The sequence below is a fragment of the Esox lucius genome, chromosome 5, assembly GCF_011004845.1.
Source record: "Esox lucius isolate fEsoLuc1 chromosome 5, fEsoLuc1.pri, whole genome shotgun sequence".
Taxonomy (NCBI): Eukaryota; Metazoa; Chordata; class Actinopteri; order Esociformes; family Esocidae; genus Esox; species Esox lucius.
The window spans coordinates 24758210-25046567 of record NC_047573.1 but is presented as its reverse complement, the minus strand read 5'-3'; the positions used below and the strand labels follow the sequence as shown (position 1 = coordinate 25046567).

Sequence of the window (288358 nt, the reverse complement as noted above, 5' to 3'; positions counted from 1 at the left end):
CGGTTTCCTCACGCCGCTCTCCTGCATCCTCTCTGGACTCACTATTTGAGAAGGTTTAAAGGTCATCAATGGAAGGAGGTTAGGACAGCGAACGTGAAGGAGAACATCTTGTATGAAAACAGCCCTTTTCCTGCCTCGTCCACATGGCACGGCACTGAGCCAGTTACACTTAACAGAGGTGGTTCCCTAAGAAGTTGTATGCCGGGAAAGAAGATTGATAGAACAAGGAGTAGCACAGGGGTCAGGGACATCCAACACCCCCGCCCCCCCAGCCACCTAACGAACGTACACCACCTCAACCACTTTATCACTTATCAGTTTCTGACTTATGGAGGAGAGGACGGAGTAGCAAGGGTTTAGGATAAACATTCACAGAATGAGAGAACACCATGGCCGATTTGGGGGTAACTAGGCCTCTATCAATAAATAATGAGGAGTTTAAATAACAACCGTTTTCGTCAAATTAAAATGTACTCAAGCCTGTACAGTTATTTAAATGGAATACTGTACACGACCTATTATGATGTATCCATTCGCGCTGAAACGTTTGCATTGAAGATAAGACAACGGTCTCATGCGCTCCAATAAAGCTTAATGTACGTTCCTGCAACGTTATGGTTTTCCAGGCTTCTGTAGTATTCAATTAGAGGCGAGGGTAGAGAATCTACACCATAATCAGTCGACACGTTCACGCGGCACGAGCCTATGACAAACTAATCTGGTGGCTTATTCTTCAGGGTTTTCTGTTGCTATCAGTTCCGCCCTTGGGTGCACATAATCTCCCATTAGTAGCATTACATTGCGGTAACCTACAGAAGCGGGTTAAGTTTAGCCTGTTGGTTGCAATCCCACCAATAAGTCCTATTAACGAGAGTCAATTAGGAGTTAATTTGTTATTTGGCTGAGTCGGCAGATACTTATTAGCATGTAAGACTTGAACGAAGTGACTCTGACCCTGTCCCTTTTGCCTCGTTCATACCAAGTGTTTCCGATTTTATTTGGTTGGTTGATGTTAAGGGTTTTGTGTTAAGGGTTGGGGCCCAAATAGAGGTAGATTTACTACTAAAACAGAAAATTTTTGCAACTGTCCTATAAAGGCCAGAATGGATGTTTTACTATAACTAAGTCTAAAACATCCGGATTTCACTGTAAACGTGATTTCTACTGATAGTTACTCAAATTTTCCATCATTTATCAGACATGCTTATCCGGAGTGACTCAAAGGTAGTTAATACCAAATGGGTTTTTCTTTTATTTGGCTTCTTGTTTGTGTGGTTGCTACGTGGTTATGTACCGTGTTAGTCAGTGAATGTTACGCTGTGAGTCAGACTCGGAGAGCACTGCAACGAGGATACACCTCCCTTCCTGACTCTCGGCTTGTCTTCCTTTCTGTCTGTTAAACAAGCGTTGCAATTTAGGGAACGAGACCAAATGCTCTTAAGTCCGTCAGTCCTTATCCTTTTTAGTACTCCAACTTCGTCCTGGGTATATTTTTTATTAAGAAGACAGTATGGGAACTACTGTACTCTGAGCCCTGTTTGGAGTATACATGGGTAAAGGGTCTTTGACAAATACCTGATAAACCAGGAAGGGGAAGTACACACCGGTTTTAACAGGTCTATTGTAGTAAAAAAAAAAAATAAGGAGGCTGCATTATCCCCAATCTATGGTTTCAAAGCTAAAAGCAGAGATTTCTGACTTTCAACTCGTATTCCTCTGTTCTAGAAAGACTAAAGAAAGGAGCAGACAGATGACAAAGCGAGGGGGGAATAAAACGCTGAAAACCAATTTAAGAGGAAAAGAGGTAGTCAGTCGCTGGTTGGGTCTCTGGGGTGCGGTTTCTTTGAAGCAGGCCAGTTTTCATTTGCAAGCCAAATGTTTACGTCCTGTAAGACGAGCGAGTGCCTGATTGGTAAACATACTAGCAGTGGGAGGCAGATAAAGAGGAGGAATCTAGCGAGCTAGGTAAAGGGTTGGCTTTGATCAATAGAAATGAAATGGAATTCAGTGTGCTCGCCAGGTCAGAGGGCGGCCTTCTACGTTGGGTTCCTGACTGGGTTATCTGGAATTGATCCAGATGGAGAGGAAAGGTTGTCAACAGAGCTCATGTCTTAAGTAGCAACGTTTTTCAAAATGTATGAATGGTTAAATAAAGGTAACTCCTGCATAATGGAGTTAGACACACAGCCACATTTTGAAAAGCCATCAAACTTTGACTATATTATAGCACATAAAACATTGCATAATCGGATGGGATGTCATTCGTTTGGCTGCGGGGTGAGGGGAGTGTTAAATAAAGCTTTGAATGTCCCAAATTAAGAGTGCCCTGTATTATATTTTTTTATTGTTATTACTAATTCAAAACGTTTTACCCCTTTTCTTTCTTTATCACCCATCTCATTCCTACCCTCTGTTCCACTAAAAAGAGGAAACCTGAAGGGAACTGGTACAGAGGCTGCTAAATTCTGCCCCCTATTGTTTAACATTGAGTTCTTTAGTTGACCAATCATATTCAAACTCCTGTTCCCAGCTGTATGGATTATTTTCAGCATAGCCATCAAACCGTTTGACCTGAAGCGAAACCGATACACTTTATGATTTTTAGTAGTGCTTCCGTGCCATGCCTTGTCTTTGATTGTTGGCAGGCAAACTAATTATTTCCTATCTCTTTTGAGTAATTGCCTCTTCTGTTGTTGTGGTGAAGGTGCGATAAGTTGATTATTCTTTTGTATCATGCATACTCCTTTGTTAATTGCTTGTGTGACATTTTTACCGTTCTTGTTCATAATGTTATTCATAAACATCACACCTTTGTTATGCATTTTTTCCCACAAGGATCTTGTCTTTCCTTCATTAGTACATTGGAGTTTAGCCATATTATTTTCTGAAGTATTTACTCTACCTCATTTGGGGGAATTAAATTGGAATTGTAACCAGCTGTTTTTAATCTGTATGTTGGCAAAAAGCCCCAATTTGAACATGAGATGCGACTGTGTCAGTAGCTTGCTGAAGAACAAGTTGGGATTTAGGTATAATGTCTGTATAATGACATCTTCGAGTGAGAGGTTTATAGCTTTTTATGGATTTTTAACCCTCCAGACTCATGTTCGTTATAGATAAGCTTGTTTATCTTTATTTCGTTAGGCTGTCCAGATTTAATGTGAAAATTTTCTCACGTGATCTATAAAACAATTATATCGGAAATGGTAGGTCCAAGAATAAATATGCAAACTGAGATATCGCTTTTCATAGATTTCTTGTGTCATCACTATACTGTTTTGAACATTCCTTGTGGGGCTGATGACCAAATAAATATTCTACTCTATGCTTCTTCAGTGCTGACGAATATTTGTTTTAAAGTGCATTATTAAGGTTCGAAAAGACATTACCACGTGTAAAGATGGAAATTTAGAATTAGTAGTAGTATAGTATAATTACTATAGTTAGTAGTTAAACCAGGGTTCCCACAGGTCCTTGAAATCCTTGAAAATTTGTGAATTTGAGAAAAACGAACAAAAGCCTTGAAAGTTTTTGAAAATAGACAGATATGGGCCATTGAAAGTGCTTGTGTTTATATATTTTGTGTAAGAATAGAAATTGAAAAGACAACACAGTCTGCCATCACTGTAAAAGTGTAAAACAGCACAAGTGAGGTGTCCTTACATTCAAGCCTCTCTTTAATTGTTGTCTGTGAGATTCTGTAAAGCCTGCTAGTTCTCATGATGAAAATTCTGTGTTGTATCAGTAATTAAACTTGATCCATGTTTTTTCGATTCAACTTTGTCATTGAACAGTACAAGTACAGTACAACAAAACTGTCTCAAACTGTGCCATGTTGGGTCCTTGAATTTGAGGGAATTGGGCCTGGAAAGTCCTTGAATGTTTATGTACCATTTTTGATGTGTTCAAATGAATTGTCGATGCAGTATAACTAGCTAGTTAATATTGAGGGGAGTCCACCAAATTTTTGCTAGCTAACGTTAGCATCGCTAGTTATTTTTGTTGGAATTTGCCAGCTAATGACAACATTGCCATCGTAGTATATTTGATAATATGATGATTATGGCGTTTGTTCTTTTCCATTTAAGTCATGTTTTCGTAGTCATGTTTCCAAGCCCATATAGAGCAATTTAGACAAAACGGAAATCAGCCTCTGTTTAAAGATATTTGCCCCAGTTCAACTTCAGGTGATCAAAGCCGTCTACAGACTGTTACTGATCATGACGGAGGTGCAACATATGAATGGAATTGATCAATAGAATATAATTGATTTACCTGTAGATTCACAAGTGTTTCCCTCACTAAGGTTTTAGAATCTGTTTTGTTTGTGAAAAGTATGTGGCAAACAAAGCAGTCAAGAGTGCAAGGTTTTGCTCTTAAGATAAATTGTCAAATTCATGTACTGTTACCGGCCAGAAGCCCTGCCATGACATGAAATGGGGGGGTGTATGTTAGTGCTTGTTTGTGTGTTTGTTTCTGAGCTGATGTAAACAGATGTAGCAGAGGTGCATCACAGCTTGAATTTGTAATTGGGACTGGCACATCTCCCTGTGGCGTAGCACACTGCTAGTTGTAGTAAATCACTCACGGTTATTCATTGGGGGTCTTTGGTATTATAGTTGTCCCAGAACAACTAAATGAACAATCTTCACCAATTTCATTATGTGATGTTAGCACAATGTAGATTTCTTTAGACACTCTGTAGCTCTATGGGAGCTCTTATCGTATGTGCAGTCGAAGAAGTGGTTAAACTACCTGGGTAGTGAAGCAGCTACTGGTTATCAGTGAAGTAACCTACCCTGAGATATAAATGTAAATGCAGTTCACAGAGTGACAGGCTAGTTTTTTGGTCCATCGGTTTGCGTAATTAGCTTTGAGCAACGAGCATAATTGCGGATAAGTTTGTAATACCATGTGTCGGTGTGAATGGAGCTGACACTGTACAAAGTCTGTGATTCTAACCCTAACCCTTATGACTGTCCTGGTGTTGAGGGTGAGTAACAAGTTACAGTAATAACATTACTATTTGTGATAACATAATGGGGAACTGCATACAGTTTTACCGTTAATGAACAAAGATTATTCTTGTTACTTTGTTACTCTCTTGACAGTTTTTGAATTGGTTCCAATTTGGTCACCCCCAAAAAATGTAATCCTATTTAAAAAGCAGTACATTATGTTAAAGACATACAATGTTGTGTTGTAAACTATGGACATTGCTTGATCTGAAATGAATTACCACCAGGAGCATTCTTTTTCCAAGTTGGTCTAGTAACAGGGTGTCAACATCCCATGACTTACATTTGTCCTGTCAAAAGCATGGAAGCATAAAAGATTCGGGGCTATATCCCCGGACGCCCAGGCCTAACGACGCCACTCTATCTCTGTATGAAGCCAAAGAAGCATCAAAAATAATGGGGAAATACGGACACCGCAGGTATAGGTGGGGGGGGGGGGGTCAGCTACTGTATGTGACTGACTGACTATGTAATGTTCAGAGGCTCTAAATGCATTAATGTGACAAAAAATGAACTGAGTTAATCATTTTATATTAACTGAATGCCTTAAAACGTCAACTTTGACAAGCCGTACAGTAAATATATATGGATAGGTGCTTAATTCAGGGGATAATAAAACTTTTTTGGGGACATTATAGAAGCCGGCAACAAATAGCCTTTAGCCTGCAACAGGTTTTGATAACCGACGGTAGAGCAGTTCCACTTAGTATAATGTGGTTATTAAGCCAACATAAAACTGGGCTGGGAATCAAACACATATTGTATTGTATTACACAGTGGACAGTGATCACAGGTCATACAATAGTTTTAATTCATCATTCTCAGTGCTCAGACACACATCAGTCCACAGCTGCTTCTGTGAGATTGCACATGTGCTTGCATTATTTCATCTAGAATACATTTGGCTATAGTCAGTATTCTAATTAGTTCAGAATGAATGTTCAGTAAAGAAATGTATAGGCTAAATAATAGTCATGTTTATTAACCAAAATATTCACATTAAACAACGAATTATCTGATAAATGCAGAGGAAAAACATCAAAGGAATGTGTCCCATTCTGACTTCCTCTCTCAATGTTCCTTTTTAAACTAGCAAGTTGAAGAGGGGGTCAAATACACTGCTCAAAACAATGAAGGGAGCACTGAACTCATACAACGGGTCTCGATGAACTATATATATTAAAGGTCAAAATCTTTAATGTACAACGTGTCATTCATTGTGAACAAAATGACGTAACAACTGTAAATGGAAACCAAAATCACCAATCAATTGAGGTCTGCATTCAAAGTCACACCAAAAATCTAAGTAATCAACTGAAATCACAGGCTGTTCCAACTTGAGTGAATTTCATCACGGCAACTCATAATGTAACTCAGTAGTGTTTAGGGCCCCCACATACCTCTATGCACTCCCGACAATGTCTGGGCATGCTCCTGATTTGACGACGGATGGTGTCCTGGGGGATCTCCTCCCAGACCTGGATCAGGGCATCAGTGAGTTCCTAGACAGTCTGTGGCGCTACTTGGCGGCGTCGGATGCATCGATACATAACATCCCAGAGGTTCTCAATTGGATTCAGGTCTGGGGAACGTGAGGACCAGTCAATGGCATCCAGGAACTGTCTACACAACTCTGGCCTCATGAGGCCGGGCATTGTCCTGCACCAGGAGGAACCCAGGGCCCACTGCACCAGCGTAATGTCTGACAGTGGGTCTAAGGATTTCATCCTGATTCCTAACAGTAGTCAGAGTACCATTGGCTAGCATGTGGAGGTCTGTGGGACCCTCTAAGGACATGCCTCCCCTGACCATCACTGACCCACCGCCAGACTGTTTAACGTCTGTCACATTCTCAGTGTGAACCTGCCCTCATCTGTGAAAAGAACGGGGCGCCAGTGGTGGACCTGCCAATTCTGGTGTTCTCTGGCAAATGCCAATCGAGCTGCATGGTGCTGGGCTGTGAGCACAGGTCCCATTAGAGGACGACGGACGCTCATGCCACCCTCATATAGTTTGTTTCTGACAGTTTGGTCAGAAACATGCACACCAGTAGGCCACTGGAGGTTGTAGGGCTCTGGCAGTGCTACTCCTGTTCTTCCTCGCACAAAGGAGCAGATACCGGTCCTGCTGCTGGGTTGATGTCCTACAGCCCAGTCCTGCTCTCCTTGTGTAACGGTCCGTCTCCTGGTATCTCCTCCATGCTCTTGGGACTGTACTAGGAGACACAGCAAACCTTCATGGGACAGCACGTATGGATGTGACATCCTGGACGAGCTGGTTTACCTGTGCAAACCTGAATGAGCTGCATGTACCGCTTCATGCTACCAGTAGTGACAAGGACACTAGCAAAACACAAAACTAGAGAAGAATCAGTCAGGAAGGATAAGGAGAGAGGAATTGTCATTGTCTGTGGCCACCACCTGCAAAACCATTCCCTTTTTTGGAGTTGTCTTGCTGTTGCCTCTCCAGTGCACCTGTTGTCACTTTAATTTGCACCAAAACAGGTGACATTGATTCACTATTGCCTATGCTTCCTAACTGGACAGATTGATATCCCTGAAGTTTGATTGACTTGGTGTTATACTGTGATGATTATGTGTTCCCTTAATTTTTTTGAGTAGTGTAGTTTTGCTATGATGCAAATTAAAAATCCCAACCAAGGAATTCATGCAGTGTGGTAATGGGTATTATTTAGCCTTGCGTCTCCTCATGATGGGTGAAATCAACATTTTATGCCTAAGCAGTGTTATGTAATAGCCTAATGATGAGCATGGCTTGGCTACCTAAATAAATGCCCCCTCGAAGTTGTGTTGTAGACATGGCTGTTTGTTGTATAGACGGCTGTGCAGTCTACCTGATCTTGCATGATTTATGTTATTTTGTTTAGCCTACCCATTCACTATGCAAAAGAGCATGTTATAGCCTATAGGTCAAATCCCTTCTCAGAGGTTCTCATTTGTGTTTGTCGTTCGTATGGTACATTTTACCAGATGGGCAAATTTATCTTAATGACGACTGAAATCATTGTAATGATTATTCATGTATTAAACCAGCTATTACATTTAATAAAAAAAAAAAACATTCCCTCTCTGTAGTGAAGCACAAAGTCCGCAAATGATTTAATCTAAGAAGTGCAGCATTTCTGAGGTGTACAGCAAAACAACTTAAAGTAAATGTTAGGTTTTGGAGTAGGTAATGTGTAATGTTACTGTTCTAGACTAATGCACCCGTCACTGCTCTGTCCACAGGTACTTTGATTCAGTGGACATCTGTAAGATCCATTCTGACTGGCAGGAGGTGCGCTTACAGGGCTGTTTCCCCAGCCGAGCCTATGGTCCTGTTACGGTCACGGCCCTGACCGTGCTGGAGAGGACCGCGCTGGAGTTCGCCCTCTTCCAGGAAGGCAGCAGGTACTACATCTCTGTCTCCCTCAACAGCCACCACACATTTCATTTTTAACCTATAAACTGGTGCACCCAAATCAAGGGCTTGCTGGTCAATCAAGGACGGTGAGGATGTACTGGGTTAAACCACGTGAATAAATTATCCCGATCCACTTGTTACCCTTCAGAATGTCTGCTCCCCTGTTTGGTCTAGGCGCTCTGACGCGGTAGACAGCCACCTCTTGGACCTGTGCATCATGGTGTTCCGGGCCTCGTTCGGCAGCGGCAACAAGCTGACCCTAGGCCGGCTGCTGGCCCACAGCAAGCGGGCCGTCAAGAAATTCGTCGGCTCCGACGTGATGCTGGAACCGGGCGAGTACGCCGTGGTGTGTTGTGCCTTTAACCACTGGCAGATGAGCGTCAGCGGAGTGGGGCCTCACACACCAGGTACACACACTGGAACACACACGCTGGAACACACACCCGGTACACACACACACCCGGTACACACACACACACACACCCGGTACACACACCAGGTACACACACACACACACACACACCAGGTACACACACGCTGGAACACACACCAGGTACACACACGCTGGAACACACACCCGGTACACACACACCAGGTACACACACACACACCCGGTACACACACACACACCAGGTACTGTCTGTCAGTCAGTGTTTGCAAAGCAATGCGACGGACGACAAAGTCAGCGCAGTAATAAGCCCCTGAACGCTGGGAACAAAAATAACCACCAAGCAGTGCAGTACCCTTTCTGTATGTGCATTCAACCTTAAGTGGTCTGAAATGATTGCACCTAACACAGCGCAATTAATAATACCTCAGCCATAAAAATAGTCCAGCCTGGTAAACAGCCATGGAAATCTGTCTAAAAGAGGTGCCTGTATACAACCGGTGTGGCCAGTATTCCACATCAGTAGTTTCACATAATATCTGCAGACTGAAAGCACTCTTAATTGACAACTGTAGACATTTACCTAACCCAACACAAAGTATCACATCACATTGGAAGAAAATTGAAGAAATACCATGGGGGGCATAGTAGTCCGTCAGTCCAATCCGCCAGCACATATCCAGTGGAGAAAGGAAGTGGAAAACAGCCGGACCAATGAAGGCTTATAAATATACATGGATCCAAACCGACGTCTTGGTTAATCGCAGCACAGCTATGAAGTATTCATTTTTAAACAAAACAAATGAACAAGGTAGAGCACTTTTGGACATGAGGGTTTGAACTGCCTCATTCAATCAACTGAGAGTCATCTTGGCACAGCTGAAGCTAGGTATGCAATCAGGATTTCAAGGGAATGTGAGCTGAGATGGTTCAGACAATTCTGGGCTGCCACGAAACATACAGTTACATAAAGGTTTTGTTTTGAATGTGGCAACTGAAAATACCATTGAAAGTGAAGAGAAAGTACAGCAAGTCTTCTGAGGCAATGGAAATCGATAAAAAATAAGTACCTTATGTTTTAGCCCTTGGAATGAATGTTTTGTTCAACTAATGATAGGAGGTTTTTAAAAATGGCTCCCTATGGATGCACCCACCAGTACCAGTGGGAATGATACAGACTGTTGCCTGGTCTTCTCATAGTGTCCAGTCCCACCAGTACCAGTGGGAATAATATAGACTGTTGCCTGGTCTTCTCTTAGTGTCCAGTCCCACCAGTACCAGTGGGAATAATATAGACTGTTGCCTGGTCTTCTCATAGTGTCCAGTCCCACCAGTACCAGTGGGAATAATATAGACTATTGCCTGGTCTTCTCTTAGTGTCCAGTCCCACCAGTACCAGTGGGAATAATATAGACTGTTGCCTGGTCTTCTCATAGTGTCCAGTCCCACCAGTACCAGTGGGAATAATATAGACTGTTGCCTGGTCTTCTCTTAGTGTCCAGTCCCACCAGTACCAGTGGGAATAATATAGACTGTTGCCTGGTCTTCTCATAGTGTCCAGTCCCACCAGTACCAGTGGGAATAATATAGACTATTGCCTGGTCTTCTCTTAGTGTCCAGTCCCACCAGTACCAGTGGGAATAATATAGACTGTTGCCTGGTCTTCTCATAGTGTCCAGTCCCACCAGTACCAGTGGGAATAATATAGACTGTTGCCTGGTCTTCTCATAGTGTCCAGTCCCACCAGTACCAGTGGGAATAATATAGACTGTTGCCTGGTCTTCTCATAGTGTCCAGTCCCACCAGTACCAGTGGGAATAATATAGACTGTTGCCTGGTCTTCTCATAGTGTCCAGTCCCACCAGTACCAGTGGGAATAATATAGACTGTTGCCTGGTCTTCTCTTAGTGTCCAGTCCCACCAGTACCAGTGGGAATAATATAGACTGTTGCCTGGTCTTCTCTTAGTGTCCAGTCCCACCAGTACCAGTGGGAATAATATAGACTGTTGCCTGGTCTTCTCTTAGTGTCCAGTCCCACCAGTACCAGTGGGAATAATATAGACTGTTGCCTGGTCTTCTCTTAGTGTCCAGTCCCACCAGTACCAGTGGGAATAATATAGACTGTTGCCTGGTCTTCTCTTAGTGTCCAGTCCCACCAGTACCAGTGGGAATAATATAGACTGTTGCCTGGTCTTCTCTTAGTGTCCAGTCCCACCAGTGCACGGCGTCCCAGCCAGGACTTCCCAGGGTACATCCTGGCCATCTACAGCTCCCGGCAGGTCATGGTGGAGCAGGTGGAGGCCACCGCCACCACACTGGCCGACGCCATCATCCTGCTGACGGAGAACAAAGGGGAGAGACACGAGGTGAGGGGTACACTCAGAAAGAGACAAATACACACTCCGAGAGAGAGTTACACAGAGACAAACACACTCACAGAGAGAAACAAACACTCACAGAAAGATACAGAGACAAATACACAGAGAGACAAACACCCCCAAACAGAGTGAGGCAGACACACTCACAGAGAGAGAGATGCTGTAGATCCATAAAGAGACAAACAATTCCCTCACAGGGTAAATGCATACCGTACACACATGGAGAGAGACAGACACTCAGAGAAAGACACTACCGAGGTGGGAGTCAAACCCTCTCAGAGACACACACTTCCATCCTCCTTAACCTAGAACAAAGAGTGCGTTCTACATTCCTCTTTCCTCTAAGCCGTGTTGTGTGTGTGCATGAGTGTAACACCCCCACCCACACAAGCACTAGAGACCGAACACAAGCACTTTCAAGGCTTAGGAAGAATGTAGGGGGGGACGTGAATTGGGTGCATAAATCAGGTATCCTTTCAGCACTTACTTGCACGCACGCACGTTTCTCATTCACGCACTCGTGCCTGAGCTGAAAGCGCCTGTCATCTTTCCAGGTATTTAAGCGGCGGGCGCTTTTATCCGTCAGTGATACCCTGGTAAATAATTAAGTTGTCCGCCTCTCCAGAAATCGGCTGTACACAAAAGGTGACCAACAGCTTCTGCAGAATGTGAAGAACACTGCCAGGAAAGGGGTGAAGGGGGAACCTGAGTTACGATATGTGAAGCCTCGTATCCGTTTAGGAGTCCCTTTTTGGAGGCCCGGACTGCCAAAGCATTGTGTAACCCCGCTTTCATTATGTATGCCGTCTAACGTGCCCCGACCGGGCCTGTCTCCGTCTGGCCAGGGCCGCGAGGGCATGACCTGCTACTACCTGACCCACGGCTGGGCGGGGCTCATAGTGGTGGTGGAGAACCGCCACCCCAAGTACCACCTCCACGTGTCCTGTGACTGCACGGACAGCTTCAACGTGGTGTCCACCCGCGGCAGCCTCAAGACCATCGACAGCGTCCCGCCTCTACACAGGTACTGTCCCGGCCTGTTCCGGCCTGCCTGTTCTACGGGTCCGCTTGGGGACTGGACTCACGCCGGAAGGCCTGAGTTTGTACCTGTCCGCTTTTATTTCAAACGTTTTCCTATTTATTGGTAGTATTGTTGACTGTTATTGCCCTATTATTGTTTAATATTGACTCACTTTGTGATAGCTGCTTGTTTGGACAAGGAGTGTGACTCAAACATCAAGTGTAGGACATCGAGTTACATTGTGACCTTAATATGCTCTCTATCTATGTTCTGCTGTTATAATCCCTGAGCCGTTGTAGACCTGCTCGCTGTTCATGGATCCAAATGGAACAGCATAGATAATGTAAATGAGTCTGAGCCTGCCACCTCACAGTACAAACCAGCTAACCAGCTAATAGTCTACAACACTAAATGCAAAGTTCCTCCAAGTAGCTGGCTAGCAAACCAACTACTGCATACTTTTATTACAGTGATTTGGTTTTAATAAACCCATTCTCACATAAGGCTTAGATTTGTCCCGGGTCAATGCCGTAGCTAGACAGCCCGTAGCAGACATCTCGGCCGCTAGTTCACCAGAGTTTATTCCTGACCATGTTTCCCTGCTGTCTTTTCCAACTCTGTCTCACCCTGCAGGCAGGTGCTGGTGGTGCTGTCCCAGTTGGAGGGCAACGCGGGCTTCTCCATCACCCACCGGCTGGCCCACCGCAAGGCTGCGCAGGCCTCGCTAGGAGACTGGACCCCCACCAAGGCCACGCACAGCCCCCAGCTGACCCCCGACATCGACGGGCTGCACCGGCCCCGGCCTCTATGACCACGGCCCCCCTGGCGCAAACGCACACCTTGACACACACGCGTGCTGACAAACGGAGCATGACCATGGACATGGAGAGATGGGGGTTTTAGGGAGACGATGACTGGACTGAGAACTGGGGTTTCCTCTGAAAGACAGTTCTGCCAAACACAACTGGATTCAGTTTGGGGTGGAAGTGCCATTTTGGATGTAAAGGGTTGGGGGGGGGCCTCCCAGGTTGAGTTAGCATTTATGGGCGAATATATGTGTTCCAGAACCGGAGAACCTTCAACGGACCAGGAAGGTTCTAGATGTTGCCCGGACAGCTACTCTGCCTATGAGCCATGGCTATTACAGAGACCGGCATCCGTTCTCTAACCCCCGACAGATGTCAGCGCAGGCCCAGGAGACAGACTATTGACATCCCAAAGGTCAAAGGGTAAAAGGTCATTCAGCGGTCAGGATGCTGTAACTACTGAGCCACCTCGTGACAGACGTCCCACTGAGCCAATCCAGTAGCCCCGAACCCGACCGGCTGACCACGCTGTCCACAGAACACTCAAGAAAGAAGTCGCCTGGAGCTGATGTCCTCAACGCTTAAACCTTACGACCTCCTGGACGCTAAATGTTGCATCAGCGGCTTGACCTAAGAGCTTTACGTCAAGGGCATTGACTCTGCTGTGTGAGGTTTGGGATGGTGGGGTAGGTTCTCTCCACCAGTCCCCATTGCCAGCCTCCATTTTCGGGAGCCTTCGACCATCTACGCCATGGTACTATGTGAGCCAAAATCCAACTCCCAGTTTTACCAGTCATTTTACATTCACCTTTTTCTTTTCTCTCCGAAGCCGTGTTGTCAGTGTCAGTTGTTTGTTTTCCATTGATTTTTTTTCCCCCAGCGTTCGCTGGTCTGTCGCGTGTTCACTTGAGTCGTTTAACGAGCCGCCAAAGGTACCACCTAAATGTCACCTCTGTCAACTGTCCGAGCCTTCCGCGGCTTCTCTGCCATTGAAATGATGTGTTGTTTTACCTCAAGGCTGTGCGCCTCAGATGTGAGCTGGACGCTGTGTAAAGAAATGTCAAATCAGTGGGTTTCACCTACAGTTGTACGGTACATGTAGCTGGAGTCTTCCGGTTGTTGTGTCACACTTTTTCTAGTCATCATTCGTTACATGCGCTGTCCGTCACTCCTGTGGAGACAGCAGGTTTTGGAAGGTAACTGCTTTTCTTCGGTGATGCTACAGCTGTTGTTTTTGAGCCCGGGGGAGAGAAAGAGCTTATGTGGCAACCGACATTTACATTTTTCTACGCAGTTGTCGCTCCAGCTGTTTCGGCATATCTAAGTCAGTATGGCGGTGGAGGAAGCGATGTGAACCTCTTGCCCTTTTGTTTTTACTCCGTCTCCCGTGTGTTTGTTGCTCCTCAGTTCAGTGCTGAAGGAGGGCAGAGGTTCTTTTTTTTTTTTTCTTACGGACTTTGCACATTCAGTCAGCCTGTCCGCTCCCATTCGGTACATCATGTCTCACTCCCAGCGTCCACATCAAAGCTTATGGCCCTCAAGGTCCCGCCGGGAGAATACAACAGGGGAGGTCAATGGATCGTTCTCTGTTGTCGGTAAGCCTGAGTCGTTCACCCGTGCTCTCCTTTAACCGGGGACCGCTAACTAAGGGAACTCTCGAAAAAGCCATGATTGTTTGGACACTGAGTGCAGTTGACTGAGCATTGGAGGTAGAACCCGGGTGGTGTTCGTAGGGCGCAAATGGACGAAAACGGAGTGAAACGGGTAGGGAATATCCCGACTTGGCCAATAAGAAAGTAATTTCTGTTTTCCGGGTGCAGTTTTAGTTGTATTTATTTGAATGTGTTTGCCCTAATGAACAGGACCCGGTGTGGCGGTGGAGTCGTGACAGCGGTTAGTTAGCGTGGTGCGTCAGCCTTTAGTCAACCGAGCATCTGGATTGCGGTCCCTGAGGGATGCGCCAACAGCACATTGGAGAACACACTCTGCTTTTTAATTAGAAATGAGAGGTTTTATTGGACACACCAACACACACACACACACACTGAATAAAGCAGACGCGCGCACTCATTGACAGACGTCAAACACTTAAGAAGCCCCTGAGAAATGTAGATGCCATGGCGGAATGTAGCGTTTTCTTCAGTCTCTGGCAGTCTTGGTGCATTGAGTGGCAAATTTCCCAGGAGTGGCAAGGAGCAGTGGGGGATGTGAGGGTAGCCATCAGACTTAGCCTGGTTGACTGCACAGTCCGGTTTTAAAACAGACATGGCCTAGACAACACAAATCGCTGGGTTTGACAGAGAAAACCCTCATGAAAACAAAAAGGTACTGCTTTAGCTTGCAGAGGTGCTCGGAATTTCTAGCTCCTTAAGGGCAAGAAATGACGTTAAGGTGGAACTAGTGACATTTATTTTCTGTAATGATGTATAATTGGGAAACTTGAAATCTGGTGGCGGCAAATAATGTTGGCTGTACAGTCGATTTGTTTAGGGTTTTGTTTTCTTTCCTTTTTCTTTTCTTTTCTTTTTTTATTTCGACGTAATGATTTCCATGTATACTTGACCTTCCTCTGCATGTGTTTGAATGTAGTGTCCCATAAAATACTGGAGTAATTGAAGAACACCTTGAGCTGACCAGGTCTTCAAATTGTTCTAAACATGGCAGTTTAGGCATTTTTATGACATTAAATAGCCCGACAGTGTAACCGTGATAATTATCTCGTGCAATACAACCACTCATAACTCAATTCAAAGCCATTTGCTAGATCTGAAGCGCGTTATTTCATGAGCGCATCAAGCGCTGCAGGTGTTACAACCATGTCATTGTTAATGTAGGTGAACGTCTCACAGAACATCTCTCAAACATGTAAACAGTTTTCAGGAGAATGTATTTTAAATTTTTTTTGCTCTCTGTGGCCGCCGGTAAGTTGCTGTCTGTTCCGTGGGTTTTCGTGGGTTTATTTAAGAATGATTTGATCAAAGCACAAGAGAACACTGCTGTGTGGCAACTGTAAAACATGAGGAGATGGGATCCATGGATGTAGGAATGTATACACTGTGGACATGAGTACTGTGTCAGCGATCGATGGAGTGATTGATGAGTGAAATTAATGGGTGACAGAAAAATAAATGTTTATATATTTTAGCCCAGTGGGACTGGCTTGAAACCTGCACTGAAAAATCAAAGGCATCTCATATGTTTTCGTCATGAGGCTCTATATGTTGTGTGCTTACATTTTCTTTTTAAAAATCTATGTTTTAATTGATGGTGTAACTGTCGTTTCACCGCTGTCTCTCCCTCGCTCCCCGGTTCTGTTGGATCATTCTATTCATCTTGCATTGTGATGGTACTGGTGACTTAACCGCCGAGCAAGGCTGCCCCCTGGTGTCTACTTGAGGCTATGGCTAGAGGTGTTGACTTGAAATCCCAACCCACTGACCATTTACAGTCTATACAGCCAACAGCCTTTTTCTTTGCAAGCTGTACAGACTCCAATGTTATAATACAGACACAGCAAACTAAATGATTCACCATCTAAAAATGAAAATCCAATCCAACATAATGCTGTAATGGAAAATGGAACTTTTATCTTTGAACAGGAATGTGATATACATATATATAGAGTATTTTATTGATTTTGGGGGTAAATATGTGTATATGTCTAAAACCTATGTATGTTTAATTTTCAATCTCAGGTTCCAATGGACCAAATAAAGCTTTTTAATGAATACAAAATACAACTGTTTTTTTTCTTTGTCCTCTTTCTTGTGCATCAGTTTTCCCTCCTGTTCGGTCTGAGATTGTGTGGCAGGGGCAGAGAACGCGATGACCGAGAACCAGGAGGTCGCGTCTGACTCCCTGACCCTTCACCCATCACTATCCCCCGCAGGGCTCTAACTACAGCCCTGGTGAGTCCAACTCTTACCGTTCTACTTTGTCCGTCACCTGGTGTCCCACCAGAATCGGTCCATTATTGGAACGAGAGGATGCAAAAGTGTTTGGACCCTCCAGGACCACAGTTGAAGGGTCATTCCCAGAGAGTCGCGTTGCCGGGGCAGTGAGTGATGTATCACTTCTGCTTCCTCGTGTGTGATTCCCTCTTCTACTCCCTCTTATTCACCGCTGATGTCAGGAAAAAAGGCATGAACACTTTGCCTTGGCTCCCACTCAGGCCAGCTTGGAGGGAGATAGGTTTTCACTGTATACCCCCCACCCCCGGGGGATAGGATTGCATAACCGCCTCCCAACCTGTGGAGCTGTCAGTCACCATCCGTCAACAGGCGGTCTGGGTCGAGGAAGACCAGACAGAGAGAGCCAGTGAAGAACCAGGACTCTGGAGACACATCTGAAGTGGACCTGATAAGGTATTGTCATGTTTTTTGAGGGTTTACTAAAGAACTGGATGTAGGGATTTATTTTATATTGTATGGTGCATTGTGGGATTGAATTATTGGTGTGAGTCTCTCTGGAATATCTACTTTTCCTTTCATGGAAAATCTATGAATTCATGCTTTGACTTAATTGTTCCCTGGAGATATTGAGAACACCAATATACTGTAGTTCTTTTCAGACAATTTATGACAAACCTTCCAGAATTATTGGCTGCTTTTTAAAGATGAGCAAGAAAGGCTATGAAAAAATGTGTTGTCCATCTGCTTGATAATCCACTCAAAATACAACGGAAATCCAACCATGAGGTAAAACTGTTAAACAAAAAAAGTAGCATTTTCAATCAAATGAAAAAATATATCTAAAACCGTGTGTTACGGTTATTGGCACCCCTGCATTTGAATGCTTTGTGCCTCCTCACCTTGGCAAGTAAAGCTGAGTCCTCTACTTTAATGATCATACCGATCAGGAGGAAATATCGATCAGTGAGATGATACTGCTGACACATCATTCTGAAGAATTTCTAAAGAAGCCAGTAATCCTGATGCTTTTTTTTTCTTTGAACAATATTACCTGAACTCAAGGTTCCATTTCTCTCATTTTGGGAATCATTCTGGAAGGCACTATAAATCCAGTATAAAATCAATGTTCTTACCACAATGTAAGTAGAACCGTTTTCGGTGACTGTATTTTTTTCAATATTACCACAACACAATGTCCTGTGTGTGTGAATCGGGGGTTTGTGCCCTGAGTGCTGACTGACAGAAGGCTGTGGTATAGCAGATCGTCTAACCACATTAAGACTGAACATTCCTTGTCCTGATAATGTTGGACATCTGTATAATAAAAAATATGAAGCCTCTGCGGTGAGTCATTTACGATCAATATACCATGGATAAGGGTTGTGTCCAGACATGTTCTGAGGTGTGGTGTACTCACAATATATCACACCTGGCATGGCTTTGTTGCCTAAATAAAATATCAGCCATGCCCTTCATAAGGTGTTAATTAGTGCGCAATAACAGCATATAGATTGTCAAACATGGTATAGTATTGCTTTATTTGATTTATTGATGAAATCAGGTCTTTGTTAAATTGCAATAATTTGATGAAGAAATCGATCCTAGGATCTCACACAGCCAAATGTAATAAAAATGTACGACCGGTTTCTAAGTGAGACCACAGGCCTTCCATTACAGAGCTCTATTCTCCAGGGTTTCTATTACTAGGGTACTATCATTCTGAATGGGGAACTCTTATCAGGTTTAACAAAGCATGCCAGGTTAGGACAGGGGAGACCCAGTGACCCTCTTTTACATGTCAGTGATAGGGTTGCAAATGTCTGGTAACATCCCCTAAATCCAGAGGAGGTATTTTGAGAATTGGACTAATCTATTGCTGTCAGCATGCTTCTTATACTTTACATTGATTACACTTTACATTTGAAATAATACACTCACCTAAAGGATTTTTAGGAACACCATACTAATACTGTGTTTGACCACCTTTCGCCTTCAGAACTGCCTTAATTCGACGTGGCATTGATTCAACAAGGTGCTGAAAGCATTCTTTAGAAATGTTGGCCCATATTGATAAGATAGCATCTTGCAGTTGATGGAGATTTGTGGGATGCACATCCAGGGCACGAAGCTCCCGTTCCACCACATCACAAAGATGCTCTATTGGGTTGAGATCTGATGACTGTGGGGGCCATTTCAGTACAGTGAACTCATTGTCATGTTCAAGAAACCAATTTGAAATGATTCAAGCTTTGTGACATGGTGCATTATCCTGCTGGAAGTAGCCATCAGAGGATGGGTACATGGTGGTCACAAAGGGATGGACATGGTCAGAAACAATGCTCAGGTAGGCCGTGGCATTTAAACAATGCCCAATTGGCACTAAGGAGCCTAAAGTGTGCCAAGAAAACATCCCCCACACCATTACACCACCATTACAGTGGTAACAAGGCATGATGGATCCATGTTCTCATTCTGTTTACGCCAAATTCTGACTCTACCATCTGTAAGTCTCAACAGAAATCGAGACTCATCAGACCAGGCAACATTCTTCCAGTCTTCAACTGTCCAATTTTGGTGAGCTTGTGCAAATTGTAGCCTCTTTTTCCTATTTGTAGTGGAGATGAGTGGTACCCGGTGGGGTCTTCTGCTGTTGTAGCCCATCCGCCTCAAGGCTGTGTGGGTTGTGGCTTCACAAATGCTTTGCTGCATACCTCGGTTGTAACGAGTGGTTATTTCAGTCAAAGTTGCTCTTCTATCAGCTTGAATCAGACGGCCCATTCTCCTCTGACCTCTAGCATCAACAAGGCATTTTCGCCCACAGGACTGCCGCATACTGGATGTTTTTCCCTTTTCACACCATTCTTTGTAAACCCTAGAAATGGTTGTGCGTGAAAATCCCAGTAACTGAGCAGATTGTGAAATACTCAGACCGGCCGGTCTGGCACCAACAACCATGCCACGCTCAAAATTGCTTAAATCACTTTTCTTTCCCATTCTGAAATTCAGTTTGGAGTTCAGGAGATTGTCTTGACCAGGACCACACCCCTAAATGCATTGAAGCAACTGCCATGTGATTGGTTGATTAGATAATTGCAATTAATGAGAAATTGAATAGGTGTTCCTAATAATCCTTTAGGTGAGTGTACATGTGCACTTCTAGCATGTACTTCCAAAGTTTTTTTTCCCTTTCTTTAGTAATTCGGAATTCATTGAAATTCAGCTTAATGGTCTTCTGCATTGGTGTCTACTCATTGGCGGCAGAAACTGAATTGAGTATAACAACAAAGTTCATAACCAAGTGGAGGTTTCATTCAGTTTGATCTGTGACAGATTCATCTTTTTAAGTATTATTATTTAATAGTGGTCTTTACTTTTGTCCATGTGTTTGCCCCAGTCGTGTCTGGCTTCTGTCTGTCAGTAATTGATAAAACTGTCTTCTTGAACCTCCATGCCTTAATCCACAAAATGCTAGGAATATTTACTGCTGTGGACAGTTGGCCAACATACAGTATATATGTGTACAATTATCTCCAGAACTCCTCATGACGTGTCAGTTCTAGAACATACCATAGACATACCATAAACAAGCTAGCGCTAAGTATAGGACAGATTTTGATGGACCAAATGTCTTGGCTAAGTCATACAGTTGCGGTTAATTTATCAGCTGTGTCTTTGTCTCTCTGTCTCTCTGTCACCTTGTGACAACAAGCATACATCAAAATGGCTGGACAGATCCCAGCACTTCCAGAATCCTTTGCTCCAGGAATCGATGGTGTTTTCTCTGATCGCCTTGGCTTCTACTTCATGGAGTCTAAGGTGCCTGGTCTGTCCAAGGTCATTCTTAACAAACTTAACATGAAGGATTATGGGGAGTACAGGTAAGTACAAGAAAAAACCAAAAAAACACCAGACCTACAACCCCGTTTTACCAACATGTACATGCTGTCAAAACATTTTCTGAGCTTTGATTCCTTGTGACATCCAACCAAATATCCCATCACAATAATTTTTTTTTGTAAATCTATAGTCCCAATATTATTATATAATTCTTATCGTTTACGTGAAAGTGACAGTCCATTTTAACCCAGGGCAGCTATGGAAGGGAAAACAAAAAGAGGGGCATTCCGTAACTGCAAGGAGATGTTTCAGAAGATGGAGGAGACATTTAAATTCTGTGTCGGCTGCAACAAGATTCCAGAGCACCTGTCAGAGGGCCAAACACTCAAGCGCTGTGTGAAGTGAGTGAAACACTTGCCTGCCGACGATTTGAAACACTGCAGTCGACAATATGATATTATTCTATGGTCAGCGATGTCATGTGCTAAGCAGACTGATCTGTGGCAATCACAGCACACACTCACTGTTTCAAGAACATGATGATAGGACAGTTGCAGACCAAACTGCAGTGTCCTTGCCAACAGCAAATATAGCCAAGCGTTTGGACTTTAATCTCAGTGGCTTTGTCCATGGCTTTGTCTGGTCAGAGAAGAGGAATTGTCAAAGTCAACCTGTAGATAATTGCAACGTGTTGACGTGTCAACGCTATCATATTTCAGTATACTGTAAGAATGTATTATTGACTTGATAAACTGGCAATCAAAACAAAAATACATTATTCATTCAGTTCCATTCCAGCCAGTACCCATCAGAGTTAAAGTACACTGACAACCAGTATAACGAAACACTTATTTCCTAGAGTACTTTAAGAATTTCTATTAGCTTTTAGGGATTTTGTAATATCAGAAGGTTTCAGCTTCAACCTATTATTCCAGGCAAGGACAGTTAAAGTGATTCCTGTTGACACAGTACAGTACTATTTCAATGTCAACTAGGGGTGGCAGGGTCTTATGGCAGAGAGGATTAGCAACAATGGTCCCATGGGAAACCTCTCCGCTTCTGGTTAGTGGCTTATGACCGGAATGACAGCTTTGGTCGGTGTTTGGCATTTCTCAAGATAGACTCAACAGAATTAGGTCTAGGTCACACGCATAATACATTTAAAATATTTTGACTACTGGCAGTTCAGAGACTAGCTGCCCAGAAAGTAGATAGGCTACATCGTCCTGCCCAGATCACGTTATCGACACCGATGAAAGTTTTTAAAAGTATTTGAAAGTGGATCGGGATGAGGGAGCCTGATGAATGAATACATGTCAATGTATCTGGCATGACTGATGGAGGCTGGAATAGGCTATTTTGGTTTTAGACAGTAACCAGGCAGCCCCCCCCCATCCAAACCAATAGCTCATCAACTAAACCAAGGGCGCAAGACCAGCGATAAATTCCCAGCCTAGATTTTGTCCTGTACCTCGACTATTTTGCTCCGACCGCACTTGAAAACAGGACAGGCACCCACAGTCTTAAATGTGTCAGAATTCTCCAGTTAATAGCTGAGGGCAAAGTTGGATCCTGGCCCTGGCATCAAGCTACACCCATGGATACTATTAATATACCAATGCAAATTAGGCACTAACCTCACAGGATTCGATCCTGTGATGTGGTTCCAAAGATGCACTCCACTTGCTTTTTGAACGTGAATATCCTCTGCCTGTTTGCCCTAGTTTTTTACTTCTCTCATGCTCACACAGGTGTTTGAATGTGTACTACTGCAGCAAAGAGTGTCAGAAGAAAAACTGGCCTCAGCATAAGATGTTCTGTAAGAAGCTGCGATTGGTGGCTATCGATCGCCTGGTGGAGTGGCTGATGTTCACAGGTAAAACAGACGGCAAACATGACCATTGATCTGGACACATTGTGGGAGGGGAAACTGTAGTATTTTTTTTGTATTTTTTCTAATTCACTCACATAGCTTTTTTAGATTAATGAAGACAATAAACACGGTGTTCTGTATGTTATTCCACTGCACTAAGGTAAAGGTGTCTGGATGACGCATTTTAGAGATGGGAGGCAATACCTTTTTGAAATCCTTTAAGGATGGATTCTTTCTGGTGTTTTTATGTTTTATTCAAAAGGAAGGTGGGGAAAGATTGAGGAGAGTTTTTGCTGAAAGTGCAGTGGGCTGAATTCAAACACATGCACCAGAGGCAATGGCTTCGATCATAAGAACAATACAGTGCAGAGGTGGCAGCCTATCAGCAGGTTGGAGACATTGTTTACTGGAGCTGTAGTTTTCAGATGAAAAATATTGTCTCCCTGTTAGAGTCCATTTATAGTAAACACCTGTGTAAAGTGTCATTAACCAAAAGGACATTGCCAAACATCATCCAGTCCTAACACAATCTGATTTAAAGAAGCTTGTCCATGCTTTTATCTCGTCAAGGCTGGACTACTACAACACATTCTTCATTGAGGTCCCAGGCAGGCGTTTCTAGAAGCTCCAATAGATTCAGTACAGCGCTGTCAGGTTCCTGATGGGAATGAGGAAATTGCATCACATCCTTCCCCTACTGGCCTCTCTCACACTGGATCCATGTCTCATTCTGAATTGAATTTCAAAGTCCTGTTTACTTTTCACTACTCATGACAATGTACCTACATATTTTAAAGAACAGATTTCCATCTTGTAACTGAACTTGCACTCTAAGGGACCAAACTATGCTCCTAGGCCACCCAACCCCGGAATAACCCGGGCTTCTTGAAAACAGGCCTGAAAACCTTTATATAGCAGGGCTTTGATGCTCCTTGTTATCCTTGTAGCATCAGCTGTGTTCTTTGGGTCACTTCCACTGGCTAGGTGTGTATTATAATGGGTTGGGTCACTTCCACTGGCTAGGTGTGTATTATAATGGGTTGGGTCACTTCCACTGGCTAGGTGTGTATTATAATGGGTTGGGTCACTTCCACTGGCTAGGTGTGTATTATAATGGGTTGGGTCACTTCCACTGGCTAGGTGTGTATTATAATGGGTTGGGTCACTTCCACTGGCTAGGTGTGTATTATAATGGGTTGGGTCACTTCCACTGGCTAGGTGTGTATTATAATGGGTTGGGTCACTTCCACTGGCTAGGTGTGTATTATAATGGGTTGGGTCACTTCCACTGGCTAGGTGTGTATTATAATGGGTTGGGTCACTTCCACTGGCTAGGTGTGTATTATAATGGGTTGGGTCACTTCCACTGGCTAGGTGTGTATTATAATGGGTTGGGTCACTTCCACTGGCTAGGTGTGTATTATAATGGGTTGGGTCACTTCCACTGGCTAGGTGTGTATTATAATAGGTTGGGTCACTTCCACTGGCTGGGTGTGTATTATAATGGGTTGTTTTCCATTTCTCAATTTTATTTGCTTTTGGGTTTTATTTAATGACCTTAGGATTATTATTTATAATATATAAAATATATCATAATAGAAGCTGATTTCATAAAATGACTTTGGTTTGGAAATCATTCCTTGATTAACTCCAGGGTCATTTGTGGATCCCCAGGCTTCCAGAGTGTAAGATTGTTTTCTGCTTAATAATGACAGACATCGGGGATCCATATGTATTTCATAAAACTTCTCTTTGCCATCCCACCAGGAGACCTCCCGTTCCCTACGGAGAAGTGGACCCGACCACAAGGGGAGGTGAAGTGCTGGGATGACTGGCTTGCCATGCAAGGGGACCTCACCCCTCGACTGGACGCTGTCTTGTCCTGCATTAATATGGGAGTGCTATGGAAAAATGTCTCAAGGCCACGACCAGAAGACGCTGACCTGAGAGAGTCGGTCTGGCGAATTGAAAGCGAGTTCCTGTCACGGGCGCTTACTGTTGGCATGGCGATGAGACTCTTCTGCCTAGATCCTTCCTCCAAGCCATTTACCATCCACCTGGCAGGTGCCGGACTCAGTGAGACAATGGGAGCCCGGCTGACGGACTTTGATGAACTGGACCGCATGTACCCTGGACACCAGGGTATTGAAGTGGTGATGGTGGGGCCAGAGGTGGTGGACGGGCCCATCATGAGAAGCCCTCTGACAAGCTTTGGCCCCAAGACCAAGACCTTCATCAGTGCCTACAAGGGCCTCTACCACCAGTTCTACGAGGAGCTTGTGGAGACAAAAGCGGCAGCAAAGCCAGATCTGGTGGTTGGATTCCATCCCGGTAAACAGTTTCTCATTTCAACTAAATCAAAATGGAAAGAGGGTTGGTTGTTGGTATCGTGTGTTTAATGCCCACTTCAGAGTTCAGAGAACATTTTAAAAATGTGTTATTGGCAGTTTCCAGATTTTTCAGGAGTCTAATGTTGGCACCCAGAACGAACCAAATCTTGCGTGTGTGTTGCTGACCATCTGGTCAAAGTGGTAAGAGACTAAGCAGAGCCAGACTCGAACGGTCAGCTGACCTTGGTCAGGAAATGGTCTGCTTCAGACAGGGGAGGAGTGGTGTAACTCACTAAATGAGAAAGATGTGTTTAGGCCTTTACTAGGCATCTGTCTGGATGACTCATGGAGACAGCTGGGCCGAACCTGGCACCTGATTTCGGGACTTAATACACTCTTCGGCTAAGAGGGAGTTCTAGTTCCCCTAACTCCCACCACAGCAAATACAATACTACCCAGTGTTGATATTCCTGTGTGACATGTACTTTATATTTGGTAAATTTACTTTTTTCAGATTTGTAGTAACATAATTCATTGCACATTCAAAGGAATTATGTTATAAAAAATCTGCAAAAAGTTAATCGAATGCGCATTTATTGATTATTGAGTAATCTTATGTTTCTTGAAGATTAATTAAATTTTTTCACCAGTAACTGAAATTGAGGATCCAGTTTAAATTGCTGTGCACGTCCTAGGAATGGAAACAAGCGGGACTAAGCCGAATATCCAGGCATAATATGAATAGTTCAAAATGTGAGAAGACGTGTTAACACTGAGTGTGTGTTTCCTTGACAACGTGCAACAGAAAGGGAACAACACAATCCCCAACTGACCACCCGCAGAATGTACACAAAACAGTGTAAGTGGTTGTCCAAATCAACATTCAGCGCTAGTGCTAATCCCTGTCCCGCGGTTATCCCCATCTCTGCCGATGCTACTGAAAGCTCAACGCGACTAAAAAGGGTGAAAGTAAAAACCTCTTTTCACTCCCACAGATGCCACAGCATTGACCACGCTGACATCTGACCTGCAACCATGCACGGATTCAATGCAAAGCCCATTGTTTTGACCGTCTGTAACTCCTTAAGTGTTTGACTCCCCTCTCAGTTGAAACGGGGCCCCTCTCTCCTGTGTGTCAAAATCCCCAGAATGGTTACATGCCAAAGAATGCCCAGGAATGTTTGCACGCTGTAAAACGAGATCCTGCTAAAAAAGATGGGAGAAATGTTGATAGCCAATGAATGGGAGTCATCCTGTGGACCTCTTGGACAGCTGCTGTTGAAAAGCTTCTAACTCGCTAAGCAAGCAACGCCAAAGCTTCGCCTGGCCCCCGGGCGGCCCTTGTGCCCCGTCTCAGTTATCACCGACAACTCTAGAGGGGCTAAATATACAGGAGATAGCGTATCCCTGAGTAAACCCCATGACCGTCTGGCCCGGGCTCCTTCTGCGAAGTTCAGGCTGGCAAGCCCTTGCATCGCTAACGTGACACCGTTAAGTAGGTGGAAGGGGCGGGGGCGTAGAAATGGGAAACCCAGGGGGTGCCGAGCAATAAAGAAGGTACAAGAGGCAACTAGATGGAGGAAAGATAACATCAACTAAGGGGACGTAATTTGTGAAATCATCATAGCAAAGAGAGCCTGAACGGGAGACCCCGTATTGAGGTTCAACTTGTCTTCGTTTGAGTCGTTGAAAGCCATGCACTCTCCTCTTCTTCCGTTTAACTCTTTAAATCTTTACTGTCGCAGCAGAGCCTATCCAGACAGAGTCCTCGTGAAGTTATATTTAGTATGTTTGTTCCACAAACACAATGGTGGCTGGACCTGTACCAGGCAGTTATTGCTTCTGTTAACGGTATCTCTGTCACCATAGATACCGTTAATGGTTCTAATAACCGGCGGCTACAGGGCCAGCTGCCTAGCTCCTAGGGATGAACACTGCATTGTCTGTGGTAAATGTTTTAACGCCTTTAACCTTGGGGGGTACATTTCATTGCATCCGTTTTTCATCTTTGACCATTGTTTTGTTCCATGGCCAAACATTGCGTGGGAAGAATACGGTTTAAGTTGATGCCATGTGTGCGTCAACACCAGAGACTGTCAGATAAAAAAACAAATCTTTTATCAGACACTTCTACAGAATTTAAACAAATCATCATGTTTCCCATTAATGAAAATACCATTCAGAAGCTACATTTTCTTGGTTCAAGATTGACGAAAATGTCATATCACTTTGAGCTAAGGGTCAGTATATGTGAGTTAGTATATGTGAGTTAAGATGACCAGATTTCTGAAATGAAAACTGGGAACATTTCCAGTTTGGGGGTCAATATATCATTAAAATGTCCAATGTCATTACCTAAGAAATACAAAAGGGGGACAATTCCAGTTTAATGTATTTAGTCTCACAGGCAAACTGTGATAGACATAAAAAAGAACTAGCTATATTACAGAAACACTACAGACAATGCCTAACAACAATAACATAAAGAAACGAGATGAGATAGGCAACTACATAATATAATTACACCAACCTAATCTGAGCATTTCTCAGAAGAATGTAGGCCTATTTTCTGCAGGATGTGTTGTTAACTTTTTCTTCTCCTATCTTTCTCCTCCTCTTTTCTTCTCTTGTCTAACTTCCTTTCCTTCTCTTTACCTTTCCACCTCACACTTCTACACTCTCCTCCCTTCACTCTTTTTACTCCCTTAATTTTTCCTTCTCACTCTTTTACTTCCTCTCCAATCTTTAATGACAAATAGTACGCTATTAGACTAAATAGTTTGGTTAACAGATTCCCATTGCTTCCCTCATTTTAGTTTTTTTTTTTATCTCAAAAACATTGTTTGGAATAATAAATTGGCAAGCTCTGTAATCATATTTACCTTTCCTCCTTTATCTCCTTCAATCTTCTTCCTATCCAGTCTTCCTCTCCTTCGTCTCCACTCTCTCTATGCTAATTTTATCCATGGAAATGTCCATGAAAATATATTTTCACACTACTTATACTAATGCCAAACCACTGAAATTCGAATCTACATATAAATATACTTGTAATTAATTTTGCATTAATTTAATATGATCATATTTTCATTATAGCCTGTCCACTGCATGTTTGCATGTGAACACTTCTTTACGTAGCTAACTTAGTCTACATAGCTAACATTAGCTAGCATAACCTATTTAAAACCTTATAGAGCAGATCTATCTATTTAATCTATTGTGACATCATAACATCACTAGCTAGTATCTCAGACGATTGAAACTTTGTTTGTGATGATGTTGTGAATTCACTTGTGAGCTTCTGGCTGAGTTTTCTAAAATCCGTTCTCTCTCAAATTAGCACAAGCAAGTATTTAGTAAAAGAGTTAATTAAGCTATAGCAAGCAGCCCCCTTTGCCAAAACAAGCTCAACGCGATTGAGACGTCAACTTGTAGGCTCCACTGCCTGGTCTTTCTTGCCACATAAAATATAATTTCTCTTTGTGTGTTAAAAATGGGGACATTTTCCTGGGACCGCTCCAGCCACCAAAAACAGGAACTGTCCCCAGAAAACAAGGAAGTCTGGTCAACCTAAATGTGAGTGCTATGGAAAAAGGAATAAAGATGATCAAACGGCCCCACTAATGCTGAGGTTCCTGGATACAATCCTTCAACTGATTCAATGTGACCCTCCATATCCAGATTTGTTAATGAGATTTAGACTTGTGTTCCGTGTAAATGAGCTCATAAACTACATGATTGGACAATCTTCATTTGAGGATCTCACTTGTGTATGTTTCTGGTGGTGTTTCAGGATTTCATGCCACGCAGGGTCTGGGAGAGGGCTGGCTGCCCACCCTCCTGCTCCTCAGGGACTTTAACATCCCCTCATTCTTCTCTGTGTTCAAGTAAGTCACCTCACAATGCACCTGCAGACAGGGCTGTTTGGGAGATGTTCCAGACCTGACCACAGGCTCAGCTGCAGCATGAAATGACTGAGGGGTCAGTTTTTAAATGTGAGGGGGCATATCTTATTCATGTACCATTTGCTTTGTTTATGGGGAAACAAAACTGATTTTGTTTGCACAGATTTAATCTGGAGGGGCAAGCCCCCTTTTGTCGTAGTCGTCGTTGTCGTCCCCCGGGGCCTGGCCTGCCTGACCAGGAACTAGTTATTGGCCTAGAGTTATTTCTGACCAGGTCAAATGCTAAGCCCTTGTTTGGCTAAAATGCGGCGAAGATATCATGTGTTTTTCTGTCTGTCCACAGTGAGATGGAACTGAACAGTTCCTTGCAAATTCTGTCTGAGTTAGAGATGAACATCAAGGGCAGCGGAACCAACCCTTTTTCATCCCAGAAGCCAGAGCCGGTCCAGTCAAGTCCCAACAATCCACCGTCATACTGCAACTCCCACTTCCTCTATTTCCAGGGCCTACTGGAGCAAGAACAGTTTGAACATCCAGACAACTACAGAAATCTTTGGACAGTTTAAAATGGATCGTATGACAGCTTCCGGTCTAGGTTGTTCCACACGTCCATCCTGTTATGTTTACCTGAATGCTTGCATGTATCGCTGGCATAGGGCAGGGGCTATTCTTGGGCTATTTTTGCAACCTGTGAGATCAGATGTGAAGGATTTACTAATTCACTGATGTCATTAATTCAGTTGGTTCAATTGGTCAGCTCAGTGACAAACTAAATTCAACACAGCTGTTCTTCCTGGTCAGTTCATGTGAAATCCTGCATGCTCTGTGGCTCTCCAGGAACAGAGTTGGCTATACCACTGGCCTACAGCATTCTGATGTTGCTCCCCATTCTCTTGTGTAATGATGAACCAGTGAAGCATATATTTAAGGTGCCTGTGTATCTAGTTAATTAATTCCAAAGCTAAAGCCCTCTTAATGTGCATAGTCATTGCATGCAGGGAAGCATCTGAATAGTGATAACCGTTATTTCAAATAACGGCAGAGGACATATCCTGTTGACTCCTACGCAAATACTGCGGAAATTGCATGAATTGTAGGGGGGGGAAAACATCTCACATTTGCAACTCATAACAAATTGTTTAAAAAAAAGCCATGGACTATGATGTAATGCTCCTATGGTAAATGAGCTGGCAGGTCAGGGGTCTAGAGATGGGTGTGCAGGCCGATCATTGATCTCATTGAATATTTTGATCACACCATTCTGTTGTTTCGGGTGCACACACACGATTGCAATAAAGAAAAGCCTTTTTTAAAACATACTTAAGTACTATTTTATGGAAGAAAAAGTATTTCAGTAATATTTGGAGTAATTGTAAGTCATAGAAATCTAGAAAAAACGGGCCATTTAATTGAACATTTCTATATCTTACAAATAACTGTAATCCCAAAAACAGTGAGGACTTTCAATTAATATTTTCTAACTGAATTCTGCATAATTCAGTGTCAAAACATAGGGGAGTTTGGTACAATATCTAATCAATCCCATAACCCACATCAAGATTATAGAGGGCCAGTCTTGAATAAATCTGCACCTCCCTCTAGTGGATACAAACTGTAGATGCACTCCTAAATATAGTAATCTTCCATTGGTATGAATTATTTTGTGTTATATGTTAGGTTAGACCCACAACAATTGTAGACTTAGGGTACAACTACGTTATACTAAACCAAACCACACATTTCTAACCAGGGGTTACCACACCACTGGTGTAGTAGAGAAGAATGAGACAATAAAATCCAGTTGATTTTAGTTAAGCCCAATGTAACTGAAAAGAGTGGAAGAGCACTGTACTAGTCAATAGGAGGCATGGAGCCTGTACTTTAAATGTATGTAGATGTAAGAATATATATATGTGTATATATAACAGGAGATTCTTAACTGCATAACATGCAACAATTTTGCATATACTTCTAGATTTTAGTTGCATTTAGCCTAACATATAGAGGGATATTTTCCAGTATTTCCTATCCATGTCAACTTTTTGTCCCTACCATTATCCAATGGCAGTGCAATGGCTTTCAATGAGAGTATATATGTATGAACTTAGATCACTTGAACAGACGGGAAGACTCTGGAGGTGTCAGACCGTTCTGGAAGGGGAAGCACAGATGGTATAAGTGCCAGTCACAGCCGTTGCTGCAACATTAGCGGTCTTGTGAGAAGAGACATTCAGCAGCGTGTTACTTCAAGTTCCAATGGCAGATATCAAAAGGTAAGATGCTTTATTGATGAGGAATTGACTGTGTTATTTATGTTTGGTGAAAATCTAGACATTGAAGTCCCGACCCCATGGATGTTATGCTTCTATTGTGGGACGGGACACTCCTGATTGCCGAATCATTAAGGAGTTGCTGGACAGACGATGGCCACATATAGTCAGATGGGTTCAAGGCCATCATGGTTTTACGCATGTCGAGAGTCTCACAGTCAGTATGATGTTAAGTGTGTGGAGTTACTCTGTTTACTAAAGAAAAACGCCAGTCCCTTTAGTGCATGCTTCCTGAACGTTGACATCGGAATCCAGGTCCAAAAACATATCAAACAGAAGTAGGATTATTTTAACTGATAAATCAAGTCTTTATTATCATTAATAACATTGCCATTTTTGTTTCATGTGCCATGCTTTACGACCCCCCCACGACCTACATGGAAAGCCAAATGGTCCAGTCTAAAAATAGGGGACAGGTGGCTCATGTTGGACAGTACTAGTCCTTGGCTGGTTAACAGATCGACGAAGCACACTAACAACTAATGTCTGTAAGACGTGTTTCATTTCTTTCATTTTTATAATTTAGACATTCAGCTGGCACCGTCATCCACAGGGACTGACATAGAACAGTGATCACATCAAATGTGACAGTACCTAATAGTAGTTTAATCTTAAGTTTAGTTACAGGTGAGAAGATGGGAATGATGTTTCATTTGGGGATGATTAGGTGGCCCTGATTGTATGATGACCACGGTTGACGCCCCTAATTTATTAGTGTCACCTGTTTACCATTACATCCGAAAGATGGCTTTATATGCAGGGCAATGTCCTTTTCACCTCACTGAGTCATGGGGATTTGATATTTAGACCAGAAGGAGGAAAGCCCCCTACTGGCCTTCCAACACAACTTCCAGCAGCATTTGTTCTCCCATTCAGGGACCGGCCAGGACCAACCCTGGTTAGCTTCCAGTAGTTTCAGAGGGAAGCTGGCAGCAGTATAAAGGGTGCTATGGTGCTGATGTAATGGATTGACACTCAGTGGCCACTATTGGAAACAGCTATATAGTATGGGGTTTTGCCTCCAGGGCAGCCTTTTCAGTGATTTATGTGATGACTCCGGTGAATGTCAAACCTCTGGGGTACGCTTGAGATGAAATGAGCTCTGTGATATCACGCATTGTCCTGGTAGGAGTATCAAGTTGAAAATGGGTAGACCGGCAAAGGGATGTACATGGTTAGAAAACATGCTTAGGTACGCCAGGAAACAGTGCCAAGGGGTAACATCCCCTCACCATTACACCAACACCAGTCTGTCCCTTTGACGGAGGGCAGGATGGATTCATTTGGTGTACGTTAAATTCTGACCCTAATCAAGATCTGTCAGACCAGGCAGCGTTTTCCCAAAGACATCTATGCATTTAGTACAGGTTGTCAACTTTTTATAGACATCTATGCATTTAGTACAGGTTGTCAACTTTTTATAGACATCTATGCATTTAGTACAGGTTGTCAACTTTTTATAGACATCTATGCATTTAGTACAGGTTGTCAACTTTTTATAGACATCTATTCATTTAGTACAGGTTGTCAACTTTTTATAGACATCTATGCATTTAGTACAGGTTGTCAACTTTTTATAGACATCTATGCATTTAGTACAGGTTGTCAACTTTTTATAGACATCTATGCATTTTGTACAGGTTGTCAACTTTTTATAGACATCTATGCATTTAGTACAGGTTGTCAACTTTTTATAGACATCTATGCATTTTGTACAGGTTGTCAACTTTTTTTGTATACATTGTCAGTAAATCTGTATGTAACAGGTCCTACTTGGATTTAAACCCTGGTCCTCAGGATGGGAGAAGAGCACTCTAGCAAGGAGGCTAAAATCCAGGGGCTCTAGTGTCTGTCGCTAGAGTGCCTCTTAAGTTGTTGGGGAGTGAGGTTTTCACTCATTGCACAGCCCTTGTACTCACTGGCCTCCCTAACATGGAGTTAGTTCTTTACTACTGAAAAAAACACATTCATTTGTCTACAAGAAATGTCGCCGTTTACATTTCTCCCCACCAAGTTTGAATCCAGAAAATATCTTGGCATTATTTAAAGAAGCACAAATCTCTAAAATAATAATATCTCTCCAAACATTTCTTGTCAGTGCCCCAAGCCAGAAAGCTAAGGCCAAAGTTATGGCCTTCAAGTCTCAGAAAGACATGTTCCAGAAGATGGAGGAATCGTTCAAGTTCTGCGCTAGTTGCGGAAAGCGTCCCGGTCAGGTCTCAGATACACAAACTCTCAAACGCTGCATAAGGTAATTATAAAAAATACAAATTGAACTTCTTTTGGTTATTTGTTTGAAATATAAAAATGGTATTATATTATATGTATTGTAGTGGTTAGATGCTTCAACAGGGTATTCTGGTTGGACGTGGGTATACTGTCCTCACAAATTAATTCCTTTCCCTTCCATCGACTTCCTCCTTTTGACTTGAACAGTTGTCTGAATGTATACTACTGCAGCAAAGAATGTCAGAAGTCTGATTGGCCTCAGCACAAGAAGGTCTGTCCAGTGTTGCGTCTCGTGGCCATCGACCGATTAGTGGAGTGGCTAGTGTTCAAAGGTGAGAGAAAGAAAGGCACGTGGAAGAACAGTGAATCATTGCTTCGAGCCAATTGTTGCATGATTGCTCTGATCTTTAGATTATGACACTGTGGGTCTGCTGGTCCTGTCCCCCACATTTAAAAGTGCCATATTTGCTCTCATTTGTCATGATGAAAGAACACCTTGTACAGACAGAAAATCCAAGATCATAATTTAGAAAGCTGTTCCACAGGGTGTAATTTTAGGACTAACCATGTTTTCATGGCATTTGTTCTCTAAACAGTTTATTAAAAATAGATATGTAGATGTAGGATGGCACCTAGTCAGCAGACTCAAACTGATTTCATACTCTCCTCTTTGTGAATCAGGAGACCTCCCGTTCCCTACGGATAAGTGGACCCGACCACAAGGGGAGGTGAAGTGCTGGGATGACTGGCTTGCCATGCAAGGGGACCTCACCCCTAAGTTGGACGCCATCTTGTCTTGCACTAATATGAAAGACCTTTGGACCAACGCTGGCAGGCCTAAGCCAGATGATGATGACCTAAGGAAGTCCATTTGGCGGGTGTCAAGCGAGTTTCTCTGCCGGCCACTGACTATTGCCATGGGGTTTAGACTGTTTGGCCTAAACCCATATTCCAAACCCCTCACCATCCACTTAATAGGGATTTCTGACACTGAGACCCTTGGAGCGCGACTGACGGACTTTGATGAACTGGACCGCATGTACCCTGGACACCAGGGTATTGAAGTGGTGATGGTGGGGCCAGAGGTGGTGGACGGGCCCATCATGAGGAGCCCTCTGACAAGCTTTGGCCCCAAGACCAAGACCTTCATCAGTGCCTACAAGGGCCTCTACCACCAGTTCTACGAGGAGCTTGTGGAGACAAAAGCGGCAGCAAAGCCAGATCTGGTGGTTGGATTCCATCCCGGTGAGAATCTCTTCCATTGTACTATTCAATATCCAGATGTTCCACTTTTAATACTCAAGCAAATATGATTGACTAAGTCATTTTGTGTTAAAACTGGTTATGACAAAATGAATGGACACAAAACAGATTAGGTCTTTGTCTGGCTATCTACTTCATGGTTTGGAGGTTGAAGCTTTGCATAGTGGCTGTGGGCTGTGCTGGTTGAGCTGTTCTTGTCTGAGCTCTGCTTCATTTAACTTCCCTTTGGTCCTTTAGGGTTTGATGCCAGTCAAGGCCTGGATGAAGGCTGGTTACCCACACTTTTGCTCCTCAGGGACTACGATATCCCCTCCTTGTTTACTGCAGCTGAGTGAGTCCCACATAACCCTAATTTTATCATATGCCATATTCCCGCTACAGCATATCCTCCATCCTTACCAGAGAAGCATTTGAAATACTTACTTGTTAGGCTTAATGCCATGTCACATTATGTACACAAAAATTAAGAGACCATGGCTAAATGATCAGTTTCTCTGGTTTTACTATTCATAGGTATGTGTTTGAGTAAAATGAACAGTTTTGTTTTATTCTATAAACTACTGACAACATTACTCCCAAATTCCAAATAAACATATTGACATTTAGAGTATTTATTTGTAGAAAATAACAACTGGTCAAATTAACCAAATTAAAGATGCATTGTTTTCAGACCTCAAATAATGCAAAGAAACAAATTCATATAAATTTTTCAACAGCAAAATACTAATGTTTTAACTTAAGAAGAGTTCAGAAATCAATATTTGGTGGAATAACCCTGATTTTTAATCACAGCTTTCATGTGCCTTGGCAAGCTCTCCACCAGTCTGTCACATTGCTGTTGGATTACTTTATGCCACTCCTGGCACAAACATTCAAGTAGCTTGGCTTTGTTTGATGGCTTGTGACCATCCATCGTCCTCTTGATCAAATTCCAGAGGTTTTCAATGGGGTTCAGGTCTTGAGATTTGGCTGGCCATGACAGGGTCTTGATCTGGTGGTTCTCCATCCACACCTTGATTGACCAGGATGTGTGGCATGGAGCATTGTCCTGCTGGAAAAAGCATTTCTCAGATTTGGGGAACATTGTCAGAGCAGAAGGAAGCAGGTGTTCTTCCAGGATAACCTTATACTTGGCTTGATTCATGCGTCCTTCACAAAGACAAATCTACCTGATACCAAGCCTTGCTGAATCATCCCCATATCATCACCGATCCTCCACCAAATTTCACAGTGGGTGCGAGAGACTGTGGCTTGTAGGCCTCTCCATGTCTCCATCTATCCATTAGACGACCAGGTGTTGGGCAAAGCTGATAATTTGACTTGTCAGAGAAGATTACTTTACTCCATTCCTCTACAGTCCATTCCTTATGGTCTTCACCCCAGCTGCTGTTTGCCATTCTTTTTCTAGGTCACTTGATGTCATCGGTTTTTGAGTGACATTCGAATGAGTTGACGGTCATCTCGGTCAGTGGACAGTCGTTTTCGCTCTCTGCCAGTCTGTAGCTTTGTTGTCCCCAATGTCTGTTGCTTGACCTTGTTCTTATGAACCGCTGTCTTTGAAATTTTCAGGATGGAAACAACCTGACGTTCACTGTATCCCTCGGCCAGTAAAGCCAGAATTTAACCCTTCTTTTCCTCACTCAAAGCTTTTCTTTTCAACTCTTTTAAATACACTCTATAAATACACACACATGTAGTCACAATATAAATGTCCTCAATCTTAAAACTTCTAACCATGGTGTTTAACCTAACTTGATAAAATCCTAAACACAACATATCCAGATTGCCAGATTGCCCCCTTCTCTTAATGTGTGTGTGTGTGTGTGTTTGGACTTAATGCTGTCCACTACAGAGTATTTAGTGTGTTTCCCATTTGATCCCCACAGCGAGACAGAGATGACCTACTCTCTACAGATTCTTTCAGAGCTGGAGATGGATTTAAAAGGCAGTGGCGTCAACCCCTTTGCCTCTCAGAAACCAGAACAGGTCCAGGCCACCCCCAACAAAACACCTGTGTACTGCAACTCCCATTATTTCTGTTTCCAGGGTCTGCTTGAGACGGTGGAGTTTGAAGAACCAGAGGATGACTGAGTTTTTCATTGAAGTCAAACATGAATGGGCATTGTTGATTAAGACAAAGTAGAGTAGGGCGAGGACGAGATTAAAGGTTGAACTACAGGTGAAAAAAAGGGCAGTGTGTCATTGTGGAGCTATAACGTTTTCCTTTAACGTTAATGAGCCTGGTCACTAAGGGCTTTTGCATCGACAATAGTGTTTTGGCACCACCACGCCAGATGGAATTCAGTTGTAGATTATTCATCTCACAGGTTGGATCCGGCCATTTAAACCTGTTTTATTGGCAGGCAAAATGTAATTTGCATATATTTTGAATTGCAGCATATTGCACTACTTATATATGCAAAATGTATTTGACTTTCAAGTTAGTTATTTAACATTTCTATGAATTGAGCTGGCTTTTTACTATGCTCACTGGGTTTAAAACACTGCTTTCAGGGTATAATGTATGAGGTCTTTGTTTTCTAAATGTGTCTACGATTATAGAACTGTTCAAAAGGCAGAACTATCATGCAATAAATAGTTGAGCAAAGTTACTGGTGCTGGGATACTGGAACATTAGAATTTTCTGATTATTCATATATTTTTTCAGTGCAGTCATTATTTGATAATCAAAGGCCAACAGTATCTGGATACTATCAGCAATTAGGCTGTGGTGATCTGAATTTCCTAGCCTGTACTGATCTGAATCTATTAGATTGTACTGATCTGAATCTATTAGACTGTACTGATCTGAATCTATTAGACTGTACTGATCTGAATCTATTAGACTGTACTGATCTGAATCTATTAGACTGTACTGATCTGAATCTATTAGACTGTACTGATCTGAATCTATTAGACTGTACTGATCTGAATCTGTATGGACCAGGTCTATACTTTTTTCCCATGCATTAACCTGTCAGTGACATTAAGTTGGCCTTTGAGGATTGTTTTATTTGAAGAAATTAAAAGATAGTCCAATTTTATTTCATTATGTTGATTTATTTAAGTGTATTAGTGGAAAACAAAGTGTATACATACGCTCTTTCCAACTTCAAACAAATGTGTGTTCTTGGAACAGACTTGAACAGATTTGTGAAGGAGCATTGTATTGCCTTTTATTGTAAAATGTATGTTTTTAAAATAAAACTTGCTCAACCACATCTTCGTTTGGAGCACCATCCTGCATACCATAGATAACGCAAAAGGCAAATCTATATACAATCAAAATCAATTATTCTACACATTATTTAATGAAAATACAGAGACTTCTAATATCACAACTTGCGATCCAAGACGCTAAAAACCAAGTCAACTACGTAGAGGACAAGATTGACCACAGTACCCACAGTTACCACATCTAGGTCGTCATGGCGACAATAGTCACAGTTCGGCGGATTGTATTCACGGTAGTGCTTGTAACCAAAGACAGGCCAGAGGATGAGGGCAGACAAATACAAAATCACAGCCACTATGTTGAACACTAATTCCAGTTTGTTAAGCCCAATACAAGCTATGAAGCCTTTAAGTAGGCTGCAAAGATTGACGATTACAATGAGCACAGTCACAGGGAAACAGACCACATAGACCACAATGCACCACACCATTGCGGGTGGGCGGAATTCTTTTTCCACACCCAGGAAGTAGTTGGTTGAACCGGCGAGAACGACACAAGTCACAACGGCCTCTGTGAGCCTAAGAATACCCCTCAGGTTGGACAGATAGCCCTTCGGACATTTCATTTTCCTCAGCACGCTGTCGACCAGGAAGACCACGGCAGCAGCCAAAGAGAAGATTACGCAGAAGGAGCTGCTGATGCAGGACAGGCAGCCGAAGACGATGGCGAAGATAAGTGTGGCGGCGGTGACCATGAACGCGCAAAGCATGGTCAAGCCACAGCAGAGGTCGTCCCAGTCTGGCAGACAGGCAGCCAGGAGCACGTTCAAAGCCCTGATCTCAAACACCAGAAGGACCACAGCGACAGCTGCCGAGAAGACCCAGACAAACTGGCAGTAGATTCCGTACGGGTTCACCATCCGACCTCTGAACAGGGGGATGATAAGCGCCAACACGCATAGTATGATCTCCACCAGCCGGAGGACATTGGACAGGATTCTGAAATACTGACACATCTCGGGAACGCTAAATACGCTCAACTTCAGTTCCAAACACGCTGTATCCAAGATTTTCCAAGATGGATGTTCGCTGTCTTCGTCAGCCTTTCTCTTGTGTGACCACACTTCACTTGAGCAGCACAGTGTTATGTCCGTACCGCTGTGTCATACGTTCCTCGCATTCGGATTGAGACGTCCTGTGGACTGTTCCAGACAGTAGTGCGCTGCCAATACGCAGTCCGTTGTTATCCTATGTTTCACACTCGTTATCTTTATTCAAATCCTAGGTTGAGCAGATTCACTATGGAGGAAGGGTTTTCAGCACCCGTGTTAACGAAGCTGTTAGGGAATGAAAAGAAGTGAGACTATGGCACATTCTAAATAGTACTCATAACCAACCTCCATGAAAGTAGATTCACAGGGTGCAGGCTCTTGTGGCCTGGAAACAGCTATAGGTGTAGGCTGCTGCAAATGTAAGCGCAGACAGGCAATTCTGCAATCGCTTGTTTTTATGGGCAGGAAGGAAGTTACATGCAGCTATTTAGACAAGCTTAAGGATACGCAGAATTGCAAAAGCAAGCAGGACACAGACTTCAAAAAGAAGATCCTTCTCTTTGACGAAGAGGTTTCCAGAAGGGCAATGAAAAAAAAAAAAGAGATGAAGGAATTACATCAGCCACTATGCAGAACAGATGAGCTGATATTTTGTTGTGGTCTGTGATGGGGACACAAAAGATGCAGTTTGTGACAGCCTTCTGAACCTTCCAGTCACCAGGACAGCCAGCCGTATAGCTCCCAGTCCAATACAGCACAGGAAAGAAAGAGATCACCATTTAATAGAAACCTGTTCCACAGGCATAGATGTTGGTGTAAGGGGCGGAAATATCTAATTGGGGTTACTAATTAACTTTTCAGTCATCTGGGTTTTGATTGGCTGAGACGAGCAAGGAGTAATTTAAGCATGGAAGACCAACAATAATCTAACAAAAGGCTTATAGGAACAACTTCAAATTTGAAGAACGAAGTTGCCTTTTGAGGCACATCAACTTGAAAAATAAACATGGCAAGGTCAATGGTTAATAATAGCACAATGTTTTTTAATGCAGCATGCTGCATGTAAAGTGAGGTCATCTTGAAACAATCAATGAATGTGACATTGTCCACACAATGTTGCTACATAATCTCCATTTTTTAAAGGTGCATGCAGTCGAATGCCAACTCCTACTCTAAATATGTACTGTATGTTTAGGGAATCTTTTTTACTTTACGTTTCCTTAGTTGGTACAATCTGGTTTGCATGATGTTAATGAAGTTTATAACACCTACCCTGAACCGTGACTGAGTTTATAAACAAATCTGACAATGAAAAGACGGTTAAAAGATTTTTGAATATTGGTAAGAACTAATGCAACTGAGCTCAAACAAGACCTTTCGCACATGACACTTTCAGATGCATCAGGTGTCATTTGATCATCCTACAGATGTCTCTGTAACTTTCTTGGAGTCCATATGGCAAATTAAATTGATTGTACACAAAGTGACCCAGAACCCAGTGGCACCTTTAACAGATATTTCGAGTTTCACTGCAGAGAGGCCAGAGAGAAGGGGGTAAAAATTGTATGTTTGGGATGCTCTGGATCAGCGTATACAGCCATTGAAGAGGAGTGGACCAACATTCCACAGGCCACAATCAACAACCTGATCAAGTCTACGCGAAGGAGATGTTGCACTGCGTGAGGCAAATGGTGGTCACACCAGATACTGACTGGTTTTTGGAACCCCCCGGACCCCCCCAATTCAGTGAAACTGCACATTTTAGAGTAACCTTTTATTATGGCCAGCCTAAGGCACACCTGTGCAATTTATCATGCTGTCTAATCAGCATCTTGATATGCCACACCTGTGGGGTGGATGGAATATCTCAGAAAAGTACTCACTAACACAGATTAAACAGATTTGTGAACAATATTTGAGAGAAATAGGCCTTTTGTGTACATAGAGAAAGTCTTAGATCTTTGAGTTCAGCTCATGATAAATGGGGGCAAAAACTAAAGTTTTGCGTTTATAATTTTGTTGAGTGTATATATATATATTGAGGTTTACACCATATGTGTTCAATTGAAAGATAACAGTTTTCACATGGCACTTTTCACAAACGGGCCAGGAGCATGGCTGGTCAGACAATTTATAGAAAACAGGTAAAACTCTAAATGAATTCTATGCCCTATCATTGGACAACTTCAGACGTATTCATTTATCTGGTTGTACATACACATGTGATCTCAACATTTCTCAGCAAGATAAATTACTGATAAAAAAGTTATCCTATTTTCATGCACCTCAGAAGAGGCCAGGGTGGTGTTAAATCTCCTAATGATATTAGAGACTATAAATGACAGGCTATCTGCTGTGGTTAACGTGAGTTTGACACATCTTTATTCAAATCCTTGGAAGAGTAAATATACGTAACCTATGGAGAAGCTGTTCTGCATTATCACTGTACACTTTAAGAATTTCATGGAATCAAAAAAGATGTGGTTGTGGCACTTCAAAATAAAATGCAGTATACAGTAGTTTTCTATTTGTCTATTTACCTGTTTTTATATGAACCTTCCTGTATAATGCCATGGAAATGTCCATCAATATTGTAAGTATCACCAATACATTCCATATTGATAATTTCATCTTAAATGTTTAATATTATGACAGATTTATCAGAGACCAAAAATGTTGATTTCTTTCCACAATAAAAAAGGACATAAACCATATTTTAAAGTACTTTATTCCGTAGAAAAATGAGCAGGAAAGGCTATGGTCTATATATTACAGTAAAACAGTCAGACAGAGTGACCGAAAGGAAAGAGACTCGTTGACCCCAGAGGTCCGCTATGAGCGTTTGAAGCCACATATCCCAAGCAAGGTAAACACCAAGTCCACTATAAAGAGAATCAGATTGACGTATGTCATGAATGCCACCATAAACTGAATGGCCCAGATACAATAGCTTCCAGGACAGTCACTGGGACGAGGGTTGCCCCTGAAGGTATAAATAGGCCAGATGATTGCAGCACCAGTGTAGAGTACCACAGAAATGACCAGAAATATAAACGAAAATCTGTCTACACTAAATGGCAAACAGTTCTTAATTTTCTTAAGGATGTTGGTCATGATGATGATAGGAATGATTGGGAAGGGAATGACATAGGCAACGATGCACATGATCAAGGCCGGTTTCCCATCATAACCTGTGAGGGAGATAAAAATAATGCAGCTCACAAAAGCCTCCAGAACCTTCCAGAAGCCGGGCAAAGCAGCCAGGTAGGACCCCGTCTTCTTGTCTAAGAACTTATCTTTCACCACCTCTAAGATGTAGACCACACTGCACAGTAGGGCGAGGATGGCGATCACAATCGAGTACACACAGTTTCGGCAGGCGTAGAAGTTGGCGTACATGACGAAGACGGACGTGGTTGTTAGGGCGGAGGACATGGCCATTCCCGAGGTGAAGTCATTCCAGTCCATACAGAACCCGAGAAGGATGTGAAGCATGAACATCTCGATGACCGTGATGATGAGGGTCATTAGGGGGGAGAAGGACCAGATGAACATGGCATAGTTCCAGTAGGTGTGTTGAGTCTCCCCCTGAAAGGCAGCTAGTAGAAAGGTGACGAGGCACAGGGTTATCTGAGCCATATGCAAAGCCCCTCGTCCACTTATCAGTGAGGAAGGGGTGAAGATTGCTTTGGAAATCATCTCTTTAATAGTATCCATCGTCGGGGTGTTGAGATGTCTTCTTTTGGGATTTCTTGACAGCGGAGTTGCGGAGTGTCTTTGTTTGAGCTAATCTTGTATCTGTTCCCCAGCTGGTACAATGTACTTTGCATGATATTCATGTCATGTGTAATGTCCATACAGACTTGAACACTTCAGTGAGCTTGGAGAGAAAGTGTATTTGCAAACCATACATGATAACAATGCATGCATACAGTAGAAGACTGGAAATACGATCGAGAATTACAACAAATGTTACTGTTCTTTTGGGCTTGCAAGTGTAACTCGTTAGACTTTTTTTAGACAGGTGCAAGGGAGGAACACTATGATAACTGTCGATGTAAAAAGGGCTTTATAAAATACATCTGATTGACAAATTGAATAGGGTAGAGAGGCTTTGTCTGAGTTATTTGCTCATCTCTGTCACCTTTCTGTCAACTAGGCAGTACATTGAACAAAATACTTTCAAATAGGGTTGTTAAGATCCTGATTAATTGGCTAGTTAAGAGGTTGGTGAAGAGGCTGGCTAAGATCCTGGTAAATTGGCAGGTTAAGAGGTTCGTTAAGAGACTGGTCAAGTGGCTGGTTTGGTCAAATTTCTGAAAGACAGAGCGTTCTATTCAAGCTTGGAAATAGTCCATTATGACCTAATTGGTAGAGTATGACTCAGGCAACTCTAGCGTTGTAGGTTTATTCCAGTAGTGGATTAGCTTGAAAAAGTATGAAAATGTATGCACGCATTACTGTAAGCTGTTCCAGATAAGAACTCCTGCTAGAATGAACAAATGAAATGACCTCTGACACGTGCAGACTTGGAATTCCCTTTCATGGATAGGATGAAGCTACTATACATTTATTACCCATCACAAACCAACAGACTACCGAAGTCAAGCACTCATGAGTAGGGTGTGATTAAATATTGAATTGCCGACGATGTATTGAACATGATACATATAGTAAATAGACAATATACAGCAGGTTTCCTTTTTTAAAGCACCCAGATTGGACCTGTGCGTGGACGTGTTTGACACACTGATAATACACATCTGCATGCGTAGATATCATTCATCAGTGTAAAAAAAACGTATGGCTGTGCCAGTGTCCTGAAATACCATTCATTGACCATAGTGTTATAGTTGACCATTGTTTCTCAAAACCCGTCACCAAGCCCTTGTTCTGGACACCACCCTATGCTTTTAATACTGGATCATAAAAATGTCAAATGACACCACGGTTATATGCCTGATAACCAACAATGAAGAGTCAGCCTAAAGGGAGAAGATAAGCAAAGTGATGGTCTACATAACCAACAATGAAGAGTCAGCCTAAAGGGAGAAGATATGCAAAGTAATGGTCCATAGAACCAAGGACTTGTCATGTACCATAAATCAAGAGGGCACCCCAGGGACTCTACCTGTTGTTCCACCTGGGTCCAGTGTTAATAAGCTGCTCCAAACAATTAAGGGAACACTTAAATCACACATCAGGTCTCGATGAATGAAATCTATTAAAGATCTAAGTCTTTACTGTACATTGTGTAATTCGATGAGAACAAAATGACATAACAATGGTCAGTAGAAACCAAAATCACCAACCGATTGAGGGCTGGATTCAAACTCACACTGAAAATCTAAGTAAACAACAGAAAATCACAGGCTGTTCCAACTTGCGTGAATTTCATCACAGCAACTGATAACGTGACTCAGTAGTGTTTATGGCCCCCATGTGCCTGTATGCATTCCTGACAATGTCTTGGCATGCTCCTGATGAGACGACGGATGGTGTCCTGGGGGATCTCCTCCCAGAACTGAATCTGGGCATCAGTGAGCTCCTAGGCTGTCTTTGGTGTTACTTGGGGGTGTCGGATGCACTGATACATAACATCCCAGAGGTTCTCAATTGGATTCTGGTCTGGGGAATGTGAGGACCAGTCAATGGCATCACTTCCTTCGTCATCCAGGAACTGCCTACACACTCTGGCCACATGAGGCTGGGCATTGTCCGGCACCAGGAGGAACCCAGGGCCCACTGCACCAGCATAAGGTCTGATGATGGGACTGAAGATTTCATCCTGGTGACTAACAGTAGTCAGGGTAACGTTGGCGAGCATGTGTAGGTCTGTGTGACCCGCCAGTGATATGTGTCCCCAGACCATCACTGACCCACCGCCAAACCGGTCATGCTGGATGATGTTGCAGGCAGCACAATGTTCACCATGGTGTCTCCAGACTCTTTCACGTCTGTCACATGTGCTCAGTGTGAACCTGCTCTCATCTGTGAAGAGAATTGGGGGCTAATGACGAACCTGTCAATTCTGGTGAATGCCAATCGAGCTGCCCAGTGCTGGGCTGTGACCATAGGTCCCACTAGAGGATGTCGGGCCCTCATGCCATCCTCATGGAGTCTGTTTCTGACAGTTTGGTCAGAAAAATGCACACTGGAGGTAATTTTGTAGGACTCTGGCAGTGTTCCTCCTGTTCTTCCTTGCTCAAAGTGCATTAGTTGTCACTTTCATTTGCACCAAAACAGGTGACATTGATTCACAATTGCTTATGCTTCCTAACTGGAAATATTGATATCCCTGAAGTTCAATTTATTTGTACTAACCATGTTTTGAAGTTTAAGTTTGCCTTGGACTACATGCTGAAACTTTCAAAACACTTGAAACTAGACGGTTCGCCAAACAACGGCCTGAACGTAACTCCGGGGCTTCCGTCGTTTATATCGTGACGTCAGCATAACAACAAACTTGCTAGCTCTTAGTCGTGACAGCTCAATGGGGAAAGCAAATCAATTAAGAATTGACATCGAAAAATATTGCTACATCAACCGTCTGTATGTGACATTTCATTGAAAAGGTGAGATTGAAATGCTTCTCTTTTGTAGATTACAACAATAAGTAGTAACGCATTGGTTTACTTGCTAATTCAATGTTTATTTTGAGCTAGCTATATTGGCTAGCCCTTAACGTTAGCTAGCTAGCTGCGTAACATTATCGAAATTCTTTCCGCTAACATTACTAGCTAGTTTTTTCCCCGTTGGTGTTAGTGGGCTTTGTATCGATTTGGAGTTTGCGACGGGGCTTGTTAGTTAGCTAGGGTAGTTGGCTTCCTCTAGAATTTAAAAAACTTACAAACGAACGCATGGGGTGAAGAGAGATTACGCTGTTAATAACGCGGCTAACTTTAGCCTTAGCATGGATATCATGATTAGACCAACGTCAGCAATTAAACTTAACTGCTAGCTACCTCTCAAGCATAGATAGTTGCATAGCTACTGTACTTTACAGAACATAACCAACCACGTTTACTGTACGTTGTCATTAACTAACTTTAGCTAAATTGATGTATACAAAATATTGCAAAATGAACGACATTTTGACAATGGGGTTCCTTTCACTTTCATCGCTGAGTGAGGTTGTGACCGGCTTTTCTCAACGACTTCAGCAGCTTGCACAGCCATACAACAGTGATGAGGCTGCGAATTGTGAGAACTGTTTATGAGTTGCCACAGCGACTGCAGCTCATCACACGTGCTCAACGCAGTGCAGGTGCATTGCAGCAACAGCGCATCGGCTAGTGCCTGATACCCGTCTTACTATTTTTTAGTTGGTGAGAAGACAAAGATCAGCCCTCGGCCATTCTTCCACCTAACAGCCAGCCAGCCGGAGCGACGGGGAACAGGATAGGGAAGCAGCGCGGAGCCGGCGCCGCGGAGCCACCGGAGAAGATGGCAGGTAGCCCTGAAAAGAGTTCCACCGCACAGGAGCTGAAAGAGCAGGGCAACCGGCTGTTCCTCTGCCGCAAGTATCAGGAGGCTGCCACCTGCTACAGCAAAGCTATCGTGAGTAGCAAGCCAGTACTGCCCATTATATAATAGACTATAGGTTGATGTCCATCTAGAAACCGTATGTGTGTGTGTGTGTGTGTGTCCTACTAACAGAACCGTAACCCGTCAGTGGCGGTGTACTATACCAACCGGGCTTTGTGTCACGTGAAGCTGCAGCAGCACGACAAGGCCCTGGCAGACTGCAAGCACGCGCTGGAGCTGGACCCCCAGTCGGTCAAGGCCCACTTCTTCCTGGGCCAGTGTCACCTGGAGCTGGAGAGCTACGATGAGGCCATCGGCAACCTGCAGAGAGGTCCGAATCAACCCCAATGGGCAGTCTGTTGGACAACAGAAAAGCCTGGGGCTACGTGAACATAGTTACTTATAGTTGGTGTGCTAGGAATGCCTTTAGAGTTGTAATGGATGTGATTGGTATCGAGGGAATTGAATTGAAAAAAAAGAATACAAATATAGAACTAGTGCCACTGTGCGCCACACCGCTGTTGTTTTTGTTTAGTTGACGAGCTGCGGTGTGGAGTGTCAGGGACATGATGAACACGACACAGGCAAACCTGCTACCGTCAATATGGAAAAAAGATGTATTGAGGCTCAGATCATGACCTATGTTCTGAACCATGTTGCCTCAAATAGCCCACCTAGCTAGCTGCTTGTTATCTAACTAACACAGAAACTAGAGACAGTGAAAAAACATAACCTGTAAATGTATGGGATGTCAAACTGTTGTGACTGTGCTGTCCCTCTCCACTATCGAGGAGTTGAGATGATGGTTGGTAAGTGGCGGTTGCCTTGTGACTGAGGCGCTGGGTCCAGTCAAAGACTAGAGAAACTGAGGGACAGATGCAGGCACGGTGACTTACGCTAGCAACAGAAACGTCCAGCTTCCATTGATTCAACAGTCTGTTTGTTTATCTGCAAAGTCTTGTATTGACTTTATCAATCCAAGCAAACGGTGTCACTTTTTTTGTTGAAATATAAACACATTGATTTATTAATAAAACTGTTATTTCTTGATTATGTTCATAAGTTGGTTACATGGTTATACAGTAATTGTGCCTCTATGTCTCTGGCATTAAAAGGGCTATGCTCTACCAATTAAACTGAAAAAGGACCATATTAAAGGACCACAAGCTGGGTGTCTGTAAAAGCACTTTGTTACAACTGCTGGTGTAAAAAGGGATTTATAGATCATTTTGATTGTTTGATTGATTAAAGTCTGGACCACTTGTGTCTGCAGCGTATAACCTGGCCAAGGAGCAGAGGCTGAATTTTGGAGATGACATTCCGAGTGCCTTGCGGATTGCCAAGAAAAAGCGCTGGAACAGCATTGAGGAGAAGCGAATCAACCAGGAGAACGAGCTGCATGCCTATCTCACCAAGCTCATTCTGGCCGAGAAGGAGAGGTGAGGGAGTAAAGAGGCTGATATGTATATTCCTATAGGGAGATCAGCATCGCCGTCACTGGCCTCATTTAGTTGATAGATTGATAGGCTGTTGGTTGACCAGATTTATTTAAGCAATTGGTAGTTGCTAATGTATATTTTTAATGGTGAAAATTGTGATGCATCCTGAACCTCGGGTGTATGTCAACGTCCAAATTAGACGTATTAAAATTACTTTAGAAATCTGTCACCCATCCTCCAAACTGCACAGCGTCTGGCAGGCTTGTGTGGCACCCAGCAAGTTCTCACAAACTTCCATGAGACTCCATGTATTAGTGGCTGAAATGTAGATAAATGTTATATTTCGACACATTCAATATGTCTATGTGAGATGTTAGGTTATGTTTTCTATTTTAGTAAAACTAACATGTGTGGGCATTGCAGTGGTATTAAAACAGAAACCGTTCACTTTATAATGATATAGGGTAAAGACATATTGTGTTCTTATGAAAGATCTGTCATTCAAGCCTATTTTCCTGTATTCTATAGCTCTTTTTTTGGGGGGGGGGGGGGGTCTGTTAAAAGGAGTTTTGAAAGCTATCCAGATCCCTATCACTTCATTTCAACATGTATGGTCTGTCTATACTTTGGGGGAAAACACATTTACATATCCTATGCAAGTTTCGACACAGTCATTTGTGAAGCTAACGCTTGGGACCTGCTGGAGAAAGTCTTGGTTAATGCATTACAATCTCCCAGTGGATTTTCTGTGTTTTTGATCACAACCCCTGGGAATCTGCAGTGAAGGATTCTAGCAACTCGCTGTCTATTTTTCAGGCAGGTGGAGGGTTGCCTGGAAAACAAGGTGGCGGACAGTCAGGAGGGAAGCGACGTTGCCAAGATCAAGTCAAAACATGTACGTCGTGCGTGCGTGTGCTTGTTCCTACGTGTACATTCAGGGACCACTGGCCTCATTGCACATAGCACTGTGAATCCGCACTGCCACCGTGTGGCGTGTGGTTCTGTATTCCATTGATATTGAATGCGCCGTTTCTCCGTGCCCCATTGATTGTGAATAGCGTTCGTATTAATGCCTCGCCAAATCTGCTCTTCTCCTGAACAGGACAAGTTCCTTAATGACATGAATGAGCTGTTTTCACAAGTGGATGAGAAGAGAAAAGTGAGTGATTTGTTAAGCTCTTTTGTCATTAGAGTGCCATAGAGCTCTATTCATTGTTGAAATACAGTCAGTATTATTCTTGATGTGTCATTACACACTGTTTTCATTTAGAAAAAAAACAGTCTGTCCACACGGTTTCTATGATATACCGAACCGCTTAGCTGTGCCAGTGTTATAGTTACCAGAATAGACTGGCCTTGTCCATCTCCAGTTTCCAGTCCAAACAGTTTGTAAGGCAACCAACACTTCAGGTTTCATGTTGAGGCCTGTTTTGTATTATAGGGAATACAGATAGGGCCATGGACTTAGTGCTTGTCATTGTCCATTAACCGGACCCTGTCTCTCCTCTGTCAGCACTGCTGTTTCGAACCTGCTGTTCTGTAGCAAAATGTTTTACAACCAGCACTATTCGGATGAACAGGACCCAGATCTACATGGCGTCTGGGGTGTCGTATGTAGAAGTGTCTCTTGCAAGTACTGTATGCGTGTTTTCGTGAACCCTCCAGAAGCGGGAGATTCCTGATTACCTGTGTGGGAAGATCAGCTTTGAGCTGATGAGGGAGCCCTGCATCACACCCAGTGGGATCACCTACGACCGCAAAGACATCGAGGAGCACCTGCAGGTACCACCCCTAACAGTCACCGCGTAGACAACCTACTCAGCTACTGAATCAATCCATTCACCGTTGTGCCATCACCAGGGCGCAATACTGCCATTTCAAAGAAACTCTCTGGAGCCACCTGTTAAGGCTTTTAACATGTACTATACTGACATTTTACATTTACATTATTTAGCAGTTTCCCCTACTATAGTGACGGTTTTGAGTGCGTTTGTTTTCATACAGCCAGTTTGGTCCATTTATAGTCTGTTTATTAGCTTACAGGTTTTTATTTTATTTACATTTCCTATGGTTTATTTGACAGTGATGAAAGATAGTGGTGAGTGTTTGTGCTCAGAGGGCGGTAGGCTGGACTCTGACCCACACAGTGGCCCCCCAGGCCAGGCTGACAGCTCCAGTGATTAAGATTGCCCCCCCCCCCCCCCCATGTCTTTTCCCTGGAACACTCCTGCTTATGAAATAGTTCCCAGTACAAACTAATCATCCACATGAAACTACATTGTAATAAAACAGAGACTCCTGTTCCCTCCGACCTCTGCAGCGAGTCGGGCATTTCGACCCGGTCACCCGGAGTCCTCTGACCCAGGACCAGCTGATCCCCAACCTGGCCATGAAGGAGGTCATCGATGCCTTCATCCAGGAGAACGGTTGGGTGGAGGACTATTGAACCCCCGTATCCTGGCCTTGGCTCAGAAACCCACACAACCCAGAACGTGGACCCACACCAGAAGTGTACACACTTACAAAAGAAAAAGGATGACCGGAGAAGCAGAGTTTTCTAGAATTTCTTCTGGACATGCACTTTACACACAGGAGGGGGCGAGGGAGTATTATGGACTGCCAAATTACAGCCCTTTGTTGAGGCAAAGGCTCTCAGTTGCTTTTCTTTTTTTTTTCTTCCTGAATCTGTTTTTCTCTCCCCCTGACTCCTTCAGTCTTCTCTTTCAGAATCAGGAGGCATGTTTCTCAGGTCTCTCCCTGTAACCTCTCTCCCTCCTCTTTCTCCTCTCAGTGCCACAATGCTGTCTGAACACACTACTCTGCACTCAGGTGTTTCAGAACCTTTTAATGTTAAAGCTTCCAATCTCCTCAAACATATGCATCAGAACTATCGACCCCAACCAGGAACATATTGGCCTTTAAACTGGCTCCTACTCCAGTGCTGATTTCTGAATAATAAAAAAAACGGTATAGCAGTATAGTATATGATTAAACCATAATTACAAATGTCACACAAATTTGCATTGTTGGTGATTGTCCAACAATCACCAACAAGTGCATTGACCAACAAATTAGCATTGTTGGTCAATGCAAACATTTTATTATGTAAACACTAGTGTGGGGGGGGTTTATGCAGGAAAATACGAAACGTGTGTAATGGATTATAGAAAACTGACCAATCGAAAACAAAGTTTGCGTCACTCTTTGCTCTGGTGTCATAACAACAAACTGGATTGGTCCTTTATTGCATTCTGTCAGTCCCTCATAGTGAACTGGTATATTATGCAGAATGGTCTTCCCTGCCTTCCTGCCAGGCCTCCCCAGGTGCATTACACTTTACTTTTTAACCCTGAACTGGCCCACCTGATTCAGTTAGTCAACTAATCATCTAACTAATGACTTTGACTAATTTATTCTGGTTTTCCAGTTTTGCGTTTGAAGTTGAAACATCTCAGGAGGTCCTTTGAGAGGTTTGTGAATTCCGGGGTTAAGCAGATTTTATTTGACAATGACATGTTGTGGCAGTAGTGTGAAATGGCATTATTTTTTTATCATCAAAAAGGTGTTTTGTATGATTGACTGAATTCCACTGAAAAAGTGCTGCACAATGGGCCTCTAAATCAGTAGGTCTCAACTCTGCCTGGGGAGTGCAGCTGGTTTTCTATTGTACCTGGTATTTCATTGCGTTCACCTGGAGGTTTAAATTAGTCCTTGGTTTGAGGGCTTGAATGATAGCCTGCAGTCGTCGTGTTCCTCGGGCCTGGGGTTGAGGACCACTGTATGGTTAAAATGTCATCACTTCATAGTAAAGGTGACCATGCATTGCTTACCTTTTTGTTTGAAAGTTCCTGAACCATGTTTTGAAAGCCTGCTGTACTTGCTGTTCTCTGAGACCGTAGGTCTGTGCACTTGGACAATGTTTTTGGCTGATGGCTGGAAGTGCAACTGCCACTACCCCATAATATGAAAATAGATTTTTCTAAGCATGAGGTCTTTAAGCATTGATTTCTGAATTGTCCCGCATTACTTTGCATTGTGCAACCCCAGCCCTACATGACTTCACAACCATCAGACTGTAATGCTAGGAATTAACAAGACCGTCAAACGTAAGAATAACAACTGACTTCAAGTTCAAGGCAGTGGCTTTCTCAAATACCTTGAGTTTCCTGTACCATCTCCTTTTATTTGAAAGTGTCTTATTTTAATAAGTTTATGCTGGAAGGGGACAATCGCCAACAAACGACATTGCAGTATCTTGACTAGCTGCTTTGAAATCTCTGCCATTGACAGATGCTTTTTTTTGAGATTTCACAATTAGTTTACATGAATCCCCTTTGCCTCAAGTGAATGTATGTGACTTTAGTGAGCTGCAGGTTTTGTGATGGGTTGAGAATGCCGGCTGTGTACACTGTTTGCTTGTGGATTTCTGATTTTATTTCTTGAACAGACAGATTGGCTTTTTGAGGATGCCTGGAGTGATTGAGGGAAAAAAATGTATTAAATGTAGATATGTTAATAATAGACGTGCTTGGTTTGTTCTTTTGTCTCTGTGTGAAATATTTGATTATGCTCACACTATTGAGTACCTCCTGCGAGCCACTGCGTTTCTTCCTGTTAGCTGGGTACTTAATCCCTCATCATTATCCTTTGTCTGTCTGTCAGCATTAAAAATCAGACCGCTAGAGATAACTGCCTAAATAAGGAAAACGCTTGACGCCCATGCTTGTAGAAATTGGCTGCAGAAATTGGAGTGAGTTTAATGACGGAAACCACTCAACTTGCTGACGGTTTCCCCAACATCTTATGTCTGCCTCCTTTACCAGGTCTCAACGGAATCGAACTACTCTGGTAGATAATAGGCAGTCACCTGTTGGAAACCACAAGGTTCCAGGACCTTACAGGTCACCCTTATTAAACCCTGACGTGACTTAATTGGCACGCTCCCACAATCACATGCCTCGGAACAGGGACCAAACAGTGCCCGCAAGCGTGTGCCAGTTAACACAAACAGAACAGTGTCACCCAGACCCAAGCCTCTTCACACACACCGGGTCCATTGTTAGCACATCCGTCCACTGAAGTGATGTAATGGTCTGGTACTAGGAGGGACGAGCTGTAGTAGCCTACAGACCGCATTAAGAATTGACAGGCGTGACGGAGTGAGCTAGCAATCACAAGGCCTCAGTGGAATAACAACCTTCTGTCGACATGGTAAGAGCAATACTGTCTTTCGAGTGTCGGGGCATTTTGTTTGCTAGTAAGAAATGCTGTGTTAAGTACACAATGTATTTACTACTTTTTATTGTTTTCACAATGACTGTAGTGATGGCAGGTTTGACATTAGTGATATGTGTTTGTTGTGGTAGATGAGGGAAAAGACAGCGTTCAGGGCCATTCTCCTACTGGGACTCGTTGGTGTCACCTCAGCCAATGAAGGTACTGTACGTTGGGTTGGTAGGAATCTGATCTACTCAAAGACGGCCGCAACAATACTTTGTTTCTCATTACTTTTTATAGACAATAGAGATGAGCAAGTTCATACAATTGTTGTTGGTAAATTCGCATAGGGTATAATTAATGCTATACAATATGCAATATATTACATAACTCACATGGCTTTACATGGAAAATGTGTCTTCAGAGAGCATACAGAGACTTGTCCTTTGTCTTAATTCATCTTATGTGAAGCTGACTTTTTGGACGAGCTGGTAACCATCAGTAGACCGATAACGGTTGGTTAAGGTGTTGGACTGATAGTCGCAGACGCCTGGTTCAAGTCCCATGATAACCAATGCCTTTTCATTTGCCTTGGAAGGCGCGTCGACTTCCCCAGTCACTCTAATAAACCCTACATGTTTTCTGTGTTGCTGTTCATAGCAGGTCTGGGTGGTAAAGTGTTGGTCTTCCCCTACGAGACGGACTTCAGCTTTGTGGCGCTCATCCCCCAGAAGGAGATGGGCCTACAGGCGTTCACGCTGTGCATGCGTGTGGCCACCGAGCTGGAGGGCGAGCGGCAGATCATCCTGTTCGCCTACCGCACCCCCGACTACGACGAGCTCAACGTGTGGCGCGAGAAAGACGGACGCGTCTCCTTCTACCTGAGCGGTGACGGCGCCTTCTTCCGCCTGCCGCCGATAACCACGTTCAGAACAAGCCTCTGCCTCACCTGGGAGTCCCTCACCGGGCTGGCCGCCTTCTGGGTGGACGGCCGACGCAGCACCTACCAGGTGTACAAGCGCGGCCACACCATCCGACCCAAGGGGACCGTCCTTTTGGGGCAAGACCCGGACAAACACCTGGGAGACCTGGAGGCGGTGCAGAGCTTCGTGGGGGAAGTGACCGACCTCAACATGTGGGACTATGTGCTGACCAGAAGCCAGATCCAAGCCCTGCATTATGGACATAAGATCGCCAAGGGTAACGTCTTCGACTGGGCCACCATCCAGTACCAGCTCAACGGAAACGTAATGGTGGTGGATGATGACTGACTTGGCGTGGAAGAGTCGCAAGCCAGCGCGGACGTGACCCGTTTGTGCGTCCACGATGGACTCCTGCTGACCTTTTTGTTCGCTCTGGTCTTCTAGATTGTTTGCTTCACGTCTTAAGCAATTAACCGTGTTTACTCGTAAAGTACTTGCGGTTCATAAGGCTGGCATATCTTTTTGTAATGTTGATTTGAAAAGGTTGCTTGAGGATCCGTGTAGGGGTTCTGCCAATGGAAACTGTAGTTTAAACGAAATGTTTTGAAGGGTTTTTCAAATGGCCCCTTATAATAGTTCCTGAAATAACTTTGAGGAACGTACCCCCTTCTAATAGGGTTGTTTTGAAGAAGTGATAGGCCAAAAGTTTATATTTAAAGAATGTCTAAAAAGAACCTCCCGGGAACCTTTCCCCTTTAGAGTGCATTTGTATGTAGAGCAAAACCAGAAGATTTCAAAAGATCCTTCATGAAACAGACACATTTAGCAGTCCTTTTTTAGACCAATGTAACTTCCTTTGATAACCATAAGGTTTCCCTTATTTTATTAGCAATTTAGTCATGAAAATGTGGTACACAGTAGTTGAGGTTTGTCTGCTCTTGGAGCCTGCTTTGTCATTTGTTCATTCAATATGCAAATTACATTCTTATTTTGTTGCATACCTTATTTAGTTATTGTTTTTGAAGCTTTATATGCTAGGCCTCAAGAAACTAGTAATTTTAATAGCCCTTATTGTTGATAAAATCTAACCACAAGGTGGCAGTATATGCTAACCTCTATGCAGTGAGTGTCGTTATAGATATTGTCTGATGATGCTTGCTTTGACATTCCTATGCTTGAGATTTCAATTGCTTTTGTTCCCAATAATGTCTAAAGCTGCAATGTTTAAATGAAGCTTGTCCTTTTAGTTTTTGGTTAATTTTATTCTTTAAAAGTAACAATATTGTTTCATTATATTGAACAATATGCAAACCAGGATAAGTAAGCCAGTGAGAGTGAAATTGTATGAATAAAATGTGAAGGGAAGAGTGAATTGTTTCTGTAATTAAACATGTAAATGTGCTTTGAGACAGCAGCAATTGCGTTTAAAAGCTGTATTGTTATAATATTGCCATTGGTTAGCACACTCCCACTCAAATTCTCAAGGTGTAAACTGATGTAAGAATGCTTTTGGGCCTGAAATTAAATTGTGTCATGTGCATAACTAAAAGTGTTTGTTATAAAAGAGAAAGTGGGTACTTTTTCAGCATTGCTTTTATAGCTATAATTGCAGGTTCACATACAGACAACAAAATCGAATGTGTTCCATTGTTTTAGCTTGTGTTCTTATAAAAGGGTGCTCTAACATAAATTTACTTTAAGTATGTGTTGAATGGCCCGTAATCCCATAGTGGTTTGGAAGGTGAACGCTTTCTGATTCAAATGCTTTTTGTTTAAACTGCAGAATGCCCCTTTAAAAAAAGTCAACAGAAAGCTGTGATCCACACTATTGTCATTTTTTCATTAAAATCTATGAATTGCCATGGTGGAAAGCTGCCAACCTTGAGTGTAATAGGTTTACATTTCAATGGCACTGTACCTGAACATATTTACTCTGGCATATCCTGTCAGAACATACAGTGTGGAGAACAAGTATTTGATACACTGCCGATTTTGGAGGTTTTCCCACGTACAAAGCATGTAGAGGTCTGTCATTTTTATCATAGGTACACTTCAACTGTGAGAGACGGAATCTAAAACAAAAATCCAGTAAATCACATTGTATGATTTTGAAAGAATTAATTTGCATTTTATTGCATGACATAAGTATTTGATCACCTACCAACCAGTAAGAATTCTGGCTCTCACAGACCTGTTAGTTTTTCTTTAAGAAGCCCTCCTGTTCTCCACTCATTACCTGTATTAACTGCACCTGTTTGAACTCATTACCTGTATAAAAGACACCTGCCCACACACTCAATCAAACAGATTGGGGTATCAATGATCATGAGGAAGGTGAGGGATCAGCCCAGAACTACACGGCAGGACCTGGTCAATGACCTGAATAGAGCTGGGACCACAGTCTCAAAGAAAACCATTAGTAACACATTATGCCGTCATGGATTAAAATCCTGCAGCGCACACAAGGTCCCCCTGCTCAAGCCACTCGCAGTGTTTGGAGGAAGAAGTAATTGTCCCGAAGGATGAGTACAACCCTTAGAACACCATCCCAACCATGAAGCATGGAGGTGGAAACATCATTCTTTGGGGATGCTTTTCTGCAAAGGGGACAGGACGACTGCACCGTATTGAGGGGAGGATGGATGGGGCCATGAATCGTGAGATCTTGGCCAACAACCTCCTTCCCTCAGTAAGAGCATTGAAGATGGGTCGTGGCTGTCTTCCAGCATGACAACGACCCAAAACACACAGCCAGGGCTACAAAGGAGTGGCTCCGTAAGAAGCATCTCAAGGTCCTGGAGTGGCCTAGCCAGTCTCCAGACCTGAATCAAATAGAAGATCTTTGGAGGGAGCTGAAAGTCTGTATTGCCCAGCGACAGCCCTGAAACCTAAAGGATCTGGAGAAGGTCTGTATGGTGGAGTGGGCCAAAATCCCTGCTGCAGTGTTTGCAAACTTGGTCAAGAACTACAGGAAACGTATGATCTCTGCAATTGCAAACAAAGGTTTCTATACCAAATATTAAGTTCTGCTTTTCTGATGTATGAAATACTTATGCCATGCAATAAAATGCTAATTAATTACTTAAAAATCATACAATGTGATTTTCTGGATTTTTGTTTTAGATTCCGTTACTCAACACAAAAATGACAGATTTCTACATGCTTTGTAAGTGGGAAAACCTGCAAAATCGGCAGTGTATCAAATACTTGTTCTCCACACTGTATATGAAATCACTGTGTCTGCTATGTGAATAAAACGTAAATGTAAAATTCTAATCAGAACAAAATGATCCACTCCTGTTACATTTTACCTCCTGATGTTTATAGGGTCAGTTCATAAAAATGAAACATTATATGGTTCCTGTTATGTGTTATCATAACCTGTAGACTTCAGTAAACTTAGTAACTATTTTGGGGTGATATATTTTTTGTTTTTCACTTTTAAAGGATGTACTGTATATCAAAATGTAGTTGCAATTTCTGACAGTTTTTGATCGTGTGTGATCATCAGGTAAAAATGTTTTAATTTCTTTGAAAGTGAGAAACTAAAAAGCCCTGACAGCTATAAAAATGTCATCTGTTTTGGGTGTGTTTGGATTTAAAATGTTTAAGCAGGTAAATGCATTATTACCACTGACACACAGGCCGACCTGAATTGTTGCTGAATAAGCACTGTTAGGTTTATTTCTGCACTAAAAATTGAAACAGCTGGGCCAATATTTACAATTCTATACCAAATCAAATAATTATATTTTTATTATTGTATTTACTAAACGTTGTGAATTTAGTGAATGTTGTGAATTTAGTGCATGTTTTCAATCAAAAGGAACAACACCAAGAAACTATCTGTACACATGTTTTTTAGCATTAGAAAGACCTGGTTTGGTACATTTTGTTACTTATTTTTAGTAGTGTGACTTTTCCTAAATACATCTTTATTTGCATGCATATTGAAGAGATATTCAAAAATATCACTTTTTCCAAGAAAATATGAAGTTTCAGACAAGCACACAGCAACAGCTATCTTACAGAAACATGAAGAAATTACAACGCTCTTGCGTTACTGTGTTATGAAATGATGCCATTGTATTTTAATGATTGGGATTAGATCTTTGGACCAGAGGGAAGAGTGCTCCAAACTGGCCCTCTGACACCCCTTCCACCAGCATCTGGTCTCCCATCCAGGGGTCAACCAAAACCGTCTGAGTGGGGTGCAGCTGGATTTTAATATATTATAGTGTCTGTTCCAGTATGGGTATTTCTATCCATTGAGTTCATCCCTATGTTGAAGTAGTCTTGTTTGATATAATTATTTGGCTGTTCCCTCCTAATGACCCAGTTGCCCGATGACCAGGTCAGAGTCATCATCCGGATTATCTGGAGTGATCCGCAAATGAAGTTGGAAGTCCCACCCACTTGACTACATCCATTCTAATAAGGGTTTCAGTTAAGTCCTCCAAGCATCTCTATGGCACCCCCGTCATATTCTAATGTTCGGTTGTTTTCTGTAACACCATGAAGCCGTTCTCCCTCCTGCCCTCCATCTTGACCTCCTTGGAGAGGAGGGAGAAGATTCCAGTGAACACGCAGCCTAGGCTCCCCAGAGGGTGGGAAAGTGCGGCGTTCCGAGTGTTTGTGTTTATTTATTAGGACCCAGTTCCCCCGTTGGCTCTCTCTGCAGCAGCAGCAGCTAAATAAGGAGGGGAAGGAAGGCGAATGGGTTCTGACTGCGGGTCAGCAGCCAAATGTTCCACCTTCTTGAATGTTGCAACGCATCAATCGCACTGCCCACTCACTGTGTGGTAACACCTTTGTGGACCATCTGCCCAGGCAGGCTCCTCAGCCCTCTGGTTCCAACCACACGGCTCCGTTTCGCCTCTCCTCATTTCTCTTCTTTCGCATCCCTGCCCAACAGGAGTTCTAGCTGCCTCCCAGCTCACACACGCACACACGCACGCACACACACACACACGCACAACAGCATCCTCCACCATGCTAAACTCGCTGCCCATATCGCCCACATTACCATATTGCCGTTAATTATGGAACAGTAAGTTTAAGTAAAGTTTTTAAACGCTTAGAGATCCGATAAACTAGGAATTAAATACAGCCACGTCCATTTATGCAGTTGTGATCAGAGACTAATAATATTTCTTTATCTTCAATAAAAATTTCATTAGCATACTTTGGACACCATCACCTGGGAAGACATCACCAAGGATGACATCATCACCAGGGACAACACCTTCACTAGGGATGACATCACCAGGGAAGTCTGGCCTCATCATTCTCTAGCGACTCCCTCAGGTAGCTGACTCACGTGCATTCACCTCACGTGTTCCTGGTTTGAAGAGGGACCAAAGCTCAATGCTCCTGAGAAAAGGCATGTTTTGATCTTCCTTTTTGTTGCTTTCCTGAAACAGTTGGGGTGAGACGTACTTGTCCTCTCCAATTGAAGAAAGCTGCCCGTTCGGCCCTTCATTTAGCTGGAGGGAACGAGTGAACAACTTTGCTCACTTGCAGGGTTGATATCACCCACAATTCAATGTGAACGGTCATCCCAGGTGTAACACTGATGGCCGCAAAGTGTCAAATGTGATCAATACAACTACATTTTTGTGTCAGACTCTAGCCTCATTGGACATAATCCAGGTGTGTTGGTTAGCGGACTCCATAGCAGGTTCGCTAACTCTCCCTTGCTTAAGCAAGTGCCCTTGCAAGTATACTCGGATGTGACAATGTAAAGGGTGAAGGATTTAGAGAACGGTTGCTTTGCTTTTAGAGTCCATGTAATGTATCCAGTGGCTCATAAAAGTATTAACAACCCCTTGGACTTTTTCACGTTCTTGTGTATGTTATTGTGTTACAACAATAAATCTAAATGAATATAAATAGGTGTTTTTGCCACTGATAAACACAAAAAAGTCCATAATGTCTAAGTGAAAAATAAAATGAGCTGTGGTGCAACCAATTATCTTTAGAAGTCACAGAATGAGTTGAATAGACTCCACCTGTGTGCAATCAAGGTGTTTCACATGATTTAATGTAAAATGCACCAGTCTCTGGGAGGTCCCAGAGTGTACAACAAAAACTGCACCATGAAGACGAAGGAACATTCAAATCAAATTCTGATTAAGGTTCTTTAAAAACACCAATCAGGTGTAGGATATAGAAATATTTCTGAGGTATTAAACATCCCCCACAGCACACTGAAGTCCTATATTAAGAATTGGAGAGAATATGGCACAACTGCGAATCTGTCTAGAACAGGCTGTTCTCAGAAACTGACAAAAGTTGTTGAAGTCTGCAAGAGACCTGGGACTTGGAAGAAGATTTATCTTCCAGCAGGACAATGACCTAAAACATACAGCCTAAAAACAAAAAATTGTCCCGTAGTGACCCAATCAATGAGAATATGAGGAAAGAGTTCAAAATTGCTATTCACCAAAGGTCCCCATTCAACTTGGTAATTCAGCAAACAAGACCATTTTGTATTTGAAATAGATTATTGGATTTTATTTTATACTTTGACTTTGAACTTTTTGTCTTGGAAAAATAAAAATTGGGAGAGAAAAAAATCCCATTTAAATCCATGTTCACTTCTTGTTTTTATACAATAAAATGTGCTGAAGTCCAAGGGGGTTAAACACTTTGGAGACCCACTGTATTTGTTTTGCAGGTTTATTTTCAACTACTGCAGGTCTTAGTCTGTTTTTGTCATTTATTTATGTTTTTTTGTTACAATAAATCACAAATTGATTTACAATGCTTTCCCCCCACCTACGTCAATGGCCAAAGTGGCAGTAAAGTATTGAAGGCCTGTAGTCATTGAATGAGTGAATGGGGTCTATGGCGTGCATTACACAACAAAGCAAACTGTGGCAGGGCGCCTTGCGACGGCTTGCAGAGACAGCGTGAGCCGGCAGCAGTGGCCTGCGAGATCTGCATAATGGCCCGTGGTGGGGCCGTCTGAGGCGATGCGGTGTGGTGCATGCTGCTCGTCCCTGCGTGTGTGAGCGTGTGAGAACTGGTGAAATGTCTTCCACGCGAAAGGAGATAGACGGCGCGAGGGAGGCCCGCGTAAGCCGGTGGGGGAGACAGAAGGAGGCCCGTTCTGGATTCCTTCGAGCAACTACAAATAGATTTCCAGGCAAAACATATTTGCATACGCAAGACAGTGCTACGAGCTATCTGAGTGAGTTCTGGCATGTGAGCATTGAACAGATGGATGATTTCTTAGGAGCTCTCTTGCAGAAATGTTAATTCCATTAAAATGTGGATGTTCAGCCTAGTTGTGTTTTTGTAACGACACGTAGGCCTAGACAATTCACAATGTTTATAATCCGTCCATCTTTATTTGGTAAAAATATTTAAACATACTAATGTTACTACACTCCTCAAAAAAATGAAGGGAACACTTATATCACACAACGGGTCTCGATGAACAAAATATTCTAAAGATCAAAACCTTTACTGTACATTGTGTAATTCGTAATGTCGTAACAACGGTCAATGGAAACAAAAATAACCAACCGATTGAGGTCTGGATTCAAACTCACACTGAAAGTAAACAACTGAAATCACAGGCTGTTCCAAACTTGCTTGAATTTCATCACAGCAACTCATAATGTGACTCATTAGTGTGTATAGTCACATGCCTGTATGCACTCCCGACAATGTCAGGGCATGCTCCTGATGAGACGACGGATGGCGTTCTGGGGGATCTCCTCCCAGACCTGGATCAGGGCATCAGTGAGCTCCTGGACAGTCTGTGGTGCTACTTGGGGGTGTCGGATGCACTGATACGTAAAGTCCCAGAGGTTCTTAATTGGATTCAGGTCTGGGGAACATGAGGGCCAGTCAGTGGCATCAATGCCTTTGTCATCCAGGAACTGTCTACAAACTCTGGCCTCATGAGGCTAGGAATTGTCCTGCACCAGGAGGAACCCAGGGCCCACTGCACCAGCGTAAGGTCTGACAATGGGTCTGAGGATTTCATCCCGGTACCGAACAGCAGTCAGGGTACCGTTGGCCAGCACGTGGAGATCTGTGCGACCCTCCAAGGATATGTCTCCCCAGACCTTCACTGACCCGCCGCCAAACTGGTCATACTGGAGGATGTTGCAGGCAGCCTAACGTTCAACACAGCATCTCCAGACTCTTTCATGTCTGTCACATGTGCTCAGTGTGAACCTGCTCTCATCTGTGAAGAGAACGGAGCGCCAATGGCTGACCTGCCAATTCTGGTGTTCTCTGGCGAATGCCAATCGAGGTAAATGGTGCTGGGCTGTGAGCGAAAGTCCCACTAGAGGACATTGGCCCTCATGCCAACCTCATGGAGTCTGTTTCTGACAGTTTTAACAGAAACATGCACACCATTAGCCCGATGGAGGACATTTTGCAGGGCTCTGGCAGTGCTCCTCCTGTTCCTCCTCGCACAAAGGAGCAGATACCGGTCCTGCTGCTGGGTTGTTGCCCTTCTACGTTCCTTTTCATCTCCCCTTAATGTAACGGCCCATCTCCTCGTATTTCCTCTATGCTCTTGAGACTGTACTGGGAGACACAGCAAACCTTCTTGTGACGGCACGTATCGATGTACCATCCTGGAGTAGCTGGACTGCCTGTGCAACCTGAATGGGCTGAGGGTACCGCCTCATGCTACCAGTAGTGACAAGGACAAAATGCAAAACTAGAGAAGAATCAGTCAGGAAGGATAAGGAGAGTGCAATTGACTGTGGCCACCACCTGCAAAATCATTCCCTTTTTGGGGGTTGTCTTGCTTTTGCCTCTCCAGTGCACCTATTGTCACTTTCAATTGCACCAAAACATTGATTCACAATTACTTATGTTTCCTCAATTGACAGATATCCCTGAAGTTTCATTGACTTAGTGTTGATACTGTGTTGATACTGTGCTGATTACGTGCTCCCTTAATTTTTTCAGCAATGTATATATTACGTGGATTTGTTGGTTATTGTGGGAGTTAGAGCCTATGGTGAATCTAGGGATCTTGAGCCTCCTAAAATTTGATTGCCCCTTGAGTGCGTCATTTCCTTCTTTTTTTTTTCATACATATTAGTCATAAATCCTATTTGTCCCAGTGACAACTGTGGTACAACTTTACTGAATATTGTTTGTTAATAATTTAATAATTAAAAAACACAGGTATTTTCCTGTAGGAAGTAACAGATAACAGTGGTCAAGTGTCATTGGTGTTCTTTTCATCTCAGAAACGTCTACATTTCAGCAGACAAGAAGTGTTAAATTTCATTTGAAAAGAGTGTTTCTCTGGTAATCTTTCTGGGGGTAATTTCCCTGATGAAACATTTGTTTATGATATCCATTTGGCCTTTCCGTCTCCACGCCTAAGGAATGAACATCTCTTTATTGTCCTCTTAATATTAAAAGAAGTCTAACCCTATATAAGGTTTTCCCTGCATATGCATGTGAAATAGGGTCAAATAGATCTCAGAAAAATCATGTCTAATACCATCTTTTTAAGAGGAACCTATTCTCTTCACTGACATCCTTTATACTGCATAAATGCTCAGGACTACATTTTTATGAAACCCTTTTGGTTTGTAGATTTTCTTTTTCTTATTTACTTCCCATTAGCAGATAATTGGTCATATTTGGTCATTAACCAAATCATAGCTTAAAAACAGTGTTTTTAAAAGTCATATCACTCCCCCAAAATTCCAGCAGATGTTGGCCCCTCTGTGGTAATTACTGTCCCCTTATGGCCCTACCATTTAAAAAATCCTAGAATTGCCACTGGTACATAATGACACTAAGAAATGCGCACTGGAGCACCAAGTGTGTCTTATGTTCAATGCAATGCAGTAGTAAACACACATTATTAGTAAATATTTTCCCCCTTACATTACTCTAACTATTGTGTTATAACCGAAAAATACTAAATTTAAGATTTAAACGTAACCCTAAAGCTTTGTGACTGTTTATGATTCAGGTTAATACCTTAGTTTCAGCCCTCCTTCTGTCACAATTCAGCCCTCTGATTTGTGACAGAAGGATATTGTATCTTATAAGCAAGAGCACTAAAACATTTTTTGTTATTTACAAAATAAAAATTAAACTCCTCTCAACATTTTTTTAGGAGTTTGAACAGTCACTGTCCTTGCTATATTTGCTATTTCCTTTAGTAACCGCACGGATCACAGTGAGACTGGTGAAGTGGAGACAGAGTGTAACGACCAGCCACAGCCAAAGCCCCTGCCAGTCGTTCCATTTCTATGTGCTGTGTAGTTATGTTCTAGTTTGCCTGTTTCTATGTTAAGTTTAGAGTAATCTTTGTAGTCGCTGTTTGTTGTTATGCCTGTTGTGTGTGCCTTGTTTCGTCTTTGGCTTGGATTAATGAACCTATATTCAGTCACCTCTCTGCCTACGTCCTGCTCCCTCCTACAGTGTGACACACAGGCTAAGGGATGGGGGGTATTGAACCCTGGTTCCCAGCGGGGTGCCATTTATATGCATGGAGCCGGTAGTGTTACCCCTGAATCATAGCTCCGCACTGACTCACCGAAACTTAAAGATGGACCGAAAAACTCTACAACTATAGCTTTAGTTTCTACATTGTATCTGGTTTTACACTGATCAGTGCAGGAATATCTACAAGTACAAGACAACTATGTCTCTCTGGGGATTGTTGTCTTTAACATGCCAAAAAACAATTGTCAATAAATGAAGAACGTCCCACAATAAGTTAATAAAATGATCAGGCTGCATTACACACTATGTCGTTGGAGGTAACATTTCTAAGACAGTAGGTTTGTGCTTGACTTCACATGGGATATCGCTGTATGATGCAGAGAAAACACCTAGAAAGAAACGTCTGAAGGTAATCAGAAGTGTGTAATGAGTTAGGTCGCCATCTCCTTCCCCCTCTCTTTTTCACACCAACGCTCTCTTATTGTATCTATCTGTGTCTCCCTAACTTTCTCTATGTCCTCCACCTCTGTATTCTCCCCCTCTCTCTTACTGTATCTATCTGTGTCTCTTTCTCCCTGTCTCTCCCTAACTTTCTCTATGTCCTCCTCCTCTGTATTTCTCCCCCTCTCTCTCCTTCTCCCTCTAACCCACTCTTTTTGCCCTAAAGAGAGAGGTTATAATGTCTGCAGTATGGTGCCTCTTCTTCACCCTGTGGGCCGTATGAAAAATTCACCAGGCCGTCCCATTAGAGTCAGTCTCAATCAGGAAGCAGACACTGCTATGGCCGCCCCCCTGACACATTCACAGCACCACAACTTAGCAACGCAAATGTTACGTTTAAAAAAAACACAAAATCACTGCCTTTCTGGAATTTCTCTGTCGCTCCCATCCAGTATCAGGGCGCTGGTGTTGTAGCATCTACTACAGACTCACCATACTCACTGGCCTGCACTACACACACGCGCACACACACACACACACACACACACCTACGCACGCACTCCACCAACCGCCACTGAGCCCCACTTGTTAAATTCAGAGGCATTGTACCCTTTTCCGTCTAGCCTTTTCGCACTTCTTGTGTGAAGCCTGACCTTTCGTTGAATGTGTACGTGTGAGAGGATGAGTGCTCTCCAGTGAAACACCTTGGGGAGAGCTTGGCTAGAAACAACCCTCCTCTTCAGGCGTCCGTCTCCCCACCCCGCCCCCCGCCCGATGACATGAACTAAGCCTGTACAATACTTCAGATCAGTGTTTCCCAATGTCCAACCCTCTGGATCCCCAGGACAAGGATCTTGTCTAATGGACTCTGAGGGGTTTTTGTGTGTTCATTTTCAAAGATTTTGGCGTTTGAAGTAATTTTGATATTCATTATTTATTCATTCATTATAATTTGCTTAATTCTTTACTTCTTAATTATAGCAATGACAGTCCATCAAAAATGTTTTATGACTGATTTGCAATAATATTTAAATCTGAAGGAGGTAAGGTTTGAAATGCATTACGGATGATCAGATAATCATTTTGTATAAAAGTCTGTGTAGAAAAGAACATAATAGATTTTTCTATCAATCTGATTTACCGACGGGTCTCCTCAGTCTTATCTCTCAGTAATGGGGTCAGGTGAACTTTTAGCTTAAATCATAAAAAATGTACAGACACATTTGTTAGAAGAAAGGTAACGTTTTTATTTCAGTTTACCTCACAATCCCATTTTCACAATATCACAATCCTTAGTTTGGGAAATGCTGGGAACGATTTCAAATATTTTGCAAGTCATAACAGCAATCATAACCGTTGTATTAGCAAATACCAAAATCAGCTTCCATATTTATACTTTTGCTAGTTAATAAAACATATAATACAATTGCGACTTGAGATAGGGACTGGCACTTTCTGGAAATTCATAGTTCATTGAAAAACTTTTATGATACTAAATTTTTTTCAGACTAATATTCATCAAAACCAAGGCCAGTCATTTCCTCCCATCTCCATGTTCAGTGCAGGAAGATGGACCAAGGCAACAGCAGCAGCTCTGTTGACTGCATTGCATGGGGCTTTTAGCAGTGAATTCCCCTCTGTCACCCGTGGGCTGGCCTGTTCCTCCTGCAAACATATGAGGCGTGCCAGAGCCAATGACGCTGGGAGCAAAGCCAGGGCTCCTGATTAAATATTACAGCCCTCTAAATGGATGGAGATTATCCTCTGTGGGAATGCTAAGGACTTAATATGCCCCCCGGCCAGAGAGCGGGGCTCTCCGCTCCGTCCTTAGGAAAGCACACACTCACTGCGTGTGTGGTTTGTGGACATGAAAGGATGGGTGGTGGTTGTATACATGGGAGGGAAGTTTAAACCCATGTAATGGGGAGTAGGTCAGGGGAGGAGGTGGCTGCGGTTTGATGGCTCGTAGGTGCGCCTCCTTCATGGACCTGGTACTTCAGCCCAGGTACTTGGTACACATGGTTTAGGAGTGCCCTCAGGAGTGACATTTATGTTGCCAGTAAGTTGTCTCCAGTCCGCAAATCCATTGTAACAGGCACTTGATCTGAAGTAAATTATTTTCTCTCTCAGGCGTGTGGAGTAAATGCCTGTCTCTTTTAATTGCAGGCGGTTTTCTCTTCCATGTTGTGTCGGCTCGACGTTCTCACTCAATTATTGATTGGCTGGTTTTGTAGTCTGCTGGGCCTGAAATGCTTTTACGGATGCATGCCTGTGTTTTGAGGTCATTGCAATAAAACCCCCAGTGTATTATTCATAAACACACCACCTTTAAAACCGAAAAATATGAAAATATGATTGTAGTCTAAAATAAATATTTTGTGTTCACTTGTGTATGGTGTATACTGAATATGAGGGTCATCAATGTGTTATGGCAAATGCATTGCAAATATAATTAAATCAATTACGATGAACGTGACTGTGGAACAGCATGTACTAGATTGTATTGTTTCTTTCACGCAACCACTCATTCCTATTAGGATAATAGATTTACAAATACAAACACACCACATGAGCTCACATCCAGTGAAAAAAAACTGACATGCATCCACACACACACACACACACAAGCACTCTATGCCAGTGGGCAGGGACTAGCCTGAAAGATTGAAAGCAATTAAAACTATCATCTGCAGTGGCTCTGGGCAGGCCCGTGGCTGCGAGGGGGAGCTGCCACTGTGCATCAGCCTCTCCGTCTCAGCGGCGCACAGCGACAGGCAGGAGCGCATCGGAGGGCCTCTCCAAAAGCAGAGGTGCGCCGCTGCAGTCCTACACACATCTGAGATGCTGCGGCCCCCATCGTACCGTCCGCTGTAGCCCCGGCTAACATTTACACCGGCGACGCACCGCGATGCTGAGGTAGCGTTCAAGCTGAACACTTTCCAGGTTTCGAGTGGCCCCTGAAGACACAGAGGTCAGTACAGTAGTTACCACACCAGCGGAGCTCCCTCCAAGACAAATGATGTCACGCTACAACAGTCCCACCCGACATAATGGCAATGTTCCCGAGCTCTGCAGGAGGCATATTTGCCCTCACTATGGCAACACTGTACTAACACAATGACAACGCGGCAGCGCCAATTAGCTCAGTGCTTCCACTTTGGAAGCAATTCCCTTGAAACCAAGCCTTCGAGTGTGACCAAATGAAATAAAGGAAATGTGCTTGGTACCTCAACGTAGCATGTGTAGGGCAGTTTTAAGGCCCTCGATGGTGGAATAGATCAGCCGATGCGTTTTCATGATTGCACTGTGTAGCAATAAGGACAACTACCCTTTGTATGAGAAGGTGGATCAAAAGTATAGAAAATATAGAGTTTATATATTAGATGCTTCTAGCATGAGCATAATAGGCCCCTTAGTATGAACTGTACTGTAGATACAAAACTCGCATAGAAACACAGGCACACATTCAGAACCACACAGAACCAATCTGTCGGACCTGAGTTGATGGGAGTGACTCCGAGCTGTTCACCCCAACTTTGAGCTTTTTTACCTGGTTTTAGATCCCCGGGAAACGGTGGCTGTCAGTCTTTGTCTGCCTGGTCCTCTAACGAGTCTCCTCAGGACAGAGCGTCCAACTCCACATCACCAGCCACTGGAACTCTCTCCCTCCCCAACTCTGTCTCCTCCTCTCCCTCTCCATCTCCGTCTCCCTCCGCCGGTTGGCCCAGCCTGTCACTCTGGCTTAGCGTCGACATTAGCACCGGTGGATTCCCTGTCTGTGGCTCCTTTTTTTTTTGGTCCCCGGTGCGTTTGAATACATGCCCCGGCCCTCCCTAATTTGACAGGGCCCTGTTTTGTCAGGCTGACAGGCCGATAGCAGGACACTAATAGGCCACAGAGACCACCAGCAAAGCACCAGTCAGGTTGGCCCCTGCGGTGCCAGGCCCGATCACCCTCCATGTCTCCCGGGGCGATGAGTACGCGGAAGTGGCTTGGGAGTGGGGGGGTGGGGTGGACAGAGGGCCGGCCTGCCTGGCCGTGTTGTTTAACCCAGTCGCACCGGCCACAGCAGACTGGCACCAGTCACTGAGTCCATCCACACAGAGGCGGGGAAAAGAGCAGCCAGTGGGGGGGGGGGGGGTGTCTGATGACTGGGGCTGTCACTCAGAGCCAGTGCCTCAGCCTTCATCTGAGATATCAGGCCCTCTGCGGAGTGAGGGGGGAGTGGGGGTTTTGTCTAACAGTCCCACTACTGGTTTAGTGATGGAACCAGGGTGGAGCAGCTGGGAGCGGGCTGATGTTCTGTGTGTGTGTCAGGCCCCTCTGGGCTGATCTGTCTGTTTGTCTTTGACCTGGTAGACCCTGATAGGGGTAAATTGGTAGGTTGAGGGGTGACTGGCAGTTTTGGTCTGGAGACAGGTACCCTAGATTAAGACAGTGGGTGTTGTTTTCAAACAGGGATGGCTGTTGTTAGATGTCTGGGGCCGTTTGTTGCATTCCAGTCGGATTCGGTTTCGTTCATGGCTTCAAATTTCAGGATGCTATATTTGGATGACCTTATCATAAGATGTCAAGACCGTTTTGGAACAATATCATCATATGATTTACCTGGGGTCCAACAGAAAACATCTTAAACGTCGAATGAAGTTGAGACTGTAGAAAATTCATTCAGAAGCCAAACGTGTCATCACAGTACTATACATTTTGCTCTCGACCAGCAGATTCCATTTGCAGTAAAAAAAAAAGTTCCATATTCCTAGCCTTGCACGGCCACCCAATCCTGCAAGCTTACATTTAAACGCTGCATGGATATCAGTCTGGTTGGCCTAGGATTCACATCGTTTAGGCATGGGCCGTTTCCAGTGGGAGAAAAGTTAAGCTCGAATGTTAAGCTCTACTTTCAACAAATCAAACCAACAACACACACGAAGTACCAAAGTGTCATAATTCACAACAACATACTGTACTGTAACTTGAGCAACAGCAATCAAACAAGCAGATCAGTAAGTGTGGCTGATTAATACACTGATCAGCCATAACATTATGACCACATGCCTAATATTGTGTAGGTCCCCCTTTCGCCGCCAAAACTGGCCTGACCCTTCGAGGCATGGACTCCACTAGACCTCTGAAGGTGTGCTGTGGAATCTGACACCAAGACTTTAGCAGCAGATCCTTGAAGTGGAAGTTGCGAGGTGGGGCCTCCATGGATCGGACCTGTTTGTCCAGCACATCCCACAGATGCTCGATTGGATTGAGATCAGGGGAATTTGAAGCCCAAGTCAACACCTTGAACCAGTTGCGTTCCTCAAACCATTCCTGAACTATTTTTGCTTTGTGGCAGGGCACTTTATCCTGCTGAAAGAGGCCAATATCATTAGGGAATACCATTGCCATGAAAGGGTGCACATGGTCTGCAACAATGCTCAGGTAGGTGGTACATGTCAAAGTAACATCCACATGAATGGCAGGACCCAAGGTTTCCCAACAGAACATTGTCCAAAGAATCACACTGCCTCCACTGGCTTGCCTCCTTCCCATAATTCATCCTGGTGCCTTGTGTTCTCCAGGTAAGCGATGCACACGCACCCGGCCATCCACATGATGTTAAAGAAAACATGAATCACCAGGCCACCATGTCTTCGTGGTCCAGTTCTGATGCTCATGTGCCCATTGTATATGCTTTCGGCAGTGGACAGGGGTCAGCATGGGCACCCTGACTGGTCTGCGTCTACGCAGCCCCATATGCAACAAACTGTGTGTTCAGACACCTTTCTATCTGTACCAGCATTAACTTTTTCAGCAATTTGAGCTTCAGTAGCTCGTCTTTTGGATCGGACCACACAGGACAGCCTTCGCTCCCCACGTGCATCAATGAACCTTGGCCACTCAAAAGCCTGTCGCCGGTTCACCACTTTTCCTTTCTTGGACCACTTTTGATAGGTACTGACCACTGCAGACCGGGAACACCCCACAAGGGCTGCGGGTTTGGAGATAATCTAGTCATCACAATTTGACCCTTGTCAAAGTCCCTCAGATCCCTACACTTGCCCATTTTCCCTGCTTTTAACACATCAACTTTGAGGACAGAATATTCACGTGCTGCCTAATATATCCCACCCACTGACAGGTGCCATGATGACGAGATTATCAGTGTTATTCACTTCAACTGTCAGTGGTCATAATTTTATGGCTGATGGGTGTATCAGTGTTATTCACTACACCTGTCAGTGGTCATAATGTTATGGCTGATCGGTGTATCAGTGTTATTCACTTCACCTGTCAGTGGTCATAATGTTATGGCTGATCGGTGTATCAGTGTTATTCACTTCACCTGTCAGTGGTCATAATGTTATGGCTGATCGGTGTATCAGTGTTATTCACTTCACCTGTCAGTGGTCATAATGTTATGGCTGACCGGTGTATCAGTGTTATTCACTTCACCTGTCAGTGGTCATAATGTTGATCAGTGTATGTCTGAAAAATATTTGCACCAAGGCACTTTAGAGAACCAAAAAATATTACAAAAAACAAATCCATAAAAGTGCACTGTTTAGCCTGGTTAAATGGTAGCTGACTCCAAACCTATTCAGCCTGACCAGATTCACGGGATCAGGCAGCAATGCCAGACTACCATGTTCTAACTCAGGCACCTTTCAGACTAACATTGTGTAAAGAACTGTCTCTAACAAACAAGACTACTATTAAAAGAAATTATCAATGACAATGGTATGGGCCTATTTTGGTTTACCAAAATGTTGCCCCTCTTCACCAGGTAATAAATATCTTGAACAGGCCAGTTGCCATGAAAGGGGTGGTGATCTAGCTATGTTCCACAAAGTGAGTTGTGACCTGAATTACAACAGAATCAGCATAGTATTCTGAGCAGATCACGTCTACACTGTCCTCTTTGATGATTTATTGTTTGTTAAAAAAGTCAGCTCTGATTTGGCAGTGTCAGCACCCCTAAAACTCGTACAGTAAAAGTACTGATCCACATGACATTATTTCAGCTGGGTTTTGCTAAGTTAATTATTTTCCATGTTCATGCAAGTTTGAGGATGATTCCTAGCCTGCTAGCCAAGAATATGTATGTGGTGTACAACATGACTCATTCAGGATAATACCTATTATAAGGGTTAGGTGGTTTGTAATACTGTCTGAAGTAAAATCTTGGATGCAGAAACACGTCTTTGAATTTAACGTCAGTAAGACAGAAGAAATGTGGATATGTACCCCATAGAGGAACCTCAATAACCTGGGTCTGAAATTTTATCCCAATTTTTCTTACAAATTGTACTTTTCACCTGACGAAAACCTTTTGCTTAACACCACCTCTCACAAAGTGATGTTGAAACGCTAATCCTTGCATTTGTTCTCTCTCGAAATTATTATCAATATTGAGGGCTTGCCTGCAAAGTCACCGTATAAAGTTACAGCTCATTTAAAACAGTGCTGCATGGACAGAAAATGTGTCTACCCACACCACCCCCATCCATGCTGTCTTCCATTGGCCTCTCAGTCAAAAAATTAACTTTAAGATTCTCCTAAAAACTGCCTGGTACCTGGCTACCTGTCTGATCGACTGTCCTTCTATGAACCTCCACTACAGTCCATCCACGGCTTCGTGGACCCATAACCTTGCTTCAGACAATGAGACAGGCCTTACACATACCCTACATACCCTTCCTCCCAGACTTTAATTACATCAGTTATGCTCACCATTTTTTCATCTTTTAATTTCATAGTTTAAATGTATTTTTGTATAATCATAGTCCTTGAAATGTTTTATTAGAGCTATTGAAACCAAAATAGTTGCTTACAGTGTCTGATTCTAAAAAAATATCATGTTATAGTAAGCTGGTGTGGAATACTGACCTTTTTACAAGATAGAGGGATAAAGACAGGGACAAGTTCATTAACTCGTACCCAGAATTGTACTTACAGTTGCAATGATGCTGCTAGTGGTAGACCACATAAAGGGACAGAACATGCTAAATCTACAAATGTTGATATACAGTGGGGAGAACAAGTATTTGATACACTGCCGATTTTGCAGGTTTTCCCACTTACAAAGCTGTCTGTAATTTTTATCATAGGTACTCTTCAACTGTGAGTGACGGAATCTAATATATAAATCCAGAAAATCACATTGTATGATTTTTAAGTAAGTATTTGATGCATCAGAAAAGCAGAACTTAATATTTGGTACAGAAACCTTTGTTTGCAATTACAGAGATCATATGTTTCCTGTAGTTCTTGACCAGGTACACACACACTGCAGCAGGGATTTTGGCCCACTCCACCATACAGACCTTCTCCTGATCCTTCAGGTTTCGGGGCTGTCGCTGGGCAATACAGACTTTCAGCTCCCTCCAAAGATTTTGTATTGGGTTCAGGTCTGGAGACTGACTAGGCCACTCCAGGACCTTGAGATGCTTCTTACGGAGCCACTCCTTAGTTGCCCAGGCTGTGTGTTTCGGGTCGTTGTCATGCTGGAAGACCCAGCCACGACCCATCTTCAATGCTCTTACTGAGGGAAGGAGGTTGTTGCCCAAGATCTCACGATTCATGGCCCCATCCATCCTCCCCTCAATTCGGTGCAGTCGTCCTGTTCCCTTTGCAGAAAAGCATCCCCAAAGAATGATGTTTCCACCTCCATGCTTCACGGTTGGGATGGTGTTCTTGGGGTTGTGCTCGTCCTTCTTCTTCCTCCAAACACGGCGAGTGGAGTTTAGACCAAAAAGCTCTATTTTTGTCTCATCAGACCACATGACCTTCTCCCATTCCTCCTCTGGATCATCCAGATGGTCATTGGCAAACTTCAGACGGGCCTGGACATGCGCTGGCTTGAGCAGGGGGACCTTGCGTGCGCTGCAGGATTTTAATCCATGACGGCGTAGTGTGTTACTAATGGTTTTCTTTGAGACTGTGGTCCCAGCTCTTTTCAGGTCATTGACCAGGTCCTGCCGTGTAGTTCTGGGCTGATCCCTCACCTTCCTCATGATCATTGATGCCCCACGAGGTGAGATCTTGCATGGAGCCCCAGATCGAGGGAGATTGACATTATCTTGAACTTCTTCCATTTTTGAATAATTGCGCCAACAGTTGTTGCCTTCTCACCAAGCTGCTTGCCTATTGTCCTGTAGCCCATCCCAGCATTGTGCAGGTCTACAATTTTATCCCTGATGTTCTAACACAACTCTCTGGTCTTGGCCATTGTGGAGAGGTTGGAGTCTGTTTGATTGAGTGTGCGGACAGGTGTCTTTTATACAGGTAACGAGTTCAAACAGGTGCAGTTAATACAGGTAATGAGTGGAGAACAGGAGGGCTTCTTAAAGAAAAACTAACAGGTCTGTGAGAGCCGGAATTCTTACTGGTTGGTAGGTGATCAAATACTTATGTCATGCAATAAAATGCAAATTAATTATAAAAAAATCATACAATGTGATTTTCTGGATTTTTTTTAGATTCCGTCTCTCACAGTTGAAGTGTACCTATGATAAAAATTACAGACCTCTACATGCTTTGTATGTGGGAAAACCTGCAAAATCGGTGTATCAAATACTCCACTGTACATGGGTGGTGAGCATGTGTTAAAGGAACGTGTGGTAAGAGTATATCCAATTGTTCTATTTCCAGTTGTTGTACAGATTTGTAGTTCCAATACAGGCATCTTCTAGATGTAGAGAGATAAACAGAGGGGAGATGAGAGAATGACAGGCAGGCAGAGGGCGAGATAGTAAGGGACTTCCCCGGGTCTGTGAGTGGTGAATTATTAAGGTTTACTAATACTTCATAAATCCCCTCTTTGTCCTGTCCATTACCGGCCTGTCACATCCGCTCGACGCACAGACGGAGTCCCCCGATTCATCCAAATGACAGAAGTTAAACTGTATTCCTTTCAGAGGAGATGAGGGGATGGAGGGGGAGGGGACAGGGAGGGGGTGACTGTAGCACTCTGCAAGTAGACCTGAGGGCTGGAGGGATGCTTGGGAGTGTGTATGGGGGACCCTTGTGTGTGTGTGTGTGTGTGTGTGTGTGTGTGTGTGTGTGTGTGTGTGTGCGTGTGTGTGTGCGTGCGTGCGTGTGTGTGTGCGTGTGTGTGCGCGCGCGCGCGAGCGTGCGAGCGAGCGTGCGTGCGTGCGTGCGAGTGAGTGTGTGTGTGTGTGTGTGCGCATTTGTGTGTGTGAGAGAGAGAGAGAGAGAGAGAGAGAGAGAGAGCGCGCAACAGTGTGCATACCTGAGATTACATTACATTAAAAACTAAATTGACAGTTGATTGTGTACCTAGTATGTACAATGTGTGTACATTTGTGAGTGTCTGTTTTTATGTGTGTTTGTGTGTGTGTATTATTGATAGTTATTTATTCAACATGCATCCCTCTATAACCAGCAAGCCCTCCCATCTTTACCTCATCCATCCTCCTCTTCTTTCTCCTCATCCTCCTCCTCCCCAAAACAGCACGCCTCGCCTCAGTGCGTGCCTGGCGGACTATCTCCACAGTCCCGACAGCCGAGCTGGTCGTTGCCCGGAGCGCTGAGTAGCTGTCGCCTCTCGTTAGCATCGTAGTCCTGCTTGCCTGCTCCTTGATTAGAGCGAGGTGGAGGAGCGCGGGGGGGGTGAAGGGTGGTGGGGAAACAAGGCAGGGGGGTGGACTCAGCCCCCCAGAGCTGCATTTAAAGATCAGTGATTTGGTCAATTGGCCTGGCAACTCCAGTCCCGTGGAAGGTCAATGATGACTCAATGGGCTGGTCTGGGAAGGCAGAGGACACAGGGTGTTAGTGAGTGTGTGCGCACGTGTTTGCATGTGTGTGTGTGTTTGTGTGTGCAGGGATAGGAGGACTAAGATGATAGATGTCAGAATGTTTTGAACAAAACTCCACAATTTATTCAACTCAACATTTTATCTGATGCACAAACACACTAGTAGGCCTACACAAGTTCCCTCAAAGGACACTTTCCCCCCAATCACACAAACGTACAGGCAGACACTATGAGGTAACTACAAATAGAGTAAGGCACTTACAGAAATGTGCACAGCCTTGGATAAGCAATATGCAAATAAACATGCAACAGACATTCATAAAACAGACACATTTCTTTAAAATGTAATGAGGCTTCCATTCATGCATATGCATTACAAAGCTCACTCAAGAAATTAATGTGAGTGCACTACATTTTCCTTTAGAGTATAGGGGCTATATAATGGATTTCATTACGTCACACTAGAAAACAATAACAACATAAACTGATAATTCATTTCAGTTAACCCATTGGAGACACATTGGAGCATTTTGGTTTTTCTTAGAAAGAGACAAACCAGACCCCAAAGATGGTAAGGTCACTGAAACTAAAGATTTTTTTTTTTGGTGCAAATGCATTTATGTAATTTTTATTTGGGTGATTCAAATTCAAAGTTTTTATATTTGAATGTAATAGCAAAGAAAACCAGTGTTCTGAAAACTGTTGTAAGAATGTATAATATTGTTGGACAAGGAAACCATCCTAAAAGTACATAATGTTTCACCCATCTCCTTCCTATCAACGGTCATCCTATTCCAACGACGATGTTGGTACTTACGTGGTTGACTGTTTTGGACAATGTGAGGAATTTTAGATAGTCATCTGTCTGCTTGTCTGCTCAGGGTGGCCAGGTCACTGAATCCAGAGACCCCCAGGGTCCACAAATAGTGTTGCACACTGCCCATGATGTAATTTCCTATATGCCCTGCCCTGGGCACAGCTGTCCATCTCTGGCCAATTTCTCTGCCCAAAGGGGTAATGACTCGCCCCACAGAACCACAAAAAACACACAGTCCATCTGTTTAGGAGTGTCCTTCATTCACCCTTATAGTAAAACCCATTGCCAGGTCTTCACATCTGGACAATTCTAATCAACATTTTAAGAAAGAAGTTCAGAGAACGATGTTGATACCTTTTAGCTCTACTTTAAAATTTGCACCACATTTCCAACTTTCTGAGAAAAGGAAATAATTTTTAAATGAATACATACATTCTTCAGTTCATATTTCAGTTTGTTTCACCAGCATATTGGCAGGAGAATGTAGCTTTCAGTTAGAGTATGTCGAGCTCCCACTTAATCTCAAATCCTCTTCATTAGCCTATTCCGGTTCAAACATGCAATATTACCATGTAAGACCACTTCTGAAAAGGTTTCATACCATGTACATTTATCAATATATCTGCAAATAGGAACCTCACTAAAAGACATACAATGGCTCTTTCATCAAGTACAACTGCAATAACAAACATTGGTATAACATGGATGCTTCATGAAATTAAACAAAACATGATTTTTTTCAGATCTTCAATACACTGTGACTTACTAGTGTGTGTGGTTTGGAGCACAAAACACATTCCCATGCTCCTTCTGGCCAATGATATGAAACAAATCTTACTGCTCTAGAAATCTCTCAGACATGAAACACAAAACTTAAGGTCGTCCCAGGGTGAAGTGCCCCTTTAAACACTGAACTGAAATAAATCTGTTTTAGCATGTCTACACACAGGCTATTGTAAAAGTTGAGCTTGCTGCAAACTAAGTTGTTCCAGAAGGAATAGAAAAACAGTTGACAGGATCATAGTGGTATAATGCTGAGTTATAGTGTACATATTATTTCAGTCTCTTTTTTGGCAACGTATATGAATATCATCACAGGTGTCTGGGGCATGTTGTGTGTAGCAAGCTGTATGTTTTAGGACTTGATATTTTGTGTGCAGCTAGTGTAAATGGTTAGCCTGTTAGCGAAGCGCGCTGTTAGACCTATAATTCCGGCAACAACTATAGCTTTTGCAGTGCAATGGTCCCTATTCACTACGACTGATTACTCAGTATGTTCAGAGGATTGAAGTTTTGTGCTGCAAGGGCTGGTCAGTCAAGGCTTTTAACTATGGTGACTTATTTGTGAATGCCTTCAGATGGATTACTTGTTGCACAGTATTGGTTTGCCTAAAAAAAAATTACTAATGCTTATATAACAGATATCTGAATTAGTGAAATCTGTTATCTGTGGAGAAAGAGAGGGTATATGGTGAGAGTGAGCAAGAGAGGACAGTGTGGACAATGTGAGGGTGGAGATAGGAGCGTATTGTGATAGAGAGGTTGTGGGAAAAGATAGTAGTGCAGGGATAGAAAGAGAATCAGGACAGTGTGGAGAGAAACATAGAGAACACAGGCTGGGTAGAAGAACCTGACCTCCCTCCAGCTATAGCTTCTTGACTTGTTTATTTGCTGAAGGGGTGTGGGGCGAACATATGGTCTGCTAAAACATGGACTTTGTAGTTTGGAAGGCCACAGGACCCCAGGGGCTGGCGCCAAGTGAGCCGAGGGGTCATGGGTGATTGGGCCCTGTCTCCCTCCATTCCTCCCGCTTGGCCAGCCAGGGCCCGTGAACCGACTCTCCTCAGAGCCACAGCTAGAGCTTCAGCCTCCTCTCCATGCAAACTCCCAGAGGCCGCTGCTCCCCAGATGAGCCCCCACCCACACCACACCGCTGAGGGTCCCACCCAGGGATGGGGGCCGGTGGCTGCAGCCGTGCCACACACTGACACCATCCAGGCCTTTTGTTCCCAGGAGGGCGAGGTGGCATTGCTCTGAGCTCCAGGAGTGGAGGAGCACGGTGCTGTGTCCCCAAATGGTGCTAACAGACAGCGGCTGAGCCTGACAACCGTTTGTGGGCTACACCAGCGTAACCTGGTCATAGACATAAGACACACCTAACCAAAGTGATAGCAGCTTCTCTCAAGAGTATAATGGGATGCGACGACGGGAAGAGGAAATTTGGTGCACGTGTTTTCGGCAAGTATCTTTTGGACAAATCACGAAGTTACTGGTTTGAGTTTATAACAATTTCAGCAGGGGAGGGGACAATCGCCCTGTAGAATTGCCTGATACTTGCAGTTTGAGGTGGGTGGAACCTTTTGCCACCTTTCCTAACGACTCTCCCGCCAGAACGTAATGGTGCATCTCACGCAATTACACCACACTGTTGTTCTGGGTGTCCACAGGTATATAAGAATAAAACGCGTACAATGATTTTATTGAGTGCAGTCAGTATGTTTTGTCTGGAAGTAGGATTGGATGTCTTATTTTTATTGGATTTTAGTTCAATATCAACCCGGGGCCAGTGTTTCGGCTACTGGGCCTTTTCCATGGAACGCGGCTGAGGTAAAACTCAGTGACACAGACAAACCAGACACCATACAGTCATGCAGTCTACAGTCCCATGGACGTAAAGACACACACACACACTGCACCCTCCAGGTATGTGTGTTCACGGACAAACACATTCCCTGGGATCAAGGCGGTACTGTAATGTACTCACAAACCCTGCATGACGGCCATGCGCACACGCAACCTACATGTCAGTGACTGTACCGGCACACACACACACACACACCCTCTGGATCAGCGGTTTGACTGACAGGGGCTCTCATGCTTGGTGACAGGATCTGCTGCTTCCCTTCATTTCCACTTCCTCATCTCTCATCAGGTGACACCCCCCACAGGTGCCCATGCAACCAAGAACCCACCTCCTCAGGGTGTGGACAACGGGGCTGGGGGGGCCACTGCTAACCAGGGGGGTGGCGAGTGACACAGGGAGTTGAACCAAGACACCATGCACCAGCTGCTTCCTATCATGGCGTGACAACACAGGAGCCATGGGTGTCAGGGCCGTGTCACTGTGTCCCTGCTCTGTATCAGTGTCATAGGGAGTAATACATGAGCAAACAAGCTAACTGTGCCTGTTACGTCACGGCTGACTGACATGTGAACCAAAAACGGTATGCTAGTTGACGTCAACTCGTTCCTCACATGCCAACGGAGGGTTCGTGTAAAATGTGTTTATGTTGTATTTAAACTTACTGCGGAATAATAGAAGGGCATCAATATCTGGAGAGAAAATAAAATCAGTCGTAAATTCGGTCATCACTGCCCTTTGACATATGCCCTTTTCAGAGATTAACGAAGCCCACTTCAGAGGCAGCTTTTTAAAAGTTTGGAACATGTCCATCACTTGTCTGCCCTCCCTGGTATAATTGTGTGAGGGCAGACGAGTGGAAAACTGGAAATGTCTCAGTCCTCCTGCTCAATGCTCCCAGGGCTGTTCCCTCACTCCCTCTAAGGGCCTTTCACCTTTAAGAGGGACTGTCTGTCACTGTCACCACTGACTGGGCTGGATGCTAGGGTCCAATGGATCTCACTGAGCAGCTAGATGACTGATATGTTTCACAGAGCTTCCCCTGAGCATTCACAGGCATGGCAAATAGGAAATGTTTCAAGAGTCTTAAGGCAGTAAATTGTGTACATACTGCAATTTCTATCCAATCGCATCACAATAATGGTCATTTTGACCAGTTACAAGCAGTTTAGTATATACCCCCCTAGAACCAGTGGATTGATGTACAAAGCAAGCAACAGCATTTTAGTGGTAAACAACAACTTCTATTGGGTAAAATATCCAGGGTCAGGGGCCACTAAATGGTACAGTAGTGAAGCCTTGCAGTAAGCTGCATTATTGGGAGACCAGAGTTTCACACCTGCTCTCAGATTTGTCAAGGGGTCCAGCAAATGGCAGATCAATTTGCCAGCACTTTGAGTTGTTTGAGGGTTTCATATATTGCCTTGCCTCGTCGCACTCTATTAACACCAAGCAAATCCTCTTGGTTTGGGTGCGTGTGGGCTCAATCAAGGTAAAAGGCCAGAGGGTGCATTTCTTCCGGCTTGTAAGGATTCCTGTCTAGCCTTCCTGATTAAGAAAGCAGTGTCATAAAAGCCAGAATGACAAACGATGTTCTTTGGAAGAGGCACATTATCTTCACATTTACTGACCCAAGTCCGCTTGGACCTGCTGCGATGAAGCAGTGCCTTAATTATGAATTAGATATAATCAAATCGGAGAGAAAAAAATTGGGGGAAAGTTTAAATAAGATATGTAGGTTTTACTCAACACCTATCTTTATTTACCAGTAATTTATGGCCAGCGGTTGAAAAAGTTGAGCCAAAATTGTATACTATGTAATGTTTTGATAAACTGTTAGCAAAATAGATCTGATTTGTCAATACGCTAATAATAACAATCAGAATTGGGCTGGATCAAATAGGATAACATGGCCAATAATCATGCAAAAATCTTTCTCTCAAGAATCCTCATTAAAATATTGTCGCCCAATAGAGTGCAAATATTTTTGTAAAGACTGACCAAGTATATTATCATGTTTCCATAACTCCTATTAGTTTAGTAGCCTAGCAACCCTTATGATATCTGTGGGTCTAGCAGCAAAATATTTTTCATGTAATTTGTCCAATATTGAAACAACCAGTCATGAAGTTTGCATCTGATTGCAAATTACTTAAAAAAGTACATTTCCTCGCACATTTCACCTATAAAATAATGTCAACATCCACACAGTGACCATATGGAAACATGGTCACTGTCTGAATGCTGTTAAATAACTCACTGATATTTCTCACACACCAAACAACACAGAAAAACAATATAATGCTTGATTGCTATTCTTTCAGTCAGTTCATTTTCATGCTTCCTGTCTCCTCTTGCACTTGCTCGTTATTGTCTCCACACGTGAATGTGGTCTTTAGTAGTCACTTCACGAAAGTACAGCGTGTCTGCAGACAAAACATTCACTGATCACAGGGTAATAGGTTGGAGCAGCCAGCAAAAATGTATCTAAAATGTTTATCTCCTGGCCCGTGGAACATCAGGAACTCAGCCCTGACAAGGTCTCATTTCGACCCTATGTGCAGGAGCGCAGCTTCCGCCCAACTGACATATCTGAGATGACCAGTCGTTTCTTTCATTTAATGTACCAAACCGTTGACTCTGGCAAGTGTAATGTTTTCGCTACATCTCTGATCGATTCTGATTCATCTGCATCATGATGCCAGCTTGACTTGCATTGACAGTTCTTTGGTCCTTGCGTTTTCAAACCCTAGCAACTGACTCCAAATGCAAATACAAAACCTATAACGTAGACTAGACATTGAAAGCTCTCTTGTGCATGCACTAATGATGCAAACAAACACAGCTGACTAATAAGACATAGAGTATGAAACGTGCTGTTATTTCTAAATGGATCATCTCTTTTGAATGAAGATACCCTGAAATTAACGCTGAAATTAAGTCTGTACTCAAACGTAATCGTCATTGTTTACTTGAAAATCCCAATGGCTGAAGTACAAAGCCAAAACAACAAATCTTGTGTCACGCCTAAATACTTATGGACAGCAGTGCCACTACTGGAGCACATGTTACTAATGGAGTAGCAGAGTATAAAGGGTTGACCGTAAGTAGAGGGGGCATTTACCTAAAAGGAACTGATAGGTTGCTACCAATGAGACTGGTGTGATGTGTGTTGGGTGGTTCAATTAACTAGTGTAAAGGTCACAGAGATGATTGAATAGGCGCAGGTTGTGGATGGCAGAGGCTACTTTTGGAGGAGCATTTTTGAGGCAAACCTAAAGACTATGTCACCGCAGTCAAGGAATGACAGGATCATAATTTTAACAAACGTATATTTTGCAGCATGCGTAAAGGATGCTGTACTGCAGAACAAAAAATATTCTGGATTTAACTTTAGAGAGCAGGTGGGTGTTATGCAACAACTCAGGCTCGGTAGGAATCACATACATATGACCATTAGGCTTTACCACATAGTTATTATAGATTAAACTATTCCATGTTACTTACTGACTTTCTGTTAAAACTAATATATAAATCGTAAATTGTATTCTGAAATATTCCCATTTCCCAAAAATTTGGGACGATGCGTAAAATGCTAATATCTGCGCTTGCTTTTGCTGGTGTTGTTCAATGCATTTGATAAATAAACTTTGAACTTCTGGATATCCTTCGTTTGTATTGACTAGTCGAGTTCTGTCTGTTCACATATGACCATGCTGTATGCCTGCTCGTGGATCTTGAGTTAATTAAATTCTACCTGCTCTGCAATTGGGACAACACCTCTCAATTGCCATTGCCTCTCCCGAGTCGTGTTGTGGGACAATCAATGGAGCAACTTTGCCAACGAGACAAACAACATTTTTAAATCTTTTACCTGCACAGCATTGTGACCCATGTTCCCTTAGAAGAGGACTAAAGGCAAATGCAATTCCATCAAGTCACTCAGTTCAACCCATGGAGACAAGACAGATTGTAAGTAATACTTATGATTGCTATGTTATAATACCAAGTACAAATTACCTCCGGATATTCTCGGCAATACATCGCCATGTTCTTTGAGGTAAACAACACCACCTTAGTTTGGAGTGTTTTAGAGTAGTTTTCTGCTTGCAATGCAGCTTTGCAATACCTGTGCGTACCGTTTCCATTCATGAATTAGTAAAATGCTAATAACGATAATTACTGACTGAGATAGAGCTGAATAATTAATTGTTTAAAAAAAATGTGTCTGAAAGAAGAACTCAGGGTAAGTGGACTGTCACCAAAATATGATTTTTGGACAAACTATCCCTTTAAACCCTACATTCAATAGAAAATAGTACAAAGACAACACATCAAATGTGGAAACTGAGCTTTTTGATTGTTTATTGAAAAATATGTGCCCCCTTCGAATTTGATGCCAGCAGCACATTTCAAAAATGTTGGGACTGAGACACCAAAAGACTGGAAAAGTTGTGTAATGTTCAAAATCGAAACATGGTGTAATATCACACAATTAATTAGGCCAATTGGCAACAGGTCAGTAACATGATTGGTTATTAAAAGATAATTCCAGAGAGGAGTGAAATGTCATAATCTGCTGTCCTTAATATAATTAAAAGATTCAAAAAGATTCAGAGAATCCAGAGAAATCTCTATATGCAAGGGACAAGGCCGAAAACCAATATTGGATGGCTGTGATCTTTGGGCCCTCAGGCAGCACTGCATTAATAACAAGCACAATTATGTAGTGGACATCAATGCATGGGCTCAGGAACACTTCCAAAAACCATTGTCTGTGAACTCAGTACGTTGCTACATCCACAAATGTAAGTTAAAACTCTTCTATGCAAAGAAGAAACCATATATAAACAAGATCCAGAACTACTGCCGCATTCTCACTTAAGATGGACTGAGGCGAAATAAAAAACTGTCCTGTGGTCTGACTAATAAAAATTTTAAGATTACGTCTTTTTCAGGGAAGGCCTTGCTTATTTCAACTGGACAATGCCAAACCACATTCTGCACATATTACAACAGCATGTCTAGGTAGTAAAAAGAGACTGGGTGCTAAACTGGCCTGCCTGCAGTCCAGACCAGTCACCTAATTGAAAATGTTTGGCGCATTATGAAACAAAGAATGCAACAAAGTAGACTCCGAACTGCAAAGCAGCTGAAATCCTATATCAAGCAGAATGGGAATACATTTCACTTTCAAAACTACAGCAATAGGACTCCTCAGTTCCCAAACGCTTACAGTGTAGTTAAAAAATGAGGTGATGCAACACAGTGGTAAAGATGCTCCTGTCCCAAATTTTCTGAAACGTGTTGCTGCCATCAAATTCAAAATGGGTATGTATTTTTCCAAAAATAATAACATTTCTCAGTTTCATCATTTCATAGGTTGTCTTTGTAATATTTTCAATTAAATATAGGGATGATTTGCACATCATTGCATTCTGTTTTTATTAGCATTTTACACAGCGTCCCAACTTTTTTGGAAACAGGGTTATAACAAAGGAAGACACCACAGGCCTGTGCTCGCTGTGTTGGTTAAGCAGGGGAGGGACTGATGTTAGGAGCTGTTCTCCTTTGAAAACGACAGGAAGGAGGAGGGACGGGCTATTCAATAATTGATTGTGGCTGAGAGCGATATGAGTTTACTTAATGTGCCTGGCAGCGCAGGGCTTAGAGAGAAGCTGTTAGCTATTCCACCCCAGGCCCTAAACCCAGGCATTTGAAAATGGTAAAAAGCTTCAAAGACTAAACACTCACCTGGGCAAAAGACTCAGTCAGGCCATTCTTTAGTCTGCAACCATCACCTACTGTATCATCCACCCATCTATCCACCCGCAGTCCACCTTGGTAATGGGGAGGAGGGCTTCAGACTAACAATTTCTACTGAGTTTTTCAGTAGGTGGCACCAGCACATGATTTGGTCACATCCCCCAAAAAATATTTATAACAAAAACATGTTTTTTATATAGCACATTTCATACACAGGGCAATTCAAAGTGAATTACATTAGAAAAAGTGTATAAATAATGGCTTATTAGTTTATTTCTACAATGATTCAGTAATTTCAATTTACTTTATGTTTAGACTGCTGTCTTTACTTCTACAATAAAGCAATTAGCATTGTGGCGTATGTCTGTCTGCTACAAAAGAAAAATACTGTTATTTTCCCTGTACGCTAAGATGTTTATTTTATTTACAGAAACGACCCTACACTTTTGTAAATTCCATGTGCTTTGACATGCTAAATTTGACCAATAAGAACTAGTGATGGGAAGTTTATTTTTAATGACTTGGATCTTTGAGTCATTCAGTGAAAAAAACGAATATTTTGACTGATTTTGTTCATTTTAGTCAGTATTGCCCAGAGCACCCCATGACCCACTGCCGGCAAACAATAAACTGAAAACTCAAGTCACAATTTTACGTACAAGCCTCTCCTTCAGAATAGAAGGTTAATGCTGACCAGTTTTAGACTTGTAAATGTGTGGTTTAAATGAGGTACATTTATAACTACTAGGCATTCAAAGAGAATTTCTTAATGCATTTATAACTAATGTAGGTCTAGTTGCAGCTTCAATACAATTACACTGAAGTGTTTAGCTGCCTGTGAGGGTGAGCACATAGTTTGAGAACTGCAAAGTATTTCCAAAAATGTTGGAATTTTTCACTAACAGATGTCTGTGTCAGTATGTAGGAGGATGAGGCAAGTATGTAGGTTGATCTGGAGGACATTTTATAAATTGTCCGTTATAATGCCAATAACCCAAGCACATATTGTATCTTTACCATACTTTGGATAGAGGAAGCTTGTTTCTTTGTTGAGAAAGGTCTCTGATTTGAACTTTGTAAACCACATCCTTATAGCATCCTCACTTTATTCCATACTTTGGCATCATGTTGAAAATTCATTGCATAAGGCAGAAGCTACCCAGAAGAGGCTATTGTCACAGTTGGCATTAGGGGTGAATGAGAGTGTCGCAAACACGCAACTTGCGAAACAGACAAAGTTTCATTACAGATAAAAAAAAATTCACATTAGTGTTTGATCAAATCATTAAACTTGGAGAAACAAAAAAGGTTGTATTTAAAGGTTGCACTGATGTGGGCAATTAAAAATGTTACTTGAAAAGCTCAGAAAAAGGGTCACAAAACATGACCATTTAGTCCCAGTCTGGAGCCCTGGGGAGCGTGTGTGTGTTTCACGAATGTGTGTGTGTTTGCATGCGTGCGTACGTACGTGCACGTATGCATACGTGAATGTATGCGTGTGAGCGTGCTTGTGTATGTGTGTAAGCGTGTACATTTGGCAGGGGCAGCACAGCTGGATCTCCCCAGCAGCAGTGTTGTAGCAGCCCTAAGGTTCCTTTCTGTGCGTCGTAATAGAGTGCTCCTGTCAGCCTTCCCAGATGCCTCACTGTGAGCACCCTCACTACACCAGCACAACCCACTAAACACATCCAACCCTGGCACTGAAAAAAGTGCAATCTTAGAAGTCTCATCATATCTTTACAGGGTGGAAGTACACCAAACTTAAACCTAAAACCCTTGTTGAAACTAAACCCTGCTAGGGCTGCCAGCAGAACGACAAGACTAGATCTAATAATTCAGCATACAACAACACACTAGAGACACTGTCGGTGTCGTACCTTCAGCCTCGCTCCCTTTGGTGTAAACAAGCTGTGAGATAAAGAGGTTTAAAGCTAGGGGAGATCCTGTTACACCCGTCAAATTCCCACAGTGCTAGAACGTGCATGGATTTCCTGATACTGAGGCCTCGCACATAACGTGGGGAACTGACATCTCCTCCCGACTGTCTGCACTGTTGGAGGAGGAATTATTCTCTCTCTCTCTGTCCTCTCTCTCCCTTTCAAAAAACAGACGTAACCTCCTAAGTGGAAGCAAAAGCTCTCTCTCTACTTCTTCCTTGTTCACTGACTCCCTCTCTCTTTCTCCCTCTTCTCCATCTCAACCTCTCCTTCTCGTACTTCCTGATTTGCCAGACATCCTCTTTCCCCTGCTGTCACATTTTGTACAGATGGTTAGGCCCTATGGAGCACTCTGTCAGTCTCCATTTGCCCGGCGCAGTGTGACAGCGGGCCTGATGGTTCGTGAAGGGCCCCCGACTCCCCCAGACACACGGACACTGACATTTTCTCAAAGGGGCCCGCACACGCCTCCACACAGCCAGATACTGTAGGAGAAAAATTAAGAGAACCTGGAGTTGACCCGGAGCCAGCCACAGGCTAAGAGAGAAAGGGAGTGTGGGAGAAATAGAGTGAAAAGGAGATGGAGGTTTCGGAGAAAGAGAGAGCAGAGATGGGAGGTAAAGTCGCGAGGTGAAGGAGAAAGAGAAGTGGAGAGAGAGTGTGAGCTGTCAGATAGGACACACATCAGTCCTTGCCTTCAGATGTGATCTCACAGTTCAGGTCAGTAACCTATCCCGTGCCCCGGCGCCATTACACTAATCACTTCCCTGGGCGGCTGTGCCGAGTCGTGTAGCAATGAGACCGCCCGGCCACACAGGCAGTGTGTGTGTGTGTGTGGCCAAGCGGAACAGAAAGAGCCCCCGACCACCCTCAGACGCACTTCCACCTGACATGCCCGTTTACTCAGAGTCAATACAGCCACACACGCTGTCAAACTCAGTAGGTACGTACACATTTATTTTACATATAAACATAGGTTTTGATATTTTTTAATCAATTGTTTAATCAATAATGAGTAATTCTTCTTATTGAATTTGCCTCAGGGATTCAGAAATGTAGCGTTACAGTGTAATTTATTTTACACTGTAATGTTCCCGCATCAGTGGAGATATATATATAAATATATAAATATGAAAGGTGGTTTTGACAAGTACAATTGTCTGTTTGTAGCCTTCTGCAGGCTTCAGTGCACCAGCACATTTTCCAAGCTACCTCATGTGGAACAATCTGACACATAAACATCCATAGAACTCACAGACTGACAGCTATGTTTCCCTCTCCACATGGTTTCCCTTCTGTTATTTAGCTCCCTATTTATTTCACTTTTCTAACTGACAGCCATTTCGTTTGGGTTTTATATTTACTTTTGTCATTGACAAATATTAGAACTTTCAAACAATTTCTGGATGTTTGGCCTACCTTGATGATGAAATCTTTTGAACTGCAATGGAAAGAAAAACTTTGAATGTTATCCATTTGTATCGTTGATATGTCATATTAATTGAAATACTAAAATGGACACATTTAAAACATAAGATTATGCTGGGCTACATGTAATTTCGTTAGTCGCTCTTTATTTATGAATATAGGCTAATAGTTTTTACAAGCCAATATGTTGAAATATGCACGAGTGCGGCTAAACCATCCACTAAAAGGTATGTATGACTGAACTAACAAGAACAAACCAAACCGCAAACTTCTGCAGACTAGGCCTATTAGAAATCTTAACCAGGCCATACCTCTCATGTCGGCTATAATATGCATTTATTATTAATACATTGTGTCTCCACTTGGCAAAACATCCATTCTACATATTTAGTAGTTCAAAGAGATGTCCACGATTAGCAAGTTTGCACATTAGGCCTATCTTCACGCTGGCTAGCAGGTGCAACACAAAAAGACGGGGGAAAACACGACAATAAAATGGAACCTCTTCAGCATTTTATTCCAATTTGTATTGTAATGCGAGAGTCGAAACAGCTGAATCATTACGGACTAATGTACGTTTTGGCAGCGGTACCTACTTTGTAAAGACCTTTAAAACACCTCGTTCAAACAGGTTTAGAAGTCGAGCGTCACCAGGTCTCATGAAAACCAACAAGCACGTTGTACAGAATGATATCCTACCTAGAGTCTACCTCAAATTAAATGCTGTACCAACCTTTGCCAATACTGTTTAATTCGTTACTGTATCCTTGCTGCAAGGTATACAACACATGTGACGAGACCGGGGAAGGGAGGAGGGAGCTTCTGTATTGTAGCGCCCCAAGGCGATGCTTCTAGTCAATATATATCTCCCACACACTCGCTCTCGCGCTCCCATTTGAGCGGGATATGCGCTGTGTGCTTGGTCTTGCTGGACACAAAGAATTGACAGACACCACAGACCCACACCAGGTAAGAACACCTAATGTATTTCCGTGTTTTATATCCAATAAAGCCTAACACTGGGTTTTTAGATTATTTAGCTTCAAAGTTTTGGTCAGTGGTTGGTAGGCTAATTGAGATAATTGGTCCACAGACCATCGTCCATGGGAGACTAGGTTAGAACATAACTCAACGGTGATTTGACATTATTGGAATATGCATTAATATTTCAGGAGAAATATGTATAATATGCGATTACTATAGTATCTCATTAAAATATTATCCTTATTATGTTAAGGTTATTATCAACATTTCCCTCTCTACATTTCAGTCAAAAAAAAAAAATATCAAAATTTTGACAGTAATTCACTGGGGATGTGAAGTGTCATGGATATTTTTGTTAATTTCAAACTACAGCTTTATTTTAGGCCAAATTCTACATCAACAATTTCACAAGAGAATAGGATAAGCAATTTTGCCTAGAATAAAAACACTTTCATTTTGTGTGACTTGAATTCAATGTCTATCAAAGTCCAAATTAGGACTGAAGCCGAGGTATTTTTAAAAAGTTACTGAATTAATTATTGTATTTTATTTAAAATACACGAATAGAGGAATATATTGGTTATTGAATGTTTTGATATCATCAATTTGGATTCCTTCTGCAACTTAAAACAACTTTTCAATTATTTTATTGTCACCTCGAATGATTAATTAAATATAATTCTATAATACTTATAGTAGGTATTTAGGTAGGTATTTCATGTTTTATGAGGATTCTATTAGCAGCAGCCAAAGAAAAACGTTTTTCTGGAGTTTGAATCCAATTCAACACATGTATGTAAAAGTCCTAAAGACTGTACTTAAAAGTGTTGTTGAATATTGACAGCTTTTATTGAACATCAGTTATACAACATCACAGAGTTATCAAGTATGTTGCATGGTGATAATATATATAATTATAATAACATTAATTTTGAAATGGTTTCTTCCTCTCTTTCAGAAACGTTGTCTTTTTTCAAGTTGACAAGTTTGCCGCAAGCAACCATCTTAGGTAAGTCTTATCTTTTCTGAATTCAGAATGTTGTCTGTATTTAAAGGCAACATTTGTTCATATTAAATCTTGTAGTGGGTTAATAGAATTCAGCATGCTATCAAATGTGAATTTCTGTCCATAGCCAACAGAACAACACTTCATATTGGTGTCATTTAAAAATTCCCTCTTCCCCCAACCCATCCAAGGTTATTGGTTTTGGTTGTTATTGTACAAAACGTGTCAATGCTTTTAGTGAGGCGAGCCTTCTTAATTGAAACAATAAATGCCGAATCTGAAACGATTAGGCCTGTCCGATTACAAGCCCCTAAAAGCTTAAAACAAGACCGCAGAGTCACCAGCCTAGAGGGCATGGTGGCCACTAACTCTGTGTCCGACACAAAAAAATGTAAAGGGGAAAATGATTTTTATCGATTTGCTCCTAATAGCAGCTGTTAGGATCCATTATGAGCTCTGGGGCCAGGTTAGAGCCTCGGGGGTAGATGAGGGAGCCAATCACATGGTCCGATGCAAACAGACAAGTTCTGAGGAGCCAGTCAGAACACGGTTCTGTGAAAGGGCCTGCCACCCTGTGTTAGAGTGAGATGCAGATAATGTAGTGAAGTCCAGGTCATTTTCTGTTTCTCTGTCCTCAGAATGGGACAGCCATAATCGTCACATGAGGTGTGATAAGTGGAGTGATGGTTTATGAAATGTGTATTGTATTATTAAATCAGTCTTTACCAGGGATCTCAGAGAACAGAAAATAATGATTAACGTAATTAAGAGAAAATAATCAGGGGTGTGAAGCTGATTTTACTTTAGCCCCGGACTCCTAAACATCACACAGGCTTTCATCCCCGAACGACCCCAGGAGAAAGACAAATTAAAAGCCTCCCAGCAGGGTCTTTTCATTTGAAGAGCGACACTCTTTCGTTCGCACACTTGCTCTACCCACAGGGCTAACCCAGCGGCTTGGCTTACAGTGGAGAAATATTCTAAAGTTCTATTTTTCCCCTGAATTCTATTAATCTTTTTGTGTTTTTAAAGTTTCATTAAATAAAAGTTATTCTTTTCTGGAAGTAAAAAGCATTGCTTCGTTGAGAGAATTAGGCAGTAGTTCATTGTAAAAAAAATTTTTTTATGACTGACTGAATGCTGCATTTAATAATGGCATTTAAATCAGCTGCATCAGATCCTAGGGTAGGTCAAGTGTGTAAAACTTGATTTAGATTTGTAATGTTGAATTAATTTGACATTTAATCTGCATGGTTCAATTAATGTGTTTACCTTTAGGGGATGTAAACCACCTTTATTATAGATGGATGAGGGGTCAAATGTGTTGTCAATTGTCATATCCCACATCATTTTCAAAATATAGAGGACATAAGTGAAAAGAAATGTAGTCATTTCTTGATGACATTTTTGACAGTTTCTTTTAAGAGTGTCAAATATGTATGATTTCTTCAAACTAAAAGCCTTTCTACAAAATATTGGAATGTGCCATATTTAGTGCTCTGATGTATTGAAAAGACAAATTCCTTATAATGTCATACAGAAGTCAGTAATTTACTCCAAATACCCAAAGCAGAAAAATACATTAAATAAATGAGCTTTGGTTATCTTTGGGATTTATTAAAAAAGTAGAACCCAAAGCATCACATTTCTTACCATGTCACTTCCCCAGTAAAGTCCAGCTGTACTAGAGCAATCGGAAACTTCCTGAACACCACCCCAACTCCCAAAGCCAAGAAATCGAGAGTGGAGACAGAAGCGGGTGAGAGGAGAGATGTTAAACTTGGTGTTATGCTGCCTGACCCAGATCCCAGCCCTGGCACTAACAATGCCCTATGGGCGTGACACCAGGCTCTCATTAAGAAACCAGGCCCATGCCCCATCTTCCCCTCCGCCCTGTGCAACCCTAACCACGGCCCACTGCGCCGCTAGCTGGCCTTCAGGGGCCCAGCCCAAAGCGCATGTAGCCAGGTCAGGGCCATGCGTGGGAGCCCGCTGCACAGGTGCCATGCCCCACGGGGCTGCCTGTTTCCCCCCAGCTCTGGGCCCTACTAGCGCCTGGTGCTGCACTGGAAATAATGAGTAGTGGCAGGTACAGTGAGAACAGGGGAGTGGGGGCCTCCCCACAGTTAGAGTTGTGGCAACTCAGCTTAGCAGCTCAGGCAGAGAACACATGACAACTCTTAGAGATACACGTATGCTGATACCTAGCCCCCCCCCGTCCCACCCACGCATATTCACATCCACGCATCTGTGTAGGATGGCGGCTTCGTACACCGATGCAGCCAGACTCAGGGAAACATTAGGGGATATTCAGTCACCATGCGATCGGCACAGAAACTCCTGCACTCTCATTCCGTTCTGCTTTCTCTTTTCGGGACTTGGTTAAAAATTTAGACTGACTTCTAATATAATATGCATGACAAGGTTCTATCATTTTATTATAAACTGCATGGTTTCAATCCTAAATGCTGACTTAGATGTGATGTATTGGCCACATACCACACCCCACTCATGCCTTATTTTTTAATTATGACTTCATGGAAACATGTAATTTTCATGTCATAATAAAAGAACAAATATCTTGCGTTCTACAGCTTGAAGAAACTCGAAGAATCTTCATTAACGAATATAGAAATGTACTAAATCCAGCCAGGAGAGGACCAAGCGACTGCATCTCTATAGCCCCATCTCTCCAAGACCTCCACACACGTTCTCCTCAGAATACCCTGCACTGTGAGGAATAAATAACTCCCCATCATGTCCAAGGAGGACCACGCGTGCAAGGTGACCTCCGTGTGCAAACACAAGGAGCGCAAGCCCAAGAAGCCCCACTACATCCCGCGGCCGTGGGGCAAACCTTACAACTATAAGTGCTTCCAGTGCCCCTTCACATGCATGGAGAAGTCCCATCTGTACAACCACATGAAGTACAGCCTGTGCAAGAACTCCCTGTCTCTGCTCATCGAGTCCGACTGGCCCTATAAGAAGGGCAACTTGCTGCACCCAGACCAGCTCCGGCCACTTCAGCAGGCACACTGCCTCCGGACCGCAGCCGGGAAAGAGGAGCCCGGGCCAGCCTCGGGGACCGAGGAGAGGCCCCGTCAACGGTGTGCGGTGGAGGAGGAAGGAGACGAAAGGCAGAGCCTCGGAGGGGAGGAGGACGAGGAGGAGGAGAGCAGACAGGGAGAGGGGGCCAGAGAAAGCTCCAAAAGCAGGGAGTCATCAGAAAGGGCGACCAAGAGAACCAGTAAACGTCCCGAGACGGATCTGCTAATGGCCGATATGTTCTCCCTGGAGGACCAGCTTCTCCGGGCCCGATCGGTGGAAGTGGAAGCCCAACTGAAGCACTATAAGCTGCCTAAGACATGCCTGACGGCCCCTGGGCTGCTGTCGGAACAGTGGCGCCTGCTGGCCAACAACAATAACAAGGCCAAGGCAGAGGGCACCCAGCCCAGAGTGGGCAGCACAATCCCCTGCTACCCTCCTCCACCTGGCCTGGTGGACTACCAGGACCCCACAGCACTCAACCTGTCTGTCCTTGGGGTTGGTTACCCCCTGAGCCCCAGCCTCTTCTCCTATATGAACTCAATGAACGCGATCCCCACCGTCGGCACTAATGTAAACGGGGCAACTCACGCGCAACTCGCCCAGCTGCCTTTCCTGGCATCGGCCGCTCAGCTCATGCACCCGGCGTCCAGTGCACATCACCCGGCCAACCGCAGCCTCCTACCGCCCCAGTTCTACTACCCCTTCCTCTGTGAACATGCCTTCGGAGCATCATCGGCTCATAGCGACTTCAACAAGGGGCTGAAGACCTCAGAGAGCAGCCTGGAGCCCAATCCCAGCTACCAGCCGAAAGTCAACCTGTGGAAGGTGCCTGCTCTAAGGCCAGGTGCCACCTCTCCTGCCGGCTGGGTGTCCCAGCAGCGAGAATCACCAGACCCGTCTAACAGGGCAGGGGACAAGCTCCAGCCAGCAGCCAAGGATGGGAAACCAAGCTGGGGCCTCAAAAGAACCGGGGCCCCCTTGGGGAACCACAAGTCCCCTCCGGAGAAGAAGCCAGCCCTTGGGTTTACCCTTGACCTCCTCAAGAACATTCAGAACACCACCCCCATCTCCATGGCAACCGAAAAGCTTCTCCTTCACAGCAGGTAATAATATTAGCTACTACTGTTTAGCAACATTTTTATAACTCCATACTCATATTTCACTCTGGTATCTAGAGGTTTCTGCAAAAACCAATCTTCTCTGTGCTTTCTCCGTAGTTTTACGAATGCTCAGTCACAGTCCCATCTGGCAGAGCAGTGGTACACCGATTCCCCCGCCAGCCCAGTCAGTCAGTCGCCTTCTCCTACACGCTGCGGGAGACCCAGCAGCAGGGACTCCGGCACTGGCCGAGGGATAGAGGACGCGTCCCCAGAACCAGAATCAGCCACTGCCCTCCTCAGCCACCTCTCCAAGGCCCTGCAGGAGTACCAGGAGGCTGAACGCAAGATCTCCCACCTGGAGAAAGAGGACCTCCCAGCTCAGGGACACCTATGGGAACACCTGAACAAGATCCGCAGCGAGCTCTCCCACATCCACCATGCACTGGAGAGGACGGCCCGGCAGAGCGAAGGACCCCTGGACCTCTCGGTCAAGAAGGAACAAACCGGAGTGACCGAAGTGGTCGCAACCGGCGACCACGGCCTCCCGGGAGCCTCCCTTAAAGACGACCTCACCACGGAGACAGAGGAGGAGGAGGAGGAGGAGGAGGAGAGGGACGAAGAGGAGGAGGAAAACGAGAGGAGGAAGGAGGAGATGAAGGCTTCGTTGGAGAGTCGCAAGCAGTCATTGGACGTGCTGATCAAGATGAGCCAGGCGGGGGTGCAGATAGTAAAGTCGGAGGTCCTATCACCAGGGGGGTTGGGGTTCAGATCCAGCCAGGCGGAGGGACTCTGGCCGGGAAGAACCACCAAATGTGAGGCCGACTCCAGCGTGCTGCTTTGCCCCGATGGACGGCCTATCACAGTCTTCAATGACTTCCACATGTCCTCCAAAAACTCCAAAAGGCCCGTGCCCATCCAGCGACTAGGGGAGACACAATGTCCATCCAGCCCGCCGATGGCAACAGACTCCTAAACCTCGTGATACTTGATCTCCCTGCTTGCCGCATTCCTGTAAGCCCTGTGGTAGCAACACAGAAGCACTACTTCCTTTTGTTTGTGCACTGCGTGTTCGTCTGGACACACGGGGCTGGTTTTGCTGACACAGATTACATTTAGGCTAGGACTACGAAATCTGCGTCAATGGAGAACTCTTGTTTTGTTCCTAGCCTAGGCTTGATCTTTGTGTGTGAAAAGCTGTCTCCGTGTGTCCTGATGATCACTCTCCACTCACCACTAACGTCATCTTACAGCACCACCCCCCTATCCGCACAATGACCACAGAGCTTAGCACCTTAAATGAATGAAGTGGAGACCGAAGAGAACTGACAAATGCACTAAAGACTAGTCCCCTCCAACATTTCTCCCCTTTAAAATGTTGATACAAGATTATCAAGGGGGGGGGGGGGTATTCTAATGGTCAATAGGGTTGGTTAAAAGACTTGCACATAAAAGAAAGACACAGAACACATGAATATGAAAATAATGTTTTATGTTTCTCTGGTGTGAATCCTCTTAGAATTCTGTCACAAGTTGAGACAATCCCTTGAACTGATGTGTATATATTGTAATTTATTGGATTGATGTACTCAAAATGAATTAATAAGTAAATGTTATGTTTTATATTGTTGGATGGTCTCATTGTGTCTGATTTAACCATTGCACTCCACATTTGTATAAAATGCACTTCAATGTGTTTGAATAAACAAAGAGATTGTGTACTAAAAGTTGTTGTAGACTTTTGCTCTTTTACTTTGTGTCGAGGCTTCCAAGTGAATGAGAGTACAAAAGCACTACTAAGGATGTAATATCAAAAGCAGACAGCATAGCAGTTAGAGCAAGTAAAACAAAGGTTTCTAAAACTAATCCTGTAGACAACAATGTGAAAAATGTATTTTGTGTCATTGAGGAAGACAAGGACAGAAAGCTACACTTAATAAGAGTGCTTACTTAATAACCAAAATGTACATGTACAAATACATTTCTATACATAAACTATATTTTCTAGTTTTTATTGGTAGGTCCCAGCAGGACTATACTGCCGTATTAAAGAAGCAGTCAAGGGTCACAGGTTATTTAGATCGGGGGTAAGTAAAACATTTCGGTTAATGGGCCACATTGGAATTTTAAAATCAAATTGAGGGTTGCCCATTTGTATGATTTATTTATCTGAAAATGTATCCCCCTTAAATAATATTTGATAGGTGGTCCAGGGACACCAAGTGGTCTACACTGTGGCCACCACAGCACATGTACTGCTACAGCATGGGTTTGAATCCAGCCCACTGCTTTAAAGCAAAAACCATCCTCTATGCTTCACCACTTTCATATCCAATAAAACCCAAACATGCATGAACCTATGTCTATAAAAAGAATATATATGTTGTACCCAAACCTTACACGTGAAATGTTTGCCCAAATCTGGCCTGGCGGGCCTTAGTTTGCCCACCCCTGATCAGGATAAAGGTGTTGCACCCCAATATCTTGATGCTCTCAAAGTGTGCACTCATTCTTTACTCCCTTTAAGAGAATGGGACAAGTGCACACTCTGGGGAAAGAGGAGAGGTTGTTGGGATGCCACCGTGGTCTTTTCTAATGCACAGTGGCATGACCTCTGTAGCTCTGCTCCATCTACACTGGCATGACAGGGTGACCAATCCAGTCTAAAGGTGAATAGGCTCCCTGAGCTAAAGCCATCAGCGTCACCTGGGCCTGGATGGCTGCTACGCCTGGACCCCCCCCCTTCAAAGGTCAGGGCCTCAGGCTTGGGCTTCAGATAGGCCGGAGAGAGGGCTACCTGTCAGCCCCTAGGACGGGTGCTCAGCACTGAGCCGCCCTGTGTTCCCCTGCCCCCTGCCCTCCACTCCTCACGCCCGTTCACGGCAGCAAAGGTCATCTGTCAAAACCGAAACAACCAAAAATGGTACCTCCCTGGTCACAATGGAGAGGTCAAACTGTCTGTCTGTTCGCTTTACTAGTTTGGTAGATAAACACGGTGCCAGACAAATTGTTCACCTGTCCATAGTAAATAGCTCTCTGAAGACCCTGGTTTACATGACAAAACATCACGCACAGACTCACTCACTTAAAGCCTTGAGTAAAGTACTGTATGACTAACAATATGTACACTAACAATAAAATAGCCAACATTTTATTAAAAAGAACAATATAAATAGTCAACAATAAAATAGTCAAAGAATTTTGCTAGTGCCATGGAATAAAACACTGAGTGTACAATGGACCTCTTCAATGAGAGATCTGTCTCTGGGGTCCAATGTCAGCTGGCAGGACTCTGATAAGATGAAAAATAGAATAAGTGAATGTTAAGTGAACATTTTGATGTGTCTGCTAGTGAGAGAGAAGGAGAGAGAGGAGGAGTGTGAGAAAGGGAGGAGTGTGAGAGAGGTTACTCGCTCTCAAAGGACTCCTCTCTGGTCTCAGCAGTTTCACCTGAGATTTTGTCACTATGGATACAGACACACTAGTATTGGTCCATGTTCTTTCTACAACCATCAATCTTTTACGGGCTACTTTATGGGACTTGGGTTATTTAAGTATTAAGACAGGACACTATTTGTAAGCAGGATACATCGCAGAGTTGTCTGGTTACGGCAGTTAGTCATGGTGAATTGGCAGTATACCACAAACCCCTGAGATGCCTTGTTGTTTATATGTACCTGATCCTTGAAGAAAGAAAGATGGTCAGGAAAGGTAATGAATGGAATCATAAACTGTGTGTGCTCCTGTTCCTTATAGATGTACTTTATTAGCCCAGCAGCTCAGTTCTTTTAGGATGTGCATATGACCACACATGACTTTCTCTTGAAACGAAATATACCAAATATACCCAATCTTATTCAATTCCTTGTTAGAAAATATCCTGTAGTCAATCTTTCAGTTCATAAACTGATTTTATTACTTGTTCAGAGGTGACATTGTGGTTAGACAGTGATGCCAGAGATTAACGAGAGACACAAAGAGACTGGAAACTCTACAGAGAGGAAACAATACTTAGGATGACAAATGTTCTATTATGGGGATTGCACACATAAATGGAATACAAAAGAAGCCCACATTGGTATAATTCAAATGAAACAAGCATTTTTAGAAACAATTATTTTCCAATGAAACTGATATTATGGTCCATTGGAAGAATTGTTCACGCATATTTGACATGTCTATCTTAAAGCACAATTAAGAATTAATATAATAAAGGTGGAATGTGTGTTATGTTGTCATTAACACGGTCTTTATAAAGATCCAATATAGGGTTACAAAACAATTGGTGTCATATGATGCAAAATATGATGCACATTTCTAGGAATCACTCAAGTAATCTTTTCTCAGATCTAAGTTAGTTATGACACCTGGAGAATATGGATGTGTTCCTCTGTGTGTGAGCTGTTCAAGGTCAACATCTCTCCTCCTATATTCAATGACCTCCTGCTCTAGTTGCCTGACTCAGATGAGCTAAAATAGAAAAATATTAGCAAAATAGTCTGCATATTAATGAACACAGGTAATGAGCTGTATGGTAATCTTCCAGCTGGCGTGCTGGAAAGAGACAAATGTGTAGAGTTTGCTAAATTGCATTGGTTCTTGGTATGGTGGCTTTTTAAGGTCATGAACATCAGTAGTTGTTTTGTTGTGGTGGCTCTTTAAGCCCATGAACATCAGTAGTTGTTTTGTTGTGGTGGCTCTTTAAGCCCATGAACATCAGTAGTTGTTTTGTTGTGGTGGCTCTTTAAGCCCATGAACATCAGTAGTTGTTTTGTTGTGGTGGCTCTTTAAGGCCATGGTTGCTCTTTAAGGCCATGAACACCAGTAGTTGTTTTGTTCTGGTGACTCTTTGGTCATGAACATCAGCAGTTGCTTTGTTGTAGTGGCTCTTTGGTCATGAACACCAGTAGTTGTTTTGTTGTAGTGACGCTTTGGCCATAAACACCAGTAGTTATTTTGCTGTGGTAGCTCTTTGGTCATGAACATCATTAGTTGTTTTGTTGTGGTGGCTCTTTGGTCATAAACATCAGTAGTTGTTTTGTTATGGTGGCTTTTTGGTCATGAACATCAGTAGTTGTTTTGTTATGGTGGCTTTTTGGTCATGAACATCAGTAGTTGTTTTGTTGTGGTGGCTCTTTGGTCATAAACACCAGTAGTTGTTTTGTTGTGCTGACTCGTTGGTCATAAACACCAGTAGTTGTTTTATTGTGGTGGCTCTTTGGTCATGAACATCAGTAGTTGTTTTGTTGTGGTGGCTCTTTGGTCATGAACATCAGTAGTAGTTTTTTGCTGTGGTGGCTCTTTGATGCCATAGAGTTGTGTGTCTTCCACTGTTCCTGGGGTCCTCGTTAAGGTCAACACCATTATCAGCACTACTCAGTGCCAAGATAGTATGGCCAAACACCTGGTTAACTCTGCCAGGAGGCTAAACCTTGTCCATAAGTGTATCTCACTCTAAGCCAATAACCCCACGCACTTACTGTCGAAATCCGAAGCTGTTTCCTAGCAATTCAAAGTATATCATTCCACTGTCTGACAGATTATCTACGAATGGAGAAAATTCCAGAACAGTGGCCGTCTACATTGGACAGGACTTCTCACTTAACTGAGCCCAAGAGTGGAAGTGAAATAACCTTTATGCAGCAGAGACCATATCAGATTATTTTTTATCCAACATACACTGATAAACTGCTGATCAGAACGACTGTATACTTCCAATAGTTTGTCATGATTTGAGCGTATCATATCCTGTAGCCTAGTTGTTGGAGGCTTTGACCAAATTGTGATTTTGGACCTCCTGAGACCCTGGGTCCATATATGTGGACATTTTAGGCTTCCTGTACCAAAGCTCAGGTCTTAGGAGGTTAAAGGCAGGAGATTCATAGTGATGCTAGAGGTGAGTCTCACAGAAAGTGTCCATACAAACTAGACTCGACTGCTTTGAGTTTTCTGCCCGTGCAGAAATCACACATAACTTCTCAGTCCCAGCAGAACTGTGAACAAATAAGCATGTTGGACGACTTCTGTCTTCATCATTTTTTCCATCAGTTCAGCCAAAAAAGAGTTTTTCCTCAGAACAGACCGCGGAATTAAGCATTCCTTACTGGGAGCAGCTGTGTCCACAGGGAATAACCACTGGATCCTTCAGTAGATCCACACAGATCAAACAGTTGATCAAGTCCAATGCCATTTTGATTTTAAAAAACTAACGGCGCAACAGAAGCCAGAGAGTTTCATGTTCCTTGAACAGTTTGTAATGATATTTTGTGCACAGTGGCTCAATGGTTCAAATTTCAGATACCTTGTCTGGCCAGCAGAGTGCATGAGTGTTCTTTCACAGCCAGAGAGAATGTTGTCAATCTGGCACGTCTGGAGATTTCATAGGTTCATGAAAGTAATGGCACTAGTAGTAGATAGAGCTGCACTGAGAATAGTAAAACAGAATACTCACAATCCTTTAACAATTTTACACCACATATTTATTGTTATGTTCTATATTGCATTAAATCATGGTGAAATAGGGTTCTTCCATTAGTGAACTTCACTCCAAGTAAAATTTCAGTTTGACCTTCTTTTCATGATGACTAAGTTAATGTAGTGTTTTTTTAAATTTAATAACATGGTTTAGGGGCATTACCAAAGCACTGAATAACAAATTTCAAACAGCCCAAAATGAACTGATTGGAAATATACTCAAGATTTGCCCAAGGTTATACAATGATCTTTTGAGGGAACTTAAATTATATTTTCAAACTGAAAAGGTTTTCTATAATAATTCCCTACATTGTTAGGATTTTTCTTCATATTGCTAAGATGTATGTAGTGTGTTTTAATCTTCTGTATTTTAGTTTATGTATTTTCAAAAAAGGTTTTATAACTTTTTTGTTTCTTTTTCTGTAATTTTTATGAACTTTTACTGTGTTCAGGTGTCATTTATGGTATTATGTTTCAAATTGACCAAGTTACTCAAATAAAAAAGGCATGTGCATCATGTGGATGGTAAAATAATAATTTCACAAGATGTAATCAAATACAGCATAAGGACTCAATATAATCAGAGCTTTATCTTTTGGCCTAATACCAAATCCCTGTAAAATAACTGGAAAAATATAGTGACGTATGTAATGAATCGGTGAAGACATTTGAGCCAAAAGTTGTTACAACTGGGAACTACCATAGATATTTCTATTGAATGTATAGTGAAAGGCCAGTGAATGGTCATAGACATGCTATTTCTAATGCAGACCAGATTATCCCCCACTTAGAGATTCACACACATCTCCTATGTTGACAGATAGATACACTGCTGTTGTCTCCCGTTTGCGAGTCCGACAGGGATCTAATATGACACCAGTGAATAGAATGGACACCCAAGTTTGCTCCTATAAGAATTAGCATGTCTGTGCCTTTGGACAGGATCACTTTCATCTAAGCCTGTAGACCCGGCGTGAACGGAGGCAGAGAGGGAGGGGTGTGGCGAGGGACAGAAACGCAGAGAGGGAGGGGTTAGAGGACAGGAGACGAGTGTGGCTCGGCCCAGAAACCGGTGCGTGAGGATCGGGCCCCTCCCCCGGAGCAAACACCCTGGTTATGTGTGAGGGCCGTGGAGCGGCCAGACCCACCAAACACTCCAGCCCAGCTGTATTTGACTAGATGGCTTCCCCGGTCTGGGCCATCTCAGCCCCCCCCCCCCCAAAAAAAGTTCTCTAAATAAGTTCTCTCCTCCTCAACCCTTCCCTTCAAACCACCCCCTCCCAAATCAGGGCTGTCTCACCCTTCCCAGACCCACCCTCTACTCATCCCTTCTTATCCTGCTAACCCCCCCCCCCACCACCACCACCTCCTTTTACTTCTTCCCCCAAACCAATGCCCTGTGGTGAGGAGGGGGGAAGATGGAGGGGGGGGGGTCACAGCTGTACCAAGGTATGAGCTGCCCCACCCACATACAGCTTAGCTATTAACTGTGCATACGCGCTGGTAACACTTGCGTGTGTGGTTTGTATCCCCACGCATTTCCATGCTGTTAGGAATTTCAGAGTATACTCACGCTGCACTAAACATATCACCCTTACTGTACACTTTGTGATCACTTTCATACACTGAGAGAGAGAACACAGATATATATATAAACACAGCTTTCTTTCCTTTTCAACTTTTTTGGAAAGGAAAGAAAAAGGTGCAGTGGTAGCTTAATTTTTTCCCGGAGCTGTGTGTATATGTATATATATATATATATATATATATATATATATATATATATATATATATATATATATATATATATATATATATATATATGTAATATAAACAGTTACCAGCCATATCATGATCCTACAAAACCATATTGGCCATACCCTGAAACTCACACAGCCCATTAAAGGCAGTCCTTCTCCCTCTTCTCCCCTCCAGCATACCCGCATTCCTTGCCAGAATCCCAGAGAGCCCTCTGTACCAGCTGGCTGGGCTTTGAGTCACCTTGGCAACGTGACCAGGAAGTTGCCCAGGCTTCACTGGCACAGCTCAAAGGCTGCCACTTCCTGATTGATTCTCTTCTTTTCTCTCTCCCTCTGTAGCCGTTTTCCCATTTGGCAATGGCCAATCTTCCCCATTCACCACCTAATCCAATGAAAAGAAAAAGAGGAGCACATTTTCCTTATCACTGGGGAGACTTCAGGTTCAAATGGGTACAGGCTAAAACAACTGTGGAATTGAATAAGCTACAGTAGCCACGTTTGATTTGGCAACCTTTCAAGAATTGCCTGGAAATTGCTAACCATTGTTTACCATTATATTGTTAATGAGTACAACTGTCAGTACTATTGTGCATAAAAATATGGTTAATGGCCATTCAGTACAGAGACTTGAAAGGCAACTGTCGATTTCTTAATGTGGATGTCGTTATAGAATATGGCCATAATAGACAGTGACTACGACTTTCATCACACACATGCAAAACTAGCTCATTCATTTTAGCTTGCAGTGTAAACCTGATTTGGGGTCCACTGTTACAGTGCAGAACCTGTGTACTAATTAATATTGGCAGGGCATTAATGGCAGATGGCCTGTTAACAATGCTAATTAACGAGTTGTCCCTGGACAGACTGGTCAGCTCCTGTCTCAGATGGACATGCCCAGACATGTTCCTTTGTGGCTAAATTAGAACTACTGATTTAACATTTGTTGATTAAAGGTATTGTTAACGAATTTTGCAATTAGGCCCTTTTTCTACTTCATCAGAGTGAGATTAAATCATGGATATCATTTTTATGTCTCTGGGTGCCATTTGAATAAATGTGCTCATCAATGGTTTTTACAGTTGCTAATTAGTGAGACCTTTAACTAAAAGGACTCATTGCCAATATATCAAACTATCCCATTAGGTGTTTTCCTGCCATGTGAATTCTGTTAGGATTTGAGGAGGGTAATAATGTTGTTCATTAGTTCGTTTTATTTAGATAAACAAGAGTATTTGCAAAAAAGAAGTGATTGTAAACTGCCATCAGTCAGCTTCTGAGGTAGGGTGGGACATTTTCTCCACAGATCTAAACACCAATGTGTCCACATGTGAATTTTAAAAACATACAATCATATAGTGCCCCAAAATGTTGAATATCAATCTGCCTGCATGGTTGAGTACATTTCACTACCTGTCGGTACGAGAGTCCAGCTAGCTGGCTAGATGGCTTTTGTTGTTACATATTCAATGTTGTGTGCTGCACTGGAATTTATTGAAAGTTATGTGTGCAGCACATTCCCTTTTTGTTTATTATGAACTTGGCTAGCTAAGCTACATGTTGTGTGCCATTGTAACTGGGGCAACTTGTGTTTGTTTTTGCTTGGTACCAGCATGAAAAGAAGGAAACTGCAGTAATTGAAAACTTTATTTACGTACCCTTTAGACCCCAATAGAATTCTAGAATGCTGCTGTGGATTGAGAATTCTCAAAATAAATAATATTTTTTCACACATTTCTAACAAACAGATATAGCACGAAAGCTAAGAACAAATAAAAATTACAAGTTAACTGAGTTTTAAAGACCACATCATCTTCTTTAATTTGACACCACATACATGTAAATCTTTTTTCCCCAATTTTGTAGACACGTAATAAAAAAAACGACCTCTCACTCTTCCTACTCCTCTCTATCGGCTAGCGCAGCACCCATTTGCCACTACACCATTTCTCTAATATCCTGATAAACTAACCAGATAGTAAACTAACTTCAGCAAGCAGTTGTGATTGTTTCTACAGGTGCTGGTCATATAATTAGAATATCATCAAAAAGTTGATTTATTACAGTAATTCCATTCATAAAGTGAAACTTGTATAATGTATACATTCATTCCACACAGACTGATATATTTCAAGTGTTTATTTCTTTTAATTTTGATGATTATAACTGACAACTAATGAAAACCCCAAATTCAGTATCTCAGAACATTAGAATATTGTGAAAAGGTTCAATATTGAAGACACCTGGTGCCACACTCTAATCAGCTAATTAACCCAAAACACCTGCAAAGGCCATTAAATGGTCTCTCAGTCTAGTTCTGTAGGCTACACAATCATGGGGAAGACTGCTGACTTGACAGCTGTCCAAAAGACAACCATTGACACCTTGCACAAGGAGGGCAAGACACAAAAGGTCTGAAATAAATCAACCTTTTGATGATATTCTAATTATATGACCAGCACCTGTATATGACGGAACGGTCATGATCCTTCATGATCACTTGACAACATCGTCAATAAGGCACAACATTACTGGTTCTAATCTTGGCTAGCTAGTGAAAGTGACAGCTTGTCGCCTCACAAGAGAAACAAATTTGACAACTTTTATGAAGTCTGACATAAAAACTGAACCGGACACTTAGTTGTCTAGTTAGCTATTGCAGTTTGCACATATGAATGAAATCTGCAGAAACGCGATAAAACATTCAACTAGTTAGCCCACTACACAGCTAAATACTGGAACGTTTTTAATAACAAAACTGCAAAATTGAGCGAGCCACAAATTGGAGCTCCACAGTTGATGCGCTCGCCTATCAATTTATCACGACAGGGTTACTACTATTGCCATCTAAAAGTTATTACCAACATTTAACAACATCAAATGTAGACAACAGCAAAGATACACTCACCTAAAGGATTATTAGGAAAACCATACTAATACTGTGTTTGACCCCCTTTCGCCTTCAAAACTGCCTTTATTCTACATGGCATTGATTCAACAAGGTGCTGAAATCATTCTTTAGAAATGTTGGCCCATATTGATAGGATAGCATCTTGCAGTTGATGGAGATTTGTGGGATGCACATCCAGGGCACGAAGCTCCCGTTCCACCACATCCCAAAGATGCTCTATTGGGTTGAGATCTGGTGACTGTGGGGGCCATTTCAGTACAGTGAACTGATTGTCATGTTCAAGAAACCAATTTGAAATGATTCGAGCTTTGTGACATGGTGAATTATCCTGCTGGAAGTACCCATCAGAGGATGGGTACATGGTGGTCATAAAGGGATGGACATGGTCAGAAACAATGCTCAGGTAGGCCGTGGCTTTTAAACGATGCCCAATTGGCATTAAACAATTACACCACCACCAGCAGCCTGCATAGTGGTAACAAGGCATGATGGATCCATGTTCTCATTCTGTTGACGCCAAATTCTGACTCTACCATCTGAATGTCTCAACAGAAATCGAGACTCATCAGACCAGGCAACATTCTTCCAGTCTTCAACTGTCCAATTTTGGTGAGCTTGTGCAAATTGTAGCCTCTTTTTCCTATTTGTAGTGGAGAAGAGTGGTACCCGGTGGGGTCTTCTGGTGTTGTAGCCCATCCGCCTCAAGGTTGTGCGGGTTGTGGCTTCACAAATGCTTTGCTGCATACTTCGGTTGTAACGAGTGGTTATTTCAGTCAAAGTTGCTCTTCTATCAGCTTGAATCAGTCGGCCCATTCTCCTCTGACCTCTAGCATCAACAAGGCATTTTCGCCCACAGGACTGCCGCATACTGGATGTTTTTCCCTCTTCACACCATTCTTTGTAAACCCTAGAAATGGTTGTGCGTGAAAATCCCAGTAACTTAGCAGATTGTGAAATACTCAGACCGGCCCGTCTGGCACCAACAACCATGTCACGCTCAAAATTGCTTAAATCACTTTTCTTTCCCATTCTGACATTCAGTTTGGAGTTCAGGAGATTGTCTTGACCAGGACCACACCCCTAAATGCATTGAAGCAACTGCCATGTGATTGGTTGATTAGATAATTGCATTAATGAGAAATTGAACAGGTGTTCCTAATAATCCTTTAGGTGAGTGTATATTCACAGTGTATTTGTTACTCAGCAGGACATCATTATTGCTTTCAAAGAGCAAGGACGGTTCCAACTTCGAATCACCGAACAACACAGAAACAGCCTCTTCTAACATAAAAAGTTGTGGCCGCTTTGGCATTAGCATTTTGAGTAAAGAAATAATAAAAACAAAAAAAAGTAAAATGACAACATACCCTTTTTCTGTTGTCTTCTTCATGACAGAATATGCGGGAATACAGTAACACGTTTTTATTAGGTAGATTTGGTGATATTTACACACATTATTGTTAAAATAACAGCCGTCAGTGGCTGCTATGGGATCTAAAGGAAGAAATCGTTATCACAGCAATTGTACTTGGAGTAGGTCCTGAGTTGATCAAGGTCCTATTCCATCGCTTAACATTACATGATGTGGTTGAGGCAGGGCTGTCACCAGGAATCCTGTCCCCCCTGAAAAGATGTATGTCTGCGCCCCATCACTTATAGACAACACTGACATTATTACGATCAGAGTGCCCTGCCACTCCATTGGCCCCATGAATCATTTCCACCTTTCCCCCACGTTGACTGTGGCCCTGGGTTGAGGTCAGAGACTTTTATATATATACATATCATATATACATATCATATATACATATCATATATACATATCATATATACATATCATATATACATATCATTTGCCCCTGTTTTAAGGATAGAGAGGTGTGCAGTGTTGAGTGACGGAGTGAGTGGACATCCTGACAAAATGTTTGAGGGCTGTGTTGGGGTTTGGGGAGGGTAAGCGGATCCATGATCTGTGCCTATTGGCAACTTCCCCCTGGAGATCAGGGATGTGGAGGTGCCACGAGTGAGTGGACATCCTGACAGAGAGGTAAACAGAAGCGTGAGTCGGGTCATGTTAGTCCCAGTGAAGGCGGGGTATGGTGGAAAACAAGTCACAGGTCAAGGGTCATCCACACACCTCCACGGCCCTGATTAGTGCTTCCTGTCCCAGGAGGGGTGTGGAATAACACTCCATATAGCTGCCAGCCTGAGGGACGGATAAACCATTCCGTTAAACATACAGAGACAAACACGGAGGCCAGTGAATTGTTTCTATTTATACACACTGAAGGAGACTAAGGGAGCAGCAGTAATAATCGATGCATAACAATACAACACCAAAAATACTGTCTGATATGTAACATAGATTACATGTAGTTTAGTTTCTCTACAAGAAACCGCAGATACAAAATGCAATAAATAAATGTCAACAATAACCATCAGTCGGGGTTTGTGAAGGCCTGAACTCTGTGGGTATATTTTTAGAAAATCTAAAATAAAACAAAAGGAAATATATTTTCAAACCTTCCTAGCTTCCTTCAAAAGGAAGTGTTATTCCTGAAAACTTTCACACACAGGGGGGGTTAACACTATACCCCCCATTACTAGCTTTGATAGATGTTTGAAAACTGGGTAGGGGGGAGTGTTGGGGGAGGTGGCTCTATGCCATGCATCAAAGGTGGGGGAGGCTTTTTACAATGGACCAAGTTTCTGGAGGGAACTTAAAACTACTGTGTCATCCCCCATGCCCCCCACCAAATCCCTTTGACACCAGCAACCCCCCTGAGGCCATATTTTCAAGAGTCACTACCCATCTGCAACCCCCTCTGACACAAACCAGAGTTTAGCCAGATATAATGCTGTGTGTGTGTGTGTGTGTGTGTGTGTGTGTGTGTGTGTGTGTGTGTGTGTGTGTGTGTGTGTGTGTGTGTGTGTTGGCCCAGACAGGTACCTGAGGTAAGGGAGAACGGAGGCTCTTCCAGGGAGGACCAGGAAAAGGCTGCCATAAATATTACACTCGTTCCTGCAGTACACCAGATTAAAGGAAAGCATGGGGCCATGTTGACCACCACACACACTTCGCTGCACATATTTAAGTATGAGCACACACCCACCAACAGACTCACATTCCCATGCACATACTCAGGCTCTGTGCAGTGCAGATGGTTCCACTGGTGTAGAACACGTTTCAAACAACAATTTATTATGATTAGCCTAAAGTTATGTCTGCACAATTTGTTACATTTATGGTTACTGTGTGGTATGTACAAACAGTGTTCATTTTTTTTATCAGAAAAACTCTGTTGTATAAATACTGGCACATCAGTTGAACACATGTATACTTCAACTTGAGAAGGAGTCAAGAGGGATTCTGTGAATACTGGAGAAAGTGCGTCATAAGTTTTTCTGCGGGTGAAAAGGAGTTGTGATTTATCATGCCTTGTTTAGTTTGGCTTAATCTGTGATAGCTTCTTCTGCAGTTGCTCATATAACTTATCGCTATCATTTAACAACTCTCCAATGTGTTCCATGGAGCGATTGGTCTCATTCTGCTAACGACTCTCCAATGATTCCCATGGACTGATTGGTCTCATTTTGCTAACGACTCTCCAGTGATTCCCACTGACCGATTGGTCTCATTCTGGTAACGACTCTCTAAAGATTCCCATTCACTGCCAGACCATCTCTTCACTAACATGCTTTCACAGCTGCCTTTCAGGTCAGTGCCTGTAAAACAATATTGCTGTTAAACATAGAATGTACTTCTATGCTTTTTGCTTAAGCTTCATTAAAGAAGTATATGTTTTTTAAGTTTTAACTCCTCTTCCTCAGCAAAAATAATAATGAATTTCCGCTCTTCAATCTAGATATTTGTATTCATGTAAAGTTGATGAAAGCTTGTTGTCTTCATTGTAGAAGTGTATAGTCGGCAGATCTCAAATTGGATGGTAATCAGATTACTGAAAAGGGTTTGACAAACGACAAGTGACAGTCACTAGCCCCCGGAGGACGTGAGGGTTCACCAGGGTTCAAGGCTGGGGGTCAGAGTTCAGCCTTTTCAGAGCCGCTCAATCTGAGGGTCATTAAATCCCATCTTTGTGCCATCTCGCAGTATGGAGGGGTTCCATTGGAAGGTTCTATTGGATTCCTTCATGGTTCCATCTTTGTGGTCTGTCTTGCTTCCACCCCTGGGTTCCAACTGGAAAAGGGTGGATTGTGGGTTCTTCTCCTTGTAGGGGGGAAATTAATAAAAGCTTATGCTTGTCGTTCAGATCCATAGAGAGATTGAGTTTGAAATGTGCAGAATAGATGTTATTTGAGGTTGAGTTTGAAATGGGCAGAATAGATGTTATTTGAGGTTGAGTTTGAAATGGGCAGAATAGATGTTATTTGAGGTTGAGTTTGAAATGGGCAGAATAGATGTTATTTGAGATTGCTTTCGATTGTTTGTGTCTATGAGGCAAACCACATTGCAACACAAACAGCAGATTGAAGATTTCACATTCTAGTTTAGCACAACAAAGATGTATAGATTTCACAATATCTCTATAGATATCTAATTAAATTAATGCAAAATCAGCCTTTGTCAGAAAGATCATAAATGTCTTCAATGGTGATTTTAATCTGGTCAAGGCTAGCTAATTATGTGTCAAATAAAATGTAAAACACAAATATATTTCAGTGATTCTCTATGTTATATGTAATTGGGGGGGGATTCTTGATAATCTATTGCATTTAGGGACATTTATTGTATTTGGTGATTTCTGGTGTTATCTCATATGTTAAGTATGTAGTCTCTGGGGTGTCTAGTCGAGGACTTTATTTTCATACGCCTGCCGTCCAAATTTCCATCACAAACATTTCACCCTGGCTGACCCAGTGCCTTTCTTGCTTTTAGAGGCCTCTGATTAGAACGCATGCATGTGCAGATAAAGCCAGCGACTTGGACAAAGTCAGACTGGTTTGTGTGTATGTGTGTGCGCGTCGGAGTTTCAATACAAATGCATACCATACCCCTTCAATATGCTTTAATTATTCAAGTCCCCTCTGCTCCTTTTTGCTTTTTAGCCGTATCTGTGTCTATTGAAGAGTCACTCAGTCACCAGAGGACAGACAGGGGTTTGTCTCTTTCTCTTTTTGTGCTTTCCTAGCCTCCTCTGTTCTATGGCATTGGGGTTAGAATCAGATAAAGTTAAATGACCACAGAGCTAAATATTCATTGTTCCTAAGATGCTTTTCAGAATCCTAAGTACTTCTAAAAATAGATAGATGCATCTATCAATAGAGATGCATGTTTGCATTTTACTGATTAGCATTTTACTGATTAATATCAATTGACTAGGTCATGTTGAAACAATAAATTAAAAATGAAGCAATTTATTCTAACCACATTTCAAATAAATAATATCCATATGTCTGCAGCTTTTACAAACAGTGTTTAGAGCATTCATATACCTCAACCACAGTGCTGCCTGTATACATTCAAATAGCAGCAACCATTAACATGATAATATAAAACCCTAATAATATATAATGCCCTGAGGGCCTACTGATACGATATCCCCAGAGAGAGGTGTGCTATTTCAGACTGGGAGTCAGGGCTGGGTGTGGATGGAGGCAGGGAGTTTACTCAATGACAGGGGACACCAGATTTTGGCGGTCCCCTGAAGGTTTCCACAACAAAGGCACCTCATTTGCAACAGATATATAATTCTAAAAAGACAGCTACTGATCAGCAAGCATTACTGCAGGTGCATGAAGAAAAAAGATAGAGGGAACTTACTGTGTGTGACGTTATTTCATAGAAATAGATTAGAAGGATGCCAGACACACGTCACATTCTATGGTAGACTGAATGGAGAGGTTGAGGAAGGAGGTTCCAATGTAACGTATTTGCTGGGGCAAAACAGTTCCAAATGAAGAGTTGAAATTGTTGAAAAATCCTTTCAGATCTTTAAATGGTTACTTGAACACAAAAAACATTAACAGATCAGATAAAGCATTTACGTACATTTTCCCAAGTAACAATACAATCAGCACTGTAAGTAAGTAAAAATAAGTATGTAAAATATACTATGAATTTAAATAATTAAGTAGTCTATCTAGCTAGAACAGAATATGTATATTACTAGTAGGCTGGATATAATATTGAGACCCTTCAGACCAGAAAACTGAAATCGTGTCTTCGTATTTGCAAGATCAAATCCAAAAGAAATAACGTGAAGGAGTTTAATCTCTATCTTGACTAAATGTTATCTTACCTATTAGCAATTTCATTATGGTGAAGAGTGGGGGAGCTGATAGGGAGGAGGGGTGGGGAGGTCATTAGACTGTAACAATCAGTGGTCTGGGTGCAGCCTAGCGAAGGATTAGGCAGGGGGGGACATGTCAGAGGGGGTCAGAGTATTGGCATGTGTCTATTGTCCTATGCACACCATTGTCTGGGGTTTAAAAAGTTTCTGTTTGTGTGTCTGTGTGTGTGTGTGTGTGTGTGTGTGTGAGTATGTGGGGGTGTGTACTAAGCTAATTATGCTCTGTGCAGCCAAGGATGTCCCCCTGAAACACATTGCACAGTGGAGTCAATAGCAGAAAGCAGCGCTGGACTCACAGGGGTGGGGGGTGGGGGGGTATGGCTGATGGTAATGCTTTTGCAATCAGGAAGCATAAGAAGAAAAGCGTCCATGCATGTCAATGGCATTGATTGGAAACACTTTTATGAGTCAAACCTTCATGTTGGATTTGAGTTTCAGGGACTGTTTGAAAGGGCATTATACATTTTTTTTGGTCAAAACCGTGCTAAAAACAGAGGCCTGAAAATGCAGATCTGGACAAATGCCTCAACGTAGGAGTTCAAAACACCTACAGTTACTAATGCAGGATAGAGACATGGAATATACATGTTAAATGTCACCTTTTGGTTACATTTATATTGTCGCAATGTCAAAAGTACCACTCATCTCTCAAAGCATCTCTAGGTCCATGCATGATCTTTGATATTTTGTTTGCATTCCTAATGTTTCTTTGAGGTTCTACATAATATATATAATAAATAAGTTTAGTGTGTCTGGGGTGTCTGGGGACATATATCTAAACACACTAGAGCTTTTGTTATTTTTGGAGGGATGCCGCTTCAGTGGATGGAGTTTCCCTCCAACATGGACAAGCCAATCGTAGAAGACAATCACATGGCGGAGGAGGGGCAGGGACAGACTGGGGCACCTCTGTCTGACCCCCCAACTGGGCTCTTTCAACAAAGCAGGACTGAACCATCACCCTGATCACCAATCCCAAAAAACAACTAGCGGTATTGGAGATTCTCATAGCAATAGGTCTCTATAATAGACTTTGTTTGAGATGTCCTCGGATAGGTCTCTGATTAACACTCGGAAAGAGAAGAAGCAACTCCGCAGGACAATTCGTCTATTCCTGTAACACATCTGAACTACTACGAGCATCAGTGTCATATTGTATAGACTGCAAACAGAAACAATGTCATTTAAGGGGAAATCTACTGATGTGTAACAACTATCATGAAGGAACATTTGTGGAAATTGAATGCTGAATGGCGCTTTAGCTTTTAATGTCCCTGGTTGTCAATTAAATCTGGTCTGGTTGTAGTAGTGGTTTTCAAATGTGAATATTTATTCAAAAATGCCTGCACTCCCTAATTTAAGTGGCTCTTTATAGGAGTGTCTGCTAAATGACTTAATTGTCAATGAATTGTAGTAGTGTCATTAGCATACAGCGGGGGCATAGTGACTCCCCTGTAAAAGTGCAAATGAAAGCTGTTCCCTCCAAAAACACCCCCACATTAACCCACACCCAGTCTCCCTCCCAAATCCCCTAAATTGCCTGACATTTACCTTGAATGATCACAACTAAAATGCCCACATTGCACAAACCCCAGAGGGAAAGCACACAATATAACATTGTTCCATCCAAAACCCAGGTTTAATTCACCCACTCCCATAACCTCATCAGCCACCCTACACAGACCTACACAACTCTCAAGTTATCCTGAATGAAACTGCCTTCATCCAGTAACCTCAATACAGAAAGTGTGTGGCCACATTATGGACAGAATTCAATCTGATCCTAGCTTTAAATATTTCCACATTAACAGACATCCCATGAAGCTTCAAAAACAGCATATATCGCCTCTATCTAAAATATCATTTCAACCTTCCTTTGCTTATGGAACCATATTTAATCTTGGCCGATATGAAAAAAATACAGGATATGGTTTGTTTCCTTTGAGGCTACAGTAAACAGCACTATTGCAGTCAGCATTTGCAGTATTTGCCCCCCAAACCATGGTAGACTTCCTGTGTGCATTCTGTGGTTACTTTAGCGTGGGCTTTCCCCTCTTTCTTCATCTTCCCATTTTCTCCTCTCATCCGCCTGTGGCGCCTGTGACCACGCATTGATCGCCGTGATTCAATCTGTTGACTAACATTTCTCCATGCAGAACCACTTCGCAAAGGGGCTTCCCTGTTTGCTGTTAAGCTGAAACGTTCTCTTATGTGTTTTTGAACACTGAGGAATGCCAGAACCAACAAAAAACCCAGTCAAGATTGTCAACTCTGTTGACGTTTTCCCTCTTTTTAAAGCCAATTTCATTTCAATGATACTATCGTTATCTCCCTCGACTGGGAGATAAAAGACGAGACCACCCTCCGTCACGCTCTAGATTTTCAACATTTGAACTATTAGTGACGGTTTATTAATATTTATATAGAGCATAGTTTTCTAAGACAGAGGGCTATTGTAATTTATAGAAGTAGAAACATCTAAATATAAATAGCTTTCCAAATGATTTGATGTTATTTCTTCACACTTCAACCTTTCACGCCTAAAACATAAAATCAGATAACTATCTTACACTTGTTAATGATGTTTCTATTAGTATTTATTTTATTTAGGTTTTATTCAACATAAGTAATAAAATCCTGTTCCCTCCCAATTTTCCCTCCATAACAAGACACTGGATGACTTGGAGGGGGGTGGTGAAGGACAAAAGCACTGGGTGTACATATATACATAGCTTTAAAGAAAAGATCAACCCATAGTCAAGATGAACGATAATTCCATTCCTTATTTTCTACTCCGCTACATCTCACCACTGAATAAATGCTTTGTCCATGATTGGTTGCATTGCTCAGATTGTGATGTGGTAATGTGGACCTATTCACACTGCTGACAAACCCATAGCCAGACAGATATGGGACATGTCGCACCAGCGGCAGACAGACATGTATACGGTCAAATGTCATGCTGCTGTCCAATTCTAAGAGCTGCGTTGGATTTAATTTGATGCTAGCTTGACTTCAGTACAGTATAAATGCTGGCTTATATGCCTTTTCAATTAGTATGAAATGCTGGGATCAAGGCAAAGTTAAAACAACAACTTAAAAGCCAACTTTTGAGGGGTAACAAATCTATCCCCCACTTTGGGTGCTCTAGACAGGAACTCCCTCTCCTGACACCTGCACCATTTCCCTCTGTTTCAGTAATTATCAGATCCTGAAAGGCCTCCAGCTGTGACCTCTGATGAGGAAGGAATGATTTGATTATGTAGAGGAATAGGTTCAGTGTGTGGGTTGGAGTGAGCATGAAGTCAGTGTTATATCATGAAGTCTGTTTCTACGGTAGCATGTTAGATGCGTTCTAGGAACTAATACAGGAACTTCCAAGTAAATAAAGCTGGGTTTATGCTGTAGATCTGTAGGCCAAAATGTCATCAATGGTAGGCAGTCAAATTAGAAATGGAGATGGAGGCACACATCCGACATCTGTGCAAGATACGGTCCCATTCAGTTTAAATGTGTGCCTCATATGGAATGAACTGAGAATAGACAGAAATATATTTTGACTCGGACCCTACTTCGGACCACTGGAGGGGTTTGGATTAGAACATTGTACTGGTGGGGTTGCATGATTCAACCACTCTGGGAACATTTTTGACATTTATTTTTCAACCGGATTCAGTAAATCAAAGCCGGAAGTAGTTGATTTGATGTCCCTGCTAGCCAGAGAGACTTTGCTGCTATATCGGAACTGTAGCTCTCAGTCACATAGTAGATGGCTAAAATGTGTATTTTTATATATTTAGTTGATCTAAAAAGTCGATACATAAATTTGGTGACCTTCCGGATACACGTAAAATAAATGCTACTGTTGCACTTGGAACATGAAATGCATGTGTGCAGATGTCATTGGTGTTAATGTGAGAGTACAATGTATTCACTGCATGTTTTTGTGTGATCTGAACATTACAGGGAAGATAAATTATTTTATTTGCATGACATTTTAATTTAAATTTATTGTGCAGATACCAAGGTAAACATGTAAACTTCTGTGCAACTTTTTCTCCTCCAACTTAAGACTGAAATAGTTGTCACAATAAAAGTTTACATGATTTCTTTTTTTTCAAGCCATCAGAAACAGAAATATCTTGACTGTGTAAAATGTCTTCCAGTGTTTTGGATTTACAGGGGTTCCCTCCTGTAGTCCCGAGTTCCCTCCCATTTTAAGATCTTTGTGTTACTTGCATATCAAAGAGCTGCTAAACCTCTGTGGATAACATGAAAGAAGGATTATTACAGGACATCTAAGTGATGTATTACATGCTTATGAGGCAGTTTAACGGCATTCTCACTGTGCCTCTGTGTGCTACCAGCTGCGTTTGCCATCTTCTCTCTCCCTCTGTTTACCTGCTACAGCTCTCACAGTTTAGAATCTCCCACTGAGTGTAAGACTCGCACACAAACACACCGACTGGGTTACATCCACAAACACACACTCACTGGGGACAAAAACACACACAGAGACGCACAGACACCAACACACGCATAGGAACAGAGAGCGACAGATACACAGAGACACAAACATCCACACACACACACACACACACAACCACAAACCCAGCCCTGAGAAAGTGCTATGAGAGAGCAGGTGTGGGTTTTCACATAGGTCTCTCATAGGCGACCACGATGGGCAAATAAAGTACATTGTAAGGTGTATTCATATGTCAAGCCTTCCTAAAAGTCTCACTGAGTCAGACTGGCCCGAGAAGGGACAGGACATCAGCTCGTCACCAGGCCTCGCGGAGATGGGAAAACACTCCACTCACCCATCCCACCGACTCATCGGGAATCGGCACTGTGACGTGAGGGAGTATGGGAATGTCACATTTTACCTCTGGGATGTCAACGTTTTGCATTCGCTCTATAGATGTTTTTCTCCTGGTCTACAAAAACACATTCCTACAGTACATTCACAGCCAGTACGCCATAGCTGTTAATTATCAGTCACAGTAAAACAATGTTTACTGGGCCCAAGTACGGGGGCCGCAGCGCTTCTCATTACATCTTAAAGAGGTCTGTGGTTACAGGGAGAAGGGAGATTGACATGCTTTCCAATCTCATTACTGTGGACACACATCATGTAGCCTGAGAAAAAAATCATAAGAGTGTCAGATGAATTTGACTTAAACTGGTGTCCCATGGGAAGATGCTGTGAGTCGGTGAAGGGATTACGGAGGTGAAACATTTGCTGAAAAAACTTTTTAGGTTTTGATTTGATTTATTTTCATTAATAATTGCGGACATTGAGACTAAATTATGCAGAATGCAAAGTTGAAAACAAGACTAAATATGCAGAAGGCACAGTTTCAAACAGGTGTCCAGGTATTGTACAGCCTAAAGCAATATTTTAGTATGAACTAATATGAAGAGGCATTGCAATATGAAGTTGTATTGCACTACAAAGCTATATTGTAACGTGAAGCAGTTTTGGAGTATGAAGCAATAATCCAGTACAAAGCAGTATTACTGTGTGAAGGGGTATTGCAGTATAAAGCAGTATTGCAAGATGAAGCAGTATTGCAGTGTAAATCAGTATTGCAGTAAGAAGCAGTACTGTAGTGTAAAGCAGTACTGCACTATGAAGCAGTATTGCAGTATAAAGCAATATTGCAGTGTAAAGCAGTATTGCAGTATGAAGCAATATTACAGTACAAAGCAGTATTACCATGTGAATCAGTATTGCAGTGTAAAGCAGTATTGCAGTGTGAAGTGGTAAGACATTAAGGATTATCATTTCAGTTTCTCCCTCCATATCAAACAACTTATCTTTGTACTATTGTGCAACAGATTTGCAAACGACAAAGCAGGCCTCCATGCACTGCTAGACAGACTGCAAGCTGTACCCGCATGCGCATAAGACCCGACGCTGAGATATGTGTGCACGAATCCCCTATTGTCATCCGTGCATGTCGGGTGCACGTGAAGTAGCCCGGAAGGTAGAAACACTGTGTTCTGTGGGTTGTTTGATCCAGGTGAGTGAAGGTCAGGTCAGCCATGACGGTCACACAGCTAATCTCTGATTATTGGCCTGGGAAAAAAGAGACTGAAAGAAGAGAGAGCACAACACAGGCTCCGTAGCCTGTCCTCTATGAGAGTCAGGTAACATTAGACTGCCAGGACCTCCTCCCAGCACACACACACACACACACACACACAGGCATACATGTACAAAACAAACACACTTTGTGTAACACGTACACATGCAATGCCTCCTACCCACACAGAAACTATTCTAAGATATGTCATTCACAAGCCAATGAGAGAATGTCTTTAAACACAGACTCACACAAATAGATGAATCAACTCTGAAACACAGAAAATCTGGTTGGACATTTTCACAGTGCTTGAACAATCCCACGGCCGACTAATTGGCAAAAGCAACCTCTCCGCTCTCTGAAATCTGCATGTTAAAACTGAAACAACACGTAAAAAACAATTGTAATCCAAACAAAAGCCAAAGTTTGAAACTGATGAGCCTTCCCTTGGGAACTGCTGAGGTCATGGCGCAGTACGTTTCTGTCATTGTATTCTACGGATACGCTTGTACTGTAAATGGACGTGCATTCATAGGTTGTTGGGCACAATGTAGACTACACGCTTATGCACAGTCATAGCAATAGTAGCCATAACCAAATTTAGCCACTAATATATTCATATTGTCTTTGACTCTATTACCCCCCACCACCGTGTCTGAGATATTGGTCCTTTGAAATGTCCCAGGGTGAACAAAACCCCGTCCTCAGACAGACAATGGAGCAGCTGGATTTCTGCACATGTGCCTTTGTGTCGCGTCTGAGGCCTTGTCATAACTCGATCAGAGGGCCTTGCCCTGCCTTTCAACAGACACACATGCGCAAACACACACACACACACACACACACACATAGTAATGCAAGCTGCAGACATACACACACAAACACACACGCTCACATGCAGACACACGTACATTTAAAGTCGCTGTTTGGGTCCAGTGAGATGGATGGGGATACCAGTACAAAGGAATATTTGATTAGGTTCTAATACAGCCACATGAAAGAGAACCCCAGCAGGGTGTGGTCAGGGGTCACAGCTCCCAGCCGGGACACGGTGCACCTCTTCATCTTCATGGCCATGCGTGCTGCCGCAGGTTAGCTTTGACAAACTGATGGCCTGGTTTGAGACGGCTGGGTAGCCTAATGGTTGGAGCAGGTGATCAGTAATCAATAGGTTGCTGGATGGAATGCCATAGCCAACAAAGTCCTGCCCGTAAGCAAGACACTTAACCCTGATTGGTCCGAAGTCTAACCTGGTAAAATAAAGAAATTACACTAACCGAGGAGTTTGAGCCTAAATCATTTGGTTAACATTTGGACAGTAAGGAAAATGACCTCTATATACACTTCTTTTTTCAGGTGGGATATCTCGGTCAGTTTTGCTTGTTTGTATAACACAGCAATGTTGCGAGAAGCCCTATAACTAAAATGCTCATTATAATCTTAATGTCTTATTGATGATGATGGAATCATTGATGTATCCATTGAGAAGGGTTTGCATATTTTAGGAGAAGGGATCCATTCTACAACTGTAGGGCTATGGTGGCTCTCAAAAGAATTCACCCCACTTTTTCCCACATTTTATTGTGTAACAACATTAATATAAAGGGAGGTAGTTAGGAGTTTTAATTTCATGTTGTAGCACAATACAATGTGGAAAAGCCTGAGGTGGGTAAATACTTTTGAGAGCCACTGTATATTGTCAGGAACTATCATGTTAACTGTAGTCAAAACATATTTTAGGAGGTTCTATCATGATTTGGAACTATTCTATTGGATTCTTATTTCAAAATCAAAATCCTGTAAGGGAAATCAAGTCCAATCGTTATAGGGTTGTTTCCTACCACGTTGGTAATAGAAATCATGTTAAAAAAGAAACACTTGGTTCAACATAATGGTAAATTGCCGGCCGCCTATCTATTACCAACGTGGTTTGTTCTTGAATACTGATAGATCGTTCTTCTGATCGTTCTTCTGTCACGGGTAATATACCACACCCCTCCCCCTCGGTCCTGTGAGTGGTTTAAAGTTTCTCCTCTCCAACTCTGATTGGTTGATCAACTTAAGCTCACGGGCAAGAACTTCAGAAAACTCCTCTCTTTACGCAGTTGTGTCAGGGAATGAGAACCGAGGTAGTATTAGTCTGTTGATGGTGCAGCTGAAAGTACATTTTCAGCTAGAAGAGAACTCTACCGCGCTATGGAGGTTGTCAAGAATACTAACTGACCATTCGCGTAGATAGGTATATTGTAGAATCCTCCGGGTTAATCTTTTGAGAAAAACTTTATCATAAGGTAATACCACAGACGGAAAGAAATGGCAATTTCTTGGATTAACAAAGTCTGGATCCTACTCTTATTCATTTTTGACAGCGCTCTGTGTAGTTATTCCGAAGACCAATGCAGCTGGAGAGGAAGGCAAGTATATCTTTATAACAGGTTATTCGGGTAAAAAAAACATGGATAATATACGTATTTTATTTTGTAGCAAGGTGCAAAAGAAAATATATTTTATTAGTTCTGTATGCATTATAATAGTTTTATGTTGAGGTTTTGTCGTGCATGGCGGTCATTTAGCAGACCTTTTTTTGAAAAACGTTTTGGAAGCAATTAAATGTTTCCAGACTTGCAGTTGAAACAAAGTATTGCGGCTTGGTTTTTGCTGACGACTTGCGGAGAGAATCAACTAAAACTAGTCGGGCATTAGTCATTCTCTTATCATAAAGGTTTTGGGTGTGAGCACGGGGAAATTAAAACAACTTAAAAAAAAAAAAGGTTGACATTAATTGCAGAATTTAATTTATATGTACAATACCCAAAAACAGATTATATTGTGAAATTGAAAATTAGCACACGCTGCAAGGTCAGTCCTCCCTTTTAAATGGCAAGCGAGCTGCTTCTTCATTGTCCATTAGGCGGCGCTTCTTCTTTTCCAATTCACTTTGAACCTAAGCCAAATTTGAAAGCATGTTCGTTTTCAATCGTTTTCAAATGATGCACTTACACTCGTGAAATGCACATCAATTAATCAAGACCTGAAAAGGGTCGTCTGTTTTCATAAATTTGAATCAGCATTTTTGGATGTTGCAGGTTTTCCCTATTAGTCTCAAGTTCCCCACATCAAAAGCGTGCACTCAAACCAAACGTCCTGTAATGTTCCTTTCAAATTCAAAAAAAGAAAATTGTAGCACATCCTACAAGTGGTATGCTGGTGAGTTGAATTTCAGGCTAGATTAAACAAAGAGGACAACTCGTTAGGACTATTCTGTAAATTTGTATGTCTGAAGCTCATGGGGTGATGAAGTCCAATTCTATAACTGACTTTCTCTCCTTTCATCCCACAGTGGTCTGTCCCAGGAGCAAGGCAGTGTGGAGCAGATCTCCCTTCACTGTTCTGAGGGTGCTCTGGACTGGCTCTACCCTAAGGGGGCGCTCCGCCTCACCCTGTCCCCCAGGTTACCCTCTGCAGCAGTGGGGCCAGGGGGCAGCAGCTCTGGCCTGATCACAGCCTGTGTCAAGCCCTCAGAGGACTTCCATGGGGCCCAGCTCTACCTGGAGAGAGACGGGGTCCTGGAGCTCCTGGTGGGGGACCGACTGGAGACCTCTCCCCCACCTCGGGTGCGTTGCTTCAGCCGCCTGCCTGGTGAGAAGGTGGCCCTCTTCCTGCAGGCCACACCCCACCAGGACATCAGTCGCCGGATCGCGTCCTTCCTCTATGAGCTGCGAGGGGATTGGACGGCACGCCTGTCACTGGACTCAAACCCCGTCAGCAGTAATGAAGGTGAGTCCACTGGAATAAGGAGGGAAGGGTCCATGTTGGATCAGATTCCAGGTTACAGAGGGGCCATTTTGGCTAAAAAACAAGAACAAGCAAAACGGTGTCAACAATTAATACATTTCTCCGTTGGCAAACCAATGAATATGAAACAATAAATGATGCAGTTTGCTATGAATTACATGGTTTATGTTCTCTAAAGGCATCGAAACGTGTTTAAGCTCAGATTCCACAACTCCATTCTCTGTGTCACTTTCCTTAAAGTGGCACTAAAGACCTTATCTCATTGTGAAGCACTAGCAGACCTGTTTTGGGAGGTTTGTTTTCAGTTTCCACCTTGCAGGTCAGAGTTGGGGACGTGTCCTCTGGGCCTACAGACCCAGTCCCTTGGTTTAGGTTTGAAGGGGAATCAAGAGAGGCGGAGAGGGGGGAGGGCCAGGGGCACAAAAGCCCAGTATGTGGGGCCTTCACTCCAGAGCCCGGAGCTCCTTTTCACTAGAGGCCTTTGCATGAGTGTTCTGGGATTACTGCCGTTGCCTGGACGACACGGAGGCCTCTGCCCCAGCTGAGATGCTCCCTCCTTTTGTTGAGCTGCCTCTCTTTAAAGAGGCTTGTCTCTAGCAATGCGCCCCCTCCATGCTATAGAGTCACCCCCCCACACACAAACTGGCTGGCTGGGCATTAGAGGACGTATGCTCTATGGGCAAGGGAAAAGGAAGGAATCTCATTTATCCGTTTTTTTTTTACTAAGTAAGGGAATGTGTGAAAGGGCACTAGGAAGAGGGGGAGGAGGTGAACTTCTTGGAACTTCCGAGGCCATCAGCACTTTTGGGTGCAGTGAGTCAGTTCCAAGCAGCTAGGGTTTAGTGGTTTGGTTTGGCTTCATTTCTTGCGGCTGTTTGGACTGGGTCCTGTTATAAAACGAAGAGGGATTCACCGTGTAGGAATTTCCACTTGGGACACTTGAAAAACTGATAAACAGATGTGAATGAAGTTGTCACCACTACTGGGAAGGAAGTCCCTTCTGAAAAAGGGCAGGAGCTGAGTTTGACCCATTGAAGAAACCTTTTGATGTTCTCAACCCTCCTCTCTCGCCCGTCTGGCTGGCTTTGATGAGGTGTGGGTGCAGACACGTCTGGGGGCCAGTGGAGTTTTCACGTCTTCAGGTTTCACTGGCCTTCCTCCAAACTGTAAAAATAGCAGCTGTCCGATAAAACACTGCGGTTGGTCCGCGTGTGTGCGTGCGCTCGTGTCTTTGCAACACACGTTTGTTCTGATCTGTGCATTCACATCACAGCTCCAGAGCATTTAATCTTTGGTACAAGCTATTCCCCAGCCTCCTTTAAGCCTCCTTTTAATGTTCAACAGGATACAGTGTAACACATTATTATTGTTCGTTTATTCGGCTAGGTATTTCATGGTTTGCAGTGTCAAACAAGGAGGAGAACAAATTGAAGAGGGGATGCAATTAGCTTTTGTTTGATTAGTGGAGCTCATTAACTGACTTCTCCCCCTCCCTCCACAGGTGCCTGCAGACCATGCAACAACTCAGAGCTCCTTATGGCCGTCTGCACCAGTGACTTTGGTGAGTTCTCCTCTTTTACGACCTACTGGCTGGTTGTCCGGGCTGCCGTATAACAATAGAGTATCAGGAGCAGTTTGGTGTCTTATTGAATCCCCCAATTCATACAGGATTAGTATATTTGATTCAGTACAAAATAGCTAGAAAAACCCTTCAATTGCAGGCCGCATGCTAAAAAAAAAGGAATGAGCTTGTGTCAGGATTCGGAATCTACAAATCAGATGTGTCGAATCGGCTTAAAGTAGGGGTGCCCCAGGTCTAAAGTTGGGCCGACTGTGATCTAAATCCAAATCCTCCTCCTTACGAATAGAGGTCAGAGGGGAAACAGCACTACTTTATCCTCTCCAGATCCCCAAAGTTCCACTAAACCCCCCCTCTCAAGGGACCATAGTGGACTAATCTCAACCGCTCCCCCTCAGAGACAGTGCAGTGGACTAATCCGTGTGGCACTAATTGAGCCATAATCAGGCAGCCCCTTGGCAACGGAAAGTTAGGCCCTTGGCAACAGAAAGTCAGGGGATTATAGAAACATCCCAGGCAGCTCTCCATATTCATATCACTCACTGATCAACTACTGCTAGCCTCTGGGATATTCGTTTTTTTGTGTTACTTCAGCTGTTTTTTTGGCAGCTAATACAGGGGGCAGATGTTTTCCAAGTGATTTCCAATGTTATTTTGCATAAGTAAATGACATAAATTCAATTATATATCCTCAACTATCTTAGTCCAAATACAGCTTTTTTTTTTTTTTTTTTTAAATGGACCTGGTCGGTAAGGCTCATTGCTTACAAATGTTTTTTCTTTTCTTATAGTGGTGCGTGGTAACATCAAGGCAGTGGACGAAGATGGTGAGCTGCGGGCTGCTGTAATCAAAGTTAGTGCCACCCGAGTATTCCGCCAGAAGTACGCCCTCTTCACCGGCAACAGCCGCCTGACCCGCTCTGGCGAGATCAGGACCCTACTTCAGTGCGGTGTCCGACCTGGGTCTGGCAGTTTCCTGTTCACCGGCCGCATCCACTTTGGCGAGGCGTGGCTGGGCTGCGCACCCCGCTACAAGGACTTCCTCCAGGCCTACGCTCAGGCCAAGTTGGCCCAGGAGTTACCTTGTGAACTGGATGTGGACTGAGCTGAACGGTTCTAAATCTCGGCAGACTGCTCCCCTGAAATGTGGCTGTCCTCTAAGGCAACCCAAGCTCGGTCAGCTCTCCCCTGACAAACCTCAGAGTGAAAAGTGGGGAAGATGGAAGCCTAAACAATGGTGTAGATTTGGGCTGATTACTGCCTTAAAGATCCCTTTGGATGCAATTTTCCCCAAAGGACTGGAAAGTTGGGCATGGACATCTAGCACCGTTCCCTTTGCAATATGCAGTTCTGTGGAGATATGAAGGACACTGTGTACTAGATGAGATTAAATCATTTAGCACAGAACAGATCTTCCAGAAGCATCTTCCAGAAATGTTTATTTTGAATAGTCTGAAAATCCTTCCGCCACAACAAGCTACACTTTGTCAGGCATAGATTCAGATTTATTGAAGGTTACTATGTTTTTTAAACTCAGGAAAATGTGGGAAGGTGTTTTACAATTTGTTTGAGGTTAGATTTGCTGTCCCAGTGTTCAACCACAAGGTTATGGTGTTTTTCTAATGTTATCTTCAAAATGGCCACTCATTTTCTTTTTGTTGGGGACAAGTTTGGAGAGTCTATCATTTTGTGTCCACACATCTATGATTGAAACAATCAATGATGGATAATTCTGGGTGTTACAATTCTTTTATTTGATATTAGGTATTTTATTTTAATTTTATTTTTATCTTAATTTGCACTGATAAAAAAGGGAATGATCTGGAAAGTTGGATGCTACAAGCACTGAAAACCAAATGAAAAGCTGACTATATGTAGCATATAAGAGGAGTGATCAGAACTTAATATATGCACAGAAATTGCTTGCGTATGTTAGCACTAGGCTTGGGCTAGCGTGTGTTATTGCTAGGCTAGAGCTAGCGTATGTTAGCGCTGGATTATGGCTAGCATATGTTAGCACTAGCCTAGTTCAAGAAGAACATGTTTAAGCTCTGCAAACTAGTGCTGAAAGCACTTTCACGATAATAGCCAACTCTTGAGATTACACAGTCAAACAGGGCATTTGTACCATATTGAACCCTGTATAAATATTTTGTGGAGATAGTTATTATACAGTTTATTTTGCTATTCAGTACTCTGTGATATATCAGTTTAGTTAAACACTTTTGTTATTTTTTGTATGTTGAAACATTGATTTTTAAATTGATATTTTGATTTAAAAATAATTGTTTGAAACGTTTTGATCTGATCATGGTGATGATGCATCAGTATTGCCCATTACAGCCATTTCGTAGCTAATTCTACAAATAATTCTTCATAAAAATTCTTCCAAAACATCTTGATAATTAGATGCTATTAGGCTGCTGGCCTTTAAATTAAAGATATAAAGTTAAATAACTGTATTCATGTAGATTTGGCTGGATCTTTTTTTTTACGTTTATGGGACTGCAACTGTTGACTACAGCAATGTTTTTCTCGTTAAAGTCCAATTTGTTACTTTATGTCTCAGATCTAGTTGTAGCTGACTTACTTCCACAAGCATTGGATTTACATACATCCAAGCATAAGTTGATAGCCATGTTGAGCCGTGACAACCTCAAAAACGATTTAGTCCAAATATCAATAAGGAATTTTTGAAGCAATATAACATGTATTTGCAAGATGGTATTTTAACTAGCTTTGGGGATAGCAGTAAGAATCTCTGGACTAGTTTAGGGACGAAAACAGTGTGAGGGACGAAACAGGCTGTATGTCAATGGCCAAAAGAGACGCCATGTGTCTTATGTGCACTAAATCGATGAAGGGAGAGGGTAATACCAAATTAACATGAAGTGCTGAAGTGAAATACTGCCACGTTTGATGATATTGTCAGTGGTTTCTATGTGTGTGTAATGTTCTGTGACACAAATGTGATTGTTAATATGTATATAAGAAAATCTAGAAAAAAAAAATACTTATGGAGGAAAGAATGATTGTTTTTGTCTGTTGAGTGTTTATGTTGTCTGTGATAAAAAAGAAAGTCTAAAAACACAAATGAATATGTAATTTCTGTAAAGTTGCCTCTTTCACTAAATTAATAGTAAAGTTCTGTACACATAAAGTTGTCCTCTTTCATGCACACGTTTAAACCTAAAGTTGACTCTACACATGGCCCTATTTCATTACACCAACTTAAAACCCAGCCTCTAGTTTCCGCTTATCTATTCCTTATGTATCTGAATAGGACATAAGACTTTTAACCATGTTATGTCACTATTAGTCTCCTTAACCCTGATCCCTTAGGGCACAAAAACAATCGCTTTACTGAAAGAAAGTGTAGAAAAAGAGATTTAGAGGGGAGCATATAGACCCCGGAGGCTGCCAGAGGGAAGAAGGAAAGGAACGGTCGGAATTCTGTTGTGCTCCGACTCCCGTTTTCAGGATTCAGGAAGCAATAAATTGCCATTACGGGAGTGGGCTGGGAGGAGCGGAGGTGCCATACAGTCGCATATTTTGTCTTCACGCCAACTGACAGTTTTTACGGCTGCGGAACGTTCCTTCTTAACCAATAGGAAAGCAGACTGAGCACACATCCCCTGTCACACTGTGTACTGTTACTGGTTACAGGACACCAGGGTTATGGTCAATTAAATTCCCATTCAAATTATGAGTTGAAAGGTTCACATGGTAAACAATGAGAATGTCTTTAATGAATGAATGAATGGTATTTCTATTCATCATTCCCATCCGCTGACATGGAATGGACTACTGGACACTAATGATAGACACACATGCAGTATTCTGTCAGCGAAGAGTAAGACACCAGATATATAACGTACAAGGATCCTCATATAAGTATAATATTAAACCGCTATGTTAAATTGAGCACCTGTCTGTCTCAGAGCGCAAAACCTGGTGGTTAGCCCAGTAAAACCATAGAAAATGGCAACCACATCCTGAACCTTTTTGCTTCCCTGAGAATGAAGCCTGCCTCACCATTTTATTGCAAACGGTAAATCTTTTTGAAAAACAGCAGGTGGGAAATTATATGGAGGTTATGTACAGTTGAATATGCTTCCCATCCAGTGGTATACACGCTTCCACCCCTAAAATCCCCAAAGTATGTTAGCCTCTGCATCAGTAACACATCTAAAACCTATCACCCCGTTCATTTCACCTCTGCCCCCACCCAGAAGTGTCTCAACTGGGGCCCCTGAAACATCCCCCCACCTACATCTCAACCCTCCGAGGGTTCTGGTAAAAGACTGATAAGCCAAAACAAAAGAGCACTAAAGATATGGCAACAGGCAAGCACTAATATATCATGTGACGTTTCCTGGTAGCCCTTGTTCTACCTTCAACCCTCCCAACATCAATCCATGGCTGGGGAGAACAAATGCACTTAGACGTAGCCTTGGGTCGCAGCCTTTACAGAGGTTCATAGCCATGCGTTCAGAGCACCGAGTGCCTGGCTAGACACAATCATGCTATTCTATCTTCCTGTCAAAAAGCTATTATGTACAAGTGCTTATCAAAGACAAAATGCAGTGAATTCACCTATGATTATTTCTGAGGCTATGCTTCGGTCTGCAGTGACACTCCAAACAAACAGGTTAGCATAACCTCCGTCTTTTGTGCCGAGGTGAGGTGATGTACAGACAGTGGAAAACAGGAAGCGGTCAGGAAGGGGGATCCAGTGGGATGGGAGAGGGTGGCCGGGGTGTGGACATCCGTGGGCCCCAGAGGGAGGCCAAGGGGAAGCGCTGGAATCCAAGCCCCAGAGAAGAGAGAGCAAACGGGGGCAAAGTGCTCCTGGACCCTCCCTTGGAGTCTAATTCAACAATAGGTGAACACCCACAGAGAACAGGACCAGTAAACTGAATGTGAGAAAAGCGTTTCTGACCAGACTAGAGTTTACACAATCAAATCTAAAGGGAAATTCTCAACCCCTCCCATTTATGCTTTACCAACACTCATTAAAATGAAATGTTCTGGGTAGTGGGGAAACGTCCATAAATATACATATTTGTGGTGGGTAAAATGTTTTGAGTGCTACTAAGATTCACATTTCACATTTGTGCCAGGAGAAGCAACTGTCTCCCTGTCTCCCCGGCAGAGTTTCTGCTTTATACACAAGGTAATGCCCCTGCCTGCTGAATCCTGGGTCATGTTCAGTAGGGTACTATCTGTAGCAAATCAATTCGCAAGCCAAAACTAAACTCTGTGTTCCAATAGGATTAAATAAGTTAGGTAGGGGCAAAGACAGGTTTTGCATACGCTTTGGTTTGAATTCAAAGGCATTCCTGTTGGCCTGTGCGATGCCCCCCAGTACATTCCAGCATTTCATTTCACTCCGTTTCATGACTTGTTCTCCCCATTGAACAGTCTGTGACCCGACAACCTCTCTCAGAATCAACACAGTTCTGCCTGTCTCCGTTGTCTGCTGCTCCTCAGTCAACCCAGCACCAGCTGAGAGCGGGGCTTAGACCATGACCACGCCAGGCTTATCCATCCCAGCTGACGACGCCTAGTTCCCAGAGTGTTTCCCTACAGTCAGTTGGGGTGATGTAACCCCAAACGCCGGGTTTAGCCGGTGCATCATTACCAGGGAAAATTGTAAAATGCTCCGTAGTAACTGCCAAACAAAGCCATTTCAACGAAGAGTACCAAATGAAGACAATGTACCATTCAACCTAAACAAAAAAACCTACATAATTTGTAATGATGCATGTGTGAAATACACATAGCAGAGTTCAGAACCTTTTTATTTACCAAACCTTTCGTCAAGGCATCAAGCAAGTCCTTTTAACAGACAGCTGACCTGACCGAGGGGTGAATAGTACTTAATGCGGTATTTCAGCACGTTGTACTGGATTGGGATTTCCTCAGTTCCAGGCATAATGCAGAGCGAATAGTTGGACCAAGAGCATGTTTATCTGTCCATGTTATCCCTCTGAAGAACTAGGTGGCGGTTGTGGCGCTGGAGGGGGGACAGAGGAGACACCTTTGTTCCTCAAGAGTCTGCAGATGGCTATAATCCGTTCCAAAAAGGGAACCGAAAATCAATCAAGACAAGGGTGGACATGGCGTGTCTGCGTGCTGAGGCAGGAGACAGAGAAAGACACTTCTTGGGCAGGGTAGTGGTGGGGGGGGGGGGTTCCCCCAAAGTTTCAAAAGACACACAAGTCGTGGCAGGCCGGGTGTCTAGAGCTCTTTGGGGTGTTTCCCGCCAAAAATGGCATTGTAACGTAAGACAAGGAGAGTGAATTGCGACCCCCTCCCAGGGCCGTGACACCCCTCCACCCACAACCCTGTTTGGGCCGGCCACAGCTGCCTAGTGGAGGACTTTGGCTCTGGGCTGATGTAACCTGGGGGTGGGATCAAAAAGGTCTGGAAGAGTTAGAGCGTTTAGCACTGACATCAGAGATGCAGAGTCTTTAAGCAACCGAAAGCGGCCTTTCAGTGTGTCACTGTGTGTGGAATCAGAATCCCATGGAGAGCGACAGAGGGATGGGGGGGGCATAAGACTACAAGCTATGGAGTCCATATGTATCGAGCGTCAGGCTTTTGAATAACTTTTTTGTGGCAACAATAGGAAGTGTCCTGGGCATATAGTAAGGGTTATAGTGGTTTGATGTTATTGTTTTGTTCTTGATTTTGTTCAAAAACAATGAATACATGAAATGAATAACAACCCATTGTGTAGGAGTTCATGATGCTATTCATAGCAACACTTTCTTACGGCCATACAAAGGGGCAGAAAAGCTGGTTCAGGCTGGCATTTTCAAGAGGACATCTGGTTTTAGCTGTATTGACTGAAAAGGACAACCATTCCACTGAGAAATACTTCTGTTAGTTGATTGTGATGTTCCGAAGAAATAGCTAACTGATCAACCAAACAATACAACAAGGTCTACTTTATTTTGAAAGTTCCTAAACTTCATTGGTGCCACTAGTATTATGTCGTTCATTTTCCTGTCAAGTACTCTAACGATGTTGACATGTAAGGTTGTTGAGTCCTTGCTTCCTCAGCAACACCTGGTGTTAATAGTTCACTGTGGACTGATTGGTAACAGGCTGGAATTCTTTTTCATTTGTTTTTTCCACTCTCTTCCTTTCAGTTTTTCCACCACCCCCACTCCCTCTGCTAACTTTTAGGACAAACAGACTAATCCCAGAAACCAGGAACTCCAATATTCTGTAATTGCTTCTAGGGCATAGAGATAGATATTATTTAGTTATTATTATGGCTTGTGTGTCCATTTTAAATTGTAAAATGATGTTCACAAATATACTTCCGGACAGGGTAAATAGGGGGGATCAGCCATCGCAGTTTGCTAGACCCACCCAGTTGATTTCTTTAAAAATAGTGGAAGCCTCTAATAGCAACTTCTGTGCTAAAACATATAACATCCATGTATGCCATGCCAAGCCCCAGGCTGAGAATCTATCCAGTATACACTCCACTGAAACACACCTGTCCTGCTCTGCCTTAAAACCCAGCCGTTACCCTGGACTGGGCCAACATAGCGTTTGAACAAAGAAGAGAAACTACACTAAATAGGAAATCTTCTCAATATTCCCTCTGTCTCTTTTTCTTCTCTCTTTCTGGTACTCGTTACTATGTTTCTGGCCTTATAATGAAGCATGGCTATCCCTTTTTTTCTCTGTCTCTCTCACTTTCCAGAATGAAGTCGTTTCAGGTTACGTCCTGTGGGACAAGATGCACTGTTTCTGTTGTTCACATTGTTTCCACCTGGTCAAGGGGGCGAGGAAGGAGGCAAGAACGAAACTGCCAGTCATGTTTGTTTGTGTTTTCTTTTCTTTACCTGCCAGTATCTGTCCACTTTTCTTCTTTCTCAGTGTTGAGCCTTGGGAATAGATCTGCCAACACCAAGTCTGGCTCCAGTTATTAGCCATGAGAGCCGTGATCATGGGCTATCTGACAATGCTGGAAAATGCCCGATGGGCCAGAATTTATTTTGCTGGGTGGACTTGTTGAAATTAATACACTAACCTATTTGTATATATGAAAATGAAATGCCGAATAAAATTAAACTTTTTTATGTTTTAGTATGCTATAATGATCTTCGGGCTTTGCCAAGACGGTTTGACCTGAGGCCATGCAAACTCACACTGAAGTCAAACACACCATCGTGAGTCAAGACCTACTCTTTCGTCAGTCATTGTATGTTATTTGCTTTATTGGTTTTGTTTGTAGATCTACAGTAAATTATGCTTGAAAATACGAAAGAGCTTAAAACTGTTCACGGAGTGAACCAGTCGACGTCACACTCATCTTAAAGGTAAAAAGACAGGAAACAATGCAACCAGCTTGACCAAGTTTGATATGTTCAATAATCTTAGTAATTATTTAGTAATCCATGTAACTAGTAAGCCCCTTGATTCTCTATTTAAATAAAGTCAGCAGACTCTACCGAGCCCCACTGCCCAAAGAAAACCAACGTAGCAGCAGTTCTTTAACAGACTGCATCCAAACATACCATCCCCGACAGAAGCACCCTTAGAAATAATGAACAGCATTCTTAGGATAATGACGTTGCACCTTACTGGTCATCTAAGTGTAAAAAAAATCATGTTTTTAGGGGACAAAAGAATTTGCATTCATCAGAGATTTCGCTTTTCTCTTAACCGCTGTCTGAAGGAGTGAGGGTTTGCGAAATAGTGTAATCACTGTGACATATCCAGTAGTGGTAGTGTAACCACTCATATAATGAGTGTCTTACTCTTCGAGGAGTGGTGGAGTGTCATATTCAACTGCAGGTCAGTACAGTGTTGAAATTACGCGGGGGATTGGGGGAGTTTGACCCTCCTAATTAAGCTTTGGACCGCCCCGAAGGAGATGAAAACAACAGGTCGAGGGGGTTGAAACATTTATATATCGTTCTTATCCGTAGTCGTAAATATTACAGTATATGTACCATATTCATGCCTGGATGAATCTGGTAATACGATTTCAGACACTCCTAAAGTGGACCATACCATTTCTTAACAAGCTGTCCTTACAGCCCCCAGAGACAAAAAATTAAGAAGGGGTATATACGCATGTAAAGTTGACTCCCCCCCCCCCCCCTCCCCCCAGTCAATAACTGTATCTTCACTGACACACCCACATTTTTTTTTACATCGTCCACCCATTAACAGAGCGGTGAGGCGTATGGGCCTGTTAAGCTGATCCTGTTGTTTAATGTCAGTTTACTGGAGTAGCAGGCACGATGTGGCAGTGATAATACTCTGAAAACATTGTGAAAAACCTGTCTCTCACTAGCTCCAATCACATTTAACAATCCTTATAGTTACATCAGTAACTATCAGACATTGTGCTAGCTTTTTAGCATTTCTGTCTCCATGATATGAGCACATAGCCCTCTTTGATATCATGGCATATTGTATTTACTGACACAAAATATCAATTGAATGCACAATGTTCAGTGTATTCCACCTCCGGCAGAGTTTCGACTGGATCCCGAGGGAGGTTGGAGATATTGAGTCCGAGTGGACCATGTTCTCCACCGCCATTGTCGAAGCGGCCGCTCGGAGCTGTGGCCGTAAGGTCTCCGGTGCCTGTCGAGGCGGCAATCCCCGAACCCGGTGGTGGACACCGGAAGTAAGGGATGCCGTCAAGCTGAAGAAGGAGTCCTATCAGGCCTGGTTGGCTTGTGGGACTCCTGAGGCAGCTGACGGGTACCGACAGGCCAAGCGGGCTGCAGCCCGGGTGGTTGTGGAGGCAAAAACTCGGGCCTGGGAGGAGTTCGGTGAGGCCATGGAGAAGGACTATCGGCTGGCCTCGAAGAGATTCTGGCAAACCATCCGGCGCCTCAGGAGAGGGAAACAGTGCCCTACCAACGCTGTTTACAGTAGAGGTGGGCAGCTGTTGACCTCAACTGAGGATGTCGTCGGGCGGTGGAAGGAGTACTTCGAGGATCTCCTCAATCCCGCTGACACGTCTTCCATTGAGGAAGCAGAGGATGAGGGCTCAGAGGTGGACTCGTCCATCACCCGGGCTGAAGTCACTGAGGTGGTCAAGAAACTCCTCGGTGGCAAGGCACCGGGGGTGGATGAGATCCGCCCTGAGTACCTCAAGTCTCTGGATGTTGTGGGGCTGTCTTGGTTGACACGCCTGTGCAACATCGCGTGGCGGTCGGGGACAGTGCCTCTGGGATGGCAGACCGGGGTGGTGGTCCCTCTTTTTAAGAAGGGGGACCGGAGGGTGTGTTCCAACTATAGGGGGATCACACTTCTCAGCCTCCCCGGGAAAGTCTATGCCAGGGTTCTGGAGAGGAGAATACGGCCGATAGTAGAACCTCGGATTCAGGAGGAACAGTGTGGTTTTCGTCCGGGCCGTGGAACACTGGACCAGCTCTATACCCTCTACGGGGTGTTGGAGGGTTCATGGGAGTTTGCCCAACCAATCCACATGTGTTTTGTGGATTTGGAGAAAGCATTCGACTGTGTCCCTCGGGGCATCTTGTGGAGGGTGCTTGGGGAATATGGGGTCCTGGGTCCTTTGCTAAGGGCTGTCAGGTCCCTGTACAACCGAAGCAGGAGCTTGGTCCGCATTGCCGGCAGTAAGTCAGACTTGTTCCCAGTGCATGTTGGACTCCGGCAGGGCTGCCCTTTGTCACCGGTTCTGTTCGTAATTTTTATGGACAGAATTTCTAGGCGCAGCCAGGGGCCGGAGGGTGTCAGGTTTGGGGACCACACAATTTCGTCTCTGCTCTTTGCAGATGATGTTGTCGTGTTGGCCCCTTCTAACCAGGACCTTCAGCATGCACTGGGACGGTTTGCAGCCGAGTGTGAAGCGGTGGGGATGAAAATCAGTACCTCCAAATCTGAGGCCATGGTCCTCAGTCGGAAAAGGGTGGCTTGCCCACTTCAGGTTGGTGGAGAGTGCCTGCCTCAAGTGGAGGAGTTTAAGTATCTAGGGGTCTTGTTCACGAGTGAGGGAAGGATGGAACGGGAGATTGACAGACGGATCGGTGCAGCTTCTGCAGTAATGCAGTCGATGTATCGGTCTGTCGTGGTGAAGAAAGAGCTGAGCCGCAAGGCGAAGCTCTCGATTTACCAGTCAATCTACGTTCCTACTCTCACCTATGGTCATGAGCTTTGGGTCATGACCGAAAGGACAAGATCCCGGATACAGGCGGCCGAAATGAGCTTTCTCCGCAGGGTGGCCGGGCGATCCCTTAGAGATGGGGTGAGAAGCTCGGTCACCCGGGAGGAGCTCAGAGTAGAGCCGCTGCTCCTCCACATCGAGAGGGGTCAGCTGAGGTGGCTTGGGCATCTTTTTCGGATGCCTCCGGAACGCCTTCCTGGGAAGGTGTTCCGGTCCCGTCCCACCGGGAAGAGACCCCGGGGAAGACCTAGGACACGCTGGAGGGACTATGTCTCCCGGCTGGCCTGGGAACGCCTCGGTGTCCCCCCGGAAGAGCTAGAGGAAGTGTCTGGGGAGAGGGAAGTCTGGGCATCCCTGCTTAGACTGCTGCCCCCGCGACCCGGCCCCGGATAAAGCGGGAGAAGATGGATGGATGGATGGATGTTCAGTGTAAACGTGTTGGAAGTTAAACAGAATTCTTACATCTTTCATGTTTCCAACAAGATATGTGCTCAGTGGCAGAACATTCTTGAAGGAACATTGTCTGTAGATATTTGGCAAAGACTAGCACAGCCAAAACCCCTAGAGGAAAACCTTGTTCAGTCTGCCTTCCAAAAGGCAAAAATTGAAGAGGAATTCACCTTCCAGGAGGACAATACTCTAAACCACAAAGCCAACTCTAAACTGGAGTAAATAACAACATTGACTGTTCCTGAGTGGCCTAGTTACAGTTGTGACCTAAATTGGCTTGACAATCCATGACTAGAAAATGGCTGCCTAGCAACAATGAACAACTTGACAGACATTGGAAATAATTGGAAATAAAGATGTGAATATATTCTACATTCCAGATAGACAAACCTCTTAGAGTTTAACCCAAAAAGTTTGTAATAGCTGCCAAACATGTTTATAATATAAAATATATTGATCTTTTCTTTCTCCTCTTTAACTATACCACAGTGTTTTTTGTAGATCATTTACATAAAATAACAATTGATTACACATGGATCCCACTTTGTAATGCTACCTAACATAGAGAAAGACAAAGGGTTAAATACGTTTTGAAATCAATTGGAAATTGGCAATTAACAGCATACAGCACTCTTACTTAATACATGAGTTTACAAATGACTTACCACACAGGTGTTGTAACAGGTGTCAGTAAACATTGGCTACAAAAACAAATTTAAATAATTTACACAGTTACAGCCATTAACAGTTGAGATAACATGAAATACGTACGCCCAGCTTTGCTAGGACAGTTAGTAAAATGGTAAGAGGAACGTGCCCCCTAGAGCAAAACACTAAATTTACTCCAGAAACTCCAGAGTGGTCATGTTGGTTGATGGCAAATTAGTTTAACTCCAGGTCTGGTTCCTTTCCAACCAAATCAGATTGCCTACAACTTATAACGGTGTTGCTTGATCTGTCACATTGCTCTGTCAGCTTATCATTTGACCAGCTTGTAAAGTTGACCAGCACTCCAAACTTGTCACTTACATCCCCTAAGGCCTAAAAAGTATCTTCTAGAGATGCGAAGGCAACATCCACAATTATATTGAATAATAGTGTACTCTTTCTTCAGTCCTTCACTGACTGGCTCGTCTGCATCCATATTAAAAGTATTTTAGTGGTTCTCAGACTCTTCACAGTCAGCACTTGACATTCACATTCACCTCTACAACAGACAGGGTGAAAGGTGACCACCCTATCCGCTTGTGCCAGCAGCTAGCCCCGGGACACGGTCTTATCTGTAGTTTCTGAAGTCTCCGAAACATGGTAGTGTTCTTGGTTTTGCTCTAGGATGCACACAAGCTTTATAATCCATCTAAAGGAAAGTGTATCGTGTGTGGAGCGATGGCATGTGCATGTATGGTTGGTGGCCAGCTTGAAGTGTGATGGATGACAAGACAGCACTTTGGGCTGGCCTGGTAAAACGGCCGGGGCACTTTGCCTGTCCGCCCATTGCCATGATATAACTATTTGATACTCGATATGCATCACTCTCTTTGCAAAAGGATTTGGAAGGTAACTTGATGCATTTATTAATGTCGCTACTGCAACAGACGAATTGCTCTTATGTCGCCGGAGTCACTGGAACACGAGAAAGAAAGGGGTTTCAGGGTAGCAATGGAGTCAAAGCTTTTAACTTCAGAATGTGAGGAGGTGAGATAGTGAAACTGTGAACAGCCACCGCCGTTTGACTGTGACGTGTGTTGACAGTGCCGTGGCATGTTATTCTAACAGAGTGCACTCATACATGTCTGACCGGCCGGCTGTGGCCTGCTGCATCTCCCAGGGTGTTAGGGAGCTCTCGTTCCGCCAGCATTCCCCACAGTCTTCCCTGTCCGTCCCTCTGCTCTCATTCCAGGGAAACGTGTGCGCTGGAATTCTCTCCCAATTAAGACAGGGATTAGCCGGGCCACTGTGGGAACAGGGCAGAGTGTGGGAACGCCGTGCAGAGGGGCTGCCTTGTCCCCCTCGTCTTCTCTCTCGCCACAGTACTCTCTCTTCCAATTCCCCCGGCCTCATTCTCTCGCCTCCCTCGTATTCAGCGAACCCCCCCGCCTCTCTTTATTTTACGCTTTTTTCCACTCTAATTCTGCTCCGGCTCTTTATTTCTGCCCGTATATTCCCGCGCTCCTCGTCAATCTCATCCCTTGCTTTGCAATACGAGTGCTTCTTAAAAACAGGCGTGAATTTGGTCCCTCTCTCCCCCACTCTAGTGTCCACCGACCCTCCTCTCCTTTAATGCTGCTATTAATTCTTCCCCTGTGTCATTTCATAATACGTGGACCCTCCCTCCCCCTTCTCCCCCTTTTATTTTCCCTTTCCCTCGCTTCTCTCTCCACAGTTTCATGCTTCATTCTGTTAGGCTAGCTGAAGTGCCCCCGTTTCTCCGCTCACCCCCCTCCCTATCGCTCCCTCTCTGGATGGCATTGAAAGGCTGTCTGGAGGGCTGCAGAAGACTCTCACATGAATGGTTCGAACTTTAAGGCTGAAGGAGGGGAGGAGAGACAACGCAGGTGCCTAAGAAAGTGATCGTTTATCTTGTTTCTGACCGAGAGCTTCTGCCTGAAGTTGACAAGAGAGAAATAAACCAATCGAAACATTTAAAGGAGCTTTTTAGGAACAGTGGCGGTATGATTGACAGTGCAACTTTAAGAAAAAATTTTATAATCTTAATAGTCAAATATTCACATGATGAATTTGGGAAACATCCATGGGAATGAACTCATTGAACCTGTTGTTCCCTCTGACCTTGTCCTGGTCTTCTTTGTTGCGATCTTGCAATAACTCCAGTCACAATCCCAGTGAATTCCTCTCTCACCGCCTCTGCCACATTCCTCCTCTCATTGTCACCTTTTCTTCCACACTCTCACTCATTCTCTTCTTCCTGCACGTTCCCACAAATCCCTTCCCACTCCGTTCCTCCACACAAGGCTTGTCCGTTCCAATTACGAAACAAGCATACAGACCCTGGCACACACACGCACATGCGCGTGCACACACACACCCACACACACACACACACAGCCCTGTTCTCATTAAGCCTTTATCAATTAGGCGTTAGCCCCCTAAAACAAAGAGTCTCTTTACAAGAGCTCCATGGCCCATGGTCGGGCCTTGTGAGGTACTTCCTCTCCAGTGTTGCACTAAAATCTGCTTCCCCTCTTCAGAAGGACACATTCAGACAAATTTTTTCCCACTAGAGCTGTCCCAGACTGGTCTGGCTCCTTAGCATCTAGTTAGCATATTTAGCCCAAAGAGGCCTTACATGACCATATCTTGCTGGATGGTTACCAATTACACAAGAGATGGTTCACTGGTAAAGAGTGAATGTTGTTGCCCTCGCTGGATTCAAACCAGGTTCTCCTACAGTATGTGACAGGCTGTGTCTTTAAACACTAGACCACCAAGCTATACATGTGCAGAGTGTTCTGCGTCGTTAAACCAGTTAGTCGAAACCCCATGGTTCTCGAAACTAGTTCCCTACATTAGCTAACATCCAAACCAACAACAGGTATAACATTGTTGATACACTACATTCAATGCATTAAATTAGAAATAAATTACTGTAGGGACCGATTGGGACATACTACCTCATCATAAAATTGCATCTCAACATTAAATCATTTTGTCATGCAAAAACATCACGCCAAGTTTGAATATTTAGCTAGACACCATTAAGCATTGTGTTAAACTGACTAATGTTTCTTATTAAATTTACTTTCAACATAAAATAGCATTTATGAACTGTATGCCTTTTGCCACTGGCCGTTTAAACAGCTTATTAGCCAGTAATAGGCTTACTAGTATCTAACTTACTACTTGGAATAGTCATAAGATTTGAGAAATTGCTAGCGAGACTAAAGATGAACTACACTGCCAAGGCTATTTCATTTCATGGCACAAAAACATTTGTTTTTCTTTCATTCGTGTATTACACTGATACAATAACTATCTATATAGGTGACGATAACTGACTTTTTCCTCAAATGAAAAACGAGACAATCGTGGAAACCCTTCCTCTTTTACTGCACAAGGGGCTGTGATCTATATCACCCCAAAAATCATGCACGGATGCATACTTAAAAAATCCCCCAGAAATAGTCGCAATATAACCGTAAACAGAAGCTTGTAGCCAGCAAAGTTCTTGTCTATCCTGAACAAATCCTAATGCCTACTATGTTCTGCCCAAGGTCGCCTACATAGCAGTCCGCGTCTCTAAATACTACACTATTTACCAACGGGTAGTCACGCTGTCAGTCTGTCATTCACTCAGTAAGAGATACTCGCTCTTCTTGGCCGGCTCCGCTTACGCGGTCCGGCAAAAAGAAAAGAAGAGTATTTACATATGAATTCAAAAATGTTTGGATAAGAATTGTCAGTGGAACTGGGGGCTTATTTGCTTACCCATATTAAATACATGAGCAAACTTGTGAGAATTTATATAGCAACTTTTATTAAACTCCAACCCTGCTGCTGAGGCAAAACACTCTTTCATCACTGTTTAACGATTCCTCTTTTTTTATACTCACCCTCATTTGAGCCCTCTTTCTCCCCCTTTACAAATGTCATCACATCCAAATTGCATCAACGGCCCGGTCTCCCACTAAAAGTCCCAACGGATTCTGCTTGTTCCCACAATGCCCTTCCAACAAGGAAATCACATGGGTTAACACATATGAGGGCGTGGTGGGTACACACATTCACCTGAGGATCTCATGGCCATGATGTAGTCGGTAGAGTGTAATTAGGCCAGAAGGTCCCTGCTGACAATACCTCCCCAAGCAATGTTGGCCAGTCAGCTTTGACGATGGAGCTTCCCAGTCAATTGTCAGCTAGTGCAGGAGTTCCCAGGGCCCACATTTCTCCATTTACATTTTCTGCTGTATACAAAGTTAGCTCACACTAGCTTCTACTCTGTTTAATCTGAATGATCTACAAACATTTTGTTGTTTTAGGTAGTATTTCATTATACAACAACTGCTACTACTATATAGAAATAATGATATAATAATGAACCTGATTTACCCAAACGTGCTGTATACAATACAACAATTTGCATCACAAATTGTTGGTGTGCACCCTAGGTCGGGCTTCCCTAAATTAGGAGCGAAGTCTATACTAGGAGAATTTCAACTCAGGTCAATAAAAAAAGTTTCACTATCATTACAAATTCTTATTTGAGAATTTGGATTGACAATAAGCTGTCTTTGGAAATAAATACAAGAAAAACTGACATAAAAACCTAGAAATTAGAATGGTGAATCCTGCCTCTGGTCTAAAAGTAGAAAAAGGATTGTGCCCCCATGTTCTTCCCCATGCTTGACTATGATTAGATAATCTATATGAAAGCAGCACCCTGTACCTTGAGACATCTAGAGTTTAAGGTTAATTAATTGTTAAAGCAATATGTTTTATCACTGGAGAAAACTTTCGCAAAAACATATTTTCTATACAGTAGTACTGTTGTCTGAAAGTCCATGATTACCAGAAGGGCTGAACACTGGCTGTGTTCATCAGTTTTTCAGACGCTCCCGCAATATCGTACCTTATTTTTAAATGGGAAAACTAGGAGTGATTGGTTAGGTCTAAAGGCTCCACATGAATCCTGATGTGGGTAGGCTTGCATTAAGTAACCCACATTTGTGAAATGTATTACAGAACTCTTCAGAGCTCTGCATGCTCACTTTTTATATCCACTGAACCAATAAGTGGATATAAAAAGTCTACACACCCCGATTAAAATGCCAGGTTTTTGTGATGTAAAAGAATGAGACAAAGATAAATCATGTAAGTTTTTCCACCTTTAATGTGACCTATAATTTGAATAATTCAATTGAAAAACAAACTGAAATCTTCGAGGGGGAAAAATTAAGAATTGCAGAATGTGACTCCGGAATGTTTTGTTCCAAAATTGTCTGGTATTTGGAACTGTTCATAATAAAAACAGCCCCAAAGCATGATGCTGCCACCACTATGCTTTACTGGTGTTCTTTGGGTGATGTGCAGTTTTTGACCCTAACATACCTTTTGGAATTATGGCCCAAAAGTTCAACCTTGGTTTCATTAGACCATAACACATTTTCTATGTGCTTTTGGGAGACTTGATGTTTGTTTTTGCAAACTTCAGCCGGGCTTGGATGTTTTTCTCTGTAAGAAAAGGCTTCCGTCTTGTCACCATACCCCATAGTCCATTCATATGAAAAAATACAGGAGTTTGTTGTCACATGTAGCACACAGACAGTACTTGTCACTGTTGTGCCATATTTTCTCCACTTGATGATGACTGTCTTCACTGTGTTCCATGGTATATCTAAGGCTTTGGAAATTATTTTGTACCCTTCTCTGGACTGATATCTTTCAACAATGAGATCCCTCTGAAGATCTCTGCGGACCACGGCTTTTGCTCTGAGATGCAACTAAGAAAATGTAAGGAAAATCCTACTAGCTGAACTTTATTTGTGATTAATCAGAGTCACTTTAAATGATGGCAGGTGTGTAATGACTTCTATTTAACATGAGTTTGAATGTGATTGGTTAATTATGAACACAGCCACATACCCAGTTATAAGAGGGTGTGCACACTTATGCAACCAGGTTATTGTAATTTATTTTCATTTTCCCACCTCGAAGATATCAGTTTGTTTTCTAATTGAATTGTTCACATTATAGGTTACATTAAGAGTGGAAAAAGTTCTGACATGATTTGTCTTTGTCTCATTCTTTTACATCACAAAAACCTGGCATTTTAACCGAGGTGCGTATACTTTTTATATCCACTGTATTCTAATGTTTTGAGGAGTAAAACTGCGTAGGTAAAGTTTGCATTCTGTTACAAATGGATGGACTGGGTAGAATAATTTCCAAAACGTCTAAAGCTTTCATTTAAGTACCACCCCCCCCCCCCTCATCCGTTGCACACAATAAGTTTCCAAACCACCACTATCACTGATTTCAAATGAATCATCCACCCTGTAACTTTCTTCTCATCACTTTCAGTTAACATCTTCAGAAAGCCTGCTATTTAAAATGAGTTCTAAATGACAGAATGTTCAAATTAGGAGAAATGAAATGCTTTTTAGACAAAGCTAAAAAGTTCAAAAGGCACCAAATTGGTGGATCGACCCCCCAAAAATCATTCAAACCTATTATTTCCGTTTAATTTCTTTACACTGCAGTGCTCCTTGTTAGTGGAGGCTTCAGTTCGGTCCACAGCCCTCTGTCTTTGTTGGCTCACCCGTGGCCGGCAACCTGGTTTTGATTTTCCCACAGATCTGTCAGTGAGAGTGGAGTATCGTCCCTTCTCTGGCATGGTGACTATGTTGGCACCAGACCAGCCTGTACACCCTCCTTTCCCTCCCCCTCACACACCCTTCTTTTCCCAGGGGTCCTGGGAGTGTAATGCATTACGGACAAAATCCCACTTCCCATTCCCCCCCGCTCCGCACCCCCTTTCCCCCAATTCAAAGTTGGCATGCACCCTAAAAGGGGGATTGGGGGTGATGTGCATGATATGACTCTCCTTCCCTCCCTCCTTTTCCATTCTCTACCTCCATCCCTCGTCTCCCATTCTCTACCTCTCTTGCTGTTCCGCTCCTCAATTTTCCGATCCTCTAGCTGTTTTTCAGTTGCAGTGTTGAGTCACTCCTAACCAGCTGTTATTGTTACGGACTCCATCGTTCCACATTTAGGCTAAAGAAGTGTCTATGAAACATTAACACAATTCAGACCCTAATTTGATCATGTCAAGTCGCAACAGACAGGTTGATTTTGCACTGTTGGTGTGCCAGCTGTAAGGCAATACCACGAACAACTGTGTGCGGACACCGTTTGGTCAATGTTGTGGAACGAACAAATGCACTGGGCCTTTAACTGTAAGAAAGATTTAAAGAGAGTATGGATTCCTCGGAGGCCCGCTGTGGTCTGGACTGTGCTTTCATCTCGCCCTCCTCTGCAACGCACTCAGGGTTGTGGGAGTTTCAGCATAAAATGTAATGACATTATTCTCACCCGAGTGATCATTCATTGTCAGTACGTTTTCTTCTCCTCAGCTCGTGGAATTGACATAAGCTATACAAACATTCCTGGCATTTCTTTCTCAAGGCCGGATTTATTTGGGACCTCTAGACAGGGAACCAATGTCGTGAGCACCATCCTGTGGCTATTAGGTGTGGAGACATGCATAAAAATAAGTATTCATTAAAATGCCATTCCAAGCAATGTCAGCTGTTTTACTGCAACCTAAGCTTATTGTACACAACATAGGTTATTTTTAAGCAATAAGGCAAGAGGTGATGTGGTATGTAGCCAACAAGTTGCCTGGATACAGCAATTAGCCATGGTATATTGGCAATTCACCATACACCCCAGATATAACTTATTGCTATTATAAAATGGTTACCTTTGCAATTAGAACATAGAAAATATAACACTTTATTTTGAGATTCCCAAAGGTGAGTCTGCAGATGCTGTAGAGATTATCCAGTGACTATCAGTAACATTTAAATTAACTGTTGACTAATTCTATTAAACCTTACACTTGATACTCACCCTTACCTGTTTTTACCCTAAACCTTCTTCAAAATCTGCTCTTAACCTTACCAAGCAGCTGCTTATCAACAGATATTTTGTTGAACGTTTGTATTACTGTTGATACAAATCTACAGATCGAAAGCTGTGACCCTGAAAATAAAGTGAAACCATAGAGTCATGTCAAACCTGCGGTATACAGTCTCACATATCACATACCGCTTTCCGACAATCAGCACTCAGGATTCCAACCACAAGGTTTATAACTTGATTTAATCATTATTATGAAATATTTAATCAAAAAATAAAGGTAATGACTATTTCTTTTTTCATTCGAGTTGGATGATTGACAGTTAAGGCTGTAAGGGTGGATGTTAGATGCAGGTAAACTGGCCCCTCCCTCTGCAAGAAATACTAAATGTGTCACCTCAACTACCCTACTCACTTGCCTTTGTTGACAGTTACGATGTGGTTGTGAAATAAAACAAATTATTACAACACCTTCCTGAAACAAGCTTTCCAACTGAATTATCAGCACTCTGATCATTCATTCCCCTTCCAAAAAAAATATTTCAATGACATTTTCATGTCTGACACTCATTTCAGTGTTAAAATTGGGCTTCAGTTTCTCTAAATGGTCAATCAGTAATGAACACGTCTGATCCTGCCCCATCCTGATGCAAATTAAATAAATACTCATTCCTCTTACTAGCTCCATAGGATTCCTCTAAAAATGCCTCATTGACATTTATCAGTCTATCAGATCAATTTGTCTGTATCTCCTCCAGCATTTGTTTCCTGAACTCACTCTGCTTCTTGGTCTTTGAGAAAAGGATGTTGCTCTGCAAATCATGTCAATGTGGGACCCTTTTTCAACCGACATTCCAGTGTCGCAGGAATTACGTAAATATGTAACTATTTTGGTAAACGCAATTATGTCCAGCATAAAAATATCAGCAGTGCTATTACATTCAATATCAACTTATCCCAGTGCTACCGGTCCTAAATATCTTGTAACTACTGTACGTACTGTACTTCTCAATATGTGAGAAGTGCTGTTTATATACCATCAGAAACCGGCTCAGTGGCAGTTATGAACGTATTAATAGTTAAATAGAGGTGTTGTTTGTAAGGGTGTTATGGTCGGGGCTGTTGTGAGATGGTATTGTTTAGACAGGCGTTCTCTTTTTTTGTAACCGTAACCTGATTTCTAGCCCTAACACCAGTAATGTCTTGCCTAACCTTAACCCCAAGTTAACCTTAACCATAAATGCCATTCATAATGAGGTGTTTTAAATTTTGAACTGATTACGTTAAGGAGCAACATAACAGCTAAACATTAAGGAAGAATAGCACTGAGGATATGTTGACAGGGAACGTAATTGTGTTCAAACTGAACGTAATCATGGCTGACAAATTAGTTGTACATAATTCCTGAGAGGTATAGTTGCCTACTCGCTGCAGCTACATATGTCTAAGGCCGACTTAATGTGTCACACTGGCACAGAAACAATTCTACTATGATCAGGAACAGCATTTGTTGGGTGGAAAACCCCACACTTTTCTCTCCTCCTTTTCTCTTCTCATCTCTCTCTTTTAACCAGTATCTCAAGTTCTGATGTTTGTTCACCTAATGCTTTGATCTCTCCATTATTGGGTAATCCCTCTATTTTCTAGTCCTGCATTTCCAGGTCTGTTTGCAGTAAAAGCTCTCTATGGTTCCAGACAGCATCTTATTGTCCTGTTCCAGCAGATGTAGAATTTAGATAATTCTCTACCAGCGCTGCATATCTGGACACAGCAATTTCTGGCCATTCTTCTTAAAAAAATTGCTCAAGAGCCGTCAAGTTGAAAGGGGACCTTTGGTGAACAGCAATTTTCAACCCTTTCCACATCAAACTACAAAGTAATTTACAGCGTCAGCTGCAATTTTTTAAACTGCATTATGCTAGATTGTGCATGCTAATTGTTGGAGCTAACAAACTGACAACACTTCCCATTGGGGCAGGAACTGTTTGTCCATGGTGATGAACTGAGCACAGCTGTCTTCTGTGCTGAAATGTGTGGCTAAACTAGGTAAACATACATGAATAGTACTGTAGATCGGTTATGAAACAACAGCTTCCATGAGATGAAAAATTCCCCAAATTTCCAAGTGTTTGCATCTTTTGAATTCATAAGGGGAGAGAAGATTTTGCCCAAGGACTTGCTGGTAATTTTGCAAAAGACAGGAATTTAGCGCTTTGTCCTCGTTCCAGTCTCTTCTGTTAACATATATGGACCCAGTACTATTGAACAATCAATTAACCAAGAACAATCAATTATGCAAGACGCTAGATGTGTGTTAACAGAGATTACTAGGCTTTGATTTGAGGCCCTGTCCTGATGAATTGTTACATCTTTGCCCATTCATCATCTGGTGCTACAAGCATATTGTTGCACATTGTCTGGCTTTGTTCGGCTACCTAACTCTAAATCTGTAAGCAAACTGTATTTAAATAAACATACACCCAGGCAATAGATTGTTAACACAGACAGGGCAGCAACATTAATCATTGAAAAAGTGGGTTGCTTCTAAGGCAAGTAGCCCCAAGAGGTTTGTTATAAGGCATTAAGATCTGGACATTCATGCATTTAGTGTTGAGGATGACACACTTACGCAACAAGGTTAAAGGTTTTATTTTTCCCCCTCAAACATTTCAGTTTGTTTTTCAATTGAATTATTCACGTTATGGGTCACATTAAAGGTGGAAAATGTTCTTACATGATTTATCTTGGTCTAATTCTTTTACATCACAAGAACCTGGCATTTTTACAGGGGTGTGTAGACTTTTTATATCCATTGCATATATTCAGTGGGGAGAACAAGTATTTGATACACTGCTGATTTTTCAGGTTTTCCTACTTACAAAGCCTGCTCAAGCCAGCGCATGTCCAGGCCCATCTGAAGTTTGCCAATGACCATCTGGATGATCCAGAGGAGGAATGGGAGAAGGTCATGTGGTCTAATAAGACAAAAATAGAACTTTTTGGTCTAAACTCCACTCGCCGTGTTTGGAGGAAGAAGAAGGATGAGTACAACCCCAAGAACACCATCCCAACGGTGAAGCATGGAGGTGGAAACATTATTCTTTGGGAATGCTTTTCTGCAAAGGGGACAGGATGACTGCACCGTATTGAGGGGAGAATGGATGGGGCCATGTATCGCGAGATCTTGGGCAACAACCTCCTTCCCTCAGTAAGAGTATTGAAGATGGGTCGTGGCTGGGTCTTCCAGCATGACAACGACCCGGGAACACACAGCCAGGGCAACTAAGGAGTGGCTCCGTAAGAACCATCTCAAGGTCCTGGAGTGTCCTAGCCAGTCTCCAGACCTGAACCCAATAGAAGATCTTTGGAGGGAGCTGAAAGTCTGTATTGCCCAGTGACAGCCCCAAAACCTGAAGGATCAGGAGAAGCTCTGTATGGAGGAGTGGGCCAAAATCCATGCTGCAGTGTGTGCTAACCTGGTCAAGAACTACAGGAAACTTATGATCTCTGTAATTGTTTCTGTACCAAATATTAAGTTCTGCTTTTCTGATGTATCAAATACTTATGTCATGCAATAAAATGCAAATTAATTACTTAATTCATACAATGTGATTTTCTGGATTTTTGTTATAGACTCCGTCATTCACAGTACCTATGATAAAAATGACAGACTTCTACATGCTTTGTAAGTGGGAAAACCTGCAAAATCGGCAGTGTATCAAATACTTGTTCTCCCCCTGTATAAATATGAGCTATGATTATAAACATTAGAAAAGGTTATCGGTTATCTTTTTTTGGGGGGTGGTTCGGGGGCGGGGTCATATATCATAGCTTGGATTCCTGATGGAGTGACCAAATAGTCAGGGTTTAGGCGCCCCAGTGCTGTGGGCGGGTCCTGTTTCCAAGCCCAGTAGTCTACGCAGCCGTGTGATCTCCTTCTTATACCTGTAAAGGGGCAAGGGTCACCTAAACATGCTTTGTTAACACACAGTGAATCCTAGCTATCTATCCTAAATCCCTGCCTTCGCCTGAATAGGCCTACTGAATCTGTAAGGGGCCCAATAAGTAGGTATAGGAGGACATTTTAAGATATTTTCTACAAAAGTTATTTGTATGAAATTAGAATACACATAGGATAGGTTCTATGAGTAAGAGATATTCTGTTATTACCTGCCCAGGTGCTTGTCAACATTCTCCTGCAGCTCTAACACCTGCTGCTCTGCAACTGTAGCCCTGGAGATGAGCTGGGCACGCTCTCCCACTAGGCCCTCCTGATTGGACAATAATGACGTCATATATGAATTGACAGTACAACAGTTTTTGTAGTTTTTACTTATAAAAGGGTGTGTGGAGTAGTGAAGTCTGATTTATTTAAGTCGAGGGGTATTTACTTGTATAGTATTAGTGATCTCACGTAGTTGTTTCGGAATGTCAGCCCAGGCCTCTTCAGATATCTGGCCTGATGTTCCAGACCTTCACAAGATTACAGGATAAATCATGGATTGCTTCAGGGATATGTTAGCATTAGAAATAATTCCTAGTTGTTAGAGATATTACTCACTCCTGAACGTTGACAGACTGAATATGTCTGGCAAAAACAGCAGACTGAAAAATAATAAAAACAATATAAAATAATAAAATAAAAAAAATTGGCAACATTTTATGAAACACTGAAACTCAATAACAAATCTCTCCTTAAATCAAACTCAATAATCAGTGTGTCGTTAAATCAAACTCAATAGTCAGTGTGTCCTTAAATCAAACTCAATAGTCAGTGTGTCCTTAAATCAGTCTAAATGCAGATGCTCATCCTCTGTGCAACTACCAGATCCTGGGCCTCTCTGAGCTGGCCCTCCAGTCTGGCCTTGTCCTGTCGCAGGAGCTGGATCTCTCTGTCCATCTCCCCCCGCAGCTCACTGGGCTCAAGGCTGAAGTGGGCCTCGGGGGGGCCGGCCTCCAGACCGCTCTCTGGCTGGGACAGGACCTGTTCCCTCTGCACCCTGACATATACACAGTACACACACACTCATGTTTCTCTTAGAGGAGACCACAAAAACAATTCCATATGAAAAAGCATTCCATGTATTCTTCATCCTATACCTAAAACTAACCTGAATTCTAAAATTAACTCCAGTTCACCATAAACCTAATCCCTAAGACTGGCTTAAAAGAGAGATAAGGACAGAAGTGTCAGATTTGAATACTAACTCCAGTCCCCTCATGCAAAGTAGAACCAGGATCACACAAACATGCAGAGACAGTTGGCATGTGAGTGTTTGTTTGGTATTGCAAAATCAAGAATTTGCACCCGATGACTGTTAATGCCTCATATCAGTCAATTGGTACCAACTTGTTGTTTTCGTATGAGAGGCAGTCTACAACAGTGTATAAAGTAGCAAAAAAGGTGAGAGGGGTTAACCTGTATGCAATAAGCAGGGCTTGATGACTCCTAATGATCCTCTGCAGTCTCTTCTTGTAGGAGCGGGCGGCTGTGGCGAGCTGCTCCTCCCTGGCCCTGTAGGAGGCTCGCACCTCCTGCAGCATGCTGTCCACGAAGCCCCTCAGCTTGGCCTTCTCCGGGGGGCCCCCCCCCCCCTTCTCCAGATGATCCATATGCTCCTGGAGACAAGAGGCAGAGCCTGGATTTCTTGGCACGAGCAGCGTGGGCGGCCTGTGGCGGCCTGGGCGGACTGTGGCGCGGTGTCGGGAAAGGATGTGGTGGTGTTTGTAGTAGGAAGACAGTCTTTATGTCTGCCTGTCCAGTCTGCCAACCCTGGCATCTGTTTCTGTGTGTTTATAGTATGCACAGCGTCCGCGTTTGTGTGCGCGAGTGCATCTGCGTACTCACAGAGAGGTCCTGCAGGTAGTGGACCAGTCTGGCACGGTACTCCTCGTTCAGCTCCTTCACCCGCATCTGCAGCCTGGAGTTCTCCTCCTCTGCCTCATTCAGCTGGCTCTGAGAGCTCAGCAGGACCTGAATGAGAGAAAACGGCGTATACAGACAAACCCACACACTGAATAAGGATTTGCCCAAGAATTTAAAGTAGGAAATTCTGAATGAAGACGGCGTAACGGAAGCAATAAAATGGTACAAGATGGGGCTCTTTGGCTTACGGCATTCCGCTCGGCCAGTTTCTGCTGGGTGTCGCGGATCACCCTCTTGTTCTCCTGTTGCTCTTTGCCCATGGCTACCCTGAAGACCCGTTTCCATTCCGGGAGAATTCCACATATGTCAGAGACCACATGGGGGAGGAGACCACATCAAAAGACAACATCATCGCACAAAAGCCCAAATTGAGTCAGGGACTACAGTGAGATGAAAACCATATCAAAGACGAAACCACAAAGCAGACGTGGGTTCCGGTGGATGAAGAGCCTAGAACCAGTTAGCGCGGTAGATGACAGAGAGGGTTCATGTGTCTCGTTGCTTCAATCGTTACTGTTTAAAGCAGCCAGAGAAGATTTTGTGGGTGCAGGCTTTCAATGTGAAGATGTGAGACTTGGACTAGCGTGCATCTACACTCACACTTTCTCCTCCAATCTGCACTGCTGCTCATCGTAGCTCTTCCTCATCTGTTCCAGCATGTCTTTGATTGCGTCCTGGTTTCCTGGCAGCTACATGAAATGGATAGGGTTTATTATAAAAGCTAATCTGACCATTGTTCAACTGTTACTCTTATAAAATTACTATTCATCTCTCTGATATATTACCAGCAGAATTCAGTTAAGAAGTATTACTAACACAGAGATAAAAATAATACCCACACTTTTCTCCACAAATGTGCATTCTTGGTCAATCACAGAAAGTCCCTCGGGCTGTTAAAAGATAATTAAATATTTGAGCAATAATAAAGTTATTGAACCGTATGTGACTAGCATATCAGATGTTCTTTTAACCTATTTTGTTAATGCCTTGTGGGAAACGGGGTCGGATGTTTTCAGATAACTCTCTGTCAAAAAAAACACACAGAGAAATTTGAAAAGGGAGTAGTGGTTGTCAATGTCAATTAAACCAAACCTCCATCTCACCCGAATTCTATTGTGAGACATCCGGCTGACCAACAGCCGCACCCTGTCCATCTCCTGAGCAGTCTGCCCGTGGACTTCCTCTGTAGAGGCTATCACGCATCGCTGCTGTTCCTCCGTCTGCCTGAGGAGGGCGTCGCGAGCCTGGGCCAGGCCAAGCAGTTCGCTGCTTAGCTTGTCATTGTGGTCTACCTCCCTCTTGTAGGCCTTGGTGAGGGCAAGGTAGTTCCTCTTCAGGGTCATATACTCCTCCGTGAGGTCACTTTCTGTCCTCTCGGCCACATGCAGACGTGCAGTGATGGACTGGATTTCCCGGTGGAGCCGGTCTCGCTCTATCTCCATCTCCATCAACATGCCTTCCTGGGACAGGATCTGAGAAGGGTAACATTCATTCATTTAACTGGAATTGATCCAAAACTGGCTTCCCATTAAATAGGTTGAATAGGGCACAGAGATCTGAAATGATTATGATATGATAATGATCTACCTTGTTTTTCAGCCCAAAAGATTCCTCTTCAAATTGCTCCCTTACTTTGTTGTTTTGTATCTGTTCCTCAACAAGCTCCTTGGATATCTGACGGATGAAGGGATACAAGATACAAGTCCATTTTAATAAAAAATTCCAATTGGACCTAGTAATGCAATTAAGCTGCTGGTCTCATAGACCCTACCTTCAGTTTTTCCTCTTCACACGAGACCAGTTTCGAGGATAGGTCAGTCTTCGAGCCTGCCAGCTGGCCCAACTTGTTCTCAAGGTAACCCAGTTTGGTAAAGAGGAGTTCATTTTTGTCACGGAGCTGGACCTATAATCGTGTTTAATTAATGTTGGTATTTAATGAAATACTTCGCTTAAATTATTTATAAAGGTTTTTGTAACAAGGTTTTTGGATCATGTAGGGACCATGAAATGAGTCTAGAAAATACAGTACAACGTAATGTGCAACTAAATGTTGAGTTATTTGACCAAAGTAAATTACTTACATTTTCATCTGCCAAAGAACACATTTGGTCCTTTAGCTCATTTAACGATGGAAGTTGTTCCCGGGAAAAGTCCATATTTGTATTATTATTAGTAACAGTACAAAGCCAGGAGAGTTTGATCAAGTATCCAGTCCTGGCTTAAAAGTTGTATCAACACTTGTTGTTGCCATGGTCCCTACATGATACATGGCCAACATTTGTTTTACGGTTTTGGGACATATATGAAATATACCTATTTAATGGAATGCACTGCGTCTCGTAATATGTATAATTTTTTTGTTGGTGAAAGTAGTATTTTTAAACTAGTTCAAACGTCAACGCTCGGGCGTCAAAACAACTAAAGCTTGTTCAGAAAGCGTCCCAACACTGCCCTCGTGCGATGACAGTTGGAACAGCTGGAGTTACTGTAGTACTTTTACAACTTGCCGAGCCTTCAGATTAGCAAACATAAAAACACAGTCGTTTGTTTCAACTTTTCCAATAATGATTGAGCGAGTTCCCATAGATGTCCGTACTGGTTTTCGTAAAGAAAGCCGTACTGAAAGGCTTCGAGGATCTACCGTGGACTTTGAGATGCGTGACAACGACGACTCCCACCCAGTGAAACGGGGGTCCTCAGTTTGGAAGTCGGGGTCCAAAGGGAAATTAGCCAACACCTACAGGTTAGGACCAAAGCAGAAGTTTCTTCCCCATTTCATTAAGAAGAAATGTGACGAATTGATGAACAACTCATTTGGTGAGATTGCCTACGACCACGATAAGTGCAAAGATGTGGCTGATAAAGTGGCGGCAGATATCCTAGCGTTTTGCACAGAGCAGGTGTTCGACCGGTACAGGTACGTGGTCAGAGTGGTTGTAGGCGACAAGAAGGACCAGACGGTGAAGATTGCCAGTCGAACCCTATGGGACGTCGAAAAGGACAACTTTCTGACTCTCAAATGTGAGAACAGACACATTTTCGCAGTTGGCATGGTTTTTGCCATTTCTTTCGAATGATTGGAGTCAGTGTAAATACAATAATTTTCTTGGCCTGCGAATAAATGAACGAGACATTTGTGGCTGTACGTTTTTTAGTGATGGCTCTGTAACGGAGCAAACCACTTAACAAAGGTATAAACATTTTTATTAAAAAATGTATATAGCTATACAGATTACAAAACATCTCAAAATAATTTCAATGAACTCACAGGGTAATGTACAAATAAGAACACTAAAACATACCAAGCACATTCTGTTATAATGTCAATTCTGACAGCAAGTGTATATATATATATATAATGGATTTATTACAAAACAGTTGGGAAAATGTTAGTATGATCTAGGAATTTAGATCCAAGATCCATGCAACTTTCAGCTCCAAACCAAAGGCATTATTTTGCATTTATAGATGCCATTCTGCATAAGGCAAAAAAGCTAACCAGCATCAGCAAAACACAGCCAGGAACTTCAAATTGTATAAATGCACAAGGTATACCAATGTATTGCTCCCTTATTTCAAATGGAAGTAGAGGCTTATATATATATATGTATGGTTATACAGTCCAATTAAACCAATTAAACGCATTTACCATAAAATAAAAGTATAAAAAGTGTAATTTATTAGTCAGAGTGATTCATCGGGTATAAGATAATCCACACTTTTCTCTACTATTCATCCTTTCTGCAGGGTGAGAATACAAATGTATTTAGGTGCATGCTAGCACTTAAACACCAGAGTCAACAAATCAACTGCTCATCGTGATGGCGAAGAGCAATATCTGATGAGATAACTTTGGCTACAAGTCCCCTTGGTTGGACTCTAGGGCTTCTTCCTCCTCGACTTCATCGTCCTCTCCCCCGCTGTCCCGGCGATCTCCCCTGCCTGAGAGGTGCCCCCGGCCCATGGGTAAACCCACTGTCGACTGCAGGGCCGCCAGGCTGCCCTGGCTCACGTAGTAGCTGACGTTTAGAGAGGGCAGCAACTTCTGCAGCTCCTCCAGCATCCTGTAGGCCTGCCAAGCAGATAGGGATAGAGAATTAGAATGCATACCGGTATATGTACACAATGTAAACCACACAGTTCGAAGTCGGACTGGCTGATAGCAATCATATGTACGCACTAAGGCACAAAGGGTTGTGGTATACGGCCAATATACCAGCGCTTAGAGCTATTCTTAGGCACAACGCATTGCAGATTGCCTGGCAAATTAGTACAAACCCTCAAGGTGCCTTATTGTTAATGCATAGGGTGATGATTAATGTGTAAACCGACATTAAGACACTTACCACCTGGAAACTGCCCTGCTGACAGTGGTGCTCCACCAGGAAGCCGTATGCGTCTCCTATCCTGACGGCAGGGTCCAGATCTGGTTCCTCTATTAGGGCTTCACAGAGACGCACCGCCTCTCCTGGGTCCTCCTCGTACAACCTTCAGGGACAGACGGAATTACACATTTTAGAGGTGACCCAAAGGTTTTTGAAGGAGCGAGTTTACAGAGTGAAGAACTGAAGTGCCAACAACTAAAGTAACATGCATAGTCTGCCTTTAAATGCACTATTAGGACAAAACATTACATATGCACAGTTTTATCAATATCAAAGCAGAATGTATGTCATGTGGTCCCCCTCTTGCCATTGAAACTGGTCAATACAACCTTTCCATTAGAGCTGTAATTCTGCACGTTTCTAGGGTGCACGTTTCTAGGGTGCACGTTTCTAGGAAGTCAGGATTTAAATGTACTCTTTACAGTAACAGATCATTTTGCTTTACTGTAGACTATAAAACAAAATTGGTATTTTCATATTCCTCAAATGTGTTATGTTCTAGATATAAATAATATATTATAGGAAATTCTTTGGTAACTAAATGTAAATATCTTTTCATTTTCAGTATGTAAGTGTACTTTTATGTACAGAACTTGCTTTTTAGTAGATTTCTCCCAAATAAAATACTGCACTGTGCCTATGACAGAATATATGTTCCTAAATGCTTACATTGGTTCTCAGTACGTCTTATAAGAATGTGTATTTCCCATTGACAAATATTGGATCATTTTATCACTTGAATAGATTCTGGCACTAACTCTCTCTTTCAATGCAGTTTTTTTCAATTCTACTTAAGACCCACATAAAAACCCTATCCATAACAACTCATACGCGTATTAAAACCTGAATCATTTGCATAAACAAGCCTGGCTGCTTTGACCGCTACCCTAATCACACTAACAGAAAGGGACAGAGAGACCGATGGGGAGAAAGAAAGGAATAGCTGGACAAAGAGAGAGAGAAAGTGCAACGTTCTCACCTGCGTGCCTGGACAAACCTCTTGACCAGGGTGATCTTGTGCTGCAGGTCAGCCAGGCGAGCCTCGTGTTCATCTGGGCTCCGGCCCTTGGCCTTGGACAGGCACTTATATGCCTCACTCAGAGCACCCATCGCCTTCTCATAATTCTGGTAGTCATCTATCTCCACCTAACAGGTGCACACATTTACAGACATTGAAATACATTCAAGAGACTCAGTAGTTATTTGAAAATCCATGTTGTTTCTGGTTTATAAATACTTAGATGTTTATTGGGTTAGTTCACTTCTTTCAACAACCCAGTGTCAGATGAACTCATGGGGTAAATTGTTTAAATCTGCTTGTAGTTTTAATGGTAAAGACTTAAGATAAAGGTGGTTTCTGGATTCTATCCTTGAATTCAGTTGACTCTTGAGAGAAAAAAGATCCCTTTTAGATTTCTGAATGACTACCTAAAATGCTCTGCAACTGTACAGTATATGGCCAATAAATTACAGATAACCAGGCTGACATTAAAACTTATAAACACCTTTAAAATACCTTTTAAAATGTCAATATCATGAGGTACAGATCCCTACCTGGGCACAGGCTTCATAGAAGCCCGCCAACAGGTCCGGTGCCCTGCCTTTGGTGTAAAAGCTAATAATGTTCTTCATGATTTCTGGATCTTTCCGCCAGTCGAGAGACTGCAGGTAGTTGGCAGCCATGATGTAGATCTCCTTCTGACGCGACACGCCAGCAAAGAACACAATCTTCTCGGTGTCCCCTGACTTCAGTAGTGCCCGCATAGCCTGTAGACATGAGCAGTACTGTGTAAACAAAACTGAACAAACCTAATGCAATAGCTACTTACAGTGAAACACTGTATTGTTTGTTCATGTGTAACAAACAAGCACACCTGCGTAAACCCAACAACGCTAAAGTACAAAATACAGTACAGAAATTGGTGCTACGTGGATAAAAATAATCAATACATACTACAACCTTCCATTATAATGACTAAAGTGGGACTTTTAATGAACATGTGTATAATTGAGTCACTGTTGTCTGAAGAAGATTCCTCAGCTCAGTGAGATGGAGGAAAGAGGAGACGAAGAACAACAAGAGACAAGGAGGACTATTAGGAGTGGATGCCACGTTTGACCGGAGTTTCCTCACCCTTAACTTGTTGCCAGCCTGGGTGTATTTCTTGGTGGCCAGGTGATAGTTGCCCTGGCGCATGCAGCAGTCAGCGATTCTCTCCAGCAGCTCCTTGCGAGCCTCCTCCGAGAGGTCCTTGGACTCCTTGGTGACGGTCATACTCTCGGCCAGTTCCTCTGTGATGGTCAAGCTCTGGTCCAGACACAGCTGCAGGGCCTCGTGGTACTGGGGTTAAACACAACACACACACCCAGGTTACAGTATGTGTACGCATACATCAAATCATGTGTAATCCTTGGCGTGAAATGAATGAATTATTTTGGATACTGTTTATAGTTTGGTAGAGCAGTACCTTTGAGCTAATGCAAGAGGAGTTTTAGCGGTAGAAGATTTTAGGTGACAAGCAGTGCACAAGCAGTGGATACATGTATATGTACGGCTCCCTGCGACACGTGAACCAGAGATGACATGGTGGTACAGTACCTTGGACATGTGAACCAGAGGTGACATGGGGGTACAGTACCTTGGACATGTGAACCAGAGGTGACATGGGGGTACAGTACCTTGGACATGTGAACCAGAGGTGACATGGGGGTACAGTACCTTGGACATGTGAACCAGAGGTGACATGGGGGTACAGTACCTTGGACATGTGAACCAGAGGTGACATGGGGGTACAGTACCTTGGACATGTGAACCCGAGATGACATGGGGGTACAGTACCTTGGACATGTGAACCAGAGGTGACATGGGGGTACAGTACCTTGGACATGTGAACCAGAGGTGACATGGGGGTACAGTACCTTGGACACATGAACCAGAGGTGACATGGGGGTACAGTACCTTGGACATGTGGACCCGAGATGACATGGGGGTTCAGTACCTTGGACACGGGAACCCGAGATGACATGGGGGTACAGTACCTTGGACACGTGAACCCGAGATGACACGGGGGTACAGTACCTTCTTTGCTGCCAACAGCAGCTCCACTGCTTTCTCATAATGGCCGTGTTTGATGAAGAAGTCGGAGCAGCGGGACAGCAGGGCCGGGTCAGATGTCTCATCCAGGTCCTCTGCTATGAGCTGCAGCGCTGTGAACTGCTCCGTGGCGAAGGCCAGCTCCAGAGCCTTGGAGAAATGACCAGCCTGAGAGAAAATATTAGGAACACCCAGTGATACATGTTGTACGTGTTCAAATGTGTGGTTAATGTGAGTTTATCCATCAAACGTACTCTGAAGCCATTGTGTTCCTTCTAAATGAACAGTGAGCTAACGCCCTCTTGTGGAATTACATGTCTGACATTTTAGCCATTCAGGAGACACTCTTATCAATAGTGATTTACAGTTAGAGCATACATCACAAAATAGCTAGGCGGTACAAACACAGAACTCAGTGGTAGCTCATTCTACTAAGTGAATGGGTTATCAGCAAAAGTCAGTGCTGGAAAGACAACATAAACAATAAACAACAACATAGCAAGCATTAGTTAATGGAGACAACGGAGGGGGGGCTGTGAAGTTATAAGGTAGTCTTTGAAAATGAGCTACCACTGGAGTGCCGGGACAGGGTAGAGTTTAGACCCTGGGTACAGCGCTGACCTTGTGGTAGAGCATGACAGCACGGTCCATATGGGAGCCCTTCTCCTCGTAGTAACAGGCAGCCTCCATCATGTCCTCCGGGTTACTGAGGAGGGCCAGATTCAAAAGCTGGTCATCCAGGCCGTTCTCCTGAACAAGAAGAAACACGGACAGTCAAGAATGGCCCACAGATAATAGTCTTTGACTACAACCATCAAATCAATGACGCAAAATGAATCCTATTAACCTGGAAAAAAACAAGGCTTTCATTTCAAGTCATTCATTTCCTGCTCCGTTCATGGAAGACAGGGGAATGGAGAAGGTCCAACGTGTTTGTTAAGGTGCATGCGTTACCTTGCAGAGGCGGATGGCGTTGTTGTAGGCCTGGGCGCGTGTGTAGAAGTGGACAGACTGTTTGATCTCCTCCTGACTCTCATACTGTCGGGCTAGGTGGTACGAGGCAGCGCGGTTCCCTGTGTCATTGGCTATCTCCGACGCCTGTCAGAAAATGCCGCGTTGTCATTGGATATTGAGGTTAGATTGTGTAGATGATCGTTTTTAGGCTCCTGCATAAGCATGTTTTTCAACATCCCTTTGGAGTAAAAACTGGTCATTTCTCTACTTCCAATTGGCAACTTTTGTGTGCGCTACATCATAAATGTTCCCCTTAGCTAAGAAAACTAATGTTTTACCTTCTGAATGTTCCCAAGGTAGCAGTGCACACGAACCAGCGAAAGGAAGTCCTGTGCATACTCATAGTAGCGCAGAGCTGACTCCATATCTGACTGGCTCTCCAGGTACTGGGCCCACCACTTATAGATGTTTCTGGATCAACAGGGAAGACTGCATGTCAAACACGGGACTACCAGTCCCTCAGTTCCCAAGTATCAGTCCCACAGGACCAGAGTTTGGGGTCAATTCAGAATGTCAAAATGTTCCTAAATGAAAAGCATTGAAGAAAATATGGAATTGATGTGTTCTACAGCATTATCCTTTTTGAGCCTGAGACAAATGAAACATGTACTGTCTTCCCATACCAAAATAAAAACAACATTGTGTGATTATAGATGTATTTGCCTTACTCGTGACCCACCTCTAGTATGCCCAGGGACCACTTTGGGTCCCAACCCATAGTTTAAAAAATGCTGCTTTGCAGGATTGAATAAATCAAACTGATTCATAGCCTGCCTTGGGGACAGAACAAAACCAGCACAGCATTCCCAGACGTACTTGTCCTTCTTTTTGTTAACATAAAACTCCAGTGACTGTGCGTCATCCAGAAGCATCCTGGGTACCTCGAACCGGTGGGTGTCAGACCTCTCATAGCTAAAACAGAGACAGAACGGTTAGAAAACACACAGGGAAACACATATTCAGCCGAAAAGTAGATTCAGAATAATGACAAGAATGATGTTCTTATGATACTGTGATCTACCCATACTCCAAAAATAAGAGACACATCCTTGTAGATATAATACACGAAAATCAATGAAGATAACATGCATTTATAATTTATAGTGCCTTTATAATTTATAGTACCTTTCATACACATGAGAAACGCTGGAGCTTTTTAACTACTACACTATTCACTGTTGGACTTCAAGCCTTGAAGTCAGCCTGCATTGGCGTTATGTTGGCTCTTACAATATGAGGGCCAGGCCCTTGTCTCCGATGGCCTCCAGGTGTTTGGCGTAGCTGTAGTAGGTCGTCCTGAGGTGGATCCTGTCGTGGGTCTCCGCTGTCTCCAATGCCTGAGGCCACTTGCCAGACGCCTGGTACAACTTGTTAAGGAGGTCGAAGCGGCCGCAGCTCTTATACAGCTTCTCGGCATCATCCTGTGCCCCCCAGCGGGAAAATGTGGCCCCGGTTTAGGACAGAATACAATACAACGCCCCCACACACAACATGTAATGACTGAAGAGAAAAGTACTCTGTAATTGAACATACTGCAAGGTAATCCCAGAGATACTAATAGTCTGTGGGCTGACCCTTCACCAAAAAGCAAGCAAGACAACCATCTGCTGGGACCACCTTGTGTGCAGTAGGTTTACTCACCAGCATGCCCAGTTGCAGGGCCAGTACTGCCACCCTGGCCTCCAGCTCAGGCTCTGCTTCAGCCTCACGAAGTGCCCGCGCTGCCCTGGCGTTGCCCATGTTGCCCAGGCACACCCGCGCCACGTCCAGACGCTGGTTCTTCACACACATCCTCGCCATGTTCTCCCATACTGCCTCACTGCAGGGAGGAATAAACAGGTGGGTGATACCCGTTTGTGTTTTCTTTAAAGGCAAAACACGGAAACATAAAAAAGTTTAATGAGGAATTGGAAGAAATGAAATGTTGTAAACTATTTCAGAACGAGGCCAGTAAATGAAAAGTCGCTGGCTCTAATACCAAGCTGTCAATTTCCCCGTCGTTCTGTCTCTGACTAATTGCTCCCAGGCCGTTGCTGTAAATAAGAATGTGTTCTTGGCTTAAAATTTTGCAAAGAAATCCAATTAAACATGAACCCAATCTCTCCCTGTATATATGTGCTGGGTGATCTCAGGATGGCAGCGTGGATCTAAGTGGGACTGCAGATCTGGAGCACAGGGCAGGAGGCCAAGCAGGGAAGGAATGTTTGTTACGGTGAATTAAACATGTGAGCGACTGCAGGGAAATCCAACTTAACAGACACATGCACATATTCAGACACACACGTTCTCACATTCTCCCTCTAATCTACATCAACCTCAACCCCCATTTTAGATTCCACTCCCATCTGGGTCCTATTTGTGCACCCCCTCCCACCTCCCCAGTCCCTCTTCGGCTGATACAGATGTGGGCTGTTTATTAAGGTTGGGCTACAGGAAATTCCCGGAATCTTTAGGGGCCCTGGGACTCACTGGCAGGGGAAAAGGAGGCTAAGCTCGCCTCGCGAAGACCCACGTTTATGTAGCATTGCACTGGCAGTCGTACGTCTGCCCTCTATGCTCAGAAAGCCTAGAGAAACAGCCCCTCGTATCTCCAGGTCTGTCCACCTCTGAATAAATGTCTTCCACGGAGGTTTCAGAGTCAGGCACCTTATCTTAGTAGACACAAAGGTTTTGTGGCACAGAGAGAAAGAGAGAGCAGAGGTAAAGACAGACAGAGTGAGGGTAAAGAAGAAAGAAGGACAGAGAGGTTCTGCCTTATGCCCCCCCCCCTCTCCATTTTCCTTTCAGGAAATGTATCCTGTTCTGTTGCTGGTCTGAGGGGGCCAGGGTGTTTTGGTTGTCAGACACACACACACAGAGAGAGGCAGCGACAGAGAGACAGAGAACAGGACCTAAAGCAGCTACAGTAGGGGACTCCTAGGGCTTAAACACTTGTGCATTCCCACACACAGAAGAGCGAGGGAGGGGGATTTCTGGTCCGGACAGTTGCAGCCATAGAGGGATATCTCCCACCCCGAACCAACTCCCCTTTCTTGGACCAGGAGCACCACCTCTTCCCAGAGAGGGCGAGAGATAGACAGAGAGACAGAGAGAGAGACAGAGAGAGAGACAGAGAGAGAGACAGAGAGAGAGAGAGACAGAGAGAGAGAGTCAGAAGTAAACTAGAGCTTTTGCAGCCAGATAACGGAGCCCTTCCCTCAGTGAGCCGTCAGTGAGAGACTGGCCCTTAGTAACACGATCCAGAGGATCAGCTCTGTTGCGCTGCTCTGCCTCTCCACTCCCCCGCCATCCCTGTGGAGTCTGAAGAAGAAAAGAAAAGAACGGAGACAGACGCCCACACACAGAAGTGCCTGAAATCGTCGCGGAGGATCGACGGAGAGGTCGTAACAAGTACCAGTGAGAGGAGCAGAGGAAAGAGGTGAGAGAAGAAGTGGAAAACACAGAGTGCAAGAGGGAATAGCAGAGGGAGGTTTGAGAGCGAGTTCAACTGCTGCCAGTCACCGGAGCCAGTGGAATGGACCTCGGTGCCTGCCGGATTAACCCACGCCTGCCCACTGTGCACTCCGAGGAGGAAGGCTGAACCGACGCGTCGCCCTCCCCGTGCCTCGAGAAACTCAATGACGATGAACGGAGATGTTCTTTAGCTGAGCCAACGACACGTTCCCGTCGATCTTTCTTCAGCGGCCTGACCACCCCGGGGCTAAGGCATCAGCCTGCTTGCTGACCGGCGGTGGAGGAGGTGGAGGAGGAGATCCGGGGGTCCCTGAGCGCCCGGGACAGGCAGGGCAGCGCGGGAGACGAGCGTAGGGACGAGGAGGGGGAGGTAGAGGCCGGGGAGGGAGCGGCGGCAGAGGTGGCGGGCGGCCAGCGGCGCATGGCCGTGCAGCGGCTGGTGGCGGCGGCGGTCGCGGTGGCCCTGCTGTCCCTGGTCCTCAACAATGTGGCGGCCTTCACCCCCAGCTGGGTGCTGCAGGCCCTGGAGGATGGCCGCAAGCGCAGCGTGGGACTCTGGAGGATGTGCCCCGTCACAGTGGGGGGAGAGAGGGGCCGGGACGAAACCGGGGTTGGACGAAGGGGTCAGGGGGCCCAGAAGGCGTGTGAGGCCCTGGGTTGGGGCTCAGAGTACGTGGGCTACCAGGAGTCCCGGAGCACCGTCAAATGTAAGTGCATTTGTGTTTCATGCGTGTTCTTCTTTCCGTACAAACAGTCCACAGTTACCCCAATACATGTGCATGTATCGATAGTTTGTATGGAAAGACCAACACTATAGGCCTGTATCTGAAAATCAGAGGAAGCAAGACCTTGACCCCAACATCAGCTGTTGACAGCTGAGGAGTGTAATGCTTAACAAGCTGGTCTAGGGAACCTCATTCAATGAAAACAAATGGCCATCTAGGCAGTATTGGATGGATTTCTGACATACACCGATGAGGAAGGATAGCATGCACGTCAATATAACTCCCAGAGCTCCTATAAAATTGTCCGGAAATCATTTTGTTAAGCTATCCACTTCAAGGTCTTCTTTGGGGAGTCTTATAAAAGGCTAAACAGAAAGATGATCATTCTGGTATGACAACATTTGATAAGATTCTAGCAGGACAGCATCTGATATTCTAGCATGTTAACATTTGATATCGTTCTAGTATGACAAAACATTTACAATCATTCCAGTATTACAAAACATTTGATAACATTCCAGTTTTACAAAACATTTTATATCGTTCTAGTATGACAAAACATTTTCATATCATACTAGTATGACAAAACATTAGATATCATTCTTGTATGACAAAATATTTAAAATCATTCTTGTATGAAACATTGTGCTCGGATACGAACAGGCATCATCACATGAACTTTCAATTCGGCATATTCATAGAATCTCTCTGCCCCCCAGTGCAGTTTGACATGATGCGGGCTTGTAATCTGATGGCCACGGTGGCGCTGACGGCCGGTCAGTTGATCTTCCTCCTGGGCCTGATGGAGCTGCCCTTCATCACCCAGGACTCACAGTGGTGGGAGGAGGCCATCGCAGCTCTCTTCCAGTTGGCCAGTGAGTACCACACCAACTACGTTAAAGACACAGTCTGGGATCTGGGCATGTAATGTAGTGTTTCACCAAGAATCACAAAATCAAGAATGTGGCTTTAATGCAGCAACAGCAGAACCTGGGGTACAGTGTAATATATAAGGGCTTGTAGTCTATTTTGGTGTCTTTAGCTGCCAAGGATGATTGTTTGCAGTGTAGGAGATTGACAACTGTGTCTAACTGTCAAATTTGTCAGGTATGAGGTGCGATGTAAGATGTAAGAAATCCTACAAGGATTAAACAGGACCATAGCTTATAATTTCCTGGCAAAAGAAAGTTTGAGAAATAATGGTCTAGATAACCATATACTAGTGGTCTCAGCATCAGACTTACAGAGTACTTCTGGTTATAATTCTAATCAGTCTGATTGAGACTTGAAACCCCAGGTCAATGCAATTAACTTAGCAGGCTTTACAGAAAGCTAGTGGTGCACATGGCACCCAGGTACCAAACCCTACAGAGACACTAATACACTAACAACATGTTAAGACCTGCAGACACCTACATGCACTAACATAAGTGACTAAACCACAACAAATCACCTACTGCACAAACCAAGATACTAAATGACACGGCAAGCAGAACAGTAGGGAATTTGAAGTGAACGAGCAAGTGTCTAACTCTCCAGTTCAGTGGTGAAATGTTCTTTGGTTCATCGCTTTTACATTTTTAGTTTCTTTTGCTGAATGTTCCTACAATCTAAAAATGGCAACAGTGCGCAGCTAAGAAACATAAATGTCCCTCGTTCCCTGCAAAACACAATCAAGAAACCAGCTTTGAGTGGCAAGAGGATAAAATTAATAAATACATTCAAAACGTCTAAACATGTATGTGAGAAGAGGGGGTTTCGGAATGAGATGAAAAACCAGAAAAAACTAGCAGTTGTTATCATTCAGAACTGTCCTGGAAGGTCAATTACAGAGAAAATCAACTAGGAATAGCAAGGAGATGGTGGGAGTGGGGGGGGGGGGGGGGGGGGGGTGAACCGAGACTCCTCCCTCATCTATACCAGAGGGCCGTGTGCCTGTGTGGGCATGGCACTTTCCCGGTGTTCATGTTTGGGGGGGGGGGGGGGTGGGGGGAAGCGTTCACAGTTTGTTTATGGATGTCAGACCCGGTCAGTATTGTGGCACAACAGACGCAGCATCCAAGGGTCCGACGGCTATATATAGCTGGCGGTCGGACAGGCTGGTGGCCCAGCCGGAGCTGCAACAAGTTGGGGAGCGACTGTCGGGCGCCAGGATATCCCTGCTCAGGACGAGGAAATGCCTGCGACTACCTGTTATGCAAACCCAGAGGAAGGGGGTGGGGGGGGGGTGGACACCAAAGACAGTTCGACATGGACTGAGGGTGTGCGCGCGCGTGTACACTTTTGTGCTGGGTTGGTCGGTACAAAAACGTTCTTTTCGCACACAGCGCTGGGGGTGGGAACAGCTGCCGTCCAGATAAGCTTGGTTTAGCTTTTATGCTCGTGTTTACAGAATGTCCAGGAACGGGGGCAAATAAAGGGACCCCTCTCGACATGAGATAAAACGCTAGCCTCTTCAGCAGGCATCGCCAGGCCTTTCATCTGAACGTCTCAGATAGGACCCACCCAAATAATCACAGATTCCCCTTCCCAAAAGGGCCTGCTGAGCCAAACTATTGTTTGTCACGCAAGGACATGTCTCCTCAAAAGTGTGAGATGCTCAACAACGGCAGAAGAAATGTGTGTGAATATAATCTTCCGTTACTCTGTTCTCACATCAAGGGTGGTCATTGGTAGCCATTAAAAAAAAAAAAACACGCAGTCCACAAATGTTGACATTAGTAAGGATGGTAGCATGACTAATGAGTCGGACAGACACACACAAATCTAGCCTCTTTCCCCCAGCTAAAAATACACGCTGTCGGAAAAATGCTATCTTCCTTTTTCCTCATAAGCCAGTATCCAAAGACATCACCATATTAGGTCAACAAGAGTCAGCTGAAAATATATGACTGGTTAAGGACTTCAAGGCAGTTGATATAATATTTCCCAGGGAATAAAACTAACATCAACCAGATGTGAGTACATTTGGATGGTGGCGCATGACTAGGCTTTATTTATAAGTGCAAGATTTATCAGAAGAAAGAAGCCTGCTAAATACACAATATTTTATTCACCTAATCCACCTGGTCTCAGAGGAATATGGAACCTATTATATGTGAATCTGTTTCAGTCTAATTCGTATGATATGTAATGTTACGTTAGGGTACACTACAACTTGATATGCTATATTACATTAGGGTACACTACAACTTGATATGCTATATTACATTAGGGTACACTACAACATGATATGCTATATTACATTAGGGTACACTACAACTTAATGTTATGTTACGTTAGGGTAAACTACAACTTGATATGTTATGTTACGTTAAGGTACACTACAACTTGATATGTTATGTTAGGGTACACTATAACTTAATACGCTATGTTACATTAGGATACACTACAACTTGATATGCTATGTTACATTAGGGTAAACTACAACTTGATATGCTATGTTACATTAGGGTAAACTACAACTTGATATGTTATGTTACGTTAGGGTACACTACAACTTGATATGTTATGTTAGGGTACACTATAACTTAATATGCTATGTAACATTAGGATACACTACAACTTGATATGCTATATTACATTAGGGTACACTACAACTTGATATGTTATGTTATGTTAGGGTACACTACAACTTGATATGCTATGTTACTTTAGGGTACACTACAACTTGATATGTTACGTTAGGGTACACTACAACTTGATATGCTATGTTACTTTAGGGTACACTACAACTTGATATGTTACGTTACGTTAGAGTACACTACAACTTGATATGTTATGTTACGTTAGGGTACACTACAACTTGATATGTTACGTTACGTTAGGGTACACTACAACTTGATATGTTATGTTACGTTAGGGTACACTACAACTTGATATGTTACGTTAGGGTACACTACAATTTGATATGTTACGTTAGGGTACACTACAACTTGATGTTAAGTTAGGGTACACTACAACTTGATATGTTATGTTACGTTAGGGTACACTACAACTTGATATGTTATGTTACATTAGGATACACTACAACTTGATATGCTATATTACATCAGGGTACACTACAACTTGATATGCTATGTTACATTAGGATACACTACAACTTGATATGCTATATTACATCAGGGTACACTACAACTTGATATGTTATGTTACGTTAGGGTACACTACAACTTGATATGTTATGTTACGTTAGGGTACACTACAACTTGATATGCTATATTACATCAGGGTACACTACAACTTGATATGTTATGTTACGTTAGGGTACACTACAACTTGATATGTTATGTTACGTTAGGGTACACTACAACTTGATGTTACGTTAGGGTACACTACAACTTGATATGTTATGTTATGTTAGGGTACACTACAACTTGATATGTTATGTTAGGGTACACAATAACTTAATATGCTATGTTACATTAGGATACACTACAACTTGATATGCTATATTACATCAGGGTACACTACAACTTGATATGCTATGTTACATTAGGATACACTACAACTTGATATGCTATATTACATCAGGGTACACTACAACTTGATATGTTATGTTACGTTAGGGTACACTACAACTTGATATGCTATATTACATTAGGGTACACTACAACTTGATATGTTATGTACGTTAGGGTACACTACAACTTGATATGCTATGTACGTTAGGGTACACTACAACTTGATATGTTATGTACGTTAGGGTACACTACAACTTGATATGCTATGTTACATTAGGGTACACTACAACTTGATATGCTATGTTACATTAGGGTAAACTACAACTTGATATGTTATGTTACGTTAGGGTACACTACAACTTGATATGTTATGTTAGGGTACACTATAACTTAATATGCTATGTAACATTAGGATACACTACAACTTGATATGCTATATTACATTAGGGTACTCTACAACTTAATATGTTATGTTACGTTAAGGTACACTACAACTTGATATGTTATGTTACGTTAGGGTACACTACAACTTGATATGTTATGTTACATTAGGATACACTACAACTTGATATGCTATATTACATCAGGGTACACTACAACTTGATATGCTATGTTACATTAGGATACACTACAACTTGATATGCTATATTACATCAGGGTACACTACAACTTGATATGTTATGTTACGTTAGGGTACACTACAACTTGATATGTTATGTTACGTTAGGGTACACTACAACTTGATATGCTATATTACATTAGGGTACACTACAACTTGATATGCTATATTACATCAGGGTACACTACAACTTGATGTTACGTTAGGGTACACTACAACTTGATGTTACGTTAGGGTACACTACAACTTGATATGTTATGTTATGTTAGGGTACACTACAACTTGATATGTTATGTTAGGGTACACAATAACTTAATATGCTATGTTACATTAGGATACACTACAACTTGATATGCAATATTACATTAGGGTACACTACAACTTGATATGTTATGTTACGTTAAGGTACACTACAACTTGATATGTACCAAATTAAATAGATGGTCAGGTATTACAGTACTTCTGATAAGGTTGGGGGGGTTAAGGAAAAAGGGAAAAAAAAGGTTAGGTTATGGTTAAGGTAAGGCATTACAATACTGGGATTAAAGCTAAGGTTAGAAAAGGAAAAAAGTAAGGTTAGGGTTAAGGTTAGCCATTACAATACTGGGATTAAGGTTAAGGTTACAATTTGGGTAAAGTTAGAGAACATTTTAACGTTAGGTTATGATTAAGGTTAGGCATTGCAGTCCTGGGATTAAGGTTAGGATAAAGGTTTGGGTTAAGGTTATACAAAAAAGGGTACTTAAGGCTTAAAACTAGTTATCAAATAGTGGTCCACTATCTCCGACCACACCACTCTTCCAAAATAATTTCTTACCACTGCCCCAAGTCTGCACCCTGATGTATCCTAACATATCTTATAGAACATGTCTTGGTGCCTTCATTTTTGGGAGCAGATTGAGGTACAGGTGTGTGTGTGTGTGAGTGTGTGTGTGTGTGTGTGTGTGTGAGTGAGAAAAGGGAAGGGGGAGAGCTATAAGTGTAAGACAGATTTATGTGTGTGTGATTATGTTGATATAAGTATGGGTCAAGTTATCTAAAAACTAAACGTATGTTTTTTTTCCTTCATTTAATTTAGCAGTATCTTACAGTACTCTGTATAACAGTGTGAAGTAAACTTCCATGTGTTGTAATGAGTACAGGAGTATTGTGGGCAGGTGTTGTTGGGGGCAGGTGTTTGTGTAGCACATACACAGGCCATATTAAACTGGTGGGCGAACAGAATGGCATTAGGAATAATAATAGTTGGTGTGCTTTCGTTGCTAAAAATGTTTATCGTGATGAAAACCCCTGAATATAAGCACATTTTCTGTGCTTAAGCACTCTAATGCAGTTTCTGTGATCTACGCCCCCTCATCTTTTTGGTTTATATATTTTGGGGGTTCAAATAAATTTTTTTTGCCCAATGGTTTCTAACTGTCAGTGTTCAAGAGGCTCTTCATCAGCATATTTAGCAGTTACAATTTTTACTATGAAACAAGAGCGATTATATGGACCAATTCAATAGTAATTCAAAGACAACAGCAGCCTTTGGTAAATCACGAATCAGCAGGTTCAGTTGTTCTCAGTCCTCATTGCCTTTACTTCATCTAGACCCAAGTGTAATTTCCTGAGTTTGAGTAAATTCAGGCGACCTCCTCAGCTCAGTAATTCATCCCTCATTTCTCTCCTCCCCCACTGACAGCCAGTGAATGGGCCTCTCTCTCTCTCTCTCTCTCTCTCTCTCTCTCTCTCTGTTGTGAATGGAAGTTATTTTTACCAGCAGCCAATTTCAAGGGAAAGAATGCTCTGTTTTCATTTTCAGATGTGCCAAAAACCTCAGCTATCACATGCAGACGTTGGGATAACAATATTCCATTCAGTGATATCTCAACACTGGTATCAGCAGCAGGTCTGAGCCTTGGCTGGAAGTAACACCGGCCTGTATTCACCCCCCTAGAGACCATCAGGCTGAGGAATGCGTGATGGAATGGGGTGGGGTCTGGGCATCAAAGGTGAAGGGTCCGAGATTCAAGTGGGTTTCAGATGCACGTTCACAGTTTTTTCTTTCAAATCGGGGGAGGGGGGGGGGTCTATGGGACGTGCAGCGGGCACAGCTGGCGCTACGCCCAAGCTGTGTCCTTGGCTATTGTGTCTCCCCTATACAACGGGGCAAAGCCACTTCCAAGAAGAACAATAACGAGGGAAATATGTGCTTCTTTTCTGGAGGAAGAGAAAGGCAAGTCAAATGTGGCAAGTCGAGGAATTCGAGCACTGGGACCTCTTAGTCCTGGGGGTGACCTCGCAGCACAGTCGAGTGCACCACAGACTGAACTGAAGGCATTTAGTGGGCTGGTTAACATACCAATCATTCTTCATTAATTGAAGAGTTCATAGCCGTCCAGGCATGGTCACTCATTTCAGTTCAAGGACGATGATTATTCGGACATCAACTTAAAGGACAAGCAGTGAGCGGAGGTAACCTCCAGGACAAACTCTTTAGAAGGATGAGAGAAGAATGATCAGTGCCTTTCAGAAAGGTCTTCGACTGCTTGACGGATAGTGTCGCTACCCGTATGCTAACCTGAAACGGAGGGTGTGGGGAACAGGGAAGGAAGGAAGGATGGAAAGAGGAAGAAGAGGAAGGAAGCCAGAGAGATTCGACCGAGCCAAGAAAAAAAACGGTTCACACAGCCCATCAAGTCTGGAGCCAGGGGACAGGGGAGGAGAGGGGCTTTATGGTTTCTTCGAAAAGAATTAAGGCAGGTTAAACAAACAGAGACAGGCTGACAGATAAACATTTGCACGCAACTAAAATGCAGACACGCCTTCACGTTCAAGACACACACACACCGGCACATAAAATGAACTCCCAACATCCTCGGATAAACAAAGAAAAGCTTATGGATCGGAATCATGCATTCAGAGATAGCCAAATACACCCAAGCTCTCACACAACATTTAAATAACGCTAGTTCAGTGTTGGCACTGGCTTTCTGGCCTGTCACAGGAAACTGATTCATATCCTAACAGGCGAACATCCCCTTTTCCAAGTATTTCTGGTGCCTTTATTTATAACAACCGTTCATCGGATATTCCCAAATGAATGTTATTGTTGAAATACTGACTGGCACCCGGAATCACTTGGCGATATAGGCTGGTGATCAATCTGTTGAGTGACTCATTATACTTTGCATCGCAAAGGGGTTGGTTGGGAAGACAGCGGTAAAATCGTCATGTTGTTTACGTTGTAACCAATTCATAACCAAACCTAAGCACAGCAGACCAATACGCTGCATGATGATAAAATGCTCAAACTGTCATGTGAAAATACTATTCATGCAGTTATTTGGGCCATGGGTCATGTGGTTTCTTACGGTAATCCTGGCCATATCATACGCCATTGATTCGTACTGCCCTTCCTCATTGTAACTGATTAACAGACACTGTAAATGCTGCCTGGAATGAATCATTAAGACATATGTAGTTGATGAGATACTACATCTGTCCTTCAATAAGTTCAAGAAATGCAATAGATTAATTTGAGCTGGATGAAAACTAAAAGGCATAGAGACAGTTGAGGATTTGTCAATCTCTGGTTTGATGGACAATGGGTTTTTTGACACTGAGTGATTTTGAATTCATCTTTCCCCTCCCAGGTTTTGTGCTAGTGATTGGCTTGGTGACATTCTATCGGATCGGCCCGTACACGCACCTGTCCTACTCGTGCTACATCGACATCGCCGCCTGCCTGTTGGCCACGCTGGCCGCCGCCATGCTCATCTGGAACATCCTGCACCGGCGCGACGACTGCCTCACGCCGCGCGTCATCGTCATCAGCCGTTCGCTAGCGTCAAACTTCCACCCCCGTCTCGACAACGACTACGTGGAGTCACCCTGTTGAACACCCCCGCGAGTCATGTCCATTAAACGGCAATAACAACTACTGGACAGGCTGAAGAACTGACAATGTCTCCACGTATTATCAGCCAAGCAGGTGCTTCAGGGAAACAGAAGACACCTATATATTTTTTGTGGCTCTTCCGGTGCTGCACTAACATGCTTTCCCTGGTATACAACTCATCATATTTTCACCTCACGGCTATCATGGACTATTATTAATGGGGCAAATGTTTTGCCTGTTTCTGAAAGGATATTTTCTTCATTAAACCACCAGCTAACAAAGAAAATCCTAAACTGTAGTGAATGTATTGTTGCAGTAGACATGCCAATTACTCTGAGGTTTCTTCAAAGTTTGTCTGACCTAGAATTTGAAATAGCATTTCCTCAGCAAGTCTCCCTGAAAACACCCTGCTTAGGAAGAGATCAAGCTGGATCTTGACATGTTTTGTTCATTCTTTGTGCACTTATGTAATAACATATACTTCCTGCATATTGTTTATATTATTCTTAATATTAAAAGCAAGTTAGGTTATGAAAAGCGATTTAGCTTTTTACTCCAGAGTTAACTCACGTTAATTCCACCTAATTCATCCAAAATGTCACTGAAGTTGAATATTTGATACCATATCTCTACACAGATTGTCAAGTGCAGATAATAGACTGTCAAGGGCAGTTGTGTAATGCATGAAAAACTAATTGACAACAGAATTGTCTTGAAAGTGTAATATTTGCCCAAATATTTTGATTCACAGACCTCAGGACAATCATTCACATGGAAAATGTTTGATGATTTCATATTTGCCCAACAGACATACATCCCAAAATCCTTTGATTGAATTTTGATAGGGATGCTTTCCTTTCGATAAAAAGCTCGCTTGTGGTACATGTACTTAAATTAATTTTATACAGTATTAAACTATTGATATTATATTGCTATTATATCATAAAGCTTTATGGAGTAATCCCTGAAGGCAAACAGTGAGTGTGCATGACAATAATAATAAATAGTACAAATGTAATCATTTATGGTGTTGTTTTTAAATTTCCTTAATTGTTTTTGATGCATAAAATTCAAATACATTCTGGCATTTGTGGGACCACAATATTAAAAATGAAAAAACTCCCATAAAACTCCCATACAAAACACTATTTACAGTACTGTACATGGTGCGTTTGGAAAGTATTCAGACCCCTTCATTTTCTCCACAAACACATTTATTAAATCCATTTTGGTCATCCATCTACACATAATACCTCACAATGACAAAGCAAAAGTTTTTTTATTTAATTTATTGAAACTAAAAAACTGAAATATACATAAGTAGACCCTTTGCAATGAAACCTACAGCTCAGTTACTTCCTTTGTCCTTTAATAATCCACTATATGTCTCTAGAAGTTGAGACCATCTGTGGCAAATTCAATTGATTAAACATGATTTCAAAAGGCACACACCTCTCTGTATAAATTCCAGCACCTCACAGGGCATGTCATAGCAAAAGCCATGTAGTCCAAGAAACTCTCCATAGACCTCAGAGATATAATTGTGTCAATACATATCTGGGTAAGGCACTAAAACATTGCTAAAGCACTGAACATCTCAGAAGCACAGTGGGCTCCATCATTGTGAAATTGAACACGTTTGGAACCAACCAAGAGTCCTTGTGAAAATGTCCATCCAGCTAAGAAACTAGGCAAGAAGTCTTTGTTAAGGAAAATGACCAAGAAACCAATAGCTACTCTAACTGACCATCAGAGTTCCTCTGCAGAGATGGGAGAACATGCCAGAAGGTCAACCATATCTGCTGCACTTCATCAATCAGACCTCTATGGTAGAGCAGCTAGATCAGGGGTGTTCAAACGATTCCACGGAGGGCCATGTGTCTGCAGGTTTTTGCTCTCTCCTTGTACTTGATTGACTAATTACGTTATTAATTGGTTAGTTTCTACCCTCACATGGTTGTGTAGGTGTGAAGTGGGAACCAATTTATAGGAAAAATCAAAAACCTGCAGATACACAGCCCTCTGTGGAATGGTTTGGACACCCCTGGGCTAGATGGAAGATATTCCTGAGTAAAAGGCATATGACATGCTACAGGATACACTCTGAGCACATGAGGAAAACTATTATCTGGTGTGATGAGACCAAAATCAAACTATTAGGCCTGAATGCTAACCGATATGTCTGGTGTAAACAAGGTACCACTCATCACCTGGCTACTACCATTGCTATGGTGAAGCATCGTGGTGGAAGAATCATGCAATGGGGATGCCTCTTAGCGGCAGGGACTAGGAGACTCATGAGGATTAAGGGAAGGGTGAACAAAGCAAATTTCAGAGGTCCTTGAACAAGAAACCCTATCCAGAGGGTACTGGACCTCTGACATGCCAAGACAACACTGGACAGGCTTCTGGTCAAGTCTGGGAATGTCTGAGTGGCCAAGCCAAAGCCTGGACAAAAACTCTATTGAACAATTGTGTTTAGACCTGCATATTGAAGTTCACCAACGCTACCAATGACAGAGCATGCGACAATCTACAGGAAGAACGGTAGAAACTGCCCAAATCCAGGTGTGCAATGCTGGTAGTATACCCAAGAAGACACAAAGCTGTAATCATTGCCAAATGCAATTCTATAAAGCACCGAACAAAGTGTGGGAATACTTATTTACATGACATTTTCCATTTTATTTTAATAAACTGGCACACATTTAAAAAAAAAGATGTTTTTGCTTTGTCATTATGGGGTACTGTGCATAGATTTATTGCAAACATATTAATGTAATCTAATCAATTATGTCTATTTCCGAAAAGCAGTGTAAGCATGAGGCTCAATTGAAGCAGGTGCTAGAATGATGTCAAATGTTACTAGCATCATATTAAATGATGTCACACTAAAATGATATCAAGTGTAGTGTCATATTAGAATGTTATCAACATTTTGTCTTACTAGAATGATATCAGATGTTATGTCATACTAGAATGTCATACTATGGGGTATTATGTGCAGATTGATGGCAAAAAATGTAATTCATTATAAAGTCAATAACAGTAAAGAGGTCTGAATACTTTGCATTGTACATGAGAGATTGAAAGGACATTGGTGTGGGATTACATTGTTGTCTTCAAAAATTACATGATATCTATTTAGTGAGGCAAGGGAGTTAGACCAGGTTATAGCGCCTTTACTTTATTCCCGAAATGCAGATGATATACAGTAACAATACGAGTTGCCTCAGACAATTCCGTATATAATGATCAGCTGTAACCAAATCAAGCAAAGCAGAGATTTAAAAAAAATAATTTTAATGATTGGGATAATAATGTTCTGTTTTGTGGTGTCTACAAATTGCTTATCTGGCTTCACTGAAATTCAAAAGAGTTTTATCCCGGGTGATGGATTATTTTGGTCAAAGACCGCAATTCAGATTTGCTATGGTTCAATTAAGCTACTAGTGCTTTCACAAAACAGTTCAAACTGTCTCTAAGCAGAATAGAAAGGGGAGTGGGAGGTCAGGGTGCACAATTGAGCAAGAGGACAAATACATTAAGCTGTCTAATTTGAGAAACAGACGCCTCACAGGTCCTCAACTGGAAGCTTCAATAAAAAGTACCCCCAAAACACCAGTCTCAACATCAACACTGAAGAGGCGACTCCGGTATGCTGGCCTTCCAGGCAGAGTTACAAAGATAAAGCCATATCTCAGACTGACAAAGAAGTGTTATGGACAGAGGAATATAAGTTTGAGGTGATTATATAACAAAGAACATTTGTGAGAAGCAGACAAAATGAAAAGATGCTGGAGTGCTTTACGCCATCTGTGGTGGAGGCAATATGATGGTCTGGGGGTGCTTTGGTGGTGGTGAAGTGGGAGATTTGTACAGGGTATTAGAGATCTTGAAGAAGGCTCTCTCTCCATTTTGCAACACCATGCAATACCCTGTGGACAGCACTTGATTGGAGCCAATTTCCTTCTACGGCAGGAAAATCACCCAAAGCACAGCTCCAACTATGCAAGAACTATTTAGGGAAGAAGCAGTCAGCTGGTATTCTGTCTATAATGGAGTGGTCAGCACAGTCATTGGATCTCAACCCTATTGAGCTGTTGTGGGAGCAGCTTGACCATATGGTACGTAAGAAGTGCCAATCAAGCCAATCCAACTTGACAGAGGTGCTTCAGGAAGCATGGGGTGAAATCTCTTCAGATCACCTCAACAAATTGACAACTAAAATGCTAAAGGTCTTCAAGGCTGTAATTGCAGCAAATGGAGGATTCTTTGATAAAAGCAAAGTTTGAAGGACACAATCATTTCCCATTCATTTTGCTTTATTTCCTATTCAAACTAATTTCACATATGCTTTAATGGAAAACAAGGCAATTTCTAAGTGACCCCAAAGCTTCGAACGGTAGTGTATCTCTGCCAAATAGAGACAAAACTTGCCAGAGGTGACTACAACAATCCCTTTAATGGTGAGCAATGCCATAATTAATCAGTCAAACAGAGCTTCTGGAGACTTCCTTAAGTGTTTTGTCTGCCTCTGAAACGGAAAAGATGAAACGTCACCCCTTTAAATAGATGGATGATCGCAATGGAAATAAAGTAAAAGCTTGTATTCACATGGAGCGATAACCCTGTCATCTGGAGTCAAGGACATCATGAATGACAGGAAATACTGGGGGTTTGGAGACATTTCTGTGCGGAGACATTTCACACTGTACCTGATATACTGTATCCGACACACTGCATCAGTAAGACATACTGTTTGAGTATGTCTCAGAGAGAAACAGCAAGTAAAAAAAAATCAGGAAGACTATGAATGTCTTATTAGGTTGAAAAGTTGAGGTCCAGCTAATCTAGCTAGTCATTCCTTATTGTCCCTAGCTGAAAATCACTGCAGATTTATGTTGTTATTGATATTAAACACTGCAAATAAATTTTTAATAATAAGTATTTTAAATTTAAACATGAAAAGGCCCACACCCCCCTCATGAATAATTAGCACATCACACTGGCCTCATTAACTTGGGAACACATGGTCTTGGCTATGTTCAGAAATCTCATATTTTGATCTATTATAAGAATGGTTAAAAGTGTTTGGCATTACAAAGGCAATTTCCATGCAGATGGAAAGAGGAGATGTTCAGGTTACTGGTCACACATAGAACAGGAAGTGCATCATCCTGTGGGTGGAGATATGTGAGAATCGAACACAATGCCTCTGTTGGCGATCGTTTGTAAAAGGTATCTTCGGTAAACATAGCTGGTCATTTGGAACTTACTGAAGCTGTTATCACATCTACAAAGATTCCACAGGGAGGGCAAGAGGGGGCATTGCCCCTTCAAGTAGAAATGTCCTACCCCCACAGTTTTGTGTCCCCAAATAGCACATTGTACAGGTGCTGGTCATAAAATTAGAATATCATCAAAAAGTTGATTTATTTCAGTAATTCCATTCAAAAAGTGAAACTTGTATAATGTATATATTCATTCCACACAGACTGATATATTTCAAGTGTTTATTTCTTTTAATGTTGATGATTATAACTGACAACTAATGAAAATCCCAAATTCAGTATCTCAGAAAATTTGAAAATTGTGAAAAGGTTCAATATTGAAGACACCTGTTGGCACACTCTAATCAGCTAATTAACTCAAAACACCTGCAAAGGCCTTTAAATGGTCTCTCAGTCTAGTTCTGTAGGCTACACAATCATGGGGAAGACTGCTGACTTGACAGCTGTCCAAAAAACGACCATTGACACCTTGCACAAGGAGGGCAAGACACAAAAGGTCATTGCTAAAGAGGCTGGCTGTTCATATAGCACTGTGTCCAACCACATTAATAAAGAGGTGAAGGGAAGGAAAATATGTGGTAGAAAAAAGTGTACAAGCAATAGGGATAACCGCACCCTGGAGAGGACTGTGAAACAAAACCCATTCAAAAATGTGGGGGAGATTCACAAAGAGTGGATTGCAGCTGGAGTCAGTGCTTCAAGAACCACCACGCACAGACGTATGCAAGACATGGGTTTCAGCTGTCGCATTCCTTGTGTCAAGCCACTCTTGAACAAGACACAGCGTCAGAAGCATCTCGCCTGAGCTAAAGACAAAAAGGACTGAACTGCTGCTGAGTGGTCCAAAGTTATGTCCTCTGATGAAAGTAAATTTTGCATTTCCTTTGGAAATCAAGGTCCCAGAGTCTGGAGGAAGAGAGGAGAGGCACACAATCCACGTTGCTTGAAGTCCAGTGTAAAGTTTCCACAGTCAGTGATGGTTTGGGGTGCCATGTCATCTGCTGGTGTTGGTCCACTGTGTTTTCTGAGGTCCAAGGTCAACGCAGCCATCGACCAGGAAGTTTTAGAGCACTTCATGCTTCTTGCTGCTGACCAACTTTATAGAGATGCAGATTTCATTTTCCAACAGGACTTGGCACCAGCCCACAGTGCCAAAGATACCACTACCTTGTTTAAGGACCATGGTATCCCTGTTCTTAATTGGCCAGCAAACTCGCCTGACCTTAACCCAATAGAAAATCTATGGGGTATTGTGAAGAGGAAGATGCGATACGCCAGACCCAACAATGCAGAAGAGCTGAAGGCCACTATCCGAGCAACCTGGGCTCTCATAACACCAGAACAGTGCCACAGACTGATCGACTCCATGCCACGCCGCATTGCTGCAGTACTTCAGGCAAAAGGAGCCCCAACTAAGTATTGAGTGCTGTACATGCTCATACTTTTCAGTTGGCCAACATTTCTAAAAATATTTTTTTTGTATTGGTCTTAAGTAATATTCTAATTTTCGGAGATACTGAATTTGGGGTTTTCATTAGTTGTCAGTTATAATCATCAAAATTAAAAGAAATAAACACTTGAAATATATCAGTCTGTGTGGAATGAATATATACATTATACAAGTTTCACTTTTTGAATGGAATTACTGAAATGAATCAACTTTTTGATGATTTTCTAATTTTATGACCAGCACCTGTATATGAATGCGACCCGGTCCGATCCTCATAGGCAACACGTTACGATCAACGCGTTTCGGTCGGGTATGCGACCGAAAACGGATTTTCCTGCATATAAAATTCAAAGGCGGCCGCCTTCACAAAATCTCGCACCACCTCTGTGTCAACATGGTAAAACATAATTTTGCGCTCATATACGCTGAATAACCAGCGATATACTGCAGCGAATGTGACCGTAGGAGGATTTTTTCCCCCATATTGGCAGTGTTGCCAGATGTGTAGATGGTGGTATAGAAAAAATAGTATTTGAGCAGTTCTCGGAATTCATGTCCTAACATGTTCGGAGATGAGTAACGATCCTAGTTTTCTTTTACCCCCAAGCATGTAAAAACATTTCCATAAAACTTAACGCCTAAACTACATCCAATCTGCATAACATTTGTTACCATTTCAAATGACTTCTAGTATAATATATTTCTTTTTTCAATAGTTCGCGAGACGGACAAAGAAGACTGGTGAAAAGGCGATTAACCTTAGGGTAGGCAACTGTCCCCAATGACATTATACAGCTCTGGAAAAAAAATAAGAGACCACTGCACTGCACTAGACTGACTGACTGACTGACTCTTGCTAAGTAGCTTAGTGGTTAGAGACAGTACCTGCAACCAATAGGTCCGCGTTCGAATCTCGTCACAGTAAAAACAAATTATGCATTAGGATTTGTTCAGGATAGACAAAAACTTTGCTGGCTACAACCTTCAGTAGCTACGTTACAGTAAGCAAAAAATAAAACTGTTTACGGTTATATGGCGACTATTTCTGGTGGATTTTCAAAGTACTCACCCATGCATGTTTTTTGGGATAATATAGGCTAGATCAAAACAGTAGGCTAGATCAGTAAAACAGTATGGGTTTCCACAATTCTCTCATCCTTTCACTTGATGAAAAAGTCAGTTATTGTCACCTATATTGATAGTTATTGTATCAATGTCATTCATGAATGAAAGAAAAACTGACGTTTTTTTTAAACCATGAAATGAAATACCTTTGGCAGTGTAAAGTTTGTTTTCAGTTTCACTAGCAATTCCTCAAATCATATGATTATTCCAAGTAGTACGTTAGTAGATACCAGTAAGCCTATTACTGACTAATAAGCTTTTAAAATGGCCAGTGGCAAAAGCCATACATTTTAAAGATGCTATTTGTGGTGGAGTTAAACTTAATAAGAAACGTTAGTCAGTTAAACAAAATGCTTAATGGTGTTTAGCAAAATATTAAAACTTGGCATGATGTTAATGCATGACAACATTACCTAATGTTGAGGATGCTAAACCGACACTGGGCAAACGTATAGCATCATGGCGTAGTGGTTAAAGGCACAGCCTCTCACGTGGGAGACCTGGGTTTGAATCCAGTCAAGACAACAACATGTATCCCTTTTAATTGCGGGCCGGCTGAACCAGGCTTGCCTGGTTCCTTTTATGATTTAATGCAAATCCTAGATCTTCTAAGAAACATAGTTATGATGCTCAATGGCAAAATGTTGTCAGGTAGCTCAGACATTATAATAAAGAGGGAATAATATGCTCTGTATGCTAGAAGCATTGTGGAGCCAATGTGTTTGTAGGCCTTATTAAAAAAGCCAAAGGGAAACTATAGGCTGGATGCATTTAAATCCAATAAAATGTCTAGTAGTCAGGCAGAAGAGAACAGAAAACACATGATAAAAACCTAAATAACCTAATAAAATGTGTAACATGTTACTATGTAAAGAATAGATACATTGTTTGTATTTTGGTTGCTCTTAGGGAGGACACTGTAGTGTGCATTAGCTGCCCTACTAGGCATTGGCAACAGGGCAGATATAACACTATAATAGTTGTATTTATTAAGTGTGTACACAGATATTATATATAGTGTATCACCAAGGGGCGTCCGGTGGAGCGCGGCTAAGTGGGGGTTGGGGTACCACTTTGACTAATTATGAGCCAGGAAAAACCCTTATCTATTCAACTCAGTGCCATATCCAGCAAGCTATGACACTACATCCTCTGACATTTGTGCTTTTTGAGATCATTGTGTGAGACTGTACACGTTCAAAGCAGTTCTGAGGAATTTAGGGTTGCCAGTGCCTTAAATCCGGTAATCGTCAATTAAAGATTTCCAGGCAACACGGAGATGAAACCCTTTGCATTTGTCACATGTGCACACGCATGCATGTGCACGCACTTCCCTTCACTGACCTACTCCTCTGTTGGGTCGGAAAGGCCTCTCCTTCAGAAGCAAACAGGGACAAGGATTTGTGTGTCACCATATGTTTAGAAAAGCACATCCTCTCCCCATAACATACACACCTTTTCCAAGGACATTTGGGTTCGATTTAATTGTTAGTTGAAACACAAATGAGAAAAACTATAAATAAATAAAAACGTAATTGTTAAACCCCAGAAGGACATGGCAGTTTCAGCAATTTGAATTTATGGAGTTACAATTTGAAGATATACAATTGTGCTCAAAGGTTTGCATACCCCTGGAGAATTGGTAATATATGTACCATTTGTAATGAAAACATGAATGATCAGACAAAACACATGTCGTTTATTTCTTATGGGATTCACATTCAACTGTAGGTCATAACAGAATGACACAATCATAAAACAAACATGGCAACAAATAAAATGTTTTACTGACCCCTGTTCAAATGTCTGCATACCCTTAGATCTTAAAACTGTGTATTGCCCCCTTAAGCATCAATGACAGTGTGCAGTCTTTTGTAATAGTTGTATATGAGGCCCCGAATTCTTGCAGGTGGTATAGCTGCCCATTCGTCTTGGCTAAATGCCTCCAGGTCATGCACAGTGTTTGGTCATCTTGCATGAACCGCATGTTTGAGACCTCCCCAGAGTGGCTTGATGATATTAAGGTCAGGAGACTGTGATTGCCACTCCAGAACCTTCACCTTTTCCTGCTGTAACCACTGGAGGGTCAACTTGGCCTTGTGCTTAGGGTCATTGTCGTGCTGGAAAGTCCAAGAGCGTCCCATGCACAGCTTTCGTGCAGAAGATTGCAAATTGTCTGCCAGAATTTTCTGATAACATGTTGAATTCATCTTGCCATACATTTTCCCCGTGCCTTTAGAGCTCACACACCCCCAAAACATCAGTGAGCCACCACCATGCTTCACAGTGGGGATGGTATTCTGTTCACTATAGGCCTTGTGAACATAAAGTTAGATTTTGGTCTTGTCACACCAAATTACAGTGTGCCAGAAGCTATGAGGCGTGTCAAGGTGTTGTCGGGCATATTGTAACCAGGCTTCTTTCTGGCAACTCGACCATGCAGCAAATTTTTGTTAAAGTATTGTCGTATTGTGCTCCTTGAAACAACCACACCGTCTTTTTCCAGAGCAGCCTGTATTTCCCCTGAGGTTACCTGTGGGCTTTTCTTTGTATCCCGAACAATTCTTCTGACTGTGGCTTGGTATCAACAGATCCCTGAATTTTCCACTTCTTAATAAGTGATTGAACAGTACTGACAGGCATTTGCAAGACTTTGGATACCTTTTGATATCCTTTCCCATCTTTATAAAGTTCCATTACCTTGTTATGGAGGTCTTTTGACCGTTCTTTTCTGCTCCCCATGGCTCATTATCTAACCTGCTCAGTGCATCCACATGAGAGCTAACAAACTCATTTACTATTTATACACAGATACTAATTGCAATTTAAAAAGCCACAGGTGTGTGTGTCACCTTCTCTGTAACAAGGCTCAACATTCAAGGGTATGTAAACTTTTGATCAGGGCCATTTGGGTGAATTCTGTTATCATTATGATTTAAAAAGGAGCCAAACAACTATGTGATATTAAATGGCTTCATACGATAACTATCATTAAATAAAAGATCGTAACGTGTTGACTATGACGATCGGACCGGGTCACATTCATATACGATCTGCAATATGGGGACAAAAAACTGTGGGGGTATGACTTTCTACCTGAGGGGGCAATGGCCCCTTTTGCCCCCCCGTGAACCAGGCCTGAAAAACCTTGTATATGTGATAACAGCTTCAGTAAGTTCCAAATTACCAGCTATGTTTAACAAAGATTCCTTTTACAAATGATTGCCAACGGAGGTATTGTGTTCGATTCCCACTTATCCCCACCCACAGGATGATGCACTTCCTGTTCTATGTGTGACCAGTAACCTGAACATCTATGTCCATCCGCATGGAAATGACCTTTGAAATACAAACACTTTTAACAATTCTTATAATAGATGATCAGTCATAATTGCAAAGTCAATGCCAAGATTTCACAATTCCTGCCAGGGTAGCAAACTTATGAGCACAACTGTACAGTATTGTAAACCAGCCATTCCATTTACAGAATGTACCCCGAAATTAGCACCCGTGAATCAACTTGCCTACTACCTTACCAGGCCATTGACTAGTTGATTCAGTTGAGCTCTTTCAGGGCTACCCGGGAAAAGGTTTGATGTAAAGGGTGAGAAAAAGAAAATAGCAACAATGCAAATTTTCCATGTTGTTCTAAAGAGCATTGCAAAGCCTCAGAGAGGTCCTGAAAGAGGACCCAAGGCCGCGCTAACAATACCATCCCCATAGTATTTCCTGACATATTTGAACTGGGACGTGCAGTATCGACTGGCAATCACAGGCCTGAGGCTCTCATAAGGGCCCTTCTGTGGTCAGGAACCAGGAAGTGATGATAGGAAGTGATGGCAAATGGATGGTGCAAGGATGCAGTTGGACATGTCATCCTGCACGTATCCCCCACCACACACTGATTGGGGCGAAGCAGAGGCGCACAAAGACATTCTCCAGCACTGATACACTCCGACATAAGATTTTCGGTCACACTCAGAGGGTTGAAATAATTTTAGGAACTTTTAACTCTAACCTCAAGAAATTTCAGGTTGGTAAATTTTGTGATTCGTGCTTATTCTCTACTGATTCTGGGAAATCCCAATCAAAAACCAAATGTGAATTCATGATGTTTGTGGAATTTTGGAACCTGCAATCCAACAGACACAATAAATAATGTTTGTCTGGGTGACGAACACGTTTGTGGAAAGGACACAGCTTTCAGGTAGTAGACAGAGGGGTGACCACAGTTCTGGGGTCAGGTGTTGAGCGGGGGGAAACAAAGCTCTTACCTCTTGATGAGCTTGATGGACTTGAAGGCTTCATCCATGTTGCCAATGGTCAGGTAGAAGCTGAAGTTGAGCATGGCATCGCGGGTGGCCTTCTCGCAGTTCTCTAGGCCCTGGAAGTCCCGAAGGGCTCGTCTGGACACCATGTGGGCAGACTGGGAAGGCAGGACTGGGGCCGAAGCCTGGGCTGGGTGAGGAACGGAGACTGGACCTGGGGCCTCTGCCACTCCAGGACCCTTCTCACCAGGCTGGATGTGGGATGGGAGGACCAGGTATGACACACTTCAATACAATGGCACTTCTGAGACACTGTGGTATCAATCAATGTGCCTGACCCTAACCATGGCATTTATACTGGGGAACCCCTGAGGCTTGAATAGAGTCACAGACACAGTCCAAATTCAATTCAACATGAACTCAAGTCCTGGTAGACTACTTCTTGGGAGGATTAAATCGGTCTCTTGAAATATTTTTCATATAGCGTGATAACTTCAATACTGGCAGCCAACTCGATTACACACAGGTGAGATGAAAGCATTAGGCTGCTTGATTAGGAAGGGAAACTGAGGAGCGTACGCGCACAACCACGCCATGGTAGAGACATTCAGTCCTTTATCATAGTAGATTAGGCTCAATGAAAGGAAACCTCCTCGGATATGAGGTATCAGGCTAGTGGGAAGACACAGACAAGAAAAGCATGGCAACAAAGGCAGAGCAAATAGACACAGAACACAATGACCCATAACAAACAAACCTTATTAAGAGAGGCAAATACTTCTCTAGTTAAAACTTGGACCCTATATATATCCAACCTAAATACTATGATTGTTACTCAATTAAGAAAAATAACATTTACCACTGTATGGTCTAGAAATGTGTTCTTAAATCAGTTTAATCCAATGTTATAACCCTTTTGGAATTTTAACCTATTTATTCTGATGCTAGGGTACTAAAAAGCAGGTAGGACTTTGGACTAAGCGCTGAGGAGATGTGTAGCTCAGACTAACTGAAGGGCCAGTAAATACTCACTTCTGGTAGAAAGATACCACCCCTCCGAAACAACAGCTGGAGTGAATGGAAGCCAGGTGCACACACACACAGACGTGAATGAAATGACAAATTCACGTACACTCAAACAATATTGGGAGGAAAAGATGAACATCAAAAGAAAGACTGAATGTTTTGTTAAAGATAACATGAGGGACATGTTATCTAATTCAAATAGTACGTCTCTTGTAAATTAGAGTAAACAAACGAGTAGGCATTGAGTTCAGTAATGAATAGCCTCACCAACAATTCACTCCCCTCACTGTATTGGTCTTTGGTTCTACCTTACAGGTGAAGTAAAGCAACAATTTGCTCCCCTCTAGGTCACGGTATTGGTCTTTGGTTCCACCTCACAGGTGAAGTAAAGCAACTATTCACTCCCCTTTAGGTCACAGTATTGGTCTTTGGCCGTACCTTACAGGTGAAGTAGTAGTAGGGAACGTCTAAAGCCAGGAGGGCCTGCAGACCGGTTGGTTTGGGGAATGAGTCCTGCAGGAGGAGCCCATGTTCCTGAGTGCAAAAGAACGTCACTACCAGCACATCCACCTGAAGGAGACAGTGAATACATTCCATTAATTAGGTTACACAGCGGCCTCAGACCTTGTAGTATACTGAGCACATTATTAACCTGCACTCAGTTTTTCTCCTAGGATTTACTTCAGCAGCAGTGGTGGCTATTGGATGTGGCATGCAGGTTGAATGGACCTACTGGAAAAAAGGCAAAGTGGTGGCTGTACTGTTGTGAGATGATTAGGTACACCATCCCAAATATTTATCACTACCGACTCCGCATGTGGTTGGAAGGTAATATATGAAACAATTACTAACTAGATTTAACACAAGGACAGGACATCTATACATAAAAACCTTTTTAATAAATGAATTTGACATTTGGCAAATAGAAAAGGAGAGCTTGTACATTATACAAAAAGTATGATATTATAGTTGTGGTTAACTATATTAACCTTACATTGACATTCTATAGAGAATCATCTTTGAAACCCATCCTGACAACAGACCGATTATTTGTAATCAATTCATGTTAGTGTGGCCTCCCAGGTAGTGTAGCAGTGTCTGTCCACCAGCCTAGGTTGGAGCCTTTACTGTGCCACAAGGCAACAACAAGCTAGGGAAGCCAAGGGGCAATGCAACTGAAGAGAAACGGTATTGGGGGAATGAAAGGAGAAGACTTTGCTGATGGTCGCTTCACTGACTAAGGTGTATTTACTATTACTGAGTTGCGCTGTTGTCCCACCTAGCTGTCTTAAGATGAACACACTAATTGTAAGTCAAACGTGATAATAGTGTCTGCTACGTCACTGAAATCTCACAAGAAACACTGAAATTGTACATGTGATTGTGCAGGGTATATTGTATTTTTGTTTGGTGGTTACTGGAAACATGAAGCGACTCTTACCCTGTCCACGTGGTCCATTTGGGAGAAGTCAGAGTTGACCAGTACGGTCTCACAGACAAACAGACGAGGCTCGCTCTCATCCCAGAAGTGAGAAATGGGACATCTCTCAATCAGCTCGGTCATCGGCCGTCTGGGGCACACACATGAACAATCAGAAGACAAAACACACACAGTCAACACACCCTCAGCCAGAACTAACATTCAATGGACACGCAGACCTCTCAGTGTCGTCGGCCGGTGAGATGCTGCTTGGAGGCCTGCCAGTGAAGAAGTCGAAATAAGAGAGCGTGTCCATCTCCACGTCATAGAAGTACATCTTGTGGTCAGGCCTCCCATTGACCTTAGAAGGAGAAACACATTAGACACAAGGTCATGTATATCAGGTACCATACCATACCATCTTCTTCCGCTTATCCGGGGCCGGGTCGCGGGGGCAGCAGTCTAAGCAGGGATGCCCAGACTTCCCTCTCCCCAGACACTTCCTCTAGCTCTTCCGGGGGGACACCGAGGCGTTCCCAGGCCAGCCGGGAGACATAGTCCCTCCAGCGAGTCCTAGGTCTTCCCCGGGGTCTCCTCCCGGTGGGACGGGACCGGAACACCTTCCCAGGAAGGCGTTCCGGAGGCATCCGAAAAAGATGCCCAAGCCACCTCAGCTGACCCCTCTCGATGTGGAGGAGCAGTGGCTCTACTCTGAGCTCCTCCCGGGTGACCGAGCTTCTCACCCTATCTCTAAGGGATCGCCCGGCCACCCTGCGGAGAAAGCTCATTTCGGCCGCCTGTATCCGGGATCTTGTCCTTTCGGTCATGACCCAAAGCTCATGACCATAGGTGAGAGTAGGAACGTAGATTGACTGGTAAATCGAGAGCTTCGCCTTGCGGCTCAGCTCTTTCTTCACCACGACAGACCGATACATCGACTGCATTACTGCAGAAGCTGCACCGATCCGTCTGTCAATCTCCCGTTCCATCCTTCCCTCACTCGTGAACAAGACCCCTAGATACTTAAACTCCTCCACTTGAGGCAGGCACTCTCCACCAACCTGAAGCGGGCAAGCCACCCTTTTCCGACTGACATATATCAGGTAGAAATATGATTTAACAGTTTCAAGTGTAGCAACTCAAATTACTCTTCTGGATATCCCAGCAAAGTCAATCTATGATCATTCAATCCAATAAGAACAAAGTCAAAGAAAAAGTTATCTGAACTGAGTGCTCCTCACAACCTCTTTCCACATAAATGAAGCCTAAGGTCCCTGCTCCAAAATGTGCTCCTCTAATAATTTTTTTTGGTTTCAGGAGACGAGGGGAGGACGTGTGGAGCATGCGATCGAAGATCTCGCTCTGTGTCTCAGGGTCCACTCACCTGAGTGACCAGAATGCTGACTTGGCTTCCGTTGGCGTTACACTTGACAGATCTCAGGCATCCAAGATCAGGGATCAGGTCCACCATGTTCTTAGCACTGCTGTGAGCCTTGGCTTCCCTGAACACCAACACAGTTAAAGACGGTCTCTATACTGATGTATTAAAACCAACCAAAGATTTCCACATCACGCAAATGAAGGAAATCGCCTTTTTATAATTTTACTGTAGCAACAAAACACAACAGTGAACAGAAAACAAAAATGTCTCATTTGCTTATAACAATGAATGATGTGGCTAAGACATTTGAAGCGGTTGTGGCATTACAAGGTTGATTTTGTGGAGGAGCTGTAAACAAAATGTGTTCTGTGCACTCCATAAGTATTTGGACCGTGACACCGGTTTTGTTGTCTCGGCTCTGTCCTCCACCAAATTTTGGATTTGACATTACAATGTCGGTGATATACACTCACCTAAAGGATTATTAGGAACACCATACTAATACTCTGTTTGACCCCCTTTCGCCTTCAGAACTGCCTTAATTCTATGTGGCATTGATTCAACAAGGTGCTGAAAGCATTCTTTAGAAATGTTGGCCCATATTGATAGGATAGCATCTTGCAGTTGATGGAGATTTGTGGGATGCACATCCAGGGCACGAAGCTCCCGTTCCACCACATCCCAAAGATGCTCTATTGGGTTGAGATCTGGTGACTGTGGGGGCCATTTCAGTACAGTGAACTCATTGTCATGTTCAAGAAACCAATTTGAAATGATTCAAGCTTTGTGACATGGTGCATTATCCTGCTGGAAGTAGCCATCAGAGGATGGGTACATGGTGGTCATAAAGGGATGGACATGGTCAGAAACAATGCTCAGGTAGGCCGTGGCATTTAAACCATGCCCAATTGGCACTAAGGGGCCTAAAGTCTGCCAAGAAAACATCCCCCACACCATTACACCACCACCACCAGCCTGCACAGTGGTAACAAGGCATGATGGATCCATGTTCTCATTCTGTTTACGCCAAATTCTGACTCTACCATCTGAATGTCTCAACAGAAATTGAGACTCATCAGACCGGGCAACATTCTTCCAGTCTTCAACTGTCCAATTTTGGTGAGCTCGTGCAAATTGTAGCCTCTTTTTCCTATTTGTAGTGGTACCCGGTGGGGTCTTCTGCTGTTGTAGCCCATCCGCCTCAAGGTTGTGCGTGATGTGGCTTCACAAATGCTTTGCTGCATACCTCGGTTGTAACAAGTGGTTATTTCAGTCAAAGTTGCTCTTCTATCAGCTTGAATCAGTCGGCCCATTCTCCTCTGACCTCTAGCATCAACAAGGCATTTTCACAGGACTGCCGCATACTGGATGTTTTTCCCTTTTCACACCATTCTTTGTAAACCCTAGAAATGTGCGTGAAAATCCCAGTAACTGAGCAGAATGTGAATTACTCAGACCGGCCCGTCTGGCACCAACAACCATGCCACGCTCAAAACTGCTTAAATCACTTTTCTTTCCCATTCTGACATTCAGTTTGGAGTTCAGGAGATTGTCTTGACCAGGACCACACGCCTAAATTCATTGAAGCAACTGCCATGTGATTGGTTGATTAGATAATTGCATTAATGAGAAATTGATCAGGAGTTCCTAATAATCCTTTAGGTGAGTTTAGACTATCCGCTTTAATTTGAGGTTATTTCAATCCATATCAGATGAACCATTTAGAAATAAAAGCATATTTTGCACATAGTCCCCCCCCCAATTGACAGAAACAAATGTATTTGGACAACTGGCTTCATAGCCGTTTCATTTTAGACAGTGCAAAAGAAGGCTGTTAACGTCTATACTTTATTCTAGGATTTATTCAGGGACTAAAGAAGTGACAACGCAGGTCAAGCTGGCCTTCATGATGCATTTATAAATTCAACTTGGAGCAGGACAATGACCCCAAAACTGCTAAAGAAACCAATTACCTTTTAAGGTCCAAAAAGTGTAATGTTCTTGGCTGGCCAAGTCAGTCACCCAATCTAAATCTAACTGAGCATGTTTTTACTTGATTTTACTTGATAGCAAAAATGCCCCATAAATTAACCAGAACTCAAGATGTCTGACAGTCTGGACTTCACCCTTTTAGTCATTGACTCATTTCAAATCCAAAGCACTGAAGGGACAGAGCCAAAACAACAAAACTTGTGTCACGTTCCAAGTACAAATGGATTGCACCGTATGTCGTGTGCCAACATTTACCTGCGGGTGAGGTCAAAGACCTTGATGTGAGCGGTGTCCGTCCCCACCGCCAGGTAGCCCTGGCACACACTGAGAAGCACGGGGTTGCCCTCCGCCTCGGAGAAGGGGAGCAACTGCTTGACAGTCCCCTAGGAGACAGAGAACGATACTGTCAGGGGAATGGGGATACTAAGAGAGTTCATATTCTGCAAAGTAATTTAAACAATGCTCCCTTCCTGTTTAACATGTAATTCTGTTCGTTTGAGGTTGACAGGAATGTTACAGTTGAATGTTATGGGCCGAGGACACGCTGGTTAGCGGTGTATTCTGGAAGGTAGTGCAGTGAAGGGAGTGAGTTTGGAAAGGCAGAGAGTTCCAGCTGTTGGACTGACCTGTGGCGTGCGGACCTGGACCCTGTTGGGCTCCACAGTGTAGATGTTGTCATCATGCACAGCTAAGACCTGGGACTCACACTGGAAAGAGCCTGGGGGCGGGCAGCATAGTACAGTGTTAACAGAGCTCACGGCAGTGTCCGAAGGGCCCCGCGGCAGTGTTTTAGGTGCCTATAACCATGTTGCACACTGCCATGCTAGTGTAGAGTGAACTGTTCAGACTACTCACCTGTGTCACGTAGCGTGGTCCCGGAGAACTCGTACACAGTGACCTGCTTCCCGTTCCACACTGTGACAGTATCCTAAACACACAACACGCCAACATCAGGACCATAACTAGAACAATCTGTAAATAATTGGTAAATGTTAGCCCACACTACAGGGCAGTAGAACGATTGACTGTGCACCTGTAACGCATCCTAGGCCTGTTAATAAAGGTGGTAAACAATGACCATTCAGTGCCCTCAGAGCGTGTTTCATACTGAAAAACAGCAAATAACACTGCAATGTACGTAAGAACAATATAAAATAATGGGTATAAATGTTGCAGTTTAATGACAAATGCAATTAAGCCTGCCAATCTTGCACAGCATGTCACTGCTTGCCTCAGGTGGTTTGCAAGGGATTCAAATGGTTCCAATTCATTTAAATTCTGTTGGATATGATTTTCACTACACTCGTCTCTTTAAGTTCTGTCAATCATTTGCAGTAAATCTGTGCCACAGATATCACAGCATTTCTCTCCCACTCCTTAACTTTCCCCAACAGGCTAATTAGTCTGTGTTCTAGCTTACATTCAGCAATTAACAAGAGCGAGCCTTCTTTACTAAAAGAGAAACAGCGGTGAGGGTTGCATGGCTTACACAAAGGAATAGCTGGAAGAGAGATGCAGCTCAAGTAAAGACTTGAATATTAGCTCATTATTAGTCCTTTGATTAGCTGAATGTTAATTCCGCCTACATTTTCTGACAGTAAAAATGTAAACCTAGGCTATAACAACACAACGTAAAGATGGTCCAGGAAGGTACACTAGCAGAAAAAATCTAACTTTATTAAGAACAGCTCACTGGGATCTCTGCCACCACTACATCCAAGCAGTATCCCTGTTTGGACTGGGGAGGGAAAACAGACAAAAAGAAAGTGATCCACAACATCCGCTATCGTTTTCATTCTCCACTGTTTCAGAAGGTATAAATGTGGTGTTAACACGGGTGTTCATTTGAATCAGAACCACTAACAAGTCCTTGATGTGGCCCGGACTTTAAAATGACCACTCCAAACCAACCTATTTGTGTGAGACGGTACGGACACAAACCACTCAATATCCCACAACGTTGACCTGGACGTACACTGCCTGGGGTCGCCTAGGTAACGGGAAGTTTGTTCAGCGGGTTACCTCGGCGATGGCCCAAAAGGGGCAAGTATTTCGGGAAGGTTACCTTGGAGACACAGACGCCCTTGATGTGCGTGGCGGAGCGCAGGGTGAGGAGGGAGTCGGTGGTGAACGCGGCGAGGCTGAGCTGAGTGGGGGTCAGCTGCACCGCCGCCACCTGCTGACTGTAGCCGGCCGACATGACGTGCTCGCGGAGGATCAGCACGGTCGCCCCGCTGGCGGCCGCCAGAAGGTTCAGGTTGGAGCCCCACTGGAGGACGCACGGGACACACTTGCACTCAGAAAACACAAGACTGCACAACCCAAATAGCCATATTTACTGACTGGGCGTAACTCTCGCGTACGAGTACAGGACAGCGATCGTATCGAGAGATCAGCTCGCTGGTCCGTCAATGCAAATAATAAGTGTTCATAAGTGATGGACTGTGTCTGCGCTGCCACCTAGTGTCAATACGGGGTCATGTTTAACTGTAGTAAAGATGGTCGGACCTGGAGTTGGCTGACGCTGCCCTGGACCTCCGCGGGGGTCTGGAGTTTCCACTGGGCCTTGGTGTCGGTCCTGGTGTTGGGCTGGCTCACCATCCTCCACAGAGCTATACGACCCTTACTGGTGCCCGCTGCTAGGATCTCTGGGGTGGTCCAGGGGGGAGTGAGAGCAACATCACAGAACAATAAGACCCATTCTATGTCCAGGAATTCGAATAAAACGAATGTCTCTCTAGAGCGTTGAATGCAAGGCCTGGCGCCTGGTTCATTTTGTGTGACCGGGCCCACCCCTATGGCAGTCAGTGGGAAAATCACTGTATCATGCATAACGCTCCATTAGGCCCGGTTTAATGTTCCTGCCTACCTTTGGCTGTGCAGTAGGACACGCAGTTGAGCAGTTCTCCCTTCTCGAAGCCGAGGCTCTCATCTAGAGATAGTACGTAGTTATCATCCCTCTCCAAGTCCCAGAGCCTACGAACACAAGGTGTGTCAGCTACACAGCGGGTGTGGAGAGTGGCGTCCTCACACGGACCATTAAACATGAAAAACTAGTGTTAGGGCGTTTTGCCGGTCCCCACAAGGACAAAGCTAACTTCCAGCTTAGGGGTTAGGTTTATGGTAAAACTTACAATTTGGATTAGGGTTAGAGTTACTTAAACATTTAGGTATTACGAATTAGGTTTAGGCATAAATGTTAGGTTATTGAGGTTAAGGTAATGGAACATAGATGTTTATGTTTTCTGGGCCCCACAAAGATAGAAATAACCAACTGAGTGTGGTGCATGTGTGTCTCTGTGTTGGCTGACCTGATCACCAGTTCGCCTGTAGCCATGATGAGGAGGCCCGTCTCTGTCGAAACGATATCTGTGTTTTGCCCACTCTTTCCACTTAGCTTCACCTGCGACAACGGAACACCCGAAAACACAAATCGTCACCCAGTCGAACACGCAAATGCTCGCTCACACACTTGAACTGACATCGACTCCATACCTTCATGAGCTCCTGGGCCCCACCTTCAGGTCCCAGGGTGTACTGTGACAGCAGAAGGGTGTCCGTGACGACGGCCAGGATGTCTCTCTTCTTCAAATAGAAGAGTTTCAGGACGGAGCTGTCCACGCTGAGCACCTGGCTGCTGCCGCCACGCTCGTCCACACAGTGGACCCTACCTGAGAGCCAAAATACAAACACAGTGGACCCCACCTGAGAGCCAAAATACACACACAGCGGACCCCACCTGAGAGCCAAAATACACACACAGCGGACCCTACCTGAGAGCCAAAATATACACACAGTGGACCCTACCTGAGAGCCAAAATACACACACAGCGGACCCCACCTGAGAGACAAAATACACACACAGCGGACCCCACCTGAGAGCCAAAATACACACACAGTGGACCCCACCTGAGAGCCAAAATACACACACAACAGACCCTACCTGAGAGCCAAAATACACACACAGCGGACCCCACCTGAGAGCCAAAATATACACACAGTGGACCCTACCTGAGAGCCAAAATATACACACAGTGGACCCTACCTGAGAGCCAAAATATACACACAGTGGACCCTACCTGAGAGCCAAAATACACACACAACAGACCCTACCTGAGAGCCAAAATACACACACAACAGACCCTACCTGAGAGCCAAAATACACACACAGCGGACCCTACCTGAGAGACAAAATACACACACAGTGGACCCCACCTGAGAGCCAAAATACACACACAACAGACCCTACCTGAGAGCCAAAATACACACACAGTGGACCCTACCTGAGAGCCAAAATACACACACAGTGGACCCCACCTGAGAGCCAAAATACACACACAGCGGACCCTACCTGAGAGCCAAAATACACACACAACAGACCCTACCTGAGAGCCAAAATACACACACAGTGGACCCCACCTGAGAGCCAAAATACACACACAGCGGACCCTACCTGAGAGCCAAAATACACACACAACAGAACCTACCTGAGAGCCAAAATACACACACAACAGACCCTACCTGAGAGCCAAAATACACACACAGCGGACCCTACCTGAGAGCCAAAATACACACACGCACAAGTTGGTAATGAAAGTGCTGCTTCAATTTCATTTAATTACTGCAGTGTTCCAAACCCAAATGCTCTTCACCCGCTAAGAGGCTGACAGACAATCCCTCACCCGGTCAAGAGGTGAAAAGGCATAAAAAAAAAACACACACACACACGACAACTGAGGTGAAATAAAAGGCTGGTGTTGCAAGAGCGTCTCTAACCATCTTCCGTGCTGACGTAGAACGCCAGTCCCTCCTGAGGGCCCATCTTGAGTGGCGCCGCCTTCCCGGCCTTCTTCCAGTTGAACATGTCCAGGGCGTTCTCGTCTCCGCTCACCGCAGCCCGCGCCAACATCGCCACGTCCCTGGAAACAAGCACCATCCTGATCAGCGCACCGGGTGAACGGTAGCTCAGCTCTGAGACCTCCCCCCCAGAATAGATCCCAGCATGCGTGACGCTAGCAATGACTGACGACCTCAGTTCATGTCGCAACAGCGGTGACATGGATAGGGTGTGTTGGTCACGAGGAATTCATCTGATACTTCCACATGCCACGCGCGCCATCATGTTTAGTTTCTCCTTGAGGCATTTGCAGTGCCCGAGGTACTCACTCTCCCGGAGGTGCTGGTCTGAAGATGCAGTAGGTTAGGGGCTTGCTGTAGTCGTGCTTCACTATGGGACTTTCCTGGAGTCTTCCCCGGGTGTCCACCTTCCATAATGCCAAAAGTCCACTCTACACAGGTTAAAGACATCACACACACAGACACGTTGGCATTGGTATATCTTCCCTAACCCCAAAATTCTAATCTTAACCCTAAACATTAACTGCTAACCCTAAAACCCTAAACCTAACAGTTAATCGAACATAGCATTGTTCGCGGCTAGGCAAATGTCCTTATTAGTTAATGGATATTTACATGTCCACATCCTCAGTTGTGCACTTTTATACATTTGGAGATGAAACACATACCGTTTAAAAGATATCTGGCCGTGGCAAAAACTTTGCCGCCAACAAAGGCATGTGTATAATCTCTAGCGACATGTGTATAATCTCTAATCTCTATTGAATTTACCATCTGTGGAATTGAATGTGTCCTGCAATATTAAAATCTGTTTTCCGCAGGTACTGTCACTCCAAAGACTACAATATTCTGTAGTCCTCTGAATTGGGTTTAGGTCTAAATATTTATTTGGCCATTCCAAAATGTTACTTGTTGTCATTCAGCCCTTCTGAAGTAGAATTCATGACACAGATGCGCTTCAGCTTCATTCCCACATTATCCTTTAGAATACAGCTGCAGCTCATACAGATTAATTGTTCCTTCAATGATGTCATGTTGTTAAGGCCAGCAAAACAGCCCCACAACATGACACTACTACCACCATTCTTGACAGTTGACATGGGAACAAAAACAAGTGTGTGTTTGCAGTGTAGGTGTTATTCTAGCATGTGTATCACATGCTCTACTGGCATGTGTGTGTGTGCGTATGTGTGTGTGTGTGTGCATGTGTGAGTTTGTCTGGACTGCCTCTGTTCAACACACGGACCTGATCCCCGGTGACCAGCCGGCTACCAGAGCAGCTCCACTCCAGCAGGGTGATGCAGGCGGTGTGTGTGGCTGGCAGGGGTGTCTGATCTCCAGAGGGGTGCGCAAGAAGCAGCACCTCGCCTGTCTCCCAGCCCAAGACCAGCAGAGGTTTGGTGGGGTGCCAGCGCAGTACTGTGGGCTGGAAAGGACGATCCACGTGGCAGCTTACTACATGCTCCCCCTATACCACGATGACAGGAGAACAGTTCAGTCAATGCATTAGTAGCAGGTTTACACTCGTCTCTATCCAAGCAGTTGACCCGACACCAATGTAAGTCCAGGAGCACATTGACAAACGTGAATGGTGATAAATTACAGACTGAGGGGAAAAAATGGGGTGCAACTCTGGCTGTGCGGTGAAGGCACTCACCTGTTGGAGGTAGAGGTCGATGTTGCCCCCTGTGATAGGGCTGTTGGAGGCCACTGCTAGTATAGGCTGAGTGGGATGCCATGCCACCTGAGACGGGGGCCCACTAGATTCAGGGGCCTCGATACAGTGATCAAAGTACACAGCCATGTCTGCTGTGACCGGACCTATGAAATGATGAGGAACATTAGGAATAGGAATGGAGTAAGAGGAGGAATGGAGTATGATTGAAAGAAGTGACCTTATCAGATAACTAATCAAGCGATTAGCTACTGTTGCTGTTGAGTAATTAGTTCAGCTAGCCAGCTAGAAACTGCTGGAATGATGTGATGCCTCTGGCAATTGGGTACTTGGCCAGCGCTTGTCTAGTTACAGTATTAGCAAACTGAAGTTAACTTTGCTACTGTAGTTAGAACTACTGCTGTACAGTATGTATTTTAAAAAGACAGACCTTGCTAAAATGTTGCCCTAATAATTTGTTGCCGTTAAGTGAATTATTAAATCATGCCAAATATAAGCTAGCCAGCATGGCTAGCGATGCTAACTAGTAAACTCAACATTGACTGCCAAATACCCAACTGCCAGCTATTATTAGCTAACGTTAGCTAGCTAAGTATTGTTGATAGCTAACTGACGTTAATCCATTGCACTGGCATTTCTTGGGCCTGTTTTTGTGTTGCAAAAATAGCATGCGATAGCATTCAACGGGTTGCTTCTACAAGTTCCAACTGACTGAAGAGTTCGACATATTGAACATTTCTAGCTAAGTTACCTTAAAAGCTGTCTTCTAGGTGGCGTCGATAAATGGGTAAATACTCGCAACAACATTAATGATAAAAGGCAAGTCCACTGTTCTTTTGGTCTGCTGCGGCTACACTTAGAGAGAAAGCGTCCCCTCCAGTTACCCCGACAACCTTGTCGGAAAACCGAGGAGGAGTTACGGAAACGACCGAGTGAAATTGTTGAGTCGAACGTGTCTGCCCGATCTGACCGACAGTACATGTATTATTTTACAGGATTTATAACAGTTTTGAATACAAAATGTTACTCTTAATATCCCTTCTCAAATCCTATGCAGAAATGTAGACGTGAAAATATGGAGAAAGATTCATACTTAGGTTTGTTTCTATTCGGCACATGACGAGACCGTTAGAAAATGAATAACTAAAGTAACAATCCAACAAATTCAACATGAAGGGTTTCAGATTGCAGATTTAAATGTTTCATCAGAAAAATATAATCTTCTAAAAAGAGATTAAAGCTTTGTACAGTCGATGTCAGACACCTCCCCAACTCATCACTGGTACTGAAAACACAACAAGAAAAGCTAAGTCCACTTTATTTGGCCTTTCTCTGGGTGAAGGATGCATATTGTACATTTGTCCATTTGTCAAAGAACACTACTTCCCGCAAAAACAAATGCAAACAAACACTTGAGATGTTCCAATTCCATACAATCATTTTAATACAGGTTTTTTTTTTTTTATGAAAATATTATTTTTTAAAGATATATTTATGGCCATTTTCATGCTTTGTGACAGAGACAGTGGTTAAACAGTTTATTGAACCAATTCTGCATCAGGACATCTGCAGCAATGGGAGTGGCTTGTTCTGATAGACTTTAGTCCACATATTCCGTAAAAAAAACAAAAAAACATTTCAACTGGTTAAAAAAACTTGGTAGACGGTTCTCAAACTACTCATGTTACCATTCCGCTATTTCTATGGACAAAAGCACTGTTTACAGCAAAATATGTTGACAGCTGCAGGAGAAAAACTGGAGCAGCTTCAAATCCTGCTATTTATATATAATATTTCCTGCTATTCTATATGTGGTGTTACGTACAGGCCCAGTACATTTATCTATTTATATTATGAATTACAAAGTAACTTCCTGTATCCCAAAAACAACTGACGTGGCCGGAGCTGCTGCCCCTGGTACATGCATTGCTGTAGCGTGGGATGGAATTCAGCTCACTGCTCTTTCTGAGAAAAAAATCTCAGCTCAATCCTTTACCTCTTTCCTGTCCGATGAATCATACATTGACTGAACATGCCATTTAGGTGTCACAATCTGTCTCACGCACACCCACGCGTATTCTTTCCTTTGGCTTGGTGTTTATTGGTTGCAGGATATGGTGGGCCAGCAGCACCTGCAGCTCTATGTCAAAGGACATCCTTCATAGTCCAGGATCCACTACATCCTCGGGGCCCGGGGCAAGCATCATTAGTACTCTTGTCACAACCGGCGTCCTGAAGCTGTCTCTACCAATACACTGTGAGGCACAAGCAATAGACTGGCTGGCTGTGGCTTTTTATACACTGTCTGTTTCCTTGTGTGATCATGACTGCAGGCCCAGTGCAGTCGGGTCCAGTTCAGTCTTCAGACTCTTCTCCAGCAGCACCAGGCTCTGCACGGCCAGGCTCCTACAGTCTGCATCAGGATCCCCTTCAGCGACATCTACCAAAAGCACAACAGGTTGGACCATTATTATAACAAAATGAATGAAAAAGCTGCACACTCTAAACTCAAATGCATATAATTTTTTAATAAGACCAACGTTTCGACAGACACGCTATCTTCATCAGGGTACAATCTGTCGAAACGTTGGTCTTATTAAAAAATGATATGCATTTGAGTTCAGTGTGCAGCTTTTTCATTCATTTTGTTTCCATTTCGTACCCTTTAGCCAGCACCTCATAAACTAAGGTGTGCGTTTCTTCTACTTTTATCCTGTATATGGACCATTATTATAACTACAACCATAAACGCTACAGTATACTGTAATCAAAATACTACAGTAATTTATAATCCTAATCCTACACTATACTGTAATCCAAATACTAGAGTATTTTATAATCCTAACACTATAGTATACTGTAATCCGAATACTACAGTATTTTATAATCCTAACGCTACAGTATACTGTAATCCGAATACTATAGTACTTTATAATCCTAACGCTGCATTATACTGTAATCCAAATACTATAGTACTTTATAATCCTAACGCTGCATTATACTGTAATCCAAATACTACAGTACTTTATAATCCTAACGCTACAGTATACTGTAATCCAAATACAACAGTATACTGCTCTGCCCTGTATTCTCACCTGCCAGCCATGCTCTGGTCTCGAAGAGCTGGTCACTGAGCTCAACCAGCAAACTCTGACTAGGCATGCTCAGAAAGACAGAGCAGACAGCAAACAGGACTCCACGCCGCACCATCCTGTGTTGGATAAACAGAGGTCTGGTAAACTGTAGACCAATTAAAACAAAACCACACTAGAACTTTACTACTCAGGCCCAGCATTCAGATATGCTCACTGGTCGATGTGGTAGCGGACAGCCCAGACGAAGTCCAACAGAGCTCTGCCCATTTGAGTGGCCACCTGCAAAAACATCAGATAGCCCATTCAATCCCAATCATATCATGTAATGAGGAGACACCAGGGGAAAATACAAGTGTGGTAGCCTACTGGAGCATTGACCGCTAGGTGCATCATGAGGCCCAGGGTGTGGATCAGTCTCCCCAGGACCAGATGGTCACTGCCGAGCAGGTCAAAGGTCACCTGAGGCCTAGGAGTCAAGGAGGAGAGTTTGTGCATGAGCTCTGAAATACTACTGGTAGGTGTAGCACAAAGTGAGCTTTAGAATTCCTTATCACACACACACACACACACACACCTGTCATAGTTCCTGAGCAGAGGGAAGAAGTAGTGTCCAGCGACAGGGGCAAAACGGTTTGGGGTGGGCTTGGCTGGGGGGCGAGTGACACCCTGAAGACACAGAGGAATGAAAGCCATTTTAAGACAGTACAGTACTGTTAGAGAATGAAAGCCATTTTAAGACAGTACAGTACTGTTAGAGAATGAAAGCCATTTTAAGACAGTACAGTACTGTTAGAGAATGAAAGCCATTTTAAGACAGTACAGTACTGTTAGAGAATGAAAGCCATTTTAAGACAGTACAGTACTGTTAGAGAATGAAAGCCATTTTAAGACAATACAGTACTGTTAGAGAATGAAAGCCATTTTAAGACAGTACAGTACTGTTAGAGAATGAAAGCCATTTTAAGACAGTACAGTACTGTTAGAGAATGAAAGCCATTTTAAGACAGTACAGTACTGTTAGAGAATGAAAGCCATTTTAAGACAGTACAGTACTGTTAGAGAATGAAAGCCATTTTAAGACAATACAGTACTGTTAGAGAATGAAAGCCATTTTAAGACAGTACAGTACTGTTAGAGAATGAAAGCCATTTTAAGACAATACAGTACTGTTAGAGAATGAAAGCCATTTTAAGACAGTACAGTACTGTTAGAGAATGAAAGCCATTTTAAGACAGTACAGTACTGTTAGAGAATGAAAGCCATTTTAAGACAGTACAGTACTGTTAGAGAATGAAAGCCATTTTAAGACAATACAGTACTGTTAGAGAATGAAAGCCATTTTAAGACAGTACAGTACTGTTAGAGAATGAAAGCCATTTTAAGACAGTACAGTACTGTTAGAGAATGAAAGCCATTTTAAGACAGTACAGTACTGTTAGAGAATGAAAGCCATTTTAAGACAGTACAGTACTGTTAGAGAATGAAAGCCATTTTAAGACAGTACAGTACTGTTAGAGAATGAAAGCCATTTTAAGACAGTACAGTACTGTTAGAGAATGAAAGCCATTTTAAGACAGTACAGTACTGTTAGAGAATGAAAGCCATTTTAAGACAGTACAGTACTGTTAGAGAATGAAAGCCATTTTAAGACAGTACAGTACTGTTAGAGAATGGGTTAATACCAGTGATGCACGAATAGTCAATATTCATATAACACAATTGGCCTATACTGATGTTGTCATTTCTATACCTGTTAATCCTGACATCAAATAAATAAAAATAGATGTTTCTAAATTCAACAAATGCAAATTAAAATGACACCTTTCAGTATATTACACACTAAAATACCACACAAATAAGCACAGTTAACAGAAAAGGTATAAATGATATGATAAAATAACCCTCTTTCCAAAATTGCACATTATACAATGCCAGAATAATATACAAGACTTTATAATAAAAAAAAAACTGCTACAGAAAATAAATAATACCCGTAAAACAATAGGACACACAAAATTTGACATTTAAAAGCACTCCTTCAATACCGATAAAAACATTTCTGTACCAATAATCGCCAGACAACGATTCTAGGCCGATATAGTGGTGCATCCCTAGTTAACATTCTGTCAAAGGGGAACTGAAAGGCTGTGAAATACTGTCGCAGTTCTGCCGCCCACCTTACTGAGCAGTTTGGTCTTGCTCTGAATCCGCCTCTCCACCACTTGTCGCCAGTGCGTAGTGTCGTCGTCGGGGTAAGGGGGTGCATCCACGGTTACCGCCCGAATGCCCTTGGATGGAACTCCTTTGTCCGTGATTGGCTGAGAGAGCTCCTGCGCTGACGTGGCAAGGACCTGAGGTACGGGGAAACAACCGTTCGTGAATAGTTCCGGAACCCCTTTTTGAAGGAATCCGGTGGGTGAAGGACGACGAGGAGTTCGTTCTCCTCACCTCTAACATATCCAGCCGTTGTCGTAGACTGTAGTTCATGGAGTAGAACTCGGTGGTCAGAAACTCAGTCACCTGGGGAGGACAAGAAAGACCATGAAGCCAGAGACGGTGGATTTAAACAGGGAGTTTAATGGACTGGATGGAAGTAAACCCTAACAAGCAGGTACATTTGGGACGTCTCGGGACAGTTCTGCATTATGTCCCTCTGTCCAGCAATCGAACAACACGTTAAAACGACCTCGTCTGAATGAATGGCCCATATATCAGTTACACCCTCCAACCAGTCAATTCCTTGTTTCACATTACCCCTAGCGACACAAGGTAAACGGCCCGGCCAAAATCACCCCACGCTCTCATACTTGGGTGTTCTTAAAGGTTTCCGCCAACGTGGTACATAGGGTTGATACTGCGGTGAAATGAGTTAAAGGGGATGGAAACTTACGGCGACTGGGTGGGTGACGGCGAGGGCCACCATGGCTGACCGTCTGAGGCTCAGGAAGCCCTCGGTGCCGTACCGGTCCTCCATGTGCAGCAGCACCTTGCTCAGCTCCACGCTGACCTGCGGAGTCAGCAACGTTGGACAGTGATCACGGGCCAACGCTAGCTAGTCGTGTGAACATCGGCAGTGGACGGGGCGCGAACTCTCACCTCTCGGGCTGTGGAGGGGTTTTTCCTCACCAGGCCCTCGACCGCTCGAAGACTGAGCTCCACCCTCACCGGGTCCTCGGAGGAGAGGAAGGCTGGGGAGAGGGGGGGGGGGGTTGGGTTGGTAAACTGAGTTGGTACAGGGCTTTAATGAGCAGGGGTGGGTGGAGGGCTGAACATCTCTAAGATACTAATTACTTAGATTTTTATGACTAAAGCAAACGTAAGAGGCATATCCTGACTTACAGATGTATTCTGGGACAGTTTGGCACACTGGTTGAACAATTGGCGCTGTCGAGCTAAAATGGCTATTGCGTCTTCTCTTATTTATGTGCTGATACGTGCAATGTGTCATCATAATCACTCATATTAAAACTCGGATTTCATGGCTAACTGAGACATGAAAGTGATTCTACTTACAGAATATGCACATAATATATAGATAACATATTACACATACAGACCAAGTTAAAAAAACTGTTTGTCATTTGCAAAAGTCCCAGAATGCATCTTGAAGTACTAGTGGAAGGCCTCTCCCACATCCACGGAGACGAGCTGTATCTTACCCTCCAGACAGTCTCGGAGGTAGCGAGGCGGGGCGGCCGGGCTCATCTCCTGGTCACCTGACATGTCGTAGGGGGTGAGCTCATCGTCACTGGGTCATCCAAACACATGGGGGGGTCAGGTCATGTGATGCTACTAGTGTAGGTCACACTGTACAACACCGCAAAGCTAAACTCTCATAGAATCCGAAGATTTTGAATAAAATGCTAATGTCGATCTCACAGACTATGTCGGATCCCGAAGGTGGTGTAAACCCAGGGTGGACTGTGGCGCTGCGGTGGACGTGGTTACGGTTTTGACACCGGATTCATCTCTTACCTGTCCAGGTCAGAGTCTGGAACGGCTGCTGACGTCCGGGCCGCTGCAGCCTGGGACTGTACTGTCTGAACTTCAACCTCTCGGGGAGGATCCTGTGGGCCAGCGACCGGTTTGGTTTCTTCGGACGGCGGAGCCAACAGGGAGAGTAGCTCCTTGGTCTCTTCATCCTGCTCGTACTGAAGAAGACGAAGCACACCGGTGAACTCGCGCCCATTCCTCTCTCACAACAACAAGGCAGCCATACTAAAGCCGTGCACTTCGACAGTTGGTGGTAAATTCCACCGTCGCCTCGATTTCATTTAAACACTGAATAGGTAAAAGCATTGGGGTATTTCTTTTCACAAGATCACCATGAACCGACAATGGTGAAACAGACCCTAACCCAAAAACGTTTTTTTTATGAACTATTAGGATTTTTATTTTTCCACCATACCTCAAATTTGAGTTTGGCTCCATCAATGTCCATCCGGGAGCTGAGACACTCCCCAACCACCATGCCCATACGCCTCACACGAACTACGCTGCTGTCCAGGTGGCTCTGCATCCCTCCCAGCATGCACTGCAGCAACTCTGATTGGAGGGAAAAGGACACAGAGGCTGTGTTCGTTAACCACCAAAAGGAAGGCATTGGACGTTGGGGCTTTTTCTGTCATGTCTCTCAGTTCGGTTCATTTCATTGTCGCTTCCCCGTTTTCCTCATCTGTCATCATTTATTTTCAATGTCTTCTTCTTGGAACTTTTTCAACAAATTGTGTTGAGAAATAAGAAATGCACTTTAAAGGTATAGAGGCATGCCATTTCCTCACCTGATTCTAATAAATGCTAACTTGGCATGGGGGTGTTACCCGAGTCTATGTTTTAATAAACGCTAACTTGGCGTGGGGGTGTTAGCCGAGTCTATGTTTTAATAAACGCTAACTTGGCGTGGGGGTGTTACCAGAGTCTATGTTGTAATAAATGCTAACTTGGCGTGGGGGTCTTACCTGAGTCTATGTTTTAATAAATGCTAACTTGGCGTGGGGGTGTTACCTGAGTCTATGTTGTAATAAATGCTAACTTGGCGTGGGGGTCTTACCTGAGTCTATGTTTTAATAAATGCTAACTTGGCGTGGGGGTGTTACCTGAGTCTATGTTGTAATAAATGCTAACTTGGCGTGGGGGTGTTACCTGAGTCTATGTTGTAATAAATGCTAACTTGGCGTGGGGGTCTTACCTGAGTCTATGTTGTAATAAATGCTAACTTGGCATGGGGGTGTTACCTGAGTCTATGTTGTAATAAATGCTAACTTGGCGTGGGGGTGTTACCTGAGTCTATGTTGTAATAAATGCTAACTTGGCGTGGGGGTGTTACCTGAGCGTAGCTCCTTTAGCTCTGCGTCATCGAGCAGCGCCACACACAGCAGCAGAGCCCGGCTGACATACAGCTGCTGTTCCAGGGTGGTGTGTCTCACAGCACTGGGGTTGGCCCAGGCCTGACACAGTGCCCGTAGCACCTGAACACACACACACAGTCAACAACGCTGTCCTAACAGCGCTGTCCTAACAGTGCTGCCCTAACAGTGCTGCCCTAAACACACATACCTTAAACAACACCAAATAATTTGTTTTACACTTACCTGTAGAAGTAATGGTCTCCTCTCCCTGTCATCAGCCAGGTAACCCAGAACAACCCTCAATACACGAGTCTGGGAATAATGAAGTCCAAGACTTGTGTAAACGACTGCTTTGCAAAACATCTAATGGTGACTGATATGACTAGTTTTGGTACAGAATGTATGAAGCGACCAGTTCACCGTCTCACCTCGTACTTGTACTGGAGTAACAGCAGTTTATGGGTGATGACAAAATGGGCCTTTTTGTTTTTCAACACCAGGTTCCCCATGATCCTGGACAGAGTGTCAGGCCTAGCAGAAAAATAAGACAGACATAATAAACTAAACAGAAAGGAAAAACACGCAGCATAACAAAGAGTGACCCTGTTGATCAGCTCTAGTCCCTCCCGCCCACCTGTTGACAGCTTGCACCAGCCCAGTGAGCACGCTCTCCAGCCAGCGCTCCGGAACATTCTCCAGAAGCTTCCAGCACACCCTCTGCCACACCATGTCTGAGCTTGTGCTGGAGGAGAGCGTAGGGGCCAGAACCTCAAAGACTAACCCTGCGGAGAGACACACACGCACAATGATGTCTATCTGACGATTATACAATGGAATGGGTATCAGTTAACAGATGGTTGATGAGTAGCCTAATGCAACCACAGTGAAAACTTCAATGGACCGATGCTTTAACGTGTTCTTTCGTTTGCCAGTGTGGGCCCCCCCATCCTTTTGAACAGGGCCTTGCTTACCACTGTGTCCCTGAACACAAGCCTTTCCCAGTGTAAGGGCCACGAAAGCCAAAGAGCAGTCTCTTCCATCTGCGAACAGCAAAGTAAATGGAAAGTGGGAATTACTTACATTTCCAATAAGATTGTTGAAGATAAAACAACCACTTAATCTGAACGTACAGCAACGCAACCAATACTGACCGTCTGCATTGCATCAGGTTGACATACAAACACATGGATGGACACAGACCTCTCAAAGCCTGACAGGTTCTCTCCAGGGCAGTGAGCATTCCACTGGCCAGTAAGGGGTAGTACTGCTGGGGGAGGAAGACAGTCTTGTTGTGGGGGTGCAGCTTGTTGGCGGTAAGGTCAGGCAGAGCGACCAGGCGGCCCAGCAGAGTCTCTCTCAGCTGGGGAGAGTCAGAGGGGGCAGTCTCCTGACACCGGGACCACAGCAGGACTGTAAGACGGCCGCTCTGAAGGAACCGCTCCAGGATGCTGACCAAATGGTCCAGACCTGCACTGGGACTACTGGAGGGAGACGATCACACACACACACACACACACACACACACACACACACACACACACACACACACACACACACACACACACACACACACACACACACACACAATTTAGGTAATTTAAGTATATAATTACCACTCAGATCTCCACAAATTTAAAAGTTATTCATAGTATTTACCAGCCCATTTCATTGACTCTGAAATTTCCTTCCTGTCTCACAGAAACACAATACTGTATAAAATCTTTGGAGCTTAAATATCCTCAATACATTATTTTCAATGACAAAAGGTGAAGAGGTTGCCCTCTGGTCTTATTAGGATGTAACAAAAAGAACTCAGAAATGTATAAATTGAAAAATACAGGAACACTGTTAAGACAGTGTACAGTAAATGTGCTGTCTTTTGTATTTATTTACTGATAATAATAAAGCTAATATGATTTTTGGAAACTGGCTTAAAAACATTCATTCTTAAAATGTACATTGAACGTTGGGACTGTTGTATGTATTGGTCTTTCTGTGGTTCACAATCAACATCTTCAAACAGGTTTCTCACCTTATTGAGCCGATTGCGTCCATTAGCACTAACAGGGCCTGGTCTGGAGGACCTCTTAGGAACAAGCCATCCCATAATTCTGTGCGTTGAGCAGCAGTAATATGCTGAATCCAATCAGCATTGATGTTACTGATGAGAAACTGTAGCGTCCGAGTGTAGTAGGCTCGAAGGAACTCTGTTCTTTGAGCTGAGGTAATTTTACATTGAACCTCATCGTCCAGGTAACTTGCTAGTCTGTGTAAAGCTTTTGTCACCTCTTTCTCTTTGGAACTAGCAGTGAGAGTTCGGAAACATTGAGCCACAGAGAGCCCAACTTCAACCTCTTGGGTTAGGGACTGCATCATTCAACTGCACCTGTCAGGGAATACATCTTCAATGCGTATCTACTGCACATTACCTATACAGGTATTGTATTTTAACAATACCTCTAACAGTCTAAACGAAAAACTCTAGTAACATCATGAGATTTGCTTTTTTGATAATTGGTGCAAGTCCAACCGGGTAATTTATATTGTTGGACCAATTAGTTACAGCTAACATTCACACAGACGACAGTACTGTACTAGGTCCTATGTGCGTATGATGTTGGCAGACACTAGACAACACACTCACCAATGTTTAGCTAGTTAGAAACCTTATCGCCCATGCATCATGGCCATAGGCTAGCTAGTGTGATAAGTTGTATTTACAACGCTGGCCTATTCCCCGGATAATAAACTACACATTTGAAACGGGTTGATGGTGAAAATGAACAAAAATAAACAAATACAACAACCCAAAACAAGTCCGCGCTTTAGCTAGCTAAATTACTTGCCCTCTTAATAAAAGTTCCAATAATTCATACTGTACTGGATCTGAACATGTGTGCTGACAAAATACGTCCGTACTGAACAAAAGTACGTAACTTGTATCAAGACAAGTTCCGTCGGAGGACTTTTGAGTAACGTTCAAGAAGCCATGTTTGTAACTGTTCATTTATTTAGACCTGTTTTTTCACGTTGAGTGTTAGAACATATATAAACATACCAGTAAAATTTTGAATAAAATATTTAATATTCCACGTGTAGTTTAGTACAGTGGTAAACCACATTGCACAATAATATCTTAGTGTTGTACTTATTTTTTGCATCAGGAGAGAGTACAGCACTAGGTGGCCAGACTGGCTATGTGGCCAAACTGTCCATGTGGAATAGGACTGCTGTACAGCTGTGCCAGGAATGATCCTTCATTCCAGCATATTTCCTCCTCAGACATCTGTAATGATGCCACTATATCCTCCATCACCTCATTCCAGAGCAAATCCACACTCCGGTTAATTTCCAGGAACCTTTGGGCTGATAAACGGACACTGCCCAAGCCTATCCCAACCACAGGAACCACTGGTATACCTGCCACCATCATGGCCACCATCAAAGGACACACAGGCCCAATCTGCTCCAATACCTGCTTATCATAGGTCTGGGTCTGTGGTACCTCTACAAGTGGTGTTAACCATGGAACCCCCTCACATACATAGGGCAGGGGACCATTGAAGAAGTCGATGTACTGTTGTGGCTCACTATGAGAGGCTGTTGTATGGCCAGTATATCTGGAACGTTGCTGTTCCCACGGGGCAGAGGCTTGTTGCAGACTCTGGTAGTACACGTCCCCAGCCGGTAGGTGGGGGTGATGGGGAGTGACAAGGTATCCATTTGTCAGCAGAGTTGTTGATAGATGGGGAACGGAAGTCTCTGTATCCAACATTTAACATGAGTTACGTTCAAACCGTTGTACTGGACAAAGGTTATATATTTTTTTAATGTAGACATCTAGGGCTGGTTTCACAGACACAGATTAAGCCTAGTCTAAGATAAAAAAAATAAAAATAAATAAAGCTCAATGGAGTTTTGTATTGAACTTGAGTTTTTTAGTACTAGACTAGACCGTGTCTGAGAAACCGGCCCTTAGTGTTATATAAAGCATTAATTAGTAAGAGAACGCTGTGCAATGTTTAGAATGCCCGCATCATTTATAAAATAACCTACCATTTACTTTCTCGCCTGTCACAGACAGGTACATTCTTTAGCAGTGGAAATATAATTACTTGAAGCAAAATTGTCAGAAAATAGATTGGTACAATTCTCCAAATCCAGCAATCAAGTGAATTTATCACAAATGGTACTGGTCAAGACACTTCAAAAAAATACTGCATTCCTTCTCCATGGAAACCATATACCTACCATGTTTAAGATAGCACAATGTCTTTTAAATCATATGTGCATTCATGTACGCAGTCTCCTGTAAATGAAATATTGTATAAAATAAGATCAAACAAAATATAATTTTATAAGATTTATTTTCTAATCTTACTTCACCGTTTCTTTCATATTTTAAGAATGACAAAAGTATAATTCCCAATAACAATATGGATTACATCTTTCAGGGGATCTTCAAAGAAAAATATACAGCAGTAAACAATACTGTTATAATAATTTACACATTATCCTTCAGCGCAAGAATAAACTTCATTTGTGACATTTCTGTTTCTACAATGTTCTCCCCCCACCCCAGCCCCAAGTTTAAATGGCAAGCCATGCACCACTCCAGTAGTGATGTTTGTGCCGTGAGCAAAACCTTCTTTGGACATTGGAAGCAAAAGTTCACATCATTTATATGCACAATTTTCATAATTATAATTTAACAAACTGACAGTCACATATGGTCAGTGCTTTCCCAGGGCTCGTCATCAGGTTAGTAGGAGGCAAAAGTATGAGAGACAGGCACAGTGTTAAGACTAGCAGGCCAATTCTCCATGGTAGAGTTGGCAAAAAATGAAAATTACTTTTCTGATGATACGGTTTCTCGAATTCCAGCAAAGACCGCAAGCAAATAGTTAAAAGGGTCAGAAGTAAAGCCTCATTCTTTGGTCAGTTTGAAAATGCAGGGTTAAAACTAAATTGGAACTTGTTTAAAGTGCATAAGACAATCCCCTTGATCAAAGTTTTACCACGCAAAAGAGAATCCCTGGACTGGACTCTGGTCCTAGTCTAGTCAGTTGGCTAGCTAACATGCAAATCCTCCCAACTAGTTGTCTGAATGTCTGAAACAAAAACAGGGATGAAGAAAAAAAATATCATAATCCTGTTGTTGAATCCTTTTATCTTCTGGTCTAATGCACCACTGGCTACTGAATAAAATAACTAATGTATTTTAATGTGTGCAATCAATGCATGTTGCTCTAGAGATGTAAGAAGAAGAAAATGATTGGCTGAAGCCTTGCAAGCCTAATATTTGTTGGGAAAAGTTCACTCGAAAGAATTACTTGACCAATCAGATAGTTGTTCCAATTACGTATGGTTTAGCCTTCAGTGGGCGGGCTCTATGAGGCCTCCACCCATTCTCAAGCATTAGGTGGAGTGCAACTCAACTGACTTGCACATAACAGAAATGGGTCAACCCTAATGATTGGTTAAACGATTCTGAAAGTGATCTACAGCAGGGAAGGTAAGAGTTGACATGATGACAATGCCACCCATGAGGTCACCGTCTGCCACCTCAGCTTGATACCGAATCCACGTCTTCGTAGTAAGATGGATAAACAAGCCACACAAAAAGCCATTTTAAAATCGGTCAAACCAGACTGAAGCGGGTCAGTATCACCATTGTAGGTGTGCTTTAGAACAAGAAATCTATTAAAAATCAGTAAGCACACTTTCCCTCACTTCAATGTTTGCCCTTTGAGTGGCATTGAACAATTAAATCCATCAAAATCCACAATCCCTTGTGATTCCAGACAAATCTCTTTACTCACTTTAACCTAAAAATGTCTAGGTTTACAGAGAAAGAACAGAACCAAGTCCTCATGAAAGAGTACAAAGTGATGTGGAGAATAACTGTATGCAGATGAGATTCAGACGAGTGCTGACACGTAACTTGCTACATGCTTGATTGGCATACACAAGATCCTCACACGCGGGAGGATATTTCTCAGCAGAAGACCAGAGAGAGAACACTTCTTCCCCTTAACTATAAAAATACCTATAATATAGAAGGTTAGAAAAAAAAAAAATGACATGTACAAGTTATTTACAGCCATGGCAATATTCCATGGAGTGCTCAAGGAAGAAAGTGTGGTGAGTTAAATGGGTGGTAGAAGGCTATGTTTTAGTTTAGCTGTGTTGGTCGGTTTATTATGCCATGCTGTCCATCCCTTCGACACAGGAACAAAACAAGCTGCCTGCAATTCCAGCAGTTAGACACCCGTGTTATTATCCTTCAAAACGTCCAGTACCAGAATCTCAGAGTGCACTGGTGAATAGGCTGCACTGACAAGAATCAGTAGTCTTCTTTTTTTATTTATTTCCACTTGCTAATGTCCAGAGACACGGCGGAAAGTTCCGGAGATTCAGACTGGGACTTTGTCCACCGAGGCTCGGAAAATAATAGAGTTCAGTTCAGAGGTCAGTTCTTTGACGTCCGGTTGTGATGTCGGTCCTTCGTCGCTTCCACTGTTCTTCTTAATGTTATTGCTTAGGGTTCAACATTACTGCTCCTCAAATTAAAAGGTCAGAGTATCATGATAGAACCTCCCAGAAAATCTGCCTTATCCACACGTCTGTCTGTATTCAGACCAATTCTCAATGTTATTACACAAGAGTTATCTTCACATTAGGACAACATTCCGTCAATCATTTTGTAGTTTTTTTTTTTTTTTACAAAGTAACAATACATTTGTCTTAATCAAAAAATAGAGTGCAAAAGTACAACTGATTCTATCCCTTCAGTAAGCATATTTACCTTAATTCACATATTCAGTAAAAATGAATTGGTAACAAGCAGACTACACAATTTAATGCTGGCTTACTTTTCACTTTCACTCAGCAAGAGCCCAATTCAGATCAGGTGGGTCCATCGCACTCCAAAGAACTATACCTCCCCATGCCCCCAGCTCAATAGAAAACTAGTCTAAGAACCGTTCTGTTTGATCTAATGAATTCACACCATTAAATAAATGTGTCAGTATGAACAACATTTAAGTTAGCCATGACAGCATGTCAGTTGAACAACCCTAATGTCGGAGTTCACACAAAAGCGTTGTGATGGAAGCGTTCTGATTGGAGTATTTAGCCCCACCTGACCTCCTAGGACTCCGTTTCATTGTAAAAACAAATGGATGCAGCAAAGAGTGAGACCACCAGAGATGCCAGCGGAGCCTTGGTGGTTCTAACCACTGTAGTCAAAACACCATGTTCTTCAAAAACATACTGCAAGCAATGGAAGCAAAGCACTGCGCACGTGCGCACACACACACGTTGACTCCTCACCCTCGGGGCGTTTCTCATCTACAGGAGGAAATGTCCCTCACCTGGGTGACCTTAACTCACACTGTGTAGAGAATCCAAATCAAATTAGGAGAGAGAGTCCCACAGCAAAACACAAAACGGTTAACGTAGGACGTGGTGAGCGGTTGGAGCAGCATGGGTCGACTTCATCCGACCTAGTCTCCTGGTGAGCACTTCGTATGTTTCCAAAAAAATAAAATGACTGATACAGAAGAACGTGCTCAAACACACCCCGAGTTCATTTACTGAGCTCAGGGTAAAATATTGGTTGATATGTAAGACCAGATGTTTCAGAATCATAACCATTAGGACTCATTTTATTGCCAAAAAATATATTTAAGGGAACAGTGACAAGTTAACCAGCTCTTCCCTGGAGTTGAACCCAAGTGTTCCTTGGAACACAAAAACAAGCTCAGACACACAAGTGAAACTCCGGTCCCTCTACCCAAATGCAGGGAAGTCATCAGCACCAAAGCCTACTGTATGAAAGAGGGAAGACACACAGAAAGCAAAACTCAAATCTTCAGTACGTCCAACCATGTAGCTTATTTTCGTACAGACAATATATATATATAGACAGCCACCAAAAGTGACAAATAGTGATACATCTTTAATCCTCTGTAAGGGTAATCGGAGTGCTTTTCTTCCACCTGATAAAGTTTTAGGTATTCTTTTGTGGTGGACAGTCTTTAGCCAGTCCCTCCAACTGAAGTCCAGTGAGTCGGAGGCGCTCAGAGATGCCCTGTTTCAAAACTCATCTACTTGACCTCCAGCATGGAGGGGTTGGACTCCATTATGGCCACGATGATGCGGTCGATGTAGTCCTGTAGTCGGTAGTTGACATCCTCCTGCTTACGGATCGCCTCCATTAACTGAAACCGGCAACAGAGCGAATGTTAAGAACGATTCTACTCCACAAAAAAAGGCAGCGATCTAGGTTTAACATTCAGGGTACCTGAACATATTTTGCAACAATAAGCATAACAATGTAATAACTGCGAAGGGGACCTAAGGCTGCATACCATTGCCTTCAGCCTATTGTACAGATCTACATAGTGACTCACTTCTCCGCGGGACACAGAGTTGATCTCGGCGGCCAGCGACTCGGAGAAGGAGGCAGTCACCAGGTTCTTGGCCCCCTGGATGCTCAGGTTGATGATCTGTCCGTTCAGCTCGTCGTTCTGCTCCTTCAGCGTGCGGTTGTCCTGCTTTAGCCGGCGGATCTCCTGCTCAAGCTCCGCCTCGCGCGTGCGGCTCTGGTACTCCTGCAGTCCGGCGCTGGGAGAGCGCCCCCTCCTGGCCTCCGCCTCTAGCTTGTACAGCTGCAGGTGCTCCAGCTGCTTCCGCAGGTCCTCGATCAGCTGGCAAGAGGGGAGAGAGTTGGAGACTGAATTAAATGTTGAGGCCTTTGACAAGACAAAATTTGTTTTAGACCCCACGACACTTGTAGTGCACATTCAGGGTCAAACAGGCGTGAAATGGCGTTGACCTAACCTCCTGCGTGTGCGCCTTCTCCTTCTGGTTCTGGTGACGCTCGTGGGCCAGCTTATCCGACGTCTTCCTGCGTGTTTCCAGCTCCTCGTTCAGCCTTTCCGTCACGTCCTCCACCTCGTCCTCCAGCTTTCGCTTCTCCTGATGGGCGAACAGGAGGACGACAGAATGAGGGATGGACAGAACACTTACATTGCAGTCCATCTAGAGCGACTTACGGTGGACATTAGGGTTAAGTGCCTTGCTCAAGGGAAGAACAGATTGTTCTGGTTTTATCATTGTTTTTAAATAGGGATGCACCAATATATCAGCCAGCCATTGGTAATCAAATGATTATAGAATAATACAAAAATAAATTAAAAGTAAATCGGAATTTGGCCAACTGCTTTAAAATGGCTGAATGTTTGACTAACTGTGCTTTTGTCAGTTTTGTTTTGCTTCAAATCATGTCCGATTTTGTTGTGATTATATATTTTTGGCTGCAGTTTTGCTAATGTAGTCTAATTCTCGTTTACTAAAATGTACATCAGGCATTGTATAATGTCCAATTACAGGAATGAGTTAAATAATTAATAATTGTATCTATACATTGGGCTTAAGTCTAGTGTTATTGGAACATAGATAATTGTGGTATGACTGAAATTAGAAGCATCATGAGAAGCACATTTTTTCCCTTTAACTGATGCCTGGGTACCAAAATGACAAAACATCAGTATCCACATCAGTCAACTGGGCAAGAAAGTTCTCATACGTTCCGCCACATGCTTAAACACTGCAGGCTCTGGGATTTACTGGGCCAATGCTCTTGACCACTGGCCTTTCTGCTGCACCCAGATGAGGGAAGGAGTCGGAAACTGCTTGACCGTGAAGCGAGCGAGGAGACGGAGGAGGTGCAGGAGAACCGATATAGGGTTTTTACCTCCTCTAGTCTCTCGATGTTGGCCCGGTAGCAGGGCACGCAGGACCTCAGCTCACTGTTCTCCTCGTCCAGCTGCTGCAGCCTAGGATCAATGAAACAGGCGGATCAATAAAACAGGCCACACAAACGAAACAGGCCGCCACAGGACAACACAGACAACCTATTCAGGTCTATTCAAATACTCTATTCAACAGAATTCAAATAATTCATATCAGGTCTCCCACGCACTGACTCTCCACGCTGATTGGATACAATACTTAAAATGACCTGCTGTGAAGCCTATGGCAGCATTCTCACAGGCAGACCCATTCATCCACTAACTGGTACGAAGACCGAACACTTCACATCTTTTCAGAGCCAATCCCTTACCGGAGCAGATACGAGTGGTCAAAAGAGATGAGGCGTTTGGCCTGTGTAAATGCAGCTTAAGTTTTTACTCTGCTGAAAGAAAACAGCTCAGGGATCGAGGACTTTCAGAGGCTCAGCGGTAATCTAAACCAGGCCAGTAGAGGGCAGTGAGGCCCCACAGTGAGTCACGACTTACCGAAACAGCGTTCACAATCTCAGCCTCTGAATAGGCCTTTGGCACAACAGCCGGCCACCAGCTCGGTTTCCATCTAACATAATGGCGACGTTACTTCAGCCAATCATCTGGCCAGATGGACAAACCCCCGCCCCCTAAGGTCCAAACTGAGCATTCCCACAACAGATCAGCTTAACTAGCCTCTCCACAAGTGACTTGTCAGACATTTGTACATTTACAGCAGTGAGCACATACAATATGAACCTGGTCCAACATGGGATTCAAACCCACAACCTCTGGCGTTGCAAGGGACATGCTCTACCAACTGAGCTATATAGGACTCACACACACACATAATGAAATGTCACAAAAGGTGCAAACAAACCCACCCACTCATCCATCCACCCACCTGGCCTGCAGGTTCTCCAGCTCCAGGCCCTTCTCCCGCTCCAGCTTGGTGAGAGCGTCCTTATGGCGCCGGGTCTCCTGGTGCAGGTGGTCGTCAGAACGGAGCTCCTGTTCTTTGAGTTGCTCCTCCAGGGCGTTGGCCCGGTGCACCAGCTGCAGGTTCTCCTGGCGGAGGCGCGCGTGCTGCTCCCCGCTGACCTCGGAGTCCTGCTCCAGCTCCGCCACGCGACGCTCCAGGAGTAGCACCTGGGAGAGGGTCGTTACAGAGCTCATCACATTGTTTATTACTATCCATTTCAGCCAAAACGCCCCGGGGCAACTTTCCCCTGTTGTGATGTCATTGAACTCTGACCTTGTCAGTGATGTCGGTGTCGGCTAGGTCCAGAATGTCCCGCGACAGCTCACCCATGCCGTCCAGTGTCATGGAGCTGTTCTGGAGGAGGTGTCTGAAACACAGCGGAAGGGACTCAACGATGGTCGTCCAGTGGAAGAGCGGTCATTCGCACCCCGATCGGTCGAGGAAGCCGGCAGCGTTTGTGAAAATCCACCCTACTTTCACATGCGATCTCAATCTGACCAAACTAATTCACCTACCGTGCCACTTTCTTGCTGGACAGCCTCTTGCTGGAGCTGATGGGGGGGGGGGGATAAAACAACAGGAAACCAGTCAGGAAGTGAGGAAGGATAGAGGAAAGAGACACTGACCAAACCCCTGGTATCCCCTCTTAACCCACAGCCTCCCCCGCTCCAAAAAGCAGAGGGATAACAAGGATGTCATGCTGGATGGACTGGATCCTGAATTACATGTTCATTATGCACATCAGAGCACACACACAAAACCTGGGCCATGTTCATTAGGGCACCCAACCGACGGCGGATTCAAATTTGGAAACAGAAAAAAAGTTTTAGTCCACTTTTTGTTCAGTGCCTAATGGACACAGCCCTGGCAGAAAACCAAGTGTAGTGGAGAAAAAGGTTGGATTTTCCAGCACACGTTATTCAAACAGGCAGAAAATGATTCAGTCCGTTTGTGCCACAAGCAACAACACTCATGACTCACCTTTACAGGAAAGAGGTTTAAGCTTTCTGTTCGCAACAACTGTCACAGCCCAGATGGAATCCTTTCAACATGTAAAACTGAGGTCATGCGCCAATGGGCAATGGGAACTCTGGGTGAAGTTCCAATTGGTCGTCCTGGCACTAACTGCTAGGGCGAACGCACGATGGACCACGAAACTCACCTTTAACCTTATTACAAACGACACTAAGAGTGAGCCTGCGAGTCAGTGGGTCAAACTGAACGATGACGTTGTAACTCACACTCAGAACATGCATCGGGCAATGAGGATGAGTGAGCGGGATGACCGACGAATGAACGGTCGCTCTCTGTGCCCGTGTGTCTACTACCCTTAGCGGATCAACAGGACAGCACACGAAAACAGAGAACGAGAGCCGTGCGTGTAAGGCTGGAAGCGCACACACACAAACACACACCTAAAGGTGACGGAGTGTTACCTATTCATCTCTAGGAAATTGAGGCGAGTGGAGAGGTCCTCTAGACGAGATATTTGTTTGTGACATTGGTTACAGAAAAAGTCCAGCGCCTCCTCCCTGAGGAAGCTCTGAAAGCTGGAGGGTAGAGTAGAGGGGGCGCTGAGGAGAGGAAGAGGGGAAAGGAGGAAGAGGAGGAGTAAGTGACAGAAAGATGGGGTGCACGGTGATGAACAAGTGGAAGAGTGCTGGGTTATCAAAGTTTGCAGAAAGGGAGTTTGAGTGATTGGGATGCGGGGGTTACTGAATGAAGAAAGCCCATGTGTTCAGCTTCACTAGTCTTCCTGTACCTTTGTACTCACTTTCCAGCATAGTCGGATCACTTGAACAGAACAACCTGCGTATTAACCGGCAAACAAGCATCAGACTAAATACAATCTACCCTTCAGAATGTGTGTGTGGGCTGCAATGGCCTCCGCTCATCCCTTTTTCTGGCGGATGATTCATTCAGTGTCGCCTGCTTTGCAAAAGGCTGCCGTTGATTCACGTGGGTCTAGACAAGACTAGAGTCTCTCCAGGTGGTACGAAGCACCTGAATATTTCTGCCCTCATTTTCGGCTGGTTGGCTTTTATGGGAGGGGACAGCCATAGCGAGGTGTGTGTGTGTGTGTGTGTTGTAGTAATAGTGCAACAGTGTGTGTCTGGAGTGTTTCAAAACTAGGAGTGTGACTGGCATCCGGTGCATAGAGAAAACGCCCAATTTAACTCTGACCAACGGTAGTTCTCCCAACCACGCTGGGTAAGACGCCTTCAGTCGTTCCCCTTCAAATTCAACTGGGAAGTAATTTGCTACGGCTGCACGTTTCAATTCACCAGGGTGAACACCGTCAGGAATACCGTTAACTGAAAGGGGATCTTTAAAGTCAATCCTTCTAGGCCAGCCGATTTCCATATTGTGACCGGGCGAGAAAAGCTAGGCCGTCAGCAGGCTAAAAGCTTCCAGCCACGAGAGACTGGCAAAATGTGATCCAAACAGGAATTCTGAATTATCTGGCTTAGCGTCTCGGATGAAAACAACGTGTAGGAAGAGGCGGTGGAGTACAGAGGGGGGGATTGTGCTCAGGAGTGATTGTGTGTTCAGGCAGAATAGACAGAAGGGAGTGTTCACATGTTGTCAGGTTGAGACCAACAGATAAGTCCATGCCAGCTAGCTCAACCCCCAGCTTTGTAAAAGAGACTATGGGAGATGCAACTCCCCGTTTTCGGACAGATTCCACTCCAGAAACATCCCGTTCCCTTAACGACTTACACACTCAAGGGGACTGGATGTATGTGAGCTTATGGGGGTGCAGCAGCTCAACCCATCTTTCCAGTGGACCCTTTTGGAAATGAGCTTCCACCACATGGTCTCGCCTGCATCGTCCAGTCCTTTCCGGTACTTCAGAGCAAGCAAACGATGGCAGAGGGAAGGTTTCACGTCTTTCGGAACGGAATCCAGCTAGGGCCTTCGGTTTCACTGAGTAAGCAGAAAGCAGGGAGAGCAAGTGAACTTTGCCCGGGCCCTCTTTCGTTGCTTACTTCTGAAGGTCGGAGGGCGGGACAGGAAGGACATCTCCGGAGAGTTCTTATCAACGTAAGAGCTCCAGGCTTCTCAAACACGCAGCGGGTCAGTCTAGTCACAGCCTCATTGTGGGAGGCTGAGGTCAGCAGACCGCAGCCACGAATGTGTCACCACTAGGCCTGGAGTCAGACTGAATGGACACTTTCCCTATTCCCTGAGACGAGTCCAGAATGAAGACTTACCGCTACGCTGGGTGTTGGGCTTTGGAACTTACAGCAGCTACCGCGGGGTAAATTTTAAACTTTGACCCCAACTCGGCAGTGTTTTTTTTAGACAGGGTGGTCCGTACCTGGGTGAAAGTAACATTGAGGAGCAGCATTTCTGGTCAGGGGTCTGGAGGTGGGATGAGTCCCCCTCCCCCTCTGTCCCCTCCTCAGTGGTGTCCAGGAGGAGTTCCGAGGAGTTGCTCTCCCCAAAGTCTTCAAAGTGCTCCTCCTCACCCCCGATCACGGTCACCAGGGAGTGGCTGTGCAACTCCGAGCTCAGGGAAAACCTGCACGAGACGGGGAAACAACGTACGAGAGGCATTTAAATCCACACGTAATTCCGTACTGGTTTCTGTTTGAATAGAGTCAGGAGTGGAAACAAGTACAGTATAGCATCCCAGTTAACTGGTTTTGTGGTTCATGGCCTACGTGGGTTTCGTGAACCTTCTAAATTGACAAGCTCATACATACTTCTGGCTTTAACTAAAGGTAGTTGGATTAAGTGACTTTTAGCCAGAATTGTGTACACCACAGGTCCTGAAACATCAGATGTGCTTTGGTCAATCACCTGCCCCATGACACACTTCCCTAACCTTGATCCATTCTAACACTGCTTCAACCGAATAGTCTAGACTGATTTTACGCAAGCGCAGTCCCTTAAAAAGCAACTAGCCCAAATCCGACAGACAGAATATTTGTCTTGACAGATTAAGACTGGCCAGCCAAATGCCCCGCAATCTGGACAGGTCTAACCTTAAAGGCAACAGACTAATCTGCTAATTCATTAAAACCCACAGACTCGAGTGTCAATACGAAGCACATTTAGTGTCTGCTCCACAGGCAATGTAGACCTAATGTGTTCCTGGACTCTGTGAGAGTGCTGCAGCCTGGAGCTTTCACAGCATTCTATGTAGGGTAAGCCTGACGGGTGACCTTAATTGAGACGAGACTGGGACAAGCTTCTAATAGAGTTCAAAATAAGCAGACTAACTTTCACACAAATAACCACCAAGCTGAAGTGGACCGAGTTAAGGCACTCAAATGTTTGGCTGGTCTGCAATGTCTAAACTGGTAGGTTCAGAGTTGAGTTGATGCTGGGGCCTTGCTTTCTGGAACTAGAAAGTGTATTTATACAGAGACTTTCCTTTGCACACCAACAGGACATGGGTTGCTGGAGAGTAGCTACACTACACAGGATATTTAACTCCGCTTCTTTCAAAGTTAGCAGTAATCCAATGAAAAAGCCTACTCCGGTTTCTCGTGCTGACAAGTACAGTGTTAGACATATGTCACTCAATCCTAACATAAAATTCACTTTGAGCAGACTCGGACACAGTGAACTATCCACTTCAGATACGCCCGTCTCGCCGAACAATTAAACACTAACAAAGCAAAACCGGACACCAAAAGAAAATGTGCCAACAACCTAAACCTTCAGCGTCAGTCGAAACGTCCACCTTAATGTCCGCCTTAGGAGTCGACCCAGCATCCAGACTCACCCACTAAGCCCGACACGGAGGTCCCGCACGTGGAGGGCAGGTGAGGAGAGCGACCGCATCGCCAAACGCCTTCCGCTGCCCCTGCGTCTCAACCTGGGAGCAGCTGGAGACAGACCACCTCCAACCAACCAGAGCGGAATCCTGAACGCTCAGGGGTTATGCCAACCCAAAATGACAAAAGCCCCTCTCCAGTCAGGAGACAATCCAAGGACCTTGGCCTGACCCCAGAAAATGGACTCCGCTGCACGCAGTGCTTTCCTCGCAAACGGCGTGTGACAGGTTTCTGCCGATACGGTCGACTAGAAACTCTTCGCCGCGGCACATCCCTGAAAATGACTAGTCGGTTTCCTTCCGTCGCCGTGGGCTTAGAGCTGAGGGAAGACGGGGCGACGGTCTGTGAGCGGCTGAGGGTTAATCAGATTTAGAGCTGAGCAGGACCACTGGGCAAGTGCTGTGGATGCCCCAGCCGGGGGGGGCAGGAAGGGCGGGGGTTGTTAATCCTGTTAAAATCTTAATCCCAGGCCAAGAACGGGCATATAACGCCTGTTCAACAGTCCACAACTGAATAAAAGGCCATGGGGCAAAATGCGCCGAGACCTTCTCGTTTACCGTTACGGACCGCCGCCAATTCCTTGTGGCGGGAGGAGCAGTTGGCCCGACTGTTTACGCGGAAGCATGCGACTTCGGAGGCAGTGTGCGCCTTTTGTGCTCATATACTTCATTTATGTTGCTGTGGGGAAGGATTATGATCACAGGACCCATCACTTGACTCCAGTGGAACATGAAGTGACACAGGCGTACTGCCTAATAACGTCAGACTTCCATCAAGCCAATTAACTTCATCCCTGACAGTTTAGGGAAACTGTGGGGATTCCACCACTGTCACCAAATTTTAAAACCCTTCACAGTGGCTAACTGAAATGGCTGGTGTCTGGAAATTTGCTTACACTGATCTTCAGAAGCCATCAGTGGCAGACAGGATGAAACAGGATATGTGGAACTGAAAGCAGGAACACAGCTGAAATGCAGAATAAAATGCCTCATGGAAGACTGGGTGGCATGTGCTCTCCACAGCATTCTCAAGTCAGTCAAAACTGCATTAAAAACATCAGTATGTGAATTAGCAAGAGCTAACGCTGAAATGGCAGAATTTAAAAAAGAATGTCGGACACATTGCCAGTCAGCGGTAGAAGATAGGAGTATCTGATACGTGTCTGAAATTGACTGACAATACTCAGCCCAGCAAAATGTGACTAAGTTCATTCTTTCTTCTGGGAAGTTTCGCTCCGAAGTGCCTGGGGACATCCTACAAAAACTCCTGCCTAACTGGTAATAGTAGAGGACTGCTGAAACAAGAGAAAGTGGATGTGTCATTGTCTGCAGGCCAGCCGGCCAAGATTCAGCCCACATCAGCATGAAGGAAAGAAGGAGGGGGAGGAGGGAAGATGGGGGGGGGGTCCCACTTCAGAGGAAATAAAAGGATAGGAACAGAAAAAAAGCCTACTCCACACTTCCTGGCATTCAAGGCTCAGCTGTGGATGGGAAGTCCAAACACAGCCGTGTCAACTAGACCCCCACCCGATCCATCATGGAGCCAGAGACCGGTCTCAGTCAGCAGGTCACCTCACCTACACCCTCTCCACCCTTCAGAATTAATACTACCTATAGGGCGGGGCGATAGAGCCCAAAATTAAATGTCAGTAGATTTGGGACGGTAACAGAACATGCGCTTTGAAAATATTCCATTCAAACCTCCAAAGACAGGGTTTCGTGCCGTTGCCTCGCTTTCCCCTGACAGCCTCGTCGTAGCCTCCGTTAACAAATAATCGATTAGGCATCAAAGAGGCTTTGAATCATACGCACCAAGACTTCGGGACCACGGTGTGGGTCCGGTGAAAAGGTCATCAAGCGGCTGCTCCAACGCGGTTGGCAGACACTAATCAGGCTCCCCGGGAACACGGAGGTGGGGGTCACCACTACACCCGTCCCACAGCCAGACTGATCGTCACCTCATGCATACATTTCAACCAATTAAATCATTATGGGTAGACGACCCCTAGCCAAACAAATCCTCAGAGGAAAATAATCAGTTCTCAGTAAAACACCCAACAGGGTAATGTGTCTAGTTATTGACCCGAAGCGGATGAACGACTTCATGTAGGGCTTGGAGTATACTCCATGCAAAACGGCAAAGTCAGCGTTTCATGCCATTGCCTGCTTCTAGCTTAAGACGAATAAAATTTAAAAAATTGTAAACCATTTCGGTTTAAGCAAAGGTCAGAATAGATTACTTACAGCAATTATTGAAGCAAGACATATCTTTGATCGCTAAGCTCTTGTCTACTCAAGTACAAACTCAAAGACAAAGGATTAGGCCACCCGATGGTGCCCCAATCCCGTGTAGTATCCAGTCCTCTGCTTCAAGGTCTCTGGGTTTTACATTGGATCTGATGAGGTTGTCTTAATGTTGAGCATCACCAGAACAGGAGGGCAGAATGTTAAAATACACAAGTTGTTGAACAGTCTTAATTATGCATGACGACATTGCAAACATCTCTATTCTCAACCATGTGGTCATTGGTAAATAAAACGCTTGCCCTAAATTACTAGGTTGTTCCAGCTTTTTCTCCTCATAGCCATGCGCTGTATGTAATTGCAATAACAATTGGTAAACGCCTAATATAGGCCTGTAATTTATCTGCCATATGTTGACGACAGGTTCAATTACAAATCTATGCATCCACAACACATCTGGGACACAGCAACAATCGTCCAATCCCAACAAGCTAAAAAGGCCAGGTGGGTGGGGTTTCATTCTGTTTCGGGAGTAACACGACGCTACAAATAGACGGATTTATTGTTCCACGCTGAAACCATGAAATCAGGACTTAGAATGGCTCTGCATGCCTCAAACACACAAGCTGTTTTAGCAGTCAATCGTCTGTTAACGCAGGCAATGCTCCCCTCCTTGCAGTGTCACACGCCAGGAGAATGGAACATGCGCATCTTCCAATTTAAATTGATATTTAGGGTTTGACTCATCCAAACTTCCATGTGACTGCCGCAGCATTTGAGAACCAACAAAAGTAACAAATGTCCTCCACATTTGAAAGTCTTTGGCAGCAGAGGTCAAAAACGGACACATTCAGCAGAAGCCTTTTGTCACCTGCTGAAATGCACTGCCTGTATCATTTCTCTAGAACCTTAATATCCATTTACACGGTTTTAAAAAGGATGCTATAAGCTCAATCGTGTTCCCATTATATTCAATAAATGTTAATACCAGCAGTAGTCACTTAATGCGCATTGTGATCGAATGTGAGCAGATTTGCCTGACCAGCGGTTTCCTCTCAGCTGAGTACAAACGGGCCAGTCCGAGCCATTCAGGGGGCCAAGTAATTATTGCTCTGCGGACTCATATTCCAGTGTTATTCAAACGCCATCTCAAATTAACTACGGTGGGAGGATAATTACCAGGCCACAGGACTGTTGACACAGCATTTGGGTTTTATTAATGGCTTCCAATAAATGTTATCACAACGCCCATCAAGTCATTTACACTTGCCATCGTGGCTTCACATAATCCAACAGGATGCACTCAATTCCTGTTTCTGATTAAGCTCTTTTTATCACTGTAAAAAGTAAACAATCGCTTAGCAAGGGCAAATGTCATCGGTTTACGAAACAATAGGTGCACTGCACTTTGGCTCTTTTAGGGTGTACATAAAACTCCTACTGATTAGGCCTACTTTATGGCCCCCCTACCCATCCCATCCCATCTTATTTTCAAGTCACTTGTCTACAAAACCCTAAACTGCATGTATTAATCACCTCATTTGACCGGCCTTGTGCCCTGCATTTTGAAGGCAGTAGGCATGAGTGAAAAATCACTGAGGAAGCCAGGTCTGGAAAAAAAAAAAGACATCATGATACAAGCGCAGCAACAGTTTGCTCTACAAACTATTACATTCATGCTCTGTGAAACCCTCCATCACAATTAGGCCTATAGCCTAGCACGTACAATTTAGGAACTAAGAAACATGGGAATACAGTCCCCCCAAAAAACACTGGTCTCACAGTGAAATGACACCGGATAGCAGTGTTCACCACCGTGCATGGAAGGAACAACATGGCCCACTGAAAACACCTGCAAATGGCACAGACTCAAGAGAAGTGCTGGCACCTTGAAAAGGCCAGAGAGAGACTGGGGTTCAAAGTAACCCTCTTCAACACTACAAAGTAAGAGACCTTGTTATACCTACTAGTGCAGTTAATGCATTCTGGTGTCGGAGTGAGGAGCAGAGTGACTTACGGCTGAGCAGCATCCAGGACCGCTTTCGACTTACCTGAGAGTCTGACTACAGACAGAATTACATGCCCAGTGGAAGACAGACCGCTCCTTCTGACCAATCAGATCAGATTTTTCACATCAAGATATTTGAGCGGATTTGGTTAACGAAGAAATGGTCAGAATTGACCTGCCCGTCCAAAACGTAGCCTCTCTATCATGGAGGTTAACCGGTTCAATGACTGTCCTGAGTAGAAATACCGGGAGCATGGTTACTGCTTGATTTCGGCCAGTGATATGGAAGTTAGGTTAAGGTCAGGGGTCAAGGTCTGGATTGACTTCTGGGCCCGGGAGTCTGTTCTGAGAAGCAGAGACAACTGCTTAAGGGACAGAGGTCAAAGTACCAACCTGTTGCTGCTGTCCTCGGGATCGTGCAGCGTGGCCTCGATGCCGCTGTCCGTCTCCACGTCCTCGTGCATCTCGGGCTGGACGAGGGCTCCGGTGTCTTCATCCGTGAACATCTCACACTCGCTGTACGTGCTCTCAGAGCCCAGGTACGCGCTGTCCGTCACCTCGTTCTGCTGCAGGAGGGAAACGGGAACATTGGTTTCTCTGTCAGATTATGCCGGGAGTACCATGTCAAAGCACAGTGTTAAGTGGACAGAGTATTCACAGGGGACTAAAAATAGTACTATGAGGACTGGTAAAGTAGCGGTTGTGTGGGTGTCAACCACTTTTATACCCCAGCATTACCCTAGCTGTAATTTTGCAGACTCATAAATCATGACAGCATCCTCAGCGGATATTGAAATGGCAAACGGTAATCATTAACAAGCTGTTAGGTCATGTTTATCATCTAACCAGACCAGGCGAGGGGGGGAAAAAATCCTCATTGTCCAAGCGTCAGAGGCAACATTTGGTAACTCGTGAGGTCTTCAGGGTTATGGCGTCGTCATGTGACAGCACTGCCCAGACCTAAGCTGGCATTTAATGCAGTACAGCAGCTCAATGTCAACAAACCCAACGGTTAATGAGCAAAGGCAGAGTAGCCTACTGTTCAGTGGTCATCCGTTGCCGAATGCCGGCACACGCGCACGGTCAGCTCCTTACACAGCAACACCGTCCGCTGACGCTCACACGGTCAATGGAACTCAAGACGGAACCAGATCAGGCCCAGGTGAGTGTCAATTAGTCTAAAACAAGCAAGACAATCTGAGACTCCCCTACCTGTTCGTGCGGAGCTCCGGGAGGAACCAGGCCCAGAGTGTTGTCCACCATGCCCAAAACCATGCCGTTTGCCTGGGGCTCACGAACAGGAAGACTGGCCAGTCATGAGACCCCCAACCCCCCCCCCAGCGCTTCCTCCCTTTAGAAGGCGAAAGTGGAAAAACAGTGTCCGACACCTAGCTCAGCTCCAGTGGGTTCTCTGAAGGGGCGGAGTCTACACACAGACAGAGTCCGAAGGGCAGGAAAAGGGAATGGTACACCCCCCACTGAATCAGGAGGGTCTAAAAGCCCTTCATATGAATGCCAGGGAACAACGTCCCCTTGAACATCTCCCACTACGGCGTCTCCAGTTCCTGGGGCAATGTGACAGGGTGAATCATTAAACTGCCTGTTGTAGCCGTATTTACAGGTTAGAACACACAGCTGTATTTCTGTGTGAGCCATAAACCGAACGACTGTTTACCTTAAGGAGACTGAACCAGCGTGACGTAAGACCCAGAGATGGAGCCCTTTGGCTGGGGAGGAGACTGAAGATAAGGCCCTGGATTGGCCGTGGTAATACATGGTGGCAGTGTATTGACAGGCAGGGATCCTTACAATGACGGAGGAACAGTACACCGGCGCATGTGCGTTTGTGTCAGACATGAACAAGTCATCAGAGAGCAGGAACAAGGGGGGGGGGGGGGGGGTTGGTTGTCTTAAGGCAAACAGGCCCTCCACCCAGCTACCTCACCTCGGGTGTTTTGAGAGCAAACAGGGCTAGAACAACGTGACCATTGAGAGAAGCCTTTACTGCCAGGGGGAGGGGGGTCCAGGAGCACAGGTGTGGCGTCAACTTCAGAAGCGCCAACCCTCCCCCAACTCCCTCCATTACAGCTAGCGCTATTCAAGAAAAATCTGGAAATTAGACAAACAGCAGCATGTTTAGTTCAGTTTTAATCGAGAGAGCCTGTTCACAGCTGACCATTTCTGCAGCTCACTTGACTGACTTTGTGGAGGTGTATGATTACTACAGGCAGTTTAATCAACAGGACTTTATTTAACCGGCCAAGTAGGCTAGTCAAACACCTACCCGTTGAACGGCATATTGCACTGATACAGCAGACTGCACAAACAAGCCACACCGGGGGGGCGCTGAAGCTAACGTGCAGACAGACTTAATGCAGCATTCAATGCATACCACAGTACTTAAATCAAAATGACTGGGTAATAGCCGGGAGAAAAGGCTTCATCTCACAGGCCTCAGAAACGAACATTAAATATACAATTCCACGCACGAAAGGGTCAGGAATTTCAGATATGCCTGCCGCAGCCGAAAGAGCATAATAGCGCACATGTGCAAAGTATGACCAGAGACTCCAACCGTTCGACGTGGGTCCAGAGGGAAAAAAAGATAGGATGGAGAATTCTGCCAGATGTTGTGCGACGCCTGCCAAACCCTGGTGTTCGGCGTGGGGAGTACTCACGCTGTTGTAATGATAGCTTCGCTGCCCTCTCTGTGAATTACTGTGGGAGGACTGAGTGCACAGAGAGTTCAGCCCGGGAGCTCTGCATTCAAGCAGAGGCAATAGGGACAGCACAACTGCACCACTCAAGGCCATGATAAAGTACAGCGAGCAATTCAACCTGGGGTCTGGGGCACACGAGGAGCACGCAGAGCTACCACACAAAGGGTTTTTGGGAAGATCTCTGAAAAGTATTTGACTACTACTTTTACCCTTTTGTGTTTAAGGTTGGCTTAAACATGAAAGTGTTTGTTTTTAATATAAAAAAGTTCAAAAAAAGTCAGTACATTTTATTACCTTTCAATGGTTATAGTGTGATTTGACTTACTAAAATCGCAAACAAAACACAATCTTTAGAATTTTGTCTGACACTCTAACATGCAGGGACAACATAAACCAGGAACCCTGACCATAGTGTAACTAAATGCTTAGATGGGGTCTCTGGAGGAAAAGGCTGAAGGCCTCACCTGTAGGACTGCTGATTCACATTACACCAACCTAACAGTATGCAGCTTCATGCGGTGCTTTCATTACATAATGAAAGCCCTCTTTCAGGGTGGTTTCGGTTCATTGGATTCCTTTTGGTTGATGCTTGGCAATGTGGGTGGACTGACTTCTTTCCTGTTGGGCCCTGTCTGGGGCCTCCCCCGGATAGGGCCACAGTGTCACTGGACCCCAGTCTCAGCCCCAAGGTTTTACGCTGCTATATTGTGTCAGGGGAGTAAGGTCAGTCCTCCATTGTATATTCTTGTATATTTAAGGAACACTCGCTTTAAACGTTCCTGGTCTCCTGCTCCGTTAAAACTTAGGACATGGGGTATGGACCACACCTCAGGAGTACCAGGGTCAAAAGACTCTCAAAAGTCCCCCTGGTTGTGTTGCCGGTAGATACCAAACCTGACGATTCCCACTGCCACTCCATTGCCCATTCCTCCCCCCCCAGATTGTTCCTGACCTTTTCCATTTGGTCATGCCTGACCTGAATTAGGTTTAGACTTTGGACACCAACCCACACACATTTATTAATCACAATTTGTACTCAAAAAGGCACAGTCTGAAGAGGACTGGTAACCCCTCCGAGCCTGGTTCCGCTCTAGGTTTCTTCCTAAGTGTCGGCCCCTTTTAAGGAGTTTTTTGTAGCCACTGTGCATTGTTCGCTTGCTCCTTGGGTTTTCATGCTGGGTGCCTTGTTAAAAGCATTTTGACAAATGCTGATGTAAAAAGGGCTTGAATGATTGATAATGTCCTCACATAAGCTGTGCTGGATAAGAGGGTCAGCTGGACGATAAAAACGGCAAATGTAAATTTAACAGTGTGGTACAGTCAGTCACTTTTTGGGTGTAGTCTTCGTGAGTGGTCCCCTTGCTGGTAGTAATTAATGTAACCCACCTCGTCATACTCCTCTGGGCAGCCCACAGCGCCATCCCCTGGGCTGAAGTGCACGTCGTAAAGCTGGGGCTCCATACCTGCAGAAAGAATCAGGTCACACACAGGACAAGAATACAGAACCAAGTCAACGACAAAGGTAGACAAAGTCAATATTCCACTGCTCAAACCCACAAAAGGTTATGAACTCCGATTGAACAAGGGTTGAAATACAAGCTATGGAATGAATAACAGGTTTAATTGAGTTTAATCCTGATCAGCAGACCACTATGACAAAACATTCCTTTTTACAGTTGAAATTGTTGGTAACCGGTTTACAACAGCAATAAGGCAGCTCAGGGCTTTGTGGTATATGGTCAGTACTGTACACCACGGTTAAGGGCCGAATCCAGACACTGAGTGGCATTGAGAGTGGTGCTTAGCTGTGGTGTATCGGCCATATAACAAACACGAGGTGCCTTATTGCTGTTGTAAACAGATTCACAGCAGTAAAATTTATCTTAATGCTAACTCATAGAAGAGGGTACCAAATGTCTGCATCAAAGCCCTGTCAAGTGTTACATAAGGCACAGTGCTTCCTTCATTGTTCAAGTCCTTGCTGATCCATTTAGAAAGAAACTTTCTATGCTTGAAGTGACAGTTAACATTATGTAACAGGCACATTTCAAAAGCTACCGTGTAAAATGCGACTGCTAAAAATCAAACAAAAGAACAACCCTTAGAAAACATTCCAATGGGTCAACTCGGAGCCTCCCGTGAAAGGACCTGCAACTAAGCCACCATGAAACCCAAAACCAACCAATCGTGAGCAGACAATAGGGTGTCTGGGCAGACTCCCAGCAGCCAGTGGGACAGGCTCCTGTATCGAGTAAACAGATCCCCCAATAGCAACCGGCCGCAGTGTTAAAAGAAAACAAAGCGGTGGTCTTGAAATCAGCAGGCACGGGGCCGGCCTTACGTAACAGTCTCCACTGCTCCAGAATGATCATATTTACCAGAAGGTCAAATAAGTCATTCCCTGCTTGGAGTTTCTCCTGAGACGTTTGCCTGTCCATTTATATAGGGCGGCGGAGTGCTTGAATTGCTTGGCCTGGACTCAAAAGTTCCCAGTGTGCCGAGAGACATTCCTCTCAAAAGTTGACAGGCTTTACTCAACTCTTATTCCTTCCCCTAGACTGGCTTAGCCCCTCCAGACATGCCATGGTCACCATGTGGGGGTAAGGTATTTCCAACGCCAGCGGGCAGATCTTTATTAAAAGGTGTGTCTAACCAGTAACAGATGACAAAAACCAAGATGGAGGCGCATTAATGTCAACACAAACTGAACTGGGATAACAGTAAGAGCTGGAATAACAGGTTCCATGGCTCCAGGGACCTGTGGGTGACCAGTCACGTGGCACTGAGCTAGGTTTGCCTAAAGCAACATGCTGCCTATACATTTTTTATTTCATTCATTTAGCACACTTATCCGGAGCGACAATTGTAACGGCATATGGGCCGAGACGAACAGAAATTCTGACGTTGAAGCGCAAGAGGCCTGGGAAGTTCTAGTGCTTAGATCATCGCAAACGACTGGCAAGCTGGAGAGACTCAGCACTCTCGATTCCAAAAAGAACACGTTCCCCTATTCTCATAATTAAAATGCCAAAGTGTTGAACCCAGAAAATACTTTGGCAGTACTGTGGACGTGTTACAGTAACACTATAGCAGCCTTTAGGGTCCATCGCCTGTCCAAAAGACTGGTGCTGCTGAAAAAAGGCTGTGTGGTACATGAGCCATAATATAACAGGATCAGAATGAAGGGAGGAGTAGGTGGTGGTGGGGGGGGGGGGGCGACACTGAATTATTCAGGCGAATAGGACTCAGCCATAGCCCAGTCTCAATGCCTCCCTCACTGAAACCTGGCCTAGCAGAAGTTCATGTGGCTCGTGTCTCAGTGCTTTCCAGCACATTAGTTATTAACTGTCAGGGTAACTGGAGCGGTCATAACCCAGAAAGAATGTCAAGGAAAACTCCACAACAAAGAACAACGGCAACAAACAGCTGCGCTGGAAGCCGGGGTGATTCGTGCGACCATGTTGTCATCAGAAACATACGTGGCACGTCAAAAAAGCCGGCCCGATGTCAATGCCGTCTTGTAATTTATGTCAGCATAGTGCCGTGGGGATCCTGCTTTGAATAACTGTTAACACTGACGCTTGAGGTGCCTCGAGGGCGGATTAATAAATCAGAGTTTTACAGTGGCTCATGTTTTTAAAAAGAACCACTGGTTCAGTTAGTAGCATCATGTACTTTTCATCAGTGGGCTGAGACTGACCTTTGTTTAAGCGCTTTGACTGCACATTAGTTCTCTGAACTTTTGAGAAAAAGAGCACTTTGGCTAAAGCTTCAGAAGCACGCAGAGTCTTTACGGACAGAATATCTGGCATGTGCTGTAGTCCTAACACTGGACAGACACACCGTAGCCCATTATCAGTCTGACTGTGGGTCTTTCCATTTGGCATGGCCCCGGTTATGTTGACTGAAGCTAGAAATAACCCCAGACTAATGCTTAGACATATTTACCAGAGTTACAGGGTACTACTAAGGGCATGGCTGTCCCCTAAGGTCATACAACCTGTTGATTTTTGGAATGAGCTTACAACGAGTTGCTGAGTTCCTCCCATTTCGGCAATTTAATCTTCTCTGTTCAGAAACACAACAGACATTATCAGGTGGATGAAATCAGAACAGCATGTGAGAAACGCAAAAGGGAGGGAGGAATTCAGCAGAAGCCTGAGTTGCAACACTATTACCCCTTTAGGAATAAATACATGTGTAGAAAGTGATATGCACACACACAGAACCTTCTAGACAGAGGTAATAGAGCCAGGGAAGACAGGCTCCCATGTATAAACCAGCACTCTATGGCCTATAGATTAAGACAAACCTCTCCTAACTTAAAGGCTCAGAAAGTAAAGAAACATACACATTCATCCTAGTTTTGGCAGAAAAAGAAATAGCAATTTAAGCATAGTCTGAATGAAAACCCTTTTGGGTACAATATGGAGAAATAGCAGGTGCCTGAGAAGGCTGGAATAGATGGAACCTGATTGGTCAGTGGACCCCCTGATCTTAAAACTATACAGCTCTGCATATTGATAGAAGTAGCATATTTGTTGAGAAACTGCATTTATTAAATGGATCACTGGAGCCAGTCAGTAAGGCGGAAATGTCTTTAAAAATGTCTAGATAATTTGACAAAACAGGGCTGGCCAGTCAGCAGAATTCAAGTTCACAAATGTTTCTATAAGCTGAAGGCCAGCACAGCTGAAGGCCCAGACCCACCGGCCAGCACAGCTGAAGGCCCAGACCCACCGGCCAGCACAGCTGAAGGCCCAGACCCACCGGCCAGCACAGCTGAAGGCCCAGACCCACCGGCCAGCACAGCTGAAGGCCCAGACCCACCGGCCAGCACAGCTGAAGGCCCAGACCCACCGGCCAGCACAGCTGAAGGCCCAGACCCACCTCCATTGCTGATGGCAGAGATTCCTCGATGGAAGTCCTCGAAGCTGATCACACCCAGCCCACTGGGATCCAGGAACTTGGTCAGATCCTTCACCTGTAATACAGACACAGCCAAATGGACATTTCAAACGCGGTCACAAGGAATCGTAAAGCTCATTTCACCATATCATTAAATTAACTGTTATCAAAGCTGTATGAACAAAGCAGAAGCCATTCTGTCAAATTAACAAAGTAATGAAGACATAGGGTAAAACAAATTGAATGAACAGGGCAAACCACTCAAATTAAAGTTGGGACTTCAGAGCTCTGAAAACTGATATTTGGTTGACCTCCGTGATATCGAAGACGTCCTTGAAAATGTCCTTGAAAATCCATATTAACCACCCAAATGTTTCACTGAGGTTTGTGGTTACTTGCACAGGTATGTTCTTTTCTAAGACAAGAGGAACCGAAAAGTGGTTTGACCTTCACAAAATAATTTGTTTCTGTACACGTAGACATTTCAAAACGCTCAAGGATACATAAAATATGTGGTTGAACTGCACATGGTTAGTCACCTCAGACAAGGTAAGACGGATCATTGAGTTCCAACTGACTCACCTCCCCTGTGACACACAACTGTAAAAATCCCTAGTCTTCACATTAACATTAATTGGAACAAAAAATATATAGTTACATACAATGATCACCCAATACATGGTTTTCATTCCAGATATCAAAAACACAGCTTGACTTGAATTGTTCACACTAAGTTCTAGCCTTAGATTTTAACAGGACACTATCCCTTTTTTCCCCTATGTTTTACCATTTTAGTTGTTTGGAGCTCTTTCTGTTGCAGTGTGCTCAGCATTGTTGCAAGGTGTGGTTGTTAGAGGGTGTGCCACTAATTGGCACATCCTATTATCCTGAATTGGAAGGGTGTGTCAGGTGATAAACCTTGTTTCAAAATAGGGGGATAGGGATTTTCCCCAACAAAAAATGTAACAATTTATATCTATCTATTATGCATAGCCAATATTTAAAAAGAGCTTATTATGTTGATTATTTTTATACTAAAAATAATGTTAATGCAATTAAGCAGGGGTGTTTCAACACCCCTGAACCAGAATTGCCAACTGATTGATTTGTGTATTCTTGTAGCCTAACTATTCTTGTAGCCTAACTATCAGATACTTTTGAAAAATATATGATTACTTCAATTAAAAAAAGAATAGTTGCGCTAAATAATTATGACACACTGCATGTTTGATTTTTTTTTTATATGTTTTAAAAACATAATTATTTGAACCAAAATAACAATTGCACGCCTCAGTTGTTGGGTGTGATGCATGCACGCAAAAGTGTGCGCGCATAACCAGTTAATGACCGATGAAGCACTATTTTTATTGGTGAAAACAGAGTATATCTACGATAATATAAGCCTAGCCATATAAAATGTGATTTATATCGACGCATCTTTCTCAGAACAATTACAGGCGATAGGCCTACCTGGTGTTATATATTTGTCAAGTTTCAATATTTGTCAAACGCACTGAACCAAACTGCCAGGAACAGTTTGGAAGATTAGGCAACGATTTGTTTGATAGCTGTAACATGGCGCTACCAAGATAAAACATTTTAAGGAATTTATCACGACATTTGAGGAGAAAATGTGCTGTTTGACGCAGCCACCTCAACTCCGTCCATACAGGTAGACCATGTGATCCTGCATTTGCTTTGCATCTCAGAAAATGGTGGTTATCATGGCTGCTGACCGCATTGAATTTAAGCTAAGAGTGCAGGTGTATAATCACCGTTTATTTATTTCATTTGCGTTTTGAAAATCCATCGCTTGTGGCCCTAACAATCACAGGTTACGTTCACGTAAAATGTGTTTGTGTGCGGGTGTTGACGATTGCAAACGTGCATTCGTGTGCCTGGGGCTTTTGCAACGTTTTGACAACGTTTGTGGTTGTGGAGCAAAACATCAGACTACTGCAGATTTAGTGAACGCAAGTGTATGCACATTTTGTTTTTGGCCATTGGTTGATTGGCCACTCTAACATTGGTTGATTCCGCAAAATGTGTTTAATTGGTTATAGGCTATTCCTATTTGTTTTCTAATGCCTCTTAATATTAAAGTAATCTAAAAGTAATTCAATGTAATCAGATTACGTTACTGAGTTTGAGTAAACAAAAAGTTACGTTACTGATTACAAATGAGGACAGGTAACTTGTAACTAACAGATTACATTTAAAAAGTAACTTATCCTACCCTGGTCACAGACAACATAATGGGAAAGATAGAGGGATGAATGCTCTATTCTTCTTAATGGTGCAACCATATGCAACCTGTAAATTTCTTGGATATAATTTATTCCCTTCTGCAGGTGAATCAATATCTAGGCCTAGTTCTTAATACCCTTCAATAACCTGCTGAGTTGCTCATCTTCTTACATGTAGACTCCGTTGTACATTTGTTTGAGGTGTCAGAACTGTTTTGAATGTATTAGTTCACCGATCAAGTACTATTTTAATGTATGGCTTGTGATTATTCTCATTAGACTCATAGGTTTGCTTGTTTTGTCGTTCCTTAAATCCAACACACACATACACCAAACCTCCCCAAAGGCCTTTTTGGACTTCACACAAACTTGCACCAGTAAAGACATGTATACATAGACAGAGAAACCATAACCCAACAAAGACAAGCTCAGGCAGCAGGGTAACCTAGTGGTCAAGCGTGTTGGTCAAGTAAACAAAAGGTTGCTGGTTCTAATCACCCATGGCGACAAGGTAAAAAAACCTATTATTCTGTCCTTGAGCAGTCAAACCGAACTGCTCCAGTATAATTTGTAAATTAGCATACTTACCTGCTAAAACAACAGTAAAAAATAGGTGGTATCCAAGAGAAAAAAGCCTTAGTAGTGTATGATAGGCATATCAGTAAACAGCCTATGTGTGTTGTCACATGCTTGTCCCTGTGTGTTTTCTTGTTAACAGGTAGGCTACTAGTAAAACGCCAACTTATGGGCCCTTGTTCCAGAAATGCAGGTATGATAACAGAAAACAGTAAACCAAGGGATGAGCTATATTAACAGGCCTATGAATAACAAGAGTTTGTGTTTGTGGGTTCCCAACTATTGAAAAGATAGGTGGTAGCTTGGGTGTGACAATAACCTAGTATTGTGATGAGAACGTATTGTCAAGTCACTGGAGATTCTCAGCTCTTGCTAAAAACGGAGCATTACCCTGGCACCAAAGATCCCCAAAATGTGACCAGACCTTTCCTACAAATGAGAGAGATAAATACGATATGTTGCGATTACTCATGCCCTATACTAATTAGTCTGTCATTCCATGCATGTATCATTTACAGTAATTAGTGGGGAGGGGTTGTGGGCAAAGCCCAACCAGAGGCCTTGGGAAAACCATTAACGTCAACATGAGAGTAAAGGAATACAATGGATGACCTAGCAGCGCTGGGCACGATGCCAAAGTACAACTGGGTTTAACATGGCCATTCAGCAGATTCTTTAACTTTGTGAATAGGGTCTGCTGTACTTTTGTATCAGTTACACACATCCAAATAGTCAAGCTTTGAGAGGGAGCAGCAGAAACTCTTAGAAATCTACGGTGGCCTGAGACTCACAGCTTTCAAGGTGATAGAGTGACTTGTTTCCTGCTACCCGACTAAACACAACTGACATTTTAGAAGCAAGAGGAGACATCTTTGCCTTGTGGCGGTTTGAAACCGAAATGTTCAATTTCATGTTCGAGCTCTGCGCCTGTTTCCCTACTGGGCTTTGCAATTTATTCCATCGATCAGATTGGCCAGAAGGTGGGTAGGAGTGAACAAGGAAGTCATTTAATGCGGTTTGATTAGTTTTTTTAAACTGCAGTAAATTATATAGACGTTGACAATTGTTTTCAGAAACGAGAGGGGCGCTCCCCAGCAGTGGAGTTTCTGACTTGGCCCACCTAAGAACAAGCAACAGTTGACATAATGGCAGGGGTCACCGCAGAAAGGAGGAAACCTCTCTCTTCACACCTCCCCCGCTAAAGTTAGCGATGTGCTGTTGCAGTCCTGCGTTGATGGGGCTGACGGTGAAAAAAAGCCAGGCGAGAAAGGCCTGCTAGGGCGGTCTGGGGAAAGCACTGGTCATAATAGCTGCAATAACCTCAATGACCACGTCCTTCTATTTGCATGGCAGTGAGAGGATGGACGGTGTTTTTTCTGTGTTCCCTCCATTTGTGTCTAATCAGTGCTGGGGCACGCCTGACTGCTTCCACACAAACCGCAGTTGAGCAGAACCCCAGGGAGTGGTAGCTGGCGGTGAGATCCTTTTTTTTATGTTTCCCCCATGGAGCGGGGCTTCACAATAGCTCCTCTCCAACAGATTATTACAACGCTGAAGAACTACAGTGACTATCGACCCTACAACAGCTGTGAACTGGAAGTTGGAGATGGAGATAATGGAAGTATTTATGTGAACAACAATACAACAGACTTTGATGAACACACCCAGACACCCCCCCCCCAACACACACACACAGACAGACAGAGGAAGGGGGGGTGTGGGACAGGGTGGTGGACATTCCATTGAGGATTATTTGGGCAGTAGATAAAGCAGGAGAAAGGAGGGAGGCTTTGAGAAGAGCTGCCTGCCACCAGAATGCAGGCAGCTTTATGTAAAACAGAAACACTGGGGTGTTAGTTTAAAAGACCTGTCCAACTGGGAAAGCCAATCTTCCACTCACCTGATCCTGATGTCCTTAATGCTGCTGTGACCTTTACTGTGGAGAGGCAATTATTTTCAGGGGGATTGATGAGAGATACATTGAGTTGTGACAAAAAAGATAAGCAGCAAGCTTTCTTGTTACTGGGTTTCTGCAAGGGGGTGGGGATTTCCTGTACATTACATCAGAGTCATACCATCATCAAACCTCAGGGAAATTTGAACACAAGTGGGAGACTGAATTTCTGACTTGTCTGGGTACAACTTGTGTTCTTCAGTGGCATGTTCTTGTAGTAGCTGCCCTCTACCCTTTCTTTTCCATATCCAATTTATTTTCGTTTCTCTTCCCTTAGGCCAGTTCTTAACCTAACCCTAGTGTGGTCAGGTCTTCCTTGTATTTTTTTTATACTTTAAAACCAGACCATGTGATATCAGGGCTCGACAATAAACGCTTTGGGACTAATAAAACAGTAAGTCAGTAAGTAAACTCAGCATCTTCCAGTTGTTTCGTAATCTGGCACACGCACAAATAACTACCTTACAGCGTTTTGCGCGCGCTGTTGAACAGTCAAGATTTGAGCAGTGATGTGTCTGTCTGGTATGGTTTTTAATAAAACATTTAAAAATTAGCGCAAGTCACTCAAGTGAAAAAGGCAGCGAAGGATAACTAAGAGTTCAAATGAAAGCAAACATTTATACTTCATTGCAAAAATAAAGTTAGCTGTTTCGACTTCGATGGAACACAGATGCACTGCGTGTTCCCGGCTAGAGCAGAAAATGTGTACTGACAACTTTCAGAGTCCCTGACCAGCCATGCCAATAACAAACAGCACCAATTCTGCATGACAGCCATGCGGGTAGCTGACAATCGGTCTTCAGCGCCCTTGGTTGTATCAGGAATTTAAATTATGTCCATTGGGTGATTGCACGACTTACAACAACCGCATACCTAGTAACTAAGACAGACCAGCCAGTCACCTTGTTCCCTAGGGTGAATAAGTTAGTGTTTTGTTACAAAGTCAAATGTTTTGTTGACTTACCTTGTTATTTTTTATTATTAGAAACGTGATAAAAGAAATACAAAAATATTTTTCATGTTTTTTATATCTAGAATGCATTTCATGAAGGATTAAACATGTTGACTAACAAAACTATTTTCATTATATGTTGTAACACTGATAACTTTTAGAAGGAAGGAGAGTAAATTTTCTGCCAGTAGCAGAAAATGTTAACGTTGAGCCCTGGGTATCATCTGGTTCCATGTTCTTTCCTAATCCTCCACACTGTTGCCTAGCTGTCACACTCCGAGACACTACCTTCTCTTCCTGGAATGTTTCCGGGATGAAATTTGCATTCAAATCTAAGGTGCTATTAATGGATCAGGACATCCATGCAAATATCAGATATCTGACAGCACACAAACCATTCGTGCAAGTTATTCTCCCATCCACAACTATCAATGGGAATGTCCAGTACAGGTCCAACAAAGTGTAAATTAGAAAGTTATTCTCTGCCCAGACCTACTTGGGACATTTCTTTGGTAACACATAGAACTTGCCAAGAGCTTTCAGTAACATTTAAATGATTTGTGAAGCTTACTGGATAATAAAAATCCACACAGACAGACAGACATTTACTGCATAGAGAAAATAAGCTGCCTTATTTTTTATAGACCCACATGGTTTTGCTAAATGCCTTGACTCTTTATGAAGCTTCTTAAGCTATAAATTGTTTGTGGCTTGGCACATTTAACTCAATCACATGGCTTGTGGTGCAGTATTGCCTTTCTGATAAATAACTGAGAAACTTGTATTATCACTGAGTCGAGAGGCAATATAAGTTTTTATCTTTATATAGCCTCGATTTGTCATATTGTACTTTTTTCCAAAAACAAATGGAATTTTCATTTTGGTATCACCACCTCTTGGGAGCTATCTGATGATGCACAAACAAAATGATGCTACACAACTTACAAAATCCTAACAAAGTAGTATCCATCTCAGCTGAACTACCTGTGATCAGGCTGACTCAACAAAAACAATGCACTGGCAATCGGTGTCAGACAGCTGATTTAAAACAGAAATACTAAATATGTTGGAAATAATGGGACGCTGTAAGTACCACTAAGAAACATCAAACAAATATCATGTATGTGCTTACACTGTACAGGTTATAGGAGAAGGTTATCCTAGGGGTCTGCTGTGATTCTCTACAATTTGGAAATATGCTCCGGGAGCCCATAAATCAGGATAAAAACCCATATCAGCCTTACAGATGATTGATGTGGACTGAGGAGGAAGGGGGGTCCCAACGAGTGGGGAAGAGGAGAGTAGACTGTATTCATTCAATTAATCTAGGAGGCCATTGAAGGAGTTCTCAGAAAGTTGAGTTTGTGAATTTTAAATGGTACTGCAATCATAATCATTAGCACTGCACGATTTGGATGAAATATCTTGCTAACTGCATTTGGGGGAAAACCAGGTAGAGAAATCCACTTCTAAAATTAGATCATAGGAATGAATAAGTAATAAGCTGAATGAATGGAAATGCATAGTGCATTTCAAACATGAAATATAAAACAGAGGCACATGCACTCTGAGAGAATCTCTCTGTGCCACTTGCTAGCTTGAATCAGACGTCTTAGCAAGCAGCTGCAGATCAAACAAACTAACATTGACAAACCACCAATAATGTGAATACAATTAAATAGCCAGCAAACAAAGACTCACATAAGCAGCTAGAAAAGATCTCATGGATGACATCTGGAAATGAATGTTGCATTGCTCTACTTTCCGGTAGTAGGATATGTGGCTGCCACGGGTTGTTTAATAGTTAATGATTTTTCTGTCCAAGAACTTAATGCCAAATCAGATTTAGTTGCAAAAACTGACTTTTAACCTGTTCTTTTGTGGCAAAAATGCCAGTGTAACTATGTGCCCTATGAGCCCTTCATCTGTGGCTACAGGCAGTCAGACACAACAAACGTCCGAAAGGAAAATAATGTCTAGTGGGGCATTAAAGGTGCAGTCTGGGTCTTGACAAAATATTTATTTAAACCTCCCATTTTAGACAGAAGATGTGATATGTTGTTTATCTATTAGTAGATTAACTGTCCTCAGTTAGCAATAAGTTTCCATGTTCATGAGTGACTTTGAAGACACGGGTCACAAGTTGACACTTACATTACATACTACACCATCTCCTTAGGCCCCTTTTTTGCTCGAGAGAATCGCTTAAAACAAGTGGCTCCGGCAATTCCTTCTGCAAGAAAGAGCTGTGTTTCTGCTGGACTACCCAATCACAGGAAAATTGGCCATTTCACAACTGAATTTACAGAGGGCTGAAAGGGAAACCAATTAACCCATCTATAATATACAGGCCAAGATCTTTAAGGTGACAGAGGCCCCAAATAACACGTGATGCTCCCTTCTTGGGCACCAAACTGATGCTTGTGATTTGTCAACATGATGCGCCATGCAGAGAATGAGAGCCCGCTTCTGACTGTTAACCCCCATATATGTGCACGTAGAGAGTGAATGAAAAGAGTCAAGCACACATTTAGTTTCTGTTGCATGACTGTAGTGTGGGGATATTCCTGCATATAAAACTCAAAGACGGCCGCATTCCCAAAATGTGGCACCGCCGATGTGTGTCGACATGGTAAAACAATTTTCTGCTCATACACTAAATACTCATACACGCAGGTTTTGCGGTTTACTGTTAACGATATGGCAACCTTGCATACAGGACCTTTCTCATCCAGACATCTTGGAAATAAGAAATGTCAGAAAATCAAGTGGATCCTAGTTCTTCTACATCCAAACATCTCAAAATATTTCAATAAAACTTCACACTTCAACTACAAACAAAACGCATATATTTATTTAATATTTCTGATGAGTTCTAGCAAAATTACAGATTTTTTTCAATAGATTTGCAAGACAGATGAAGATGACAGCTGAAAATAATTAGATTAGGGTATGTAGGCTACTGTCCCCAAAAACATTATATATGCAATATATAGTGTAAAAACATAGATTTTTACTAACAACATAAATACATGAACATGCTGGATGAGTGCAAGCAGCTAAGGCAAGTAGCCTACAGCTGAAGGAAGTCAAGAGAGGCGAATAAATGTGGCGGCGTCAAGGCAAGGATGGAAGAAATAACACAAGGCTGTAAAATACACAGCGCTGATGTTTTTAATGCAAGTTAACAAGAACATAGTATCAACGAAAACTGACAATAACATTGACTGTGATTATAAATAATGATATAATTATATAGCTTGAATGAGTTATATTTTTCATGTGATTCCTAGATCTAATAAACATGGTTTTGAGGCTCAATGGCTAAATGTTTTCTGGTGGATCAGACATAAGAGGGGAAGATGCTCTGTATGTATGCTAGAAGCATTGTGGAACCAATGTGTTTGGGGCCTTAGGAAAACAGCCAACCAGAAACTATAGACTGGATGCACATACTAGTCCTGGACAGGCAGAGGAGAACAATAAACCTGAGGGTAAAAACCTACATATGTTAAAAAAAATAAAATAATATGTAACATTATTATGTAAAGAATAAACATATTGATTGTATATTTTGGTTGATATTATAGGGAGGACATTGTAGCATGCATTAGCTGCCACATGGACAACAGGGCAGATTTAACACTAACAGAGTGTAGCCAGTTATTATATGAAGTATATCACAGAGAGGCGTCTGGTTTAGCAGTTGGGGCACCACCATTGCCCAATTCTGAGTTAGGAAAAATCCTGGACGGGTCAACAAAATCACAGAGGTTAGCTATACCGCACATCAATATTGCATCATCGATAACATTTCAATGAATTGTGCAGCCTTATTATACACAGCTGATGTCAATACAGGCAAATATGTTACTATACAGGAACATAGACCAGACAAAGCAGAGAATTCTACCAAAGTATCTCAAAATGTTGGATAGAACGCAATAAAAACTATTCGTTCTTTGATGCTCTCTCTCTCTCTGTCCTGAATGAATGGGCCTTAGGCAAAACATATCCCTTTTTTATTGCAGATCACCTAAAAAATAAACACAAAAATATTACCTTCTTCATTCAATAAAGCTATGAATAAGAGTTCCATTTCAAAAGGTTATATGCAGAGCATAAAAACTTAGGGTAGACAGGAGACTATCTGAATCCCCAAAGGGAATCTCTTTGCAAGCAGTTTTAGCTAGATAGGACAAGCTGACATCACCCAACCCTAACAGACAAGTCAGAAGTTTCAAATACATTTTATTGGTCTGTTCTAAGACATCGACATTGTAAATATAACATTCATAACGCTGGAATTGCATAAGGTTAGGTCATGTGTGCTTGTATGAGCTCTGCAAGTTTGTGCAGCGATGCGTGTTGTTCACTAGGCCGAACATGTGATTCTTGTATAAAACACCAAATCCACTCCAATGGTCACTGCATAACATTCACAGAATTCTGGTGATTATAATGTCTACTGCTTTCTTTCTTTCCTTAACGAAGGAAGAAAATAAGTCTACGCTCATTGAGACACCAAGGTAAGCAATCTGTGCAATCTGGTTTGAGACCCAAAACCAATGCTTGAGCTTCACATGGAAGAGTCCATAGGAAACCAAATATCATGTAATTACATCATGTTAGACACCACCTGCGAAACTGTATATAAAACATGGTAAACTATACCTTGTGATAGTTGTAGAGTGAAGCAGCAGAGAACGGAGTCAGGGGCTACCGACCACAAAAAACCTCAATGACTTAGGGCATTACATACATTGTATTGCTATTCCTCTCTAACCATTGAAACACCAAAGGAGATATGTCATGACCTAAAGTATTGGCACCCTTGCTCAATATTCCAATAATGCTCAAATTATAAAAAATGTAAAATTCAAAATTATTTGGTGTCCACATACGCATTTCTTTGGTTTGCAGTTTAACAAAACCCCCAAAACTCAAAGTAATTGACTAAATTGTAGCTTATTTTCAAAAAGAATGGCAATAGTAATGGTCACTTTCAGAAGCAGGGTAAATTTCGATCAAGGGAGTTTGGAGGTGGACTAACCTGTGGTGGGTGCAGGTGCCTGCAATATGAAAGGACTTATTCTCCTGTTTAATGTTAATGTGCATACCACAATGAGCATGGCTTCTTGCTTCCAGCTCCCTTCAGTGAGTTTTATGATAGTAGACTCATGTGGTGACAGAGAGAGAAGTAAGAAAGCCTGATAAAATGATGTGCCAAAACACACCTGCACGTGCCAGAAGCCTTTGGGCAAAAGTAGGCTACTCGCTCCCCTTTGAATTCCATACTGAATCTCAAGAACATTCTTCACTTCCATACAAGTGAAGTCAAATTCTTCCACTAGTTTCCAAATAACGCCCTCGTAGGCTAATAATCAAAGACGGATATGGCTTCAATCCGTACAAGCAACCCCTTAACTGGGTCAGATGCAGATGTGGGGTATGTTGTAGGCTACAATGAAAAAACATAACCGACCAATAAGAGACCATCTCAGATTACCCCTTTGTTAAATGGTTTAGTCCAACGCCTCAGCCCATCTGAGCTGGAAATAAGAACATGATCCAGTTTTTTGGACAGAGAAATTCTTGAAAATTGAAATTTCCAATCAATTTTTTTATTTTCTATTTACAGATATTAGATTAATAAACTGATAAGCGTTTCACGGACCATATTAAGTTCTGAATAAGATTCTGTGATATCACTAGTAACATTTTGAGACATTGTGTGTTATTTAAAGTGAGTACACTTAAGGTCAGTTTGAGGTACACTCAAACTGACCAAAACAGTATTACTATTTCATAAATCAATAAAAATTATCAAATGAAATAATCAAACTATTTTATCAAAATAACACAAACTAGTATGACAAGTGACATTAAAATTGCATCCTCAATTTCTGTCAACATGTCAGAATTCTACATTATCATGAATAAATCAGGACATGACATGGCCAGCTATATCACTGAGCTACTTTTTTCACTTCCAGTTTGTGTTGAAGGCAACAGTACCACACAGTCTGTTAAGTTTGCTGTATTTTCACACTTTAAGCTAATGAAATAGACATCCCTGCGGTCCCAGCTTTGATGGTATGCGCCAAAACCATCTTTCCATTATGCACCAATACCATCTTTCCATTTTTGTGAAAGCTAGCAACTGAAGATAAGCAAAAAAACACAAGGTTAAGATATAAAACTTGGTATCCTGACAGTATTGAAATGCAGAAGTTTACAACAGCTCATATAATACACCTCTTAAAGGGATATTTCATACTTTTTTTTATTATTAAACAGTACCTCTTAGATTTTTGCACTTCTCACTGTACTACCTATCCTAGTTGTTGGTGAATTTGCCAACACACACACAGGATCAATACAAAAACTGCCCTATTCACATGTACTACATACACACCATTAGAGGTTTTCATCAGATCTGACATGTATATCTGAGCCAAACTCTATTTGTGAAATTCCTAAACGACACACTCACGAGATCCATCAGCTAGTGTAAAATCACTAACCAATCCTAGTGGGACCCATGGTTAGTCATATCTGATTTGAAAATATGCCAGAGATTATATAAATGATGAGATCGATCTAAGTTGGATATAAATAATAGAACAAAATGCATCCAAAAGACAGAAAATGCTTTTTTATTCCCACATAGGCCCACCAACTGTCCTGGGGGTGAATGTTAACTTCTTTGATATAGTTTGGCCAATCAAATCCGTGGTTAAGTATGGCGGACAAGGATCTTGGATCAGTATGGTAATAACGACTGTATCCACAATTATATTATAAGAAGGAAATATCCTGATAATATTAAAATACAGCTCCAGAAATAAAGAGACCACTGCGCCTTTTTCTTCCCATTGCAAAAAAATTGAAAAGGAAAGTTTTGAGCGAGGTGCAGAAGCGTTAAATTAATTCTCTTAATTTTAACCCTTCTGTTCCGCAACCAAAACCTTCCTTTTCCACTTTTTTGGAAAGGAAAGAAAAAGGTGCAATGGTCTCTTAATTTTTTCCGGAGCTGTATATTATTTCCTTAACTTTTGCTATGCTTTGCAGTTTGTTCAGGACAGGTTATTTGAGCTTTCATCTCTCTTATTCACATGTCTTAAAGTATGTGGTTTGAGCTCCTATGTTACAGCTGTAACATAAAAGTATGTGGACTATTCACAATGGACATTATGAATAGTCCAAATAGTCCAGGACATTATTACAAAATATTACTTTCAGAAGCATTAATCCAACTGCCAACAGCACAAGGTTATATACAAACCAGTCAGATAATGAACTCTGATAATCTGATTTCGGATAATATAAACAGACACACTCCCAGATAGTCCCCTGGACCAGAGTATAGAAGAGCCAAGCAGACAGTGTCTTTCAAATGAAAGGCAAAGGACAAAAACTATAGGACAGGACATTTAAGAGAAATAAAAGCTTCAAAAGAGAACCTAAAATAAAAATGGAAGAACAACCTAAGAAAACAACAATGGAAAAAACAACATGCTCAAACTAAAGCCACAACAAACTCTCCACGGAGAGAATGACTAATAAAATGTGTAACTGCTGTTGAACCTGAGGAGGGTTTGAACCTCTCGGTTACCTCAATCAATCAATCAAATGTATTTATAAAGCCCTTTCTACAACAGCAGTTGTCACAAAGTGCTTTTACAGAGACACCCGGCCTTAAACCCCAAGGAGCAAACAACAGTAGGGTTGAATTTCAGTGGCTAGGAAAAACTCCCTAAGAAGGTCTGTGTTGCCCATGTAGCAACGAAATCTTTCCTCTGGAAAGGCAACATACAATGATAAAAGATATAGAGTAAATTAAAATAATGATTTTTATTATGGCTTATCAAGTTATGAAGTGAATAATGTTTGTTTTTCAAAAGTGTTGAAAAAGGCTATCTATTCCTTTACATTATTTGATAGCTGAGACCTCCAGCTACACAGGAATGTACAGTGGATATAAAAAGTCTACACACCCCTGGTTTTTGCACCTTTAATGTGACCTATAACATGAACAATTCAATTGAAAAACACGCTGGAATATTTGAGGGGGAAAAATTTAAAACTCAAAATAACCTGGTTGCATTAGTGTGCACACCCTTAAAGTAATACTTTTTTGAAGCACCTTTTTGGGTGTGTAGACTTTTTATATCCACTGTATTTCAACACAACGTATAACATTCTGAGTGGGGGCCTGCCTCACCCCTACAAAATCAGTGATATCATGTACAGTGTATTGTTGCTTCTCCTCAGAAAGCATTGTTACAAGTGAAGTCCTTTAATGGCCTTAAACTCCACTTTCCAAGATCTTCCTTTCAGCAACCATATTCAGGGTTAGTCTCGAAATTAACTATGTTTCAGGCCACAGTTGGCAAGATGGACAACATGTCGGTAATTCCAAAATAAGAGAAGGATATAGACTGAAATTTGTCACATTAAAATGTATGCCAAACAAAATAAGGAAAAAATTTTAAGGAAGGAAAACTTTTAACAATTTCAACTTAGAAAAACATGTGGATTCAAGAACAGTGTAGTGGCACAAGTTTGGTAGCAGAATTTTGGTTTGACATCGCAACGTAAATTAATCATTGCTTTACTGTGTCACTGCTAATGTGCTGAAATAGGCCTGCCAAATACAGATATGTATGAAAAAAACAACTGTTCAAGTCCATGTCACCAGTTACAATGGTATTTACATAACCAGTCAAAAGTTTGGATACACTTATCCATTTACTTGCATCCAAACTTTGCATGTTATTTGCAACTGAAAAGGTGCTTACTGGTAGTAGGCCAACTTCTCCTGGGCTACAAGTAATAAACATGTTATTGCACATACAAACATTTGAGACTCACTGGCAGAACAGGAATTTCAGACAACAGAGCCAACACAAAGATTTCACATTATTGTTCAGATACTAGACTGAGCTTTTTGTATACAGACAATACCATATCCAACACCTTAGGCCAGGCCTGTTCTCTGAGACAAATAATAAATTTACCTCCATTGCCGTGTAGAGAAATAAATCAAGGTAGGTGAAACTGAAGTACTACAGGGTGAAACTCTACACCCACATCACCAAATACAATCATTTTCACAATGGGATGCCAATAAATTAATTTATGACACCTTAATCCACCTATCAGCTGTGGAAGGGATTATTTTAGTGACTTTCTTGAATTGGCAACACAAAACCACACAACTGACATCATAAACCTTGGTGAGAAGGTCATTGGTGCGATAGAGTGGAGAAGCCATTTTGCATTAAATAACCCAGTACAATCGAGTGAAGTATGTTGCCTATAGGCAGAATTTTACTTATTTGCGGCTTCCTTGTATGAATAAATAGGGCTGGAAGCAGCTGGCTAGCCATGTCAGAAATTATTTCAGCCCAAATGTTTTCCTTCAGACTTGTTCTCACCAAATCTTAGCTCTGGATCACTGACCAAACAGAGATTAGAATAAATATTAATCCAAACAATGTTTGAATAACAAGTGGCTGTGTTGGCCAAATCCACTGGCCAATGAGCATTGTTTGGGTTTAAAAGTTGTGCTATGAAGAGAAAAAGAAAATGACCTCAACTCATCTTCAGATAACATTACCTTTTCTGATCATGTTTCAATGGTGTTTTGACAAACCGTTTGTGACCAATTGTAGTGTATCATAATAACTATTATTGCTGATACAATTATTGAGGTTTGCAATCAGGATACCAATTTTTTCAGAATCATGTTGGTTCAACAGCATTTCAGGGTAACATAAACCTCCAGTGAGTTCTCTCCTGAAGAAAAAGTAAACCATTTGAACAAAACGATGCCTATTCCATGTACCTGAGGCTGATGTTTAGAATATAAATGCCTCTTACTTGATCTAAAACTGGTTGTAATGGGCATTAGCAAAATAATATTTCAAATATGAAAAAAAAACATCTTGCTTGCCTAGTTGTTGTCAGAAAAAAGCCTACAGTAATGCCTTTCACCCATCAAGGAAATACTGACCTCAAAGGGATAGATTTCAGTTAATGCTATTTACTAAGCATTTACAGAAAACTCTCCAAAGTTAATGGGAAATACAATAGTAAATTATTTACACAGAATGAGCATGTTACGATATCTAAGTTAGCAAACATACAGAACCCTTTTCTAGATTAATAAATCACCATGACCTTATACTATGTCATCCAGTCGCTGGGAACTGATTAAAAAAAACACTGATACAGAGGTGGATATCAAGAGAGCACTTCTCACCTGGTCAGCTCCATATGCAGCAGCGAACTCCATAAACTCCTCAATGCGTACAAATCCATCCCCATCCTGGTCCAGAGCATCAAACACAGCCTTAAGAGGGGACTCTTCTTCCTCTCTCTGATTCACTATGGGGGTAACAGGAATGGAGTCAGACCCCACCATCTTAGAGAGTGACAGAGTCTCCACTGCTTGTTCACTTGTCCATCCAGACCCCGAAGACGAAACATTCAACTCAAGGACTGTGCAGTCAAAACGGCCCGGTTTCTGAAAATCGGTGGGTCGGGCAAACATGTCCAAGTCTACCAGCCTTTCCCCATCGCCCTGTTCGTTTTTTAAAGCAGGAACACTCTCCCCCTGTATAGCCTCAGGTGGTTTCAAGTCCCACGTTTCCTGATTGTGTAACGAATCTATGGTCAAGCACTGATCCAGAGCCATTTCCTCTTCACCTTCATGTTTGGAAACAAAGATAATTTCGTTATCCATCAAAACCTGGCTGCCACCCTCCTCGGAGCTGCAGCCAGTGGGCAGGTGACCCAGGACTGAAGCATATTCGTCGTAAAGGACTTTTGGCGACTGGGGTTCGATCAATGGTGAGGAGTTCAGAAAGATGGACGAGTCCCCCCCACCTCGGTGCTCTGAGAGAGTCAAGATTGCAGTAGCCGATGCGTGTTCCTGCTTTGAATCCTCTGCAGGTGAATCTGATGTTGCACCTGTGCAGGAAGCTGATTGGATGTGTGTAGGGCAGAGGCTTAGGCTGCTGTCCCAGTCAGGAACCTCCAGATCTAGCAAAGGCACAGATCCCACCAGTATCTCTGTTGATTCACTAAGGCATTCAGTAGGGATGGCGTTGTGTGAGAGACTGCTCTCAGGTGAACCTTCTGAGGTAATGTTACCAACTGCGGACAGATCAGTCACAGATTCCAGGAATAAACCTTTGTCCTCCGTTTCAGGTGACACAGTCTCTCCGCCCTGCAAGGGAGGGAGGCCCCTATCCAGCAAAAGGAGTAAAAGCTCCTCACTGACACCCTGTGGGTTTACTTCACCTGAAGGAGCAGGACCAGGGGAGGAAGGGGTGCTGTCATTCTGTGAGTTTCCGTCACCTGAAGAAGTTTCAGTGTTGGTTTCTGGAGTCCTACCTGAAAACTTCACAGGGGAAGGTGGTTCACTAAAGGTTATGAGTTCCTTGTCACAGGTAACAGAGTCTGTGTCACTCACAGATGGATCTTGCTGGGGACGTAGTTCCTCACAGGGTGAGTTGTCCCTGAGCAAATTAGCCGTAGGCAGAGGACCGTCAGAGGCATTATGTTCCACAGTTTTGTCTTGGAAAGGAGATAACATGTCCGGCACAACATCTTCGGAATGATTAGATTGAGCTCCCTCCCATGGCAAGATCTGGTCTCCACCAGAGAAACTGGAGGTCCTAAAAAGGCTGTCTAAATTTAAGGCGTTCTCCTGAAAAAGCTCTTCCAGGCTTAGTGATACATCCTGGTCGACCTTCTGGAAATGCAAATCCGTCTGACCGCTTTCTCTTGGAGGCAGTATAGCTCCTTTGTCTGAATCCATGAGTCTGAATCCATGGGAGCGTTTGCATTCTGGATCCCACTCTGAATGCCCAAGAGGGCTAGACATCAGAGTCTGTTCCATCTAAATGAACAATTCCTGAGCAAATCTGTGAATACTTCGAATTCCTATTTCTTCCTCAATTTCAATATTGTTGTTATTGGTAGTCAGCATCTTTCATGAGATCCATTGGTTCATTGGATCTCATGATATGGATAATGTTAAATAAAACACCTGGCTTCAGTGTCTAAATCTGAAATTATCTGGAGTTACGACATCTTAGCACTACGTAAACCCTTAAAACCCATTAAAAAAAACAGTTCTAAAAACCAGTTGACTTCGAAGGTATGTTGTTTTGTTTACTTGACATAATGGTTGATTATGCTCATAAGAGCCACTACCATCACATGTATGTCCTACCATGCACTCAAATGTTGTCAATAACTAAACCAATGGTGTGTTTCAAATGAAATAATGAACTTTACTGTCACATGTACAAAAATATATTCCTGGCATTCTAAAACAGAACTATGACTACATAAATGTTCTAAGGGCTACAAGCAAATATTATACAATGACTATTATATTATTAAAAACAATAAATCAAAAAACCAAAGGGTGATTTCCGTGATAATGACTTTAGTTCAGCTTCCTAGAAAATGGTCCAACCAAGGAGGCATATGTGAAAAACGGCGTGTTATCTAAAACACAAATGAATTATTCCCATCTCCAGCATAGTGAGGACCTGGCCTGGTCGTTGTGCAGCAGCGTCCTGATTAGTGCCTGTCAACACTTGTCCTGTCTGAAAATAATCAGAATACGGGATTCATGCTATAAAATTGATGTAATAAATGAAATACCACCAACGTTAAAGTACATTAAAATAGCTAGTTAACATGTATTGGCCCTGGGTTATCAATAATTTGGTTTAAAAATGAAACCATTTTAACTGAACAGCTTCTACTGAAAGCGATATGCAATTAACAGTGGATGTACTGTACAGTTTACACACCAAATATTCGAAAATTCGTAAATTCATATACAAAACAATAATAACTACTAGCTAGATACAGTCGTTACCAACGCCTGACCCCTTATTGATTAGCCATAAGACATGTTATTTTGCCTGCTGACTGACAAAAAGATGTTCGTTAATCTGGCTAGCTGAGACTCCCTAAATATGATCAAGCTAAGTAGCTGTATATAGTATACAGCTAGCCAACGTTAGCTGTTGACTAACGTTAGCTAGCTACAATAACTTAGCGGGCTAGCTAACAACAAGCCAATGATTCGTCCCTTTTGATTTGTAAACTAAATTAGACTTGATTTAAAGACCTGGCTAGTTTCTTCTTCCCGGTAAAGTCAGTTGATACGCTATACGTCGACAATTCTCATTTTCATCTGCGTTTGGTGTTTTTCTCCAGACGTTTCGAATCCAAAGAATACACCTGTGTCAGGGTCCAGGAACAAATTCAGTCTGCTTTCTTGCTTGCTTAAAAATGTTCCAGCTTTTCAATCCTGGCCTCGCGAAATGTATTTGAAAAGCTAACGCTTAACAAAAACACAATGTCCGTCTAAAAAGTCCCCGGGAAATGTCAATCATAAAACATATGTTGCTAATATTGAACTAACGATATTCTGGTGCTAAATGGTGATTAGAGCCAGAGGACGTTCACATCATCAGCATCAGCAGCAAGCATATGCCCCTACCATCCCTCAGCCGCATACAGCGGTGACGTTTCACGCACGCGCATTAAACGAACCGCAGTCTCCAAAATAGGACGAAAAATACCAGTGTAGTAGTGTAGTCGGGTGTAGTGTATGCTTGAAAAAGCGGTGTCTAACCATTGTTTATCTCCTTATTTTAAATCCATGGCCATGCATATTTTCGAGAACATTCCAAATACCGACAGTGATTGAGTGGAAACATGTCTTTCTAATAAAAACAAATCAAATGTAACTCATTTTCTTGGGCTTTTGTATATTTTGCATAATACTGTAATACACAACTAATTAGATAATTAAATGTTTCATTTCATGTACATTTATTACGAGTATTTTATTTTCTTACATCCGTTGTAAAAATAAATATTGATTGGCGAAATTAGGAAATATTGCAACCTTCAAGGCCCCAATATCGAATACATTGTACTTTGGCGCCCCCATAAGGCAGATATTATTTAACACATGTTCATTTAAATGCTCCCAAAGATAAACTTTGTTTTTAAGACCTATACCTACAAACTTGTTATTTCTCACTATACACTTGGTACAGTTATTTCACTGGAAGAGCAAATATGGACATAATGTTGAGCACACCTAAAAATTATGTGCGCTGCAAAATTATTGTACCCACTACATAACTTTTAGGGACTGAAAGCACAGATTAAGAGGTTAGAAGTGATGTTCAAAATGCAGGCACAATTTTGAAATGTCATAAAATATTTTTTAATTATCAAACTTTAGGACACAGGACAATGACTCTTAAACCAAAATAGTTACTGAATAATATGAATGTAAAGGTAGTGTAAACTGAAGTATCCAACACTTGAAACCTGATTTGGCCCAACCATCCTGTTTTTAACATTACATTGCTGTGGTTTTTAGAAGCATTTTTGGGTCAATAATTATCAGTTAATATTTTAGTGTTTACCTACTATTGTCCAATTATTATACATGTAGGTTTCCAGTTTCAGTTATCATAAATGACCAATCCACTGCTTTATACTTAGCAGTTTATTTAAAATATGCCACTTCATCTTTACCATCTACTTGTCCCTTTTCAGTTCATCCGACCAATAGCCTGAAAAAATAAGAAAAAAAATCTGTTTTTAAGCATAGAATTTGCATGTTAAACATTTAGCATTTTTCTGAAACTGTCCTAAACAAAAGGCCACAGATGAAAAACGGAGGCCAAGCTCGACAAACGAATGTCCAATTTAGGGAAAACCACTATTACAAATACTAAAAGGCCACCGCTCCCAAAATGTCCTATTTCTAAATGAAAGAAACATTTGCCCTACTTGCGTGGGCACTATACCACAACACTCATCGCAATGACTTCCTCTCCTAGACCCACAGCTCCACCTCCTCTCCTGTCCTACACACCTGGGACGGGGGAAGGAGCCTTGTCAGAGTTTAGCAGATTGATTGGAAGCTATACCCAGCAGCTTGGACACGTCGTTAGCCGAGGTGAGCCAGCTCCCGCCGTCCGCCACCATGATGTGGCCCGTCACATAGGAGGAGGCGCGGCTGGCCAGGAACAGCACGCCGTGGGCCATCTCCGTTTTGTTGCCAGCACGCTGCAGTGGGATGGATGAAAAGGCACCCATAGCCTGTGCTGTGTTGCCCCCTGAGACCAAATGAGGAAGAGGAGAGTGAAAAACACAACCAGGGCCCAAAAGAAATGAGACTGAGGACATCATGTAGTTTACTCTTCCTCAGGTTCCACTATTGATAGATCTGACATCACTAGCATAGAACTAACAAATAATCACCCACACTTAATCAAGTGTTTGCTAAAACCTACTTAATAAAGAGTACTTTAAAAAAATAAAATAGGAGCGGATTGCCAAGATGAAGCACTAACAAGTATTTCGGCTAAGAATGGGTTTAACACACACCTATCTTAATTGTGTTTCAACAAACCCAACCATGTAGTCACAAATCCTTACCCAGCCTACGAAAGCCCTCCGTTCCAGAAATCGGACCTGGTGCCAGGGCATTAACCCTAACCCCACTGGGTCCCCACTCAACCGCCAAGTGCTTGGTCATGGCATCTGGTCAGGAAAAGTAGAACAGGATAAATCAAGACAGGAAGTAAACAGTGGGCTTCTTATGTTATATCTGACATATAGTGTTGAATCAGTAAAAGAACAAGACCACATTGTAACGTTTCTTACCATTGGCTGCCTTGGCAGAACCAGCATGGACCTGCAGAGCCTGACCCCTGTAGCCAAGGGTGGCAGAGATGTTCACAATGGCTCCCCCATGGTCCTTAACACAGACATAATCAATTATATACATACATTTTACTAGAAGTATGACTGCTGTAATAGCACAACAATGAAAAACAAACAGGAATGTCCTCACGTCACGCAAACACGTTGATTAGGTTAGATTGGTGGATACTGAGTGTGCTGTACCTTGAACCACTTCTCATAAACCACCTTGCTGGTGTTGAATGTTCCCATGGTGTCTATCTCCAGGACTGTCTTGAAGGCGTTGAAGGAGAGGGAGCTTGCGGGGCACAGGAAGTTTCCAGCAGCATCTAGAATACAGAAGTAGTTGTTATAACCCTTTTCCAGTACCAACAGGGTATCGAAAAAATAAAGTTCAGATTAAGACACACAATTTATTTGAATTAAATAATGTTAAATGACCTAATGTTAATACATTTCAAGCGTATTTCAAGCGTAACAGCTACCATGAATGATGACTGGTCATTTAATTTCAAACCATGACACCCAACATCTCAAATTCATTTCTCATAGAATCAGATAAGATGCACCTGAGTAGTGTTGCAAGTTGACTAAAAATACACCCAGGGGAATAGTCACAGGAGAGGGGAGGGGAAGAATGAGCCAACTGGAAGCTGGGGATGATTAAGTAGCCATGTTGGTATGAGGCCAGATTGGAAATGTGGCCATGACACCATGGCTAACACCACTGCTCTTAACATCAATGCCATGGGATCTTTAGTAGCCATTTCACAGCCAAATCAAACTACTGCACACTATGCACAGCAATGCACCCTTCACTGCCCTGGGATCTGATCATTAGACCAGAGGGAAGACTGACTCCTACTGGCCCTCCAAAACCACTCCAAGCATCATCAGGTCCCCACACCCAGGTACCGAACAGGAATTACCCTATTTAGCGTCAGAGGCAAACCAGCAGTGGGATGGAAGGTGATATGCTGCTAGCGAAGGATTTACCATATCAATTCAAAAAGCCAATTTTGGGGGCAATCAATATGCCTAGCATTTCAGAGATCAATTTCTATTTCAACAAACTAATGTTTTTGGACAGCTAATAATCTGTGTAACTATATCACTGTTTTCATGTTAATCTGAGAAATTAGGAATTTAAATCCGCTTTTGTGTTTGTGACTAGTTGTATTACTGACAAGTCCTCCAAAGTAAAATAATTCATGTTAAATCAGGGAAAGTGACTGGAGCTCATCCTGGTGAAAAAGGCTATTTAGGCTAGGGGTTAAGGTAAGAGGTTAGGGTAAGTTTGGGGGAAAAGTATTGTTAATGCACATTATGGTCTGAAACAGGTCTGCACTAGTATAGTAGTATGTATATAGGGTTGTTTGTGTGTGTGTGTGTGTGTGTGCACTTGAATGTCCTGGCATGTGTCTGTTCTACATACTATTAATAAGAATATCAATCCTGCCCAGCTCTTTCAGCGTCTCATCCACTGCAGCAGAGATGGTCTGTGGCTGGCGGACATCAGTTGCCAGGGGTAGACAGTGGCGCCCTGTTGCTGCTGTCAGCTTCTTAGCAGCCTGCAAAAGAAAAGGAGCAGGACCAATCAACTTTCATTTCACTTTTATTCAATGTGAAGTCAGTATAATATATACCGTGTGATCTCTTTGTTAACATAAGAGAAGGTAGTGACCTCTGTGAGCCTTTCCAGGTTTCTGCTAGCAATCACTGTGTCACAGCCGTGCCTGGATGAGAAGACACGGGAGATGTCAGGGATGAGGGGTTAGGGGTGATGTGCATGAGGTTCTGTGGGTAAAGACATGCTACATTCAATTTAAATGGTCTCTGATGGTGATTCCCTACAGGTGGAGCCCAGTTACCTGGGGTGAGTCCCAAGATGTATGCTGAAAGGCGATAGGAACGTTATAGACGAGAGGCGGCAGGTTTAAGTGAAAGGTGTGTGGAAATGTTGAGATGATGGGAGGTACTAAGAGGTCAAAGGTCTTTGCAGAAGTGACAGACTGTACAGTAGGTAGGAGGTGAGTAAAAGTAGACAAATGCAGGCCGTGAAACACCAGGCACCTCATGAGCACTTCAGCTACACGTAGTCCAATTCCAGATCCTCCTCCAGTTATGAACGCCACTTGGTCTCTGTGTAAACATAGTCAAAAAATACTACTTTACCTGATTTATGTTTTGTAACATTATAACATTTCCCTATGCCTACTAATAGCTATAGCTTTTTCCAAGTGACAACGCTCGAGTTAAAGTTGGTACTTTTAGTTAGTATAATACCACTTACTTGAGTAAATCTGGACTGTAAATGTGAGTGTATGAAGTCATGCAGTCGTCTGTGTCCACATCCTCGGGCATATTACCCGCCCACTGTGGCTCTGCCATTCTGATGTTCCAAATAAACCTAGCTGGAACAAACGTGGAATGTCAAACTTCTAAGGCACGCATTTACTATGTAGCCATCACTGTCATAGAAGATGCATTCAAGACTGCAGTTTAACCAATGTTGCATTGAAAAATATGAAGTTGGCGAAGTTGTAGCTACTTACAGTGGACGTTGTGTTCCTGTTTGCTGTGCAATTACACCAACGAACAAAAAACTCTTGACGACCAGCGGCAATCTGTTCGAAATAAACTTCACACAAACTGAAGTTCACAAACTCACATAACATAAAAATAGCGAATTTCCTTCGTGGCCATGAAAATACAGAACTTTGAACCTACTGAAACGGCAACATGGGCATTTTGGGAAATGTAGTGCGATTGGGGTATGTTCAAGAGCACAAAATTCAAACTCCTGATTTACAGCATCATTGATTAACCGTCCATGTAGTGGATAGGTGTTCCATCGTCTTTCCTCATTGCAGAATGCAGAAATATAATATAGAATTGATGTGCTTATACTGCATTTCCCTAAAGGCACACACAGAATATGAATGATTAAAAATATATATATAAAGATACATCAAACAAAAAGGAATAGTTTTCATTAAGTGTTTCAATGACACCATATTATAGGACCCCTTGAATGCAAATAATAATTTTACAACATCTTGTAAAATACACAAAAACCTCTATCTAGACCTATTTATGCATGTTTTGAAGTACGTCCTTTTTCCAAATTTGAAGGTTATATACAATTGATTCCTTAATCTCATATGACCCATGATATTTTACGATGGCACCAGGGACTGTCTCTGCTGGTAAACTGACAACAGATTTAGCCGGTGAATGCTATTAGTTTCCGGGATCGATGCTCATCAGAGAACATTAGGATGGTGCATGGCTCTCTCTCTGTAATTAGGGATAGAATGGACAGGAAGAGCCCAGTGAAATGGAGCTATTCTATCCAAAAGCACTTAGGCTATGTGTAAACCTACCCTACCCATTAATGGCTGCCACGCTGGACTGGTTCATGTCTCCTGATACAGGGCCCATTATATTTGGATTTGATGAAAAAGTAACATTGTCAGTATTGAAGTTGATGGTTGTGTGTTATAACGTAGCGGCAAAATGAAACAAATAGCAAGCGCAGAGGACTTGGTTAATCCACTTTTCACAGGATTTGGTATACTGCCTGTAAAAATTATAACACTCCCTGTTTTGTGACACTGCTTTAGTACTGCTTGACTGTATTTATCTTATTTCCTTAGGGCATGTTTGCAATTACATTTTTAGCTGCAAATGTGTATAAATCAAATAACTTCAAATATAAGCCTATATTGATTGGGGTGGTCAAGTTTTCATGGAGTTTAATAGTTCACCACCAGGTGGTGTTAGTTAGCGAGTTACAGTTTAAAACACTAGCATAGTGTGTAGAAAGTATGTCTTCCTCACAAACCATTGACAATACATAAACAAGCCCAAACAATCAAGACAGGGTTCTAGCATAAATAGGGCTCTACATACCACATTAAACAGACCTAGTATGTGCTAAGCTTTAATCATGTCTTGTGGGAGAAATGTGAGAAGATTAGAAGGAATTGTCCCCACTGTAGTGGGTGGTTCATAATATATTATGCAAGCCATGTTTTTTTTATGATACATCAATTTTCCAGACTCAGACTGTCACTCCTGTATTGTTTGATTAGTTCAGTGAATAAAAATATAATCAATGACAGAGAGCAATTCCAACATAATGCTTGATATTTTTCCACATTTAATTATATGCTACACAAAAATGTACATAAAATTACAGAACCCTATACGAGAACTACTAGTTTTAACAATTTCCACTGACATTTAAAAAAAAGTATTAAGTTGGAAGAACAGTGCAGATGACTGTAAAATCTTGTTACCTCACTTTCCAAACATTCTGTTAAACATCTACTCTGGTCTAACAGTCAAAGATATATTCAGAAATAACAGTGTCAGCCATGACACCTTGGGTGTGAAGAAATCTATTTTGGTTATTGAATTATAGTCAGTAATATGGATCACCGGTAACTGAATAATATATCACAGGTCTCTGATCCGTACCATACAGAAACATATCATTATGAATATGTGATGTACTCATTGAGAACAAATCCAGAACATGCACACAGGTAAGAAAAAGGCCATATGTTCCTGCAATACTATGTGGTAGGTATTAAGCTACACAATGGGCATTATTCTAATGAGCCCCCAAACAATTTGGAGCTGGAAATTGTTTGATAACTACCATACCATACCATCTTCTTCCGCTTATCCGGGGCCGGGTCGCGGGGGCAGCAGTCTAAGCAGGGATGCCCAGACTTCCCTCTCCCCAGACACTTCCTCTAGCTCTTCCGGGGGGACACCGAGGCGTTCCCAGGCCAGCCGGGAGACATAGTCCCTCCAGCGTGTCCTAGGTCTTCCCCGGGGTCTCCTCCCGGTGGGACGGGACCGGAACACCTTCCCAGGAAGGCGTTCCGGAGGCATCCGAAAAAGATGCCCAAGCCACCTCAGCTGACCCCTCTCGATGTGGAGGAGCAGCGGCTCTACTCTGAGCTCCTCCCGGGTGACCGAGCTTCTCACCCTATCTCTAAGGGATCGCCCGGCCACCCTGCGGAGAAAGCTCATTTCGGCCGCCTGTATCCGGGATCTTGTCCTTTCGGTCATGACCCAAAGCTCATGACCATAGGTGAGAGTAGGAACGTAGATTGACTGGTAAATCGAGAGCTTCGCCTTGCGGCTCAGCTCTTTCTTCACCACGACAGACCGATACATCGACTGCATTACTGCAGAAGCTGCACCGATCCGTCTGTCAATCTCCCGTTCCATCCTTCCCTCACTCGTGAACAAGACCCCTAGATACTTAAACTCCTCCACTTGAGGAAGGCACTCTCCACCAACCTGAAGTGGGCAAGCCACCCTTTTCCGACTGAGGACCATGGCCTCGGATTTGGAGGTACTGATTTTCATCCCCACCGCTTCACACTCGGCTGCAAACCGTCCCAGCGCATGCTGAAGGTCCTGGTTTGAAGGGGCCAACACGACAACATCATCTGCAAAGAGCAGAGACGAAATTGTGTGGTCCCCAAACCTGACACCCTCCGGCCCCTGGCTGCGCCTAGAAATTCTGTCCATAAAAATTACGAACAGAACCGGTGACAAAGGGCAGCCCTGCCGGAGTCCAACATGCACTGGGAACAAGTCTGACTTACTGCCGGCAATGCGGACCAAGCTCCTGCTTCGGTTGTACAGGGACCTGACAGCCCTTAGCAAAGGACCCAGGACCCCATATTCCCCAAGCACCCTCCACAAGATGCCGCGAGGGACACAGTCGAATGCCTTCTCCAAATCCACAAAACACATGTGGATTGGTTGGGCAAACTCCCATGAACCCTCCAACACCCTGTAGAGGGTATAGAGCTGGTCCAGTGTTCCACGGCCCGGACGAAAACCACACTGTTCCTCCTGTATCGGCCGTATTCTCCTCTCCAGAACCCTGGCATAGACTTTCCCGGGGAGGCTGAGAAGTGTGATCCCCCTATAGTTGGAAAACACCCTCCGGTCCCCCTTCTTAAAAAGAGGGACCACCACCCCGGTCTGCCATCCCAGAGGCACTGTCCCCGACCGCCACGCGATGTTGCACAGGCGTGTCAACCAAGACAGCCCCACAACATCCAGAGACTTGAGGTACTCAGGGCGGATCTCATCCACCCCCGGTGCCTTGCCACCGAGGAGTTTTGTTTGATAACTACACGTCTTTATATAAAATATAACGCACTCCAGAATAATAGACCTTATGTTAAAATTAACAAAAAGTAATTATGAAATTTTTTTATGTCCACTATTAGGTCAAATACTTACAAGTTTAAGACAACTGCTTCAAGACAATGAACCTGCCTTGAACAGGCCACAAAAGGATTTTGCTCAGAAGATGGTTAAATCTTGGGTTCATCGAATTTCCCAACCTAAAATGACATCAACAACAAGTCCAAATCTATTATATCGTCTAGACAGAAGAAAGCCTTGACTCAAATCAAGACAAGACACGATCAAAGAACCCGGTTCCAACCAAAGTTCCAATGACATTTAGCAAACTTCAGACACTGACATTTACGTCTTGATAAGCGTACAGTCTTTCTTCTAGCAAGACATCCAAATAGCTTGTTGGCATTGAGTTGACGTTGATATTGTAGTTTGATAGTGACAATTAGATACAACAGATACTTAGGACATGATAGACAGACAGACAGATAGTTCACATGTTTATGTTTATGGACCCTTTGAAATGGAAATCCTCCAAAAGAACTCCAATCAAGTCAATAATTTTTATTTGATCAAGTCTGGATCAAGTTTTCAACTTCTAACAATTGTTAGCCTGTACTGTATGCCTTCATTTGGTATATTCTATTGTTGAGAGAGTATGATGTCTACGCATTGTAAACCGTTCCCTTTAACAGTGTCGAAAACCAGGCTTGCAGCACTTCAAACAAATCAAATGTCTTGCATAGGTGGAGCTTAACAGGCAGCACTCCTTCAATTGGCATGTGGTAAGTTTCTTGAAAAGTAGCATCCAATAAAAAAGTTGCAACGATCACATCTAAAAGACCATTCCAGATGTTTCTGCTTATACAACCTCCAAATTGCGACAACAAGGTTTTTGAGGTTATGTCTATGCGAGACAGTGTTTCCTGATATTTCCGCATATACCAGAGCTCATACCACTGGCGCTGGTGTCTGCTCCAGCCCCACCAGCCTGGCACTGGCCTCCCACAGCCTCCGAGATACCTCCTGGTCGAGGGCCTGGGGAGCTGGCTCCATCTCTGTCATCACGTCGTAGTAGCATCCCGTTACTCCCTCCAGCTCCTCTGCCACAGCCAGATAGACGCTAGGCTGGGCCCCCAGCTCTGGCCCCTTCACCAGGAGGGTGAAGAAAGGACCTGCAGGGAGAAGTAGAAACGGTAGCAGTCTTTGAAAGGCTAATTTGGACCATTATGGCAAACATTTGTGGAATTACTTGGGGATTTACCTATGAACTATTAAGAGTAGTTTTCTGAAATTAGATAAAGGTTTGGTAACAATTTCCAAGTGAATAGATCTTAAAGCCTAATAGCCAATGAAAAGGCTGCGGACTCACTGAGCACAGAGCTGGAGAACTGTGATTGGTGTAGGCCAGTGTGTCTTCCCAGCCCGGTGGCAACAACCCCAGGGTGTATGCAATTCACAGTGACCCCAGTACCTGATACAACCACACACCACACCGGTAAATAACAGAGTATTTCATTTGTATTCAATGAAAAACACAAACCCAACAACACAAGAATAATAAACCTAAACAAACAGATTACAAACCCAACAACCCACCCACCCACCCACACACACACAAACACACATCTACTGGACTTACCTTCTAGCCTTTGAGCCAGTTCTCTTGTGAACAGAACAATGGCAAGTTTGCTTTGGCAGTAGGCCTGTTTGGTGTCATACTTCTTCTTGTCCCAGTTAAGGTCGTCGAAGTCGACCTTCCCCACGATGTGGGCGAGAGAAGTCAGGTTGATCACTCTGCTGGGAGCGGATTCCTTAAGCTTCTCGAGCAGCAGGTTGGTCAGCAAGAAGTGACCTGAAGAAACACAGGAACATACACATATGGCAATGACCACATGCTTCCTAAGTAGCTACAATGAAACCTTCATCGTTTTCTGTATTTCGGGATACATTTGATCTAAAACAAGTCTTAAAGCAAGGGCTTAATATGAATAAAGTGAACAACATTGAACAAATAAGTAAAAAATAATTGTGCTTTTTAATTTTCCATTAAAGAAATTATACAACATTATGCTTTTTATTGTCAAAATAATGTGAACTTTTAGAATGATCAACTCCATCTAAAGTATAGATGTAATCAAATGTTTTGTCCCATATTCTTTGCATGAAAAGACAACATTAAAATTTATTATAAACTCCTCAGATACATTTGCACTTTTTTGGGGTATAATGCTGTAATTTAATAAAAGTTATACATGAGGAATAATCGCGTAATCTATGAAAATAAAGATTGGACAACATATTAGGTCAAATGCAGAAATACAGAAGAATGTGAGACAAACAACACAGTGTTGACGTCTGAGAGGGTGGTAGAACTGTACAATACAATACACTCTCTGACACAGTTCAGGGATGCAAACATTCCCATTGCAGTCTAGTAATAACAGTATGGTGAGTGTGGCAGGATACATGCTGCTAGAATAGTCAGTGCCAATACAAATCGACTTCACATTTCCTCTGAAACTCCCTAAGACGGTATAAATAACTGTCTATACACGTTATGACTGTATGCGTGACAGCATGCTTACCTAAATGGTTAACACCAAACTGTACGTCAAACCCATCCTCTGTCTTCCCTGCTGGGCATCGCATCACTCCAGCATTGTTTATCAGCACATCCACATGCTTTTCCTCTGCAACGATAAGAAACAAAGAAACAGGCACAAAGAGACACACACATGCATATATATATACACACACACACACACATACATATATATATACACACACACACACACACACACACACAATAGTCAACTAAGGAATGTAAAAAAGCAGCTTATATTGTGACTGATTCCAATATTGAGGACTGTACCTTTGTTGACTCTCTCTGCAAACTGCCGGATGGATTTGATCGAGGCTAGATCTATGTGGCGTGCGTAAACATGAGGGTTCAGGGTCTGCCCCCGGATCTCCCTGGCAGCCGCCTCACATTTCTCCATATCCCTGCACCCCATAATGATTCGACCGCCTGATTGGATTATAGAGGACAGGAAATGGGAAAGGGTAGCTACAAAACTAACAGAGTCAGGAAGTGCTTTCACTTGCTTGAATTACTTGCAACAACAAACCAACAAAAACGAAGTGAAGACAAACACTAAATAAGGAAATTAAAACGACTGTTATACTCTTTAGAGACCAGCAGTGAATATAATTACTTTGTCAATATGTACCCCACCGAGAAGTCCTAGTTAGTTAGCACTACAGTGAAGCCAAATGCTCTGTACCTCTTTTGGCCAGTTCTTTGGCTGTCTCTTTCCCAATGCCCGTGTTAGCTCCTGTTATGATAACTGTCTTTCCGGGTATTTTTGCCTTACTGGGACAAGGTCCTCCAGTTACATGGTTCCTATGAAAAGTAATTCAGTGGCATACAGTTATGCAATACAATCAAAGTTGAATACGACCATGCATTGCCCTTCACTGTAACACTGACAGTTGTGAAATCATAGCCGTCATTGTATTTAAGAAGCGTTGTCAACTATCTGCATAATACTACAGAAACATTTCCTGTTGCCAGAAAATATTTCTACCTTGCTCGCTAGCTGTTCAAATTTATACAGTAGCTGGTTTGGAAGAGAGCAATGTGTTAGCTGAATCTTACTTCAATAACACCGCGCACCCAAACACTGTCCCAAATACCGACACGGGCAGAATATATTTGCTCATTGTTTTGAAAGGTACACACAAAAAGAACAATACTTAAAAAATGTGTTATCAACAAGGTTAAAGACGCATGGTTAAACACGTCATCCAGTCCTGAGATGCTTGACCAATCACCGCGAAGACAGAAGCCAATAGCATCATGGGAGTTGTAGTGTAGGTCTTTGTAAGCAATGGATTGGACGAATCAATCCGTTGTTTTCGACCAAATATGTAACATTCTGATGCAGCAAATGGACTAGACTAAATTAACAGGACATTTGGTTATTTACTCCTAAAAATGTATTTGATGTAGACTACCAAACTAACGGTTACCCCTAAGGCTGCAGCAATTCGATTTTTATTAAAAAATCTGTCCATGTTTCACCAAATGTTTTTACTTTCATGTGTTGAGTAGTTTTTATCAAACCATTTTTTAAACAATCGCCAGTTCAGTTTACATTTAAGTAAACATTTAGCAGAAACACTTATACAGATAGTCTTACATGAGCAATGGATGTTAAGTGCCTTGCTCAAGAGCGTAATTATAGTTGTGAAGGTGTTTACATTGTGGTAAAATACTTGTTTAAACTAGGTGAAGTGAAATGACTGAATCTTACTCAAATTGTAATTGCATGTTTTCTTTGTGGAAGTACTATTACACTTAAAAGTCCAAGCAAAGAAAGCAAGCCTTTATTCCTGTAACAAACATTCCATGATTCTATCCTGACTAGAAGCTGTGGTCATTGTACTGATGTTTAGATGTAACAGTCTCTCTGATAGGTACTTTAGTAGAAAGCTCTGCAACAGTCTCACACCCACTCAGGCCCTTGGTTCAGTGCTAACAAAATAAAATGTTGGCTTTCATAATTATTTCTTTATTGCTGCTGTAAAACCATTATGCTGACCTCTCTTTCATTTCTTCATTGTCTCTTTCTCTCGCTCAGGTGGCTGCTTGCACTGTGCATTAGGACCTGTCGTATTGATTTTCTCTGAGGCTATGTGGATGATCCCAGACACACTTCCTCTTAAGCTGATCCAACATCGGTGGAGTAAACAAGTCATCTGTGCTGTCAGAACTGCTCAGTGTATATACCACACACCTCTTCAGTCTGCATCTAAGCCTTCCTGTTCTATACCATTCCTTCATCTGTTCTCCTTTCATGACATGATAATGGTGTATTGCAAGCAACGCAGGGGTTAAAGAATTAAAATCGCAACAGGATTTAATGAGAGAGCATAAAGGTTGGGGAGATTGAATTTCATGTCTGTAGCTATCATTTGTTTTCAGAAGAATTTGTGAACAAACATAATCGTGACATGTCACTGATGCGAACAATGTTACAATTATTTACTTTTATATAAAAATACGTACCTGAAAAGTTCTTTGTTCTTTGAAAACAGAGAGAACGAGGCCACTCCTGTAACTGGAAGGAAGTGGTGACACAAAAAAATGAAACTAGGACAAGAGCTGTAAAAGTCAGAAGTCTGAAAAAAAGAAGAGAGAGAAAGGGAGAAACAGAAAGGGAGCAGAGAGAGAGAGATTGGGGAAAATGAAGGAGGGATACAGAATGACCTTACTAGAGTGTGAGAGAGAGAGAGAGAGAGCGTGAGGGGAAGGTGGTACAGAGGGGAAAGCGAACAAGTGGTGTTGGTCTATTTGTTCACAGCTCAACATGAGCCCCCCTGGACTCATTTGACCCACAGCGCTCCTGTTTCCCAGCCCACAGTACTTGACCTTCAACAGGATTGATGACAGTACCATTGACTTTCAGCCCCCTAGTTTGTGCCCAGTTTCCCAGAGTGTGAGAAATTGTGAAACTCTGGAATGGTGAAGACATCTTGCCGCTGTTATCAACTATGTTTTCAATCCAGGAGAAGACTAGAACAGGACAGCCTGAGGGCACTCATACTGCGTCAAGACATGGACAGTCATAGCTTTTGTGTAAAGGATGTCATGCTGCTTACAGAGTATTGTGGATTGCAGAAATGCCTTTGCATACTTTGTATTGTTACAATGAGTTAATTGGGATTTTCGGTCACTGATCTAGTCAAAGTATATTGTGTTGATGTAGTGGGGGAAGTACCTTATATATTTTAAATAACTGGCAAGGAGGTCATTGTCAGAGAAACCACCAAGGGGCCAGTTGTAATTCTCAAGGAGCTACATAGTTCCATGGACAGGACTGGAGAAACTGTCCATATCTCAACTATTACCTGGTTGCTGCACAAATCTACCTTATGGAAGAGTGGCACGGAGGAAGCCAATGCTTATAATCCGTCACATGAAATCCTGTTTGGATTTTGTCATAAGGCATGTAAAAAACACAACGAAGATGTGGGAAAGGGTTTGCTAGTAATGCAAAACGTAATGTATGAGGCTAAGCCAACACTGCTCATCTCCCTGAGAACACCAGCCCTGCTGATTAGCATAATGTTATTAGGATGCTTTTCATCATCAAGGACTGGACAACTTTTCAGGATTTAAGGGCAAGACAAATGGAGACAAAAATAGCAAAATCCTTCTGGACCTTGGTCTGCGGCTAAGCTTCACCTTTCAGCAAAAACAATCAGCCTAAATACAGCCATTACTACACCGCAGATGTTTACAAACAGGCACAATGTCCTAGAAAGGCATAGTTAAAGCCCAGACCTCAAATGAAATTGTGTGGAAGGAACTGAAAATTGCACATTTTCCAACAAGAATAGGGGAAAATTGCAGGAACTAGGTCTGCAAAACCAGCAGAGACTTACAAATAAAGATTTACAAATAAAGACTTGCAGCTTTAAATGCTGCCAAAGAGGGTGCAACCAAATTTAGGCTTTGTGGAATCCAGGGGGTTAAATAAAAAATCATGATGTCTTTTCACAAAATAACCTTTAAATTAGTGTTAGTTACAGGGAGATCACATCTGAATCTAAAAGATTTGAGATTGTAACACAACAAAAGGTGGAAAAGGCACAAAAGGAAGTAGTGAGGAATATTGTTCTGATGCTCCTTATTCTACCCTCTTCCACGGCCTGTTCTTGCCCTGGTTACAGTATTGGTACAAGCTCATCTTTCCCACCCTGCAGGCCTATGTGATCTTTATTCTGGAGCAGTGGGTCTTGAGTGGAACAAATGCTTAGCCTGGGGGAGATATGGCAAAGGCAAGGTACCAACCGTTCCGCTACTCATCAACCATTCTGCTCCATGCTCCATGATGATGCCCTGAAAAGCTTAGTGGGGGGCTGTACACTAAGGTTAGTTTTGCTATTAAACTTGAGTTCCATCAGTTGATTCAGATGGACACATATTATTGTAGGCCTTCCTGTTTTTTAACATGGTCAGGGATTGATCAAGCAGTACATTTATTGAAAGTCTTGGCCCAAATATTACAGTACCTAATGCGAACAATTTACAAAAGTCCCTGTGAAGAAGTACTTGTGGCCATAAGCTACTGAATGGTGAAATCATCATTGCTGTAGTACACTGCTTCTAATAAGCAGAAGCTGAGGCTGCAGGTCTAACTTCTTTACTGACCTTTACAGGATCCCGAATGTGCAGAAGCAGCAAAAACTTTACTTCGGGGGACAAAAAGGTCAGAGAAATGTCTGATCTGAAGTAAGCAGGCGCTAGGACCCAGTGCACGTGAGAGCGTGCTTCTGCCAGAAGGTGGAGACGACGAGACGGGAGGGAACAATGAAAGAGCTGACTGGTAGGGCTAGCAGAGAGATTGGGAACAGTTGTGAAAGGGAGAGTGAAAAGCACATCAAGACTACAATACCTGACGGACAATACCAGCCTAATGCAAAGAGAAGAAATGGAGACACTTTAAATAGATGCAGAGTCGAGTCATTTTCCGCCTGAAAAGTATGGTTCAAATGAATGGATTTTGTGTGGTGCTGAATTGGGAAATGCAGACCCCAAGAATAAGGAAAGATAAACACACACCAGCCTGTCGTTGCCTCGCAGGTTGAGGGGTGTGCGCTTTCCAGAAAGAAACGGGAAATCTTGCCCTCCATCTCCAAATCGTGGAAGATAACGGTGTCAGTTCTCCAGTGGCACCGAAGAACCCAGAACAGAAGAGCGCCTTTACGCACGGAACTAAACTGAGAATTACCATAACAGACAAGAAAACAAGGCACAAAGACCGCTCTGAATTAAATTAACTGTGTAGGCTATACATTTTTCCAGACAGAAAAACATTGAAACAATTTGTTTTATTAGAAACAAAATGCACAGCTGCCTTTCAAATAGAAAACTGTAATATATGGACTAATTCATTAATCTTAAAATATGTTTAATTTAATTTAAATCAGAGTAATTCAAAACACGTCAGTTTATTGCAACCAGACTCGCTGACTCAACCGGCCTGTAGAAGAGCGCAAGTGCTCCTTGCACCGCGCGAATGCAGGACCATGGAGGAGAGAGACAGGTCGCCAGCAGGTGAGTGTAGTTACAACCTGTGATCAAATTATCCTTTGAAAGTTACTCCATTAAAAAGGGCTATTCTTGTCAAATGTGATATGCAACAGAAATGCAATTAACCATTATGGTTAGTGTAGCGCTTGTTTTTGTGCTTCGGCTATGTTTGGGTGTAGTTTAAGTAGCATGGTATTTGCAAAGCCTAGATTGTGGGCTCAATTACACTGGTGGCCAGTACAAAACATTAACACCCATGCACTTACTTCTGTAGATGAGAGCTTCTGCTAAATGACTTAATTTTGCTATGTATAGCCTAATAAAAAAAGATCCCTCATATCAGGCTGAAAATACTCGGTAATTTCAGTGTAGCCCTTGAAGATTTCTAATGTACTTGCAATATGCAACTGGATTCAACATATTGTAGTCTTTATTTCTGGTAGATTTTAAAGTGAAAGCCCAGTGTTTACATATTCATATGAAGAAAAACGATGAAAAGTTTCCTACTACAAAATCAGATTAGCTTTTTGTGTAGATGGTTTTGGCATACCCCAACAACGGAATGATGTAGTTGTATACCTCATTAAAACATATTCATGCAAGTAGGCAGCTGATTGGCCAGATCAACCTTCCCTAGACGACTGAATGGCCAGCATCGCCCTCCTCAGGAGGATGACATCATACTATATAGCATTTAAAACTGTTTGTCTGTTTAAGGTGGGATTATTAAATGTTTTTGTCCCTCCAGTGTATGCTTTGGCCACAAACACTAATATGATTATAGCACAGATGTTAAAACATGCTGTTACACAAGTTACCAGAATATGAAGAACCGTGTTCACAAGGTTTCGATCTTCACCACAGATGACATCTTCAGGACAACCTAAAGGGCAGGGGTGTTACACCAGGCCAGGGGTCTAATAAAACCCCTCAGATTATAAATATACCACTGTGGCAGGTGCAACACGATCTGATGACAACCTTAACTCCACAATAAATATATATTTCTTATCTATTCATTTTGTAATGTAGAATGACCAATTTATAAGTCTTTATGAGAATATTTGTTTAGCATACACACAGGCAGGCCTTCATTAGAGACAGGCCATTTAATATACTATGGTGATCTTGAATGTGTGTTTCTCTCTAGGTCAACACATTGCCATATTGCCTGTACATTTTAATCAGGCAGGATTTCCACTCCTGGGCAGCACTCTGCGTTTGTTATTCAGCACTGTTATGCACAAATAGTGCATCACCACTCTTACGAACAGAAAACAATAAAAGCAGCATGCCTTGGGGGAATAATGAAGTCTAAATGAAACATCATGATAGTGATGCATTGGAAATTAGCTTAATTTTCCATTTACTGCTCCATGTCCGAACACTGATTCGACCTTACACGGCAACTTTGCTTAACTGATTTGTAAACCCAATATGTTACTTTTCTATTTTCCTATGCTGCAACACTGTTCATTCCCCTACTCTATTATTTATGGTAGCCTAACATAAACTGGAGCATAATGTACATAATGGAACATGCTGTAATGACAACAGTATGCACACCGTTCCGTCCTGTTTGGCGGTCACACTCACTGACAGAGCAGCTCACCAAGAAGGTCATACTGTATGTAGCCAGACCTGGGTTCAATACATCATTTCAAACATCGCAAATTATTTTCATATACATTTTGAATTCAGTATTCTGATATCTTTGTTACTCATTGAAGATAAAGTGCTTTGCCCTGGTGTTTTATTTAAGCTAAAGGGTCAAACATTTTTGTTTCTTACTTGATGGGCTGGCACCTGTGTCAATCTGGGCCATTGATCTGCTTTACAAAGACAAACCCAGGTCAATGGCACTTTTCGGCTGGCATGTACACATTAGTGGCGAACTGCATGTGAACTTGAACATCTGATTGAACAGCTCTCTTAAAAATGCAGAGGTTGTATTGATCTTGCCCACCTCTGGACTTTAGTGTCACATGCCTTAAGAAAACACAATAACACCAGAGCTTCCATTAACATGAACAATGACAACACCCTGATGTCGAAGAGAAAATATGCATAATGCAATGGCTCAAAGACACTCCCGTGCGTTTAACCCAGGTGTTTCAAAGTGCTGTTTCAAATCTGGATTACAATATGCTAGACTATATCAAATAGTCAAAAAGTAATTTGTATGTGGTTTGAAAGCTATTTGGAGTCACAGATACTCAAAATGTGTGTGTTGGAAGCCAGGCGAGGTTGAACACCAGAGAGCTGGTGGGATGGTAGCCTACATAATGACCCAGTTCGGTGGCAGGTGAAGTGACGTGCTTAGCTGCATGGATGGGTAGACATGGTGTCAGGATCAGCCTCCGGCGGCGTTTGCAGCGGCCACGTTCCATTCCAAGACAAGGTCAGAGGGAAAGGGGAGGAAGCGAGTGACGGGATTGGACTGGATTGGCATTCGGCCCCTTCGGCTCAGAGCCTCGGCTGTTCACGCAACAGCCGAGATTAATGTCGCCGCAGGGTTGGCTGAGGGACCACCCCCCCCACCAAAATGAAATCTTGGTAATTCTTCAAGGAATGGTTCTTTGCTTCCTGTGGTCCTCTCAATGGGACGTGCGTATGGCCAGGTTACTCCACATTATAGAGCCGAGGCGACACTCCCCTAGCATTTAGTACACTCTCGACTCCTCCAGTTGTTGTCAGTACAGCCGTGGAGTCACGGTTTCCCATCCATTTCACATCAAAGGGATGAATCCTCCTCGCTCGCCTGGGGAAAGAATGCTGCGTTTCGATTCAATTTCATGTCCTCAATCCTATGGTTTTAGTGAGGACAAGAAACACTGAAATGTACATGCAAGCTGAGTAGGATCTGTCATCTGAACGCCATCTTCCTGTTGGCTGGTTAAGGGCAGCTGCGGTGTTTGACGGCTGAGTGTTGGTGTGACGTTGTGTCGACGGCTGGTTGTGTGTGAGTTCATTTCCTGTGGAATAATGCGCCGGCCGTTTCATGTCAAACGAGGCTTTGAGGCTCCCCGGCCATGCAGGCCGACCCACTGAGGTTGGCAGTGGCACACTGTCTAGTCAGGTGTCTTGGATTTTCTAGCTCCTCTCAAACAGGCGTTAGTACATGGCCAGTTGACTGCTCTCTGGGTGCCCTGGGATTGCGTTAGCTCACTGTGCCCCAGCCCATGTGGCCCGGTAGCTCTCAGCGTGGTGGCGATGCCTTAGCATGCCTGATAGTCGCTGACAGCTCTGTGCCACAGCAGGTGGCAAAACGGGCGTTAGAGAGGGATGTGCAGGGAGGAGAGGGGCACCTGGATGTCTCACAGGCTCAGCAGGAGACAGTGAGGAAGGAGGTGGCAGGGAGGAAGGAGACAGACAAGCAGAGTGAAGGTGATTTGTCTAAATGAGTGGTTGTGGGCTCAGCTGCCGGTCCATCCAATCACCGGCTGGCAGGAAGTCGTCTAGGTTACGAGCCTGCGTGAGGAGGACTGAGGAGCAGCTGTTCTGGCTGTCTTTCCTTGTCTTTTCACTGTGGTTGGTGCTGTTACATTAGATGAAACAGTTATTTACCACCAAGTGGTGAGCAGCTGAGCTATATGACAAACAGGATGCTATGGAACAGGGTGTTTACTATGATTATGAAGAGTTTCAAGACTCCATGTTGTTTTGGTTGCATACTGTACACTTGGTAGCAGATGTAGTTGCTGGTGTAGCAAAATGCTTGTGTATCCTAAACAATGCAGTCAGCTAATTAAAGCAGGAAAAACAAAGTTCACCCAGTTACAGACACATTTCCAAATTCACAATAGAAATGGGAGTCAGCCCAGATAGCACTATGCAAAAAAACATTGCACCACAGTGTTCAGCACCATTATTCACCATCAGTGTTTTCAGCACCAATATTCACCATCAGTGTTTTCAGCACCAATATTCACCATCAGTGTGTTCAGCATCAATGTTCACCATCAGTGTGTTCAGCATCAATGTTCACCATCAGTGTGTTCAACATCAGTGTTCACCATCAGTGTGTTCAGCATCAATGTTCACCATCAGTGTGTTCAGCATCAATGTTCACCATCAGTGTGTTCAACATCAGTGTTCACCATCAGTGTGTTTAGCACCAGTGTTGAGCATCGGTGTGATTACTTTCAGTGCCTGAAAGTGCCTGAAAGGACATCAGAGCATCTGGAATGTTCGTGTGTGATCAGTATGATCATGGATCAGTGTTACTGGTTGAGGAGCCTTATGGCCTGAGGGAAAAACATTTTTTGCCAGTGCGTGCTCCGATGCTCCGGTAGGGTCTACCATGTCTGGACCAAGTGAAGTCATCCTTAATGAACACACAGAGAAACTTGAATTCGGAGACTCTCTCCACTTCAGCTCCATCACTGCGTATGGGGACATGACCCCCTCCTGCCGCTTCCTGAAGTCCGCGATCATCTCCTTAGTCTTACAGACGTTGAGAGAGAGGTTGTTGTCCTGGCGCCATGTAGCCAGGTTCCTTACCTCCTCTCTATAAGCGATCTCATCGTTGTTGAAGATGAGACCCAGGATGGTAGTGTCGTCCGCAAATATGAAGATGATGTTGGAGCTGTGTGTGGCCACGCAGTCGTGTGTGAACAGGGAGTACAGGAGGGGACTGAGTACACAACCCTGTGGGGCTCCAGTGCTCAGGGTCAGTGTAGAGGAGGTGAGGTTGCCCATTCTCACCACCTGGAGTCTGCCTGTCAGGAAGTCCAGGTCCCAATTGCAGAGGGAGGTGTTAAATCCCAGGGTCCTGAGCACCAGTGTTCAGCATCAGTGTGTTTCGCACCAGGGCGCAGCAACAGTGTGTTCAGAACTTGTGTTCAGCACTGGTGTTCCCAATGAACATGGCACAGTAGCGTCAGCTGAATGTGTGTATGTGTGTGGGTTATCTCAGCGTTTTTTTGTCTCTGTACGTCTGTGTCTGTACATTGAGTGTGGGTGTGTAATTGTGAGAATGAGTGTGAGTGAGAAAGACTGTGGGTTAACACGTAAAAATAAGCGGACATCTGTGTTTCATGTGTCTGAATGAGTGCGCAAAATGACCCTAATGCGCATATCAGAGTGCAGTATAGATGGGCTGTTGGAATAATAGTCTGAGGGCTGGGGGTAGGCCCTACCGTCTCTGTCCCGGTTTCCAAACCATTTTTCTCTGGTAGTGGAAACAGTGTGACAGGGTCACGGCAGGGTCACGGCAGGGTCACTCCAAGGTCACTGCAGGGTGGTTGAGGTCCATGATGATCTTCATGGCCTTTCTATGGCACTGTGTGAAGTGAATGTCCTGGAGGTCAGGCAGCAAGCCCTCTATGGTGTGTTGGGCTGACCTCACTGCCCTCTGAAGAGCCATACGATTGCAGTTGTGATAGCATGAAGAGATTTACTATGTCGGACACCCCTTTCCCCACGTTTCAAAGTCTTTTAAGCCGTTTCCTCAGAATGGAATGTAAAGAACTGCCATGCCATTTAAATAAATAAAAGGGTTTTTACCCGTCTAATACAATCGTCCACCTCGACCACTACCCAACAGATTATATTTCATAAAATATATCTAACGATGACGTGAATGTAGCTATGGTTTAATGGTTGGGTGATCTGTTAGAATCAGTGCCTTAGTTTACAGGCAATTCAACTAGATTTGCTTTATATGTACATTAGGTTGGCTGCACTTTTGTCTCACCCGCTATGATCTCCCCTGATTACATACAGTAGGAAATAGATAACCTGTTATTATCCATGCATAGATGCATTTATTAACGGGAGAGACAGTTCCCATGGAAATGTAATGTTAATTTCCCACCAATATCACAGACAGAGGTTGCTAATTATTGATGCGTTCATGTTGGCATGAACTGTGATGAATAGGTCTTTGAACAAGATAACAGAATTCTATAGAAAGAACATTACAGTGAGCAAGGGAGAAGATGAGGGATACATTTTAGAAGGCCAACCAATTTTCACAGGATACGACACTGAGATAAGTGAAGAACAATCGAGGCATACAGAAGATGGACACAAAAGGAGACCTTTATGCAATAGTCCTGCATAGTTCAAGGACTGGTATTCCTACTCTCACAAGCCGAGTTGATTTAATAAATGTCGCCCCGGCTATTCCACTAGGCTTCTCGTGTCTGGTGCATTTGAATGTACAGGCCCATGTGGGTTTGGACCCCTAAATGTTTTTGCCTGTTATAGGACATTCAAGGAGATGTCTTGTCTGTTATAGTTAGCCCTGTAAACAACCTCTACACGGACTGCTGTTGGAGAGTTTCTCCTCTTCATTTCATCTTACATGAAACATTGACATAGAAAATACATATTTGATGCTTGTGGCGATCTCCGGAGCCTCTCGAGCGACAAAAAGTTCAGGCGTGCTTGGAATGAAATGAATTGGAAATGACAGAGACCGGAAAGCATCTCTCACTGAAATGCACTCGCCCATATAATGGCAGACAGTCTTTATTAACTTACAATATACCTTTATAGAAGGGCTTTGACGAACCAAGCAGTGAAGCGTGTGTGTTTATGAATCATTCAAGTGTGCAGACTCTCTATATTTATTTCAGTGGTAAATACGGATTCAATAAATCAAGTCACGTCAGGTTCTATACATCCATACGCCCTCTCTCTTCCGGCTGTCGGGGAGTAGCGGAGGGCGCTGTGGGGATGAGCGCCAATGCCGAGTCGGGGAGACACCCAGTGGAGCCGCTCGACCTCCCTCGGTCAGCGCTGCAGCTGCTCTCTAGGAGAGATGGGAACACAATGCCCCTTTGATAGAGTGTCCCTGTCGGACTGTTTTCACCACACACGCACACGTGCGCGCACACACGCTCACACGCACGCAAACAGGCCAGTGCACACAAACACGTAAGTTTCACAGACACCCGAACACTGATGCACGCGCAAACTGAGCAGTCACACACTTATACACAAATGATGCATTCACCACTCAGTACGCGCATATCGTCCAAACCCCGGACTCACACACACACACACACACACACACACGCACACAACACACCCGTCGGCACACAAAGCCCTTTGCCGGATCCCTGGCTCCCAGTTAGAACATTATACCGCAGCTGATGTCATCTCTTTTCCCCTCGTCCCATTTTAGGTCTCTTAATCATGTTCTGCAACGGAAATGAGGTGGCTGCGACTCGGGTTCGCTGGGTGTTTTTGTCTTAGCCGAGGCTGAGTAATGCGATTAGGCTTGATGCCGGAGCGTTGCATGTTCCCCTGTGGAGCACTGCGCGACTGCAAAGCTACGGTCAGCCAGCCAGAGCTGAAGGAGTGCCAGTAAACAAACACTCCCTCATCTGCTGGGTTCATTATGACGAATAGGTCAGGAGCCGGTTGGGGGGTCCGGTCTAGTCAGTCTATTCCAAAGGTTATTGGGTAAATAGAACCTAACCTCTTCAAAGCTATTTTTTGATAATAGCAAATTGAGTAGGTAGAGAATAGCCTGTAGATTTCCCCCTCTTAGGCAGAAGACATGCTGTGACTTATGTGAACGTCTCTGTCTAGGTTGTAATCGTGACTGAATATAGCAGCCCGTCCGTTGTTATGGAAGGTAATTGGCGTGACGTGCAGTCATCATTCGGCCTTGTTTTAGTCCCTGCGTGTGAAGATCTTAGAAATGAAGGCGACTCCAAATGCATCCTATTTCCGTTTTCTCCCTCTGTTTCATCTTACAATATTTATGACTTTCTCCCCACCAGATAGCTGGGTAATCTTAATTGGACGAGAGGAAGAACAAAGAACAGAAGCTGAGGGTGGGAGAGACAGAGTTGGAAGAGCCTTCAGTGAGCTAGCCTGTGTGTGTGTGTGTTTTATGGTACTCAGGCACAATAGATGACATCTCTGTGAGATCAGCTTCGCAACAATAACACTACTTGTGTGTACAACACCAGTAGACACACAGCAAATAAACCAGTCACAGATAATGATAATGGCAGGCTGAATAGTTTCCTTGTCAGGCCAGCACCGCTTTCCCCATTAACTCATCTACACTGTGTCATAGAGGGTAATGGCTCAAGCTTCCACGTACACCAACTGTCGGTCAGAACCTCTGAAACATAGCGGCAGGAGTTCTCTCAGGGTTCCGCAAATTGAGTCAGCCACCGGTTTTCCAACGGCTAGCTCAGAGCAAATCCAAGAATGTTTACCCGGGCACAACTGAAGTAACACCTTTCACTGCTGTTACGCCATCGACTGTATGGAAATGCAATCTAGACGTTTGGGAGGAGGGTGGGTGAAGATCTGTAACGTGCCAACGCAGACTTCACCGTTTCTGTGTCAGCTGTTCCGTCCGCCTACCTGGCTCGCTTCTGAGTGGGTCGTTAGTGTGGGCATGAGTTCCTGGAGGTTCGGCAACGCCCGTCTAACTGGCCAGATGGACTCTTTGTCAAATATGTTTACCAGGCACACAGCCTAATCCCCTTCTGCTCCTCTGCCACTGTATTGATTGAAGTGCGCATTACAGTGTGCAAACACACGCACACACACACACACACAAACAGGCACGAGCGGACATTCAAGGTTAAGTCATCACATATGTGTGGGGTCATCAATACGCCAGCTGGATTTAACTGTTGTTTGCCACAGACAGTCTAAACCATTGCCTCAGAGACCTGATGACATTCAGTATAGACAGTGTAAACCATCACCTCAGAGACCTGATGACATTCAGTATAGACAGTGTAAACCATCACCTCAGACACCTGATGACCTTCAGTATATACAGTGTAAACCATCACCTCAGACACCTGATGACCTTCAGTATATACAGTGTAAACCATCACCTCAGACACCTGATGACATTCAGTATATACAGTGTAAACCATCACCTCAGACACCTGATGACATTCAGTATATACAGTGTAAACCATCACCTCAGACACCTGATGACATTCAGTATATGAAGTGTAAACCATCACCTCAGACACCTGATGACCTTCAGTATATACAGTGTAAACCATCACCTCAGACACCTGATGACCTTCAGTATATACAGTGTAAACCATCACCTCAGACACCTGATGACCTTCAGTATATACAGTGTAAACCATCACCTCAGACACCTGATGACATTCAGTATATACAGTGTAAACCATCACCTCAGACACCTGATGACATTCAGTATATACAGTGTAAACCATCACCTCAGACACCTGATGACATTCAGTATATGAAGTGTAAACCATCACCTCAGACACCTGATGACCTTCAGTATATACAGTGTAAACCATCACCTCAGACACCTGATGACATTCAGTATATACAGTGTAAACCATCACCTCAGACACCTGATGACATTCAGTATATGAAGTGTAAACCATCACCTCAGACACCTGATGACATTCAGTATATACAGTGTAAACCATCACCTCAGACACCTGATGACATTCAGTATATACAGTGTAAACCATCACCTCAGACACCTGATGACATTCAGTATATACAGTGTAAACCATCACCTCAGACACCTGATGACATTCAGTATATACAGTGTAAACCATCACCTCAGACACCTCATGACATTCAGTATATGAAGTGTAAACCATCACCTCAGACACCTGATGACATTCAGTATATACAGTGTAAACCATCACCTCAGACACCTGATGACATTCAGTATATACAGTGTAAACCATCACCTCAGACACCTGATGACATTCAGTATATACAGTGTAAACCATCACCTCAGACACCTGATGACATTCAGTATATACAGTGTAAACCATCACCTCAGACACCTGATGACATTCAGTATATGAAGTGTAAACCATCACCTCAGACACCTGATGACCTTCAGTATATACAGTGTAAACCATCACCTCAGACACCTGATGACATTCAGTATATACAGTGTAAACCATCACCTCAGACACCTGATGACATTCAGTATATGAAGTGTAAACCATCACCTCAGACACCTGATGACATTCAGTATATACAGTGTAAACCATCACCTCAGACACCTGATGACATTCAGTATATACAGTGTAAACCATCACCTCAGACACCTGATGACATTCAGTATATACAGTGTAAACCATCACCTCAGACACCTGATGACATTCAGTATATACAGTGTAAACCATCACCTCAGACACCTGATGACATTCAGTATATACATTGTAAACCATCACCTCAGACACCTGATGACATTCAGTATATACAGTGTAAACCATCACCTCAGACACCTGATGACATTCAGTATATACATTGTAAACCATCACCTCAGACACCTGATGACATTCAGTATATACAGTGTAAACCATCACCTCAGACACCTGATGACATTCAGTATATACATTGTAAACCATCACCTCAGACACCTGATGACATTCAGTATATACAGTGTAAACCATCACCTCAGACACCTGATGACATTCAGTATATACAGTGTAAACCATCACCTCAGACACCTGATGACATTCAGTATATGAAGTGTAAACCATCACCTCAGACACCTGATGACATTCAGTATATACAGTGTAAACCATCGCCTCAGAGACCTGATGACATTCAGTATATACAGTGTAAATCATGGCCTCAGACACCTGATGACATTCAGTATATACAGTGTAAACCATCGCCCGAGACACCTCATGTCCAGTACATGCGGCATAACTCATAGCTCAAAGACTCTTTCATGTGTTCCATGCTTGCCGGTTCTCTCCACAGTCTGCCCCACGGCGTCAAGGCCAGTCTGTCTCTGTCACCGTCGGGACCGGGCCACGGGGGCAGTGGCGGGGGATCTCCCACCTCCAAGATGGGTTACTGTGGCGGTGGAGGGGTGCCGGTGGATGACATGCAGGCCCTGGCCATCACCTCCCTATCAGCTGCCGACGTGGCGAAACACTACGAGCACATCCGCGAGCTGGGCAAAGGCACTTACGGCAAGGTGGACCTGGTGGCACACCGAACACAGGGTGAGTCATAGGATGGGTGTGGTGAAAAGGTATTGTTTCCGTGGAGATTACATAGGCTCACTGCAACAGGATCAGAGACCAGAAGGTGCAGTACAGTCAAAGCTAAACAAAGGATTTGATGAGAAAATGGCACTCCAGTGACTTGGCATTCAGAGGTGACAATAGTGTAAAACAGGTTGAGGGGCTCATCAGGTTCAGGGTTCATTGCAAGGTTATGAGACGTTGAGGTAAAGAGGGTAACAGAGCCAATGAGCTTTTTGAGGAGCTCGGATTCCACAGCTGTGTGATTAGTCAACAGCTGAGGGTGCGTTTCAGAGCATAGAGGCAGCTGGCCCAAAGAGGGAGTAGCAGGAATCAGATACCACACGCACATACTGGATCAATTCAGTAATTATCATTCTTTTATATTGCCTTGTCTGAGATACAGTGCAATCCAGTATTTGGACTGTGAGACACATTTAGCTGTTTTGAATATGTACTCCAAAACATTGAATTTCAAATGAAACAATAACTAAGAGTGCAGACTGTCCGCTTTAATTGGCGGGTATTTATATCCATAAACCTTGAACCGTGTAAGAATTACAGGCCTTTTTATACACAGTCCTCTGATTTTATGGGAACGAAAGTATTTGGAAAATTGGCTACTGAACTGGGTTTTTTCCGGTCTCTGTGTCCTTGCATTGTACATGTACCAGAGAAAATGGTCTGGAGGTGATTCCAGGGGTGGCATTTGCATTTGGAGTCTGTTACTGTTGTCTCTTAGCATGAGGAGCAAATAAGTGTCAATGCCAGAAAGGTCAGTCATCATTAGGCTGAAAAATCTGAATAAATTAATCAGAGACATAGTCAAAACATTAGATGAGTCTATGTGTCAAATTAACTGTTTGGTACATTGGTAAGAAGCTAGAATGCCTTGGTGAGCTCAGCAATAGCAAAAAACCTGGCAGATGGAGGAAGACCACTGGTGGATGACTGAATCAGTTGTAAAGAAAAACTATTTTCTATGGTTGAACAGATCAAGAACACTGTCCCGGATGTGGGCACAGATATGTGAAATAGTGCCATAAAGAAAAGACATAACATTAGAGGATTTATCACATAATGCAAACCACTGGTAAGACTCAAGAACAGGATGGCCAGGTTAGAGTTAGGTTAGATGCACATAAAAAACTAAATCTGTATAGTTTTGGAACAAAGTCTCATGCACAGAAGAAGATTAACATGTACTACTGTAAAGGAAAGAAGGAAGTGTGGAGATAGAAAATAACAGCTCATGATCCAAAGCATACCACATACATGTAGTGTTATGGTTTGGGCATGTATGGCTGCCAGTGGAACTGGCTCCCTTGCATTCATTGATGATGTGACTGCTGATGGTAGCAGTAGGATGAATTATCTTATTTGCAGAAAATCTTATTTGCAGAAAATCACCAGGAAAGATACCCAACGTCTAGTTAAGTATTTGGATCGCAGACTTCAGCCACTCATGAAATACAAAGGATTTGCAACCAAGTATTAAATAAGATGACATTTATGAGACAGGTATTATGTTAATTTGTCCAATTGCTTTTGATTTCCTACAATGGAGGGACTATGTTTAAAAAGGGCTGTAATCCCTACATGGTCCAAAGTTTATGGATCTAAATTCTGTCAGATTTCTAGATGACAGTCCGTACTTTAACCTCTTTGATATTGTTTCATTTCAAATCCAATGTGGTGGATACAGAGACCAAAAAAAAAAAACACAACTTGCCTCTATCCAAATACTTATGCACTGTAGTTTTCAATATCCACTACAGTGGGCATTGTGCTGGTCAAATAACATTTTCAGGAATGGTTAACTTGCTTTCTTACATTTTGAAGCTAAGCCATTTGTTACATACGGTTCTACTGTACCCTAGTTTACAATTGCAACAGGTGTCAGAAGTGACCTCTTAAAATGTATGTCCGGAACATTGTCCGAGCAGACCAGAGAGATTATGTGACGTAAAGTAATAATATTTAGTGAGTTTAGTTTATTTGGAGGGAAGGAAGGTTGCTGCCTAACTGCTCTTGGTCTCTCTCACTCTTTTTGTGAGAAATCAAGTGAAGCCGTTGCTATGGATACTCACGCAGAGAACCCATGGAGCAGATGCGGCGCTAGCAGGGACCAAGTCCAAAATGAGCAGCTAACTAAGAAAGTCATTTCTGATTTTGGGCAGCGTCTGTCTGTCTGTTTGTCGAATGCTGCCACTGGACAACATTGGGACACTAAAGTATTCATTCATTCATTCTGTCCATCTTTGTGTGTACATATCAGGCACCAAAATGGCTTTGAAGTTTGTGACCAAGAGTAAGACGAAGCTGAAGAGCTTCCTGAGGGAGTACAGCCTGACGGGCACTCTTAGCTGCAGTCCATTTATCATCAAAGTCCTGGACGTGCTCTTCGAGACTGAGGATAGCTACGTTTTCGGACAGGAGTATGCCCCTGCGGGAGACCTGTTCGACATCATTCCCCCCCAGGTACTGTACTGGATCCTGCTTCTCAGCACCCCCCACCGATCACTGTTCTTCCTCACCCGTAGCTAATCAAGTGCAAGGATTCACTGTGGTGTACCAGTATGGTTTAAAAAAGCCCTCCTGGGATTGGATCCCTCTCTAAGTCCCTACCCAGAATGGAGCTGAATGCTCCTTTATTGAGAAGTGTAGGATCGTCCTTTTATTGCTTTGCCCGCAGGCCTTAGTTTGCCCACCCTGCTCTAGCTGGTATACAATAACATGCTTAATCGAACCTCTTTTGTCCCACTTTACTATCCATACACCTCTCAGTTTACTATCCATACACCTCTTATGTATTGCACTTCATTATGTTCCACTCTGCTGTGCTCTCTGAAACACCTCTTTCTCTGAATTCCTTCCGTCTTCCTGTCTTTGCCTCCGTCATGTAGGTGGGTCTCCCGGAGGAGATGGTGAAGCGCTGCATGCAACAGCTGGGCCTGGCTCTGGACTTCATGCACAGCAAGAACCTGGTGCATCGTGACGTTAAGCCAGAGAATGTGCTACTCTTCGACCGAGAGTGTCGACGGGTCAAACTGGCGGACTTTGGCATGACGCGGCGCGTGGGCTGCCGGGTGAAACGCGTGAGCGGCACCATCCCCTACACGGCGCCGGAGGTTTGTCGCGCCAGTCGAGCTGAAGGCTTCCTGGTGACCACCAGCCTGGACGTGTGGGCTTTCGGCGTGCTCGTCTTCTGCATGCTGACCGGAAACTTCCCGTGGGAGGCGGCGCTGCCCGCCGACGCCTTCTACGAGGAGTTCCGGCGCTGGCAGCGGGCCGGGTGCCCCACGGTGGCATACCCGTCCCAGTGGCGGCGTTTCACTGACGACGCACTGCGCATGTTCCAGAGGCTACTCTACCCCGATCCGGAGAAGCGCTGTGGTGTGAAGGACGTCTTCTGTTTCGTCAAGTACGAGCTGGTCAGCGAGCTCCGTCGCCGTGCCTCCTGCAGGTCCAAGAGAGGCGAGAGGTCCAGTTCATCCGGTGTGTGCCCCGCAGGATGTACCTCCACTTCGTCTTCGTCCTCTTCGTCACGCTCCCACAGACACCCGGAGCCCTCAACCCCACCTGGAACGACAACTCTCCTTCGCCCAGCACCCTTGAAGAGGAGCGTCCTCTCCGACCCCCACTCCCCTCGGGAGGAGTCGCCCAGCCAGCATCACTCTTCTCCAGGTCGGGAGAAGACCAAGAGCCAGATGGTGATGGCTACTGCCATAGAGATCTGTGTCTGAGAATGACGGGATGAGCGGCAGTGTGATGGGTTTCCAAAGGCATACGGAGGAGGTGCAGGGTGCATATGTCAGGTATTTTGACTTTGGTGAAAGGATGACGTGTTAGAACGCTCCTGACTGTGCCACTGAAATTGTTCTAACTTAAGGCCACGCACTCCATTTTGATTCACAACCTAAGACAGTTTTTCAATCCTGGAGGGACTTTCAAGAGTTTCTCACAGCAACTCTTTCGGACGTTCTGGCGTTTCGCTTGTTAGCCCACACAATAACACTCCAAATGATGCTAACAATGGAAACATTTCTAGACGTTTCTAAATGTGCAGTTTGGTTGAAACACCCAATGCTCCCTCATTTCACATCTCCAGGCTCCCTCCTCCCTCGTTCCCATTTTTTTCTCACTCTTTCTCTTTCTATAAATACCTTCACCCTGGGGAGGCCCAAATCATAGCTGGTCGTAAACTAGCGTAGCTGTGGGCCAGTGATCCAATGGGTCAAACGTATCTGTCTAACTGACGCATTGCTGAACCAATGGACTTTCACAGCTTTTCTGTATGTTTTCAGTATGAAAATTAGTACAGACTTATCGAAAGAAGAACCTTTTTATTTTAGAAGGAAATGATATGGGAAGGTGACTCTTCAATGTAGCAGTTACTATGACAACGGGACATTGCTCATCTAGACTGTCTGGACTAAGACAGAACCCTGCTGTCAGACATCATCTCAGGACATCTCTGCAGGGCACATCCTGTCTCACGATGACTTCTGTTGAGGATTGCGAGTGATTTCCTGTAGTAAACCACTGTTTTAAAAAATGTATTCTGTTGAAATTCATACGCTTGGAAACTCTTTAGGAATACAGGGAGTGCTAATTTTTTACATTCTCTTTTTGTGTGTGTGTGTGTGTGTGTGTGTGCATGTGTGTGTGTATGCGTATGCGCATTTGTGTGTGCATGTGTTGGGTATACATGGGTTTGTCCGGTATGTGTTTGAACAACTAAAGCACAAATTCAAATTAAAAGGGGCGAAACGTTAAGGGGAAATTTACTTTATATTGTAAATATTTAAGAAGTGACGCTGCACACAGCTTTATTGTCAGGTAGTTCAAACATGTAGCTCTACACATTTTATATTTCTGGGAGGGGTTACAGGTTTTTATGTTGTTGTTAGAGCAATGCACTGTATGTAGCAAAATATCATTATGAAGTATGTACAGTGTATGGAAATGTGGATAATCCTCTGGTGGGAAGTCATGGTGGATACTGGGGTCTATAGCATGTGGTGGACAGTAGCAGCTTTTACAGTGTGGTTGGGATTGACCAGGGCTCATCGGAACAGTGGTGTTTAACACTTGTCATGTGTCATGTCTCTACCTGAGCACATTCTGAACATCGTGAACTCATCATGACCTGCAGCCCACGCCGAGCATCGTTAACCCCCCTTTGACCGTTTCAGTACAGCTCGGTTCGATATAATTGAACGAATGACTGCTTCTCTGCACCACATGCATACTGTACTCGCAACAGGACCCAAGCGATTCCAATGCGCTGTCCTCGCAATCGCTCCGGGCTCCGCAAACCCCTAGCCGCCCCATTTCCCACTCTCCATCCTTCATCTTTCTCTTCCTTATCTCTTGCTTGACGCCCGCCCCCCCCCATCTGCCGTCCTTACACACCTGAGCCTCAGAGCCTCACAGTGGTGTCTGACTTGATGACCCGTCTTCCCCCTTTGGCATGCCAGAGGCTGATGATTGATTAAGAGCGCCACATGGCAGAAGAGTCTTCAGCTAGCCAGTAAAATCAAACTGATTACTCAAGCCTCTAAAAAGCATGCCGCCTGCCACTCCTTTATCGAGCGCTCGTCTCTTTTGATCAGCTAAGCCGCTGCCGCTGTTATGAAGTTAGGTTGTGAGCGTGCGTTCATCCTTTTCCCCGGACGACAACCCATCATCCCTGTCGCTATGGTGACAGTCTGTGTTTTTTCTTCCCTGTTTCGTTCGTCAGCTTCTGTCCAACCCCTGAAACATCCAATGTAATTGACTTTGCCTGGTCATTCTGGTCACACGCTCCCTGAGTGCGAGTAACGACCACCGCCCTTTCTGCCACGAGTTCATGGCAGTGGCGTCGATGTTATACATAGCCCGTTCTTGGTGTAGTTCACATCTCCCTATTGATCTCGTCCAAGTCTGCGTTGTTCATCACATATAACGTCTCCATAAATTGAGAGCCCACTTCGCCTGTTTACGTTGTCTGTCCGTTAGGCTCAACTTTCTTAGTCCGCCGTCGTCTCTAGAAAGCCTACTGGCTTGTCATGATGATACACGTTAAGGGCCAATCCTTACTTAAAACAATGAGGATGTGTATTTTTCACTCTCTCAAGACAGAGCTCTGGATGCAAGGAATGGTCATGAAAAATATACTGTAACAATATAAAGCTTTACAGTGCGTATTTACATTCAAAGTCTTAACAAACATTTGAGTAGAAGCTTATATTTTGGGTTCTTATGGGGTTACGACAGTTGAACTAAGCCCATGGAGCATTTATAAGTTATAGTAGCAACTGCAGATTGATCCTAAGGCTGAATGTAGTCTGAAGAAATCGGGAATTAATTGACCTCTCTGGGTCACTATGACCCTCATAGATTACTTAAAAAGCTCTTCCATTGATCCAGTCTCCCATTGGTTGTGGGAACATGGAACAGCTCTCGGTCTTAGTCTCCACTTGCCGCATCAGTGCAATAATGTAGATAAGTGCAGGGTTGGTTTAGAGAGACGTAAAATGGTGGTTGAAGTGTTATGCTTAATATTTGTAAGCCTTTCACACATAACAAGGAAATAGACCCATTCTCTTACAGAACAAAAGGGGATGTGCTGATTCTGCAGGTACCAGATGTGGAAAAAAATGTGGAAGCTACTTCATCTAATAGGGGCTACGTTAGTTCCTATTACTTATTAGAACTGAGGTTGGTCAAGCTGACTTTGCCCTGTAGGCTTGGGCATAACCAGCTGGATTCTGATGGATACTTGTTCACTCTCAGACACTGGTTTGCCTCGTTAAGTACTTTGGGAGAAATTAGGGTTAATTGCCATGCTCAACCGCAGAATTACAGATTAGGGATTTGAGCTAGCAGCCTTCCTTTTGCCAGCCCAATTATTCAACCACTAGGCTACCTGCCGCCCCATATGATATAAATCCTGATTGGCTTAACGCTGTGATGTATAAGACCATATAGCAAGAGTATGACAATTTTTCTTTTTACTGTGGTAATTGTATTGGCATATTATAGCACTAAGGCACTTCAGAGGTTTTGGTATATTGCCAATTCACCACAGCTAAGTGATGTACTGTAACAAGGCACTCTGCACTGCATCCTGGGGAAAAAAATGATGCTCTCAGCCGTGGTATATTGGCCACATACCACAACCCCTTGCACCTTATTGCTTAAACATGTAGTTAAAACTTAAATCCATGACATAAATATGTTGCTGCAGTTTTGGGAAAGGGGAAAAATGAATTTGGATATTATTTTGGGATATACACTGTTTTGCTGTGTGAAATAGTAAATACTTGGTAAATAGTTTTGTTCAATATGCAACTTTATACATCATAACAGTGTTATGTCAAGTGTCCCGACTGTTATAAGAGGTTATGTCAGCATAATGACCACATTGTGTAGTGTTGACTTTAGCTATGTAGTGAGTACAATATTGTTTGGCCTACTGTTTACCTCATGTCCTGATCCTACTAGCTGGCCTCCACCAGGCTGTTGAATTACAGTATGTAAATGTATGAATTTGTTACGCCTTTAACACAGAAACAAATAAAATATTTAATAACATGTAAAAAAAAATCAAACCTTGTGTACCATAATTGAGTGCAATTGTTTGTATTCTTTCTTTGTCAATACGTAAAAATAACCGTTAAAGTCTCAATAACACTGTGAAATGGTTGCCGGTCTCCCACCATTTTCCGGCATTTAACTTCGCTCCATGTGCGTATGTTAATCCTGTCCGGCTCACCAGTGTCCTTTACCCTGCACGCTGGCTGAAGGTCAGCTCAAAGCAAGTGTAATTCCAGAAGCTTTGGTCTGGTGCGTGCTGCTAAACCCTCAGACTGCTTTAATAGGCTGACGTCGTGCTGAAAGACCAATTAACACATCTGTAGATAGGAGCTATCTGGCAGACCTCAAATAGCTGGACAAGAGCATGGCAAAGGCTGTTGGAATATGCCACAGTAGACAAGAACACCACCCTAATTGTTCTGAAGCCCCCTCCCCAACACTGCCCCCTTCAGCGTGTGTTATCATTGCCTTTTCTGAGCTCAGACATTACTCATAATAGGGCTTCACACTGGCAGCAAATGGCTGCGTTTAGACAGGCAGGACAATACTGACTGGACCAATCAAATCAGCTCTGAATAATATTTAATTTGAAAATATCCAATGTGATCACACCAATTAGTAGAAACATGATTGGAATTACACTGGGCTGCCAGTGTAGGCATTGGCTGTTTGGCTATATTTAAGGCTGTTTGGCTATATACTATATATATTTGTCTGAACAGGCAAAAAGCACATAAAATTTCAAACCCCATTGATATTATGCCCATGCATCTGGACGATGTATTGGGCCTCAACTATATTTATATTTTATAAGTAACTTCGCTCGCTAGTTACTTTGTTACAGTTGTGAAAACTTACTCGATTGTTAATTGCTTACAATTGAATTGAGAGAGAGTGCTAGCAAAACATAAACTACCAAGCTTGTCGACTGTTGTGGCCAGCCAAACCAAGATTTGTACAGTAGTTACACAGATTTTTTTCAACATTCAAAGCACCTGGGCAACATTCATGCCAGGCACTGCTGTAACCGTAGCATGCTACATAGGCTGAAGCAAGAGCATTACAACTAATCTGCTCACAAAACGGCACACACACACACACACACACACACACATGCACCCACTGTTACTATGACAACTAACATAGCAATATATGGAACATAAACATTTAATAAGTTACTTGCAACTTGCCGTTTCTTTGGTCAGTATTTTTTTTTTTTATACGGAAAACTGGTTTGTGAATATAGTCAGCGCAGGTGAAACGGCAGGTGATATTGACCTGAATGGAATAGAAGCTGTCTGCATATCAAGTGTTAAATTCTATTCACTTACACTCTCGCAGCAGAGGCGAATATCCATAACAGGAGGAAACATGATTGACAGGCAGTGTTCATCATGCCTGATTTCCCAGTATCTCATTTATCAAGTGTTTGTTTGCTGAATCATGTCACTGCAGTCTGCTTATAATCAAAGGGAGATAACAGTATGTGAATCTTTTTTTCTATTAATGTGTTAGTAATACAGACTCAATGAATTTTCCCATATGTTTGAAACAGTGTTGGCTCAAGCATTTAGGGTGCCCTAAGCAACATTTCATTTGGGGCCCCTCTCCCCTGTCGGTCAGGGGCTACCTAGTAGTCAGCGGCCCCCTAGCAGTTGGGGGCCCTAAGCGACCGCTTATGCCGCTTATGTCTGTAACCCGGCCCTGGTTTGAAATATGAACCAGAGACTTGACTGGAAGCTTGCTGGTGAACTGTGAAGTCATCTACAGCTGTTGTGCCTTTAAGGAAGTCTGGTAACCTGGTTTGCGTCAGTAAGTATCCTATAAATATGTCAAATGTAGTTTCACTACAGTTCAAACTAAATAATTAGCAGTGTAGTAAAGAAGATAATTGCTGAAAGCCTGCATATTAAGATAGGATGCAAATGTCACAGGTTTGTGAAGAGCTTCACAATAACTATAACCATCACCAAGACATTCTATATTTTTGTTGTTGGAAAAACACAAAATATCGGAGACTGTCTTCTATAGATTCTCATTCTGTTGCGCTTTTCATTTGCTGAACGTCCAGGGATAACACATAGATGACATCAAGCCTTTGATTTTAACATTTATGTTAGGATATATTTTCAGGAATTTGAAACTCGATTAGACAAAAGGGAATGATGGAGTAGAGAGCTTTTGCTTTTAAAGAGGAACTGTCATAGGCCACAGATAATTATCTTACAGGAACATAAAAAAATCAACTTAAGCATCAAACCTATGTTACGCTACATCCCCGTAGAAAACAGGAAACAAGATTTTGTCGAGACCAAAGAGTTGTTGATCTGATGGTTACGATGTGAAATAGTTGTCTGGTTTGAGCCAACGGGCTGAGGGATGTTCCAGGTCTAGGAAGATTAAAAAAGTTTTTCATCTGTCTGTCGGATCACAGCTGGAAAGCAGGAGAGGACGGGTTTGTGCGTCTGCACGTGTCAAAAGTAAAAAATGAACAGAAACAGAGT

The 288358-nt window shown here is 43.2% G+C and overlaps 17 protein-coding genes across 35 annotated transcripts in view; 10 read left to right on the top strand and 7 right to left on the bottom strand.

Annotated features, from left to right (window-relative positions):
* capn15 (calpain 15) overlaps positions 1-16944 on the top strand; it is a 58700-nt gene extending 41756 nt beyond the window's left edge. For 3 of the 4 annotated variants that reach the window (XM_034292303.1, XM_034292302.1, XM_034292301.1), the window contains exons 8-12: positions 8267-8428; positions 8616-8848; positions 11033-11196; positions 12054-12232; positions 12863-16944. In XM_034292303.1, coding sequence (XP_034148194.1) covers positions 8267-8428; positions 8616-8848; positions 11033-11196; positions 12054-12232; positions 12863-13040 — 916 coding nt within the window. In that variant the 3' untranslated portion in view covers positions 13041-16944. Of the gene's footprint in view, positions 1-8266; positions 8429-8615; positions 8849-10029; positions 11009-11032; positions 11197-12053; positions 12233-12862 lie in introns of those variants that run through there. The other variant, XM_029120013.2, reaches the window with a different exon arrangement.
* An 86-nt stretch (positions 16945-17030) lies between these two features.
* On the top strand, positions 17031-30190 carry LOC105021258 (putative protein MSS51 homolog, mitochondrial). 3 transcript variants are annotated; one of them, XM_010888799.3, is made up of 7 exons: positions 17031-17399; positions 20656-20824; positions 21035-21184; positions 22535-22659; positions 24424-24987; positions 28780-28873; positions 29235-30190. In XM_010888799.3, exons 2-7 carry the CDS (start codon positions 20667-20669, stop codon positions 29455-29457), a joined length of 1314 nt encoding a protein of 437 aa, XP_010887101.2. In that variant the 5' UTR covers positions 17031-17399; positions 20656-20666; the 3' UTR covers positions 29458-30190. The 3 variants fall into 3 exon arrangements, with proteins under 3 accessions (XP_010887101.2, XP_019902066.2, XP_010887103.2); XM_020046507.2 differs by lacking the exon at positions 17031-17399 and having other exon boundaries at positions 20722-20824; positions 21040-21184; XM_010888801.3 differs by lacking the exon at positions 17031-17399 and having other exon boundaries at positions 20763-20824; positions 21013-21184.
* An 818-nt stretch (positions 30191-31008) lies between these two features.
* Positions 31009-36828, top strand: LOC105021260 (putative protein MSS51 homolog, mitochondrial). Its single transcript, XM_010888802.3, has 6 exons — positions 31009-31164; positions 33320-33472; positions 33658-33782; positions 34132-34695; positions 34951-35044; positions 36600-36828. Exons 1-6 carry the CDS (start codon positions 31148-31150, stop codon positions 36802-36804), a joined length of 1158 nt encoding a protein of 385 aa, XP_010887104.1. The 5' UTR covers positions 31009-31147; the 3' UTR covers positions 36805-36828.
* Positions 36829-37994: 1166 nt separating this feature from the next.
* LOC105021312 (myeloid-associated differentiation marker-like protein 2) lies at positions 37995-39034 on the bottom strand. Its single transcript, XM_010888888.3, has one exon. It carries the CDS (start codon positions 38901-38903, stop codon positions 38049-38051), a length of 855 nt encoding a protein of 284 aa, XP_010887190.1. The 5' UTR covers positions 38904-39034; the 3' UTR covers positions 37995-38048.
* A 6326-nt stretch (positions 39035-45360) lies between these two features.
* Positions 45361-52426, top strand: LOC105021261 (STIP1 homology and U box-containing protein 1). The gene is made up of 8 exons (XM_010888803.3): positions 45361-45514; positions 46265-46499; positions 46599-46797; positions 47740-47905; positions 48722-48800; positions 49008-49064; positions 49571-49687; positions 50226-52426. The coding sequence occupies exons 2-8, from the start codon at positions 46386-46388 to the stop codon at positions 50349-50351; spliced, it is 858 nt and encodes a 285-aa protein (XP_010887105.1). The 5' UTR covers positions 45361-45514; positions 46265-46385; the 3' UTR covers positions 50352-52426.
* A 326-nt stretch (positions 52427-52752) lies between these two features.
* crp1 (C-reactive protein 1) lies at positions 52753-55857 on the top strand. Of its 2 annotated transcripts, none has more exons than XM_010888805.3 (3): positions 52753-53116; positions 53272-53341; positions 53783-55857. In XM_010888805.3, the coding sequence occupies exons 1-3, from the start codon at positions 53114-53116 to the stop codon at positions 54391-54393; spliced, it is 684 nt and encodes a 227-aa protein (XP_010887107.1). In that variant the 5' UTR covers positions 52753-53113; the 3' UTR covers positions 54394-55857. The 2 variants fall into 2 exon arrangements, with proteins under 2 accessions (XP_010887107.1, XP_010887108.1); XM_010888806.3 differs by having other exon boundaries at positions 52754-53116; positions 53786-55857.
* A 33163-nt stretch (positions 55858-89020) lies between these two features.
* On the top strand, positions 89021-96108 carry prr35 (proline rich 35). The gene is made up of 4 exons (XM_010888807.3): positions 89021-89261; positions 90235-90285; positions 92877-94433; positions 94548-96108. Exons 3-4 carry the CDS (start codon positions 93040-93042, stop codon positions 95401-95403), a joined length of 2250 nt encoding a protein of 749 aa, XP_010887109.1. The 5' UTR covers positions 89021-89261; positions 90235-90285; positions 92877-93039; the 3' UTR covers positions 95404-96108.
* A 23979-nt stretch (positions 96109-120087) lies between these two features.
* Positions 120088-126495, top strand: metrn (meteorin, glial cell differentiation regulator). Its single transcript, XM_010888808.3, has 4 exons — positions 120088-120386; positions 121313-121749; positions 123269-123328; positions 124138-126495. The coding sequence occupies exons 1-4, from the start codon at positions 120286-120288 to the stop codon at positions 124449-124451; spliced, it is 912 nt and encodes a 303-aa protein (XP_010887110.1). The 5' UTR covers positions 120088-120285; the 3' UTR covers positions 124452-126495.
* A 20812-nt stretch (positions 126496-147307) lies between these two features.
* ccdc78 (coiled-coil domain containing 78) lies at positions 147308-151733 on the bottom strand. 2 transcript variants are annotated; one of them, XM_010888889.3, is made up of 14 exons: positions 151578-151733; positions 151268-151399; positions 151084-151170; positions 150600-150968; positions 150336-150386; positions 150097-150185; positions 149685-149763; positions 149419-149544; positions 148990-149189; positions 148396-148570; positions 148132-148175; positions 147962-148043; positions 147741-147841; positions 147308-147515 (listed from the first exon to the last, which is right to left on the bottom strand). In XM_010888889.3, exons 1-14 carry the CDS (start codon positions 151650-151652, stop codon positions 147431-147433), a joined length of 1695 nt encoding a protein of 564 aa, XP_010887191.3. In that variant the 5' UTR covers positions 151653-151733; the 3' UTR covers positions 147308-147430. The 2 variants fall into 2 exon arrangements, 1 of the variants encoding a protein (XP_010887191.3); XR_002196783.2 differs by lacking the exons at positions 147308-147515; positions 148132-148175 and having other exon boundaries at positions 147752-147841.
* Positions 151734-151978: 245 nt separating this feature from the next.
* LOC105021314 (tctex1 domain-containing protein 3) lies at positions 151979-152631 on the top strand. Its single transcript, XM_010888890.3, has one exon. The coding sequence runs from the start codon at positions 152061-152063 to the stop codon at positions 152571-152573; it is 513 nt and encodes a 170-aa protein (XP_010887192.2). The 5' UTR covers positions 151979-152060; the 3' UTR covers positions 152574-152631.
* A 7-nt stretch (positions 152632-152638) lies between these two features.
* On the bottom strand, positions 152639-196536 carry ift140 (intraflagellar transport 140 homolog (Chlamydomonas)). 2 transcript variants are annotated; one of them, XM_034292245.1, is made up of 31 exons: positions 196372-196536; positions 195603-195766; positions 195192-195413; positions 194255-194376; positions 193865-194007; positions 192584-192759; positions 192400-192491; positions 191958-192064; positions 191597-191736; positions 191154-191357; positions 189944-190016; positions 189715-189806; positions 189344-189471; positions 187100-187217; positions 185955-186076; positions 185737-185866; positions 184734-184865; positions 184302-184337; positions 183276-183520; positions 159631-159808; positions 159220-159410; positions 158806-158901; positions 158268-158400; positions 157930-158073; positions 157597-157725; positions 156961-157143; positions 156016-156222; positions 155436-155648; positions 154861-155027; positions 153843-153984; positions 152639-153568 (listed from the first exon to the last, which is right to left on the bottom strand). In XM_034292245.1, the coding sequence occupies exons 2-31, from the start codon at positions 195747-195749 to the stop codon at positions 153353-153355; spliced, it is 4428 nt and encodes a 1475-aa protein (XP_034148136.1). In that variant the 5' UTR covers positions 195750-195766; positions 196372-196536; the 3' UTR covers positions 152639-153352. The 2 variants fall into 2 exon arrangements, with proteins under 2 accessions (XP_034148136.1, XP_012989276.2); XM_013133822.4 differs by lacking the exon at positions 184302-184337.
* Positions 160889-171823, top strand: tmem204 (transmembrane protein 204). The gene is made up of 3 exons (XM_010888809.5): positions 160889-162149; positions 162887-163042; positions 170888-171823. Exons 1-3 carry the CDS (start codon positions 161864-161866, stop codon positions 171130-171132), a joined length of 687 nt encoding a protein of 228 aa, XP_010887111.1. The 5' UTR covers positions 160889-161863; the 3' UTR covers positions 171133-171823.
* Positions 196537-196984: 448 nt separating the features above from the next.
* On the bottom strand, positions 196985-206964 carry telo2 (TEL2, telomere maintenance 2, homolog (S. cerevisiae)). 3 transcript variants are annotated; one of them, XM_034292024.1, is made up of 20 exons: positions 206708-206964; positions 206096-206449; positions 205264-205544; positions 205035-205103; positions 204698-204845; positions 204492-204594; positions 204307-204375; positions 204042-204183; positions 203124-203260; positions 202691-202866; positions 202375-202463; positions 201812-201903; positions 201606-201722; positions 201164-201235; positions 200893-201066; positions 199290-199381; positions 199082-199181; positions 198930-198994; positions 198716-198831; positions 196985-198060 (listed from the first exon to the last, which is right to left on the bottom strand). In XM_034292024.1, the coding sequence occupies exons 2-20, from the start codon at positions 206437-206439 to the stop codon at positions 197942-197944; spliced, it is 2505 nt and encodes an 834-aa protein (XP_034147915.1). In that variant the 5' UTR covers positions 206440-206449; positions 206708-206964; the 3' UTR covers positions 196985-197941. The 3 variants fall into 3 exon arrangements, with proteins under 3 accessions (XP_034147915.1, XP_034147917.1, XP_034147916.1); XM_034292026.1 differs by having other exon boundaries at positions 205264-205541; XM_034292025.1 differs by having other exon boundaries at positions 206096-206443.
* Positions 206965-210132: 3168 nt separating this feature from the next.
* Positions 210133-250841, bottom strand: rab11fip3 (RAB11 family interacting protein 3 (class II)). 5 transcript variants are annotated; one of them, XM_034292081.1, is made up of 14 exons: positions 250399-250841; positions 247504-249865; positions 231488-231581; positions 227984-228060; positions 224271-224443; positions 218159-218362; positions 216273-216410; positions 215352-215387; positions 215110-215203; positions 214759-215003; positions 213827-213908; positions 212911-213048; positions 212481-212777; positions 210133-212288 (listed from the first exon to the last, which is right to left on the bottom strand). In XM_034292081.1, the coding sequence occupies exons 2-14, from the start codon at positions 249145-249147 to the stop codon at positions 212175-212177; spliced, it is 3336 nt and encodes a 1111-aa protein (XP_034147972.1). In that variant the 5' UTR covers positions 249148-249865; positions 250399-250841; the 3' UTR covers positions 210133-212174. The 5 variants fall into 5 exon arrangements, with proteins under 5 accessions (XP_034147972.1, XP_034147975.1, XP_034147973.1 ...); XM_034292084.1 differs by lacking the exons at positions 247504-249865; positions 250399-250841 and adding an exon at positions 232293-232398; XM_034292082.1 differs by lacking the exon at positions 216273-216410 and having other exon boundaries at positions 247504-250836.
* A 646-nt stretch (positions 250842-251487) lies between these two features.
* decr2 (2,4-dienoyl CoA reductase 2, peroxisomal) lies at positions 251488-255814 on the bottom strand. 3 transcript variants are annotated; one of them, XM_010888820.3, is made up of 10 exons: positions 255560-255814; positions 255298-255414; positions 255078-255146; positions 254689-254740; positions 254440-254575; positions 253209-253333; positions 252966-253059; positions 252738-252842; positions 252227-252415; positions 251488-251866 (listed from the first exon to the last, which is right to left on the bottom strand). In XM_010888820.3, the coding sequence occupies exons 2-10, from the start codon at positions 255393-255395 to the stop codon at positions 251832-251834; spliced, it is 903 nt and encodes a 300-aa protein (XP_010887122.1). In that variant the 5' UTR covers positions 255396-255414; positions 255560-255814; the 3' UTR covers positions 251488-251831. The 3 variants fall into 3 exon arrangements, with proteins under 3 accessions (XP_010887122.1, XP_010887123.1, XP_010887121.1); XM_010888821.3 differs by having other exon boundaries at positions 252172-252415; positions 255298-255418; positions 255560-255812; XM_010888819.3 differs by having other exon boundaries at positions 255298-255418; positions 255560-255809.
* Positions 255815-259674: 3860 nt separating this feature from the next.
* LOC105021270 (retinol dehydrogenase 13) lies at positions 259675-264511 on the bottom strand. 3 transcript variants are annotated; one of them, XM_010888825.4, is made up of 7 exons: positions 264262-264511; positions 262475-262593; positions 262063-262218; positions 261776-261880; positions 260830-261042; positions 260560-260661; positions 259675-260362 (listed from the first exon to the last, which is right to left on the bottom strand). In XM_010888825.4, exons 3-7 carry the CDS (start codon positions 262202-262204, stop codon positions 260139-260141), a joined length of 786 nt encoding a protein of 261 aa, XP_010887127.1. In that variant the 5' UTR covers positions 262205-262218; positions 262475-262593; positions 264262-264511; the 3' UTR covers positions 259675-260138. The 3 variants fall into 3 exon arrangements, with proteins under 3 accessions (XP_010887127.1, XP_010887124.1, XP_010887125.1); XM_010888822.4 differs by lacking the exon at positions 264262-264511 and adding an exon at positions 262849-263029; XM_010888823.3 differs by lacking the exon at positions 264262-264511 and adding an exon at positions 262778-262866.
* Positions 264512-265874: 1363 nt separating this feature from the next.
* Positions 265875-285844, top strand: si:ch211-183d21.3 (serine/threonine-protein kinase SBK1). Its single transcript, XM_010888826.4, has 5 exons — positions 265875-266129; positions 266418-267315; positions 278002-278249; positions 280549-280751; positions 281177-285844. Exons 2-5 carry the CDS (start codon positions 267278-267280, stop codon positions 282014-282016), a joined length of 1329 nt encoding a protein of 442 aa, XP_010887128.1. The 5' UTR covers positions 265875-266129; positions 266418-267277; the 3' UTR covers positions 282017-285844.
* The last annotated feature ends 2514 nt before the right edge of the window (positions 285845-288358 follow it).

Excerpts from the sequence above, each read along its gene's own strand:
- telo2 (XM_034292024.1), bottom strand. The coding sequence starts at position 206,439 with ATGATGCAGTCCCTAACCCAAGAGGTTGAAGTTGGGCTCTCTGTGGCT. Across the intron at positions 203,261-204,041 it reads GCTAAAGGAGCTACGCTCAG|AGTTGCTGCAGTGCATGCTG; the intron begins GTAACACCCCCA and ends CCCTCCAATCAG. Across the intron at positions 202,464-202,690 it reads CCAGACTCTGACCTGGACAG|TGACGATGAGCTCACCCCCT; the intron begins GTAAGAGATGAA and ends TGGATGACCCAG.
- tmem204 (XM_010888809.5), top strand. The coding sequence starts at position 161,864 with ATGGCCGTGCAGCGGCTGGTGGCGGCGGCGGTCGCGGTGGCCCTGCTG. Across the intron at positions 162,150-162,886 it reads GTCCCGGAGCACCGTCAAAT|TGCAGTTTGACATGATGCGG; the intron begins GTAAGTGCATTT and ends TCTGCCCCCCAG. Across the intron at positions 163,043-170,887 it reads AGCTCTCTTCCAGTTGGCCA|GTTTTGTGCTAGTGATTGGC; the intron begins GTGAGTACCACA and ends TTCCCCTCCCAG.
- LOC105021312 (XM_010888888.3), bottom strand. The coding sequence starts at position 38,903 with ATGTGTCAGTATTTCAGAATCCTGTCCAATGTCCTCCGGCTGGTGGAG.
- LOC105021261 (XM_010888803.3), top strand. The coding sequence starts at position 46,386 with ATGGCAGGTAGCCCTGAAAAGAGTTCCACCGCACAGGAGCTGAAAGAG. Across the intron at positions 46,500-46,598 it reads CCTGCTACAGCAAAGCTATC|AACCGTAACCCGTCAGTGGC; the intron begins GTGAGTAGCAAG and ends TCCTACTAACAG. Across the intron at positions 49,688-50,225 it reads ACATCGAGGAGCACCTGCAG|CGAGTCGGGCATTTCGACCC; the intron begins GTACCACCCCTA and ends CGACCTCTGCAG.
- decr2 (XM_010888820.3), bottom strand. The coding sequence starts at position 255,395 with ATGGCAGAGCCACAGTGGGCGGGTAATATGCCCGAGGATGTGGACACA. Across the intron at positions 252,843-252,965 it reads TTCTGCCAAGGCAGCCAATG|ATGCCATGACCAAGCACTTG; the intron begins GTAAGAAACGTT and ends TTTCCTGACCAG. Across the intron at positions 252,416-252,737 it reads GGAGGGCTTTCGTAGGCTGG|GGGGCAACACAGCACAGGCT; the intron begins GTAAGGATTTGT and ends ATTTGGTCTCAG.
- crp1 (XM_010888805.3), top strand. Across the intron at positions 53,342-53,782 it reads TGTCACCTCAGCCAATGAAG|CAGGTCTGGGTGGTAAAGTG; the intron begins GTACTGTACGTT and ends TGCTGTTCATAG.
- LOC105021314 (XM_010888890.3), top strand. The coding sequence starts at position 152,061 with ATGATTGAGCGAGTTCCCATAGATGTCCGTACTGGTTTTCGTAAAGAA.
- ift140 (XM_034292245.1), bottom strand. The coding sequence starts at position 195,749 with ATGGCTGTGTACTTTGATCACTGTATCGAGGCCCCTGAATCTAGTGGG. Across the intron at positions 192,760-193,864 it reads CTACGTCAGCACGGAAGATG|GTAGGGTCCACTGTGTGGAC; the intron begins GTTAGAGACGCT and ends TTTGGCTCTCAG. Across the intron at positions 189,807-189,943 it reads GACCACGCTACGTGACACAG|GCTCTTTCCAGTGTGAGTCC; the intron begins GTGAGTAGTCTG and ends GCCCGCCCCCAG.
- prr35 (XM_010888807.3), top strand. The coding sequence starts at position 93,040 with ATGTCCAAGGAGGACCACGCGTGCAAGGTGACCTCCGTGTGCAAACAC. Across the intron at positions 94,434-94,547 it reads AAGCTTCTCCTTCACAGCAG|TTTTACGAATGCTCAGTCAC; the intron begins GTAATAATATTA and ends CTTTCTCCGTAG.
- LOC105021260 (XM_010888802.3), top strand. Across the intron at positions 34,696-34,950 it reads GGTGGTTGGATTCCATCCCG|GGTTTGATGCCAGTCAAGGC; the intron begins GTGAGAATCTCT and ends TTGGTCCTTTAG. Across the intron at positions 35,045-36,599 it reads TCCTTGTTTACTGCAGCTGA|CGAGACAGAGATGACCTACT; the intron begins GTGAGTCCCACA and ends TGATCCCCACAG.
- ccdc78 (XM_010888889.3), bottom strand. The coding sequence starts at position 151,652 with ATGGACTTTTCCCGGGAACAACTTCCATCGTTAAATGAGCTAAAGGAC. Across the intron at positions 151,171-151,267 it reads GTGAAGAGGAAAAACTGAAG|ATATCCAAGGAGCTTGTTGA; the intron begins GTAGGGTCTATG and ends TTCATCCGTCAG. Across the intron at positions 149,764-150,096 it reads TGCAGATTGGAGGAGAAAGT|GGTAGCCATGGGCAAAGAGC; the intron begins GTGAGTGTAGAT and ends ACGGGTCTTCAG.
- si:ch211-183d21.3 (XM_010888826.4), top strand. The coding sequence starts at position 267,278 with ATGCAGGACCATGGAGGAGAGAGACAGGTCGCCAGCAG. Across the intron at positions 267,316-278,001 it reads GAGAGACAGGTCGCCAGCAG|TCTGCCCCACGGCGTCAAGG; the intron begins GTGAGTGTAGTT and ends TTCTCTCCACAG. Across the intron at positions 280,752-281,176 it reads TCGACATCATTCCCCCCCAG|GTGGGTCTCCCGGAGGAGAT; the intron begins GTACTGTACTGG and ends TCCGTCATGTAG.
- LOC105021270 (XM_010888822.4), bottom strand. The coding sequence starts at position 262,913 with ATGAGCAAATATATTCTGCCCGTGTCGGTATTTGGGACAGTGTTTGGG. Across the intron at positions 262,219-262,474 it reads CAAAGAACTGGCCAAAAGAG|GCGGTCGAATCATTATGGGG; the intron begins GTACAGAGCATT and ends TAATCCAATCAG. Across the intron at positions 261,043-261,775 it reads GTTTGGTGTTAACCATTTAG|GTCACTTCTTGCTGACCAAC; the intron begins GTAAGCATGCTG and ends GTGTTTCTTCAG.
- LOC105021258 (XM_010888799.3), top strand. The coding sequence starts at position 20,667 with ATGGCTGGACAGATCCCAGCACTTCCAGAATCCTTTGCTCCAGGAATC. Across the intron at positions 22,660-24,423 it reads GGAGTGGCTGATGTTCACAG|GAGACCTCCCGTTCCCTACG; the intron begins GTAAAACAGACG and ends CCATCCCACCAG. Across the intron at positions 28,874-29,234 it reads TCATTCTTCTCTGTGTTCAA|TGAGATGGAACTGAACAGTT; the intron begins GTAAGTCACCTC and ends GTCTGTCCACAG.
- rab11fip3 (XM_034292081.1), bottom strand. The coding sequence starts at position 249,147 with ATGGAACAGACTCTGATGTCTAGCCCTCTTGGGCATTCAGAGTGGGAT. Across the intron at positions 218,363-224,270 it reads CCCGAGGACAGCAGCAACAG|GTTTTCCCTGAGCTCGGAGT; the intron begins GTTGGTACTTTG and ends CGTCTCGTGCAG. Across the intron at positions 212,778-212,910 it reads AGAAGGCGCACACGCAGGAG|CTGATCGAGGACCTGCGGAA; the intron begins GTTAGGTCAACG and ends CCCTCTTGCCAG.
- metrn (XM_010888808.3), top strand. The coding sequence starts at position 120,286 with ATGGCAATTTCTTGGATTAACAAAGTCTGGATCCTACTCTTATTCATT. Across the intron at positions 121,750-123,268 it reads CCCCGTCAGCAGTAATGAAG|GTGCCTGCAGACCATGCAAC; the intron begins GTGAGTCCACTG and ends CTCCCTCCACAG. Across the intron at positions 123,329-124,137 it reads CGTCTGCACCAGTGACTTTG|TGGTGCGTGGTAACATCAAG; the intron begins GTGAGTTCTCCT and ends CTTTTCTTATAG.